The following is a 288,358-nucleotide window of genomic DNA, read 5'->3' as shown; positions in this document are numbered from 1 at the left end:
GGTACAAGAGCCAATGGAACTACCGAGGACCAGCTGATGTTACTGGAACTCGGTTACTAAGCAGGAGGTACCTGTGCCAGAAAGCACTACCAAGGACCAGCAGACGTTGGTGGAACTTGGATACCGAGAAGGAGGCACCTAATCCAAAGGCACTGCCGAGAACCAGCTGACGGTACTGGAACCCGGATGGGTAGCAGAAGGTACCCATGTAAAAAAAAAGTTCAAGGCCGCGAGCCGGCCGCAGTTACCAAAACCCACAGTCCTACAGAGGGTGCTTGTCCTATTGGCACTATGGAACCAGCCTTCATTGCCAGATCCCGCAGCCCACATAGGAGTCACCTAAACTGCAGGCACCATAGAGTCGGCTAACCCGACCGCAACACGACAGGACAACGCATTGGAGGCAAAGTGACGTTGACACTACCCGGAAACAGCTGGCGTGCTGGAACCAGGCTGGGCAGGAGGGAGTACCCGTGCCAAAGACACTGCCGAGAACCAGCTGACGGTACTGGAACCCGGATGGGTAGCAGAAGGTACAAGAGCCAATGGAACTGCCGAGAACCAGCTGGCGGTGCTGGAGCCCAGGGTAAATACTAAAAACAGAAGAGCCAGAGGTGTATTTGGAGGAGGTTTTAAATCCGTACTACAGTGGATGTGGACAAAGCAGGAGAATTTGCCGGACACACAGCTGGGGATCAGCTGACGTTACTGAATCCCAATAACACTGGAGCAAGCGTTGACTGTGCAGACGGCACTTCTGAGCAGCAACTAGCGGTATTGGAGCCCAGGGTAAATACTAAAAACGGAGGAGCCAGAGGTGTAATTGGAGCAAGTTTTAAATAAGTAGCACAGTGAATATGGACAGAGCAGGAGAAATTGCCATGAACACAGCAGGGGAACAGCTGACGTTACCGAACCCCAATAACACCGCAGCAAGTGTTGACTGTGCAGACGGCACTTCCGAGCGCCAACTGGCGGTGCTGGAGCCCAGGGATAAGAATGAAAACAGAGGAGCCAGAGGTGTAATTCGAGCAACTTTAAAATGTGTAGTACAGTGGATGTGGACAAAGCAGGAGAAATTGCCGTCCGCACAGCAGGAGAACAGCTGACGTTACTGAACCCCAATAACACGGCAGCAAGTGTTGACTGTGCAGACAGCACTTCCGAGCGCCAACTGGCGGTGTTGGAGCCCAGGGTAAATACTAAAAACGGAGGAGCCAGAGGTGTAATTGGAGCAAGTTTTAAATAAGTAGCACAGTGAATATGGACAGAGCAGGAGAAATTGCCGTGAACACAGCAGGGGAACAGCTGACGTTACCGAACCCCAATAACACCGCAGCAAGTGTTGACTGTGCAGACGGCACTTCCGAGCGCCAACTGGCGGTGCTGGAGCCCAGGGATAAGAATGAAAACAGAGGAGCCAGAGGTGTAATTGGAGCAACTTTAAAATCTGTAGTAGTGAGAATGTGGACAGAGCAGGAGAAATTGCCGTCCGCACAGCAGGGGAACAGCTGACGTTACTGAACCCCAATAACATGGTAGCAAGTGTTGACTGTGCAGACAGCACTTCCGAGCGCCAACTGGAGGTGCTGGAGCCCAGGGATAAGAATGAAAACAGAGGAGCCAGAGGTGTAATTCGAGCAACTTTAAAATCTGTAGTAGTGAGAATGTGGACAGAGCAGGAGAAATTGCCGTCCGCACAGCAGGGGAACAGCTGACGTTACTGAACCCCAATAACACGGCAGCAAGTGTTGACTGTGCAGACAGCACTTCCGAGCGCCAACTGGCGGTGTTGGAGCCCAGGGTAAATACTAAAAACGGAGGAGCCAGAGGTGTAATTGGAGCAAGTTTTAAATAAGTAGCACAGTGAATATGGACAGAGCAGGAGAAATTGCCGTGAACACAGCAGGGGAACAGCTGACGTTACTGAACCCCAATAACATGGTAGCAAGTGTTGACTGTGCAGACGGCACTTCCGAGCGCCAACTGGCGGTGCTGGAGCCCAGGGATAAGAATGAAAACAGAGGAGCCAGAGGTGTAATTCGAGCAACTTTAAAATGTGTAGTACAGTGGATGTGGACAAAGCAGGAGAAATTGCCGTCCGCACAGCAGGAGAACAGCTGACGTTACTGAACCCCAATAACACGGCAGCAAGTGTTGACTGTGCAGACGGCACTTCCGAGCGCCAACTGGCGGTGCTGGAGCCCAGGGATAAGAATGAAAACAGAGGAGCCAGAGGTGTAATTCGAGCAACTTTAAAATGTGTAGTACAGTGGATTTGGACAAAGCAGGAGAAATTGCCGTCCGCACAGCAGGAGAACAGCTGACGTTACTGAACCCCAATAACACGGCAGCAAGTGTTGACTGTGCAGACGGCACTTCCGTGCGCCAACTGGCGGTGTTGGAGCTCAGGGATAATACTGAAAACAGAGGAGCCAGAGGTGTAATTGGAGCAACTTTAAAATCTGTAGTAGTGAGAATGTGGACAGAGCAGGAGAAATTGCCGTCCGCACAGCAGGGGAACAGCTGACGTTACTGAACCCCAATAACATGGTAGCAAGTGTTGACTGTGCAGACAGCACTTCCGAGCGCCAACTGGCGGTGCTGGAGCCCAGGGATAAGAATGAAAACAGAGGAGCCAGAGGAGTAATTGGAGCAACTTTAAAATGTGTAGTACAGTGGATGTGGACAAATCAGGAGAAATTGCCGTCCGCACAGCAGGAGAACAGCTGACGTTACTGAACCCCAATAACACGGCAGCAAGTGTTGACTGTGCAGACGGCACTTCCGAGCGCCAACTGGCGGTGTTGGAGCTCAGGGATTACAGTTCAGGTGGTAGAAACATGAACAGAACAGGAGACCTGGATACTGTTGCCAACCAATTATTTATTCTGGAAGAGGACTGGCAAATTCATGAGAGATCCAGGCCTTGTTCATTTTGAGAAAAGTAAGCCGGTCAACGTTATCGGAGGATAGTCGCATGCGACGGTCTGTTAGTACACCACATGCGGCACTAAAGACGCGTTCCGATAATACACTAGCAGCAGGGCAAGCTAGCACCTCCAGTGCATACTGACTAAGCTCTGGCCATGTATCCAGCTTACAGACCCAAAACTTGAAGGGAGAAGAGCCGTCTGGGAGTACACTAAGAGGGCAAGACATGTAGTCTGTCACCATCTGACGGAAACGTTGCCTCCTGCTGACTGGAGCTGTCTGTGATGGTGTAGACATTTGTGGCGGCGGGGACACAAAACTTTGCCACATTTCGGCCATACTGGTCTTGCCTTGTGCTGAGGCGCTGCTTCTGCTCCCTCTTTGTGCAGAGCTTCCTCCACTGCCTCGACGCACTGAGCTGCTTTGTAAAGCACTAGCAGCACTGCTCTCGGTTGGAATGGAGAACATGATGGAATGCACCAGTGCGTCTTGGTACTCCCGCATTTTACGCTCCCGGTTCAATGGTGTTATGAGGCTTTGTAAGTTGTCCCGGTAGCGAGGATCTAGGAGGGTGGACACCCAATAATCAGCCGTGTTGAGAATGTGGGCGATGCGGCGGTCGTTTCTGAGGCACTGCAGCATGAAATCAACCATGTGCTGCAGACTGCCAACTGGCCAAGAAACGCTGTCCCCTGCTTGAGGCGTGATCTCTGCCTGCTCTGCATCACCCCACCCTCGCTCTAGATACTGACTACTAGAGCATTGTGTACCTCCCTCCTCTGGACAGATGTCTTCCTCATCCATTGACTCCTCCTCATCCTCCTCACAAAGTGTCCCCTGCCTAGGCCTTTGTGAGGAACCACGTTGCGCAGACTGTAGAGAAGCAGATGGCATTTGTGACTCCTCATCCTCCACCTCTTCCAAAACCTCGTCCCTTAGTGCTTGCAGTGTTTTTTCAAGCAGGCAGATAAGGGGGATAGTCATGCTGACTAGTGCATCATCTGCACTCGCCATCCGCGTGGAATAATCGAAGGCACGCAAAACGTGGCAAATGTCCTTCATAGAGGCCCACTCAGTGGTGGTGAAGTGTGAACGGCGCGCACTGCGACTTGTTTGCGCCTGCTGCAGCTGGTACTCCATTACTGCTGCCTGCTGCTCACACAACCTCTCCAACATATGTAACGTTGAATTCCACCTGGTGGGTAGGTCACATATGATGCGATGTTCCGGAAGACATAATCGGCGCTGCAGAGCTGCAATGCGTGATCTTGCATTGCTGGAACGCCGCAAGTGAGCGCACTCTATGCGGACCTTGTGAAGCAGTGCATCAAGATCCGGATAGTCCCTCAAAAAACTCTGCACGACCAAGTTGAGCACATGTGCCAGACATGGGATGTGAGTGAGGTTGCCTAGGCCCAGAGCTGCCACCAGATTTCGGCCATTGTCACACACTACCATGCCTGGCTGGAGATTCGCTGGCACAAACCACACGTCACTCTGCTGCTTGATGGCATTCCAGAGCTCCTGCGCTGTGTGGCTTCGATTCCCCAAAGAAATTAATTTTAATACGGCCTGTTGACGTTTGGCCACGGCTGTGCTCATATCGGTCATCATAACAGGTAACCGTTTACGGGTCGATGTGGAGGTAGACCGTGACGGCTCCTGCAGCGCTGATTCAGAGGAACTGGAGTATGAGGAGGAGTCAATGTGTACAGACTGGATTCCTGCAATCCTTGGAGTTGGCAGAACACGTACAGCGCCACTCTCAAGATCTGTACCCGGCTCCACAACATTTACCCAATGGGCAGTGAGGGAAAGGTATCGTCCCTGTCCATGCTTACTGGTCCACGCATCAGTGGTCAGGTGGACCTTGCTACTGACGGCGTTTTGTAGCGCATGTTTAATTTTTCCCTCCACATGATGTTGCAGGGCAGGGACGGCTTGCCTGCTGAAATAAAAGCGGCTGGGCACGTTGTATTGTGGGACTGCCAATGCCATAAAGTTACGGAATGTGTCAGTCTCCACCAGCCTGAATGATAGCATTTCAAGGGCCAGTAGTTTAGCAATGCCAGCATTCAGAGCCTGTGCTCGGGGGTGGTTTGCCGAGTATGGGCGCCTTTTCTCCCATGCCTGTGCTAACAATGGCTGTAGACTGGCCTGGGAGTGTGAGGATGACTGGGAAAGTGGTGCTGTGGGTGGAATTACACTGTGTCTCTGTACAACAGTGCCAGAGATTCTTCCATGGCGATCCTGTGAGGAAGCCGAACCAGCTGTGTGTGAGCTGGAGGAAGAGGCTACAACACGAGCTGAAGAGGTGGTAGGTGGCGCTGTAGGTTGGCCTAGGTCTTCAGTGTGTTTGTGTAACTCCACCACGTGCTTGGTCCGCACATGTTTCCACATATTTGTGGTATTGAGGTTGCTGACACTTTTCCCTCTTTTCACCTTCTGATTACACAGCTTGCATTTGACAAAGCAAATGTCATCTGCAACTGTGTCAAAAAAGGACCAGGCACTGCAAGTCTTGGGAGCGCCCGCTTTGGATTTTGGAAGAGCCATGCTCCTAATGGGTGCCGAAGTGGAGGCTACAGGCAACCAAGTCTGCCCCCTCCCTCTCCCTCCTTTTTGGGCCGTTCGGGGAATCTCTTCCTCAGAGCTGCTCCCACCACCTTCCTGTCCCTCACGCCATGATGGGTCAAGGACCTCATCATCTACACCACCCTCTTCAAACAACTGCTTCTCCTGGGTAGTCTCGACAGCACAGTACGCACCAGAAAGTGGCACCTGAGTCTCATCATCAGATGCGTACTGAGGTGTGCTGCTGACCATAGGCACTGGCCCACCCGCCTCTTCAGATTCAGAGAGACAAAACGGTTGCGCATCACTGCATACTACCTCTTCTTCAAATTCTCGAATTCTGCTTGGCTGGCCCCCTCTTTCCAAGCCAAGAGATTCAGAGAACAGAAGTAGAGATGGCTCCTGTCCAGGGCTCTCTGACTGCCTGGGCAATTTGGCAGGTGGTGAAGAGACAGATGGGTGCTCTTCAGTGCTCAGGACCTGAGAGGATCTGGAACTAATTGAAGTCGATGCGTTAGCTGCCATCCATCCGACAACGGCTTCAATTTGGTCCTCGCGCAGCAGTGGGGTACGGCTAGCTCCTACAAAGCTGCGCATAAAGGACTGTTCCCTGGTAAAACTGGGGGATGCTGAGTCACTGGTGCCCGCAGCAGGCACAGAATCCCCACGTCCTCTCCCTGCAGGCACAGAATCCTCACGTCCTCTCCCTGCAGAAACTCCACGCCCACGCCCACGACCACGACCACATGCCTTACTCCCTGCCTTCTTCATCTTGGTAGACTGATAAAGATAGGCAGAAAAGTACTAAGGGCTTAGTGTGCTTATTCCTGAACAGCTGCTAACAGGTATAAGAAACACTAATTTTATAAAGTGTGGACTAGACTTTAATATGAGCTAATGTGGCCTACACAACTGTAAAGTGGAGTGTTTGGTGAACTTTATTTAGGTTTTTTTTGTCACAAAAAGACACTGGATGTGCCTAAAGATGTAATAACGATAGTATCACAAACTTTTTGTAGCTATTACAATGTAGGAAGGTAACCTACAATGCAATAGATGAGGCTGCAAAAAATAGGCTAATACTAATCTGGCTGGGGCTGCAGGGCCCAATGCTGCAGAAAGGCTCCTCTATCTACTCCTATATAGTGTGTTTGGAATCAATTTAGCTGAATATGGATGGAACCACCACACTAATAGGAGATATCAGGAAAAATTATGAATTGGCAATAAAGGACAATGTATGAGGCAGTGACACACACTGAGTGCACTACAACCAGACGGGGTTGAAGCACACACTACAGGGTGAGCTGCACTCACACACCAGACCTTGCAGACAGCGGTGAACAGTACAGATGCAGAGCACTGTGCACTAGTGCTGCAAGACGGAAAAAAAATTCTCTATCTACTCCTATATAGTGTGTTTGGAACCAATTTAGCTGAATACAGATGGAACCACCACACTAATAGGAGATATCAGGAAAAATTATGAATTGGCAATAAAGGACAATGTATGAGGCAGTGACACACACTGAGTGCACTACAACCAGACGGGGTTGAAGCACACACTACAGGGTGAGCTGCACTCACACACCAGACCTTGCAGACAGCGGTGAACAGTACAGATGCAGAGCACTGTGCACTAGTGCTGCAAGACGGAAAAAAATTTCTCTATCTACTCCTATATAGTGTGTTTGGAACCAATTTAGCTGAATACAGATGGAACCACCACACTAATAGGAGATATCAGGAAAAATTATGAATTGGCAATAAAGGACAATGTATGAGGCAGTGACACACACTGAGTGCACTACAACCAGACGGGGTTGAAGCACACACTACAGGGTGAGCTGCACTCACACACCAGACCTTGCAGACAGCGGTGAACAGTACAGATGCAGAGCACTGTGCACTAGTGCTGCAAGACGGAAAAAAATTTCTCTATCTACTCCTATATAGTGTGTTTGGAACCAATTTAGCTGAATACAGATGGAACCACCACACTAATAGGAGATATCAGGAAAAATTATGAATTGGCAAAAAAGGACAATGTATGAGGCAGTGACACACACTGAGTGCACTACAACCAGACTTGGCTGAAGCACACACTACAGGGTGAGCTGCACTCACACACACAGACCTTGCAGATAGCGGTGAACAGCACAGGGAACTGTGCACTAGCACTGCAAGGCACAGTGATTTAGAAAGTAGCTTGGGTAAAGCAGTATAGAGCAAATAGGTAGCTAAAACTGTCCCTCAGAACAACAGCGTCCTATCCCTAACTGAATTCACAGCAGAGTGAGCTCAAAATGGCGGCGGTGGCTTTTATAGTGCATCATGACATCATTTCAGCAGCCAATCACAGCCATGCCATTAGTTAAGATGCCTACATGCCTAACAGGATGTGCCCACACTTCTTAGGATCCTCATTGGCTGAATAAAATGAAAATGTCTCATTGCATTATGGGAACTTCCGATTCCGGTATACGATATTGCAATAGTATCGGAATTAAGTATCGGAATTCCGATACCGCGAATATCGGCCGATACCCGATATTTCAGTATCGGAATGCTCAACACTACTCCCTAAGTACTGCTAACAGCAGTATTAATATTGATTATAATAAGGGCTGATGTTGCAGTTGAAAGAAATAAAAGTGGTGTCAAATCGCTGCCTATACACAGATAATACTCTGTCCCTCGTTCAGCAGCATCTCTCCCTGCTCTGCCTGTTTCCATTGGTAGACTGTGATGAGCATAGGGTCCTGGGTCTTATATATAAACCTGGTGATACTATGCGGCCAGACAATCACAGTAATGCCACTACCAACATGTCTACGGCTTTACAGTGACGGGCAGGCAATCCCCGCATGTTTATTGGCTGTCTAAAAAGCGTCAAACATGTGGGGTGAGGACTCGAGCTTCCACCTGAGCATTCAAAAAATACTCGCCGAATAACGAGCATCTCAAGCGAGCACTGATGCTCAAGCGAGTAGCGAGCAGTGACAAACATGCTTGCTCATCACTAATTATGATATTTAATAGCAGAAATAAGAATAAAGAAAAGTAAATCAAATGATCAGTAAAAATTGAGATATATGTAAGAAGTCAGATAAAGTAACAAAATGGAGGTTGTGTTGCATGAAATATTATGTTCACATACAGATATTGGATTTCTCTCACCGTATTATGGTGTCTACCACACTAAACATGGACTGAAGAAAGCCAAGGAGAAAGTTGTCTCAGGTGATCAGTAAGAAAGTTATAGACAAACATGTAAAAGGTAAAGACCACATCCAAACAACTTGATGTTGCTACAGTTGCACATATTATTCAGAAGTTTAAAGGAAACCTGTCAGCAGGATTTAGCCATATAAACTAAAGACATGGCTATAATGGCGCTGTGATGCTGATTAATATAATACCTGATGTGAAGGGATCCACTCAGTGGTTGTTTAATACTCACCTTATGAAGTTTTCGGAAAATTACGTCTTGTGTGTGTAATTCACACGCCTGGACTGACTGGCGTGTGCGTGTTTAGTGGTTCCACTGTGTCATGAACCGGAGAGTGCCTGGAGGGGCGTAACTAAGTATCTGCTCGATCCGACCAAGGTCGCACGACGGCATACGACTAGAGATGAGCGTTGTTCTACTCGAACTGTTCGCCAATCTCAAATTCGAGCTGTTTTGGGCGGTGTTCGAGCCGTTCGGCGAACACGAACAATTTGAGAAAAATTCGGCTGTTCGAGGTTATGTTCGATAACTGTTCGTGCACCAAAATCATAACTGGATTTTTTCTCAGTAATGATGAAAATTAATGTTAATACGCAGTTTGAGTGTACAGCGGGGTGGGGGGAGGGGCAGGGGATGGATCTCTGCAGGAACAATGAAGATCTCCATTTTTTTTTCTCTTTCCCGCATTTACAGTGGGGAGGTGCAATCTGTCAGCCTATCAGCAGCGCACACACGGAGCGAAGTGCTTTTTTTCACACAAGCAAGGGCATGTGTCATTGGCAGTGTATGTCACATGTCCTTGCCCTATAAGACCAAGCCATTTTCCCCGTCGCCACCATTTTCTCACTGCTGCAGCTGCGTGTTAGACGGCACCGCTGTTGCTGTGTGCGCTATACCTTGTTAATTTCAAGCCAATTTTCGCACAAATCTACAGATAGCTTGGGAGTAGGGAATAGTTGTGATTGCAGTCCTTTTAAGGACTAGGTTACAGCATTTCCTACGACTTTTATCAGGCAGGTCTGTGCTCTTAAATAGATAGATTGTGGGAGTAAAGACTAATTGTAATTGGAGTCCTTTTCAGGACTAGGTTACATCAGTTCCTATCAGTTTTTGCCAGGCAGGTCTGTGCCAGTGCTGTGCAAGTTTTTTTCACAGCATTTGGCTGAATCTAGCAAAGCTAATCCTTTTTGGCCTATTGCAGAGTGTGTTAGTCAGTGGAGTAGCCTATCTGTGTTGCAAGATATACCACCTGTGTATAGAATACCAATTATTTTACTGCACCTAGTGAAGTAAAATCTTTTGGGCATAGCATCATTCTATTAGTCCATCTATACTGACCTCCATCAGGTTGCAAATTGAATATAATTTTTTTCTGCATCTAGCTCTGAAAAAATATTGGGCTTCTAGCTGTGTGTGGGACTTGTTCTATTAATCCATCTATACAGACCTCCATCAGGTTGCAAACTGAATATATTTTTTTCTGCATCTACCTCTGAAAAAATATTGGGCTTCTAGCTGTGTGTGGGACTTGTTCTATTAATCCATCTATACAGACCTCCATCAGGTTGCAAACTGAATATATTTTTTTCTGCATCTACCTCTGAAAAAATATTGGGCTTCTAGCTGTGTGTGGGACTTGTTGTATTAGTCCATCTATACTGACCTCCATCAGGTTGCAAACTGAATATATTTTTTTCTGCATCTACCTCTGAAAATATATTGGGCTTCTAGCTGTGTATGGGACTTGTTCTATTAATCCATCTATACAGACCTCCATCAGGTTGCAAACTGAATATATTTTTTTCTGCATCTACCTCTGAAAAAATATTGGGCTTCTAGCTGTGTGTGGGACTTGTTCTATTAATCCATCTATACAGACCTCCATCAGGTTGCAAACTGAATATATTTTTTTCTGCATCTACCTCTGAAAAAATATTGGGCTTCTAGCTGTGTGTGGGACTTGTTCTATTAATCCATCTATACAGACCTCCATCAGGTTGCAAACTGAATATATTTTTTTCTGCATCTACCTCTGAAAAAATATTGGGCTTCTAGCTGTGTGTGGGACTTGTTCTATTAATCCATCTATACAGACCTCCATCAGGTTGCAAACTGAATATAATTTTTTTCTGCATCTAGCTCTGAAAAAATATTTGGCCTTCTAGCAGTGTGTGGGACTTTCTCTATTAGTCCATCTATACTGACCTCCATCAGGTTGCAAATTAAAAATAATTTTTATCTGCATCTAGCTCTGAAAAAATATTTGGCCTTCTAGCTGTGTGTGGGACTTGGTCTATTAGTCCATCTATACTGACCTCCATCAGGTTGCAAATTAAAAATAATTTTTATCTGCATCTAGCTCTGAAAAAATATTTGGGCTTCTAGCTGTGTGTGGGACTTGTTCTATTAATCCATCTATACAGACCTCCATCAGGTTGCAAACTGAATATATTTTTTTCTGCATCTAGCTCTGAAAAAATATTGGGCTTCTAGCTGTGTGTGGGACTTGTTGTATTAGTCCATCTATACTGACCTCCATCAGGTTGCAAACTGAATATATTTTTTTCTGCATCTACCTCTGAAAAAATATTGGGCTTCTAGCTGTGTGTGGGACTTGTTCTATTAATCCATCTATACAAACCTCCATCAGGTTGCAAATTGAATATAATTTTTTTCTGCATCTAACCCAGCCAATAGTTTTGGCCTAATACCACAGTTTGGCCACTCAGCTCTGCTCGGTTCCCATCCATTGTTTTTTTGTGCAAACAACTCCAGAGTTGTGAATTAGTTAACCACCAAAATGAGTGGAAAAAGGCCTGCTGCTGGTGGAAAGGGGAATAGGCATGTTGGGAAGGGGAAAAAAGGTTGTGTCCATGGGGTAGGTGTTAAAGCAACAGTAACATCTGCAGAAGAAAGACCATCTTCCAGCCAAACTAAAATGTCTACTTCTTTTAGCGGACAATGTGATAAGATCCCTTTCTTACGGCCACGCCAATCGCTACAAATTCCAGATGAGGCACAAAAACAGCAGGTGCTTCAACGGATATCAAGGGCTCCTTTAAGTGGGCTCTCCTCCACATCAACTTCAACATCACAAATACTCCAGTCCTCAAAGGTGTCACCCCAATCGCACTTGCTTCCTCACAGCTCCCAAATCTCCAGCTGCCCGTCTGAGTATGAGGTAGAACAGATGGTTGAGTCTGCAGAGCTGTTTACTCATACTATAGCCTGGGAATCAGAGGTCGACTCCAGCGCTTCTGTGAATCCAGACGAGGAAATGATCTGCACTGATGCCCAGAATCTTTATGAGTCGGATCCAGGACCAGACGCAGAAGGTTCTGACCATAATGTAGACCCTCATTCCCAAACTGTAACTCCTGTTGGTGGAGACAATGAGGAAGACGATGATAAGACTCAAATACCTGATTGGAGCGACAACTTTAGTTTTTTGCCAGGGCAGGAACAGGTTGGCTCTGAGGACGACGGGTGTGATAACGCACAGAGTGATGATGATGAGGTTGGAGATCCCACTTACTGTCAACCCACAGTCAGCCAAGAGATGAGGTCAGCAGAGGAGGTGGAGGAAGATGCTAGTGACGACGAGGTCAGGTTGCGCCTTCCTGGACAGAGACGTAGTACTGGAAGCACGTCAACAACTGCATCCTCAAACACAACTCTGCCTCTCACCACAAGTCGTGGTGGCTCTTCAGGTCGCATGGGTGCTAAGCCTTGCATAGCCTGGGCATTTTTTCAGATCGATAAAGATGACCCAACTCGTGTTATCTGTAACATTTGTCAGCAAAAGCTAAGTAGAGGCCAAAAAATACATAGTTTGAGTACTTCATGCATGAACCGGCACATGGACATGAAGCATAAGTTGCAGTGGGAAGCTCAGTGTGCTACAATGCGGCCTAGCCGGCCGGGCCAACCACTGTCTGCCATATCTTGTGCATCCGCGGCCTCTTCATCCTCTGTGACTGGGGGGACAGCAGTCACACCTGTTTTGGGGCGCAGACCTGCCACCTCTTTACCCGCAACAGCCAGCGTGATTGGCAGGTCATCATTTTCTTTGGAGGTGGTAACACCAGCTGGTGTTGAGCGCTGTCCGACATCGATAGCACCACCTTTGGATCAAGGCAACCTAACATGTCCGCCTGCATCTTCCTCACAGACCGGCAGTTTGCCGGGGACACCCTTATCAACCCCGTCTAAGCACAATAGCCAGCCCTCGGTCCCTCAGATGTGGACAAGTAAAAGACCATTTCCTCCTAGCCATGAGAAAGCTAAGAGGTTGAATTTCACCATCTGCAAGCTCTTGGCTACAGAAATGCTGCCTTTCCGCCTGGTGGACACAGAGGATTTTCGAGACCTTATGTCCGTCACAGTGCCCCAGTACCAGATGCCCAGTCGGCACTACTTCTCAAAGAAAGGTGTGCCTGCGCTCCACCAGCATGTCGCACACAACATCACCGCTTCTTTGAGAAACTCTGTGTGTGACAGGGTGCATTTCACCACAGACACTTGGACGAGTAGGCATGGACAGGGGCGTTACATGTCGCTGACTGGGCACTGGGTAACTATGGTGACAGCAGGACAAGGGGCTGCTGTCCAAGTCTTGCCGTCCCCACAAGTTGTGCGTCAATCCTCTTTATGTCAAAGTTCCTCCACTGCTTCTGCCTCCTCAACCTTCTCTCGGTCTTCCACCTGCACCCAAAGCCTGTCTGGTCATGCCACAAGCTTTCTAACTGCGCAGAAGGGATCCTGCACACCTCCTTACTATGCTGGCAGTAGGGCTCAACGTCATCAGGCGGTTTTTACATTGAAATGTCTGGGAAATGTGAGTCACACAGCTGAGGAGTTGTGGTCAGCTCTGGAGAACCAATTTCATGAATGGTTGTCTCCACTGGACCTGAAACCAGGGAAGGCCGTGTGCGACAATGCTGCAAACCTGGGTGCGGCCCTTCGCCGGGGCAATGTCACACACGTGCCTTGTATGGCTCACGTGTTGAACCTGGTTGTCCAGCAATTTTTAGCCCACTATCCCAGACTAGATGGCCTTCTGCAGAGGGCACGGTCGCTGTGTGCTCACTTTCGCCGTTCGCATCCCGCAGCTCAGCGACTTACATCTCTACAGAAGTCGTTGGGCCTGCCACTTCACCGGCTAAAATGCGATGTGCCTACCCGGTGGAATTCAACTCTGCACATGTTGCAGCGACTGTGGCAGCACCGACAAGCCCTGGTGCAATACGTTCTGATGTATAGCCTGGGCCAACGAGATCCAGAGGTGGGGCAAATCACGCTGGAGGAGTGGTCTCAGATCAGGGACCTATGCACCCTTCTGCACAGTTTTGAAATGGCGACGAAGATGTTTAGTGCTGACGATGCCATTATCAGCATGACTATTCCGGTGATTTACATGCTGGAGCACATGTTAAACAGAATTCGGAGTCAGGTGGTGGCACAAGAGGAGGTGGAGGAAGTAGAGGAGGAGGAGTTGTATGCGGAAGGGCTAACATCTGCAAGGTCCAGACGGTCGGCAGCACCAAGGCGGCAGGCATGTGAGGGTGGGGGAGATGGTTTTACCAGGGCGCATGGTAGCAGCCAAACTAGTGAGGAAGGTGCAGGAGCCCAGGAAGAAGTGGAGGACGAACTGATGGAAGACTCATCAGATGAGGGAGACCTTGATCACATTTCTGTTGTGCGAGGTTGGGGGGAGAGGACAGAGGAAGGAAGCATGATTGTTACCTCGCCACCAACACAACAGGGACTTGGTGCTCCTGGATGCGCAACACACATGAGTGCCTTCTTGCTGCACTACCTGCAACATGACCCTCGAATTGTGAGAATTAGAAATAATCCTGACTACTGGGTTGCCACACTGTTAGATCCCCGGTACAAAAGTAAATTTGCAGAAATTATTCCTGCCATAGAAAGGGATGCACGCATGCAGGAGTATCAGCAGAGACTGTTGCAGAATCTTACATGTGCTTTTCCACAAAATACCAGTGGTGCACGTAGTGAATCTCACAGTTCCAACTTGCCAACCGTGGGACCGTCAAGTGTTCAGCACTCAAACCGTAACAGAACCACAGTATCTGCTGGTAACATCAATTTTGCGGAATCATTTCACCACTTTTTTAGGCCATCCTTTGCAAGGCCACAGGAGACAAGAAGTCTGACACATAGTCAACGCCTAGAGACGATGGTACAGGAGTATCTCCAAGTAAACATTGAAGCCACGACTGTGTCACTGGACCCTTGCTCTTTTTGGGCTTCCAATCTGGATAAATGGCCGGAGCTAGCCACTTACGCCTTGGAGATCTTGTCATGCCCCGCAGCCAGCGTTCTGTCTGAACGTGTGTTCAGCACTGCTGGTGGTGTGCTGACAGATAAGCGCACGCGGCTCTCCACTGATAATGTAGACAGACTCACGTTCATAAAGATGAACAAATCATGGATCCGAAACGACTTTTCTACCCCTGTGTCATCCTGGGGAGAGTAAAAGCTTGATGATTGGTTAAAATCACCCTACCAACCGTTTTAAGCTTTCAAATTACTAATCATGTTTATCTGTATCTTGGCTGGAAAATAATTTGGGCTTTGTAGCAGTGTGCAGCACTGATTCTATTAGGCCATCTATAATAAGCTCCACCAGATTTAAAATTACTAATCATGTTTATCTGTATCTTGACTGGAAAATAATTTGGGCTTTGTAGCAGTGTGCAGCACTGATCCTATTAGGCCATCTATACTAAAGCTTCACCAGGTTTAAAATTAATAATAATTTTTAGCTGCATCTAGCCCGGAAAATAATTTTGGGGCTCCGAGATGCGCAAGACACATAAGTGCCTTCTTGCTGCACTACCTGCAGCATGACCCTCATATTGTCAGAATTCGAAGTAATCATGACTACTGGGTTGCCACACTCTTAGATCCCCCAAACTTTTCGATCAACCTTTTCATTTTAATAAAGACCAAAAAAATGGTCATTTTTGAAATTATAAGCATTAGCAGGTTGTTAGAAACTGAAATCAAACAGTTTTCAACTCAAAACTTTATTCTAGGTGATGTTACATTTTCACATAGGACCCCTTGTTCGAAAGGAGCTTCTGAACTCTCTCGTCCATTGAATTTGTCAGGTTTTGGATGGTTTCTGCTTCAATTGTTTTGCATGAGGACAGAATACCCTCCCAGAGCTGTTGCTTAGATGTGAACTGCCTCCCGCCATCATAGACACTCCTTTTAATGATGCTCCAAAGGTTCTGAATGGGGTACAGGTCAGGGGAGCATGGGGGTCACACCATAAGTTTGTCCCCTTTTATGCCCATATCAGCCAGAGATGCAGATGTTTTATGTGCAGCATGAGATGGTGCATTATCATGCAGAAAAATGATCTTGCTGTGAAATACACGGTTCTTCTTCTTGAACCATGGCAGGAAGTGCTGTTTGAGAAAATCCACATACATTATGGAGTTCATCTTTAGCGCCTTCAGGGATCCTAAAGGGACCGACAATCTCTCTCCCCATGATTCCAGCCCAAAACATTACTCCACCTCCTCCTTGTTGGTGCTGTAGCCGTGTTTGCGTGGGGTGTCCATCAACCAGCCATCCTCCACTCCATCCATCTGGACCATCGAGCGCTGCACGGCACTCATCCGTGAACAAAACAGTTTTGAAATCAGTCTTCATGTAATGTTTGGCCCACTGGAGCCGTTTCTGCTTGTGTGAAGTGGATAGAGGAGGTCGACAGGATGGCGTATGCACAGCTGCAAACCTCTGAAGGACCCTGCATCTTGTTGTTCGGGGGACGTTGGAGGCACAAGCAGCTTCAAAAACTTGTCTGCTGCTATGACAAGGCTTTTTTGCCGCTGCTCTTTCAACCTGACGTAATTGCCTGTAGGAAAGAGTCCTCAATTTGCCCTTATCAGCACGCACACGTGTGTACTGTGAATCAGCTACATACTTCTTGATTGCCAAGACACTTCATCCTGATCATCGCACAATGTTGATTGTAGTCATGCCTTGACCTAAACACTCCACAATTTGTTGCTTCTCAGCAGCCGACACATCCTTTTTCTTTCCCATTTTGGCAGAAAATGTAGGCTGCTTAATAATGTGAGACAACCTTCTTAAGTAGTCTTGCCTTTCATTGGACACACCTGCCAAACTAATTAGCACAGGTGTCTGCAATTGCTTACAGTGATATAAAGAGCCCTTCTACACATCACCATCAATGAGTTTAACTGACAAACAAACAAATTCTTCCCTTATCACTCCCAAACACTTTTTGCATAATAATTTGGAACGTAGTGTACATGTGCTTTTCCACAAAACACCAGTGGTTCACGTAGTGAATCTTACAGTTCTAACTTGCCAACCGTGGTCTGTATGGAGTTGTTCAATAAAGGGCCCAAAATTAAGATAACATAGATGGGAGAGGTCTCTATGAATAGGAATTCCTAAGTATTTGATACCCTGTGAGGGCCAGGCAAAGGGAAAGTTGGACTGGATGGAATCCTATATGGATTTGGGGAGGGAGACATCAAGGGCCTCAGACTTCGCTGCATTGATTTTAAAATTTGACCATGTAACAAAGTGATCTATTTCAGCCATAACAGCAGGGATGGATATATGTGATTGAGTGATATATACTAGGACATCATCAGCAAATAGAGAGCACTTGTACTCGGTGCCTCCCACCTCAATCCACCTAATATTGGGGTTATGGCGAATTGATGAGAGCAGGTGCTCCGTCACTAGGATGTATAAGAGAGGGGACAGAGGACATCCCTACCTTGTCCCATTGGTGATTGTGAAAGGTGATGAAAATGTTCTGATGCACCCCCTGGGCCTTGGGACACCCGGAGCCGGACCCTTTTTGGTGGATGCTGGTGGTTGTAGTCTTCGTGGCGGCGACCCGGTTCCGTGGCTCAGGGTGGTCAAACCAGTGGCGGAACTATTTATGTGGTTTTGATGTTTAAATGTCCGACTACGCCACCCGTGGATTGCGGTCAGAGTGAACCGCCACTGCAGGGCAGACCGCTGAGGCTGGTGTTGTGGGTGCAGCAGAGCGTAGCATAACTCCCCACGGGAGGAGTATAGCCTCAGGGCAGTGTATGCGGAGGATGGGGGTGATGGTGCAGGGCAGCAGCAGTAACGACACGGAGTCAGTGATGCAGTCCAGGGCCTTTACTCACAGTTCTTATTATCCAGACCACGTCTGCAGGTAACGGCTGCCCACGTCGTACTGTGCTCACCAGGTGAGGGGCTCAGACAACTCCCAGATAACTTTGGAGCGCTTCACAGGACCCCCTTTGTGTGTCCTTTGTCTGGCCTTTCTTACCAACCCTTCTGTCCGGCTGCCTCGGGCCTCCTCTTGGTAAACTTGGCGCCAGTTTCCCTGACCCTATGTGGTGCCTTCCTAGCGGGTGTAGCGAGGGGCTGCGCCACATAAAATGTCACAGCCTCCGGTTTCTAGCTGAGGGTCGTTTCCTGCCTCCACTAGTTTCGGGGACCGGTCTCCCCCTTTGGCCTGACCCCTCCACGCAGGTGGATTCGGGCGTGCGGTGGCGACTCGCCCATCCGCACCCCTGGGATCCCTTAATTCCTCGTTCCTGCAGCCTTCTCCGCTCCTCTTCCTTCCTTCTCCCTCTTCCAGGCCTGGGCCTCTGTTACTAGGCCCGCCTCCGGAGCAGAGCTCATGCAGAGCCCCTGCTCCCTGCCACTTCTGCTCAGACTTCTCTGCACTGAACTAAGATGGTGCCCACCTTTTATACTCCCTTCTCAATGCACCCAGGAACTGCTTCCTCCCTGCTCCTGCACTACAGGGTTCCCCTTCCTCAGTGTTCCCTCCCCCCACTCCAGCCAGGGACAGGGACTGTCGTGCCCATCTCAGAGGCATATTGGTCGCCCTGCCCCACGGCAATGTGGTGTAATGCATGCAGGTGTCGGGTCCTGATCCACACTCCATCCTTACCTGAGAGTGAGATATCACACCTCTGGGTGAGGTGCAATACCTCTGTAGCAACCGAGCCCTCAGGGTGCTACAGTTCCATTTATCTTCAGCCTAGGTGACGTATTGTGATACAGGGCCGTGATTTTGGCTATAAAAGGGTCCCCTAGACCTCTACCCCAAGCTTTTTAAGAGAATCATATATGGCGTGCCAGGAGACTCTATGGAATGCTTTCTCAGCATCCAACGAGAGTATCTAATTACAAATTTTTAACTGCATCTAGCCCAGGAAATACTTTGTGCCTAGTAGCAGTGTCTGCTAGTCAGCGGATTATCCCGGCTGTTAAGCAAGCTACACCACCTGTAGTTTAGACACTTAATTTTTTCAAAGGAAATGCTTCGGGACCATGGGATACTCAGTGAAGAGCATCAGGAGGCACCCCAAGGCATAGGGGCTGGGACTGGCAGTAGGATGCCTTGCGGTGGACAGCCGAGCTCGATCCTTATAAAAGCTTTTTAACTGCAGCAGCTTTAGTGGACGCTACTGGAGCTGGAATTACGCGGCTGCTGGCATGAGACTTGCCCTCCAATACTCCAATAGATCCTTGTAAATGGATTTAAAGTGTATTCATTCAAATTAGAGAGACAATTTAAATTAAAAAGCTTAGAGCTGCCTCCACCACAGGGGTGCTCGCTCGACCCACCAGCGGACAGGCACCAGTATTGGGAGAGGGGGGCTGGCCATCAGGGTTCACCGCGGCTCTGGCACAAACCCGGCGATACGGAGGTGGCACGGGCAGGAGCGGACTGGCCGTGTCGGCTTCTCACTTTTTGGATTTTAGAAGGGCATGACATGCCTATATCTGTGTCTCCCCCTCCTTTTACTCCTCCACCTCTTTTATTTTCGCATGACTATATGTACTTGTCACTTTTCCATGTGTTAGTTATGTCTTCTGAGCAGTTTGTCAGCTTTTGGACACCTTTGAGGCTGTGTGCCCACGTAGCGTTTTTCAAGCGTATATGCTGCGGAATTTCCGCAGCGTAAACGCTTGAAAAACGCATGTATATCCGCACCCCATGGTCCCCAATGGCATTCCGCAATGTCAATGCCCATGCTGCGGATTTTTCCGCAGCGTATATGCTGCAGTCAAAAATCCGCAGCATGTTCATTAATTTTGCGGAAGCGCAGCGGAATCAATGTGCGGATGGTACCCAAGTCTGGATGAGAGGAGACTCTCATCCAGACCTGGGTACCAAAGAACCTGTAAAAAAAAAAAATAAAATAAAGTTTATACTTATCTTCTGATGTTTTCCCTCCGTCACGCTGTTGTGTGAAGGACCTGCCACGTCATTGAGTCATGTGACCCACCACATGACTCAATGACATCACCGCAGGTCCTGCACACAACAGCGTGAGCCGCTCAAGACTCCGGACGGGGCAGAGGATGCATCAGAAGGTGAGTATAAAGTTTATTTTTTTATTTTACCATTCTGAACAAGTTGTCAAGCACTTTTCCAAGTGATGCTTGGAGAAGTGCTTGATAACCCGCATGCGGAAATGCATGCAAAGACGCCTCACAAACGCTTCTACCTGGCGGGAAAACCGCATGTAATATCCGCATGCAATTTTCCCGCCAGGGAGAAGCGTAAAAAATATGCTTCAGGTCCGCAACGTGGGCACATAGCCTGAAGGTGTTTTCTATGTGTTTCTATGTGTTTTTGTTTGCCTGCCATTGGTTTTAACGGTGTTCGAAGGTGTTCGACGAACAGTTCGACGAACAGTTCGGCGAACACACGGGTGTTCGACGAACTGAACCGAACTCGAACACTACGGGGGTGGCTCAACACTACATACGACGCCAGTGCACCAGGGAGGAACCGAGCAGAGGGACCTGGGTCTACTCCAGGTCAGACTCCGGACACGGCTGTTGACCCACACCGGGGAATACAGGAACAGGCAGGCTAGAGCGCAGGCTGGGTAGGGTCCAGTACAGACTGGGAGATGAGTTCAGAGCCGCAGATGCGGTAATCAAACAGAGTAAAGCGAAACCGCAGGTGCGGTAGACAAGGCTGAGCAGAGCGAAACCGCAGACGCGGTAGACAGGGCTGAGCAGAGCGAAACCGCAGACGCGGTAGACAGGGCTGAGTAGAGCGAAACTGCAGACGCAGTAGACAGGGCTGAGCAGAGCGAAACCGCAGACGCGGTAGAAAAGGCTGAGCAGAGCGAAACCGCAGACGCGGTAGACAAGGCTGAGCAGAGCGAAACCGCAGACGCGGTAGACAAAGCTGAGCAGAGCAAAACCGCAGACGCGGTGGACAAGGCTGAGCAGAGCGAAACCGCAGACGTGGTGGACAAGGCTGAGCAGAGCGAAACTGCAGACGCGGTGGACAAGGCTGAGCAGAGCGAAACCGCAGACGCGGTGGACAAGGCTGAGCAGAACGAAACCACAGACGCGGTGGACAAGGCAGAGCAGAGCAAAACCGCAGACGAGGTGGACAGGGCTGAGCAGGGTGAAACCGCAGACGCGGTGGACAGGGCTGAGCAGAGCGAAACCGCAGACGCGGTGGACAGGGCTGAGCAGAGCGAAACCGCAGACGCGGTGGACAAGGCTGAGCAGAGCAAAACTGCAGACGCGGTGGACAAGGCTGAGCAGAGCGAAACCGCAGACGCGGTGGACAAGGCTGAGCAGAGCGAAACCGCAGACGCGGTGGACAAGGCAGAGCAGAGCGAAACCGCAGACGCGGTGGACAGGGCTGAGCAGAGCGAAACCGCAGACGCGGTGGACAGGGCTGAGCAGAGCGAAACCGCAGACGCGGTGGACAGGGCTGAGCAGAGCGAAACCGCAGACGCGGTGGACAGGGCTGAGCAGAGCGAAACCACAGACACGGTGGACAGGGCTGAGCAGAGCAAAACCGCAGACGCGGTGGACAGGGCTGAGATAAATCGCCAAAGAGGTAAACAAAGACAAAGCAAAGGGGACAGAGCTCTGTTCACACGGAACAGACTGGAAAAGAAAGGCAGAACCAGATACACACAAGGTACTTGCAAAGAAGTATCGAAAGGACTCCAACTCACAAACGGAAGTACAATGACAACGAGTAGAAGTTAGGTGCAGGTTCAGACTCTACAGAAAAAGGGAGCAAACGGACATAAAGACAAAACAGGTAAGAAGCTAGGAGACAGTTCAGACAAGAACAGTTACTGCAACAAAATGCAGGAATGAGCCTAGGTAAAGCCAAGTGCTGGTTCAGACACTGCAGAAAAAGGGAACAAACGGACATAAAGACAAAACAGGTAAGAAGCTAGGAGACAGTTCAAACAAGAACAGTTACTGCAACAAAATGCAGGAATGAGCCTAGGTAAAGCCAAGTGCTGGTTCAGACACTGCAGAAAAAGGGAACAAACGGACATAAAGACAAAACAGGTAAGAAGCAAGGAGACAGTTCAGACAAGAAAAGTTACTGCAACAAAATGCAGGAACGAGCCTAGGTAAAGCCAAGTGCTGGTTCAGACACTGCAGAAAAAGGGAACAAACGGACATAAAGACAAAACAGGTAGGAAGCTAGGAGACAGTTCAGACAGGAACTGTAATGCAACAAATACAGGAGCGAGTCTGGGTATGCGGCCCCCAGAGGGCGAGACGAACAGGCTAGGAGCGTGTTCAGACAGGCCTGGAAATACAGCCTCAGGAAGGCAGACAGACAGCTGGCTAGAGTACACAGACAGGACACAGTTCAGACACGGGAACTGATACCGCAAGGCAGGAAACATAGACAGGACCTGGCACATCAGTGACAAGAAGCCAACTGACAGAACAAGATGCTCAGGCCAGGATTCCAGGGAGGAGCTGGGTTAAATACCAGGTGACAGACAGCAATAGGCTGAGGACGGATCAGGGGAGTGTCAGCAGCAGCTACAAGAAACAGGAAGTTCAGCGGGCGTCGCCCTAAACAGCAAGAGCAAAGCAAAGCAGACAACATGGAAAGAAACCAGAGTGGCAGTCTGGACCGGAGATCAAGTGCGCGCTCTTGCACAGTGGGAGATGGACCACTATGCAAGGACGCTGCCAGGTATGTTACAGTGTGCTTCAGGGCGGGACGTGGGGGCATTGTCTTCTCGTTCTCTGCCCCCCCCACGAGCCTCCTCTGTTCTTGTGCAGGTCACTGATTATCCACTTGGTTATTTTTAGGACTCTTTGAACTATCTTGATTTGCTAACTATCTGTAAACAACCCAGTTCAGGGGTTATTATCATCTGCCAGTGATATAACCCCTTTCAACTGTGTAACACAAAAAAGCATGGGTTCCACATGAGAAGGCATGCTAACTATTGATGAGCGAGCATGCTCGCCACTATTTGGTACTCGTCCGAGCATCTCAGTGCTCGAGATGCTTGAGGCTCGGCGAGTATTTTTGGAATGCTCGGATGGGAGCTTGAGTCTCCGCCCCGCATGTTTGGCGCTTTTTAGGCAGCCAATTAACATGCGGGGATTGCCTGCCAGTCACTGTAGTGCCGCAGTCATGTTAGTTGTGGCATTACAGTTATTGGCTGGCAGCATAGCGTCATCGAGTCTATATAAGACCCGGGACCCTATGCTCGCCACCGTCTACCCCAGAAACAGCAGAGTAGGGAGAGGTGCTGCTGAGCGAGGGAGAAAATTGGTGGTTGTTTTAGTGAGATATTCCACCGCATTACAAATTACACTAACAGTCCTTCTAAGGATTAATTCTACTGAGTGATGTGATCCTGGTGATAGCAGGAGTTAGGCAAGCAAAATTTGTGGAAAGCGTATACAACAGAATAGGGTCCATTGCACATTGTTTCTGCTGCTGTTACTCATATACATAGCCCTAGATATCGCGGCTAATAATGGTTTTCTCTTAATTCTGATTATTTTGGTGAAAATCAATATAATACGCCATTTTTACTGGTCCATTTGCTTGTTAGCAGCATACAGCCAGATTTGGTTGATTTTAATAGCATTGCTGTATTGTGGAAGCAGAGAAACTTGTCCATCATCAGACGTGATCCTATATTACTGCGGTAATAATCCTGACATTTTTGGGAATGTGACAAATATTATACTCCATTTAAAGTCTGCCAGTTGTGTTTTCAAACCTATTCACACTTGGTCACTGACCAATAGCATGTCTATTAGGCCATTGCCTAAAACCGTGGTCATCTGACGTGATCCTATATTAGTGCGGTAATAATACAGACATTTTTGGGAATGTGACAAATATTATACTCCATTTAAAGTCTGCCCGTTGTGTGTTCAAACCTATTCACACCTGGTCGCTGTCCAATACCATACTATTAGGCCACTGCCTAAAACCGTGGTCATCAAACGTGATCTTATATTACTGCAGTAATAATACAGACATTTTGGGAACATGACAAATATTATACTCCATTTAAAATGGGCAAGGCGCGTGGCAAGGGACGGGGAAGTGGACGTGATCGTGATGGTGCACGCAGAGGCCGAGGCCGTGGGCAAGCTGAAATTGTGCCTGCTGAGGGAGCACAACAAGCTCCCACATCATGTCGCCCCACCTACCTGTCCCACTTTCTAGGGGGCCGCTGAACACCACTCTTGAAGGCAGACCAGTGTGAAAAGGTTGTGGGTTGGATAGCAGATAATACTTCCTGACAGTTTGCCACCACCACCCTGTCTTCCACACTGTCCAGTCTCAGTAGCCGTGAGTCTGGACCACATATTCCTCACTCTGATCCTCCTTCCTCCCACCATGCCGAGTGCCTGGAGACAAGTGATGCCACACTTGGACACTCCAAAGAGTTGTTCACTTGTTCATTTATAGATTCGAGCCTCTCGCCCAGCCCGCTTGAAGCGAGGCATGAGGAGATCGCATGTAGCGATGCCCAAATATTTGAGCAGCCACAGTCAAACGAAGGTGACAGTGGGAAATGGCAATTACTGTCGCAAGAGGTGGATGATGATGAGACACAATTGCCAGCAAGTCAGAAGGAGGCCCAGGGTGCGTACATTGAAGACGAGGTGGTAACATGCATAGCAAGGACAGCAGCGCAGAGGGAGAGGGAGCCATAGCATCACAACAGGCAGGACCAAGCAATGGGGTGGCCACAGACGCAAGGCGAGCAACTGTTCCCCAAAACACCAACACAAGGGAAGTTGCCAGTCCAACTGTTAGGTCTTTCAGAGTCTGGCTCTTTTTTCAAGACTGTCCAGTTAACCCCAAAAAGTCCATTTGCAACATCTGCCATGCCAGCATCAGCAGGGGCAGAAAAACTACCAGCTTGACCACCACTAGCATGCTCAGGCACATGATAGCAAAGAACCTGACTATTTGGGCCAAACGCCAAGGTCCAGAAACAGCATCTGCGGGTGACACCACTGCCTGTTCCATTGTTGTGGGTGCATGCCGATCCCCTGTCCATGACACAGGCGAAGATGCCTCCTACTCTGCACCTGTCCTTGCACACTTGCAGAGCAGGCAGATCTGTGACTCTCACTGCTGAAACTAAGTCAGGCATGGTCATGTGTCACAACAGCCGGAACCTGGTGGTAATTCTGTGGCTTGGCAACCTCACACACGTACCATGCCTGGCCCATGTCTTCAACCTAATGGTTCAGCGGTTTCTTAAAACCTACCCGGATCGGCCTGAGCTGCTTTTGAAAGTACCCCGCGTGTGTGCCCATTTCAGAAAGTCAGCTACAGCTTCTGCCGCCCTCTCCGTACTACAGCAGCGTTTGCATCTTCCAGCTCACCGACTTGTGTGCAATGTCACCACACATTGGAACTCAATGTTGCATATGTTGGGAAGGATTTGTGAGCAGCAAAGGGCAGTTGTTGAGTACCAGCTTCAACACGCCCATCGACATTCAGGTCAGCCTACACACATAAGAGCTGATGACTGGGCATGGATGTCTGACATCTGTGCCGTCCTCTAAAACTTTGAGGACTCCACCAAGATGGTGAGCGGCGATAATGCTATAATTAGCGTCACCATCCTGCCTCTCTGTCTACTGAAATGCTAACTGCTCACAATTAAAGAGGAAGCATTGCAGGTGAAGCATGATGAGATGGAGCAAGGTACTAACTATACAGGGTGATGCTACACAGCCGAGCTTCATCTCATCTCAACACGGATTGGGTGATAATGAGGAGGAGGAGGAAGAGGAGGAGGAACAGGAGCTGGTTCCCTGTTCTACAGATGGTACTACCCACACAACATTCATACCGTCTGTTCAGCGTGGATGGCCTGAGGAGAGGGACAATGAGGAGGACCAGGAGGAGGAGGAGGATGAGGGCATGGACAGTCGTCCTCCTGGTCAAGACAGGGAAGTCTTGGTTATTAGCAGTATGGCACACATGGCTGACTTTATGTTCCGCTGCCTTTCCTGTGACCCTCACGTTGTACACATTTTGGCCAACAGTAATTACTGGTTAATCACACTTCTAGACTCATGCTACAAGGAGAATTTTCTATCTCTCCTTCTCGTGACTGAGAGGTCTAATAAAATGTTGCAGTACCAGAAGGGCCCTTGTTGAAGATTTTTTTTTAAACTTCCCATCTGAAAATGCTGGACGTCACAGTTCCTTGGACAACCAAGGAGTACAGAAGAGGGAGACACGATGCAGTAGAATTAGAGGAACTCTGTCAAAGGTCTGGGATAGTTTTCTCAGACCCTCCCCACGCACAGGCCCTGATTTGTGAGGTATTCTGACAAGGAGGGAAATGTTTTGGAAGATGCTGAAGGAGTACCTTGGCAACCGTACCAGTGTCCTCCAAGATTCCTCTGTGCCTTACAACTATTGGGTATCCAAGCTGGACACGTGGCATGAACTGTCTCACTATGCCTTGGAGGTCCTGGCCACTAGCGTTTTGTCAGAGATGGTTTTTAGTGCCACCGCTGGTATTATAACATTTACGCAATAACTGTATAGGAGACCCACTCCTTAATAATGGGAAGGCCAATTCAAATCAATTCTATATTCTACAATATTAACTCTCTTATCTGAAATTTGTTTATGGGTGAGCTATCGCAGTATGGATAGCGTATTACACCAATCCAGCCAGGATTGCTGCTGCAAAAAAAAAATCTATTCTATTCCCTTTTGATACTGCTGTTAGCTGCATTTACAACAGGGACAGGTGCAAGGTATCATCAGCTGGAGATGAGTGTAGTTCATTGTTGTCGAATACATCGTGTCCACAGTGCATTACTTGATTGAAAATTTCCATGCACTTGTTGACTGATTCATATTTTTTAACGGTGCTCTTTACTCACAAATTCATGAAAGCAGACAGTTTGCTGCTGCCATGTCCAAAAAAACTTTTTTTGGGGCCGGTTAAAATCTATTTTTAATTGTACAATATTACCTCTCTTATCTGAGATTCGTGTATGAGTGACCAAAATCCATAATGTGATAGATATTTTCCATTTTCCATTCGTTGACCGATTCGTAATTTTTAACAGTGATCTGTAATTACTAGAAATTGATGAAAGCAGACAGGGTTGCTTGCGCTCCTTCACAGGTTGGTGATGCAACGTACCAAAAAAATACTATTCGGAGACGGTTAAATTTTATTTTCTGTTGTACTATATTACTTCTCTTATCTGAGATTCGTGTACGGGTGACCTATAGCAATTGGGATAGCGTGTTACAGGTATCTAGTCAGGGATTATTGGATTATACTCCGTGCTGAAAAAAAAAATCTATTCTCTATTGATAATCCTGTTAGCTGCTTTTAAAATAGGGACAGGTGCTAGATGGTATTATCAGCTGGAAATAAGTGTTCTTTCTGGATGTGTCTGATCATGTATCACATTTTCGTTTTTGGTTATTTATTTTGCCTTATATATAATTCATTACCCTGAAAAGAATGTTTCTTAGCATTTTTTCCAGGAAAATCCATTTTTGCTTAGTTTTTGTATGTTTTGTCAGTCCGTAAAAGTGGCGTATGACAACATTGTTCACAGCAGTGACCTGGGAGACAGAGATACTTCCAGGGGTCTTCCCCATGCTGTTCCCATTTCATTTGGGCACTGTTTATATCATTTGACCAATTTTTAGGTCCCCTCCAGACCTTTGGGGGGACATCTAGAAAAATGTTCGAGTTTCCCATTGACTTACATTGAGCTCATTACTCGGGTCGAGCAACCGAGCATTACAATTTGCTCGACCCGAGCAATGAGCACCCGAGCATTTTAGTGTTCGCTCATCACTAATGCTTACTAACCCTCTCTTTCTTACCTGTAGTCACCTCATCATTTTGGGGGTATAACCCTGACTACTATGAGAATTGTGGGGGTATTGTTTTGGGTAAGAACCAACCCAAGCATGTACTTGTATTTAAGTCCCCATTGAGATTACAGGATATTAATTTTAAACTTACATAGAGACAACATTAACTATCTCTAGGTATGCTTTTTTTCCTCCCATTTGGTTCCCCCTGGTCCGTTTTGGTGCTAAGAGCTATTTATAATGCTGTGATCATGGGTATCTTTATGTACCTAATAGTGACAATATATATTGTTTCCTCCATTGAAGACCTTAATTTGCCCCTACAATATTGTGTGAACCACGGATATCAAATATGGGATGTACCCCCTGATAATATGACTTATTGGTCTATTCTGTCTAGGATTGTAAATTAATTCACTTTCACCCCTTCTCCCCCCCACCTCCTTGACACGCTACCTGAGTCAATACTAATTAGCAGACCGAAATAAGCTCTTTTTGTTGTGTAGAACCGCTTTGAATGATGCACTACCAAAGTGAGGGGATGGGTCACTTTAGCTATTGGTGACCATTCAGGTTCCCACACAATAGTTACCATAGACGCGTCTCCTAGACTACAGGTAACCAATCAACTTGCACTTTCTGGTGAGCATCAGGTGTGTCACCGGAACTATTGCTGACCAATGATGATCGTCGTTTTAGCACATGCGCATGATGCGCTCCTTTTCTGACATTCGCAGATCGACATTGGCTCAGTTCCCCCACTGATTTATGCGGTTACCGGGGCAACCACGTACTAGTGGTGAAGTTAGGTTTTGCGCATGCTGTCTGAGATGTGCGCGGCATGGTACATTACAAGTGCAATAAATGGGGGCGTTTCTGTGTGGGGCACTACTTGGGGCTAGCTGTTGGCGTTTGGACAAAGAGTATAATTTATAGGAGGTTATTATGACAATCATTAATAGCTATGAAATGGGATTGTGGTCAGGTGACCCATGATGTAAATAACTGGATATGACCTCAGACGCCAGTGGGAGGAGCTATCTCATTGCATGATGGCTATGTAATGAGAATGTGAATAGGTGACCTGTCAGGTGAACTATCAGTTGACCTGCAGCTTTAAAATTATCTATTAAAAGTTACTTTTTAATTATATATTATCTAGCAGGGAAAAATATATATATATATTTTTGTACTGTGTTAGCCAGTAGATAGAAAAATATTCAGATTTGAGAGTCCTCAGTGGTTGATACCTTTTAATGGCTAACTGAAAAGATAATAACAGGTTGCATCTTTCGAGGCTACTCAGGCTTTTTCATCAGGCTAATATAACACAAAATCTGAAGAGTCACATATTTATACACATTAGGACACAGAAATAATGCAATAGATGAGACAGGTAACGTTAAGCAGAGCTATTACTGTGGGAGAAAGATAAACAATTCTGGCTGTAAATATTGTATTGGATTGGTTCATAGGTAAGGACTATTATGATGACCCCAAAGCTCTGAGGACCACATTCCTTTGTTGATGTAGAATGATATAAATCCATGCGAGCATTCATTCCTGCTCTGAAGGTGTCAAAGGTCACATTACAATCTTTGAAAACCAACAAAGAAATCATCATTAAACCTGCTGACAAGAGAGGTGCAATAGTCATGATGAACACAAGGAACTAAACAAGTTTTTATCTTGTTTGCCTGATGAATCCATAAGAGCCGATGACCTGTTACCAGAGAGTCCAAGAATAGGGACACTCAATATGCTTCCCAAAATCCACAAATCTGGTAATCCAGGAAGACCAATTATTTCATGTGTGGGTACCCTTACTGAGCAAGTTTCTGGATGCGTAGAGGGTGTTCTTAAACCCTTTCGGGCGCTGTGTCACAGTTTTTAACATTGTTTTATTCATGTGGATCCAGCACTCTGTGTCCACTCTGTCGTCCGCATTTATCTTTGTAATTTGTGTTTATAAAGGAATTTTCTTACTTCTTTACAATTTTGAACTTGTGTGGCCATCTTTTTGTTTCTCTGCTTCACAGAGGAACAATCCCCCCTTTCCTTTATATTAAATTAGCCTGATGAAGAGGCCTGAGTGGCCTCGAAAGCTTGCAACCTGTTACCATCTTTTCAGTTAGCCATTAAAAGGTATCAACCACTGAGGACTCCCAAATCTAAATATTATTATATTATCTATGGGACTTTAGCCAACATCCCTGGATGTGGTCGCTAGAGGAAAATTGATGACAAATTAGAGAGCCGGATTATGGTAACCGGAGAGCCAGGAACAACTTTATAGAGATTGGAGTTGAATTCCAAGGAGAAGGTACATCAGTGACAGATCGCACCATCCATAGCTATCTTGGCCAAAGTGGACTTAATGGAAGATGACTAAGGAGGAAACTACTATTGAAAGCAATTCATAAAAAAGCATAACTGGAATTTTGCCAAAATGCATATTGACAAGCCACAAAGCTTCTGGGAGAATGTCTTTTGGATAGATAAGACAAAACTAGAGCTTTTTGGCAAGTCACATCAGCTCTAAGTTCAAAAATGCAGAAATGAAACATACAAAGAAAAGATCATTGTACCTACTGTGAAACTTGGAGGAGGCTCACTTATGTTTTGGGCCTGCTTTTATGCATCTGGTATAAGGTGTCTTAAATCTGTGCAGGGTACAATAAAATTTTAAGACTTTCAAGGCATTCTGGAGAGAAATGTGCTGCCCAGTGTCAGAAAGCTTGGTCTGGGTCATGGTCATGGTGATTGGTCCCCCAACAGGATGTTCATTCAGTTGTTTAATGTTGTTGAAAAAAAGCAGATCACAGACATGGCACAAAACTAAAGTCATTTCAAATGGTAACTTTAGGGCTTTAAGAAACACTAAAAAAAATCAAGATAAAAAATGTGGTACTCAGTAAGGGTAATTTTTTTCAGACCAAGCAGAGGGAAAAAATTATGGAATCACTCAATTCTGAGGAAAAAATTATGGAATCACCCTGTAAATTTTAATTTCCAAAACTAATACCTGCATCAAATTAGAGCTGCTCGTTAGTCTGCATCTAAAAGGGAGTGATCACACCTTGGAGAGCTGTTGCACCAAGTGGACTGACATGAATCATGGCTCCAACACGGGAGATGTCAATTGAAACAAAGGAGAGTATTATCAAACTCTTAAAAGAAGGTAAATCATCACGCAATGTTGCAAAAGATGTTGGTTGTTCACAGTCAGCTGTGTCTAAAATCTGGACCAAATACAAACAACATGGAAAGGTTGTTAAAGGCAAACATACTGGTAGACCAAGGAAGACATCAAAGCGTCAAGACCGGAAACTTAAAGCAATATGTCTCCAAAGCAGGAAATGCACAACAAAACAAATGAGGAACGAATGGGAGGAAACTGGAGTCAATGTCTGTGACCGAACTGTAAGAAACTGCCTAAAGGAAATGGGATTTGCATACAGAAAAGCTAAACAAAAGCCATCATTAACACCTAAACAGAAAAAAACAAGGTTACAATGGGCTAAGGAAAAGCAATCATGGACTGTGGATGACTGGATGAAAGTCATATTCAGTGATGAATCGTGAATCTGCATTGGGCAAGGTGATGATGCTGGAACTTTTGTTTGGTGTCGTTCCAATGAGATTTATAAAGATGACTGCATGAAGAGAACATGCAAATTTCCACAGTCATTGATGATATGGGGCTGCATGTCAGGTAAAGGCACTGGGGAGATGGCTGTCATTACATCTTCAATAAATGCCCAAGTTTACATTGATATTTTGGACAGTTTTCTCATCCCATCAATTGAAAGGATGTTTGGGGATGATGACATCATTTTTCAAGATGATAATGCATCCTGCCATAGAGCAAAAACTGTGAAAACATTCCTTGAAAGAAGACACATAAGGTCAATGTCATGGCATGCAAATAGTCCAGATCTCATCCAATTGAAAAGCTTTGGTGGAAGTTGAAGAAAATGGTCCATGACAAGGCTCCAACCTGCAAAGCTGATCTGGCAACAGCAATCAGAGAAAGTTGGAGCCAGATTGATGAAGAGTACTGTTTGTAACTCATTAAGTCCATTCCTCAGAGACTGCAAGCTGTTATTAAAGCCAGAGGTGGTGCAACAAAATACTAGTGATGTATTGGAGTGTTCTTTTGTGTGTTTGTTTTTCATAATTCCATATTTTTTTCCTCAGAATTGAGTGATTTCATAATTTTTTCCCTCTGCTTGGTCTGAAAAAAAATTACCCTTACTGAGTACCACATTTTTTATCTTGATTTCTTTTTAGTGTTTCTTAAAGCCATAAAGTTGCCATTTGAAATGACTTTAGTTTTGTGCCATGTCTGTGATCTGCTTTTTTTCAACAACATTAAACAACTGAATGAACATTCTCCGAGCCTGGTGATTCCATAATTTTTGACAGGGGTTTTATTAGCCCTTGTCTACAGCCTATTGAACATCTGTGGAAGGAGAGACTGTGACTGGCTCTTCTGGGATTCTGGAAGGTGAGTATGCCACTGTCTATTAGTTTTCAAACCATCCATACCCAAAAAAAAAATTATTTCAGTCTTGGACTACCCTATTAGACAAACCCTGAATGTATCCTGAATTAACCCCTTCACAGCATATGATATAAACTTATGTCATATGTCATCTCCCTGTGTTTGATGCTGGCTTGCAAGCTGAGCCTGCATCTTTCCTGACAGATGATGGCTGAAGTATTTTATTTATTTTATTCACTTATATAGCACCATTAATTCCACAGTGCTTTACAGACATTATCATTGCTGTCCCCAATGGGGCTCACAATCCAAAATCCCTATCAGTATGTCTTTGTAGTGTGAGAAGAAATTGGAGAACCTGGAGGAAACCCATGCAAACACGGGAAGAACATACAAACTCCTTGCAGATGTTGTCCTTGGTTGGTTTTGAACCCAGGACTCCAGTGCTGCAAAGCTACAGTGCTAACCACTGAGCCACCGTGCTGCCCATTTTTAGCCATTATCTGCCTCTAACAGCCGCGGGTGGAGCGGCACTTAACAAGCGCCGGCAGGGGGGCGCATCATTCCATGTGCCTATCGACGCGCCTATGGTGTGATAATGACCCCGATGGGTTGCCATGACAGCCATGCATCTGCTGAAGACCGCCATGCCTGTCATTATGATTCGCCTGTGAAAGCCAGGATTTAGCTGGTGTTCATAGGAGATTGTGATTTTAGCTATACATTGTAGTGCTGAGGCACTGCTATGTATAGCACAAGCAATCAAATGATCACAGCTTCAAGCCCCCTAAGGCACTAACAAATAAAGTATAAAGTTAAAAAAATGTTTTTAAAAACATGATAAAATTAAAAAAACACAAAAGTTCAAATCATTCCCTTTTGGTCCCATTAAAAATAAAGCAATTAAAAAAAAGTACACATATTTGTTATCGCTTTGTTCATAAAAGTTCAATCTATCAAAATATAAAATAAATAACGTAACGAGAAAAAAATTGAAATGCCAGAATTATAGCTTTTATCCACTGCGACATTGCAATAAATTGCAAAACATCAAAACATTGTATCTACCTCAAAGTGGTATCAGTAAAAAACGTCAGCTCAGGGCACAAAAAATAAGCCATCTCACAGCCCCATATCCCAAAAAATGAAAATGTTATGGGTCTTGGAAAATGGTGACACAAGCAAAATTTTTTTTTTTTTTTTTTACAAATTTCCAAAAATTGTTTTCACCACTTAAATTAAAAAAAACTACATGTTTGGTATCTGCATACTCATACTAACCTGGAAAATCATATCTTCATGTGTGTTTCACCATATAGTGAACAAGGTAAATAAAAAATAAAAAAAACAATTGTGGAATTGTACTTTTTTAGTAATTTCAATGCATTTCGATTTTTTGTCCCATTTTCAAGTACACTATGTGGTAAAATAAATGGTGTCATTCAAAAGTACAACATGTCCTGCAAAAAAAAAGCCCACTTATGGCTATATGGATGTAAAATTAAAAAAAGAAATGGCTCTTGGAAGAAGAGGAGGAAAAAACAAAGATGAAAAAAAAGAAAATTGCCTGGTCTTGAAGGTGTTAAGATATAATGATGTAAAGAAATGGGGTACTTCACTCAGGGGATCCACTCTCTGAACCAGAATGGAGAGCTATTATATAAGAATGGCTCTTGCTTTAGAGGAACCAACTAGTCCATACATCACTTGGATAGCAGCAATGAATGCTACTTTTCCTCTATATCGGTATTGAGTAACCAAACTGATCACTGAGGGTTGGCATGGCTGGACCCTATTAAAGAGCTGAGATGGTATGTTCTGGAAAATAAAGAGTTGAAACAGCTTACTTCAGTCAACAAGCCCAATAGCAGGTCTACCAGTTTGTATGTTAAGAAATTTTTATCATTTGCAGACTGCACAACATGGTGGACACTGTTCCCATAACCTGTACATTTCATCATTTTTTACCACTTTTAAAGACTAAAGACCAGTTCTGATTAGTGTTGAGCATTCCGATACTGAAATATCGGGTATCGGCCGATATTCGCGGTATCGGAATTCCGATACTTTTGCAATATCGTATACCGGAATCGGAAGTTCCCATAATGCAATGAGCCATTTTCATTTTATTCAGCCAATGAGGATCCTAATAAGTGTGGGCACATCCTGTTAGGCATGTAGGCATCTTAACTAATGGCATGGCTGTGATTGGCTGCTGAAATGATGTCATGATGCACTATAAAAGCCGCCGCCGCCATTTTGAGCTCACTCTGCTGTGAATTCAGTTAGGGATAGGACGCTGTTGTTCTGAGGGACAGTTTTAGCTACCTATTTGCTCTATACTGCTTTACCCAAGCTACTTTCTAAATCGCTGTGCCTTGCAGCGCTAGTGCACAGTTCCCTGTGCTGTTCACCGCTGTCTGCAAGGTCTGTGTGTGTGAGTGCAGCTCACCCTGTAGTGTGTGCTTCAGCCAAGTCTGGTTGTAGTGCACTCAGTGTGTGTCACTGCCTCATACATTGTCCTTTTTTGCCAATTCATAATTTTTCCTGATATGTCCTATTAGTGTGGTGGTTCCATCCGTATTCAGCTAAATTGGTTCCAAACACACTATATAGGAGTAGATAGAGAAATTTTTTTGGTCTTGCAGCGCTAGTGCACAGTGCTCTGCATCTGTACTGTTCACCGCTGTCTGCAAAGTCTGGTGTGTGAGTGCAGCTCACCCTGTAGTGTGTGCTTCAACCCCGTCTGGTTGTAGTGCACTCAGTGTGTGTCACTGCCTCATACATTGTCCTTTATTGCCAATTCATAATTTTTCCTGATATCTCCTATTAGTGTGGTGGTTCCATCCGTATTCAGCTAAATTGGTTCCAAACACACTATATAGGAGTAGATAGAGGAGCCTTTCTGCAGCATTGGGCCCTGCAGCCCCAGCCAGATTAGTATTAGCCTATTTTTTGCAGCCTCATCTATTGCATTGTAGGTTACCTTCCTACATTGTAATAGCTACAAAAAGTTTGTGATACTATCGTTATTACATCTTTAGGCACATCCAGTGTCTTTTTGTGGCAAAAAAAAACCTAAATAAAGTTCACCAAACACTCCACTTTACAGTTGTGTAGGCCACATTAGCTCATATTAAAGTCTAGTCCACACTTTATAAAATTAGTGTTTCTTATACCTGTTAGCAGCTGTTCAGGAATAAGCACACTAAGCCCTTAGTACTTTTCTGCCTATCTTTATCAGTCTACCAAGATGAAGAAGGCAGGGAGTAAGGCATGTGGTCGTGGGCGTGGGCGTGGAGTTTCTGCAGGGAGAGGACGTGAGGATTCTGTGCCTGCAGGGAGAGGACGTGTGGATTCTGTGCCTGCTGCGGGCACCAGTGACTCAGCATCCCCCAGTTTTACCAGGGAACAGTCGTTTATGCGCAGCTTTGTAGGAGCTAGCCGTACCCCACTGCTGCGCGAGGACCAAATTGAAGCCGTTGTCGGATGGATGGCAGCTAACGCATCGACTTCAATTAGTTCCAGATCCTCTCAGGTCCTGAGCACTGAAGAGCACCCATCTGTCTCTTCACCACCTGCCAAATTGCCCAGGCAGTCAGAGAGCCCTGGACAGGAGCCATCTCTACTTCTGTTCTCTGAATCTCTTGGCTTGGAAAGAGGGGGCCAGCCAAGCAGAATTCGAGAATTTGAAGAAGAGGTAGTATGCAGTGATGCGCAACCGTTTTGTCTCTCTGAATCTGAAGAGGCGGGTGGGCCAGTGCCTATGGTCAGCAGCACACCTCAGTACGCATCTGATGATGAGACTCAGGTGCCACTTTCTGGTGCGTACTGTGCTGTCGAGACTACCCAGGAGAAGCAGTTGTTTGAAGAGGGTGGTGTAGATGATGAGGTCCTTGACCCATCATGGCGTGAGGGACAGGAAGGTGGTGGGAGCAGCTCTGAGGAAGAGATTCCCCGAACGGCCCAAAAAGGAGGGAGAGGGAGGGGGCAGACTTGGTTGCCTGTAGCCTCCACTTCGGCACCCATTAGGAGCATGGCTCTTCCAAAATCCAAAGCGGGCGCTCCCAAGACTTGCAGTGCCTGGTCCTTTTTTGACACAGTTGCAGATGACATTTGCTTTGTCAAATGCAAGCTGTGTAATCAGAAGGTGAAAAGAGGGAAAAGTGTCAGCAACCTCAATACCACAAATATGTGGAAACATGTGCGGACCAAGCACGTGGTGGAGTTACAAAAACACACTGAAGACCTAGGCCAACCTACAGCGCCACCTACCACCTCTTCAGCTCGTGTTGTAGCCTCTTCCTCCAGCTCACACACAGCTGGTTCGGCTTCCTCACAGGATCGCCATGGAAGAATCTCTGGCACTGTTGTACAGAGACACAGTGTAATTCCACCCACAGCACCACTTTCCCAGTCATCCTCACACTCCCAGGCCAGTCTACAGCCATCGTTAGCACAGGCATGGGAGAAAAGGCGCCCATACTCGGCACACCACCCCCGAGCACAGGCTCTGAATGCTGGCATTGCTAAACTACTGGCCCTTGAAATGCTATCATTCAGGCTGGTGGAGACTGACACATTCCGTAACTTTATGGCATTGGCAGTCCCACAATACAACGTGCCCAGCCGCTTTTATTTCAGCAGGCAAGCCGTCCCTGCCCTGCAACATCATGTGGAGGGAAAAATTAAACATGCGCTACAAAACGCCGTCAGTAGCAAGGTCCACCTGACCACCGATGCGTGGACCAGTAAGCATGGACAGGGACGATACCTTTCCCTCACTGCCCATTGGGTAAATGTTGTGGAGCCGGGTACAAATCTTGAGAGTGGCGCTGTACGTGTTCTGCCAACTCCAAGGATTGCAGGAATACAGTCTGTACACATTGACTCCTCCTCATGCTCCAGTTCCTCTGAATCAGCGCTGCAAGAGCCGTCACGGTCTACCTCCACATCGACCCGTGAACGGTTACCTGTTATGATGACCGATATGAGCACAGCCGTGGCCAAACGTCAACAGGCCGTATTAAAATTAATTTCTTTGGGGAATCGAAGCCACACAGCGCAGGAGCTCTGGAATGCCATCAAGCAGCAGAGCGACGTGTGGTTTGTGCCAGCGAATCTCCAGCCAGGCATGGTAGTGTGTGACAATGGCCGAAATCTGGTGGCAGCTCTGGGCCTAGGCAACCTCACTCACATCCCATGTCTGGCACATGTGCTCAACTTGGTCGTGCAGAGATTTTTGAGGGACTATCCGGATCTTGATGCACTGCTTCACAAGGTCCGCATAGAGTGCGCTCACTTGCGGCGTTCCAGCAATGCAAGATCACGCATTGCAGCTCTGCAGCGCCGATTACGTCTTCCGGAACATCGCATCATATGTGACCTACCCACCAGGTGGAATTCAACGTTACATATGTTGGAGAGGTTGTGTGAGCAGCAGGCAGCAGTAATGGAGTACCAGCTGCAGCAGGCGCAAACAAGTCGCAGTGCGCGCCGTTCACACTTCACCACCACTGAGTGGGCCTCTATGAAGGACATTTGCCACGTTTTGCGTGCCTTCGATTATTCCACGCGGATGGTGAGTGCAGATGATGCACTAGTCAGCATGACTATCCCCCTTATCTGCCTGCTTGAAAAAACACTGCAAGCACTAAGGGACGAGGTTTTGGAAGAGGTGGAGGATGAGGAGTCACAAATGCCATCTGCTTCTCTACAGTCTGCGCAACGTGGTTCCTCACAAAGGCCTAGGCAGGGGACACTTTGTGAGGAGGATGAGGAGGAGTCAATGGATGAGGAAGACATCTGTCCAGAGGAGGGAGGTACACAATGCTCTAGTAGTCAGTATCTAGAGCGAGGGTGGGGTGATGCAGAGCAGGCAGAGATCACGCCTCAAGCAAGGGACAGCGTTTCTTGGCCAGTTGGCAGTCTGCAGCACATGGTTGATTTCATGCTGCAGTGCCTGAGAAACGACCGCCGCATCGCCCACATTCTCAACACGGCTGATTATTGGGTGTCCACCCTCCTAGATCCTCGCTACCGGGACAACTTACAAAGCCTCATAACACCGTTGAACCGGGAGCGTAAAATGCGTAAAATGCGGGAGTACCAAGACGCACTGGTGCATTCCATCATGTTCTCCATTCCAATCGTGTCCACAGTGCATTACTTGATTGAAAATTTCCATGCACTTGTTGACTGATTCATATTTTTTAACGGTGCTCTTTACTCACAAATTCATGAAAGCAGACAGTTTGCTGCTGCCATGTCCAAAAAAACTTTATTTGGGGCCGGTTAAAATCTATTTTTAATTGTACAATATTACCTCTCTTATCTGAGATTCGTGTATGAGTGACCAAAATCCATAGTGTGATAGATATTTTCCATTTTCCATTCGTTGACCGATTCGTAATTTTTAACAGTGATCTGTAATTACTAGAAATTGATGAAAGCAGACAGGGTTGCTTGCGCTCCTTCACAGGTTGGTGATGCAACGTACCAAAAAAATACTATTCGGAGACGGTTAAATTTTATTTTCTGTTGTACTATATTACTTCTCTTATCTGAGATTCGTGTACGGGTGACCTATAGCAATTGGGATAGCGTGTTACAGGTATCTAGTCAGGGATTATTGGATTATACTCCGTGCTGAAAAAAAAAATCTATTCTCTATTGATAATCCTGTTAGCTGCTTTTAAAGTAGGGACAGGTGCTAGATGGTATTATCAGCTGGAAATAAGTGTTCTTTCTGGATGTGTCTGATCATGTATCACATACGGCATGGCCAGACAAGGTAGTAAAATGTTAAAATTACATTTACTGGTGAATGTATTTTTCACCATTGAAAGAAATGCAAAAGTGCAAAAAAGCATCAAAAACACTACGTGTGAACATAGCCCAAGGTGTGGAGGAGCATTTTCGTTTTTGGTTATTTATTTTGCCTTATATATAATTCATTACCCTGAAAAGAATGTTTCTTAGCATTTTTTCCAGGAAAATCCATTTTTGCTTAGTTTTTGTATGTTTTGTCAGTCCGTAAAAGTGGCGTATGACAACATTGTTCACAGCAGTGACCTGGGAGACAGATACTTCCAGGGGTCTTCCCCATGCTGTTCCCATTTCATTTGGGCACTGTTTATATCATTTGACCAATTTTTAGGTCCCCTCCAGACCTTTGGGGGGACATCTAGAAAAATGTTCGAGTTTCCCATTGACTTACATTGAGCTCATTACTCGGGTCGAGCAACCGAGCATTACAATTTGCTCGACCCGAGCAATGAGCACCCGAGCATTTTAGTGTTCGCTCATCACTAATGCTTACTAACCCTCTCTTTCTTACCTGTAGTCACCTCATCATTTTGGGGGTATAACCCTGACTACTATGAGAATTGTGGGGGTATTGTTTTGGATAAGAACCAACCCAAGCATGTACTTGTATTTAAGTCCCCATTGAGATTACAGGATATTAATTTTAAACTTACATAGAGACAACATTAACTATCTCTAGGTATGCTTTTTTTCCTCCCATTTGGTTCCCCCTGGTCCGTTTTGGTGCTAAGAGCTATTTATAATGCTGTGATCATGGGTATCTTTATGTACCTAATAGTGACAATATATATTGTTTCCTCCATTGAAGACCTTAATTTGCCCCTACAATATTGTGTGAACCACGGATATCAAATATGGGATGTACCCCCTGATAATATGACTTATTGGTCTATTCTGTCTAGGATTGTAAATTAATTCACTTTCACCCCTTCTCCCCCCCACCTCCTTGACACGCTACCTGAGTCAATACTAATTAGCAGACCGAAATAAGCTCTTTTTGTTGTGTAGAACCGCTTTGAATGATGCACTACCAAAGTGAGGGGATGCGTCACTTTAGCTATTGGTGACCGTTCAGGTTCCCACACAATAGTTACCATAGACGCGTCTCCTAGACTACAGGTAACCAATCAACTTGCACTTTCTGGTGAGCATCAGGTGTGTCACCGGAACTATTGCTGACCAATGATGATCGTCGTTTTAGCACATGCGCATGATGCGCTCCTTTTCTGACATTCGCAGATCGACATTGGCTCAGTTCCCCCACTGATTTATGCGGTTACCGGGGCAACCACGTACTAGTGGTGAAGTTAGGTTTTGCGCATGCTGTCTGAGATGTGCGCGGCATGGTACATTACAAGTGCAATAAATGGGGGCGTTTCTGTGTGGGGCACTACTTGGGGCTAGCTGTTGGCGTTTGGACAAAGAGTATAATTTATAGGAGGTTATTATGACAATCATTAATAGCTATGAAATGGGATTGTGGTCAGGTGACCCATGATGTAAATAACTGGATATGACCTCAGACGCCAGTGGGAGGAGCTATCTCATTGCATGATGGCTATGTAATGAGAATGTGGATAGGTGACCTGTCAGGTGAACTATCAGTTGACCTATCATATGATTAACTGGATATGACCTCAGATGCCAGTGGAAGGAGCAACCTCATTTATTATATTTAAAGAGAACCTATCAGGTCCCGTTGCCCTCCAACATAGCAGTATTCACCTATGCAAGAGTACATTCCCTGTCTAACCAGCCCTGTATAATTGAGTCAAAACAAGGTATAAAAAAGCATTTATAATGTCCCAGTTTGCTATGCTAATTAGGGCTTTGACTAGTCTATGGGGCGTTAGTTGCCCCAGACTAGTCAGGCCTCTTTCCAGTTATCACATGGGTGTGATAAAATTATTTTCACGAGCAGCGTCATCACCACTCAATTTTGCGCATGCGTGTCTCTCATTCTGGAAGCGTCACTGCGTCTCTAAAGCCAGGTGTCCACTTCCCGCCTTCAGAGGTGCGCACTGCCATGACCGGAAGTTCAGAAGATAGCTCATCAAGAGAATGCCAAGAGTGTGCAAAGCAGTCATCAAAGCAAAAGGCGGCTACTTTGAAGAACCTAGAATATAAGACATATTTTCAGTTGTTTCACACTTTTTTGTTAAGTATATAATTCCACATGTGTTAATTCATAGTTTTGATGCCTTCAGTGTGAATGTACAATTTTCAAAGTCATGAAAATACAGAAAAATCTTTAAATGAGAAGGTGTGTCCAAACTTTTGGTCTGTATTGTATGTTCTGTGTCTCTTTAGATGGCTATTTGTTGGTTTTGCTGCAGCTTTAAAATTATCTATTAAAAGTTACTTTTTAATTATATATTATCTAGCAGGGAAAAATATATATATATATTTTTGTACTGTGTTAGCCAGTAGATAGAAAAATATTCAGATTTGAGAGTCCTCAGTGGTTGATACCTTTTAATGGCTAACTGAAAAGATAGTAACAGGTTGCAAGCTTTCGAGGCTACTCAGGCCTCTTCATCAGGCTAATATAACACAAAATCTGAAGAGTCACATATTTATACACATTAGGACACAGAAATAATGCAATAGATGAGACAGGTAACGTTAAGCAGAGCTATTACTGTGGGAGAAAGATAAACAATTCTGGCTGTAAATATTGTATTGGATTGGTTCATAGGTAAGGACTATTATGATGACCCCAAAGCTCTGAGGACCACATTCCTTTGTTGATGTAGAATGATATAAATCCATGCGAGCATTCATTCCTGCTCTGAAGGTGTCAAAGGTCACATTACAATCTTTGAAAACCAACAAAGAAATCATCATTAAACCTGCTGACAAGAGAGGTGCAATAGTCATGATGAACACAAGGAACTAAACAAGTTTTTATCTTGTTTGCCTGATGAATCCATAAGAGCCGATGACCTGTTACCAGAGAGTCCAAGAATAGGGACACTCAATATGCTTCCCAAAATCCACAAATCTGGTAATCCAGGAAGACCAATTATTTCATGTGTGGGTACCCTTACTGAGCAAGTTTCTGGATGCGTAGAGGGTGTTCTTAAACCCTTTCGGGCGCTGTGTCACAGTTTTTAACATTGTTTTATTCATGTGGATCCAGCACTCTGTGTCCACTCTGTCGTCCGCATTTATCTTTGTAATTTGTGTTTATAAAGGAATTTTCTTACTTCTTTACAATTTTGAACTTGTGTGGCCATCTTTTTGTTTCTCTGCTTCACAGAGGAACAATCCCCCCTTTCCTTTATATTAAATTAGCCTGATGAAGAGGCCTGAGTGGCCTCGAAAGCTTGCAACCTGTTACCATCTTTTCAGTTAGCCATTAAAAGGTATCAACCACTGAGGACTCCCAAATCTAAATATTATTATATTATCTATGGGACTTTAGCCAACATCCCTGGATGTGGTCGCTAGAGGAAAATTGATGACAAATTAGAGAGCCGGATTATGGTAACCGGAGAGCCAGGAACAACTTTATAGAGATTGGAGTTGAATTCCAAGGAGAAGGTACATCAGTGACAGATCGCACCATCCATAGCTATCTTGGCCAAAGTGGACTTAATGGAAGATGACTAAGGAGGAAACTACTATTGAAAGCAATTCATAAAAAAGCATAACTGGAATTTTGCCAAAATGCATATTGACAAGCCACAAAGCTTCTGGGAGAATGTCTTTTGGATAGATAAGACAAAACTAGAGCTTTTTGGCAAGTCACATCAGCTCTAAGTTCAAAAATGCAGAAATGAAACATACAAAGAAAAGATCATTGTACCTACTGTGAAACTTGGAGGAGGCTCACTTATGTTTTGGGCCTGCTTTTATGCATCTGGTATAAGGTGTCTTAAATCTGTGCAGGGTACAATAAAATTTTAAGACTTTCAAGGCATTCTGGAGAGAAATGTGCTGCCCAGTGTCAGAAAGCTTGGTCTGGGTCATGGTCATGGTGATTGGTCCCCCAACAGGATGTTCATTCAGTTGTTTAATGTTGTTGAAAAAAAGCAGATCACAGACATGGCACAAAACTAAAGTCATTTCAAATGGCAACTTTAGGGCTTTAAGAAACACTAAAAAAAATCAAGATAAAAAATGTGGTACTCAGTAAGGGTAATTTTTTTCAGACCAAGCAGAGGGAAAAAATTATGGAATCACTCAATTCTGAGGAAAAAATTATGGAATCACCCTGTAAATTTTAATTTCCAAAACTAATACCTGCATCAAATTAGAGCTGCTCGTTAGTCTGCATCTAAAAGGGAGTGATCACACCTTGGAGAGCTGTTGCACCAAGTGGACTGACATGAATCATGGCTCCAACACGGGAGATGTCAATTGAAACAAAGGAGAGTATTATCAAACTCTTAAAAGAAGGTAAATCATCACGCAATGTTGCAAAAGATGTTGGTTGATCACAGTCAGCTGTGTCTAAAATCTGGACCAAATACAAACAACATGGAAAGGTTGTTAAAGGCAAACATACTGGTAGACCAAGGAAGACATCAAAGCGTCAAGACCGGAAACTTAAAGCAATATGTCTCCAAAGCAGGAAATGCACAACAAAACAAATGAGGAACGAATGGGAGGAAACTGGAGTCAATGTCTGTGACCGAACTGTAAGAAACTGCCTAAAGGAAATGGGATTTGCATACAGAAAAGCTAAACAAAAGCCATCATTAACACCTAAACAGAAAAAAACAAGGTTACAATGGGCTAAGGAAAAGCAATCATGGACTGTGGATGACTCGATGAAAGTCATATTCAGTGATGAATCGTGAATCTGCATTGGGCAAGGTGATGATGCTGGAACTTTTGTTTGGTGTCGTTCCAATGAGATTTATAAAGATGACTGCATGAAGAGAACATGCAAATTTCCACAGTCATTGATGATATGGGGCTGCATGTCAGGTAAAGGCACTGGGGAGATGGCTGTCATTACATCTTCAATAAATGCCCAAGTTTTCATTGATATTTTGGACAGTTTTCTCATCCCATCAATTGAAAGGATGTTTGGGGATGATGACATCATTTTTCAAGATGATAATGCATCCTGCCATAGAGCAAAAACTGTGAAAACATTCCTTGAAAGAAGACACATAAGGTCAATGTCATGGCATGCAAATAGTCCAGATCTCATCCAATTAAAAAGCTTTGGTGGAAGTTGAAGAAAATGGTCCATGACAAGGCTCCAACCTGCAAAGCTGATCTGGCAACAGCAATCAGAGAAAGTTGGAGCCAGATTGATGAAGAGTACTGTTTGTAACTCATTAAGTCCATTCCTCAGAGACTGCAAGCTGTTATTAAAGCCAGAGGTGGTGCAACAAAATACTAGTGATGTATTGGAGTGTTCTTTTGTGTGTTTGTTTTTCATAATTCCATATTTTTTTCCTCAGAATTGAGTGATTTCATAATTTTTTCCCTCTGCTTGGTCTGAAAAAAATTACCCTTACTGAGTACCACATTTTTTATCTTGATTTCTTTTTAGTGTTTCTTAAAGCCATAAAGTTGCCATTTGAAATGACTTTAGTTTTGTGCCATGTCTGTGATCTGCTTTTTTTCAACAACATTAAACAACTGAATGAACATTCTCCGAGCCTGGTCATTCCATAATTTTTGCCAGGGGTTTTATTAGCCCTTGTCTACAGCCTATTGAACATCTGTGGAAGGAGAGACTGTGACTGGCTCTTCTGGGATTCTGGAAGGTGAGTATGCCACTGTCTATTAGTTTTCAAACCATCCATACCCAAAAAAAAAATTATTTCAGTCTTGGACTACCCTATTAGACAAACCCTGAATGTATCCTGAATTAACCCCTTCACAGAATATGATATAAACTTATGTCATATGTCATCTCCCTGTGTTTGATGCTGGCTCGCAAGCTGAGCCTGCATCTTTCCTGACAGATGATGGCTGAAGTATTTTATTTATTTTATTCACTTATATAGCACCATTAATTCCACAGTGCTTTACAGACATTATCATTGCTGTCCCCAATGGGGCTCACAATCCAAAATCCCTATCAGTATGTCTTTGTAGTGTGAGAAGAAATTGGAGAACCTGGAGGAAACCCATGCAAACACGGGAAGAACATACAAACTCCTTGCAGATGTTGTCCTTGGTTGGTTTTGAACCCAGGACTCCAGTGCTGCAAAGCTACAGTGCTAACCACTGAGCCACCGTGCTGCCCATTTTTAGCCATTATCTGCCTCTAACAGCCGCGGGTGGAGCGGCACTTAACAAGCGCCGGCAGGGGGCGCATCATTCCATGTGCCTATCGACGCGCCTATGGTGTGATAATGGGACCCCGATGGGTTGCCATGACAGCCATGCATCTGCTGAAGACCGCCATGCCTGTCATTATGATTCGCCTGTGAAAGCCAGAATTTAGCTGGTGTTCATAGGAGATTGTGATTTTAGCTATACATTGTAGTGCTGAGGCACTGCTATGTATAGCACAAGCAATCAAATGATCACAGCTTCAAGCCCCCTAAGGCACTAACAAATAAAGTATAAAGTTAAAAAAATGTTTTTAAAAATATGATAAAAATAAAGAAACACAAAAGTTCAAATCATTCCCTTTTGGTCCCATTAAAAATAAAGCAATTAAAAAAAAATACACATATTTGTTATCGCTTTGTTCATAAAAGTTCAATCTATCAAAATATAAAATAAATAACGTAACGAGAAAAAAATTGAAATGCCAGAATTATAGCTTTTATCCACTGCGACATTGCAATAAATTGCAAAACATCAAAACATTGTATCTACCTCAAAGTGGTATCAGTAAAAAACGTCAGCTCAGGGCACAAAAAATAAGCCATCTCACAGCCCCATATCCCAAAAAATGAAAATGTTATGGGTCTTGGAAAATGGTGACACAAGCAAAATTTTTTTTTTTTTTTTACAAATTTCCAAAAATTGTTTTCACCACTTAAATTAAAAAAAACTACATGTTTGGTATCTGCATACTCATACTAACCTGGAAAATCATATCTTCATGTGTGTTTCACCATATAGTGAACAAGGTAAATAAAAAATAAAAAAAACAATTGTGGAATTGTACTTTTTTAGTAATTTCAATGCATTTCGATTTTTTGTCCCATTTTCAAGTACACTATGTGGTAAAATAAATGGTGTCATTCAAAAGTACAACATGTCCTGCAAAAAAAAAGCCCACTTATGGCTATATGGATGTAAAATTAAAAAAAGAAATGGCTCTTGGAAGAAGAGGAGGAAAAAACAAAGATGAAAAAAAAGAAAATTGCCTGGTCTTGAAGGTGTTAAGATATAATGATGTAAAGAAATGGGGTACTTCACTCAGGGGATCCACTCTCTGAACCAGAATGGAGAGCTATTATATAAGAATGGCTCTTGCTTTAGAGGAACCAACTAGTCCATACATCACTTGGATAGCAGCAATGAATGCTACTTTTCCTCTATATCGGTATTGAGTAACCAAACTGATCACTGAGGGTTGGCATGGCTGGACCCTATTAAAGAGCTGAGATGGTATGTTCTGGAAAATAAAGAGTTGAAACAGCTTACTTCAGTCAACAAGCCCAATAGCAGGTCTACCAGTTTGTATGTTAAGAAATTTTTATCATTTGCAGACTGCACAACATGGTGGACACTGTTCCCATAACCTGTACATTTCATCATTTTTTACCACTTTTAAAGACTAAAGACCAGTTCTGATTAGTGTTGAGCATTCCGATACTGAAATATCGGGTATCGGCCGATATTCGCGGTATCGGAATTCCGATACTTAATTCCGATACTTTTGCAATATCGTATACCGGAATCGGAAGTTCCCATAATGCAATGAGCCATTTTCATTTTATTCAGCCAATGAGGATCCTAATAAGTGTGGGCACATCCTGTTAGGCATGTAGGCATCTTAACTAATGGCATGGCTGTGATTGGCTGCTGAAATGATGTCATGATGCACTATAAAAGCCGCCGCCGCCATTTTGAGCTCACTCTGCTGTGAATTCAGTTAGGGATAGGACGCTGTTGTTCTGAGGGACAGTTTTAGCTACCTATTTGCTCTATACTGCTTTACCCAAGCTACTTTCTAAATCGCTGTGCCTTGCAGCGCTAGTGCACAGTTCCCTGTGCTGTTCACCGCTGTCTGCAAGGTCTGTGTGTGTGAGTGCAGCTCACCCTGTAGTGTGTGCTTCAGCCAAGTCTGGTTGTAGTGCACTCAGTGTGTGTCACTGCCTCATACATTGTCCTTTTTTGCCAATTCATAATTTTTCCTGATATGTCCTATTAGTGTGGTGGTTCCATCCGTATTCAGCTAAATTGGTTCCAAACACACTATATAGGAGTAGATAGAGAAATTTTTTTGGTCTTGCAGCGCTAGTGCACAGTGCTCTGCATCTGTACTGTTCACCGCTGTCTGCAAAGTCTGGTGTGTGAGTGCAGCTCACCCTGTAGTGTGTGCTTCAACCCCGTCTGGTTGTAGTGCACTCAGTGTGTGTCACTGCCTCATACATTGTCCTTTATTGCCAATTCATAATTTTTCCTGATATCTCCTATTAGTGTGGTGGTTCCATCCGTATTCAGCTAAATTGGTTCCAAACACACTATATAGGAGTAGATAGAGGAGCCTTTCTGCAGCATTGGGCCCTGCAGCCCCAGCCAGATTAGTATTAGCCTATTTTTTGCAGCCTCATCTATTGCATTGTAGGTTACCTTCCTACATTGTAATAGCTACAAAAAGTTTGTGATACTATCGTTACTACATCTTTAGGCACATCCAGTGTCTTTTTGTGACAAAAAAAAACCTAAATAAAGTTCACCAAACACTCCACTTTACAGTTGTGTAGGCCACATTAGCTCATATTAAAGTCTAGTCCACACTTTATAAAATTAGTGTTTCTTATACCTGTTAGCAGCTGTTCAGGAATAAGCACACTAAGCCCTTAGTACTTTTCTGCCTATCTTTATCAGTCTACCAAGATGAAGAAGGCAGGGAGTAAGGCATGTGGTCGTGGGCGTGGGCGTGGAGTTTCTGCAGGGAGAGGACGTGAGGATTCTGTGCCTGCAGGGAGAGGACGTGGGGATTCTGTGCCTGCTGCGGGCACCAGTGACTCAGCATCCCCCAGTTTTACCAGGGAACAGTCCTTTATGCGCAGCTTTGTAGGAGCTAGCCGTACCCCACTGCTGCGCGAGGACCAAATTGAAGCCGTTGTCGGATGGATGGCAGCTAACGCATCGACTTCAATTAGTTCCAGATCCTCTCAGGTCCTGAGCACTGAAGAGCACCCATCTGTCTCTTCACCACCTGCCAAATTGCCCAGGCAGTCAGAGAGCCCTGGACAGGAGCCATCTCTACTTCTGTTCTCTGAATCTCTTGGCTTGGAAAGAGGGGGCCAGCCAAGCAGAATTCTAGAATTTGAAGAAGAGGTAGTATGCAGTGATGCGCAACCGTTTTGTCTCTCTGAATCTGAAGAGGCGGGTGGGCCAGTGCCTATGGTCAGCAGCACACCTCAGTACGCATCTGATGATGAGACTCAGGTGCCACTTTCTGGTGCGTACTGTGCTGTCGAGACTACCCAGGAGAAGCAGTTGTTTGAAGAGGGTGGTGTAGATGATGAGGTCCTTGACCCATCATGGCGTGAGGGACAGGAAGGTGGTGGGAGCAGCTCTGAGGAAGAGATTCCCCGAACGGCCCAAAAAGGAGGGAGAGGGAGGGGGCAGACTTGGTTGCCTGTAGCCTCCACTTCGGCACCCATTAGGAGCATGGCTCTTCCAAAATCCAAAGCGGGCGCTCCCAAGACTTGCAGTGCCTGGTCCTTTTTTGACACAGTTGCAGATGACATTTGCTTTGTCAAATGCAAGCTGTGTAATCAGAAGGTGAAAAGAGGGAAAAGTGTCAGCAACCTCAATACCACAAATATGTGGAAACATGTGCGGACCAAGCACGTGGTGGAGTTACAAAAACACACTGAAGACCTAGGCCAACCTACAGCGCCACCTACCACCTCTTCAGCTCGTGTTGTAGCCTCTTCCTCCAGCTCACACACAGCTGGTTCGGCTTCCTCACAGGATCGCCATGGAAGAATCTCTGGCACTGTTGTACAGAGACACAGTGTAATTCCACCCACAGCACCACTTTCCCAGTCATCCTCACACTCCCAGGCCAGTCTACAGCCATCGTTAGCACAGGCATGGGAGAAAAGGCGCCCATACTCGGCAAACCACCCCCGAGCACAGGCTCTGAATGCTGGCATTGCTAAACTACTGGCCCTTGAAATGCTATCATTCAGGCTGGTGGAGACTGACACATTCCGTAACTTTATGGCATTGGCAGTCCCACAATACAACGTGCCCAGCCGCTTTTATTTCAGCAGGCAAGCCTTCTCTGCCCTGCAACATCATGTGGAGGGAAAAATTAAACATGCGCTACAAAACGCCGTCAGTAGCAAGGTCCACCTGACCACCGATGCGTGGACCAGTAAGCATGGACAGGGACGATACCTTTCCCTCACTGCCCATTGGGTAAATGTTGTGGAGCCGGGTACAAATCTTGAGAGTGGCGCTGTACGTGTTCTGCCAACTCCAAGGATTGCAGGAATACAGTCTGTACACATTGACTCCTCCTCATGCTCCAGTTCCTCTGAATCAGCGCTGCAGGAGCCGTCACGGTCTACCTCCACATCGACCCGTGAACGGTTACCTGTTATGATGACCGATATGAGCACAGCCGTGGCCAAACGTCAACAGGCCGTATTAAAATTAATTTCTTTGGGGAATCGAAGCCACACAGCGCAGGAGCTCTGGAATGCCATCAAGCAGCAGAGCGACGTGTGGTTTGTGCCAGCGAATCTCCAGCCAGGCATGGTAGTGTGTGACAATGGCCGAAATCTGGTGGCAGCTCTGGGCCTAGGCAACCTCACTCACATCCCATGTCTGGCACATGTGCTCAACTTGGTCGTGCAGAGTTTTTTGAGGGACTATCCGGATCTTGATGCACTGCTTCACAAGGTCCGCATAGAGTGCGCTCACTTGCGGCGTTCCAGCAATGCAAGATCACGCATTGCAGCTCTGCAGCGCCGATTACGTCTTCCGGAACATCGCATCATATGTGACCTACCCACCAGGTGGAATTCAACGTTACATATGTTGGAGAGGTTGTGTGAGCAGCAGGCAGCAGTAATGGAGTACCAGCTGCAGCAGGCGCAAACAAGTCGCAGTGCGCGCCGTTCACACTTCACCACCACTAAGTGGGCCTCTATGAAGGACATTTGCCACGTTTTGCGTGCCTTCGATTATTCCACGCGGATGGCGAGTGCAGATGATGCACTAGTCAGCATGACTATCCCCCTTATCTGCCTGCTTGAAAAAACACTGCAAGCACTAAGGGACGAGGTTTTGGAAGAGGTGGAGGATGAGGAGTCACAAATGCCATCTGCTTCTCTACAGTCTGCGCAACGTGGTTCCTCACAAAGGCCTAGGCAGGGGACACTTTGTGAGGAGGATGAGGAGGAGTCAATGGATAAGGAAGACATCTGTCCAGAGGAGGGAGGTACACAATGCTCTAGTAGTCAGTATCTAGAGCGAGGGTGGGGTGATGCAGAGCAGGCAGAGATCACGCCTCAAGCAGGGGACAGCGTTTCTTGGCCAGTTGGCAGTCTGCAGCACATGGTTGATTTCATGCTGCAGTGCCTGAGAAACGACCGCCGCATCGCACACATTCTCAACACGGCTGATTATTGGGTGTCCATCCTCCTAGATCCTCGCTACCGGGACAACTTACAAAGCCTCATAACACCGTTGAACCGGGAGCGTAAAATGCGGGAGTACCAAGACGCACTGGTGCATTCCATCATGTTCTCCATTCCAACCGAGAGCAGTGCTGCTAGTGCTTTACAAAGCAGCTCAGTGCGTCGAGGCAGTGGAGGAAGCTCTGCACAAAGAGGGAGCAGAAGCAGCGCCTCAGCACAAGGCAAGACCAGTATGGCCGAAATGTGGCAAAGTTTTGTGTCCCCGCCGCCACAAATGTCTACACCATGACAGACGGCTCCAGTCAGCAGGAGGCAACGTTTCCGTCAGATGGTGACAGACTACATGTCTTGCCCTCTTAGTGTACTCCCAGACGGCTCTTCTCCCTTCAAGTTTTGGGTCTGTAAGCTGGATACATGGCCAGAGCTTAGTCAGTATGCATTGGAGGTGCTAGCTTGCCCTGCTGCTAGTGTATTATCGGAACGCGTCTTTAGTGCCGCAGGTGGTGTACTAACAGACCGTCGCATGCGACTATCCTCCGATAACGTTGACCGGCTTACTTTTCTCAAAATGAACAAGGCCTGGATCTCTCATGAATTTGCCAGTCCTTTTCCAGAATAAATAATTGGTTGGCAACAGTATCCAGGTCTCCTGTTCTGTTCATGTTTCTACCACCTGAACTGTAATCCCTGAGCTCCAACACCGCCAGTTGGCGCTCGGAAGTGCCGTCTGCACAGTCAACACTTGCTGCCGTGTTATTGGGGTTCAGTAACGTCAGCTGTTCCCCTGCTGTGCGGACGGCAATTTCTCCTGCTCTGTCCACATTCTCACTACTACAGATTTGAAAGTTTCTCCAATTACACCTCTGGCTCCTCTGTTTTCAGTATTATCCCTGAGCTCCAACACCGCCAGTTGGCGCTCGGAAGTGCCGTCTGCACAGTCAACACTTGCTGCCGTGTTATTGGGGTTCAGTAACGTCAGCTGTTCCCCTGCTGTGCGGACGGCAATTTCTCCTGCTCTGTCCACATTCTCACTACTACAGATTTGAAAGTTTCTCCAATTACACCTCTGGCTCCTCTGTTTTCAGTATTATCCCTGAGCTCCAACACCGCCAGTTGGCGCTCGGAAGTGCCGTCTGCACAGTCAACACTTGCTGCCGTGTTATTGGGGTTCAGTAACGTCAGCTGTTCCCCTGCTGTGAGGACGGCAATTTCTCCTGCTCTGTCCACATTCTCACTACTACAGATTTGAAAGTTTCTCCAATTACACCTCTGGCTCCTCTGTTTTCAGTATTATCCCTGAGCTACAACACCGCCAGTTGGCGCTCGGAAGTGCCGTCTGCACAGTCAACACTTGCTGCCGTGTTATTGGGGTTCAGTAACGTCAGCTGTTCCCCTGCTGTGCGGACGGCAATTTCTCCTGCTCTGTCCACATTCTCACTACTACAGATTTGAAAGTTTCTCCAATTACACCTCTGGCTCCTCTGTTTTCAGTATTATCCCTGAGCTACAACACCGCCAGTTGGCGCTCGGAAGTGCCGTCTGCACAGTCAACACTTTCTGCGGTGTTATTGGGGTTCAGTAACGTCAGCTGTTCCCCTGCTGTGTTCACGGCAATTTCTCCTGCTTTGTCCACATCCACTGTACTACACATTTTAAAGTTGCTCCAATTACACCTCTGGCTCCTCTGTTTTTATTCTTATCCCTGGGCTCCAGCACCGCCAGTTGGCGCTCAGAAGTGCCGTCTGCACAGTCAACACTTGCTGCGGTGTTATTGGGGTTCAGTAACGTCAGCTGTTCCCCTGCTGTGTTCACGGCAATTTCTCCTGCTTTGTCCACATCCACTGTACTACAGATTTTAAAGTTGCTCCAATTACACCTCTGGCTCCTCTGTTTTTATTCTTATCCCTGGGCTCCAGCACCGCCAGTTGGCGCTCAGAAGTGCCGTCTGCACAGTCAACACTTGCTGCGGTGTTATTGGGGTTCAGTAACGTCAGCTGTTCCCCTGCTGTGTTCACGGCAATTTCTCCTGCTTTGTCCACATCCACTGTACTACACATTTTAAAGTTGCTCCAATTACACCTCTGGCTCCTCTGTTTTTATTCTTATCCCTGGGCTCCAGCACCGCCAGTTGGCGCTCAGAAGTGCCGTCTGCACAGTCAACACTTGCTGCGGTGTTATTGGGGTTCAGTAACGTCAGCTGTTCCCCTGCTGTGTTCACGGCAATTTCTCCTGCTCTGTTCACATTCACTGTGCTACTTATTTAAAACTTGCTCCAATTAGGCCTCTGACTCCACTCTGTTTTTATTATTTACCCTGGGTTCCAGCACAGCCAGCTGGTTCTCGGCAGTGTCTTTGGCACGGGTACTCCCTCCTGCCCAGCCTGGTTCCAGCACGCCAGCTGTTTCCGGGTAGTGTCAACGTCACTTTGCCTCCAATGCGTTGTCCTGTCGTGTTGCGGTCAGGTTAGCCGACTCTATGGTGCCTGCAGTTTAGGTGACTCCTATGTGGGCTGCGGGATCTGGCAATGAAGGCTGGTTCCATAGTGCCAATAGGACAAGCACCCCCTGTAGGACTGTGGGTTTTGGTAACTGCGGCCGGCTCGCGGACTTGAACTTTTTTTTACATGGGTACCTTCTGCTACCCATCCGGGTTCCAGTACCGTCAGCTGGTTCTCGGCAGGGCCTTTGGATTAGATGCCTCCTTCTCGGTATCCAAGTTCCACCAACGTCTGCTGGTCCTTGGTAGTGCTTTCTGGCACAGGTACCTCCTGATTAGTAACCGAGTTCCAGTAACATCAGCTGGTCCTCGGTAGTTCCATTGGCTCTTGTACCTTCTGCTAACCATCCGGGTTCCAGTACCGTCAGCTGGTTATCGGCAGTGCCTTTGGATTAGGTGCCTCCTTCTCGGTATCCAAGTTCCACCAACGTCTGCTGGTCCTTGGTAGTGCTTTCTGGCACAGGTACCTCCTGCTTAGTAACCGAGTTCCAGTAACATCAGCTGGTCCTCGGTAGTTCCATTGGCTCTTGTACCTTCTGCTACCCATCCGGGTTCCAGTACCGTCAGCTGGTCCTCGGTAGTTCCATTTGCTCTTGTACCTTCTACTACCCATCCGGGTTCCAGTACCGTCAGCTGGTTCTCGGCAGTGCCTTTGGATTAGGTGCCTCCTTCTCGGTATCCAAGTTCCACCAACGTCTGCTGGTCCTTGGTAGTGCTTTCTGGCACAGGTACCTCCTGCTTAGTAACCGAGTTCCAGTAACATCAGCTGGTCCTCGGTAGTTCCATTGGCTCTTGTACCTTCTGCTACCCATCCGGGTTCCAGTACCGTCAGCTGGTCCTCGGTAGTTCCATTTGCTCTTGTATCTTCTGCTACCCATCCGGGTTCCAGTACCGTCAGCTGGTTCTCGGCAGTGTCTTTGGCACGGGTACTCCCTCCTGCCCAGCCTGGTTCCAGCACGCCAGCTGTTTCCGGGTAGTGTCAACGTCACTTTGCCTCCAATGCGTTGTCCTGTCGTGTTGCGGTCGGGTTAGCCGACTCTATGGTGCCTGCAGTTTAGGTGACTCCTATGTGGGCTGCGGGATCTGGCAATGAAGGCTGGTTCCATAGTGCCAATAGGACAAGCACCCCCTGTAGGACTGTGGGTTTTGGTAACTGCGGCCGGCTCGCGGACTTGAACTTTTTTTTACATGGGTACCTTCTGCTACCCATCCGGGTTCCAGTACCGTCAGCTGGTTCTCGGCAGTGCCTTTGGATTAGGTGCCTCCTTCTCGGTATCCAAGTTCCACCAACGTCTGCTGGTCCTTGGTAGTGCTTTCTGGCACAGGTACCTCCTGCTTAGTAACCGAGTTCCAGTAACATCAGCTGGTCCTCGGTAGTTCCATTGGCTCTTGTACCTTCTGCTACCCATCCGGGTTCCAGTACCGTCAGCTGGTCCTCGGTAGTTCCTCAGCCTTCTTGTACTTTCTGCTACATTTCCAAGTTCAAGCTTTTTGAAATGGTTCTTGGTAATCACTCTGGATCTCCCTGACGAGGACCCTGAAGACGAGGACCCTGAAGACCAACCCGAAGAAGATGAGGACCCCGAAGACGACGACCCTGAAGACGAGGACCCTGAAGACCACCCCGAAGAAGACGAGGACCCTGAAGACGAGGACCCTGAAGACCACTCCAAAGAAGACTAGGACCCTGAAGACCACCCCGAAGAAGACGAGGACCCTGAAGACCACCCCGAAGAAGACGAGGACCCCGAAGACGAGGACCCAGAAGACCAACCCGAAGAAGACGAGGACCCCGAAGACGAGGACCCGGAAGACGACCACCCTGAAGACCACCCTGAAGAAGACCAAGAAGATGACCCTGAAGAAGTTGACCAAGAGGACAAAGAAGAGAAGACAAGTACCAAGATACAGAAGAACAAGAGACAGAAAACCAAGAAGCAGAAATACAAGAAGCTGCAGAACAAAAAGCGGAAGAACATTAAGCATAAGATTAAAATTCAGAGCAAAATATAATATCTAAATTATAAGCAGAATATGACTAAGCAGTGTATGGGGGTGAGTCCGTTCCTCCTCGTGGTGCCCCTGGAAAAGACCTGCAGGCCAAACTGAACGCGGACAAATCCTGTTGTGAATCTTTTGTGACGGGCAGAACGAAAGGTGTAATGTCCAACCTTTTATAGATAACAACTACAGGAATGCCTGTCACAAATAAGAATATGATGAAGAAGAAGAATATGAAGAAGATGAAGAAGTAGAATATGAAGAATGTAAAAAAAAGAATAATACGAAGAAGGTGAAGAAGAAGAAGGTGAAGAAGAAGTGGATGAAAAAGATGCTGAGGATGATGAAGGAGAAAGTGTGGGAGAAGTAAAAAATAAGGTGAAGAGCATGGAAGTAGTGAAACATAAATATCTGACAAAATATAAAAATACTTAACATAGTTAATATTTCCGTAACTCAGAACATCTTAAAAAAATAGTAATTCCTGCTATTCCATTTGATTGGGCTAAACCTCTATGCCTTTATTGTCTCCCCCACCTCCCCCAATACATTCTACATTATTCTTAGTTGTTTTCCTTCATGTAGAATTAACCTACAAGGAAAGAAAGGGTTTATTTTAATTCCGATATTTATGTCCCATTGACTTGCATTGGTTTCCGGTATCGGAATCGGCGATATCCGATACTTTTTCGGTATCGGTCCGATCCAATCCGATCCGATATTTCCCGATATCGGAAGGTATCGCTCAACACTAGTTCTGATATAACATCTTTGCTAGAGAAGCTATAATTCTCTGCTTTGCGCTTACTAATTCACTGACTTCATTTTCAGAGAAAGGGGCGTGATAACATGCTAAGCGGCCCGACTAGACTGGGGACACTAACGCCCCCTTGACTAGACAAAGGTCTCATTTACATATCATAAACGGACTTTACAAATACTTTTCTAAAGATCAGTTTATGTGTGTAATATAATAAAGGGACTGTTAGGCACGGAATTTAGCTATGTAGACACAACTGCTGGGGGTTCTGGGGACACGGTTGACCTGACAGGTTCCCTTTAAAAACCACTTTACAGCCTGTGCCGTATTAGAACGCACAGGCTGTAATCCCCCGGTTCAGTGAGGGCTCCGGCGCTGAGCCCGCACTGAACCGAGCACATGTCAGCTGATTATTACAGCTGACATGTGCCCGCAACAGCCACAGGTGGAATCGCGATCCACCTGCGGCTGTTAACATGTTAAATGCAGCTGTCAATCTCTGACAGCGGCATTTAATAGCGCCGCGCCGGAAGCGCGTCACTTACCTCGCCCATCGGTGACCCCGTCACGTGATTGCGGGTCACCGATGGGTGGTCATGACAACCCTGGGTCTGCAGCAGATTCCAGTGGTGGTCATGAGCTGGTCGCTATGAGCGCCACCTAGTGGTCGGCGCTCATAGCACAGGACCATTTCTGCTACATACAGGTGATCTGCTGATCATCTGTATGTAGCAGAGGCGATCAGACAAGTGCTGCTTCTAGTCTCTTATGGAGACTATAGAAGCAAGCAAAAAGTGAAAAAAAATGTTTTTAAAAATATTTAAAAAATTAAAAAAAAATATAAAAGTTTAAATCACCCCCCTTTCGCCCGATTAAAAATAAAATAATAATAAAAAAACCTACATACACATATTGTTATCGCGGCGTTCAGAATCGCCCAATCTATCAATGTAAAAAAAGAATTAATCTGATCAGTAAACGGCGTAACGAGAAAAAAATTCTAAACGCCAGAATTAAGTTTTTTGGTCGCCGCAACATTTCAATAAAATGCAATAACGGGCGATCAAAACATCGGATCTACCCCAAAATGGTATCAATAAACACTTCAGCTCGGTGCGCAAAAAATAAGCCCTCACCCGGCCCCAGATCCTGAGAAATGGAGATGCTACAGGTCTTAGAAAATGGCGCCATTTTTTTTTTACCAAACTTTGGAATTTTTTTTCACCACTTAAATGAAAAAGAACCTATACATGTTTGGTGTCTACGAACTTGTAATGACCTGGAAAATAATAATTGTAGGTCAGTTTTAGCATTCAGTGAACGTGGTAAAAAAAAACAAACATCTGTGTTATTGCACTTTTTTTGCAATTTCACCGCACTTGGAATTTTTTCCTGTTTTCCCGTACACGATATGGTAAAACTAGTAATGGCGTTGAAAAGTACAACTCGTCCCGCAAAAAATGTTGACCAAAAAATAAAAACGCTATGGCTCTGGGAACAAGGGGAGCAAAAAACAAAAATGCAAAAATGGAAAATCCCAGGTTTGCGAAGGGGTTAAATCTTGGAACATACTTAATCTTCTAAACAAGGAAGCCTAATATTTAATTTGTCATGTCTCCTTAGTTGCTTATTTCCCAATCGAGAGTAAAGACTGCAGTTTAATGCTATAGGTCTATTTTTGAGTATAGTTTGTATATCTTGTTGCTGCTCTTTTACTCTAAATTTATCGCTGTCTTCTCTAAGCAGAAATCAGTGACTGTTAATTTCATCTGAGCTAAAAATCATCTTGCCTGGCACGCCATTTGTTTCAGTTCTGCTATTTTTATGTTGCAAAAACAAGAAAGAATTAGTTGGAGCAACTATATATTTGATGGCGGTGAACATTTATCTCATAAGTGTCCCTTTGGAAATTCTCCTGCATTAAACTTTTAAGAGTGCTGCATTTTTCTTTACTTTTCACCAATAAAACACTTTTAATCTCTATAGTTTTTAAGTGCAGTAAATTGAGTTTCTATCTGTTCTATGTTTCGGCTGTTTTTTTGCATTAGGAAGGATCTTTTAGAGAGTATAAAAGCATTAACAACACACTGAGGAATATTTGCAGTAGCACTGCACATTTGTAATGTGCAATTTATCTTTTTCCAAATGCTGCATGTATGGAGTTACAGTAAAATTGCACTTTTAATGGCTGCCTATGCCATTTGAGGAGAAATTTGTAGATTATCACTACATGACAAAAAGCCATACAAAAATAAGGAAAAACAATATAGTGTACAACTACATATTACAACAAAGTAATCTAAAATCTGCTAAAGGGAACCTATCACCAGGAAAATGCCGTTCAATCAGCAGGCGCTATGCCATAAAGCAAAGGCAGCTGAGCAGATTGAAATATAGTTTTGTGAGAAAAGACTCAGGATAACCTGGGTGTTCATCATTTACACCTCTGCTCTTTCTGGATTTTTGGTCCAATGGGCGGTCCTATCAGTGATTGACAGCTATCTCTGTATACACTTTTATACATAGAAAGCTGTCAGTCACTGATATGACCGCCCACTGGATGGAAAATCCCAGAAAGAGCAGTGGATTAAATTATTAAAAAGTTATACGCAAGTTATACTGAATCATTTCTCACAAAACTATATATCAATCGATGCCGCTCCTCCTGCTCTATAACATGCTGCAAGCAGATTGGACTGCATTTTCATGGTGACCAGTTTCCTTTAAGTCTATTTTTTGATCTTTCCAGGACCAAGGTCTATTTATTATTTTTTTTGCAAGACATAACAACAGTACAACCAGAATACTGTATTTATTATAATACTGGTTGAAAAACCGTGTATTTCTACAATTCTCTGTTAAATTGAATATGACATGTTGGACTCACTCACATAAAACACGGCAGCCCTCCACAAAGAGTGCCACTCCACAAGCAGGCAATTGATATAAAGGTCCTTGTTCATTTTTTACACTGCTTTGGTAAAATGAAAGCTAAGCCTTGACTGTGCATCAAATAGGGTTTTGATGTAAATGAGTTTTCATGAATGAGGCCAGAAAAGCTTTATCCTGTACAAATCACACAAGAGAAAATGGGTCTGATTTTTTTTTACTGTAGACCCCGTATAATGCATAATATAAGGGAAATAGACAACATGAAAACAAAATAAATTTTCCTTCATTCTTTCATTTGGAAATCTAATGTGGATGGATATGATACACTTAAAATAATCTACTGATTCTCAAGAATAATATTATGCCAAATATGTACATTACCTGCCTTCAGAAGTAGGCTTAAAACAAACCTGTCGGGTGATTTATGACAGGCTCTATCATTACAGATATCTATATTTCAGAGAAAACGTAGTTGAATGTAGAAGTCGGTAACAAGACCAAGAAACATTAACAGACGGAAAAGTCCCCACCATTTTCTCCCAGCCTGGCTCTGTTTGACAGGGAAAGACATGTTAGTTTAGCTGAGCAGGGTGGTGAGAAGCCGATGTGGACCCCCCTGACTAGTTTTCTAGGTCAGATCATTCGCAACTTTTGCTTTCAATTGTATGTTTTTCTGAAATGCCTAAGTGTTTAAGAGCAAAAAATAAATATCTGTAATAATGTATTCAGTCTGTGATTCAAGTTACATGTGGTTTGTGAAGAATGAATCACTTGACAGGTTCCCTTTAACAGTCTAGAGTAAAGGTTAAGCATGTCTGGAGGGCAGCTGTTAGTAATCTAAATATAACACAGCAGGAGTGTAGATGACTGTAACAGGCTGTGTGGTGAAACCACTGTGTCGTGAACCAACGAGAGCCTGGAAGGGCGTGACTAGGGACCTCACCAAGTCCAACTTTGGATTGCACGTTGGCTTGACGATACTGCGACCCGAGGAGAAACGAGGCGGGACCAGGTGCTACTCTGGGACTGACCTCGGGTGGATGGCAGCTGACCCCCAAGGGACAGGAGGCAGGAACGGCCAGGAATGGTAGACTTGGCAAGCACAGGTGGGCACGGCTGGTAGACAGGCTGGCGGGCACGGCTGATGGACAGGCTGACGGGCACGACTGATAGACAGGCAGGTGGACACGGTTGATAGACAGGTAGGCGGACATGGCTGATAGACAGGTAGGCAGGCACAGCTGATAGACTGGCAGGCGGGAATAGCTGTTAGACTGGCAGGCGGGCACGATTGATAGACGGGCAGGCACGGCTGATAGACAAGCATGTATACGAGCGCTGGGACCTGAGAACTAGCAAGCGTGTTAGTAACAGACATAGAATGTTGCTCAGGCACCTCCCATCAGGTGGAGGTGCCTTAAATAATAGGTGTCTCCCAGCCATTGGCTGGGGACACTTTAGGACAGCGCATGCTGTCCCTTTAAGAGACCGGGACAGTACGCATGCCCTAAGCATAGTGCCCAGGGATCTGCCCATGATGTTAGCATCCCTCGGCATCAGCAGAACCAGGAAGTGCAGGACAGGGGCTGTGGTGGTGAGTGACTCTGCTGGGGGAGAGAGGCAGGAGGCAGAGGCGCCGACGTTACAATGACTACTATTTAGCTGGGTGACTTGCCTTATATGATATTGTGCAGAGGAGTAGAAGAAAAAGGAACCAGAGGACGGCACTTTGGAGAAAATGAATAGAAGGGGGTCTCTCCAAAGGGTGACTTAAATTCTTATTTTTACTAAAATACGTACCTTAAGGATGCTGTCACTTTTAACATACTGGAGACTTGAAGCTTGAATGTTTTTCACCAAAGGTAAAATCCATCAATGGTTATGCCTTTTGAGGGTAACAGTACACCTTCATCAGACCCCAACAGACACTGTACTGGTCAAATATAGGGGTACTTATGAGGAGCTGCCCACTTACAAAGACTAAGAGACTTTTCCAGCACGGAGCACCATTTCCGTCTATATTATTATTGTGTTTTATTAGAGATTTGCTGGCTATGTTTTATTAATGTTCTGCTTGCTCGTCAGTTTATGTACACTAATATTACTTGTAAATTCTCCAGCATTACAGTAATCTCATCAGTATCTCAGGAGCCTTAAATCATTATCTAAACAGCAACTAGGCCCATTGTGTGAGCGTTGATTGTAGACACAGTGAAGCCGTCACCACAGGGGGTCTTACATGCAGTCTCAGATGAAGGCTCTTGGAATATTCTTCATTGTTTCAGGTAAAAGCAAATGCTTAAGAGGGAGGTTGTCATCACTTCTGACATTTGAGGGGGCTGAGCCAAGAGGAAAGAGGAGACATGTTTAGTGGGAGTTGTGTGGAAGGACATCGAAGGATAGGAGTGAGACTGAATTTCTGGACCATGGATGGATCAATGGGGTATGGAGACCAGTACCGACTGGGCTGGATAAACGTGCTACAGTTGGGAGATATGTCGTTGGGATTTAAACTTTCTTAAAGGACTGTGCTACTGGATACCTGTGCTTCCATCGTTTTATCTGTCGTATGGAGGATTGTGGACTGAGACAGTTGTATTCTGGACATTTACCTGGAATTGCTGTATTACCTTGGATGTAAGGAATAAAATATTGTTGCATCATTAACCTGCCTAGGTGATTATTAAAAACCCACAAAGTCAGATTTTCACAGTACTGTTACCCCAAAATACATAACCTTTGTATAGATTTTTTAACTTTATTACAGAAAAAAGTTTCAAACTTTAAGTGAAATTGCCAGCTTGATGTATCACCAGTTAGATATCTTTCAAATGAAGAATTGACAGCATTCTTAAGGCATTTTTCCTAGTACACACTTACAATATGATATTGCAAAGTGTCTGCATCCCGATAGCAAATGGTATTTTAACCTGCCCTAGTATCAGTAAATAATTTTTGTCACATATTCTGTAACCAGATCAAAAAATACACTAAAAATGGTATCTGTTATAGTTTGGCAATGATGATGCAATGCAAGTACAAGCTTCACAAAAAATAGTGAGTTGGCAAAAAGAATAAGTTATGTAGTGGAAATGAAGGTCAGCTTCACCATTCCCATCCACTTTTAAAAAGGTACAAAGTGTATTTTGCCAAGTGCAACTTGTCATCGACTTCTAAGCCTGCAAATGTAAGCGTGTGACAAACTGTTCCTGCCCCTGAAGACAAGAGAGCCTTGACAAAGACTTTTCAAAATTGGAGATTCAAATTATAGATCTACGTATATCATTGACCGATGTGGACATTAAACTGTTCTCCAAACCCTAGCTAACAGTCTTGAGCCTGTCCTACCATCGGTCACTCACACTGATCAAGTGGGTTTTGTCCAAGGACATGAGTATAGGGCAGGGCAGGCGTTAAGGGCAGGCAGACTAGGCATCTGCCTAGGGCCCCCACTACAGTTGAAAGAAATGATGGAGGAGAGAGCGTCATGTGACGCTCCCTCTCCCGTCATTCCCCCTCTGCCTCTGATGCAGTGGGCACGATGACGTCACTTCATCGTGCCAAGCTGTGCTGGACAATGGAGCTGCTGAGACGCTCTGTGGACACCGGAGCAGGAGAGGTGAGGATTATATTTATTTATTTTCTAAATCAGTGAGTACGTGGTGGCCATGATACTGCAGGACTGGGGGGCTGCATCATACTCTGGGGGATGTATCATACTCTACTCTGGGGGGCAGCATTAGACTATATGGGAGCTGCATTATACTCTAGGGGACTTGCATTATACTCTACGGGGCTGCATCATACTCTGGGGGGGCTGCATTATACTATATGGGGATCTGCATAATACTCTTGGGTGGCTGCATTATACTATGGGGACATGCATCATACTCCGAGGGGATGCATCATACTCTGGGGGTCTGCATTATACTCTGGGGGAGCTGCATTATACACTGGTGGGTCAGCATTATACACTGGGGGTGCTGCATTATACTCTGGGGGGTATGCATTATATTCTGGGGGGTTTATACTCTGCGGGGTCTGCATAATACACTGGGGGGTCTGAATAATACTCGGGGTCTGCATTATACTCAGGGGAGGGGGGTCTGCATTATACTCTGGGGGGTCTGCATCATACTCCGAGGGGATGCATCATACTCTGGGGGTCTGCATTATACTCTGAGGGGTCTGCATTATACTCTGGGGGGGTTTATACTCTGGGGGGTCTGCATAATACTCTGGGGGGTCTACATAATACTCTGGCAGTGCTGCATCATATTCTGGGTGCTGTTATACTATATGGGGGTCTGCATAATACTCTAGGGTGCTGTATTATACTCTTGGGGTCTGCATTATACTCTAGGGGTGCTACATTATACCCTGGGGCTGCTGCATTATACTCTGTGGGGCTGCATTATACTCTGGGGATGCTGCATTATACTCTGGGGGTTTACATTAAACTCTGGGGGCTGCTGCATTATACTCTGGGGGTGCTTCATTATTCTCTGCGGCTGCTGTATTATACTGTGGGGGGCTGCATTATACTCTGGGGGTCTGCATAATTCTTTGAGGGGGCAGCATTATACTATATACTGGTGCTGCATAATACTCTGGGGGGGGGTCTGCATTATACTCTGGGGGTGTTGCATAAAACTCTGGAGGATCTGCATTATACTCTGGGGTGATGTATCATACTCTGAGGGCAGCATTTTACTATATGGGGCTTCGCATTATACTCTGGGGGGTCTGCATCATACTCTGGGGGTCTGGATTATACTCTGGGAGAGCCGCATTATACTCTGATGATCTGCATTATACTCTGGGGGTGCTGCATTATACTCTGGGGGGTCTGCATCATACTCTGGGGGCGCTGCATAATACTCTGGGGGGTCTGCATAATATTCTGGGGGTGCTGCATCATACTCTGGGGGCTGCATTATACTCTGGGGCTGCAGCATCATACTCTGGGAGCGGAGTTATACTCTGGGGGTGCTGCATAATACTATATGGGGGTCTGCATAATACTCTGGGGGTGCTGCATTATACTCATGGGGTCTGCATTATACTCTGGGGGCTGCATTATACTCTGGGGGGTCTGCATTATACTATGGGGGATCTGCATCATACTATATGGGGGCTGCATTATACTATATGGGGCTGCATTATAATCTGGGGGGGCTGCATTATACTCTATGGGGCTGAATAATACTCTGTGGAGCTGCATTATACTCTGGGGACCTGCATTATACTCTGGGGGGGTCTGCATTATACTCTGGGGGGGTCTGCATTATACTCTAGAGGGGCTGCATTATACTCTGGGAGGTCTGAATTATACTCTGGTGTCTGCATCATACTCTTGGGGTCTACATCATACTCCGGGGGGTGTATCATACTCTAGGGGGCTGCATTATACTATATGGGGGCTGCATTATACTCAGGGGGACCTGCATTATACTCAATGGGGCTGCATCATACTCTGTGGGGCTGCGTCATACTTTATGGGGATCTGCATAATACTCTGGGGGGGCTGCATTATACTCTGGGGGACCTGCATTATACTCTATGCGGGAGGGTATATGGGGGTCTGCATCATACTCTGGGGTGCTGCATATTACTCTGGGAGGGCTGCATCATACTCTGGGGGAGCTGCATAATACTCTGTGGGACCTGTATTATACTCTATGGGGACGTGCATTATACTATATGGCGGTCTGCATCACAATCTGGGGGGGCTGCTGCATCATACTCTGGGGCGGCTGCATTATATTCTCTCGAGCTTGGACTATGAGGGGCATTATACTATATGGGGGCTGCATCATACTCTGGGAGAGCTGCATCATACTCTGAGGGGCTGCAATATACTCTGGGGAGGCTGCTGCATTATATTCTATCAAGGAATATGAGGGGCATTATACTATATTGGGGCTGCATTATACCATATGGGGGCTGCATCATACTCTGGGTGGGCTGCATTATACTATATGGGGGGCTGCATCATACTCTGGGACAGATGCATTATATTCTATCGAGGACTATGAGGGGCGTTATACTGTATGGGGGCTCCATTATACTATATGGGGGCTGCATCATACTCTGGGGGGCTGCATCATACTCTGGGGGACTGCATCATACACTATGGGGGGCTGCATTATACTCTATCGAGGACTATGAGTTGCATTATACTATATCGGGGCTGCATTATACCATATGGGGGCTGCATCATACTCTGGGGAGGCTGCATTATACTATATGGGGGGCTGCATCATACTCTGGGGGGCTGCATTATACTCTATCGAGGACTATGAGTTGCATTATACTATATGGGGGCTGCATTATACTATATGGGGGGTGCATTTTACTCTATCAAGGACTATGGGAAGTGCATTATACTACGTTGAAGACTATGGGGAGTGCATTATACTATATGGAGGACTATGAGGTGTGCATTATACTATATGGAGAGCTATGGAGCACATTATAGGGTGCATTATACTATGTGGGTGACTATGGGGTGTATTATACTAAACAAGCAAAATGCTGTCTATTCATCAATTGATTGGATTGTTTATGCCGAAACAAAAATCATTGTTCTGAGCAGCACATTGCTAGGTGTTAACTGCAGATGTGCTGCTGATAACATGATAGTGTATGGGGACAGATTGATCTATTAGTGATCGTTCTGTGCCCATCATCCTTCCTCAGCCGGTGTAAAGAGGCCGGCAAACAAGCTTTGAATGACTTCAATATCGTCGATCATGGTCAATTAGCATTCTGAACTCAACGGATGTAAATGCAACCAAAATGTTTCTGTGTGATGGTGCAATATGTGAGCATTTGGGGCCCCACTTTAAACTTTTGCCCAGAGCCCCACTTTGTCTAAAACCGGCCCTGGTATAGGGACAATACCATTAAGACACTCTTAGCAACGGCGCAGTCAAGGATCAGCGCCTTTCCAATGAGCTTGCTCTCCATAGACACGGGGAAGGCATTTGATCATGTCCATTTAGGTTTTTGGGAGGCCTTTCCCCATCAGGTGGACTTGGGAACAAAATTTATAGAAAAGGTACTCTCATTATACCATAATCCAACAGCTTATATGAGGGTTAATTGTGCACTATTGTTGTAAATTTGCATCCACAATGGAATACAACAAGGATGTATCCTATCCCCCCTTCTATATGTTATGTTGATCGAAAACTTGGTTACTGTCATAATAAATAATTTATCAGTCCATGGACCAACCACAATCGATCATTGTAAAGCTACTTAATGTGCTGGCGATTTTCTCTTGTTTGTCTCGGTGCCCGATCCTTTCACTGATATACTTGATGTGAATTTGGATAAATGCACTTCTTTTTATGCCCCAACTTTCCATGGCTTTTGCAGCATAGGTGAAAAATGACAATATCCTTACATATTGGTACAAGTGCCTGGCTTACTTTCATACTATATTTACATCAATTTCAGATAAATGTTGGCATTGCGGTAGAGAAAAAATCACCATGCTGCATGTGTGGTATGGGAGTAAGAACATTAAACCTTTCTGGGATTCGGTCCTGTGCACTCATCAGACAATCAGTGGTATATCGACTCACTCGGCTGCACATAGAGGTAGCCACAGGAACACAGTCTTTTTAAATCTTACACTGGTTTTATTAAAGTACTGCATAAAACCAGGGCAATGTTAGCAAAATAAACACGGCCTTCCCGGCCTAACAGGAAAACAAAACCATTAAGTATGGCACAGTCCTTGTTGATATGGAAATGCACCCACTTTAGGAACAATCAACACAAGATCTAGCTTTCCTTAATATGAAAACACAGTTCCAGAGCTTGCATCTCCAGGCCCACCCACACACATTGCTCTATAAAGTTATTTATCCTCTGGACTCATCCCACTTTACAGTTGTTCAATCATCCTATTACTAAACATGGTTGATTAACACCTCTCAGCACTTAGTGTGCTGGATCATTTTTCCTAGGTTTATATTACTGAAGTTAACAACCTCAGCTCTACTTATCTCCCCTCTAGTACGTTGCCAGTGATTTTGTCACAGTGGAGAAAGGGTTGAAAACTTCCCACAAATTACTCCACCATCTATACTCAATGGCTCTATTGGCGCCGAGAAGAAGGAATTTTGCATCGCAGCAGCCTGTATGGTTATTTTCCAACATTGGAGATCCTCCCAACCCCCACATTGTTAGAATTGTTTCAAGACATGTCCAGACTATGCAAAATGGAAGACTTAACTGCTCAATTTAATGGTGTAAATGAAAAAATATTGGAAGACTTTGACTCCAATTCATGAAGACTGGTGATTTTCTCGTCTTGATGAGGGGGCATATTGGAGTCATACATTTCTGATTTATTAGGAGGTGCATGTCTCTAAATGAATTAGCAGTGTCTGACAAGTGGTGTGTGCCTCCATGCGCCATGCCATAAATGTTACACCAGTCACGGACTGGAGTAAGATTTCTGGCATAGCGAACAGTTTGTGACAAATTAGACAAGCTGTGGCATCATGCCCCCGTACCACCCCAACTCTGCCTATTTTGGCTGGGAAAGACTCGCCTGAAAATGCAAAAGTTACTCAGCAGCTGCTATACATTGAACGGCGCTGCATAGTTCAGCTCTGTTCAATGTTTTCATCCAGCAGTCCCAGTGTTACATCCAGTCGCTGTGAGTTTTCTCTCCATCATCTAAACAAAAACAAAATGGTTTCCCTTAACAATATTGTGATTAATGAATATATAAATAATACAATTTCTGTATTAGATCATTGCATCAAAAGTTTTCTTAAAAAATAATGGATTTATAAATAAAGAAAGCAATGTAAAAAAAAGCATAAAAATCACAGTGGCAGCACAACACATAAGGCTTAACAACCTTCAAAACTTTCAAGGTAACTTCATACAGAAATACTCAGAATGATATTACAGTAATAAAATGGAATTTATTTCTGTGTTAAGTGAAGTTATAACATTTACTCATGAACAGTAACCTCCTCACCTAATGTATCTGTACATCTCTGGAACGTTAATTTTATAGAACATTGAGCTACATCTTTAGTCACATATCGCACTGTCAAACACAGAATGTTACAGGTTTATGAATGAGTAGAAATCACAAGGAGCAAATAAAACAAAACATTTTATTTGGAATTCAGTTTAACAAATGAGAACAAACATTTGATTTTATAGCTTTTTACAGACATCATTGAGAAATGATTAACTGATATATTTTATAGAATAATTTGTAACATCTTGAACTGGACTTAAAGAGCAAATTTAATAGGAAAACATTTTCTAAAAAATACAATTCTAAGCTGAGGTGGATTGAGGTGCCATCAACACTGGAGCAGCAGGGTATTTAATTGGTATTGTCTGCTTTGGTGTTTTATCACATATTTTCATAGATACCCACATGGAATAGGCTTGCTGCAAATACTGACCGTGTGCATATATGCTTAGTCTGTCACAGCAAGTAGTAAACTTATAAAAAGAAAACAAACAAACTGAACATTTATGCACAGATTGAAAATTTGAAAATTGAAAATTTGAAATAACTATTATAAACAATTGGCAAAGTCTCTTACATTTATAGCAAAAATATATTGTAAACAATAAAGGTGTTATCCAGGACTTAAGTTTTTTTTCTCCCTATGGGGCTAAGAACTTACAAGCAAGTAGTTGCTGACTACCTGCCTGTTCTGCCCTGCAATGATCTGTTCCGGTTTAAAGCGGTCACGGATTACTGCTGCCAGCGATTCTCGTTTTGGTAACGTCACATCAACAGAGCAGCTTCTTCTTTTATGCTCTGCTCTGTCAACAGGGTCTCTGCCGATGTGATGCTAATTAAGAGCTGGCTCCCAACTTCCTAACTGCGGGCAGCCGACTGTCAATCAACATTACATCAGCCATGACGCCCCCTCCACAGAGCAGAGAGGAAGTAAGGGTATGTGCCCACGTAGCGTTTTACAAGCGTATTTGATGCGGAATTTCCCCAATGAGTTTCCGCAAGTTCTATGCCCATGCTGTGCATTTTTCCGCAGCGTTTTTGATGCGCACAAAAATCCGCAGCATGTTAATTAATTTTGCGTTTCTGCATGTGGAATTGCCTTTCCAATGCAATAAAAAACACAAGGCAATTCCGCATGTTGAAAACGCACGAAAAACGGGCGATAAACGCTTGCGGAATTCCGCATGCGTTTTTCCGGGAAAGAACATGCAGAAATGAAGCAGAAATTTTCTGCTTCATTTCCGCAACGTGGGCACATAGCCTAAAAGTGAAAGAGTTGGTCTGTTGATGTGAGGTCAAAAGAAGCAGGAAAGTCACTGCCTGAGCTGGTAGAGATCTCCACATGGCAGAACAGGCAGGTAGTTAGCAACAACTTGTCTGCAAATTCTTAATCCTATAGGAAAAAAATCTCTAACCCCTTTAACAATTGGAGATATGATACAACTCTACACCAATAACAAAATACTCTTGGGAGTGACTTACACAAGATTATACTATAAAAACAGCACAATTAGTTATATAATACAATGTTTTTGATTTGAAAATATTATAAAGTTTGGATCATTTTCTTTTCAATATGTTGAATGTTTTCTTGTTTGACTTTATGTGGACATCTCATCTCAAGTGAACTCTGATCCTTGAAGAAAAGGAAACAGTTTTGTAACTAACTAACTGTAATTTATGTTGTACTCAAGCAAATTACAATACAACTGGAAATCTCTTTTTACATTTTAGATACCACAGACAATTTGATAATTTATGTAATGGATAGATACAATCTTATTTTTCACTCATTCATGAAAGCATAAGCTTCTGGTGTAATATCAACATGGGGCAGATGGCTACACAGAAAAGCTTCCAACTATTTTTTCTTTAATCAAAGTGCATATAGTTTCTTATTTTTCTTTGGAGGAAAACATTTTCCTTTGTGACAATAATACAGATTTAATGAAAGATGCTTCAAATGCCACAAGCACGAGGTAAAGGAACATTGATTTTCACCAAATTGAACAAGGAAGCTCCATTTTGACTTTTGTGCATAGAGAGCAGTAGTGGAACAAAAGAAGTGCCCATTAGAATAGGTGTGAATCGATTTGCATGACCTGGTCCTTTCTTTAGCTCAGAAATCTGTGGCCATTGGACATGATCACATGAGAACAGCATCTTACTTTATGGTGTCCGAGACTCTTCTTTTGATTAGGTGGACTGTCGCAACATCACATGTGCGATACGCTGCAACGATGATGTTGTGCCAGGCTGGCTGATCAAAAGAAGAGATGCACGTGCATTCAAGTAAGAGGTGGTTCTCACGGATTAGGTCCAGCAGTCAGAGATTACTGACCTGGATGGTTTGGGTTATGCGAATCATCTTACAGCTATCTTTCCCAACTCCCCCATACACGTTACCACTTGACCGGGTGTTGATGTATTGTCTATGTGGAGAACAGAGGCAGCTTAGCTACCTGGGGAACAAAAGGTTTGAATTCAAGAATGCCGATGTTTTTTTCCCCCTACATCATCTCTCAGTTGGAAGGCCACTCCTACACATAAAAGAGTGTGCACCTTAAAATCAAAGAGCAGCCAAAGTCAGTTTGATTAATCACTTTATCATTTCAATTACATTTAAACTTATTTGTATTGGATTGAAGAATAAATGTTCTAAAGGTCCATATTTGCTTAAAAAATTAAATATAGAATTGGAAGGAAAAACACTACAAGCTTTATCTGAATCTCACCCATGTTATTGACTCTCCAGAATAACCGTGTTGTCAAGCGTTTTGATTTTGAAATCTGTCCAGGAAAGCTTTATTTACTCTTTAAAATAGAAAAACAACATGCCGTTACAGATTTAAAGTACCTTTTTGTAATGCTAAATACATGTATTTACATGGTTTTTGGTGACAGCACCATCAAAATGTAAGATATAGTATGTTTTGTATACACTGCTGAATGCTGAACACAAGATAAATACCGCTAACACTTGGCAGCAGGAGGAATAAATACATTCTGCTCAAAAAGCTAAAAATAATGACTGTTTTTTTTCAGTCTGTTTTTCTGTTTAAAAGTATTTTTTGAAAGCTTTGAGATAGAAAGTTAGATGCTATTAAAAATTATTGAACATAGGAACATTAATTCATAGTGAATTTAAATAATAAGCATATAATTGATCACAAAAGTAGCAGTAAACACAAATTTGTTAATAATGTTGTATGATGTTGCACCAATAGAATCGGAAAAGATGGTGAGAATTGCATCTAATCTATTAAAAGGAATGCATCTTAATAAATCTTTTGCATTTTGAAGAGTCTGTTTGAATTTCTGCCATATAGAGTCATATAGTTCATGTTACACAATAATAGCAGTAATATCAAGCAGCAATATAAAGCTTTTATAAATGAATATATAACGGAAATATATAAGGAGTGATTGGCAAAACTACCAATTCAATAAAATATAATAATGGATTCTGTCCACAATAACATATAAACAGCAGAACTGTTGCACATGCAATATCCTAAGAACCCATACTGCACGTGCCTGCTAACTTCATGTTACTATTGTATATGTACACACTGCTTACAACTACTATACAGTAAAAGTCTTGAAACATTATACCTCATGCGTTCCTTCTCTTGAGACAGTCTTCTTTGTTCTTCATGCATTTTTAGCAATTCAGCCTAGAATAACAAAATATTTTCCTATTATTAACCATCCTCACAATTATGTTGAAATAAAGGTAAAATCACCCAATTTCCTTTGGCTTCTACCATCACCACTTCACTGCTTGTAAGTATTTGAAGGCAACAATGATTGATAAATATTAGTGAGTTTATCATAGTAAAGCGTTACATTATAAAATAAGAAATTTCTTCTGCGCAACCACTTTAAATGCTTTCGTGATGGATGTTTGATATATTTGCAAATGACTTTTAGATCTGTGGTACGTATCATGCTGAGTAGACTATATATTGATTCAAAGCCGGTGTAGTTATATGAGTTGTTGATTCTCCCAAACTAGCCCAACCTCAGATCCTATAATCACGAGAGTGTGATTGACATCCTGTACACCTTGGTTTCATCACCGAGTCGCTGCGAATCTCTCGTAAGCACACGACTTTCTCCCTGCCTGGGAATGCACAATGAAGTTGGGTGTATGCTCCCCAGCTTCATCGGCACACCGAGTATTCTCAGGCAGGCAGACAGTCACTGGAAAGATTATCAGTGGCCCGCCGATTAAATCAATGTGTGGAGGATGTCAGTCATGCTCTCATGGGCGTAATTACAGGATCCGAGGTTGGACTAGTCTGAGGGAATCAACACCCCACCGGACTAGCCTTACCTCATTTGTATATGACAAGCCTCGCTTAAAAGTAATTGCTAAGGCACATAAAGAGTTTTGTTTTAATACATAACTAAAATCATTTAGCGCTATGGTGGCTGTTTATTAGGTATTTAAAAGTGGAATTCTCTAACTTGAAAAATAAGCTATAATTTGAAGTAAATGTTCATATGTATCAAAAAGCTAAATTATATTGTTGTAATCTAAAGTGTTAAATATTTACACAAAATATTCTCTACATGTACAGTGCATATGGCGTTGCCAAATCAACATTGGATACAAATGTCAAGGTCAAAATATGAATAGACTAATTTTGCAACAGAAAAGTGAATGATATTTCATAGTGAAGGGTATAGCGATCTATATGGATTGTCCCAGCTACATGGCTTCCTATGAAGACTTATACGTAAATAATTATTAAAATATATCACATTACATGCATATTTAACTAAAATACATAGATTTATCTGTCTACGTTATATGGTCACAATATATTCAGTTTATAAAAATATTGTCACCATCCATTTCTTGCAATTGGCCAAATCAGTATACAGATGATGACTAGTGATGAGCGAGCATGTTCGTGTGTTTTCCGAGTATCTTCAGTGTGCTCATGTATTATGTTTTAGTCACTCAGTGCTCATGATTTGCGACTGTTTGACAGCTTTAATACACGTGATGAATGCCTGTTTCTTAGGCATTCCTTACATATATTAAAGCTGTCAAGCAGTCGCAAATCTTGAGCACGGAGTGACTAAAACATAACACCCGAGCACGCTGAAGATACTCGGTGAGCACCCGAGCATGCTCGCTGAAAGGGTTAACAGAATATGCTAGCTCATCACTAATGATGACCTATATAAACACTTGATGGGTTGTACTTTTTATTTGTAACCCTCGTTCCACCATACCGCTGCCCGACCAGCTCTACCCTCACCTATTGTATCCTCACCCATCCCATGTAGACTGTAAGCCCTCGAGGGCAAGGTCCTCTCTCTTCCTGTAACAGTCGGTGATTTTGTTCAAGATTATAGTACTTGTTTTTTATTATATACACTCCTTTTCACGTGTAAAGCGCCATGGAATAAATGGTGCTATAAGAATAATTTGTCATCATTAGGAATGATGTTTAGCTAGGTGCTATGGACAGATAGGGGTCTCTTCAAAGTCCACGTGCTTCTGCGGTGCTGAATACGTGGGTAAAACCAAAAGGGAGCTCAGGAGAAGGGTGGGGGAGCACCAGCGAGACATTACCCTGAAGAGAGATACCCCCATAGCAAGACATGTCAATACCATGCATCCGGAAGCCATGAGGTTCATGGGCATCGACAAAATTCCTCCCCCTCCCAGGGGAGGCGATTGGGACAAAATGATCCTACAGAGAGAAACTAAATGGATCTTTAAGCTACAGACTGTAACCCCGTATGGCCTGAACAAACCAGCTGTCTTTTAGGTTTTTTCTTTAGCCATAGGGACAATATAGGGAAAGGAGTGTAGGGACAGCCGCCACGGAGTGGGGGCGCCAACTTGCGCAGGTTTTTAGGGTGCCAACCTCCACTGTTAGGTAGGGAATACTGTGCTTAGAGTTTGGTAGAGTCTGTCTAGATCTTTTTCCTCTTTCCTGTCATCACCTGCGGTCCCGATATCAGTTCTCCCTGTGTCTCAGCTCACCTGCCCTTTTAAGTCCTCTCATCCATCTCTGAATAACCCTTTACCCCCCCCTTTTTTTTTCTTGGGCGGTATGTGCGTCGGGGATTGTACATCATTTGCCTCTAGCCCGCTGACTTTACTGATCCTGTGACAGATTCCTATTGCCATTCACTAGAAAGGTGCTGTGTGGTGTTAATTGGATATATTTCATCACATTCAGCCTTTCTACTCATTTCTAACCAATTGTTTTTGTGGTTGATTATTTTCTCTCTAGTTTTGGTGACCACTAGGGTTCTAGTGGGTGTTTTGCCCACTTCCCCTCTTTAAAGCGATGACCATTTGGTCATTGTTCTATTTTTTTGGCTGCCATCACTACTGCAGTAAGCGTCTTGCCCGATTTGTTAGCGCTGCAGCACGCGCGCACCGGATGTGACGCTTGCGTGTCACCACTGGTTGATGCGGCCCACGCGCCGGAAGTAATGGGGCTGCAACCGGAAGTGATGTATCGGCCGCATAGGAGCGCAGCTTAATAGAAAACATTTGATGCTATCTATGAGCTGCGCCGCACGCCAGAACCGGCGACAGACCTTGACTCACCATCACGTATCTCCCTCGATGATCCACCAATGTGAGGAAACGCGTCGGGAGTGTGTCTATTACACGACTGGAGGCTGAGTATTTAAAGAGCCCTGGTCTGTGAGCTGATGAGAACACTGGAGATTACTGACATCAAAGTTGTGAGACTGTTCCATTATTTTCATAATAGTGACTCTCCAACTTAATCAATATATGTCATATCCATGTTGCAGCTGGTCTATTGTTATTGACCATCCATCTGTCAGCTAATTTGGTGGGTAAGTTGTACATAAGTGTCCACCTGTGTCACTTAACATTATTTACACCCCTAACACATAGGGAGGTGTAGGTCCCATAATAGGTTGGCAGCTAATAATTTTTTGCACTCATGGTCCTTGTGGCCTTTTTATCAAGTCTCTGATTTATTTTAGCTATATTAATAAAGGTTATATTTTAACTTTTCTTCACCACTTTTCTGCTGTGTTATATTGATTTATAAGTGGTTCCAACAATACCCTATTGCTTTCTAGTCTCTTCAAAGTCCTCTAGATGTCTTTCTCAGATGGATGATCAGTACAGAATTCTTACTTTTAGGCTAGGAGGTACTTTTAGCAGCTATTAGTTTAACCTTTTCTTGCTGTCCTTGTTTATTGTCTAAAGACAAAATATATTACCCTACCATATATTGCACTAATATACTAGTTAAAGATGAGCAGATCTTCTGAAATTTAATCCCCCCCCCCCCCCAAAGTAATAATAATAGCTGAAAAGCTTGTAATTGCTTGTAAAATGCATGTGGGGAGAGGAGAGAGAACCTCGCTGACACTCTACTGGAGACAGATACTTACCCAGTGACTCTGGAGATGGACAATGAATCTAGCATACAAACTGTGCTCTGCTGGGAATCACTGATCTCTAATGGCCCAGGTACTAACCCTCCTGTACAATGTATGATAATCCGCAAGATGTCATAGCCGCAGGCATTTTAAGGAGATCCGCACAGCAATGCAAAATGATATTTGCCTGCTCTCTGATGCTTCAGCAGTGTGAAAAATTCCGCTGGTCAAGTTTTTTATGCTTTACTTTTTTGCTAACCACAAATCGCATCTCAGAATCTTCAAATTCGCATGAAACCGTGAATTTCAGGAAATTCAACTTGAACTCAAACTTGATCCTCTGCGAATTGATTGATCTGAACCAAGGGAAATAAACTTCGAATACAGGTCCAATATAGATGAAGCAAATTTTATTTGTTCAAAATACTGACATGAACGACACAGTGTAGTACGCGGACAGGGGAATAAAAACAACATGCAAAAAGAGGGCCATGAGTCCATACCTGGGTTACATAACAAATGGTACACAAATAGGTACCTGCAACGATATTTACTTACCTTTATATATCTCTTGTTTATATGTTTTTTTCTAAGACATTTCTGTGTTCCGCACAGGTTTTCCACAAGAGTCATGGACTTCAGAGCCAGCGAACTCGCATGGCTCGGTAAAATTAATCAAGTGTTCGGCACAGATGAGTCCGTAGGTCAGGGAACCGATGATCAGAGATTTGGGGAGTTGGCTGATTCTATTAAAAATGTATTATTTTTTAGACGCACGCGATTGTGGTGGAATCGCACATTTTTAGAAAACTATTTGCGGAAAAAATTAATTCCTAGGGGGCTTCGCATAAAAGTGATGCCTTCCTTTGTAACTGAAGATACAATTTTCACAGCTGCTTGGGAGGAGACGTGTAACAACACCTCTAGACGGTTCATGGAACTGCTAATTGGACTTAACTCCAATTCAATGATTGAAATTGACAAAAAATTGGATGATCTTTATGCTAGCGCCAAAGCTGAATTGTCTGCTGACAATTTGCAGATAATGAATGTACAGATGGAGAAACAAGTTGAGTCCTTGGTAAAAAATATACAAGAAACCCAAGTATCAAAATACAATCGTGATTTGAAAGACTTTCAAACTAAAATGGTATATAAATGGAGGAAGCCATCTCCAAGTGGCGAACGAAAAAGTAGATCTCCTTCACTTTCATCAGCTACATCAACAAGTGACATATCAGACAAATCAACTTCAAGCGCACGTATAAGATATGGAACAAAATTTAAACATAATTATGGAACAAGGCAACAATCATATAGACGCAATTTCAACTTCCCTTCAGAAGGAAACACAAGCGATCTCAAGGTAATTAACTTAAGCACGCATGAACTATCTACCATTGATGTAAGTGTGCTGCAGAGAGGCTTGACTTTTTCACCTAGTAAAGCATTTAACCATTTTCTTGCTGTAAAAGATTTGCATATCGTTGCACGCACACTACTATTCAAAAGATATTTTCATGATAATATTATATATGACATGTTCCCTACAGAAACGGAACAAAAAGCCTTGAGAGAACTTGAAGAACTAGCGGAAGACAATGAAATCGGCGAGGGTGGTAAGATCCCTTCTTCCATTTTACCTAGGTCCAAAAGATTCCCGGCCTTGTCTGCCTGCCCTAATGTGGACATGTTTGTCCAAGTTGTATCAAACGATTTTGAGAAGTTTCCTCGAAAAATTTAATTTGACAATCTTACTAAAGACGAGCGTATGTCTCTGAGGAGGCTAAAAAGTCTCGATGATATAGAAATCAAGCAGGCAGACAAGGGCGGGAACGTGGTGTTATGGCCAAAATCGCTCTATGAGGAGGAAGAATTTCGCCAACTGAATAATACACAATATTATAAAAAACTTACTTACAATCCGGAAATTGCTTTCTTTTCAGAGTATGGCAAACTTTTGCAAACAGCTGTAGATGGAAGTATTATTACCAAAGAATTAAGTAGTGCTCTTAAAGTATCAGAACCTGTGATACCGACACTTTATTTATTACCAAAAATACATAAAAATAGTGTCACACCACCAGGAAGGCCCATTCTATTGGGCTGTGGAAAAAGCAGGCAAATTCATAGATGCGAAACTCCAGCCTCTGGTAGAAGGCCTTCCCTCCTTTATCAAGGATACAGGGGACTTCTTGAAAAGGATAGATGGGCTCTACGTCGGTGAGGACACATTGTTGGCCACATGTGACGTAGAGTCCCTCTACACTAACATCAAACAGTCAGACGGACTGACAGCGGCTCGCACATTCTTAATGACTTCGAACTACTCTACTGATATAGTTCAATTTTTTATTGAATTATTGGAGTTCACACTATCACACAACCTTTTTGTTTTCAAGGGGTCCTACTACCTGCAGCTCCAGGGAACAGCAATGTGGGCGTCGTTCGCCACCAGTTACGCCAATCTGTTCCTGGGGCTGTGAGAGAGGGACCTCTTCCAGTCAGATCGGGCGGCGTTGGTGGACCGCGTCCTCTTTTGGACGCGGTACATCGACGACATCTTCCTGATCTGGCGTGGTTCTTCTGATACGCTGGCTACTTTTATGGATGAGTTAAATTCAAACGATTTCAATATTCGGCTAACATGCCACTCAAATCCTATGTCGGTCAAATTTTTGGACGTATGCGTCAAACGTGACGCAACTAATACCTTACAAAGCGACATATACCGAAAACCAACATCAGTAAACTCATTACTCCATGCATCTTCGGCCCACCCGAGACATATGATTAATTCCATACCAACTGGACAATTTCTTAGGCTAAAATGAGTCTGTTCAACTGAGAGAGACTTCGAGAAACAGGCAGGTATTTTGAAAAATAGATTTAGAGAACGAGGCTATAGCCATCGTTCTATAAAAAAAGCCTACCAGAGGACCAAACACACATCACGTCATGATGCCCTCTACAACATTAAACCCAAAAGAAACAATAATAATGTACGCTTTATTACGAATTTCCACTCACACGTGGGATATATGAGACAAAGTCTAATAAAAGCATGGCCAATTTTAATGGCGGACTCCATATTAGCAAAATACCTCCCTGACAAGCCCCAAATTACGTTTCGCAGATCGGCGAATCTGCGTGATCAGCTAGTAAATAGCCACTATCAGGGTGAAAGAGTTCACACCTTTCTTGATCAGTCACGCTTGGCGAATGGATGTTCGCCATGTGGCAGATGCGTGGCATGTCCAAATGTTATACAAGCCACTAATTTCACGGACTCTAAAGGAATTAAAACCTTCAATATACTCAAACCCATAACATGCACAACTAAAGCCGTAATATATTACGCTACCTGTCCCTGTTCAAAAATATATATTGGACTCACCTCAAGACAACTTAAAGTAAGAGTACGTGAACACGTCTTAGGTATTGAGGCAGCTCGAGATGAATCAGACATCATGGTCCTCAAAACCATCCCCAAGCATTTCAAGATACACCACAATTGCGATGCGTCTGGATTTTTAGTAAGAGGTATTGATAAAATTACTGCAAATATAAGAGGAGCAAAGATCAAACAACTATTAGCACAACATGAAACCCGGTGGATATGGACACTTAGAACTGTCCAACCCCTCGGTTTAAATGAAAACATCAGCTATGCCCCTTTTCTCTGACCATCTTTTGTGTCCCCACCATTTTAGTGTACTAATCCATGGGTCCCGTCGGACTGCATGGATTGGATTTTAGGCTTGTGTGTGTTTTATTTTAATCTTTTATTTTTCTACCTAGATGATTCCCATAACTGTCCTTATATCAAACAGCGAGTCCAACTTCGGACATAAGATTCGTGGATTGTGACGTCTGAGAAAACTACAACCACAAAAAATTCCGGATATTTTACTTATTTTTGGCTCCAGAGCACTCCCTGGTTTTTGTATTGATTTCTTTTTCATTTTGTTCCCCCTTCCCCCCCCCTTTTCTTTTCTTTTGTTTTTTTCCAAATTCCCTGTTATTGTTTTATTTTGAGATTATATGTGCGTATTTGTTTCTTTGATATGCTGTACAAAATTGAGCATCTAGCACTGTTTTTGTACAAAATGGAGCATTTAGCACTGTTAAATAACAAAGATTAATGTATATATTATGCTGATGCAGGGTGGTTATATGCGTATACACATTTAGTGAACAGGGCACATTACAATCTTTCATCCTATCATGTATCCTCATCCAGGGAAGTGCAATGTCGCTTTATGCCTCTGCTTGTTTGATGGGTGGTGCGCATGACGGTCGCGCCTCCCCTGGGCGTGCCTCGCCGGCCGTGTCTCAGCTTGGTCTGGGGCGTCGGACCGCGTGACCAGTCATGTGACTGGTCGCGTGCTCACGGTGCTCCTGGTCAGGTGACGCGGTCGCCGTGGCAGCCTGCGGACGCTGCGACACGTCATGCGCCATGCCACACCTCTCAAAACTCATTGGCTGTTGTGGGACACACCTCCGCTCTTCTATTGGGCCACACTCATTTTTAATCATGGACACAATGCAATGAAGCCACCCCCAGCCGAAGGCTTCAGCCGAAACACGCGTCGGGGTGGGCGCCATCGCAGTAGTCCATCATCCACGTGTGAGTATGCTTACCTTCTCAGCATCATGTTAGTTCCAGACATTGCATGGGACTTGTTTTTCTATGTACTATTAGTGCCCCACTGACAAGCATGTTCAGTTTTGTGAGTGTTCTTAGCTCATTCTAGGTTGCTTAGAACCATGTTCACATCTATCTATGTACATCTCTCAGAAACAGTAATGTGAACATTTTTTCACACCAGCACTGTGCTGCTTATTCTCTTTTTTAGGCACATTGTACATTTCTGGCTATTATACAGGCCAGATACGCTAAACAGATATTGCATGGGACTTGGTTTTCTATGTACTATTAGTGCCCCAATGATAAGCTTGTTCAGTTTTGTGAGTGTTCTTAGCTTATTTCAGGTTGCTTAGAACCATGTTCACATTTATCTATGTACATCTCTCAGAAACAATAATGTGAACATCTTTTTACACCAGCACTGTGCTGCTTATTCTCTTTTTTAGGCACATTGTACATTTCTGGTCATTATACAGGCCAGATACGCTAAACAAACATTTGATTGTTCACCGCACATGGATGGGTCTGCTGTGGCGCTTTCTTTTTGCATGTTGTTTTTATTCCCTTGTCCGCGTACTACACTTTGCCGTTCATGTCAGTATTTTGAACAAATAAAATTTGCTTCATCTATATTGGACCTGTATTCGAAGTTTTTTTCCCTTGGTTTCTGTCAATTTATCTTATTCGATGGTCCGTTTTCTACATGAGTCCATACCTGGGTTACATAACAAATGTACACAAATAGGTACCTGCAACGATATTTACTTACCTTTGTATATCTCTTGTTTATATGGAATTGATTGATCTGAACATCTCTAATACTAGTTCTTTTCTACAGCCTTATCAGCAGCACTACCTAGCCATAACAAAGGCAGTTATGGAAATCAACTATTCAGTTTACAAACACTTTTTGATCATTTTACAGTCTAATGTTAGTTCAGACAATAAACTAGCTTTCCTGAGCTGAGGCAATGAGTTATATCAGAAATTAACATTGGTGGGTCCATAAGCCAGGACCAGAGCAAAGAAACACAATAGTAGACACAGGTAGTCAAGGGTTTCAATGTACAAAAAGTTTGTATTTTCTCCCCGTGTTTGTGTGGCTTTCTTCCGGGTTCTCCGGTTTCCTCCCCCACTCCAAAGACATACTGATAGGGAATTTATATTTTGGGGACAGTGCTGATAGTGTCTGTAAAGCGCTGCGGAATGTGATGGCGCTATATAATAGTAAAATAAATAAATAAATATGTGAGGATGGCCTGCAGTCTGAAGAAACACAGCTCTCAAGACCTGTGTCTCAACTGACAGAAGACCAGTATTGTAAGTACGAATTCCCCAATTAATAACCATAAATTATTAATGATAAATAGCAAAATTACCTCGGTCATAACCTAGAAATTAAATCAAAGGTGCATAGATTTGCTATGAAGTGTAGAACAGAAATGTCTAAACACAAGGGTTCATACAAGGTGATTATGTGCCTTCTGGAATAAGAAGACTATTTTTTATACTCATGAACCGTGTTATTTTTCAACAATGATTATTCACTGACACCTACTGGTTCCACTTGAGTTTTTCTATTCACACAAAATAACATTTAATGCAATGGCATTTGTTATATAGAATATTCCACTGTTAAAAAAAGACCAACAACTCTTCTTTTTTATTAACTGTCATAAAGTTAATGCCATTAATCGGTGCAATGGCAGAGAAGTGTTATGCACGCACCAGACATAAAACTCTTAGAATTTCATATTTAGTGTGAGAAGAAATATCATTACAGCTTAAAAACAGAAGTTAAAAAGCTCACGTCGTTCTGGAAATAGCCAGAGGATTATCTGAAGCTGATGAAACACCAAGAAGAATAAAAGGTGATTTAACAAATGTGGAAGCCAGTCATCGGGATGATTAGGGTAATGCAAAAAATAAAAATGGTTTGAAAGGAACATAAAAGATACATCACAGGAGAGGAGAATGATTGATGCAATGGGTAAAAAAAAAACCTTGTGAGATGAGCCTAATGCAATATTAAGTAGAGAAAAAACTGTGTCTTTCTGGAACAAGGATGGTAAATGTGAGCAGCTGACAGATGTTAATGCAATAACACCTTGGTGACAGACTTATAAATGCTCAGGAAAATAAAGGTTAGCTAACAAAACTAATCAATTTTATGTGTCAGCTGCTAGGGAATTTATGTTAGAATTTCAATATACATGTCACAACGGTTGTATGCCAAAATCAAAAACACCCGACAGGGTCAAGTTACTAAGCTGACTAATGGCTAGAGGAAAAACACAAGATGAGTCCACAATCTCTACTTACTAGTGAAATATAAAATATTAGATGGTAAATGTATTTTATTTCACTTAGGCAATTTTCAATGCTATTAAACCATTAAAGGTAATCTGTTAGCAGTTTTTTTGCTATGTAATCTGAGAGCAACATGATGAAAGGGCAGAGTCCCTGATTCCAGCGATTATCAAACTACACCAAGTAGCTCAGTAAGTGATACGACTTTCTGTTTTCTCTGTTGCAAATGCTGCAGTGCTCAGAATGCTGAACTGTGAATAACCTGGCCCGCACCACTGATTGTCAGCTTGCTAACAATGTACAGTGTACAGAGGAAGCTACCAATCAGTGGCGAGGACAGGGTTGAATAGATTAGTTTGACTAGCCTACAAGTGAGACCTAGTTAGGCAGTGATAATCTCCTGCTGATAAAAAACAGATTGTATTGAAGGTACAACACACAGCCTAATAAGTGACACATCTCTGGAATCAGATTCTCAATATTATGCTGCTCTCAGATCAAATAGCAAAAATCTGCTGACACTTTCCTTTTAATAAAGGTTAATCTGTTGGTTTACATGCTTTATGTGCTTGTGAGAAGAAGCCTCACACTATCTGCATGTATATAGGTGCTTCTCACAAAATTAGAATATCATCAAAAAGTTAATTTATTTCAGTTCTTCAAAAGAAAAAGTGAAACTCATATATTATATAGAGTCATTACACACAGAGTGATCTATTTCACGTGTTTATTTCTGTTAATGTTGATGATTATGGCTTACAGAGTCATTATCTCATTAAATTAGAATACTTGATAACAGCAGCTTGAAAAATGATTTTAAAATCCGAAATGTTGGTCTACTGAATGTATGTTCAGTAAATTCACTCAATACTTGGTTGGGTCTCCTTTTGCATCAATTACTGCATCAATGCGGCGTGGCATGGAGGCGATCAGCCTGTGGCACTGCTGAGGTGTTATTGAAGCCCAAGTTTCTTTGATACAGTGGGGGGAATAAGTATTTGATCCCTTGCTATTTTTGTAAGTTTGCCCACTGACAAAGACATGAACAGTCTATAATTGTAAGTGTTGGTTAATTTTAACATTGAGAGATAGAATATCCCCCCCAAAAAAACAAGAAAATCACATTGTATAAATTAGATAAATTTAATTGCATTTCGCAGTGAGAAATAAGTATTTGAGGAAACTTACTGAGGAAAGGAGGTTGTTAGCCAAAATCTTGAGATACATGACCCCATCCATCTTCCCTTCAGTATGGTGCAGTCGTCATGTCCCCTTTCCAGAAAAGCAACCTCAAATTATAATGTTTCCCCCACCATGCTTCACGGTTGGGACGATGTTCTTAGGGTTGTACTCATCCTTCTTCTTCCTCCAAACAGTTGAGTTAATGCCAAAGAGCTAAATTTTTTTCTTATCTGACCACAGCACCTTCTCCCAAAAACTCACAGAATCATCCAGGTGTTCATTGGCAAACTTCAGAAGGGCCTGCACATGAGCGTTCTTGAGCAGGGGGACCTTGTGGGCACTGCAGGATTTTAAACCTTTAAGGCGTAATGTGTTACCAATGGTTTTCTTGGTGACTGTGGTCCCAGCAGCCTTGAGATCATTAACAATTTCCCCCCGTGTAGTTTTAGGCTGATCTCTCACTTTCTTTATGATCAAGGATACCCCACGAGGTGAGATTTTGCATGGTGCCCCAGATTGATGTTGATTGACAGTCATTTTGTATTTCTTCCATTTTCTTACTATTGCACCAACAGTTGCCTACTTCTTACCCAGCATCTTACTTATGGTTTTGTAGCACATTCCAGCTTTGTGCAGGTCTATGATCTTGTCCCTGGCATCTTTAGAAAGCTCTTTGGTCTTGCCCATGTTGTAGAGGTTAGAGTCGGACTGATTAATTGAGTCTATGGACAGGAGTCTTTTATACAGGTGACTATGTAAGACAGCTGTCTTTAATGCAGGTAACGAGTTGATTAGGAGCATCTAACTGGTCTGTAGGAGCCAGAACTCATAATGGTTTGTAGGGGATCAAATACTTATTTCTCACTGCAAAATGCAAATAAATTTATCTAATTTATACAATGTGATTTTCTTGATTTTTTGGGGGGATATTCTATCTCTCAATGTTAAAATTAACCCACACTCACAATTATAGACTGTTCATGTCTTTGTCAGAGGGCAAACTTACAAAAACAGCAAGGGATCAATTACTTATTTCCACCAATATATATATGTATGTGTGTATGTGTGTATATATATATATATATATATATATATATATATATATATATATTCAGTACAGACCAATAGTTTGGACACACCTTCTCATTTAAAGATTTTTCTGTATTTTCATGACTATGAAAATTGTACATTCACACTGAAGGCATCAAAACTATGAATTAACATATGTGGAATTATATACTTAACAAAAAAGTGTGAAACAACTGAAAATATGTCTGATATTCTAGGTTCTTCAAAGTAGCCACCTTTAGCTTTGATGACTGCTTTGCACACTCTTGGCATTCTCTTGATGAGCTTCAAGAGGTAGTCACCGGAAATGGTCTTCCAACAATCTTGAAGGAGTTCCCAGAGATGCTTAGCACTTGTTGGCCACTCTGCAGTCCAGCTCATCCCAAACCATCTCGATTGGGTTCAGGTCTAGTGACTGTGGAGGCCAGGTCATATGGTGTAGCACCCCATCACTCTCCTTCTTGGTCAAATAGCCCTTACACAGCCTGGAGGTGTGTTTGGGGTCATTGTCGTGTTAAAAAATAAATGATGGTCCAACTAAACGCAAGCCGGATGGAATAGCATGCCACTGCAAGATGCTGTGGTAGCCATGCTGGTTCAGTATGTCTTCAATTTTGAATAAATCCCCAACAATGTCACCAGCAAAGCACCCCCACACCATCACACCTCCTCCTCCATGCTTCACGGTGAGAACCAGGCATGTAGAGCCCATCCGTTCACCTTTTCTGCGTCGCACAAAGACACGGTGGTTGGAACCAAAGATCTCAAATTTGGACTCATTAGACCAAAGCACAGATTTCCACTGGTCTAATGTCCATTCCTTGTGTTCTTTAGCCCAAACAAGTCTCTTCTGCTTGTTGCCTGTCCTTAGCAGTGGTTTCCTAGCAGCTTTTTACCATGAAGGCCTGCTGCTCTTAACAGTTATTGAAGAGATGTGTCTGCTGCTAGAACTCTGTGTGGCATTGACCTGGCCTCTAATCTGAGCTGCTGTTAACCTGCGATTTCTGAGGCTGGTGACTCGGATAAACTTATACTGAGAAGCAGAGGTGACTCTTGGTCTTCCTTTCCTTCCTCATGTGTTTCTTTGTAGCGCTTGATGGTTTTTGCAACTGCACTTGGGGACACTTTCAAAGTTTTCCCAATTTTTCGGACTGACTGACTTTCATTTCTTAAAGTAATGATGGCCACTCGTTTTTCTTTACTTAGCTGCTTTTTTCTTGCCATAATACAAATTCTAACAGTCTATTCAGCTGTGTATCCACCTGACTTCTGCACAACACAACTGATGGTCCCAACCCCATTTATAAGGAAAGAAATCCCACTTATTAAACCTGACAGGGCACACCTGTGAAGTGAAAGCCATTTCCGGTGACTACCTCTTGAAGCTCATCAAGAGAATGCCAAGAGTGTGCAAAGCAGTCATCAAAGCAAAAGGTGGCTACTTTGAAGAACCTAGAATATAAGACATATTTTCAGTTGTTTCACACTTTTTTGTTAAGTATATAATTCCACATGTGTTAATTCATAGTTTTGATGCCTTCAGTGTGAATGTACAATTTTCATAGTCATGAAAATACAGAAAAATCTTTAAATGAGAAGGTGTGTCCAAACTTTTGATCTGTACTATATATATATATATATATATATATATATATATATATATATATATATACTGCTCAAAAAAATAAAGGGGACACTCAAATAACACATCCTAGATCTGAATGAATGAAATATTCTCATTGAATACTTTGCTCTGTACAAAGTTGAATGTGCTGACAACAAAATCACACAAAAATCATCAATGGAAATAAAATGTATTAACCAATGGAGGCCTGGATTTGGAGTCACCCCCAAAATTAAAGTGGTAAAACACAATACAGGCTAATCCAACTTTGATGCAATGTCCTTAAAACAAGTCAAAATGAGGCTCAGTATTGTGTGTGGCCTCAACGTGGCTGTATGACCTCCCTACAACGCCTGGGCATGCTCCTGATGAGGTTGCGGATGGTCTCCTGTGGGATCTCCTCCCAGACCTGGACTAAAGCATCCGCCAACTTCTGGACAGTCTGTGGTTCAACGTGACATTGGTGGATGGAGCGAGACATGATGTCCCAGATGTGCTCAATTGGATTCAGGTCTGGGGAACAGGTGGGCCAGTCCATAGCTTCAATGCCTTCATCTTGCAGGAACTGCTGACACACTCCAGCCACATGAGGTCTGGCATTGTCCTGCATTAGGAGGAACCCTGGGCCAACCGCACCAGCGTACGGTCTCACAAGGGGTCTGAGGATCTAATCTCGGTACCTAATGGCAGTCAGGCTACCTCTGGCGAGCACATGGAGGGCTGTGCGGCCCTCCAAAGAAATTCCACCCCACACCATTACTGACCCACTGCCAAACCGGTCATGGTGAAGTATGTTGCAGGCAGAAGATCACTCTCCACGGCGTCTCCAGACTCTGTCACATGTGCTCAGTGTGAACCTGCTTTCATCTATGAAGAGCACAGGGCACCAGTGGCGACTTTGCCAATCCTGGTGTTCTGTGGCAAATGCAAAGCGTCCTGCTCAGTGTTGGGCTGTGAGCACAACCCCCATCTGTGGACGTCGGGCCTTCATACCACCCTCATGGAGTCGGTTTCTAACCGTTCGTGCAGACACATGCACATTTGTGGCGTGTTGGAGGTCATTTTGGAGGGCTCTGGCAGTGCTCCTCCTGTTCCTCCTTGCACAAAGGCGGAGGTAGCGGTCCTGCTGCTGGGTTGTTGCCCTCCTACGGCCCCCTCCACGTCTCCTGGTGTACTGGCCTGTCTCCTGGTAGCACCTCCAGCCTCTGGACACTACGCTGACAGACACAGCAAACCTTCTTGCACTGATGTGCCATCCTGGATGAGCTGCACTACCTGAGCAACTACTGTGGGTTGTAGAGTCCGTCTCATGCTACCACGAGCGTGAAAACACAACCAACATTCAAAAGTGACCAAAACATCAGCCAGAAAGCATTGGTACTGAGATGTGGTCTGTGGTCCCCACCTGCAGAACCACTCCTTTATTATTATTATTTATTATTATAGCGCCATTTATTCCATGGCACTTTACATGTGAAGAAGGGGTATACATACAAGAACAATTACAATAATCTTGAACACAATGTGACGGCGACTGGTACAGGAGGAGCGAGGACCCTGCCCGCGAGGGCTCACAGTCTACAAGGGATGGGTGAGGATACAGTAGGTGAGGGTAGAGCTGGTCGTGCAGCATTATTTGTGGAGTAGTGGTTACTGCAGGCTGTAGGCTTGTCGGAAGAGGTGGGTCTTCAGGCTCTTTTTGAAGGTTTCCACGGTCGACGAGAGTCTGATGTGTTGGAGTAGAGAGTTCCAGAGTAGGGGGGAAGCACGGGAGAAATCTTGTATGCGATTGTGGGAGGAGGAGATTAGAGGGGAGTAGAGAAGGAGGTCTTGTGAGGATCGGAGGTTGCGTGCGGGTATGTAGCGGGAGACTAGGTCAGAGATATATGGAGGAGACAGGTTGTGAATGGCTTTGTATGTCATGGTTAGGGTTTTGAACTGGAGTCTCTGGGCAATGGGGAGCCAGTGAAGAGATTGACAGAGAGGAGAGGCCGGGGAATAGCGGCGGGACAGGTGGATTAGTCGGGCAGCAGAGTTTAGGATGGATTGGAGGGGTGCGAGAGTGTTGGAAGGGAGGCCACAGAGCAGGAGGTTGCAGTAGTGAAGGCGGGAGATGATGAGGGCGTACACTAGTGTTTTTGCAGATTCATGGTTGAGGAATGTGCGGATCCGGGAGATATTTTTGAGTTGGAGTCGGCAGGAAGTGGAAAGGGCTTGGATATGTGGTTTGAAGGAAAGTTCAGAGTCCAGGGTTACCCCAAGGCAGCGAGCTTGATGGACTGGGGAGAGTGGGCAGCCATTGACTATGATGGATAGGTCAGTTGGGGGGCTTGAATGAGATGGCGTGTTTGAAGCATGAGGGGAAGACACCAGTTGTTAGTGACAAGTTGAAGAGGTGGGCTAGGGCTGGGATGAAGATAGTGGTAAGGTTTGGGATGAGGTGGGACGGGATTGGGTCAAGTTTACAGGTGGTGAGGTGTGATTTGGAGAGTAAAGAGGAAAGTTGATCTTCCGTAGTGGTGGAGAATGTGGTTTTGGAGGAGGAGGGCTGAGTAGGTGTGGGGAGGGGCTGTGGGGGCTTTAGGCAAAAGCTTTGTCTGATGGTGTCAATCTTCTGTTTGAAGAATGAGGCAAAGTTTTCAGCTGAAATAAGAGGAGAGGAAGGAGGCACTGGGGGACGGACGAGAGAATTGAAGGTGTTGAATAGTTGTTTGGGGTTATGAGACAGGGAGGATATGAAAGATGAGAAGTATGTTTGTTTTGCTGCAGTGAGTGTGGACTTGAAGGTAGTGAGGGACTGTTTGAATGCAATGAAGTGCTCATTGGAGTGGGACCTTTTCCATCTACGCTCAGCAACCCTGGAGGCCCGTCGCAGTTCTTTAGTTAGGCTGGTGTGCCAGGGTTGTCTGTTGATTGTGCGAGCTTTGGTATGTGTGAGGGGGGCGATCGAATCGAGAGCTGCAGCTGTTGTGGTGTTGTATAAAGTGGCAGCAACATCTGCATCATGTATGGAACTAATGTCTGTAAGAGGGAGAAGGGATTCAGAGAGTGAGTGTAGGTCAAGGTGTTTGAGATTTCTGCGAGGGTATGCAAGTTTGTGAAGTGGGGATTGTTGCACAGGACAGGAGAGGGTAGAGAATGTAAGTAGGTTTATTTATTGAGTGTGTCTTGATAATTGGCAATAATTTCCATCTACTGTATTGTCTATTGTCCATTTGCACAACAGCATGTCAAATTGATTGTCAATCAGTGTTGCTTCCTGAGTGGACAGCTTGATTTCACAGAAGTTTGATTTACATGGAGTTAAATTCTGCTGTTTAAGTGTTCCCTTTATTTTTTTGAGCAGTATATATATGTGTATATATATATATATATATATACGTGTATATATGTTAGAACTCTCCTGTTAGGTTTTTTCTAGTTTGCTGGTCACATGACCTTTTTTGCCTATTTAATCCTGCTCCGCCCTCCTGGCCTTGCTGGACTTCGTTGTAATTTCTACTCTTGAGCTAGATTGGTGTTCTGTTACCTTTCTCAGTCAGTTTTGCTAGGTCTTCGGACCTCTATTTTCTATGTTGTTTGTTTGTCTTATTCCTGCTACAATTTCTGCTAGGAGGTGTCCATCTTTCTCCCAGTCCCTAGTTCTTGTAGGAATCCCTTCCTCACATCTATAGGTCTTCGTTCAGACTAGCCGAGGACTTTAGCGGGTCTGATCGCAGGATCAGATTCCCCGTTACTAGAGATGAGCGTTGTTCTACTCGAACTGTTCGCCAATCTCAAATTCGAGCTGTTTTGGGCGGTGTTCGAGCCGGTCGGCGAACACGAACAATTTGAGAAAAATTCGGCTGTTCGAGGTTATGTTCGATAACTGTTCGTGCACCAAAATCATAACTGGATTTTTTCTCAGTAATGATGAAAATTAATGTTAATACGCAGTTTGAGTGTACAGCGGGGCGGGGGGAGGGGCAGGGGATGGATCTCTGCAGGAACAATGAAGATCTCCATTTTTTTTTCTCTTTCCCGCATTTGCAGTGGGGAGGTGCAATCTGTCAGCCTATCAGCAGCGCACACACGGAGCGAAGTGCTTTTTTTCACACAAGCAAGGGCATGTGTGATTGGCAGTGTATGTCACATGTCCTTGCCCTATAAGACCAAGCCATTTTCCCCGTCGCCACCATTTTCTCACTGCTGCAGCTGCGTGTTAGACGGCACCGCTGTTGCTGTGTGCGCTATACCTTGTTAATTTCAAGCCAATTTTCGCACAAATATACAGATAGCTTGGGAGTAGGGAATAGTTGTGATTGCAGTCCTTTTAAGGACTAGGTTACAGCATTTCCTACGACTTTTATCAGGCAGGTCTGTGCTCTTAAATAGATAGATTGTGGGAGTAAAGACTAATTGTAATTGGAGTCCTTTTCAGGACTAGGTTACATCAGTTCCTATCAGTTTTTGCCAGGCAGGTCTGTGCCAGTGCTGTGCAAGTTTTTTTCACAGCATTTGGCTGAATCTAGCAAAGCTAATCCTTTTTGGCCTATTGCAGAGTGTGTTAGTCAGTGGAGTAGCCTATCTGTGTTGCAAGATATACCACCTGTGTATAGAATACCAATTTTTTTACTGCACCTAGTGAAGTAAAATCTTTTGGGCATAGCATCATTCTATTAGTCCATCTATACTGACCTCCATCAGGTTGCAAACTGAATATAATTTTTTTCTGCATCTAGCTCTGAAAAAATATTTGGGCTTCTAGCAGTGTGTGGGACTTGGTCTATTAGTCCATCTATACTGACCTCCATCAGGTTGCAAATTAAAAATAATTTTTTTCTTCATTTAGCTCTGAAAAAATATTTGGGCTTCTAGCAGTGTGTGGGACTTGTTCTATTAGTCCTTCTATACTGACCTCCAGCAGGTTGCAAATTGAATATAATTTTTTTCTGCATCTAGCTCTGAAAAAATATTTGGGCTTCTAGCGGTGTGTGGGACTTGGTCTATTAGTCCATCTATACTGACCTCCATCAGGTTGCAAATTAAAAATAATTTTTTTCTGCATCTAGCTCTGAAAAAATATTTGGGCTTCTAGCAGTGTGTGGGACTTGGTCTATTAGTCCATCTATACTGACCTCCATCAGGTTGCAAATTAAAAATAATTTTTTTCTTCATTTATCTCTGAAAAAATATTTGGGCTTCTAGCAGTGTGTGGGACTTGTTCTATTAGTCCATCTATACTGACCTCCATCAGGTTGCAAATTAAAAATAATTTTTTTCTGCATCTAGCTCTGAAAAAATATTTGGGCTTCTAGCAGTGTGTGGGACTTGGTCTATTAGTCCATCTATACTGACCTCCATCAGGTTGCAAATCAAAAATAATTTTTTTCTGCATCTAGCTCTGAAAAAATATTTGGGCTTCTAGCAGTGTGTGGGACTTGGTCTATTAGTCCATCTATACTGACCTCCATCAGGTTGTAAATTGAATAAAAAAAATTTCTGCATCTAGCTCTGAAAAAATATTTGGGCTTCTAGCGGTGTGTGGGACTTGGTCTATTAGTCCATCTATACTGACCTCCATCAGGTTGCAAATTAAAAATAATTTTTTTCTGCATCTAGCTCTGAAAAAATATTTGGGCTTCTAGCAGTGTGTGGGACTTGGTCTATTAGTCCATCTATACTGACCTCCATCAGGTTGCAAATTAAAAATAATTTTTTTCTTCATTTAGCTCTGAAAAAATATTTGGGCTTCTAGCAGTGTGTGGGACTTGTTCTATTAGTCCTTCTATACTGACGTCCAGCAGGTTGCAAATTGAATATAATTTTTTTCTGCATCTAGCTCTGAAAAAATATTTGGGCTTCTAGCGGTGTGTGGGACTTGGTCTATTAGTCCATCTATACTGACCTCCATCAGGTTGCAAATTAAAAATAATTTTTTTCTGCATCTAGCTCTGAAAAAATATTTGGGCTTCTAGCAGTGTGTGGGACTTGGTCTATTAGTCCATCTATACTGACCTCCATCAGGTTGCAAATTAAAAATAATTTTTTTCTTCATTTAGCTCTGAAAAAATATTTGGGCTTCTAGCAGTGTGTGGGACTTGTTCTATTAGTCCTTCTATACTGACGTCCAGCAGGTTGCAAATTAAATATAATTTTTTTCTGCATCTAGCTCTGAAAAAATATTTGGGCTTCTAGCGGTGTGTGGGACTTGGTCTATTAGTCCATCTATACTGACCTCCATCAGGTTGCAAATTAAAAATAATTTTTTTCTGCATCTAGCTCTGAAAAAATATTTGGGCTTCTAGCAGTGTGTGGGACTTGGTCTATTAGTCCATCTATACTGACCTCCATCAGGTTGCAAATTAAAAATAATTTTTTTTTGCATCTAGCTCTGAAAAAATATTTGGGCTTCTAGCAGTGTGTGGGACTTGGTCTATTAGTCTATCTATACTGACCTCCATCAGGTTGCAAATTAAAAATAATTTTTTTCTTCATTTAGCTCTGAAAAAATATTTGGGCTTCTAGCAGTGTGTGGGACTTGTTCTATTAGTCCTTCTATACTGACCTCCAGCAGGTTGCAAATTGAATATAATTTTTTTCTGCATCTAGCTCTGAAAAAATATTTGGGCTTCTAGCGGTGTGTGGGACTTGGTCTATTAGTCCATCTATACTGACCTCCATCAGGTTGCAAATTAAAAATAATTTTTTTCTGCATCTAGCTCTGAAAAAATATTTGGGCTTCTAGCGGTGTGTGGGACTTGGTCTATTAGTCCATCTATACTGACCTCCATCAGGTTGCAAATTAAAAATAATTTTTTTCTGCATCTAGCTCTGAAAAAATATTTGGGCTTCTAGCAGTGTGTGGGACTTGGTCTATTAGTCCATCTATACTGACCTCCATCAGGTTGCAAATTGAATAAAAAAAATTTCTGCATCTAGCTCTGAAAAAATATTTGGGCTTCTAGCGGTGTGTGGGACTTGGTCTATTAGTCCATCTATACTGACCTCCATCAGGTTGCAAATTCAAAATAATTTTTTTCTACATCTAACCCAGCCAATAGTTTTGGCCTAATACCACAGTTTGGCCACTCAGCTCTGCTCGGTTACCATCCATTGTTTTTTTGTGCAAACAACTCCAGAGTTGTGAATTAGTTAACCACCAAAATGAGTGGAAAAAGGCCTGCTGCTGGTGGAAAGGGGAATAGGCGTGTTGGGAAGGGGAAAAAAGGTTGTGTCCGTGGGGTAGGTGCAGAAGAAAGACCATCTTCCAGCCAAACTAAAATGTCTACTTCTTTTAGCGGACAATGTGATAAGATCCCTTTCTTACGGCCACGCCAATCGCTACAAATTCCAGATGAGGCACAAAAACAGCAGGTGCTTCAACGGATATCAAGTGCTCCTTTAAGTGGGCTCTCCTCCACATCAACTTCAACATCACAAATACTCCAGTCCTCAAAGGTGTCACCCAAATCGCACTTGCTTCCTCACAGCTCCCAAATCTCCAGCTGCCCGTCTGAGTATGAGGTAGAACAGATGGTTGAGTCTGCAGAGCTGTTTACTCATACTATAGCCTGGGAATCAGAGGTCGACTCCAGCGCTTCTGTGAATCCAGACGAGGAAATGATCTGCACTGATGCCCAGAATCTTTATGAGTCGGATCCAGGACCAGACGCAGAAGGTTCTGACCATAATGTAGACCCTCATTCCCAAACTGTAACTCCTGTTGGTGGAGACAATGAGGAAGACGATGATAAGACTCAAATACCTGATTGGAGCGACAACTTTAGTTTTTTGTCAGGGCAGGAACAGGTTGGCTCTGAGGACGACGGGTGTGATAACGCACAGGGTGATGATGATGAGGTCGGAGATCCCACTTACTGTCAACCCACAGTCAGCCAAGAGATGAGGTCAGCAGAGGAGGTGGAGGAAGATGCTAGTGACGACGAGGTCAGGTTGCGCCTTCCTGGACAGAGACGTAGTACTGGAAGCACGTCAACAACTGCATCCTCAAACACAACTCTGCCTCTCACCACAAGTCGTGGTGGCTCTTCAGGTCGCATGGGTGCTAAGCCTTGCATAGCCTGGGCATTTTTTCAGATCGATAAAGATGACCCAACTCGTGTTATCTGTAACATTTGTCAGCAAAAGCTAAGTAGAGGCCAAAAAATACATAGTTTGAGTACTTCATGCATGAACCGGCACATGGACATGAAGCATAAGTTGCAGTGGGAAGCTCAGTGTGCTACAATGCGGTCTAGCCGGCCGGGCCAACCACCGTCTGCCATATCTTGTGCATCCGCGGCCTCTTCATCCTCTGTGACTGGGGGGACAGCAGTCACACCTGTTTTGGGGCGCAGACCTGCCACCTCTTTACCCGCAACAGCCAGCGTGATTGGCAGGTCATCATTTTCTTTGGAGGTGGTAACACCAGCTGGTCTTGAGCGCTGTCCGACATCGATAGCACCACCTTTGGATCAAGGCAACCTAACATGTCCGCCTGCATCTTCCTCACAGACCGGCAGTTTGCCGGGGACACCCTTATCAACCCCGTCTAAGCACAATAGCCAGCCCTCGGTCCCTCAGATGTGGACAAGTAAAAGACCATTTCCTCCTAGCCATGAGAAAGCTAAGAGGTTGAATTTCACCATCTGCAAGCTCTTGGCTACAGAAATGCTGCCTTTCCGCCTGGTGGACACAGAGGATTTTCGAGACCTTATGTCCGTCGCAGTGCCCCAGTACCAGATGCCCAGTCGGCACTACTTCTCAAAGAAAGGTGTGCCTGCGCTCCACCAGCATGTCGCACACAACATCACCGCTTCTTTGAGAAACTCTGTGTGTGACAGGGTGCATTTCACCACAGACACTTGGACGAGTAGGCATGGACAGGGGCGTTACATGTCGCTGACTGGGCACTGGGTAACTATGGTGACAGCAGGACAAGGGGCTGCTGTCCAAGTCTTGCCGTCCCCACGAGTTGTGCGTCAATCCTCTTTATGTCATTTTTCCTCCACTGCTTCTGCCTCCTCAACCTCCTCTCGGTCTTCCACCTGCACCCAAAGCCTGTCTGGTCATGCCACAAGCTTTCTAACTGCGCAGAAGGGATCCTGCACACCTCCTTACTATGCTGGCAGTAGGGCTCAACGTCATCAGGCGGTTTTTACATTGAAATGTCTGGGAAATGTGAGTCACACAGCTGAGGAGTTGTGGTCAGCTCTGGAGAACCAATTTCATGAATGGTTGTCTCCACTGGACCTGAAACCAGGGAAGGCCGTGTGCGACAATGCTGCAAACCTGGGTGCGGCCCTTCGCCGGGGCAATGTCACACACGTGCCTTGTATGGCTCACGTGTTGAACCTGGTTGTCCAGCAATTTTTAGCCCACTATCCCAGACTAGATGGCCTTCTGCAGAGGGCACAGTCGCTGTGTGCTCACTTCCGCCGTTCGCATCCCGCAGCTCAGCGACTTACATCTCTACAGAAGTCGTTGGGCCTGCCACTTCACCGGCTAAAATGCGATGTGCCTACCCGGTGGAATTCAACTCTGCACATGTTGCAGCGACTGTGGCAGCACCGACAAGCCCTGGTGCAATACGTTCTGACGTATAGCCTGGGCCAACGAGATTCAGAGGTGGGGCAAATCACGCTGGAGGAGTGGTCTCAGATCAGGGACCTATGCACCCTTCTGCACAGTTTTGAAATGGCGACGAAGATGTTTAGTGCTGACGATGCCATTATCAGCATGACTATTCCGGTGATTTACATGCTGGAGCACATGTTAAACAGAATTCGGAGTCAGGTGGTGGCACAAGAGGAGGTGGAGGAAGTAGAGGAGGAGGAGTTGTATGCGGAAGGGCTAACATCTGCAAGGTCCAGACGGTCGGCAGCACCAGGGCGGCAGGCATGTGAGGGTGGGGGAGATGATTTTACCAGGGCGCATGGTAGCAGCCAAACTAGTGAGGAAGGTGCAGGAGCCCAGGAAGAAGTGGAGGACGAACTGATGGAAGACTCATCAGATGAGGGAGACCTTGATCACATTTCTGTTGTGCGAGGTTGGGGGGAGAGGACAGAGGAAGGAAGCATGATTGTTACCTCGCCACCAACACAACAGGGACTTGGTGCTCCTGGATGCGCAACACACATGAGTGCCTTCTTGCTGCACTACCTGCAACATGACCCTCGAATTGTGAGAATTAGAAATAATCCTGACTACTGGGTTGCCACACTGTTAGATCCCCGGTACAAAAGTAAATTTGCAGAAATTATTCCTGCCATAGAAAGGGATGCACGCATGCAGGAGTATCAGCAGAGACTGTTGCAGAATCTTACATGTGCTTTTCCACAAAATACCAGTGGTGCACGTAGTGAATCTCACAGTTCCAACTTGCCAACCGTGGGACCGTCAAGTGTTCAGCACTCAAACCGTAACAGAACCACAGTATCTGCTGGTAACATCAATTTTGCGGAATCATTTCACCACTTTTTTAGCCCATCCTTTGCAAGGCCACAGGAGACAAGAAGTCTGACACATAGTCAACGCCTAGAGACGATGGTACAGGAGTATCTCCAAGTAAACATTGAAGCCACGACTGTGTCACTGGACCCTTGCTCTTTTTGGGCTTCCAATCTGGATAAATGGCCAGAGCTAGCCACTTACGCCTTGGAGATCTTGTCATGCCCCGCAGCCAGCGTTCTGTCTGAACGTGTGTTCAGCGCTGCTGGTGGTGTGCTGACAGATAAGCGCACGCGGCTCTCCACTGATAATGTAGACAGACTCACGTTCATAAAGATGAACAAATCATGGATCCGAAATGACTTTTCTACCCCTGTGTCATCCTGGGGAGAGTAAAAGCTTGATGATTGGTTAAAATCACCCTACCAACCGTTTTAAGCTTTCAAATTACTAATCATGTTTATCTGTATCTTGACTGGAAAATAATTTGGGCTTTGTAGCAGTGTGCAGCACTGATCCTATTAGGCCATCTATAATAAGCTTCACCAGATTTAAAATTAAAAATAATTTTTAGCTGCATCTAGCCCGGAAAATAATTTTGGGGCTCCGAGATGCGCAAGACACATAAGTGCCTTCTTGCTGCACTACCTGCAGCATGACCCTCATATTGTCAGAATTCGAAGTAATCATGACTACTGGGTTGCCACACTCTTAGATCCCCCAAACTTTTCGATCAACCTTTTCATTTTAATAAAGACCAAAAAAATGGTCATTTTTGAAATTATAAGCATTAGCAGGTTGTTAGAAACTGAAATCAAACAGTTTTCAACTCAAAACTTTATTTTAGGTGATGTTACATTTTCACATAGGACCCCTTGTTCGAAAGGAGCTTCTGAACTCTCTTGTCCATTGAATTTGTCAGGTTTTGGATGGTTTCTGCTTCAATTGTTTTGCATGAGGACAGAATACCCTCCCAGAGCTGTTGCTTAGATGTGAACTGCCTCCCGCCATCATAGACACTCCTTTTAATGATGCTCCAAAGGTTCTGAATGGGGTAGAGGTCAGGGGAGCATGGGGGTCACACCATAAGTTTGTCCCCTTTTATGCCCATATCAGCCAGAGATGCAGATGTTTTATGTGCAGCATGAGATGGTGCATTATCATGCAGAAAAATGATCTTGCTGTGAAATACACGGTTCTTCTTCTTGAACCATGGCAGGAAGTGCTGTTTGAGAAAATCCACATACATTATGGAGTTCATCTTTAGCGCCTTCAGGGATCCTAAAGGGGCCGACAATCTCTCTCCCCATGATTCCAGCCCAAAACATTACTCCACCTCCTCCTTGTTGGCGCTGTAGCCGTGTTTGCGTGGGGTGTCCATCAACCAGCCATCCTCCACTCCATCCATCTGGACCATCGAGCGCTGCACGGCACTCATCCGTGAACAAAACAGTTTTGAAATCAGTCTTCATGTAATGTTTGGCCCACTGGAGCCGTTTCTGCTTGTGTGAAGTGGATAGAGGAGGTCGACAGGATGGCGTATGCACAGCTGCAAACCTCTGAAGGACCCTGCATCTTGTTGTTCGGGGGACGTTGGAGGCACAAGCAGCTTCAAAAACTTGTCTGCTGCTATGACAAGGCTTTTTTGCCGCTGCTCTTTCAACATGACGTAATTGCCTGTAGGAAAGAGTCCTCAATTTGCCCTTATCAGCACGCACACGTGTGTACTGTGAATCAGCTACATACTTCTTGATTGCCAAGACACTTCATCCTGATCATCGCACAATGTTGATTGTAGTCATGCCTTGACCTAAACACTCCACAATTTGTTGCTTCTCAGCAGCCGACACATCCTTTTTCTTTCCCATTTTGGCAGAAAATGTAGGCTGCTTAATAATGTGAGAGAGCCTTCTTAAGTAGTCTTGCCTTTCATTGGACACACCTGCCAAACTAATTAGCACAGGTGTCTGCAATTGCTTACAGTGATATAAAGAGCCCTGACACACATCACCATCAATGAGTTTAACTGACAAACAAACAAATTCTTCCCTTATCACTCCTAAACACTTTTTGCATAATAATTTGGAACGCGGTGTACATGTGCTTTTCCACAAAACACCAGTGGTTCACGTAGTGAATCTTACAGTTCTAACTTGCCAACCGTGGTCTGTATGGAATTGTTCAATAAAGGGCCCAAAATTAAGATAACATAGATGGGAGAGGTCTCTATGAATAGGAATTCCTAAGTATTTGATACCCTGTGAGGGCCAGGCAAAGGGAAAGTTGGACTGGATGGAATCCTATATGGATTTAGGGAGGGAGACATCGAGGGCCTCAGACTTCGCTGCATTGATTTTAAAATTTTACCATGTAACAAAGTGATCTATTTCAGCCATAACAGCAGGGATGGATATATGTGATTGAGTGATATATACTAGGACATCATCAGCAAATAGAGAGCACTTGTACTCGGTGCCTCCCACCTCAATCCACCTAATATTGGGGTTATGGCGAATTGATGAGAGCAGGTGCTCCGTCACTAGGATGTATAAGAGAGGGGACAGAGGACATCCCTGCCTTGTCCCATTGGTGATTGTGAAAGGTGATGAAAATGTTCTGACGCACCCCCTGGGCCTTGGGACACCCGGAGCCGGACCCTTTTTGGTGGATGCTGGTGGTTGTAGTCTTCGTGGCGGCGATCCGGTTCCGTGGCTCAGGGCGGTCAAACCAGTGGCGGAACTATTTATGTGGTTTTGATGTTTAAATGTCCGACTACGCCACCCGTGGATTGCGGTCAGAGTGAACCGCCGCTACAGGGCAGACCGCTAAGGCTGGTGTTGTGGGTGCAGCAGAGCGTAGCATAACTCCCCACGGGAGGAGTATAGCCTCAGGGCAGTGTATGCGGAGGATGGGGGTGATGGTGCAGGGCAGCAGCAGTAACGACACGGAGTCAGTGATGCAGTTCAGGGCCTTTACTCACAGTTCTTATTATCCAGACCACGTCTGCAGGTAACGGCTGCCCACGTCGTACTGTGCTCACCAGGTGAGGGGCTCAGACAACTCCCAGATAACTTTGGAGCGCTTCACAGGACCCCCTTTGTGTGTCCTTTGTCTGGCCTTTCTTACCAACACTTCTGTCCGGCTGCCTCGGGCCTCCTCTTGGTAAACTTGGCGCCAGTTTCCCTGACCCTATGTGGTGCCTTCCTAGCGGGTGGAGCAAGGGGCTGCGCCACATAAAATGTCAGAGCCTCCGGTTTCTAGCTGAGGGTCGTTTCCTGCCTCCACTAGTTCGGGGACCGGTCTCCCCCTTTGGCCTGACCCCTCCACGCAGGTGGATTCGGGCGTGCGGTGGCGACTCGCCCGTCCGCACCCCTGGGATCCCTTCATCCCTCGTTCCTGGAGCCTTCTCCGCTCCTCTTCCTTCCTTCTCCCTCTTGCAGGCCTGGGCCTCTGTTACTAGGCCCGCCTCCGGAGCAGAGCTCATGCAGAGCCCCTGCTCCCTGCCACTTCTGCTCAGACTTCTCTGCACTGAACTAAGATGGTGCCCACCTTTTATACTCCCTTCTCAATGCACCCAGGAACTGCTTCCTCCCTGCTCCTGCACTGCAGGGTTCCCCTTCCTCAGTGTTCCCTCCCCCCACTCCAGCCAGGGACAGGGACTGTCGTGCCCATCTCAGGGGCATATTGGTCGCCCTGCCCCACGGCAATGTGGTGTAATGCATGCAGGTGTCGGGTCCTGATCCACACTCCATCCTTATCTGAGAGTGAGATATCACACCTCTGGGTGAGGTGCAATACGTCTGTAGCAACCGAGCCCTCAGTGCTACAGTTCCATTTATCTTCAGCCTAGGTGACGTATTGTGATACAGGGCCGTGATTTTGGCTATAAAAGGGTCCCCTAGACCCCTACCCCAAGCTTTTTAAGAGAATCATATATGGCGTGCCAGGAGACTCTATGGAATGCTTTCTCAGCATCCAACGAGAGTATCTACTTACAAATTTTTAACTGCATCTAGCCCAGGAAATACTTTGTGCCTAGTAGCAGTGTCTGCTAGTCAGCGGATTATCCCGGCTGTTAAGCAAGCTACACCACCTGTAGTTTGGACACTTAATTTTTTCAAAGGAAATGCTTCGGGACCACGGGATACTTAGTGAAGAGCATCAGGAGGCACCCCAAGGCATAGGGGCTGGGACTGGCACTAGGATGCCTTGCGGTGGACAGCCGAGCTCGATCCTTATAAAAGCTTTTTAACTGCAGCAGCTTTAGTGGACGCTACTGGAGCTGGAATTACGCGGCTGCTGGCATAAGACTTGCCCTCCAATAGATCCTTGTAAATGGATTTAAAGTGTATTCATTCAAATTAGAGGGACAATTTAAATTAAAAAGCTTAGAGCTGCCTCCACCACAGGGGGGCTCTCTCGACCCACCAGCGGACAGGCACCAGTATTGGGAGAGGGGGGCTGGCCGTCAGGGTTCACCGCGGCTCTGGCACAAACCCGGCGACACGGAGGTGGCACGGGCAGGAGCGGACTGGCCGTCTCGGCTTCTCACTTTTTGGATTTTAGAAGGGCATGACATGCCTATATCTGTGTCTCCCCCTCCTTTTACTCCTCCACCTCTTTTCTTTTCGCATGACTATATGTACTTGTCACTTTTCCATGTGTTAGTTGTGTCTTCTGAGCAGTTTGTCAGCTTTTGGACACCTTTGAAGGTGTTTTCTATGTGTTTCTATGTGTTTTTGTTTGCCTGCCATTGGTTTTAACGGTGTTCGAAGGTGTTCGACGAACAGTTCGACGAACAGTTCGGCGAACACACGGGTGTTCGACGAACCGAACCGAACTCGAACACTACGGGGGTGGCTCAACACTACCCGTTACATCGTAGGGATTCAGCTTAGTTCTATTGTAGGGACAGATCTCCTGTCTTTCCTTAGTGCTTGTAGCAGATCATAACAGTAAGTCCAGCCAAAAAAATTCTCTAAGGAAAGACCTCCAGTTTCCATCATGGTCTCGGTTCAGGATTTGGCTCAACGCTTGCAGGGACTCTCTCTGGAGGTGGCCAAGCTCCAACAATACGTGAGTAGCTGTTATGGAGCACATTTTGTAGAGCCAAAGGTAAGTCTGCCTGATCTATTTTTTGGTGAACAAGAAGAATTTTTTTCCTTTAAAAATGCTTGTTTATTGTATTTTCGTTTAAGACCCGGATCCTCTGGTGATGAATCACAGCGCATAGGGTTCATAATGTCACTTTTGCACAAAGAACCTCAGGGATGGGCCTTTTCTCTCCAACCTAGTGATCCATTCTTTAGATCAGTGGATAGTTTTTTTTCTGCTTTGGGGTTGTTGTATGATGATCCTGATCGTGTCTCATCTGCTGAGTCTGAATTAAGATGTTTGAGGCAGGGATCAGGTAATGTGGAAAATTATTGCACTCACTTCTGTCGGTGGTCTGCTCAGGTGGGGTGGAACGATTCAGCTTTGAAAAGTTTGTTTCTTGCGGGGCTAGGTGAAAGGGTTAAGGATCTGCTTATTGCTTATCCTTCACCTGGAAACTTGCAGGAGGCAATGCAATTAGCTATACGGGTGGACAGGAGACTGCGTGCAAGGGTTAATGAGAGTAAATCCTCTGCCATGTCAGCTCCGAGTCTTGAGAGGGTCTGTACTGACATTGGAGAGCCGATGGAGATTGGGGCGATGTCACCCCGCTCTCAGGAAAAAGACCGCAGATTTTCTGAAGGTTTGTGCTTTTATTGCAGTGGATCTGACTATTTCATTAAGAACTGTGTGCTTCGTATGAACAAAGAAAAAAAAAAAGGTCAGTTACGCCCGTATAGCCTGTTTAAATACTAAGGGTGTACTTCTTTCTGCTACTACCACTGCTCAGGAAGAATTAATTGAATTTCGGGTATTTGTGGATTGTGGTTCTACTCTGAATGTGATTGATGGGGGATTCTTAGAAAAACTTAAATTAAAACCCAAACCTTTGTCATCCCCTATTGCCGTGGTTTCTGTCGATGGCTCTCCCTTAAAGAGTGTTACTCACAAGGTCTGTGAATTTCCCCTCACTATTAATGGTATTCACCAAGAGAATTTGGATTTGGTAGTATTAAATAATTTGCCTTCTCCAGTAGTGTTGGGGTTACCCTGGTTAAAATTGCACAATCCTGTACTGGATTGGTCTACCAATGAAATTAAGTCCTGGAGTCCTAAGTGTTATGACAAGTGTTGTAACGGGCGCATTGCTGCTGTGGATAGAGGGGAATTGCCTGCACCTATTCAGGATTTTTGGAAAGTTTTTTCTGAGAAGGAATCGCAAATTTTGCCTCCCCATAGAGACTATGATTGTACCATTGAATTTGTCCCTGGAGCGACTCTTCCTAAAAGTCGTTTATTTAATCTTACTATTCCTGAGAGAAAGGCTTTGGAGGAATACATACAGACAAGCTTGGCCGCCGGTCACATTAGGCCTTCCAAGTCTCCTGTGGCTGTTGAATTTTTTTTTTTGTTACAAAAAAGGACGGCGGTTTACGTCCTTGTCTGGACTTTCGTGAGATTAATAAAATTACTGTACGCAATCCTTACCCACTGCCATTGATTCCTGATTTGTTTAACCAGTTAGTGGGGGCCAAGTGGTTCTCTAAAATTGATCTCCGGGGGGCATACAATTTGTTGCGCATGAAGGAGGGTGATGAATGGAAGACTGCTTTTAACACTCCTGTGGGTCATTTTGAGAATCTGGTTATGCCTTTTGGTCTTACCAATGCTTCAGCATTTTTTCAGAATCTTATTAATGACATCCTTAGACCTTTGATCGGCAAAAATGTGGTTGTGTATTTGGATGACATTTTGATTTATTCGCCGGATTTGGAGTCTCATTGGTGGAGTGTACGTGAAGTATTGCAGTTATTGATTGACAATTCGCTTTTTGCTAAGCTGGAGAAATGTGAGTTCGCTGTTCAGAGAATTAGTTTTTTGGGCTACATTATCTCCAGCGAGGGCTTTGAGATGGATCCGGTTAAAGTTCAAGCTGTGCAGGAATGGCCTAGGCCTATTGGTTTGAAATCGATACAGAGGTTTTTGGGTTTCGCCAATTATTACAGAAAATTCATAAAAAAATTTTCTATTATTGTCAAACCACTGACCGATCTCACCAGGAAAGGTGCTAATGCGGTTCAGTGGACTTCTGAGGCCATTGAAGCTTTTGTGTTTCTAAAGGAGAGGTTCACCTCTGCTCCCATCCTTATGCAGCCTGATGTGACTAAGCCGTTTTTGGTTGAGGTTGATGCTTCTTCTGTGGGGGTCGGTGCGGTGGTGTCTCAGGAAAACAAGGATGGAGTACATCCCTGTGCCTTTTTTTCAAAAAAATTTTCTGAGACTGAACTTAATTATAATATTGGTAATCGGGAATTGCTGGCTATTAAACTCGCATTTGAACACTGGCGTCATCTCTTGGAAGGTGCTGAATTTCCCATTCAGGTTTTCACTGATCATAAAAATCTGATCTATCTTGATGCTGCCAAGCGCTTGAATGCCCGTCAGGCTAGGTGGGCACTTTTTTTCTCGCGGTTTAATTTTTCCGTTACTTACATCCCGGGTACCAAGAATGTTAAAGCTGATGCTTTGTCTCGCAGCTTTTCTCCCATGGTCGGTGCTGAGGAGGAGGAGAGCATTTTACAAGAAGGTGTTGTGATTGCTGCTTTGGACTCCGTTTTGGAGGATGAGATTCTTAAAGCGCAGGAGAATGCCCCATCTAACACTCCCCATGGGAGGTTGTTTGTGCCTAGGACCTTTAGGAGAGATTTGTTTGTTGAGTGTCATGAGTCTCGGTTGGCAGGTCATCCAGGAATTTCTGAGACCAAGAGACTTGTGGGTCGCAGTTTTTGGTGGCCTGGATGGCAGAAGGAAGTCATTAAGTGGGTGCGTCAATGTACTGTGTGTGCCAGATCTAAGTCTTCGTATGCTCCTGCTGCGGGGTTGCTTTGCCCTGTGGAGGTTCCTAGTGCACCTTGGACACATCTGGCTATGGACTTTATTACTGACCTTCCCCCCTCTGAGGGTTTCACGGTCATCTGGGTGGTCGTGGACCGTTTTAGCAAGATGTGTCACTTGGTTCCCTTCATCAAACTGCCCTGCGCTAAGACACTCGCTAAGGCCTTTGTCAAGGAAATTGTCAGACTACATGGCGTTCCTACTGACATTGTTTCTGATAGGGGACCTCAATTCGTGGCTCGTTTTTGGCGTGCCTTTTGTGACAGGTTGGGAGTTCATTTGTCGTTTTCATCCGGATATCATCCTGAGTCTAATGGCCAGACAGAAAGAAAGAACCAGGATGTTGAGCAGTTCTTGCGTTGTTTTGTGGCAGACAATCAAGAGGGGTTGTCTGAGTTTCTGCCACTTGCTGAATTTGCTCTTAACAACCATACATCCTCTTCTGCTGGGTGTTCGCCTTTTTTTTGTTGTTCTGGGAGACATCCGTCTTTTGGGTCATTCTCCAAATTGGTATCGGCTGTGCCTGAGGAGGAGAGTTTTTCCGGTGATTTGGAGAGAGTTTGGACGGATGTGCGTGGTAATCTTCAGGAGGCTTACAAAAAATCTAAGAGGTACTTTGATAGGAAACGGCAAGAGGTTTTGTTTGCTATTGGTGACATGGTTTGGCTGTCCTCTAAGAATCTGCGATTGAGAATTCCTTCTAAAAAATTGGGTCCCAAGTTTGTAGGGCCCTTTAAGGTGCTTCAGATAGTTAACCAATCTGCTGTTAGGTTGGAGGTTCCTACCTCCTGGAAGATTAATCCGGTGTTTCATGTTTCTCTGTTGAAAAGAGCTGATGTGTCGGATGGTGACGCCTCTGCCACTGTTCCTCCGGTGGTGGAGGACGGGGAATATGAAATTTCCCGCATCCTAAATTCTAGACGGTATAGAGAGAGTTTGCATTATCTCGTCGCTTGGAAGGGTTTCGGACCCGAGGATAACTCATGGGTGAGGGCGGATGATGTTTCTGCTTCCAGACTTGTCAGAGCGTTTCACAGGAGGTTTCCTGATAAGCCCGGGCCTAGGGGATCCGGAGGATCCTCTTAGAAGAGGGGGTACTGTTAGAACTCTCCTGTTAGGTTTTTTCTAGTTTGCTGGTCACATGACCTTTTTTGCCTATTTAATCCTGCTCCGCCCTCCTGGCCTTGCTGGACTTCATTGTAATTTCTACTCTTGATCTAGCTTGGTGCTCTGTTACCTTTCTCAGTCAGTTTTGCTAGGTCTTCGGACCTCTATTTTCTATGTTGTTTGTTTGTCTTATTCCTGCTACAATTTCTGCTAGGAGGTGTCCATCTTTCTCCCAGTCCCTAGTTCTTGTAGGAATCCCTTCCTCACATCTATAGGTCTTCGTTCAGACTAGCCGAGGACTTTAGCGGGTCTGATCGCAGGATCAGATTCCCCGTTACATCGTAGGGATTCAGCTTAGTTCTATTATAGGGGCAGATCTCCTGTCTTTCCTTAGTGCTTGTAGCAGATCATAATAAATATATATATATATATATATATATATATATATATATACAGTACAGACCAAAAGTTTGGACACACCTTCTCATTTAAAGATTTTTCTGCATTTTCATGACTATGAAAATTGTACATTCACACTGAAGGCATCAAAACTATGAATTAACACATGTGGAATTATTTACTTAACAAAAAAGTGTGAAACAACTGAAAATATGTCTTATATTCTAGGTTCTTCAAAGTAGCCACCTTTTGCTTTGATGACTGCTTTGCACACTCTTGGCATTCTCTTGATAAGCTTCAAGAGGTAGTCACCGGAAATGGTTTTCACTTCACAGGTGTGCCCTGTCAGGTTTAATAAATGGGATTTCTTGCCTTATAAATAGGGTTGGGACCATCAGTTGTGTTGTGCAGAAGTCTGGTGGAAACACAGCTGATAGTCCTACTGAATAGACTGTTAGCTGTTTTTTTCTTGCCATAATACAAATTCTAAGTAAAGAAAAACGAGTGGCCATCATTACTTTAAGAACTGAAGGTCAGCCAGTGCGAAAATTGGGAAAACTTTGAAAGTGTCCCCAAGTGAAGTTGCAAAAACCATCAAGCGCTACAAAGAAACTGGCTCACATGAGGACCGCCCCAGGAAAGGAAGACCAAGAGTCACCTCTGCTTCTGAGGATAAGTTTATCCGAGTCACCAGCCTCAGAAATCGCAGGTTAACAGCAGCTCAGATTAGAGACCAGGTCAATGCCACACAGAGTTCTAGCAGCAGACACATCTCTTCAACAACTGTTAAGAGGAGACTTTGTGCAGCAGGCCTTCATGGTAAAATAGCTGCTAGGAAACCACTGCTAAGGACAGGCAACAAGCAGAAGAGACTTGTTTGGGCTAAAGAGCACAAGGGATGGACATTAGACCAGTGGAAATCTGCTTTGGTCTGATGAGTCCAAATTTGAGATCTGTGGTTCCAACCACAGTGTCTTTGGGCGACGCAGAAAAGGTGAACGGATGGACTCTAGATGCCTGGTTCCCACCTTGAAGCATGGAAGAGGAAGTGTGATGGTGTGGGGGTGCTTTGCTGGTGACACTGTTGGGGATTTATTCAAAATTTAAGGCATACTGAACCAGCATGGCTACCACAGCATCTTGCAGTGGCATGCTATTCCATCCGGTTTGCGTTTAGTTGGACCATCATTTATTTTTCAACAGGACAATGACCCCAAACACACCTCCAGGCTGTGTAAGGGCTATTTGACCAAGAAGGAGAGTTATGGGGTGCTACGCCATATGACCTGGCCTCCACAGTCACCAGACCTGAACCCAATCGAGATGGTTTGGGGTGAGCTGGACCGCAGAGTGAAGGCAAAAGGGCCAACAAGTACTAAGCATCTCTGGGAACTCCTTCAAGATTGTTGGAAGACCATTTCCGGTGACTACCTCTTGAAGGTCATCAAGAGAATGCCAAGTGTGCGCAAAGCAGTCATCAAAACAAAAGGTGGCTACTTTGAAGAACCTAGAATATAAGACATATATTTTCAGTTGTTTCACACTTTTTTGTTAAGTATGTAATTCCACATGTGTTAATTCATAGTTTTGATGCCTTCAGTGTGAATGTACAATTTTTATAGTCATGAAAATACAGAAAAATCTTTAAATGAGAAGGTGTGTCCAAACTTTTGGTCTGTACTGTATATATATATATATATAAATCACTATATAATAAAAAAGAAAAAAATATTATTCCCAAAAATACATATTTTTATGTAAAAATAAAAATAAACCTAAAGAGTACACATATTTGGCATTGCTGCATCCAGATCGACCCGATCTATAGAAATGTCACACTAGATAACCCCTTCAGTGAGCACCTTAAAAAAAAAAAATGAGGCAATAAAATGTGCTTTTTCATCTTGCAGCCGAATAAAAAGTGGAATAAAAAGCAAACAAAAAGATGAATGTAAACAAAAATGGTATCACAGAAAACGCCATATTGTCCTGCAAAAACAAGCCGCTATACAGCTCCATCAGTGGAAAAAAAAAAGTTACAGCTCTCAGAATGTGTTTTTGCAAAAAGAAAATGTCTTTCACTGTGTGATAGCAGTCAAACATAAACAGATATAACTCTAGTATCGCTGTAATCGCACCGACCCAAAAAATAAAGTCGTCTAATCACTTATACCGCACGAGGAATCGTATAAAAATAAATAAAACAAATACTTAACCTGCAGTTGATTTGTTCATTCTGCCTCCCAAAAATCACAGTAAGGCTCGGCTCACATTTATTTTGTGTGGTGAACACTTACATGGGGGTTTCCGGGTAAATCTCTGAAATGCATGATTAAGTTGAAACCCCCTGCGGAAGATTACCTATAATGAAGAACATAGGGACACTGTGGACGATGTCTGGCCTATGATTCGGAGGTGTCTGTCTTTTTAAGCGTACATAAAAGCATGGTTGGGCCACAGTTTTGTGCACTTCTGAAAAGAAAGACACCGTTAAACAGAGGCCAGACGGAGTTTAGAATAATTCTTCTGCCTCATTATAGTGATTGGATCCATCGGGGTCTTACATAAAAAACCCATTTAAAAGATAACTTTTAATGATTTGCATTAAAAATGCCTTAAGGCTCACAATGAATACCATAGAAATAAACAAATATAAAATTGTGATCCATCTACTACCAACATATAGATTATTCCATCAAAGGGAGGGCTATAACAAATATATTGATGAACATGAGAGCACTTACTAAGTCCCTCACACCCAGAGCCCATTCACCTTTAATAGTGATAGATCACCGAGACACACAAACACCACTGTGGAGTGCAGCCAGTAGATATTCCTGGTCTGTTGTGGTTCCAAAAATAAATAGACCTGGTTCCAAAAGAGTGTAGCAAGTGTATATATATTATCTGCATACAGTACCTTAATACACCAACTATATAGGATAAATGCTCATGTTCAGTAATTTATTTTGTTTCAATACCCGAACTATTACCAGGTAGGAACCATAGAAAATAGACCTAATTCAAAAAAATGTAGCAAGCGTATATAGATATATTATCTGCATACAGCACCTTGTTACACCAACTATATGATAATGTTCAATCATTTACCAGGTAGGAACCATATACCACTCCAGACTATTTATAAACAGATATTTTCCCCAGCTAGGGACAATAAACGGCAGGTATCATCCCATGCAAGATAAAATGAAAGAAGGTATAAAGATCCAGTTTTACTCTACCCTTGTCAATATTCAGAATAGTCAGCCAGAAACCCAAACCAATGTGTTAAATAATCATTTGCCACTTATTGCAAAAAGGAGGTACCAACTGTCACACGCATTTTAAGGTAGAAAAGGGTTAACTCATCTTAATGTATGGGAATCCTGCCTCCCCAGTGTCCTACGGGGTTACATACTCCTCGACGCGTTTCCCCATCTTATTCAGGTTCATCAGGAGGAAAAATAGAAATTAGGATTGATGCGGTGTCCTGCTGATAGTCTTTCATTTTATCTTGCATGGGATGATACCTGCCGTTTATTGTCCCTAGCTGGGGAAAATATCTGTTTATAAATACTCTGGAGTGGTATATGGTTCCTACCTGGTAAATGATTGAACATTATCATATAGTTGGTGTAATAAGGTGCTGTATGCAGATAATATATCTATATACACTTGCTAAATTTTTTTGAACCAGGTCTATTTTCTATTTTCTATGGTTCCTACCTGGTAATAGTTCGGGTATTGAAACAAAATAAATTACTGAACACGAGCATTTATCCTATATAGTTGGTGTATTAAGGTACTGTATGCAGATAATATATATACACTTGCTACACTCTTTTGGAACCAGGTCCATTTATTTTTGGAACCACAACAGACCAGGAATATCTACTGGCTGCACTCCACAGTGGTGTTTGTGTGTCTCGGTGATCTATCACTATTAAAGGTGAATGGGCTCTGGGTGTGAGGGACTTAGTAAGTGCTCTCATGTTCATCAATATATTTGTTATAGCCCTCCCTTTGATGGAATAATCTATATGTTGGTAGTAGATGGATCACAATTTTATATTTGTTTATTTCTATGGTATTCATTGTGAGCCTTAAGGCATTTTTAATGCAAATCATTAAAAGTTATCTTTTAAATGGGTTTTTTATGTAAGACTTGTGTACACACCCATGAATTTATTCTCTATTTTTGTGATTGGATCCATCGGTGGTCTCATTTGAATCACGTCATTTGGAGATTTAGATGGAAATCCCGATGTAAGTGTTCAGCATAGAGCTCAGGATAAGAGTGCTTTCACATTGCGCTCTGTGTCCCCGTCGGGGTATACATCCGAAATCCACTGCAAAAGAGGGTCTGGACGTATGCGCCGACGGGGTCATAGACAGTAATGGTGCACGTCAGAGCACACATTCGCTCTGCCATCACCATTGCAGTCTATGGCCCGGTCAGCGCATACATCTGGACCCCGTTTTGGGGGGATTTCGGACGTATGCCCTGACGGGTACACAGAATGCAATTTGAAAGCACTCTTAGGCTATGTTCACTCATTGTTTTTTTGCGTTTTTTTTTTCTGCAGCCAAAACCCGATCTCTTGGCATTAAAAAATCTGCAGGCATAAAAGCAGGTTTTGTTGGCTTTTTTGCTGCTTTTCTTGATGTGTTTTTCAGGATCCCAAAGTTCAGCTTTGCTTCCATCATACAAGCATTAACAATGCAAAGTGTTAGGCCACCAATGCAAGACATATGTGAAACCATAAAACATTTTTGGAAAAAAGGGCAATTTGATCAAATTATTTAGTGGAAAAAGATTTGTATGTCTGAAAAAATAGTGACTATTCTGAACCAAAAAGTTCATATGAGTTCATGAAAAAATACACAATTGCAAATATAAAAACAGAAGGGGGGCGTTGAATTGGTCAGGTATAGTTTACCTAAGACATTGTCAGTGCATTGAGTAGGTCCGCCACTGTTTACTTTCACATATTGATCGGGCCATTGAGTTGGACAGGAATTGTTCAATTTCATACATTGTTCAGGCAATGCTCACTTTATCACATATCACTAATTTAATAAAATTGTACTAATCCTAACTGCCAGGCTCATGTGAGGACACCAAGACACTTTGGTTTAAACTTGACAAAAACAACAAAAATAGGCTACATTCACAAGTTGCGTTTTTGCTGTGTTTTTTGCTGTTTTTATGCAAATTAAAAGCTGCTTTTTACAGCATCAGCAAAAGCTATGATATTTGAGAAATCTCATGAACCCGCTTTGCTTTTTTTTCCTGACCGAATTGGAAAACTACTGCTATTTTGAAAACTGCAGCGTGTCAGTTCTTTAAGCGTTTTTTTCACCCATAGAAAGCAAAGCTTAAGTGCAAAAAACGCAGAAAATAAACATTGCCATCAGTTTTGTAGCATTTTTAGTGAAAAAAAAGCATGCACAGCAGGATGTGAAACTTGTTTATTTTTGTGACTTTCCCCACGTTTAAACCAAAATGTCTTGGTGTCCTCACATGAGCAGGGCAGTTAGTATTAGTAAAGGTTAATTAAATTACTGATATATGTAAAGTAAACAATGTCTGACCATCTCAATGCCCGACCAATATGTGAAACTAGACATTGCCCAAACTATGTGTGAAATTGAACAATACCTGACCAAATCAAAGGGCCTGAACAATGTGTAAAACTAAACAGTGCCTGACTCAATGCACTGCCAATGTCTTAGGTAAACTCTGCCAGACCAATTCAATTCCCCCCACTGTTTTTATGTTTGAAATTATGTATTTTTTCATGAACTCATACATTTGATTTGTTCAGAATAGTCACTATTTTTTTTTAAAAAACAGCTTTTTCCACTAAATTACTTGATCAAATTGCCTTTTTTCCCAAAAATATTTTATGGTTTCACATATTTCTTGCATTACTGCCCTAACATCTTGTATTGTTCACGCTTGTATGGTGGAAGCAAAGCCGAACTTTGGATCCTGAAAAACGCAGCATAAAAATGCAGCAAAAAAAGCAACAAAAAAGCCAGCAAAATCTGCTTATTGTCTGCAGCTTTTTTAGGCTGTGTGCACACTGTGTGTTTTTGGTGCGTTTTTGCAGTGTTTTTTCCGCGCGAAAATGGGCCAAAAACGCTAGGGAATCATTGTGCCTGCTAATACAATTACAATCCTGAAGTGCTGAGCACATGATCTGGAATTTTCCTGTCAGGATTGTCATTGCGTTTGCATGAGATTTCTGAAATCTCGTAGCTATTGCTGGTACTGTAAAAAACAGCTTTTAATTTGCATAAAAAAAAAAAGCAGCAAAAAAACTCAGCAAAAATTCATCGTGTGAACATAGCCTTAATCTGATCCAAAATGTTATGTAAAATGTTCCCAATAAGAGCTTAAAAGCAATCCACAAACAAAGCAAGTGACCACTTAGGTCCATCATCTGTTAACGGAAATATAGGGGGCTTCTATGTTACTTGTAACACAAAGGCTCTGGAAAAGTGAAATAGCTCCCCTTAAAAGAAATTCAGCGAATTCTGTGCTACCAAATCCAAATGCCCCCCTCCCTTCTGAGCCCCAGTGTGCCTAAGCCACATTTAGCGTCCACATGTTTGGCATTCCTGTAGCGATGAGAGCCCGCCTAATTTATGGGTGCATGTCTCCTGAAGCACGAGCTGAGGATAATGTATCGGCACTACAACGTACTGGGCACTAAAGTGTACAAGCACTACAATGGCAGATGTGCAATTTTCACTCAGCAACATCCACTGCTGCTTGTTTCTGGAAAACACCCATGGAGTCAAATCGTCACTACATCTGTAGATAAATTCCCAAAAGGGTATAATTTCCAAAATGGGGTCATTTGAAGGAGGATTCTTCTCTTCTAGCACTTATTGTCTCTGTATATGGAGTCCGCATACTATTATAGGAAAATCTGTGCTTCAGGAGGCAAATAGCGCTCCGTCCCTCCCGAGTCTCGCCGTGTGGCTAAGCAGTACTGTACAGCCACATATGGGGTATTTCTACATTCAGCAGAAATTGTGGGACACATTTTGGTACCATTTTTACTCATTTCCTGTGTGAAAATTTAAACTAAGGGGCTTAATCAAAATTTTTGTGGTAAAAATGAAATTATTTTTTCATTACTGCCCAATCGTATAAAATTCTGTGACACACCTGTGGTGTCAATATGATCATTGCACCCTTAGATAAATGCATTGAGAGATGTAGTTTGTAAAATAGGGTCACTTATGGGGGGGATTACTGAGGTAGCATCATAATTTGCTTGGGAAACATCATTGTTTGCTGGAGGCACTGTGGTGTCATCATATTGTGCGTGGGGAAGTACTGTGGGGTAAAATTGTGGGGGGCACTTTTGAAAGCATCATACTCTATAAGAGCCATGAAAGGGGTATAGTAGTGAGTGAGAACACTAAGGGGCTTCAGTATTGGCATAATTACTGTGTACCTGCCACAATGAGTGTCCCTCTCTCTGATTTTAAAAGTTGCAAGGTATGACCTATATTTGCTGAAAGCTCGAAGTCCGCCGCCCCGAAAACCTCATCCTCCCAGGCTGGGGCCTACAGCATTGTCCCACTCCTGCTGCCGCAGCCAGCTTCCTGCAGCACCGACCGACCCCCCTGGGACCCCGCTCCACCGCAACCGCCCACCTGGTAAGCTACCGTAAAAGCGGACTATAAGATGCACCATTTTATTAAAAAAAAATTTTTCCTATTTTCCTCCCCAAAATATGGGGTGTGTCTTATGGTCCAGTGCGTCTTATAATCTAGAAAATACAGTAATTTATGTAGTACCTTAAGAGCAAGCTGTTCTGCAAACATTAAACCCATATAATCTTTTTTCCGAGAAAAAAGTAGCTGAATTTTATCCTCATGATTTACATTAAGAAAATGCCTTTTAAAAATAAAAAGTCTTAAAAATATATTGATGTCGCAAAATGATTTAAATTCATAGCTGGTGAAAAATTAAGTCCTTTGAATAGTAACTCCAGTTGTGACACTAAAGGAACTTATGGGCACAAAATTGCACACAACATATCTTTTATTGTTTTGTCTTCACTTTGATATCTTTTCTTTCCTCCAGATATCAAAAGACTGACCATCACTTACAAAACAGAAAACTGGTGTGTACAGGTGCTTACTAAGAGTAGCCATCTCCATATATAACCAACAAATAAAGTTAGCACTCTGTAGCGCTATAGTATGCAAAATAGAAATAAATGAGAATTCTTAGTGCATAAATTGGCCAATTCATGCCGCGATAAGGCGATTCTTGATGCTGGGAACCTGTCTAGTGTCATTGGCTAATTTATGAGCTAAGAATTCTCATTTATTTCTATTTTCTAGAGCAGTAACGCTATTCAAATTTCATATATTTCATCTTTGCATACTTAGCGCTACAGAGTGCTACTTTATTTGTTGATTATAAATGGAGATGGCTACTCTTAGTAAGCACCTGTACACACCAGTTTTCTGTTTTGGAAGTGATGGTCACTCTTTTGATATTTCTATACATAGGCTTTCTGACTGAGCACTCCACCCTTAAGCCATAGGCGGTTTTAATTATAGCAGGAACTTCCTTCTCATATACATGTAGACTTTAGTCTAAGAGAGGATTCACACTAGGTGGATTCCCAGCAACGATAATAGCCTTATTGCGGCTTCCAGGTACACATGAATTGGCCACTTTATGCACTAAGAATTCTCATTTATTTCTATTTTCTAGAGAATTAATGCAATTCAAATTACATATATTTCACGTTTGCACACTATAGCGCTACAGAGTGCTACTTTATTTGTTGGTTTCCTTTCCTCCAGTACACAATTTTCTCTGCATATGATTCTGCCTCTTAGTCATTTTTTGGTACTTTCAAAACTACATTCAAATTCAGAGTGTCCTCCTGACTCTGAGGTTTTCGAAATCTGATAGTATAAAAACATAAACTAAAAAACAAAATTCAGTTTTGTTTTTTTATCAATTTCACCACGTTTCCCATTTTTCATTACATTACATTGTACAATGAATAGTGTCATTCAAAATTATAATTCGTCGTGCAAAAGACAAGCCATCATATAACTATGTGATGGAAAAGTAAAAAGTCATAACTCTGGGAACAAGAGGAGGAAAAAAAGAACTAAAATGAAAAATTCCCGGGCTTAATGGGTTAAGAATATGCATTTGTATGAACATACCTTTCTATGTTGCTTTTCTTTCATTTCTTTAAGTATTCTTTCCTCTTCTTCTTTTTGCTGTTGTCTATGTGTCTGCTGCTTTGGCTGTATCAGAAATATGCAAAGAGACTATGTAAGTAACTATGAACTGAACAAGTTTTAAAAAGATTTAAAAAGATCTTTCTGAAAAAAAAGATTCTGAGAAATGAAATTAATTAATAGAAAGATCTAAACACATAACGAGCCAAAAGATATTAAATATCTAAATAATCTTGTAAATCCAGGACTATGCTGGGGCAATAAGATCTTGTGTAAAATTTCATAACGGATTTTACTTGAAAAATAAGGAAAGACCATGAGATTGAACAGCCAGATTTTGTATTTTTCATACTCATGAAAGTCAGCATCACCTACTGTCTTATTTACATTTTTAGGGGAGAGATCATTTGCTCCTATCCTTGGAGACACTTTACGTCTTCACTGCCACATATAAAGCTGAAATTATTTTTACTGGTTGTCTAGAGCTGACCTTCATGATCTGTCTCAAAGTACAACAACATTTCATAATTTAAAAAAGTTTAAGCACAAAACCAAATGATGGCATCATGGTATAAAGCATGAGTTACAGTGCCAATGAAAAGTATTCACTCTCAATATTCTATTGTAAATCGCTGTGATTTTTTTTTTTAGCTTGTATTGCCATAGATCAAAAGACTTTAAAAAGGTCCAAGGTAAACAAATATCTACAAAGGGAACTACATTTATTAAACTATTTAATAAAAACAGTGTATAGTCACCTCCCGCCATGGTGTCATTCCAGCAAAGTCAGTGCTGCTGTTCCTGGTGGGTAACGTGACATTGTTGTGCCAAGTGACCATTGCAGCTGATTAGCAGTCACTGATTGACTGCAGCTCATCAATGTTCCATCAGTACGGACATTTGCTGTGACAAACTGGTAAAGTCTGCATCTGGACAGGGGCAGTCACGTTACACAATGTCACCTCATCCAATGGTAACTGAAGCACCGACATTGCTGAAATGGCACTGCTCCCCGAGGTGAGTATATGTTGTTTTTATTTGGCACAGTGCCCTGAAAGGATTAAGCAATATTGTATAAAGTAATAAAGGTACATCAACATATATAAAAGGTTATTATTTCTTCTGGCTCAAATAGGATAAATAATTATGCATTTAATTATCTTGTGTTTAAAAGTTGTAATGAAGGTTTATCTCTTTGCCTTAAAGGGGTTGTCCAATCCAAATCCAAGTCACTCTGCATGACTGCAGACTTATGAATTCCCTCAGCGGGATTTGCCGGTTTCTGAGTATATATGCGTTATACATACTAAACTAGTGGGCACGGCCTCGCTCCATACACCTGTATAGAGTGAGGCCGTGCCCTGATTAGTGACGCCCACCGGTTCCGGCTCAGAAACAGACAAATTCCCGCAACGCAATGTGCATGCACTGGGTGGATTCATAAGTCTGCAGTCACACAGAGTGACTGCAGACTTATCGATTTGGGATGGACAACCCCTTTAATATTAAATGGCTATTCTCATCATCATAAATAGTTAACATTGAAAATGCTTGTTTAACAGATTTTTACTAAAACTAATACATCCCTTTTGGATGCTTTCAGTTTATGCAAAATGACAGCTGAAATTTGAGGGTGGTAAGGATTATTAGTGCATATTAGTGAATATTACCACAGTTTTTAAAGTGTAGATTTCTTTGGATATGATTTTTTCATATTAGTAAAGAAATTTGTTACTTCATTCATTTCTCTAAACATGAGATATATTGTAGTATATATAGTACTTGAATCTAAAATAGGAAAATTCATCCATTTTAGTCTTACCTGTTTGTGTTGATGCTTTTTAACTTCCTGCAGTCGCGCTTCCTCCTCAATTTTGTGCTGTAGCAGATTTGTATACAAATGATAAATTACCGAGAATCAGAAACATTGAACTCGAAATTTTAATGCAAGTTTGTCTTTATTAAACAATACTTTTCAGCAAAATTTTATTGGTGAAAGTGATTGTCTCATCATCTGGATATAAAAAGTTGTGGTTATTTATTCTAAAGGCAACCAGTCAGAAACTTTAACCTCCACTAAATCATTTACAGCCCTTTGATTCCGTTATGACCCCAAAGTGCTGCTCCAGCAGTGAGAAATCGCTTTGGAAATCTAGTCTGGAAGTGCATTGGGGTGTGGCGATGCTCTTCTAGCTTCTCAGTCTGACACTGTATCTCATACCTTGAAGCTATCTCCCTCGGCTGATTGACAGGTCTATATACTGGAGTAAAGTACTTGTCAATCTGCCAGGCGAGGGTGCTGTTAGGTAGGAAATACAGAGTGAGGCTGGGAAGCTAGAAGTGCATCATCATGCCCCAATGCACTTCCAGACACAACTTCAAAATGTAATTTCTTCGTATTGGAGAAGTGTTTTGGGGTCATAAAGGGAATCAATTGGCTTGTCTTTTAAAGGGCTACACAATCATATTGTTTTTTTAATTACACTGATACGTTTAAACAAACCCTCTGCAGTAAGCAGCAGAAAGATAAGAAAGTTAAAAAGTCTGTTAATTAATATATACCTATCATTTACATGTTTCTCAAGAATCAATAGTGCATGGACTAATCATAAACTGGGCTCAATTTGGTATGGCAGATCCTTTTTTCATCCTGGACTACACCACTAAAGAAAAATGGTTATTTTTCATTTTCAAAAAAAAAGGCCATGATTTTTTTTTATTTTTTTAACAAGCTTTGGTTAGTGATGGTTTTTTATTTTTATAAACAAATGTATTTTTTTCTTTTTGATTGAAGACAAAAACTCTACACTCCAAACAATTTTTTGACATATATCTTTATTATAAAATCTTTTAATTTTAACACATGAAACAATAAATAAGACACAATAGATAATTGTTATGAAAGGGGATTTTCAGTTTTATTCATATAAACCCTAGAGGGGATAGCCAGTTGCTAGTAACATTTCTAAAATGCACTAAAGTGATATGTTCTGACATAATCAATAATAAACATTGCCGACCCCTGCATTGCATTTCAAGGTCCTCGTCAGGCCATGGATCATCAGTGTAATGATGGCCAGAGATGATCACGGGATTTGCCCTCATAGCAGACTACCCGTCTGCTTGCGTTCATCATATGTGAACATACAGACAGCAGAGTCTCCTGTATCTGGGCCTGTGAGAAAATGGATCCAGGAGGAGAACAACTGAGATGGTATCTAAGATGTGCCCTGATTCTGCGTGGTAGGCTGAAACTCAGTATAACTTTCTGGATAGCCCTGGCAGAAGATCCCTTTTTTAAGTGGCATGGAAGTAAAGATATTACACTGTCTCTTAAAGAGGTTGTCCACTACTATACATAATGCCCCCATCGATTTAAACAGTGGAAACACAAGTGTTTTTGTGGGCGGGCTTTCACCTCACATCACAGCCCAGGATCGAGCGCACGCTTTCCCAATGTATGCAGAGGAGAGGGAAAGCGCGTGTTGGAGGCTGGGCTGTGACATGCATTGAAGCCTCACCCATAGCCCATCAATCAGGGTGGTGAGCATCACTGAGTCAGGCCTGGCTGCAGCCGGAATTTGACTTGACATCAGCGGATGCCTGAGCCGGCTGCAGCTGAATCACATGATGCCTGTGAGCGGTCAGTATCTTTTTAGATACTTCTTCATCTGCTGGCAGTGAGGCTCTATTTCACGCCTTTTCTTCAGCAGGCCTTTATACACACACACACTTAGTACAGTTCCTCATGGGTTAGAACTCTCCTTGCCATTTGTTCTTTCGTTCCATTAGGTAGTGGGCATCCTCCTTTTTCCTTGAGACTACACCACCCTATCGCCTCAGGGGTCAGTTTTTTCTTTCCCTTCTTCAATGCTCCATCTCTCACCAAGACACCATGACAGATCTCTACTCTTCCCCAAAGCTTGACTGGCTACAAGAGAGACATGGCTTTCCCCGCCAGAACAGTCACAGGGGAAAACTTCCCTCTGTAAAATGAGCAATACACAACATTTAACTGTTTCCTTTACCAATTTGCAAGTCACAGGCTATATCAGATAATGTTAGCTTTTAGCTAGGGAGCCTTAAAATGCAGAACATAGGTAAGTATGTTGGATATTTAGAAATGGTCATGTCAAAATACAACAGTTTAGGGCATTTTAGAAATTGACTAAAACTGGCCATCTCCTATAATCAGTGTATAAATGAAATGTTATACCGTTTTCCAATATTCTGCAAGTGAATTTGGCAGTCATTTAAAGTGGAGTCTAAACTGGTCAGATTATTTGACCTAAACAAAACGGTGCGTTAAAAGAAAGCGGAAAAATAATTACTCAAAGTATTACTCAAAGTATTTTATTGATTTTTAGATTTTACAAAAAAGAAAAGAATTTCAAGACTTATAAAAAGCATATACAGTATATTAGAGACATAAAAAACAAACATAACAGAAAAAAACAATAACAAATAGGAAGGAAGTACATTTTCTTCCCTTCCCTTCAGACAATCTCGTGAGTTTCCAAATAATTTACCAAAGTATTCAAAATCAAATCAAAATTATCTGTCCTATGAAATCTTGGTGCATTCATTTTAACCCACACATATTATAGTTAATATTATACACTACTGTATATGCAAGTAGTACATTATTTTTTCACTAGCCAGCTAAACATACTCACAGAGAGCAATCTGTGCTGTATCAACTTATTTACTTGAAGAAACATCCTTCACTCCATCTCCAAACAAAATTTGATAAGAATTGTATCCTACTATTGTACACAATAATTCTGTTATTTTATCCCAAACTCTCTTAAATAAATCACATTCCTAAGACATATAAGATATATAACTAAAAAACTATTTAATCTGTAGCCATTAAAATATATTGGATCAGAATTAGAATACACTTTATTCCATTTATCAAATAAGCAATATTTCTAAATTGTTTACCTATTTATTTAAAGATCAATCAAACTGAGACCCCCAAAAAAATAGAAAATAAAAAGTAAAATGACTATACCTACAAAGTTAAAAAAGATTTAGTTTACATAGTAAGAATACAAATTAACCCCATATTATTCTTTTACGAACAGCCAGTAGCAGCAGTGACCTGTTACCACCACTAGTGTCAACACACTACATCATCACTGGAGCCGAGTAACTAGAGACTGGAGGGGATCAGGGACACACGCCTTGAGAAAGAGTGTGTTCACACAAAACGAAGTTGGCAGACTGGGTTTTCATCTGCCCGGCTTAGCAATTTCATGCTTCAGTAAAAGGTCAGCACTTTATTTGGTATTGACTGCCACTATTTTTTCTTACCTGGATTATAACATAGTTCTCACTATGAGCTGAGCACCACTACCTGTATTTCCTTTTCCACCTCCCTTGGGGAATGTTTTAAGATCCGCGGATGGGTGTTTCCCTCTCTGTCCTACTAAGTAGCTGTTATATGTAGCTTGCAATGCCGGTCAGCATTACTTTCTTTTTCACTAAAATATTGTAGCTGTATGAGGGCATGTTTTATTGTAGGGGGATGCATTTTGTAATGACACTACTTTGGGGCACATATCATATATTTTAAAACTGTTTAAGAATATATTTGTAGGGGTTAGGGAGGAAAATAAATTTTGCCATTGCCCTTCGGAGTTTATTTTTACAGTTCTCAGAGTGAGGCTCTGTGCCCACTATGTGTTTTTTAAGCATTTCCGCAGTGGCAATTCCGCTGCAGAAACGCTTAAAAAACGCTTGGTAGAAGGTCTGCCATGTACCCCAATGATAATCCGCATGTGCTGTGCACATGCGGCAGAAACTTCTGCTGCGGATTATCATTGCGGAAAAATCCACAGCACTACCAATTCTTTTGCGGAAGTGCGGCGTTTTCGCTGCCATTGACTTGCATTGGACTGCATGGAATCCGCATCATTGCATCTGTACATGCGGATTCCATGCATTTCAATGTGTAGATGGTACCCGGGTTTGGAGAAGAGGAGACTCTCCTCCAGACCCGGGTACCATAGTACCTGTAAAAAAAAGAATAAAATAAAAAATATACATTATACTTACCTTCTGATGGCCCCAATGTCCTTGTCTCGTCTTTCCAGCAGCTCGCGGTGGACTCAAGGACCTGCGGTGACGTCATTTAGTCATGTGATGGGTCCCGCAACCGCTGACGTCGGCAGGTCCTTTAGTCTACCGCGAGCTGCCGGCAAGCCAAGACAAGGACACCGGGGGCCATCAGAAGGTAAGTATAATATTTATTTTTTACCATTCTTTTATGGTCATACTATATAAATCCATGCCGGTTGCATGGATTTATATAGTGTGACCTAGTTGTCAAGCACTTTCCAAGTGATGCTAAAATCGCTTGGAAAGCACTTGACAACCCGCATGCGGAAATGCATGTGAAGAACGCTTCACTTCCGCTTGTCCGCAACAGAATCAGATTAATTCTCTATGAGAACTACTGTGTATAAACGTAAAGGAGTGGTTTCAGGTACATAACAATCCATTAGCATGGACTTTTAAAGCTCTACATGAGAGGCAAAAAGCTCCAATCTCTTAGGAAAGGACATTAAGGAATAAATAACTTTGTGTCTGTTTCCATTTCTCAAAATCAAAACATATAAATCTAATTTAAAGGAGTAATTTTGCATTTTGCATTAATTTTGCAGAGATGATTAGAATTGGGCCTGTAGTGTTAAAAAATGTAAATAGTGAAACTTACAAACGTAGATGCTAAGAGCTCATCTCAGACAACAGATCAGGCTGCAGCTGTGTTCATTTACATTGCAGCATCTATAGGTGTATGTGCACGGTTCATAAGGCAAGCTGAGATGAATATAAGCAGCATTTACATTTATAGCCCCAGAAATTTCATGTTTGTGGAATTTTAGAGGTGGGCTATCATTAATCAACTGCATTAATAATTGAAAACATTATCTCATTATACTTGATGAGGCTATACTACTTCATTCCTACAGTGCATAATTCCTTTATTCTGCTATGATTACCAGCATCATCAGGAACTTTATCCAGATTGGTCAGAAAATGCTGGCGACAGTAATCCTCTGCACTAAAGAAACCAAGCACCACAGTTCTGCTATTGGTCACAATATGTAACTTTCATCACTTCTTGTGTCCAGTCCAAAGAGTCTTTTCACCAAACTTTTCACGTTGAATTGGACACAAGATGTAATAGGCACTGCAGAGCAGAATAAAACATTTTTCTTTTTTTAAATTTGCCTCTCTGTTGCAGAGATGTTAGCAATCAAAGTATTTGGTATTAAAACAAGTCCAAGTGGGCATTGCGAAAGAGATTTTAATGGGGGTGTTTACTTCATCCTCTTTCTAATGCTGAACAATCATAAGAAGGCACACAGTGGAAAGAAGAGTATACCCCACCATTTACAACAGAGTATTTTTATACGTTTGTTTTACTGTGTCTTTGTGTGTTTCAGTCTTTTGGTGGTGTGAACACTGTCCTACAGACTTGTTCACCATGTGCATGGCCCATGTGATTGTATTCAATTTGTTTCTTGCTTTTGCAAGATTAGTGAGGTCTCCACCCCTCCCTTATGGGCCATGCACATAAATGACGTTCTCTGCAGCGTGTCCACATGGACATTATCTGTCTTATCTGCTCATATAGGTACTATACACATGATCAGTTTTTAAATACATCAGTTAGGGACTGCTCTGATGTGGGTTACCTTGACGTTGGTAGAGCGGCTTAGTATACATTTTTTGTAAAAAAACGTGTCAACCAAATACCCTGTTTTTTATCATCTTTTTACTAGCACTTGCTGATTACTGTTACTTTTTTACAACAGAGTATTTTTATATGTTTGATTTACTGTGTCTTTGTGTGTTTCAGTCTTTTGGTGGTGTGAACACTGTCCTACAGACTTGTTCACTGTGTACATGGCCCATGTGTTTGTATTCAATCAAAGTATTTGGTATTAAAATAAGTCCAAGTGGGCATTGCGAAAGAGATTTTAATGGGGGTGTTTACTTCATCCTGTTTCTAATGCTAAACAATTATAAGAAGGCACACAGTGGAAAGAAGAGTATACCCCACCATAGCATTGACAAAGAGTCTGCTCACCTCACTGCAGAGTGATGACATGTGCTGGAGCGCAGCAGACCTGAGTGTGATTAATTGACAGTTTTCCATACTCAATGCCAGAGCTGAGAGCCAAAGTTGTCATTTAATCCCATTCAGCTCTGCTTTGCTCCAGAACATGTCATCGCTCTGCATTCTTTCTCTTTCCCAGTGTGTTGCAGCCTGCTTATGATTGGGCAGTGTTAGAAGGTGGAAGAAGTACACTCCTCCAGTGAAATCTCTCTGGTAATGCCCACTTGGACTTTAAAAAAATGTAACTGTTTAGGTGCCAAATACTTTGATCACTAATGCCTCCACAACAAAAAGGTGAAATTGAAAAAAAAACATTTTATTCTGCTCTGCAGCACCAATAACAGTGTGCCTCTAGTTTATTGTGAAAAATTTGCTGAAAGGACCTCTTCGTTGGAGAAGAAAATCTTTCTAAAATTTATACTTAGTTTTGGAATTTCTAGAGAAGCATTTATTTACAGTAAGCTGTACAAAGGATGCTTTTACTCCTGAAAAACTTAAAATGTACAGCACTCTGGACTAGTACATATCAAATGAGAGCTTCAAATGCCTGCATATTTCTGAGTCCAGTGGTTTGCAGTTTTGTTGTATTTTTCCTTGTCTGTCTTGTAGATCTCTGCAATGTCTGGTACTAAAGGATCATCTAGGTTGGGATCACAAAGTAAGGTGTATATGGACATCAAAACGTTTGAGAGAGTCAGCACTGGAGACCACCGTGAACTCAAAATATCAAGAGAAATAATATTGTTTATATTTGGATGATATATTTTGGTTATGAAGGTAACATTTGGAGGAATGAATGGATAACCGGTTGGGAAATCGATTTTGAGATAAAAGATACCATGTTGATAGGGACTGTTCAAAGGTCCCATCATTGCTACTTGCCAGTGAAACAAATCATCTTCGACTAATCCTACTGAGCAATAATCAGGAGGGTCTCTCTGCAAGGCAGTTAATTCTTTCTGTATGATCTTCTTTGTTGTGGAGCTGCCCAGTCCGTGAAGGGAAGAAAAGACAGGTTTCCAAACTTGTGGAGAAGAGCTGGTCCCGAGTGATGAGGGCATAGATTTCTTTATGTTGGGAAACATTACCTTTTCCTACAGTAGAATTATTTTAAATTGACAATTCTTCATATACTAGTGTTATTGACATGTAACATTTATTTTTAAAGTTCTATTTAAGATGTCTTATCAATTGCAGTTTATATACTTAGTTTGATTGTATATTTACATGACCTGTACATGTTCTGGCAATTACAAATCTTCTATAATGGTTTTTATTCTGGACAATTTGTTTCTGCCAAATGACTGTCAGTCATTCTACTGTGACCTGTCCTATGTATACTCTCTGTAATGTGTAGCCATGTAAAATATAAAAGCATCATACCGTTTTAATTGATTCTTCAAGTGCTTTCTTATACATCCAGTCATCATCCTCTTCCTCATTTTCTGCCTATAAGAAAAATGAGTTATAGTTTATCATTTGGGTAAAATAACGTACCATCTAGAAAAGAAGGTAAGAAAAATACATCCATCCTCCCTATCCATTTCTCTAATTGTCTGGTCTTGTTTAACAGCCTGGTTATTTCCCTGGAGGAAGAAATACACTTCATATTGAATTACTTGTTATGCTGCGATACTAGTAAAGGTGTTTGTGAGTGTTATTCATGCAGAACCTTCTAATTTACTAAGTGCTTATTACAAGAGTCTGAGTTACCATTTTTGATCAGAGGGATCAGGCAGCTATTTTGGCTCTACTATCATTTTAGTCTCTTACTTTCTCTGAGAATGTATATTTTTAAACATAGCCTTATAATGTAAAAGTTGAAATGACAAATGTTAAATATACTGTACCTATAAATATAAGAAAATAAAACAACATAAAATCCCCTTAAGTGAAACAAATAAAAATATGGGCTGTAATATATCTACAGTCTACGGGGGGTTGCAGAAAATGAACAAGTAACACCAGTTCTAAACATTGTCTACTAAGCTACCGTATATTCCGGCGTATAAGACGACTTTTGAAGACTGAAAAATCTTCTGTCTAGTCTGGGGTCGTCTTATACGCCGGTAATGCTTTTGAACTTTCAGAAATTGACATGCGGGGATACTCTGGGGGTGTTAATAAGCTGCCGTGGCCGTATCCCTGCCATGTCGGAGTTAATATAAGGTGGAGGGAGTTAAAATACGGCGGCGGTAGGTCCAGACAGTCAGCGCTTCTGTGCTGAAACTGACACATCGCTGCGTATTCCCAGCTCCGGACACAGCGCAGGGCTTCTGTGCCGACAGCTTTCACTTGTCACAGAAGCGCTGCGCTGTGTCCGGAGCAGGGAAGTTCGCATCGCTTCTGTGACAATATATGAAAAGCCGGCAATTCAGCAGCGGCATAAGCCGGCACCCGACAATTTAGAATAGAAAGAATAGAGCATCACACATAGATTAGATAGATAGAAACATGTCAGTCACATATATATGAAGTACAGTGACAGTATTGCTTACTGTACTTGTCATTTAGTGTAAAGGATTTATTAAAACAAATATTAGTGTTTTCATGCACCGTCTCTTTAAAAAAGCCGGCCGGCAATTCAGCATCTGTACCCGACAATTTATAACAGAAAGATAGAGCATCACACATAGATTAGATAGATAGAAACATGTCAGTCACATATATAAGAAGTACAGTGACAGTGCTGGTTACTGTACTTGTCATCTAGTGTTAAAATAACGGATTTATTTAAAAAAAAATTGGCGTGGGGTTCCCCTTAATTTTAGTCTCTAGCGAAGGTTAAGCAGACAGCTGGGGCAGATGTTTGAAGCCTGGGAAGGGGGTAATACCCACGGAGCTTCCCAGGCTACTAATATCAGCCCCCAGCTGAATACTTAGCCTTTACTAGCTATTAAAATGGGGGACCCCCCAAAAAAAATGACGTGGGGTCCCCCCTAATTTAATAGCTAGCAATGGCTAGGCAGACAGCTGGGGGCTGATATTAATAGCCCAGGAAGGGAGCCATGAATATTGGCCCCCTCCCAGGCTAGAAACACCAGCCGTCAGCTGCCCCAGAAATGGCGCATCCATAGGATGCGCCAATTCTGGCACTTAGCCTCGCTCTTCCACGCTGCCCTGGTGCGGTGGCAGGGGGTAATAGGGCTGGGGTTGATGTCAGCTTATAATGCCAGCTGACATCAAGCCCAGGTTAGTAATGGAGAGGCGTCTATAAGACACCCCCATTACTAACCCCATAGTCAAAGTTAAAAAAAAAAACACAAACACCCAGAATAAAGTCCTTTAATTGAAATAAACACACAATTCTTTATTGTTCTAAATTAAACCATACTTACCATCACGCCCATTCCAGCTGAAGCCAACGATCTCCTGCAATAAAAGTAAAATAATAAAGCAACCTCATCCTTACCTCTCCATGGTTCCCAGGACCGGTCCAGCTCTGCTACATTCACATGACAGGCTGGACCGCAGCAGAACGCTGCCATCCAGCCTGTCATCCCGCAGACACTGAGAAGAGCAGGCTTGCTTGCGCTCTGCAGTGTCTGGCTGTGACGGCATCCAGATGAGCCGACAATGAACTCAGCTCACCTCCTGGACGTCCGTCACTGACAGCGTGGGAAACTTCTACTGCGCATGCGGGGAGCAGGAGAATTTTCCCACGCTGTCAGTGACGTGCATGAGGTGAGCCGAGTTCATTGGACATGATCTCGGCTCATCTGGATGCCGTCACAGTCAGACACTGAGGAGCACAAGCATGCCTGCGCTTCTCAGTGTCTGCCGCATGGCAAGCTGAACGGCAGCGTTCTGCTGCGGTCCAGCCTGTCATGTGAATGTAGCAGAGCTGGACCGGTCCTGGGAACCATGGAGAGGTAAGGATGAGGTTGCATTATTATTTTACTTTTATTGCAGGAGATCGTTGGCTTCAGCTGGAATGGGCGTGATGGTAAGTATGGTTTAATTTAGAATATTAAAAAATTGTGTCTTTATTTCAATTAAAGGACTTTATTCTGGGTGTTTGTGGTTTTTTTAATTACTTTACTAGAAATTCATGGCGGTCATGTCTAATATTGGCGTGACCCCATGAATTTCGGGCTTAGGGCCAGCTGATAATGCCAAGCTGGCCTTAACCCCTTTATTACCCAGTGAGCCACCGCACCAGGGCCCTGGATGAGTTGGGTACAGCGCCAGAAGATGGCGCTTCTATGAACGCGCCATTTTCCGGGGTGGCTGCGGACTGCAATTTGCAGCGGGGGGGGGCCAGAAAGCTTGGGCCTCCCTGCGCTGCAGATTCCAGCCCCCAGCTGCCTAGTTGTACCTGGCTGGACACAAAAATAGGGCGAAGCCCCACGTCTTTTTTTTTTTAATTATTTCATGAAATAATTAAAAAAAAAAGGGCTTCCCTATATTGTTGTGTCCAGCCAGGTACAAATAGGCAGCTGGTGGTTGGGGGCAGCCCGTTCCTGCCTGCTGTACCTGGCTGGACACAAAAATATGGCGAAGCCCACGTCAACATTTTTGGGAAAAATTAATTACAAAATTAATAATAATTTAGGGACTGCATCTTTATTAACCCCTCAATTGTCATTTAGTGTTAAAATAAAGGATTTTTTAAAAAGAAAATTGGCGTGGGATCCACCATCATTATAGTCTCTAGCGGAGGTTAAGCAGACGGCTGGGGCAGATGTTTGAAGTCTGGGAAGGGGGTAATACCCACGGAGCTTCCCAGGCTACTAATATCAGCCCCCAGCTGAATACCTAGCCTTTACTAGCTATTAGAATGGGGGACCCCCCCAAAAATGACGTGGGGTCCCCCCTATTTTAATATGTTTATGAGTGACAGTTTTCCTGCTATATACCTGCATGTCATAAGAATTTAAATTAAAAAAAGGACCATGTTAAATTCAAATCTGTTTTTTTAAAATTTTTACCGGTGTTTGGTATGCGTTGGAAAAGGGGTAGTCTTATACGGTGAATATATCCTAAACTCTATATTTTAACAGGAAAGTAGGGGGGTCGTCTTATACACCAGGTCGTCTTATACGCCGGAATATACGGTATATAGGAAATATAGGAAACATGGATAAGAAAGTGGTGTTAGGATGCAATTACTTTTTTTATTTGGACAATATAAATAGCTATACAATATAACATCTTCAGAGATTCTTAATAGTATCATTTGAGGTTGTAACCTTTGAATTTAGTTACAGAAACAATGTACATTAGTTACTAGGGAATTAATTCAATACTTGACCATGGTTGAACCAAATCAGAGATAAGCCCTATATAAATATAGGAATACTATGGGATCATTTTGCTTTTTGGCTACTTCTTATTGCTAGAAGTTGACAATATTGCAGTTATTGAATGGGTTGCCTTTAAATAAAATATAGATTCAATCCTAGAGAGATGATTGTATTATTTGTCAGTCACTTAAAGTAAGGGATCATTCAAACGAGTACATATATGGCCCTGGCACTGTTCGTGTGTGCCACAGTTCATGTGTGTGCTAAACACGATAGCACACGGACCCATTATAGCCATTGTGTTAACAGATATTGGACATTTACACGCAGACTGATGGTCCTGGTGGAAAAAAAATCACATCATGAACATTGTGGTCCAATTGTCTGGATCAGAATAGTGCACAAAACTGCAATGCAATGCAGAGAAGAACAATGAAGCTGAATGCTGATCAAATCACATCCATTGAAGACGTGACTGGCCCATTTTTTAATACAGCCATAAGAACCCAGCTGTAACATCTGTGCCAGTTTTTGCTTTGGTCAAAAGGTGGCGCATTGTGCCTTTACTGCGGGTGATGCATGACAGCATCAATTCTAGTTTATTCCTGGGACTTGTGGCTCTGCCAGTCCAGAAGCTATGGGGTAAATCCTGTTAGTTTGGGTTTCTTCCTGCTGTCAGCACTGGGTGGGGCTGTTCACTATATAAACCCCTGAGAGCCATTTCCCTTGCCAGTCAATGTTTGCGCTACCTGGTTTTACCTGTGTTCAATGCATCTGGTGTTTCATCCAGATTTATTCTGTTCTCTGACCTCGGCTAGTTTATTGGCATTTCTCCTGCTTGACGATTTTGTACCTCCAGTATATCCTGGATCTGACCCAGCTACCTGACTATCCTTCTTGCCAGCTTGCACCATGGAACAGCAGCTGACTCTGTGGCTCTTGCCCAGGGACCCATGTTTAAGTCCAGATCCCTGTACAGGGGTTAAAGGGTGAAGGCCAGTGTAACTCCTGGGTTCTGGGAAACAGATTAGCTTGCATCAAGCTTGTTTGTGGTAGTCATTGTGGAGCTGCCAGGTGACCACAAACAGTGTCTTAGTGACACCATCCTAAATTATAAATCAAGGATCAAAGGCCAGAAAACGATGAGATGTTGAGCATCCAGCTTGTAAAAAAAAAGAACGAAGCATCAAATATGGTTAACACCAGGAGATAACTTAGCTATTTAGTCAGTTGTATCCTCTCCTATGTCACTCTTTTTTATCAAGAACTGCTTGGACTTCTTGGTCACCAACAGTAGTGTATGTACAGTATATCATCAAGTATGTACAGATAAAAAATAGTATGACTACAGGATCAGACTATACAGGGTTTGTTTATAGTTCATTACTACAGAAACATATAAGTCAGCATGTACGCTGTAGACATAAAACAGGAGAATATCTTAAAAAGAAATCTTTTATGAAGATACTGTATATTGGGACAATCAAAAAATTATTTATAATTATAAATAAATTAAAAATTCTTCTATTATGAAGGCAATCTCTAAGGCTGAGTTCACACGATGCGTTTTTCATGCGTTTCCGCGGCGTTTTTGCAGTTGCGTAAATGCCGCGGAAACGCATGAAAAACGCATGGTAGAAGGGCAGCAATGTTCCCCAATGGAAATCCGCATGTGCTGTGCCCATGATGCGGATTTTTCCGCAGCGTAAACGCTGCGGTCAAAAATCCGCAGCATGTCAATTAATTTTGCGGAAACGCTGCTCTTTTGCCGCCATTGACTTGCATTAGACCGCATGGAATCCGCATCACTGTATATGTTGATGCGCTTTTCATGCGGTCTAATGTGCGGATGGTACCCGGGTGTGGAGGAGAGGACTCTCATCCAGACCCAGGTACCATTAAAAAAAAAAGAATAAAATAAAAAATATATATATTCTCACCTTCTGACGGCCCGCGCTGCGTCCTGCCGGCTTCCCGCGCACTTCGCGGTTGAATGAAGGACATTCGCTGACGTCAGAGTCATGTGACGGGTCACGTGACGCTGACGTCGGAAGGTCCTACAGTCTTCACTGCCGGCAGCCGGGACCGATGAAGCAGGACACCGGGGGCCATCAGATGGTAACGTATAGATTTATTTTTTATTTTTTGACATCACACACTATATAAATCCATGCCGGTTGCATGGATTTATATAGTGTGAAGTTGACAAGCACTTTCCAAGTGATGCTAAAATCGCTTGGGAAGCGCTTGTCAACCCGCATGCGGAAATGAAAGTGAAGACCGCTTCATTTCCGCATGTCCCTGGCAGGAAACCGCATGTACAATCCGCATGCGTTTTTTCCTGCCAGAGAGATGCAGAAACGCTCAGGAAAAAATCCTGAGCATTTCTGCATCGTGTGCACATACCCTAAATGTCTGCGGATATGCTCACCAAATATATTTTTCTTTCAATTTACCCATATTGAAGAACGGCAAGGACAATATAATATGTGCAGTTTTAAACTTGCAATGTTTACCAATGTACACAGTACACTATGCGAAGCTTGAAACTGTATGTAAATACATTAAACTGATCAATGTGTCTGTTAGCTTCGTGATATTTCAGAAGTTTTATTTTTGCAAAGGCTACATGTTTTATTCATTTCACAAAAAAAGATCAATTCTATTTTGTGGATCAATAAAAAGGAAATGCCTTAGCGGAACGGAATATCACCAGTCAGCTGGAGAATAATAACATTAAGGAAATGTAGCTAGCTGCTACAGAAATATTTCACATTCTCGTTAGCACAGTAACACAATGTGATTTTGGTTCTAGTAGAACAGGTCACTCTCCGTGAATGTGGAATATAAAAGGAATGCTAATGATTTCACCTGTATAGCAACTTCACTTGATCTATGTGTAGTTACTTTTTTCTTAGTTCTGTTTCAAACTTTCTTTTTCCTTTTATTTCTGTTTTATTATCAATCTTATTTAAATGGATACATTTGTCCAGCAATGTTTATCCTCTGCATACTGAATAGATATGATCTATGACATATGTGGGTTACACTTTGAAACACGTAATAAAAAAACCAAAACGCTATTTTATATCATCTCTGGAGTTTGACATTTCTTCATCAGCCAGCAGCGCGGACATAGACCACAAACTCTCCGTTTTCTATTTTTTTTAAAGGAAATCTGTCACCCTTTTGAGGTTTTGGAGTCAATAATGTGGGTATACAGGTTGTATACAGGTGAAATTAGTCATACCTGTATGCCTCCTGTATGTGTCCTTGTTAAGTAAAAATCATCTTTTATACCTTCGCTCTTCCAGGCTATGGGGCATGCTCAGCCCGATAGATAAGACTGCCTCTAGTCTTCATTATACTGGATGTCTCCTCCCTTTCTCCTAAGACGTCCCTTTCATGTCATGTGCGCGTCCGGAAATCCCTCGTCTGCGCATTCTGCCTGCCATCGCTCCTCTGCATTGTGGGGAATTCACCTACTGTGTGTCGGAGATCACTGTGACCGGAAGTTACATTCAATCTCTGGTGCCTGCGCAAATCAAAATTAAAGATAGTGACCACAGAAGGGCAGAACAGAGCAGAGGACCAAAGGCAGGCAGAACGCGCAGGCGAGAGATTTCCAGCGGCGCACATGACATGAAAGGTGTTGTAACCCTCCTGTTTTTTTCATTCTTGTGTTTTGCGGTCACGTGACCATCAGCCTTTATATTCCAGCTCCGCCCTTTTGGCTGTGCTGGATTTCAGTGTTTGACTGTTTCTCTAGACAGGTGCTTCGGTGCCTTTCTCTGTCAGTTCGCTTGGTCCTTCTGGGACCTCTAGTACCTTTTTGTCAGTTTGTCTTTTTGTGTTCTGCAACAACTTCTCTGTTTAGGAGGTGTTCCATTTTTGTCCCAGTCCTTAGTTCTTTTAGGGACCCCTCCCCTTATGCTATAGGTCTTCGTTCAGACTAGCCGAGTACTAAGGTGGGTCTGTTCGCTAGGAACAGGCAGCCCGCTACATTGTAGGGATTCAGCTTAGTCTTACTGTAGGGACAGCTTTCCCCTATTTTTCCTTAGTACTTGTTGCAGATCATAACAGTAAGTCCAGCCCAAAAAACTAAAAGGAAAGAATTTCGGGGATCAGTATGGTTTCCGTCCAGGATTTGGCTCAACGCTAGGATTTGGCTCAACGCTAGCAGGGATTGTCTCTGGAGGTGGCCGAGCTACAGCAACACGTGAGTAGCTGTTCTGGAGCGCATTTTGTGGAACCCAAGGTAGGACTGCCTGATGTTTTTTATGGTAAACAGCAAGATTTTTTTTCCTTTAAAAATGCTTGTTTGTTATATTTTCATTTGAGACCAAGGTCCTCTGGGAATGAATCACAGTGCATTGGTCTTATTATGTCACTTTTGCGCAATGAACCACAGGGGTGGGCCTTTTCTCTCCAACCTAATGATCCATGCTTAGGGTCTGTAGAAGAATTTTTTTCTGCTATGGGTCTATTATATGACGATCCTGATAGAATCTCATCTGCTGTGGCAGAACTCAGGCGTTTGAATCAGGGGTCAGGTGATGTTGAAAATTATTGCACACACTTCAGAAGATGGGTGTTAGAACTCTCCTGTTAGGTTTTTTCTATTATGCCGGTCACATGACCTTTTTTGCCTATTTAATCCTGCTTCGCCCTTCTGGCCTTGCTGGACTTCATTGTAATTTCTACTGTTAAGCTAGCCAGGTGCTTTGTTACCTTACTCAGTCAGTTTAGCTAGGTCTTTTGACCTCTATGTTCTATGTTGTTTGTTTGTCTTTTTACTGCTACAATTTCAGCTAGGAGGTGTACATCTTTCTCACAGTCCCTAGCTCTTGTAGGGATCCCTCCCTCACATCTATAGGTCTTCGTTCAGACTAGCTGAGGACTTTAGCGGGTCTGATCGCAGGATCAGGTTCCCCGTTACATCGTAGGGATCTAGCTTAGTTCTATTGTAGGGACAGATCTCCTGTCTTTCCTTAGTGCTTGTAGCAGATCATAACAATGGGCTTCAGAAGTCTTATGGAATGATCCTGCTCTGAAATGTTTATTTCTTGCTGGTCTGAGTGAAAGGGTTAAGGATCTGCTAATTGCATTCCCTGCACCTGAGACTCTGCAGGATGCCATGCAATTAGCTGTTCCTGTGGACAGGAGGCTGAGGTTCAGGCTGAATGAGGTAAAGACTCCTGTAATGTCAGGTCCTAGTCCCCAGAAAATCTGCTCAGACGGCGGAGAACCGATGGAGGTTGGGGCGATGTCACTCCGCTCTCAGGAAAGAGACCGAAGGTTCGCTGAGGGATTGTCTCTTTATTGCGGTAAAGCTGACCATTTGGTTAAGTATTGTGAGCTTCGTTTAAGTAAAGGAAAAAAAAAGGTCAGGTACGCCCGTATTGCTTGTTTACGCTCTGCAGGAGTATTTATTTTTGGGAGTACTACTTTGCAGGGAGATTTGATTGAATTTCAGGTATTTGTGGATTGTGGTTCAATACTTTATTTGATTGATGAAGGGTTTTTGGAAAAACTTAACTTGAAATCCAAACCTTTGTCATCACCTATTTCTGTGATTGCAATTGATAACACTCCCTTGAAATGTATTACTCACAAAGTTGCAGCATTTCCCCTCACTATCAATGGAGTTCACCAATAAATTTTGGACTTGGTTGTTTTAGATAATTTACCCTCTCCAGTTGTTCTAAGATTGCCTTGGTTAAAACAGCACAATCCTTTACTGGACTGGTGTACTAATGAGATTAAGTCTTGGAGTCCGAAGTTCTATGATAAATGTTGTAAGGGGTCGCATTGAAGCTGTGGAAAAAGGGGAATTACCGGTACCTATTCAAGATTTTTGGAGGGTTTTTTCGGAGGAGGAGTTGCAAGTTTTACCTCCTGAGAGGGATTATGATTGCGCCATTGAGTTTGTTCCGGGAGCTACTCTTCCCAAGAGTCGCTTGTTTAATCTGACTATCCCTGAAAGAAAGGCCTTGGAGGAATACATACAGACTAGCCTGGCTGCTGGTCACATTAGACCTTCTAAGTCGCCTGTGGCAGTTAGATTTTTCTTTGTTAAAAAAAAGGACGGCGGTTTATGTCCATGTCTGGATTTTCGTGAAATTAATAAGATTACCATACGCAATTCCTACCCATTGCCATTAATTCCTGACTTGTTTAACCAGTTAGTGGGGACCAAGTGGTTCTCTAAAATTGATCTCCGGGGGGCATACAATTTGTTACGAGTGAAGGAGGGTGATGAATGGAAAACTGCTTTTAACACTCTGGTAGGTCATTTTGAGAATCTGGTGATGCCTTTTGGTCTTACCAATGCACCTGCATTTTTTCAGAACCTTATTAATGACATCCTGAGACCTTTGATTGGTAAGAATGTGGTTGTGTATTTGGATGACATTTTGATTTATTCACCAGATCTAGAGTCCCATTGGCAGAGTGTACGTGAAGTTTTGCAGTTATTGAGTGATAATTCACTCTTTGCTAAGCTGGAGAAATGTGAGTTCGCTGTGCAGAAAATTAGTTTTTTGGGCTACATTGTCCCCAGCGAGGGCTTTGAGATGGACCCTGTGAATGTTCAGGCTGGCTGTGCAGGAATGGCCTAGGCCTATTGGTTTGAAATCTATACAGAGATTTTTGGGTTTTGCCAATTATTACAGGAAATTCATTAAGAATTTTTCTGTAATTGTTAAACCTCTAAGCTATCTCACCAGGAAAGGTGCGAATACGGTCCAGTGGACTACTGAGGCCATTGAAGCGTTTAAGTATCTCAAAGAGAGGTTCAGTTCTGCTCCTATCCTTATGCAGCCTGATGAGACCAAGCCTTTTTTGGTTGCAGTCGATGCTTAATCGGTGGGGGTTGGAGCAGTTTTGTCTCAGGAGAACAGGGATGGAGCACATCCTTGTGCCTTCTTTTCGAAAAAGTTTTCGGAAACTGAACTGAATTATGATGTTGGAAATCAGGAGTTGCTGGCTATTAAACTAGCGTTTGAACATAGGCGTCATTTTTTGGAAGGCGCTAGATTTCCTATTCAGGTTTTCACAGATCATAAGAATTTGATCTATCTGGATGCTGCCAAGCGCTTGAATGCCCATCAAGCTAGGTGGGCACTTTTTTTTTCTCGGTTTCATTTTTCTGTTACCTATATCCCTGGTACTAAGAATGTTAAAGCCGATGCTTTATCTTGCAGCTTCTCTCCTACGGTCGGTGCCGAGGAGGAAGAGAGCATTTTACAGAAAGCAGTTGTGGTGGCGGCATTGGACTCCGTTTTGGAGGATGGGATTCTGAAAGCTCAAGATGATGCCCCATCTAACACTCCCCATGGGAGGTTGTTTGTGCCTAGAACCCTTAGGAGAGATTTGTTTGTGGAGTGTCATGAGTCTCGCTTGGCAGGTCATCCAGGAATTTCTGGGACTAAGAGACTTATCAGTCGCAGTTTTTGGTGGCCTGGATGGCAGAAAGAAGTCATCAAGTGGGTGCGTCAATGTACTGTGTGTGCTAGGTCAAAGGCTTCTCATACTCCTGCTGCGGGGTTGCTTTGCCCTCTGGAGGTTCCTAGTGCGCCTTGGACGCATCTCACAATGCTCTTCCTGTATCCGAGGGTTTTACTGTCATGGACCGTTTCAGTAAGATGTGTCATTTGGTTCCATTCATTAAGTTGCGCTGCGCCAAGACACTCGCTAAGGCGTTTGTTAAGGAGATTGTCAAGCTTCATGGCGTTCCCACGGATATTGTTTCTGATAGAGGACCTCAGTCTGTGGCTCGCTTTTGGCGTGCTTTTTGTGACAGGTTGGGAGTCCATTTGTCATTTTCATCTGGGTATCATCCTGAGTCTAATGGACAGACTGAAAGAAAGAACCAGGATGTAGAACAGTTTTTGCATTGTTTTGTGGTGGACAATCAAGAGGTGTGGTCTGAGTTTCTGCCTCTCGCGGAATTTGCTCTTAACAATCATACATCCTCCTCTGCTGGGTGTTCTCCTTTTTTTTGTTGTAGTGGGAGACATCCGTCTTTTAGTTGGTTCTCCAAATTGGGGTCGGCGGTGCCGGAGGAGAATTCTTCCGGTGATTTGGAGACAGTTTGGACTAATGTATGTTGCAACCTTCAAGAGGCTAACAAGAAGTCCAAGAAGTATTTTGACAGGAAACGTAAGGAGGTTTTGTTTACTGTGGGTGACATGGCTTGGTTGTCCTCAAAGAACCTGCGGTTGAGGATTCCCTCTAAAAAAAGGGGTCCTAAGTTTGTGGGTCCATTTAAGGTGCTTCAGGTGGTTAACCCATCTGCTGTTAGGTTGGATGTCCCTACTTCCTGGAAGATTAATCCTGTGTTTCATGTTTCCTTGTTGAAAAAGGCTGATGTGTGAGATAGGAATGCCACTGTCACAGTTCCTCCTGTGGTGGAAGACGGCGAATAAGAAATTTCTCGTATCTTGAATTCTAGATGGCATAGAGGGAGATTACAGTATCTTGTCTCCTGGAAGGGTTTCGGTCCCGAAGACAACTCCTTGGTAAGGACGGATGATGTCTCTGCTCCTAGGCTTGTTAAAGATTTCCATAAGAGGTTTCCGGATAGGCCTGGGCCTGGAAGATCCAGAGGATCCTCATAAAAGAGGGGGTACTGTTAGAACCCTCCTGTTTGTTTTTTTCAATCTTGTGTTTTGCGCTCACATGACCATCTGCCTTTATATTCCAGCTCCGCCCTTTTGTCTGTGCTGGACTTCAGTGTTTGACTGTTTCTCTAGCCAAGTGCTTCGGTGCCTTTCTCTGTCAGTTCGCTTGGTCCTTCTGGGACCTCTAGTACCTTTTTGTCAGTTTGTCTTTTTGTGTTCTGCAACAACTTCTCTGTTTAGGAGGTGTCCCATTTTTGTCCCAGTCCTTAGTTCTTTTAGGGACCCCTCCCCTTATGTTATAGGTCTTCGTTCAGACTAGCTGAGGACTGTTCGCTAGGAACAGGCAGCCCGCTACATCGTAGGGATTCAGCTTAGTCTTACTGTAGGGACAGCTTTCCCCTATCTTTCCTTAGTACTTGTTGCAGATCATAACAAAAGGAATGTCTTAGGAGAAAGAGAGGAGAAAACCCTTATAATGAAGACCAGAGACAGTCTTATCTTCCGGACAGAGCACAACCCATTGTTAGAACCTTGCTCTTAGGTTTTTTCCTTTGCTGGTCACATGACCTTGTTGGCCTATTTAATCCTGCTCCGCCCTTCTGGCTTTGCTGGACTTCATTGTTTAACTACTTTCTAGCTAGCCTGTGCTCTGTGTCCAACTCTGTTAGTTTGCTTGGTCTACGGACCTCTATGTTCTATATATTTTGTTTGTTCGTCTGTCTGCTACTATTTCTGTTAGGAGGTGTCCATTTTCCTCCCAGTCCTTAGTACTTGTAGGGATTCCATCCCCACATCTATAGGTCTCCGTACAGACTAGCTTAGGACTTTAGCAGGTCTGATCGCAGGATCAGGTCCCCTGTTACATCGTAGGGATTCAGCTGAGTTCTATCGTAGGGACAGATCTCCTCTCTTTCCTTAGCTCTGGTAGCAGAACATAACAGTAAGTCCAGCCTGCAAATTCTCTAAGGAAAGATTTTTCTGTTCCATCATGGTGTCGGTTCAGGATTTGGCTCATCGCCTGCAGGGACTCTCTCTGGAGGTGGCCAAGCTCCGTCAGCACGTGAGTAACTGTCCTGGAGCACATTTCTTGGAGCCTAAGGTATGTTTGCCGGATTTATTTTTTGGTGAACACCGAGAATTTTTTTCATTTAAAAATGCTTGCTTATTATATTTTCGTTTGAGACCCAAGTCCTCTGGGGATGAATCCCAGCGCATAGGGTTCATAATGTCACTTTTGCGCAAAGAGCCTCAGGAGTGGGCCTTTTCTTTGCAAACTAGTGATACATGCTTCAGATCAGTGGATAGTTTTTTTTCTGCTTTGGGGCTATTATATGATGATCCTGACCGTGTCGCATCAGCTGAGACTGAGTTAAGACGTTTGAGACAGGGATCAGGTAATGTGGAAAAATATTGTACTCATTTCCGTCGATGGTCTACTCAAACAGGGTGGAACGATTCTGCTCTGAAAAGTCTATTTCTTGCTGGGCTCAATGAAAGGGTTAAAGACCTGTTAATTGCTTATCCTACACCTGAAGATTTGCAACAGGCTATGTAATTAGCTATACGGGTGGATAGAAGACTGCGTGCAAGGGTTAATGAGAGCAAATCCTCTGCTATGTCAGTTTTTGGTTATGAGAATGTGTGTACTAACAGTGGTGAACCGATGGAGATTGGATCGGTGGCACCTCGCTCTCAAGAAAAAGACCGTAGACTTTTTGAAGGCTTGTGTTTCTATTGCGGAAAATCTGGTCATTTGATTAAAGGCTGTGAGCTTCGTATGAAGAAAGAAAAAAAAATGGTCAGTCATGCCCGTATTGCCTGTTTAAATTCCAAGGGTGTATTTTTAGCTGCTTCCACGATTGCTCAGGAAAAATTAATGGAATTTCGGGTGTTTGTCGATTGTGGGTCTACTCTGAATGTAATTGATGGGGGATTCTTGGAAAGACTCAATTTAAAACCCGAACCTTTATCATCCCCCATTGCTGTGGTTTCTGTGGATGGTTCCCCTTTGAAGAATATTACTCTCAAGGTCTGTGAATTTCCTCTCACTATTAATGGTGTTCACCATGAGAAATTGGATTTGGTAGTGTTGAATAACTTGCCTTCTCCAGTAATATTGGGATTGCCCTGGTTAAAATTTCACAATCCTGTACTGGATTGGTCTACCAGTGAAATTAAATCCTGGAGCCATAAATGTTATGACAAGTGTTGTAACGGGCGTATTGCAGCTTTGGATAGGGGAGAATTGCCTGTTCCTATTCAGGATTTTTGGAGAGTTTTTTCTAAGAAGGAATCGCAGGTTTTGCCTCCCCATAGAGACTATGATTGTTCTATTGAATTTGTCCCTGGAGCGACTCTTCCTAAAAGTCGTTTATTTAACCTTACTATTCCTGAGAGGAAGGCTTTGGAGGAATACATACAGACAAGTTTGGCCGCCGGTCACATTAGGCCTTCTAAGTCTCCTGTGGCGGTTGGATTTTTTTTTGTAAAAAAAAAGGACGGCGGTTTACGTCCTTGTCTGGATTTTCGTGAGATTAACAAAATTACTGTACGCAATCCTTACCCACTGCCATTGATTCCTGATTTATTTAACCAGTTAATGGGGGCCAAGTGGTTCTCTAAAATTGACCTTAAGGGGGCATACAATCTGTTACGCATGAAGGAGGGTGACGAATGGAAGACTGCTTTTAACACTCCTGTGGGTCATTTTGAGAATCTGGTGATGCCTTTTGGTCTTACCAATGCTCCTGCATTTTTTCAGAATCTTATTAATGACATCCTTAGACCTTTGATCGGCAAAAATGTGGTTGTGTATTTGGATGACATTTTGATTTATTCGCCGGATCTGGAGTCTCATTGGCGGAGCGTACGTGAGGTATTACAGTTATTAATGGACAATTCGCTTTTTGCTAAGCTGGAGAAATGTGAGTTCGCTGTACAGAGAATTAGTTTTTTGGGTTACATTATCTCCAGCGAAGGTTTTGAGATGGACCCGGTTAAAGTTCAAGCTGTACAGGAATGGCCTAGGCCTATTGGTTTGAAATCGATACAGAGGTTTTTGGGTTTCGCCAATTATTACAGAAAATTCATAAAAAATTTTTCTAGTATTGTCAAACCTCTGACCGATCTCACCAGGAAAGGTGCTGATGCGGTTCAGTGGTCTTCTGAGGCTATTGAAGCTTTTGTGTATCTCAAGGAGAGGTTCACCTCTGCTCCCATCCTTATGCAGCCTGATGTGACTAAGCCGTTTTTGGTTGAGGTTGATGCTTCCTCTGTGGGGGTTGGCGCAGTATTGTCTCAGGATAACGGGGATGGATTACATCCCTGTGCCTTTTTTTCAAAAAAAATTTCGGAGACTGAACTGAATTACGATATTGGTAATCGGGAATTATTGGCTATTAAACTCGCATTTGAACACTGGCGCCACTTCTTGGAAGGTGCGGAATTTCCCGTTCAGGTTCTTACGGATCATAAAAATCTGATATATCTTGATGCTGCCAAGCGCCTGAATGCCCGTCAGGCTAGGTGGGCACTGTTTTTCTCGCGGTTTAATTTCTCCGTTACTTACATCCCTGGTACTAAGAATGTTAAGGCGGATGCCTTGTCTCGCAGTTTTTCTCCCATAGTCGGTGTTGAGAAAGAGGAGAACATTTTACAAGAAGGTGTTGTGATAGCTGCTTTGGACTCCGTTTTGGAAGATGAGATTCTTAAAGCACAGGAGAATGCCCCATCTAACACTCCTCATGGGAGGTTGTTTGTGCCTGGGACCTTTAGGAGAGATTTGTTTGTTGAGTGTCACGAATCTCGGTTGGCAGGTCATCCCGGAATCTCTGAGACCAAGAGACTGGTGGGTCGCAGTTTTTGGTGGCCTGGATGGCAGAAGGAAGTCATTAAGTGGGTGCGTCAATGTACTATATGTGCTAGATCTAAGTCCTCACATACTCCTGCTGCGGGGTTGCTTTGTCCTTTGGAGGTTCCCAGTGCTCCTTGGACACATTTGGCTATGGACTTTATAACTGACCTTCCCCCCTCTGAGGGTTTTACTGTCATCTGGGTGGTCGTGGACCGTTTTAGCAAGATGTGTCACTTGGTTCCCTTCGTCAAACTGCCCTGCGCTAAAACTCTCGCTAAGGCCTTTGTCAAGGAAATTGTCAGACTTCATGGCGTTCCTACTGACATTGTTTCTGATAGGGGTCCTCAGTTCGTGGCTCGTTTTTGGCGTGCCTTTTGTGACAGGTTGGGAGTTCATTTATCGTTCTCGTCCGGATATCATCCTGAATCTAATGGCCAGACAGAAAGGAAAAACCAGGATGTTGAGCAGTTCTTGCGTTGTTTTGTGGCAGACAATCAAGAGGGGTGGTCTGAGTTTCTGCCACTTGCTGAATTTGCTCTGAACAATCATACATCTTCTTCTGCTGGTTGTTCGCCTTTTTTTTGTTGTTCTGGGAGACATCCGTAGTTTGGGTCGTTCTCCAAGTTGGGATCTGCCGTGCCTGAGGAGGAGAATTTTTCCGGTGATTTGGAGAGAGTTTGGACGGATGTGCGTGGTAATCTTCAGGAGGCCAACAGAAAATCTAAAGACTACTTTGATAGGAAACAACAGGAGGTTTTGTTCGCTGTTGGTGACATGGTTTGGTTGTCCTCTAGGAATCTGCGGTTGAGGATTCCTTCTAAGAAATTGGGTCCCAAGTTTGTAGGGCCCTTTAAGGTGCTTCAGGTTGTCAACCAATCTGCTGTTAGGTTGGAGGTTCCTACCTCCTGGAGAATTAATCCGGTATTTCATGTCTCTCTGTTAAAAAAAGCTGTTGTGTCGGATGGTGACGCCTCTGCCTCTGTTCCTCCGGTGGTGGAGGACGGGGAATATGAAATTTCTCGCATCCTTAACTCTAGACGGTATAGAGGTAGTTTGCAGTATCTTGTGGCCTGGAAAGGTTTCGGACCCGAGGATAACTCTTGGGTGAGGTCAGATGATGTTTCCGCGTCCAGACTTATCAGAGCGTTTCACAGGAGATTTCCTGATAAGCCTGGTCCTAGGGGATCCGGAGGATCCTCTTAGAAGGGGGGGTACTGTTAGAACCTTGCTCTTAGGTTTTTTCCTTTGCTGGTCACATGACCTTGTTGGCCTATTTAATCCTGCTCCGCCCTTCTGGCTTTGCTGGACTTCATTGTTTAACTACTTTCTAGCTAGCCTGTGCTCTGTGTCCAACTCTGTTAGTTTGCTTGGTCTACGGACCTCTATGTTCTATATATTTTGTTTGTTCGTCTGTCTGCTACTATTTCTGTTAGGAGGTGTCCATTTTCCTCCCAGTCCTTAGTACTTGTAGGGATTCCATCCCCACATCTATAGGTCTCCGTACAGACTAGCTTAGGACTTTAGCAGGTCTGATCGCAGGATCAGGTCCCCTGTTACATCGTAGGGATTCAGCTGAGTTCTATCGTAGGGACAGATCTCCTCTCTTTCCTTAGCTCTGGTAGCAGAACATAACACCCATAGCCTGGAAGATCGAAGGTATAAAAGATGATTTTTACTTAACAAAGCCACATCCAGGAGGCATACAGGTATGACTAATTTCACCTGCATACAACCTGTATGCCCATTTTATTAACTGCAAAACCTCAAAAGGGTAACATATTCCCTTTAAAAGATAGAATTGTTAGTAGTATAATCTTATCAATTGACAAAAAATGATTGACACAAGGAAAATCTAAATGAAATCAATATTTGGTGTGACCGCTATTTTTCTTCAAAACTGCATTAATTCTTCTAGGTACCTGTTCATAGTTTCATAGCTTTAAGGTTGAAGACAGACTTAAGTATATTGAGTTCAACCTATAGCATAACATGTTAATCCAGAGGAAGGCAAATCCCTATGGGGCAAACATTAATACCTCCATATTAGGGGAAAAAATCCTTCCTGACTCCATATGACAATCAGACTAGTTCCCTGGATCAACGCCCCATCACAGAATCTAGTGTCCATAACCTGTAATAATATATTTAACAAGAAAGGCATCCAGGCTCTTCTTTAATTTTAGTAGTGAATTAACCATTATAACGTCATGTGGCAGAGCGTTCTATAGTCTCACTACTCTTAAAGTAAAGAATCTGCATCTGTGATTATGATTTAACCTTCTTTCCTCTAGACGTAGAGGATGCCCCCTTGTCCCCGTCGCAGGCCTAAATGTAAAAAGATCATTAGAAAGATCTCTGTACTGTAACTTCATATATTTATTCTGTCATAGAAAAATTAAGATCCATAAAATATCCAGGAGAAAGAGCTGACAATCTACACCCCTTTTGGAAGTAGGACCACATGTTTAACATACGGGAAGAGAGTAAATTACATATAGCTAAGAAGTGACAAGTTAAATTCCCCTTTGAAGCAGTGGCTCCCTGCAGTGCTCAGGTGATTGAAACAGGATATCTATTGTGGGAAGCAGACATTAGAGTCTATGGTTTGTAAATTCAAGAGGCAGAAGCTGCTATGATGAAAGAATCTCTCGAGCTTTGGTGTCTCCGTTGGTCAGATATGAATACTGGGGTTTGTGTCAATCCAATATTTGTGAGATATTAATTTTTGGCGTCGTAGTGAAGTGACGGATGTGATGCACTCACATCAGTGTAGGTACAGTAGAATCCCTCCAATTGAATAAATAGCCTGATAGATCATGCTACACCAGCCATATTTGGGGTCTATGTAACGGTAAAATCATGATCAAAAATATGACTGCAATGCAAACGTCGGGGACCTTCAGAGGCGAAGATATCTCATAATTTAGGGATGAGCACATCCCACAATCAGATCCACAATAGGTCATCAAGGGGAGCTATTTCTGTGACCAGCGTTTAGTAAGTTTCTTTTGTTAATCCTTTTTAATTCATGTAATTGTATACTGTACATCGTATTGTTTTGTCCCCTTTGTAAAAATCTTTTTCCCCACAGCCGAGGGACATTGCTGTAAGTTTGAGATTGTTGTCCTACTGAAGAATAAGTCTGGAGACAACCAGATGCCTCAATGATGGTATTGCATGAAGGATAATTAACTGCCTGTATTGCTCAGCATTGAAGAGAGAATGAAATGAATTGCTCTTGCACTGATGCAAGTCTGGACAGTCCGGTCCAATGGGCGTCATAGCTGCGGCATCTGTTCCTCCTCTCTGCTGTGATGTCTTCTGGCTTTGATTGATGAGGATGACGCATTCTGCATCATCCACATAGCCGAATGAATTCTCGCACCAATGTTTTATGCACTACCTGCAGTAGGACAGAGCAAAGTGCGCCTGCATGAGCCAGTGATGTCCCTGTTTAATTAAATTATTATATTTTTGCAACACAAGCATTTGGGTGTGCCCGGCTCTCTGTACCTGTGGCTTTTTTCTCTTTATTTCATTATCTGCACAGGCGTAAGACTTGGTTCAGATATGTGGATGATGCAGGACAAAGAATCTGCTTTCTGTTAGGCTACGTGCACACATTGCTTTTTTGTTGCATTTTTTTCTGTGCAGATTTGGTGCGAAAAATACACAGCGTTTTCCAGTAACAACAAGGTGAATGAGATTTATTAAATCTTTAATCTGCTGCAATAAGGTTTCTAGGCTGATCACTGGGTCTACAGTGTTCATTTCTTGGTGCTTCTTCAAAAGAGCTTGGACAGCACATCTTGAAACCCTATGTGAGAAGCTGACCATGGACTAAAAAATATTGAACCAATGGACGTAGAGCAGAGTCCACGGCTCTAAGGGGTGCAGACTTTTTCCAGCACGGAGCACTGGTTATGTCGATCTTATTGTTGTGTTCTATTGGAAATTTGCTTGCTCTTGGGGTGCAGAGGTCTCTCCTGGACAGTGTTCATCCTCGGGAATCAGTGTTTCCAATTAGTGACAGTAAGCAAAGGAAGACGTGCAGGCTGGATCTTATGAATATGTAAGTCCAGACACGAGACTAGTAATCAGGTAAAGCAATCATTTCATTACTCTTGTTAGTGTCTCAGAGGACTCAATTGAGCCATTGTTTCATATGAGACTGTAAGTTGACTCTTGTTGTATGTTAATTTGGAAATGCCTGCTGATCACGTATTGCATCAGCCACTGCAGTTTACTAAACTACAAAATTTAGGACAAATATGCAGGTTAGTTGAACAATGAAGGATCACCTCCACCCACCTTACCCCAATCGTGTGGAGGAATGTCATAAGCTGTGGGTATAAAGTCTCTGGCTCCCACTCCAGAGTGACTCTACAGGAACAGCCCAATGAACCATGGCTCCATCAGGTGAAATACAGGTCAGCTCCTCTTCCCATCACTGAACCCACAAAGACGTTTGGAGAACTCCGGTTGGGACTGTACTATATGTTGTTGTTGGCAGGAGCTGGATACGTGTGCTAAAGTCATGGTATCCATCGTCTGGATGTGAGGAACTATCTTAAGGACGGTTGTAGCCAGATAGAGCAGAATAAATGTGCTACAACTATAGATTATACGGGCAGGAGAGGCCAAAGCTATGGGCCAACCAAAAGTTGGATATCACCTGGTACGTGGGCAGTAGAACTACCGGCTCTGGGTTGGAATCTTGTGAACTGGGGGCATTGTATTTTGGCATCTACTAAGAGTTGTTGTAAGACCATGGACGTAAGGAATAAAAAATAGTTGCATTGTTAATTTGCCTAGGTGATTATTACAACCCACAACTTCAGATCTTCACATCCTAGTCTTCATTGACATCTTTTATTGAGAGAGACCTAGCTGATGCAGGATAAACTACCTTATGTCTTGTTGTGCTTAGACTTGCTTTGGTGTATGACCTATGACATGACACTGTCTTTCACAACTTCACCTTTGTAGCAAAGTTTGGCTTTTTCTCATCCAGTTTTAAAGCATAACCGTCATTTTAATTTTTATTTAATAAATCAATAGTACACATGAAAATAAGCAACTTTGTAATATATCTTATCAGAAAAATTTACTTATTTCTCTACCAAAATTGATCAGTCATTATCAAAATTCTCAGTTCCGAGGTAAAATTTGTATCCATTGAAGACAGACTTTCCCATTACTGAGATAGAATCTTATCAGTAGCAACTGTCATCTATCAGATAGAAGAGAGAGGAGGAGGAGGGAGAAGCTCTGCCTCTAGCTCCTCCCACCTTCTATCTGCATAGAATGTTATCAGTAGCAGCTGCCATCTCCTATATCAGTAATGGGAAAGTCTGTCTTCACTGTGTGGCTGCAGACTTATGAATCCCCTCAGTGCACGCACTGTGCGCTGCGGGGATTCGCTGGTATGAGACACGGGACCGGTGGCTATGTATACGTTATACATACCCCCGGCCATTCAGCGCCGCCTCGCTCCATACACTTGTATGGAGTGAGGCCGCGCACCGTCTAGTGACGTGGACGGCCAGTGAGCACGTCCCACTAGAAGGTGCGGCCTCGCTCAATACAAGTATATGGAGAGTGAGGCCACACCCACTGGCCGGGAGTATGTATAACTCATACATACCCTCAGTTATCGGGTCTGAAACCGGCAAATCCCCGCAGCAGACAGTGGGGGGATTCATAAGTCTGCAGTCACACAGAGTGACTGCAGACTTATCATTTTTGACTGGACAACCCCTTTAAGTCTAAGTGTGCATTATCACAGTTTTCACTGGGGGTGAATACTTCTCCCTATGAATGACGCTGCACAATCATAAGCAGGTGGCAACACTGTAGTCAAAGAAGAAAACGGCCCACCATAGCTTAGACCAAGTTTATCACTGTAAGACATATATGGACAGACAGTCCTGATCTCACTACAGAGCCTTTACAAGCGGTCCTTACTGACAGCGTTGATCTTTCATCTCCTGGTAGTGTGGGTAGAGGGGTAGTACACTTGAGTTTAGCTCCATCACATTACAAAACCTTTTATCAACTCTCCTCATATAGTGCTGCCAGCTCAGCTGTTCTGTTCCTCCCCTCACAAGGACTGACAGGAGATGAAAGTTGTCAATAATGACACTTAGGGCTGCTGTGCTCAGAGCAACTTCTAATGGCCGGTAGTGAGATCAGAGCTGCCTGTCATTAAATGCTTCACAGTGAGAAAAATGCTCTAAGCTATGGGGGGGCATGTTCTTCTTTCTCCAGTGTTGCTGCTTGTTTATGATTGGTTATCGCCTTCCCCAGTGAAAACTCTCTGATAATGCCGACTTGAACTTGGAGAATTAATTTATTAGGCGCCAAATATTTTGATCGCTAATATCAAGGAAACAGAGAAGCAAAATTAGGAAAAACAAAAAATGCTTTATTCTGCTCTAATGTCACTATTACAGTGGGTGTCCAGTTCAACACAAAAAAATTGGTAAAAGGTTTTCTTTAAGGACTTGCTTAATTTTGGCATTCGTTTTTTTTTAACATTTTTTTTTGTTTTGTTGCGTTTGTGGTGCGGTAAATACAATTATATAATGTCATTATATGTGTCATTGCAGACACCGTAATATCAAATATGTGACATTTTTTTACTTTTTTATTTTTTTCATGATTAAACCATTTTTTTTTGGGGGGGGGGTGGACTGGTATTTTGGGGAGTGTATTTTTACTTTTTTTGAGACTTAAAAACATTTTTTTACTTTATTTTTACAATATTTATTAATCCGCAAAGGTGACTTTGACATGTGGTCTCATGTTCGCATTAGTAATGCACAACACTCCCTTAGCAGTGCTGTGTATTACACTACACTGTCAGTGCTTGAGTGACTGTTAGCCTATTAAGCCCCAGCCCTGAGGGTCTGATTGGCTATGGTGCATGGCAGACTTGGAGGCTTTTATCAGACCACCGGTTGCCATAGCAACCCATCAGGATCTGCAATCACACTGCAGGAATGCCAATGGGCAGACATAGGGATTTCTTTCCCTCTAACTTCTCATGTGATATGGTCCCTCTTGACAGCAGCATATGAGGGGTTAAAGCTAAGATCGGCGAGAATGCCAGTCCTGACAGTTACAGCTAGAGCCTGACTGTGTGGATTGATTGCATTGGTACACATCCGTCACGGAGAGCTAAGTGACCCTTGTTCAAGACGGATATGTACATCATATGCTCAAAACATAGACACAGCAATACCATCTAAACTAGCAGAATGGCACCTGTATGTCTAAACCATCTGTAACTTTACATGGATGGGAAAGTAGCATTTTAAAAGATAATTTACAAGTATCATATATTTACATATGTACAATACAAAACAGTAGATCAAATAAATCATCTCAGAATTCTAAAAATGGTGCATAAGTGAATAAGATCATTTCTTTCTCAGGATTGGTTAAGTCCAAGCTACCATACGCTATTGATCTAATCTTCATGAGTAGCCTGACAGTGGTCAGAAAGTTCTTTAAGGCTATGTTCTCAAGTAAACACTTTGCTTTTTTCTGTTGTGTATAGAAAATCCACTGAGTTCAACTGTGGCTGCGATTTTATGAAAACTTATGTCCATTGTGTGTTTAAAGATGCAGTTGAATTGAGTGGGGTTTTGTTACTTTTTTTCCCTGATAGGTTTCTATAGGGAGTCTGAAAAAAAATGTTACATACAGAATTGCGTTTTTAAGTGCAGAAAACCAGTGTTTTTGCACTAAAAAGGAATAAAAAAAATGCTGTTTTAAATCTGCATCAAAATGCATTAAAAAGGGCAAAAATGCATAAAAATGCAATAATCAGAGCACACAACTATAGCGCATTTTGGTGTGTAAAATCGGTCAGACGCCTCTCACTCAGCCAAACCAGATCTTACACTTTGCACTGACGAGGGGCAGTACTCCGAAACACAGTGTCTGGAAATTGAGATTTTGGTTTTGGCTATTATCTTAAGTCATGTGATAAGGCTCCTTGAAAAGTCAATATTGACTTTTAGGATTACTGCTTCCTATAGGTGGCTCTAGAGTTCTAGTTCTTTTCCTCGCTGAAGAGACAATTTGCATATTTCCAAGAGGAGCAGTGTGGCTTAAAAGTCTCCTCACCTTGACATGCTTAACATGTCACTCTCCGCAAGGAGAAACGTTACCCCTTGGATACTGGTCAGACGCCTCTCACTGAACCAAACCATATCTCATACTTTGCACTGACGAGTGGCAGTAGCCCAAAACACAGTGTCTGCAAATTGAGATTTTGGTTTTGGCTATTATCCTAAGTCATGTAACAAGGCTCCTTGAAGAGTCAATATTGATTTTTAGGATTGCTACTTCCTATAGATAGCGCTAGAGTTCTAGTTCTCTTCCTCTCTGAAGAGACAATTTGCAATCTAAAAAAACACAGCAGAAAAAAGTCTACATTTTGGGTGGGAACATAACCTTAATGCCTCTAAAATGATTTACAACTAAACAACTGGTTATAAATCTTACCCATTTACTTAGTTGTCCAAAGGGTCCTTCATCTGTATAGTCTATGGGTTGGAATCGATCAAAAAATGCTTCATTTCGTCTAGGGTAAAAAGAAAAGAAATTAATGAGTACAGTATGTTATATGGGTAAAATATTGCATTACCAACTTAAAGGAAATCTGTCATGTCCCCAAATGCTATTAACCCGCAGATATAGGGTTAATCTGCAGGTTAATAGCGTTACAATGCTATCTGGCCACCTTACTGAAAGTGCGTATACTGGAAAAAAATGAACTTATTTCTTCCTGGGAGCAGCCGGGTTTCAGTGGTAGAGGCGTGCCGGAGCAGCTACAGTCACTGCTCAATACAAAGTGAGTAAAGGCTGTAAGCATGCCCCAACACTTTGATTGGCAGCTCACTCTGCAGCGCATCTGTGCAGAGCGAGCTGTCAAAAATGCTGGGGCATACTTATTGCCATCACTCACAATGCTTTGATCAGTGATTGTGGCGGCTCCGTGGATGCCTCTATGACTGAAAGGGGGTGGCTCCAGGAGGAATAAAGTTCATTTTCTCCTGGTAGCTGCACTTTCACTAAGATGGCAAGACAGCATTGTAACTCCATTAACCTGAAGTTAAATCCTAAATCTACAGGTAATAATAATAATAATAATAATCTTTATTTTTAAATAGCGCCAACATATTCCGCAGCGCTTTACAGACAATATCGCCACTGTCCCCATTGGAGCTCACAATCTAAATTCCTTATCAGTATGTCTTTGGAGTGTGGAAGGAAACCGGAGAACCTGGAGGAAACCCACACAAACACAAGGAGAACATACAAACTCCTTGCAGATGTTGTCATTGGTGGGATTTGAATCCAGGACTCCAGCACTGCAAGGCTGCAGTGCAAACCACTGAGCCACCATACTTTCCATTAATATGTATAGGTACAGGTTCCCTTTAAAGATTAACTTTTTTTTATAATTTTGTCTAGCTTGGAGAGTTATGAAAGTCATGAAACTTTGCAAATCACTTTATCAGACTAAGGGACCTTTTTAACTGCTTACAAAGCCTTTGCAGGTGTTCTTTGTTAATTATTTTAATTTACTGAGTTAATGACTTTTGTGTTTTCATTGGCTGTAAGCCATAATCATCAACTTTAACAGAAATAAAACACTTGAAATAAATCACTCTGTTTGTAATGACTCTATATAATTTATGAGTTTCACTTTTTGTATTGAAGAACTGAAATAAATTACCGTATATTCCGGCGTATAAGACGACCTGGTGTATAAGACGACCCCCCTACTTTCCTGTTAAAATATAGAGTTTAGGATATATTCACCGTATAAGACTACCCCTTTTCCAACGCATACCAAACACCGGTAAAAATAAAAAAAAAACAGATTTGAATTTAACATGGTCCTTTTTTAATTTAAATTCTTATGACATGCAGGTATATAGCAGGAAAACTGTCACTCATAAACATATTAAAATAGGGGGGACCCCACGTCATTTTTTGGGGGGGTCCCCCATTCTAATAGCTAGTAAAGGCTAGGTATTCAGCTGGGGGCTGATATTAGTAGCCTGGGAAGCTCCGTGGGTATTACCCCCTTCCCAGACTTCAAACATCTGCCCCAGCCGTCTGCTTAACCTCCGCTAGAGACTATAATGATGGTGGATCCCACGCCAATTTTCTTTTTAAAAAATCCTTTAATTTAACACTAAATGACAATTGAGGGGTTAATAAAGATGCAGTCCCTAAATTATTATTAATTTTGTAATTAATTTTTCCCAAAAATGTTGACGTGGGCTTCGCCATATTTTTGTGTCCAGCCAGGTACAGCAGGCAGGAACGGGCTGCCCCCAACCACCAGCTGCCTATTTGTACCTGGCCGGACACAACAATATAGGGAAGCCCTTTTTTTTTAAATTATTTCATGAAATAATTTAAAAAAAAAAGACGTGGGGCTTCGCTCTATTTTTGTGTCCAGCCAGGTACAACTAGGCAGCTGGGGGCTGGAATCTGCAGCGCAGGGAGGCCCAAGCTTTCTGCCCCCCCCGCTGCAAATTGCAGTCCGCAGCCACCCCAGAAAATGGCGCGTTCATAGAAGCGCCATCTTCTGGCGCTGTACCCAACTCATCCAGGGCCCTGGTGCGGTGGCTCACTGGGTAATAAAGGGGTTAGGGCCAGCTTGGCATTATCAGCTGGCCCTAAGCCTGAAATTCATGGGGTCACGCCAATATTAGACATGACCGCCATGAATTTCTAGTAAAGTATTTAAAAAAAACACAACACCCAGAAAAAAGTCCTTTAATTGAAATAAACACACAATTTTTTAATGTTCTAAATTAAACCATACTTACCGTCACGCCCATTCCAGCTGAAGCCAACGATCTCCTGCAATAAAAGTAAAATAATAAAGCAACCTCATCCTTACCTCTCCATGGTTCCCAGGACCGGTCCAGCTCTGCTACATCGAGATGACAGGCTGCACCGCAGCAGAACGCTGCCATCCAGCCTGTCATCCCGCAGACACTGAGAAGCGCAGGCATGCTTGTGCTCCTCAGTGTCTGACTGTGACGGCATCCAGATGAGCCGAGTTCATGTCCAATGAACTCGGCTCACCTCATGCACGTCACTGACAGCGTGGGAAAATTCTCCTGCTCCCCGCATGCGCAGTAGAAGTTTCCCACGCTGTCAGTGACGGACGTCCAGGAGGTGAGCTGAGTTCATTGTCGGCTCATCTGGATGCCGTCACAGCGAGACACTGAGGAGCGCAAGCATGCCTGCTCTTCTCAGTGTCTGCGGGATGACAGGCTGGATGGCAGCGTTCTGCTGCGGTCCCGCTTGTCATCTCGATGTAGCAGAGCTGGACCCGTCCTGGGAACCATGGAGAGGTAAGGATGATGTTGCTTTATTATTTTACTTTTATTGCAGGAGATCGTTGGCTTCAGCTGGAATGGGCGTGATGGTAAGTATGGTTTAATTTAGAACAATAAAGAATTGTGTGTTTATTTCAATTAAAGGACTTTATTCTGGGTGTTTGTGTTTTCTTTTAACTTTGACTATGGGGTTAGTAATGGGGGCGTCTTATAGACGCCTCTCCATTACTAACCTGGGCTTGATGTCAGCTGGCATTATAAGCTGACATCAACCCCAACCCTATTACCCCACTGCCACCGCTACAGGGCAGTGGGAAGAGCGAGGCTAAGTGCCAGAATTGGCACATCCTATGGATGCGCCATTTCTGTGGCGGCTGACGGCTGGTGTTTCTAGCCTGGGAGGGGGCCAATATTCATGGCACCCTTCCTGGGCTATTAATATCAGCCTCCAGCTGTCTGCCTAGCCTTTGCTAGCTATTAAAATAGGGGGGACCCCACGTCATTTTTTTGTGATCCCCCATTTTAATAGCTAGTAAAGGCTAGGTATTCAGCTGGGGGCTGATATTAGTAGCCTGGGAAGCTCCGTGGGTATTACCCCCTTCCCAGGCTTCAAACATCTGCCCCAGCCGTCTGCTTAACCTCCGCTAGAGACTAAAATTAAGGGGAACCCCACGCCAATTTTTTTTTAAATAAATCCGTTATTTTAACACTAGATGACAAGTACAGTAACCAGCACTGTCACTGTACTTCATATATATGTGACTGACATGTTTCTATCTATCTAATCTATGTGTGATGCTCTATTCTGTCTGTTATAAATTGTCGGGTACAGATGCTGAATTGTCGGCCGGCTTTTTTAAAGAGACGGTGCATGAAAACACTAATATTTGTTTTAATAAATCCTTTACACTAAATGACAAGTACAGTAAGCAATACTGTCACTGTACTTCATATATATGTGACTGACATGTTTCTATCTATCTAATCTATGTGTGATTCTCTATTCTTTCTATTCTAAATTGTCGGGTGCCGGCTTATGCCGCTGCTGAATTGCCGGCTTTTCATATATTGTCACAGAAGCGATGCGAACTTCCCTGCTCCGGACACAGCGCAGCGCTTCTGTGACAAGTGAAAGCTGTCGGCACAGAAGCCCTGCGCTGTGTCCGGAGCTGGGAATACGCAGCGATGTGTCAGTTTCAGCACAGAAGCGCTGACTGTCTGGACCTACCGCCGCCGTATTTTAACTCCCTCCACCTTATATTAACTCCGACATGGCAGGGATACGGCCACGGCAGCTTATTAACACCCTCAGAGTATCCCCGCATGTCAATTTCTGAAAGTTCAAAAGCATTACCGGCGTATAAGACGACCCCAGACTAGACAGAAGATTTTTCAGTCTTCAAAAGTCGTCTTATACGCCGGAATATACGGTAACTTTTTGATGATATTCTAATTTAGTGAGATGAATGAATCTTTAGAAATTCATATTTGTAAGCTTTGGCAAATTTTTCCAGAAACTATTTACTGTGAATTGCAAATATTCTAATTGCCTTGGACAGAGGTGTATGATACTGTGAGGTCTCCAAGGACTGTGATAAACCCCTTTCAAAATTTAACACAAACACAGCAAATTTGTCAAAATGACCTTCATATATACATTGCAATGGGTAAATAGATGGTAACCGTTGTTCCCTTCTGTGCTGTCAGCATGGGCATTGTTAGTATCAGAAAAGATCAGGGGCACAAGCCATGATGCATATGCTTTGTAGTCTACTACCTCCTCCCAAATCAATATATCTAACATCACAGATAATACAGTGATAACTCTCTGAGCACAGATAATATTGCAGATGTTATCTACAGTCCTATGTAAAACTACAAACACAGTGATAACCCTTTAAGCACAAATAATGTAGACGAAACTCGCAGTCCCATGTAATACCACAGTTAACACAGTGATACGGCAACCGAAACAAACCAAACTGAAAAGATGCACTCAACAAGTTGGAAAAAAGTGGATAGCTTGGAAACTGCGGTCCACATAATTGTTCATCAGGTTGGCAAAAACTTAGAATGTAGTAGATGCAGTATCGTACTTAGGCTGGGGTCACACGACCGTATATTCTCTCTGCGAGAGAATCAGATCGATTATGTTCATAACACTCTGCTCCGATTTTGATCAGTATGTCAGATTATTGTGATCCGATTCTTTCGCATGAGAAAATCTGACCAGAGGTGTGGATAAGATGGTGAACGTAATTTCTCCATATTCTCCATTGTCACTCAAATGACATGTCTATCTGTAGAATTTGCTCACTGTTTTATGGCTTACTCTCCCTATCTCTGTGGCTAAGCTGTCAGTTGTAAAATATGCTCACTATTCAGATTCACCCCAAAATGGCTGGCGATTTCCCTGTCTCTACTTTTATACAGGCTATGATACTCCATCATGATTGGATTTGCTGAACCCTGTGATGTGATAGCAGTAAGGCATTATGGAGAAGCCTGCCATTCCACACTAACTTTCTGTAATGTGTAAAATGGCAGTGGCAATTTTGGTGATTTGTACAAATCGAATTGCAAATTTTTCCAATTTCCCAGATTCAGTGAATTCTTAAAAAATTGACACAGATTCAATTTGTATCAAATTGATTTGCTCATCTCTATCCATAAGTATTTAATGTGGATCTGTCACCAGATTTCACAGTATAAACTGTATACATTAAAATAGATCTCTTAGACCCGATGGTGCTAGGTTATACAAAAAAAGTTTTGTTATATTAATAATTATCTTCAAAGAAAGATTGTCTTAAAGGCAACTAAATGATTTTATAAACAGCTATTACTACCACATACTGAGGTGTAGGCATTGTAAAACTAAAATGAACATATTAATGTATTCAATCAGTGCTTATAGTAATAAATTAAGAAATATATAGAAAACACTAGCACTTATTCAAATAAATGAGTCATACAAATAGAGAAAATAGCAATAAACTCTACTTAAATAGTTTTTTTTAATCTCACATTGACAAACATCAGCTGATATTATGTTTGCATGCATAAGGCATCGTGTGATGCCAATTAACTGGTGCAATCTGTTTGCACACTTTACACTAGCAAGCACGGTTAGATTAATGTGCACAGCTTGGAAAGCAAGCTCATAGGCATTCAATAAATTGCTTTCATTATTACACTCTGGAGAGCCTCTTCAAAAGGCTATAAAAGCCTAGTTTTCTGCCTGTTAGCTAAATAATTGACCTGCCTTTAAATCACCAGGAGGGGATAATTTGCCTAAAACTAAAGACATAATAAACTATTCAGGGGGAAAAAAATCTTTAAAAGTTAAGATTCCATTGAATAAAATACAATGAGTATGAGTTATCCTGTAACTCAGCAAGGGCAGCAGTGCTACTTTATACTAGTAAACATTCTATTTGGATATAGGCTTTTTTTTTATAGACCGTTAGCAATTAAAGGGAATCTGTCAGGTCATTTTTGCTTACCATACTAATAGTATACTGAAAAAAACACAATGAAAGCTATCCCACCAGTGACAAGGTGAACCCGTTTGGGATAGAACCTACTCTGTCTAATATTAAAAACCTTACCACGTGTCAAAGTTGACCTCTGTGTGAATAAGGGTAGACTGAGGCTCCAGTCCCAAACTGGGAACACCAGCCAAGGGAAGCTTTTAAATGTGTTATCCAGCTCTAGGAAGGGAGGCCCCACTCAGGTTTACACAGAATGCAAAATATACAAAGAAAAAAACAGAAAATTTGAGCTTGGTTTAAAATGGTATACATGCAGCACATAAGTGCATGTTTCACAATGGCCATGAATCAGAAAAACCTACAAGAAGCAAAATGAAAATAAACCCTGCTGTAAATAAATAAAAAGCAAGTGCATTTAAATAAAATAGGGTTCTTAGTAACACTGTTTTTGATCAAAAATAGTATGAAAGCTATCCCACCAGAGACAAGGTGAACCCGTTCGGGATAGAACCTACTCTGTCTAATATAAAAAAGTAGGTTCTATCCCGAACCGGTTCACCTTGTTGCTGGTGGGATAGCTTTCATACTATTTTTGATCAAAAACAGTGTTACTAAGAACCTTATTTTATTTAAATGCACTTGCTTTTTATTTATTTACAGCAGGGTTTTTTTCATTTTGCTTCTTGTAGGTTTTTCTAATAGTATACTGAAGTAGGGCTTGGGCAGCTCTTTCAGGATATGTAACTTTTATTGCTGTACATTGCTCCGTTGTGTTGCTGTAAGCCCCAGAAGATTTATAGTCGTGCGATGTATTGGCAAATGTATGTAAATGCGAAATGAATATTCACCCCTTCCCTCGCCCATAATCCCGCCCTCCCCTCTGTGTCCGCATCAGTGATTGGGTGGAGTTAGACTGTCGTATTACTAGCCCGAGGATTGCATTGCAATCCTCAGTGTGGCCGTCTGCTCTCCTGACCTGAGAGTGACAGCATGTATTTCTATGCAGTTATTACACTCGGGTCAGGAGAGCAGATCCTCAAATCAGTGACGCCGGAGCAGAGGGGTGGGCAGGATTATGGGAGGGGGGAGGTGAATATTCATTTTGCATTAACATATATTTGACTAGCCAATGCACGATTATAAATTTTCCGGGGCTTACAGCAACACAACGGGGTAACGTACAGCAATAAAAGTTACATATCCTGAAAGGGCTGCCCTATACTATTAGTATGGTATGCAAAAATAATCCTTTAAGTCTCACAACTGTAATACCCACAAACAAAGAGAGTTAATTTTCACATCCATTTTTATTACTCCAGTCTCTGTATAGTCTGATACTACAATCATGCTCCCTTCCATCTTCCAACAGACAATTGGAACTGTTCCATTTTTCACCCAGTCAATTGACGAACTGTTGGATGACAATGACTACTAATCAGAATCCCTTCAGATACATTGTGATCCTCATTGATCTAAAAAGACATTATGAAAAATGGATCTACAAGGGGACACAGTCTGTTGTATATCCTTGTAATTTTTAGTTATATCTCATACAGTTAGGTCCATATATATTTGGACAGAGACAAAATTTTTCTAATTTTGGTTCTAGACATTACCACAATGAATTTTAACCCCTTAAATACCGGGGACATATTAGTACGCATATTTGCGTACTGCCCGCTCAGTGAGGGCTGCTGCGCTGAGCCCTCACTGAACAGAGCACATGTCAGCTGATTCTTACAGCTGACATGTGCCCGCAACAGCCGCGGGTGGAATCGCGATCCACCCGCGGCTGTTAACATGTTAAATGCCGCTGTCAATCTCTGACAGCAGCATTTAACGCGCGCTTCCGGGTAGCGCGTCATAAGCCCCGCCCACCGGCACCCCATCACGTGATCGCGGGTCGCCGATGGGTGGGCATGACAACCCAGGGTCTGCAGCAGACGCCTGTGGTTGTCATGATCTTGTTGCTATGAGCGCCCCCTAGTGGTCGGCGCTCATAGCACAGGACCATTTCTGCTGCATGCAGGGGACCTGCTGGTCCCCTGTATGTAGCAGAGCCGATCAGACAACTGCTGCTTCTAGTCTTCTATGCAGACTATAGAAGCATGCAAAAAGTAAAAAAAAAAAAGTTTTTAAAAATATAAAAAAAAAGAAAAAAATATAAAAGTTTAAATCACCCCCCTTTTGCCCCATTCTAAATAAAATAATAAAAAATAAACCCCACATACACATATTTGGTATCGCCGCGTTCAGAATCGCCCGATCTATCAATATAAAAAAAGAATTAATCCGATCGGTAAACGGCGTAACGAGAAAAAAATTCTAAACACCAAAATTACGTTTTTTGGTCGCTGCAAAATTGCAATAAAATGCAATAACGGGCGATCAAAACATCAGATCTACCCCAAATGTTATCAATAAAAATGTCAGCCCGGTGCGCAAAAAATAAGCCATCAACCAGCCCCAGATCACGAAAAATGGAGACGCTACGGGTCTTAGAAAATGGCGCTATTTTTTTTTTTACCAAATTTTGGAATTTTTTTTCACCACTTAAATATAAAAGAACCTATACATGTTTGGTGTCTATGAACTCGTAATGACCTGTAGAATAAGAAGGGCAGGTCAGTTTTAGCATTTAGTGAACGTGGTAAAAAAATAAAAATAAAAAACAACTGTGGTATTGCACTTTTTTTGCAATTTTACAGCACTTGGAATTTTTTTCCCGTTTTCCCGTACAGGATATGGTAAAACTAGTAATGGCGTTGAAAAGTACAACTCGTCCCGCAAAAAATAAGCCCTCACATGGCCATATTGACCAAAAAATAAAAACGCTATGGCTCTGGGAACAAGGGGAGCAAAAACGAAAATGCAAAAACGGAAAATGCTCCGGGGCTTAAGGGGTTAAACAAAACAATTCAGATGCAGTTGAAGTTCAGACTTTCAGCTTTCATTTGTGAGCATCCACATTAAAATTGGATGAAGGGTTTAGGAGTTTCAGCTCCTTAACATGTGCCACCCTGTTTTTAAAGGGACCAAAAGTAATTGGACAATTGACTCCAAGGCTATTTCATGGAGAGGTGTGGGCAATCCCTTCGTTATGTCATTCTCAATTAAGCAGATAAAAGGCCTGGAGTTGATTTGAGGTGTGGTGCTTGCATTTGGAAGGTTTTGCTGTGAAGTAAACATGCGGTCAAAGGAGCTCTTCATGCAGGTGAAACAAGCCATCCTTAAGCTGCAAAAACAGAAAAAACCCATCCGAGAAATTGCTACAATATTAGGATTGGCAAAATCTATAGTTTGGTACATCCTGAGAAAGAAAGAAAGCACTGGTGAACTCATCAATGCAAAAAGACCTGAGCGCCCACGGAAGACAACAGTGGTGGATGATAGCAGAATAATCTCCATGGTGAAGAGAAACCCCTTCACAACAGCCAACCAAGTGAACAACACTCTCCAGGAGGTAGGCGTATCAAAATCCAAATCTACCATAAAGAGAAGACTGCATGAAAGTAAATACAGAGGGTTCACTGAACGGTGCAAGCCACTCATAAGCATCAAGAATAAAAAGGCTAGACTGGACTTTGCTAAAAAAACATCTAAAAAAGCCAGCACTGTTCTGGAAGAACATTCTTTGGACAGATGAAAACAAGATCAACCTCTACCAGAATGATGGAAAGAGAAAAGTATGGCGAAGGCGTGGTACAGCTCATGATCCAAAGCATACCACATCATCTGTAAAACACGGCAGAGGCAGTGTGATGGCTTGGGCATGCATGGCTGCCAGTGGCACTGGGTCACTAGTGTTTATTGATGATGTGACACAGTACAGAAGCAGCCGAATGAATTCTGATGTATTCAGAGCCATACTGTGAGCTCAGATCCTGCCAAATGCAGCCAAACTGATTGGTCGTCGTTTCATACTACAGATGGACAATGACCCAAAACATAAAGCCAAAGCAACCCAGGAGTTTATTAAAGCAAAGAAGTGGAATATTCTTGAATGGCCAAGTCAGTCACCTGATCTCAACCCAATTGAGCATGGATTTCACTTGTTAAAGACTAAACATCAGACAGAAAGGCCCACAAACAAACAGCAACTGAAAACCACCGCAGTGAAGGCCTGGCAGAGCATCAAAAAGGAGGAAACACAGCGTCTGGTGATGTCCATGAGTTCAAGACTTCAGGCAGTCATTGCCAACAAAGGGTTTTCAACCAAGTACTAGAAATGAACATTTTATTTACAATTATTTAATCTGTCCAATTACTTTTGGTCCCTTTAAAAACAGGATGGCACATGTTAAGGAGCTGAAACTCCTAAACCCTTCATCCAATTTTAATGTGGATACCCTCAAATGAAAGCTGAAAGTCTGAACTTCAACTGCATCTGAATTGTTTTGCTTAAAATTCATTGTGGCAATGTCTAGAACCAAAATTAGAAAAATGTTGTCTCTGTCCAAATATATATGGACCTAACTGTATACTGTATAATAACAGAGGGTTGCACATTTTGGCTTTGCCATTTGGGTGCATATTCCTAAAAGTGATCCATTGGCTGATCACTCATTTTGTGTAAAATAAAGAAAACAAGAATGCACTGATTTCGAAATCTCTTATAGCCATTTTATATACACAACAGAACATAGAATAAAGATTAGAAGGTTCAGGTTAGACATTTTTCCATTTCAGTTGAAAAAAATTAACTTATTTAAAAATTGATAGCAGCAACATATTTTAAAAAAGGTGGGAGAGGGTTAACGAAAGGCTTGAAAATTAAATGGTACTAATGGTACTAATGAAAGACTGCCAAAAGGTCAATTTTCACATGAGTATGCATAAGTCACTTGAGTATGCATAAAAAAGAGAAAACTAGAGAGGCAGAGTCTCTCAGAAGCAAAGATGGTCAGAGGTTCATCAATCTGTGGTTGGGTTAAAGTAACATGTGCTCCCATCCAGACAATGTCTGTTCCAGGCAAGTACTTGCATGTTTCAGCAAGATAATGCTAAACAACATACTGCATTAATCACAACAGTATGGCTTCACAGAAGAAGAGTTTGGATAATGAATTGGCCACCTTCAAAATTTTCACCAATAAAAAAAATTTGCCGTATTTTATAAATCAAAAAATCTGGCAAAAAAGACCCAGGATTGTTGAACAGCAAAAATCCAACATGAAACAAGAATGGGACAACATTCCTCTCTCAAAACTCCAGCAACTGGGCTCCTCACTTACAGACTGTTGTAAAAAGAGGGGATGGTACACAATGGTAGATATGGCTCAGTCCCAACTATTTTGAGATGTGTAGCTGCCATCAATTTCTAAGTGAGTTAATTTTAAAAATTACATTTTTAAAACTAAATAAAAATATCTAACTTTCTACCTCTGATCTGTGTTCTATGTTCTGTGGATAATAAGATATGGCTATAAGAGATTTCCAAATCAATGCATTCTTGTTTTCTTTACATTTTACACAGTGTCCCAACTTTTTTGAAATTGGGGTTGTATAAATTTTTATGTTTTATTACTTAAAAAAAAAAAAACGTAAAAGAACATAATTTATGTGTGCCGCAATTTTCTGAGAATCATAACTTTTTTTATTTGTTCATTGATAGAGCTAAGTGAAGGAATATTTTTTTTCTGGGAAAGCTTGAAGTTTTATTAGCACCATCTTGGGAAATGTTTTACTTTAAGTCCTTTTATTCTTTAATATTTTTTAGAGAGTTGACATCTTACAGTATGGAAGATAAATGATGTGATATTTTGAAAATGTATATGTATATGACTTCAGCAATACTAAATAGATTTTTTTACTGTACAGGAAATGGTGTTTAAAATGTTTATTTTTTTCATATTTTTTCTAAAAAGATTCACATATTTGGTTATTATATAGAGCTTTAACCTGTGTGACAAAGTCACTGGCAGTGTGTCGGTGGGTAGATATGTTTCACTGAGGCAATTAACTTCAGTGATGTGAAACATGGAAATTGCTCCTGCATATTAGGTGCAGAGAGGGTTAATGAGACAGGTGTACAAGGGCATGTTTTATAGGTGGATTGATAAGTGCAGGGCGGGAGGCCATCCACCATATCTCCACTCCAGGGAGTGGTCTGGGCTTTAAATAGCCAGCCTTTACACTCAGGTGTGCTCAGTGTCTGGAGAAACCTGCTTCAGAGAGGTGCTTACATGTGTTGTGCTGAACTGTGTGTGCCCAACCCTGAGTGGCCGGACCTCGGCCGATATACGGACTGTGCTGCATTTTTGTGTATTGTTTTGCCGCTATGCCAAATAGGCCGTATTTACTTTATGGACTCCAGGTTGATTTATGATGTTTAATAAATCAACCCGAAATTTAAAGAGACATTGTTTCTTGTTAACCTACGCATGCAGCCAAGCAAGCCGCTCTACCACAGGTGGTGTTAGAATAGCAGGCAACACTCCCAGCGAACACGTGTGACTGATACAAGAGGTGCAAGTGACGCCGGACAAAATGGAGGACCTGCCGAAACATACCTGTGACGTGCACTGTGCTCCCTGACTTCCGGGCATTCGCAAAGCACCGCTCACATAGAGTGCGCTTTACTTCATCCCGGCCCCGTCTATCCATGCTCTGCGCCGCATGTTTCTATTGCGCAAGCGCCGGGGGGTCACTGTCACTTCCCGGCGCCAGCGCAATAGAAACCTGCAGCGCAGAGCACAGGCAGATGGAACCAGGATGAAGCAAAGCGCGCTCTATGTGAGCGGCGCTTTGCGCATGCCCGGGAGTCAGGGAGCACAGTGCACGTCACAGGGCCAGTTACAGGGCCCTGTGATGTGCAGGGGAGGGGGGATATGATAATTAAGAAGATGGGCGGGGATTTAAGGGAATAATAAGCACATAGGCGGGGATTGCTTGGCGTCCCCATCCCTGGACGCCAAGCTTGTGGAAAAAAGAATTGATTAAAGTGCTTTTCTCTGCAATGGTATGGGCCATACAGGTATATAAACATTTACTTTTCTATACCCTGTATGGCCATAGTAGGGGTCTGATATCGCCCAGGGGGGTTACAGATTCCCTTTAAATGAGCAAAAACTTAAAACATATAGATGATAACATCCCCTTTAAATTAATGTTTTCTTTTCCTCAACAGTAATTTTACACTTTACATGTTGCTGATTTTCAAAATTTTTAACTACTATGAATGCACTCAAATTAATGATTTTGCAGTATTCGATCCAATAACCAAATCACTCGAATACTTCTGCCTACACAAACTCAGATTAGGATTGGGCTGATTATGCACTTGCAGGCTCTTCAGCGATAAAAAGCCTGGCACATCGTACTCATCATAATTATATTTTTGTGGGAGTAATTTCAGATCTTTTAAATGAACATCAAGACAAGAGCCTCATGGCAGAAATGTTACATATGTGCTATGATTTTACTTTGATGCAATGGGAAATATAAAAAGACTAAGCAAGTATATAATTTAAAGGGTTGGTCTGAAACTAAAATTTATTTTAATCCTAAATCTTTATCTATTTAATCTAATCTTCTTTTCTAATATACTTTAATTAAAAAATCCCCTATCCTTCCTTCTCTACTCTAACTGCTTTAGGCTATGTGCCCACGATGCAGAAATGCTCCGGATTTTTTCCTGAGCATTTCTGCATCTCCCTGGCAGAAAAAACGCATGCAGATTGTACATGCGGATTGTACATGCGTTTTTCCTGCCAGGGACAAGCGGATGTGAAGCGTTCTTCACATGCATTTCCGCATGCGGGTTGTCAAGCGCTTTCCAAGCGATTTTAGCATCACTTGGAAAGTGCTTGACAACTTGGTCACACTATATAAATCCATGCAAACGGCATGGATTTATATAGTGTGACCTTAAAGGATGGTAAAAAATAAAAAAATAAATCTATACTTACCTTCTGATGGCCCCCGGAGTCTTTATTCCATCCGTCCTTGCTTGCCAGCAGCTCGCGGTACACTGAAGGATCTGCCGTCACATGACTAAATAACATCAGTGCAGGTCCTTCAGTCCACCGCGATCTGCCGGCAAGCGAAGACAAGCACACTGGGGGCCATCAGAAGGTAAGTATAATATTTTTTTTTTATTTTATTCTTTTTTTTACAGGTTCTATGGTACCCGGGTCAGGAGGAGAGTCTCCTCTCCTCCAGGCCCAGGTACCATCCACACATTGAAACGCATGGAATGCGCATCTACATATGCAGTGATGCGTAATCCATGCGTTCCAATGCAAGTCAATGGCGGCGAAAACGCAGCACTTCCGCAAAATAATTGGTAGTGCTGCGTTTTTTTCCGCAATGATAATCCGCAGCAGAAATTTCCGCAGCATGAGCACAGCACATGCGGATTATCATTGGGGAACATGGCAGGCCTTCTACCAAGCATTTTTTAAGCGTTTCTGCAGAGGAATTGCCGCTGCAAAAACGCTTAAAAAACGCATCGTGGGCACACAGCCTTATTTATTCTTTTTAACAATTCCTGTGTGATGACACTTCATTTGAGAATCCCAGTGCATGCTGGGATACTTAAGTCATCATCAGGGGGCAGAGGCTGCAGCCACTGCCAAAGCTTCTGCCTCCACCCTGAAACGAAACGTCATTAGTGACGTCTCTTTCAGGGGCTGGGCTAGTCCCTGCTCTACTGAGCATGTGTTAGTTGTCAATTCCGATGGCTACTCAGTAGAATATTGTCACTGTGCATTATTCTTAGTGCACAGTGACAATGTGCTCTTTCACCGACTTTGATGAGAAGTGACAAGCCAGCAAGAGAGTGCACTGTCAGTAAACATTGTAAGGAGAGAATGAGCAAGCAAAGACCAGTGCCATCCCTGCAACTGATGTTGTATATAGGCTATTGACTTTGCTATATCATGTGATGACATAGCTGTAAGTAAATTATGTTGAAGCCCAAGTGGTCACACCTGAAGTCACGCGAGTCTTCTGTGGCTGATGCAATCTTCTGTAATGTGTAAAATCCCAATGGGCATTTCTTTGGCAACTAGTGGGAAGTGAATTGCAAATTGTTCAAATTTGACAGAACTTAGGAATTTCATAGAATTTGACACAAATTTGATTTGCATCATATCAAGCCAGTCATCTCTATGCCCAGACAACTAAACACTGCTTTAAGATGCCAATTCAGGTGTAGGAAAAAACGCTCACAGTAATTGTTATACTAGAGACACCAAGGGTACCAAGTTAAAAAGAGGCTGCTCACACTGCTGTTCAGCCTGTGTCTGATCTAATACTGGTGATACCAGGGGTGCTGAAGTAAGAAGAGGTTGCTCATACTGCTGTCCACTCTGTCTTTCTGGAAGCTGAGTGGCGGCTGTGACCTGGAGATAGCTTTACACTACATGATATATTGATAATATGTGATTATCTCAAGGTCACTGAAGTTGCTCAGTTTCAGCAGTGTGAGCAGCCTTTTCTTACCTCAGCTATCTTAATATTTACATTATTAGATCAGACACAGAGGGGATAGCAGTGTGAGCAGCCTCTTCTAATCTCAGCACTCTGGTGTCTCTAATATTAGATAGAAAGACAGGATGGACAGCAGTGTGAGCAGCCTCTTTTTCTTTCACAGCATCAACACCACATGAACAGCATCATTTCGGGAGGTATGCATTTCATTTTTTTTGTTATGCACTGCAGAGATATTAAAAAGGAATTGTCCGATAGTGGATAGCCCCTTTAAAAGAGACGTGACATTAGATTATATTCATGTTGCCAAAAAAATGGCCAGCATAAATCAGTCACTGGCTGCATTATTTCAGCCATGGTTGTTTTACCCTAAAATGCAGGGGCGCTTCCAAGAAAACATACTTTGAAAAGAAGGCTGGAGACTATATGTTTCGGATGACTAGTCTTAGGCAGGTCCCTGGAAGCTTCTCCCTGCCCCGCATCTCTGAACTTGACAGGTTTCTCCCTATTTCTAATCACGCCAAGTCCATTTAGTAACTGCAAAAGGTTACCAACTACCAGCATAATTTTAGCACCAAGTAATTGGGTCGGTATAAAGTACACCTGTAAACAAATCTTAGATTTCATATTTTCCATACTTTGCAAGAGGTAGAACTTTTGTTAATATGAGGAGCAAGTGTTCTTTCAAATGATCACATTTTCTTGTTTTTATTAAAGTAAAAACTGCAGAATAATTTTAGATGTAATCCTAAACGTTTTGAAATATATCCTTTGAAGAATATTTGCATTGAGAACATTATATTCAAGATTAGTTAATATATCATAATGGCAGCGATAGCGATCCAAGGTCTGCAGGACAGAATTTTGTATGCATATTTCTATTAGCTTAGCTGCAAGCTGTCCTCGGATATTATGCTAAAATGTTACTAATTATGCAACACATTTACCTGTCAAGTCATAACTCTACAATGACAGTGTTCTGCACATCAAGGCGGTCAATAAATAAATAATATGCATATTGCAGAAAGCAAAACAAACTAACAGAACTGTGGGAATCCTTTGTGTGCTTGGTTCAATGGCTCTGTAAATACTTCTACTAAAATAAGATGTATCAGCTTTTCTAGTGCCCACTCTTAATTATGGCTTTTATTTAAAAAAAATTGCAAAATATAACATTTGAATAAATTCTCCTTTCTTTCAATATTATGTACATTATACAAAAAAGTAAGAAATAGGTAGAGGAGAAAGTGTTATATACAACTCCTAAGGAGATCAGCCATTTCCCTTCTCCTCTGCTACAAAAAAACTGGCTTGAAAACTCTGCAACAGCTGACAAGTAATGTAAAGCAAAAGTTCAGCTCTCTCAACAACCCAAAAGTGCACAGAATCCAAAACAATGTATCCAACAGCTCCTATTAGTGATGGGTGAACCCGAACAGTAAAGTTCGGGGTCTGTACCGAACACCTAGTGTTTGTGTACGGAGCCCAAACACAGACTTTTCCTGGAAGTCCGTGTTACTGTTCGGATTCGACAACCCGAACATCGGCTGTTTCCCATGCTGTCATCTGTGTGACAGCGTGAGAAACACCGGCGGCTCTGATCGGCGGTAACATCGTTACCTCCAGTCAACGCGCTACAGTTCCCACACTGTCCAATGACAGAGTGTAAGGGAGCAGCTCTGACAGGCTTCGGCTGATGAAAGAGTACTACTCTCATCAGCCTACGCCTGCTGTCGCTGATAGCAGCAAGAGCAGGCGCCGCTTATGAGAGTATTCATCAGCAGGCGCATGTTCTATAAATAAAAAAAAAATGACGTGTGGTCCCTCTATTTTTGATAACCAGCAAGGGCAAAAACCGAAAGCTGCAGGCTGCAACCCACAGCTGTCAGCTTTATCATGGCTGGTTAACAAGAATAGAGGAGTCCTATGATGTTTTTTTAAATTATTTAAATAAATAATTAAAATAATGGCATGGGGTCCCCCCCCTTTTTTGACAACCAGGCAAGCTAAAGCAGACAGCTGGTATTCTCAGACTGGTAAGGGGCCATGAATATTGGCCCCTCTCAGCCTAAAAATAGCAGCTCGCAGCCGCCCCAGAAAACTCGCATCTATTAGATTCACCAATTCTGGCGTTTTGCCCGGTTCTTCCGACTTGCCCTGATGCGGTGCAAGTGGAGTAATGGTTGTGGGGTTAATGTCAGCTGTTTTATGGCCGCTGACATCAACCCCACAGGTTAGTAATGGAGAGGCATCTATAAGATGCCCCATTACTAAACCCATAGTTAGATTGTAAAAAAAAACACGGCAAGAATAAAGTCCTTTATTTGAACTAAAGAAACAGACTCCTTTATTGAAATAAAAATAAACGCTTAATCCATTGAAGCCATTGTCACCTGTAAAAGACAAAAAATAAAAAACAAAATAATCACCTTAACGCCTAATCCTGCCGTGCAGATAATCCATACTGTCCTACGACGATCCGGATGAGTTAGAGGGAAGTCACATCAGAAGTCACTGATGTGACTGCTCTCCCCAACAGCCGTCTCACACTGACACAGGAGCGTAATTGCACTCCTGCAGTGTGTAGCGGTGCTGTGAGAGAGGTCACTGGAGTTCATAGCTGATGACGTGATATTGTTGCCTTGTCGGGATTCCACTTTTTCCCAGAACCAAAGTACTTTGTTGGCTGCGACAGTAGCACTGGTACATGTTGCTTGCCATTCTGTACAGTGCAGGATATAAAACCTGGCAAACACCTGCCGATTCTACAGCAGTTTAGAACCGGTAATACTACCTGCTGTCCCTCCAATTAACCACATTCCTCTAACACTGCAATTTGAAGACGCCAATTTTTCCGACAAAAGTGACTAAACCTGTGGGAGGCATAAATAGCAAACATTAAACCACATTTCATTAAAGTTTGATACGTTGCTGCTAGTGATGAGCAAATCCCTGTGTATTCAGCTGTGCAACTTCTCCTTCGCCATTAGCAACCTATACTAATAACTGAGGGAGGGGCTACAGACGCAAAGTTTGTTAATTGTTGAAAGGCTGAGTGCAGGGCAGCCAAACTTTATTGTCCAGGATGGAAGCCGGGACAGTGAAAGGAGAGGGAGAGAGTGTTTCTGCGCATGCTCGTCCTCCACTCCATTCACTTCCAGTGCGGGCTGGACAGCGGCCAAAGCTGAATACACAGGTACAGTTAGGTCCATATATATTTGGACAGAGACAACATTTTTCTAATTTTGGTTCTAGACATTAACACAATGAATTTAAAACAAAACAATTCAGATGCAGTTGAAGTTCAGACTTTCAGCTTTCATTTGAGGGTATACACATTAAAATTGGATGAAGGGTTTAGGAGTTTCAGCTCCTTAACATGTGCCACCCTGTTTTTAAAGGGACCAAAAGTAATTGGACAGATTAAATAATTGTAAATAAAATGTTCATTTCTAGTACTTGACTGAAAACCCTTTGTTGGCAATGACTGCCTGAAGTTTGAACTCATGGACATCACCAGATGCTGTGTTTCCTCCTTTTTGATGCTCTGCCAGGCCTTCACTGCAGTGGTTTTCAGTTGCTGTTTGTTTTTGGGCCTTTCTGTCTGAAGTTTAGTCTTTAACAAGTGAAATCCATGCTCAATTGGGTTGAGATCAGGTGACTGACTTGGCCATTCAAGAATATTCCACTTCTTTGCTTTACTAAACTCCTGGGTTGCTTTGGCTTTATGTTTTGGGTCACTGTCCATCTGTAGTATGAAATGACGACAAATCAGTTTGGCTGCATTTGGCAGGATCTGAGCACACAGTATAGCTCTGAATACATCAGAATTCATTCGGCTGCTTCTGTCCTGTGTCACATCATCAATAAACACTAGTGACCCAGTGCCACTGGCAGCCATGCACGCCGTGTTTTACAGATGATGTGGTATGCTTTGGATCATGAGCTGAACCATGCCTTCGCCATACTTTTCTCTTTCCATCATTCTGGGAGAGGTTGATCTTGGTTTCATCTGTCCAAAGAATGTTCTTCCAGAACAGTGCTGGCTTTTTTAGATGTTTTTTAGCAATGTCCAGTCTAGCCTTTTTATTCTTGATGATTATGAGTGGCTTGCACTGTGCAGTGAACCCTCTGTATTTACTTTCATGCAGTCTTCTCTTTATGGTAGATTTGGATATTGATACGCCTACCTCCTGGAGAGTGTTGTTCACTTGGTTGGCTGTTGTGAAGGGGTTTCTCTTCACCATGGAGATTATTCTGCGATCATCCACCATTGTTGTCTTCCGTGGGCGCCCAGGTCTTTTTGCATTGATGAGTTCACCAGTGCTTTCTTTCTTTCTCAGGATGTACCAAACTGTAGATTTTGCCACTCCTAATATTGTAGCAATTTCTCGGCTGGGTTTTTTCTGTTTTTGCAGCTTAAGGGTGGCTTGTTTCACCTGCATGGAGAGCTCCTTTGACCGCATGTTTACTTCACAGCAAAACCTTCCAAATGCAAGCACCACACCTCAAATCAACTCCAGGCCTTTTATCTGCTTAATTGAGAATGACATAACGAAGGGATTGCCCACACCTCTCCATGAAATAGCCTTGGAGTCAATTGTCCAATTACTTTTGGTCCCGTTAAAAACAGGGTGGCACATGTTAAGGAGCTGAAACTCCTAAACCCTTCATCCAATTTTAATGTAGATACCCACAAATGAAAGCTGAAAGTCTGAACTTCAACTGCATCTGAATTGTTTTGTTTAAAATTCATTGTGGTAATGTCTAGAACAAAAATTAGAAAAATGTTGCCTCTGTCCAAATATATATGGACCTAACTGTATTTACTCATTCCAGTTGCTGCAAATCACCCTAATATTGCTCATCAACACTTGCAAATTACTATTATAAATTAAAGTAAGTGAATTTCTGGCAAAAATTTAATTAGACAGTAAAAAAAACACATGGGAGTTGTGAAGGTGCTGCATAAATATTTAGAGATTAGACTGACCTTAACAGTGAATAATACTAAATGTTGTCTGTAATCTGGCAGGTTTACTTTGAAACAGGAAAAATAAACTAATATTAATACTATTAACCCCTTTCTGACGTATGACCTAATAGTACGTCTTGGTGACCTGGGACGATTGGACCAATGACGTACTATTAGGTCATATGGCAATCGCGCCCACACACAAGCGGTGCGGGGCAATCGCCGCCGGGTGTAAGCTGATTGTCACAGCTGACACCCGGTACTATGTGCAGGGAGCAGTCCCGCACCGCTCCCGGCACATTAACCCCCTCAATGCTGCGATCTAAGTCTATCGCAGCATTGGGGTGGCAAGGGGAGGTGATCGCAATACTCACCTCCTCTTCCGGCCTCCAGCGCTGTCTGCCGCGGCTTTCCGGATGTTGCCATGATGACCCGATGTCGTCATGACAACATCCGGGTCACCAGACAGCAGGAAGATTCTTTGGTCATGCGCAGTGCATGACCAAACTATCTTCTCCCTGTGCAGCACTGACAGCCTGTTAGCACAGGAATGGTGCTGCATTCCTATGCTATACAGGCGATCAGAATATAAAAAAGTGAAAGTCCCAGAGTGGGACACAGAATAAAAGTCCAAAAAGTGTTAAAAAATGAAAAAAAAAAAAAAAAAAAAATTGTAAAAAAAATAAAATAAAAAATCAAAAAAATAATCCACCAAAAATAAAAATATAATGTACCCATCAATAAATATTATTATGAAAAAAAAAAAAAAAAAAATGAAAGTACACATATTTGGTATCGCTGCGTCCGGAACAACCTGACCTATAAAACTGTCCCACTAGTTAACCCCTTTAGTGAACACGGTAAATAAAAAAATAAAAAAACGAACCAAAAAACAATGCTTTATCATCATACCGCAAAACAAAAAATGAAATAACACGCGATCAAAAAGGCAAATATAAATAAAAATGGTACCGCTGAAAACGTCATCTTGTACTGCAAAAAACAAGCCACCATACAGCTCCATCAGCCGAAAAATAAAAGTTATAGCTCTCAATATAAAGCGATGCAAAAAAATATTTTTTTCTATAAAATAGCTTTTATTCTGCAAAAGTGCCAAAACATAGAAAAACAATATAAATGTGGTACCGATGTAAATGTACTGACCCAAAGAATAACGCTGTCTTATCAATTTTACCACACGCGGAACAGCATAAAAAAAAAACATAAAAAAAATTCAGTAATTGCTGGTTTTTGTTTATTCTGCCTCCCAAAAATCGGAATAGAAAGCGATCAAAAAATGTCAAGTACCTGAAAATGGCACCAATAAAAACGTCAAGTCATCCTGCAAAAAACAAGCCATCATATGACTCTGTCGGCCAAAATATGGAAAAATTATAGCTCTCAAAATATGGTGATGAAAAAACTAGATTTTGCAAAAAAATGCGTCTTTTAGTGTGTGACAGCTGTCAATCATAAAAACCCGATATGATTCTGATATCGCTGTAATCGCACCGACCCAAAGAATAAAGTCGTCTAATCACTTATACCGCACGAGGAACGGCGTAAAAAATAAACTCTAGGGTTAGGGTTAGGGTTGTGCTAGGGTTAGGGTTGTGTTAGGGTTAGGGTAGGGTTAGGCTTGGGCTAGGGATTTTTTTCAAATGTAAAAAAAAAAAAGAAAAGATGACGATATGGCGACTAGTGTTGAGCGCAAGTGCTAGCTACTTGAGTTTGCATCGGGTGCTCGGGTATGCACTGAGTATTGCGGGTGCTCGAGTGACATGCTCGAGTCTCTGCCCCATATGCTTCGTGGCCAAAAAAACCTCATGGGGATTGCCTGCCATGCACGAATGATCCCCGCATGTTTTTTTTGGGGTGTCTAATAACCATGAAACATGCGAGCGGGGACTCGAGCATGTCACTCGAGCACCCGTGATACATGGTGCATACCCGTGTACCTGATGCAAACTCAAGTAGCGAGCACTTGCGCTCAAGACTAATGACAATTTATTCAATATGATGACCTAATGTTATCAAATTCTGTGTCATACCTCTGGATTCAAAATGTTCACTATACCCCTTGATAAAATCCTTGAGGGGTGTAGTTTCCAAAATGGGGTCACTTGTGGGGGTTTCCACTGTTTAGGCACATCAGGGGCTCTCCAAACGAGACATGGCGTCCGCTCTCAATTCCAGCCAATTTTGCGTTCAAAAAGTCACACAGTGCTCCTTCCCTTCTGAACTCTGCCGTGCGCCCAAACACTGTATTTTCCCCACATATGGGGTATTGGTGTACTCAGGAGAAATTGCACAACAGTTTTTGGGGTCTATTTTCTCCTCTTACCCTTGTGAAAATAAAAAAATTGGGGCTAAAACATTATTTTTGTGGAAAAAGTTTGATTTTTTTATTTTCACGGCTCCATGTTATAAAGTTCTGCAAAGCACTTGGGGGTTCAGGGTGCTCACCACACATCTAGATAAGTTCCCTGAGGGGTCTAGTTTGCAAAATGGTGTCACTTGTGGGGTTTTTCCACTGTTTAGGCACATCAGGGCACATCCGCTAAGTATTCAAGTAAATTTTACATTCAAAAAGTCAAATGGCGCTCCTTCCCTTCCGAACCCTACCGTGCGCCCAAACAGTAGTTCTCCCCCAAATATGGGGTATATACTTACTCAGGAGAAATTGCACAACAAACTGCATGGTGCAATTTCTTCTGTTACCCTCATGAAAATGCAAAATTGGAGGCTGAAAAACATTTTTGTTGCAAAAATGTGAAAATTTTATTTTTACGGCTCAATGTTCTAAACTTCTGTGAAGCACCTGGGGGTTCAAGGTGCTCACCACACATGTAGATAAGTTCCCTGAGGGGTATAGTTTCCAAAATGGTGTCACTTATGGGTGGTTTCCACTGTTTAGACACATCAGGGGCTCTCCAAATGCAACATGGCGTCCGCTAATTATTCAAGCAAATTTTACAATCAAAAAGTCAAATGGAGCTCCTTCTCTTCCGAACTCTGCCGTGCGCCCAAACAGTGTTTTTTCCCCACGTATGAGGTATCTGCGTGCTCAGGGGAAACCGCACAACAAATTTTGGGGTCCATTTTTTCCTGTTACCCCTGCAAAAATAAAAAAATTGGGTCTAAAGTAACATTTTTGTGAAAAAAGTTAAATGTTCTTTTTTTTCTTCCATATTCCAAAAATTCCTGTGAAGCACCTGAAGAGTTAATGAAGTTCTTGAATGTAGTTTTGAGCACCTTGAGGGGTGCAGTTTTTAGAATGGTGTCACTTTTGGGTATTTTCTGTCATAAAGACCCCTCAAAGTGACTTCAAATGTGATGTGGTCCCTAAAAAAATGGTTTTGTAAATTTTGTTGGAAAAATGAGAAATCGCTGGTCATCTTTTAACCCTTATAGCTCCCTAATAAAAAAAAATGTTGGTTCCAAAATTGTGCTGATATAAAGTAGACATGTGGGAAATGTTATTTATTAACTATTTTGTGTGACATACAGTATTTCTCTGATTTAAGGGCATAAAATTTCAAATTTTGAAAATTGCTAAATTTTCGCCAAATTTCCATTTTTTTCACAAATAAACGCAAGTGATATCGAAGAAATTTTACCACTAACCTGAAGTACAATATGTCACGAAAAAACAATCTCAGAATCAGGGGGATCCGTTGAAGTGTTCCAGAGTAATTACCTCATAAAGTGACAGTGGTCAGAATTGTAAAAATTGGCCCGGTCATTAACGTGCAAACCACCCTCGGGGGTAAAGGGGTTAAATATTCTTTACAATTTACAAATAAGTAAATTGGAGAGAGTTTCAAGGAGTGGTGGGGCCCTTACTGCTGCTCTATATTAAAACTACCCTAATCCTATTTTAACGGCTATTATGTGTTCAAGGGCCGACATTGAGGACATTGAGCCACCCTTTAAACACAACCAAAGGAAACAATTTTTTAAAAGATATTACAGATCAAGAATTATTATTTTTTTCTATACAATGCATTCTCACCTTAATGTTATATATATATATATATATATATATATATATATATATATATATATATATATATATATATATATATACTGTATATGTATATACAGTTAGGTCCATATATATTTGGACAGAGACAATATTTTTCTAATTTTGGTTCTAGACATTACCACAATGAATTTTAAACAAAAAAAATCAGATGCAGTTGAAGTTCAGACTTTCAGCCTTCATTTGAGGGTATCCACATTAAAATTGGATGAAGGGTTTAGGAGTTTCAGCTCCTTAACATGTGCCACCCTGTTTTTAAAGGGACCAAAAGTAATTGGACAATTGACTCCAAGGCTATTTCATGGAGAGGTGTGGGCAATCCCTTCGTTATGTCATTCTCAATTAAGCAGATAAAAGGCCTGGAGTTGATTTCAGGTGTGGTGCTTGCATTTGGAAGGTTTTGCTGTGAAGTAAACATGCGGTCAAAGGAGCTCTCCATGCAGGTGAAACAAGCCATCCTTGAGCTGCAAAAACAGAAAAAACCCAGCCGAGAAATTGCTACAATATTAGGAGTGGCAAAATCTACAGTTTGGTACATCCTGAGAAAGAAAGCAAGCACTGGTGAACTCATCAATGCAAAAAGACCTGGGCGCCCATGGAAGACAACAGTGGTGGATGATCGCAGAATAAGCTCCATGGTGAAGAGAAACCCCTTCACAACAGCCAACCAAGTGAACAACACTCTCCAGGAGGTAGGTGTATCAATATCCAAATCTACCATAAAGAGAAGACTGCATGAAAGTAAATACAGAGGGTTCACTGCACGGTGCAAGCCACTCATAAGCATCAAGAATAAAAAGGCTAGACTGGACTTTACTAAAAAACATCTAAAAAAGCCAGCACAGTTCTGGAAGAACATTCTTTGGACAGATGAAACCAAGGTCAACCTCTACCAGAATGATGGAAAGAGAAAAGTATGACGAAGGCATGGTACAGCTCATGATCCAAAGCATACCACATCATCTGTAAAACACGGCGGAGGCAGTGTGATGGCTTGGGCATGCATGGCTGCCAATGGCACTGGGTCACTAGTGTTTATTGATGATGTGACACAGGACAGAAGCAGCCGAATGAATCCTGATGTATTCAGAGCCATACTGTGTGCTCAGATCCAGCCAAATGCAACCAAACTGATTGGTCGTCGTTTCATACTACAGATGGACAATGACCCAAAACATAAAGCCAAAGCAACCCAGGAGTTTATTAAAGCAAAGAAGTGGAATATTCTTGAATGGCCAAGTCAGTCACCTGATCTCAACCCAATTGAGCATGCATTTCACTTGTTAAAAGACTAAACTTCAGACAGAAAGGCCCAAAAACAAACAGCAACTGAAAACCACCGCAGTGAAGGCCTGGCAGAGCATCAAAATGGAGGAAACACAGCGTCTGGTGATGTCCATGAGTTCAAGACTTCAGGCAGTCATTGCCAACAAAGGGTTTTCAACCAAGTACTAGAAATGAACATTTTATTTACAATTATTTAATCTGTCCAGTTACTTTTGGTCCCTTTAAAAACAGGGTGGCACATGTTAAGGAGCTGAAACTCCTAAACCCTTCATCCAATTTTAATGTGGATACCCTCAAATGAAAGCTGAAAGTCTGAACTTCAACTGCATCTGAATTGTTTTGTTGTAAAGAGAAAAAAAAAGAGGGGCCTATTTTTTTTCAGGGTGATAAATGGGATAAACATGACATTTTGATCACTTCTTACAGCACTTTTTGTAATATTGCGGTGACAAAAAAAATGCAATTTTGGTGTTTTTAATTTTTTCTGTTTAAGGTGTTTACCGATTATTTTTATATTTTTGATAGATTTGACTTTAATGTATGCATGCGGCTATACCACATATGTGTATTTTTTATTATTATTTGTTAATGTTGGGAAAAAGGGGGTGATTTGAACTTTTTTATTACTTTCATATTTTTTAAAACTTTTTTTGTACTACAAATTGTATGATTTTCCCACAGCCCCCCTCATACACACAGTATGATGTTCCCACAGACCCCCCCCGCACACACACAGTATGATGGTCCCACAGCTCTCCACACAATACACTGGACCCCTCAGCACCCATACACAGCCTCGCACACAGAATGAGCCCCCACAACCCCCCAAAAAGTAAGATAGCAAACACAGTATGATGGTTTCAACAAATTATGAATGCCCACAGAGTCCACCTCGAATTATGATCCCCACATCACAGTATGTTTCCCCATAGCCCTCGAACACATTATGATGGCACCCACAGCCCTCAAACAGTAAGTTGGCCCTATAGTCCCCCAATATAGTATGATCCCTCAAACACATAATGATGACCCCCCACAGTATTATCCCTCGCAGCCCCTCAACAGAATGATGACCCCCACAACACATTTAACAAAGTATGATCCCCCAAATCCCACAAACATAGAATTACCCCCACAGTATTCGTTCCCACAGTTCCCAAACACAGAATGATGTCCCCCCACAGTATGATCCCCCACAACCACCAGCAGAGTATGATGACCCCCCACACAGCAAGTCTCCCACAGCCCCCAACACAGGATCAGGACCCCACAGTATGATGCCTCACAGTCCCTCAACAAATATTGATGACCCCCACACAGTATGCTCCCCCACAGCTCCCAACATATGATAACCCACAAAGTAGGATACCCCACAGCCCCCCAACACATTATGATGTCCTCCAAAGTCTGTAAACACATAATGATGGCAGTACATACTCCCACTTCAAGTGAATGTGAAAATAAACCCAAACAATTACTGCTCAACTCACCTCCCTTGCCCCGCTAAGCTGCTCCACTCTTTGCTCTGCACACTCAGGCTTCAGAACAGGAGCAATGTAGTGACATCATTGGGCCTGCCATGGTGACGGCTCCTTCATCCACCATTTTATTCATTTGTATCTGCATCCTGGGGATGCAAATACCGGTAAAATTGAGTCGTCGGAAGGAGGTGGGAATAGTGGCCGTGGTGTGAGACTCTACGAGCTAATGCCTCCAGCCCTTTTACTATCCCAGGCTGTGGACAGGATTGGAACAGCCAAAGGGTCGGATGTGGCCCGCAGGCCATAGTTTCCTCCAGGGCTGTGGAGTCAGAGTCGGAGTCGTGGAGTCGGAGTCAGTATAAAATGGACCGATTCCAACTCCTAAAATATATAATAAATTAGGTACAGTAGTTCAATGCAGTTTGTGGGGAATATTTTTTTATAAGAATTTGGGAAAGTTATGAAATGTCCTATAAATGTCTGTCCTATTCCTGATCAAAGGATCTAGACTTTTAGCTGAGATGAATCTGTGCTACAGTAAATTTATCACTTAAATATGAGCCATGTATGAGGGAGTCGAATTCGTGGAGTCAGAGTTGCAGTCGGTGTCATGGAAATTGAGGAGTCGGAGTTGGAGTCGGAGGTTTGGGTTATAGACTCCACAGCCCTGGTTTCCTCAGGTCTGTCTTAGGGGACTTGAACCTGCACACTTGTGCTATATACAGCAATATCACAATATAGCTGCATATAGTAAAACTCATGGTCTTCTATGGATGGGTTTCAAAGGAGCTCCCTGAAGACAGGCACAGAGGTCTTCCAACAGACCCTCAGAGTTTGACAACGGCATTTAACAGGTTAACTATTGTGTTGTTAGAGGCAGGCCCTGGCTGTGTGTTAAAGCCATTAATTATCTGCTGGGTATGGGTTGGACTCACCCTCTGAGCCCATTCCATACTCCCAATACAGACTTGTGCTGTTCATGGACGGCGGATGTTGGTAAGGGGTTAATCATCGCACCACCCTATTGATACCTCAATATAATATCAATTAGAACAAATCAATTTGCCACCCAACAACAAACAAGCCCTCATCAAGGTCCATGAATAGAAATGCAAAAAATTTACACTCGTCTTTAAAAAAGACACCCAGCCCCCTCCCCAGTCACATGAAAATGCAATTGCTGGTGGTATTTGCTGCCTGTACTGAGTGAAGTGCTCAGGAGGCGGAGGTTCACTTTCAGAGGGTCCCGCTGTGTACAGAAGCTGGTTAGGACTGAGCAAGTCCTGCCCCTTAGGCTCACAGCATTCAACACTTCCCTTATACTGATCTTCGTTATCTCGTTCACTGTGTATGCATAGTAACAAAGTGATAGAGATGACAATGAATATAAAAAAGTATTGAGTGGTCTGCACCAAGGGGAAAAATGCATTGTGATGTTTGCAGAGTATACACTAGCTTGTTGATTTTCTAGTGGGCCTCTCTATGTGTGAGGGCCCAGGCAGTGATCCTTCTGCTACCTGTTATCACATCTACACTGCTCATTAGGAACCAAATACAATCTATAATAGCGCTCACCAGGAAATGAGTATTCTATTATACTGTATATACTACTGGACACCAGAAACATACAGTAGTCTATAATAGTGCACCCAAGGCAATGAGGTTTTTTTTTTATATAAAATTGTTCACCAGTAACCAAATACAATCTTTAAAAGTGCTCACTAGGAGCTGAAAAGTTTTTTTTTTTTAATAGAACTCATTAACAGAAAAAAAAGTAAACCTATAATATGGTCATCACAAGCTAAGTACATACAGTATTATTCTACATAATACCTGTAACCAGGAATCAAATACAATTTATAATAATGGGCATTTAAAGACGAGTGCTCTATAAAGCATGGTCACCAGGAGCTGAGTATGATCTATGATATTGGTCACCAGGACTTGAGCATGAAGTATTATATTGGTTACCAAGAGCTAAGCATGATCTATGATATTGGTCACCAGGAACTGTGCATGATCTATGACATTGGTCACCAGGACTTGAGCATGAGCTATGTTATTGGTCACCAAGAGCTGAGCATGATCTATGATATTGGTTACCAACAGCTGAGCGTGATCTATGATATTGGTCACCCAGAGCTGTGCATGATATATGATAGTGGTCACCAAGAACTGAGCATGATCTATGATATTGGTCACCAGGAGCTGCACGTTATCTATAATATTGGTTATCAAGAGCTGAGCATGATCTATGATATTGGTCACCCGGAGCTGTGCATGACCTATGATATTTGTCAGCAAGAGCTGAGCATGATCTATGATACTGGTCACCAGGAGCTGAGCATGATCTATGATATTAGTCACTAGGAGCTGCGCATGATCTATGATATTGGTCACCAGAACTTGAGCATGAGCTATGATATTGGTCACCAAGAGCTGAGCATGATCTATGATATTGGTTACCAAGAGCTGAGCATGATCTATGATATTGGTCACCCAGAACTGTGCATGATCTATGATAGTGGTCACCAAGTGCTGAGGATGATCTATGATATTGGTCACCAGGAGCTGAGCATGATCTATGATATTGGTCAACAGGACTTGAGCATGATCTATGATATTGGTCACCAAGAGCTGCACATGAACTATAATATTGGTTGCCAAGAGCTGAGCATGATCTATGATATTGGTCACCCGGAGCTGTGCATGGTCTATGATATTGGTCAGTAAGAGCTGAGCATGATCTATGATACTGGTCACCAAGAGCTGAGCATGATTTATGATATTGGTCACTAGGAGCTGCGCATGATCTATGATATTGGTTACCAAGAGCTGAGCATGATCTATGATATTGGTCACCAGGAGCTGTGCATGATCTATGATATTGGTCACCAGGAGCTGTGTATGATCTAGGATATTGGCCACCAGGAGCTGGGTATTCTACATAACATTGGTCATCAGGAATTGAAAACTCTACAGCAGTGTTGGACAGGGGTGACCAGGGCCCACCAGTAACACTGACTCTGGGGGCCCACTGTTCAGCTACATGCAAATATTACATTCCCACCTTTCATAAATTTCCCTAAATTTCCATATAATAAGCAGCTAGTTAGTTTGTTGAATGAATGGTGAGATGCTACTTTTGTCTGTACATATTGTAAATGTATTTGGCCAATTACTCCTCATGTTGTAAGTGGCTTACTCCTGCACATGCACAGGGGATCAAAGGGGGATTTACCTGTTCCTCTGTGGGCCAGTCCAAGCCTGCTCTTCAGTATGTAACAAAATTCAACATCATTTGTACAAAGCTACATAGTTGGGTAAAAAATCTAGTGCAGCAATGCATTTGCATACTATTTGTAAACTCACACCATTGTTACTGGGTTGAATACATGGGCTGAAGCAGTATTATTCGACTTGACTGTACTTTCTTTTTATACCTCATGACAATTTGATAAGCAGTGATGAGAACAAATTAGTTTATGCTTAATTCAACAGCTCAAGTAAATCAGTGACAGCTGCTCCAGGTAGCAATCAAGCAGAATTAAAAATATAATTGCACAATTTACACCTTCACAGTAAGTTTCATTGCTTAACCCAGTTATCAAAGCCAACAAAGCCAACATAATATAATATTTAAAGGGAAACGTTGATATACCTATAACGTTACAGTATATATATTGTAAGGTTTAGTACTTACTCAGCTGCTTGAGGTAGGCACAGGATACAGTTTGTTTAAAAATGTCCACGGCAGGTTTATTTTGACTTCATAAACTGCACTTAAAAAGTAAACAAAACACAGCCTTGTCCGGCACAGAGTAACAAAACAGCAAAGCAAACAGTCCATGCAGTACTGCGGGTCCGCCCGGTCACAAGCAGTGTCCTTCAGTGCAAGCACGCTGGAGGTCTCCACACCTCCAGTCACAGACACTGAATAAGACACTCAGTCTCCATTTTATTTACATGCACTGGGGTGGGGATATGTGAGTAGCCAATCCCTCCCAACTCTTATGACTGCTCGTAAAACCAAGCCCTGATACGCCAAATTAACCCTCTCAGCACTACATGTGCTGGAGCATGCTTTCCCAGTTTTTACATCACAGTAGCTACCCACCTCAGTGATACATATCTCCCCTCAAGGACATGTCCGGTGGCCATCTTACAATATATACATTTTAAGGTGGCTGTTAAGTCTAAAAGGGGTTAATCGGCCATGACAGGTTGATTATGAGCAACTGAAGAGTTGGGAGAGAAGGCTGCTAACCATATCTCCACCCATGGGTGTGGTTCACTTTGTAACAAGAGGCCTGTTTGTCCCACACAGGTCAGTGTGTGTGGAGGTGGCAGACCTCATGGATTGTGGGGCTTTGCTAAAAAACTAAGACGCTGGACTCTGAGCCAAGTGGGCAAACCAGCACTATTGTATGGACTTTTTACTTTATGTTTCACTTTTGCCAGACAAAGGCGGTATTTGAGTTTTCCTGTGATGTGGTTTATGAGGGCTGAAATATACCAGCCGGACTTTTAAATAGAAACGGTTCCTGTGATACCTCATATCGCACCAAAGTGAGTAGCATTGTTACATTATATATATAGATACAGTGGTGCAAAAAGTGTTTGCCCCCTTCCTGATTTCTTATTCTTTTGCCTATCCAAACCTACAGGGCACTGTGTGATAAAGTGATTGCTCCCTAAACCTAATAACTGGTTGGGCCATCTTTAGCACCAACAACTGCAATCAAGCATTTGCGATAACTGGCAAGGAGTCTTTTACAATGCTCTGGAGGAATTTTGGCCCACTCATTTTTGCAAAACTGTTGTAATTCAGCCATATTGGAGGGTTTCCGAGCATGAACCGCATTTTTAAGGTCATGCCATAGCATCTCAATGGGATTAAGATCAGGAGCTTGACTAGGTCACTCCAAAGTCTTAATTTTGTTTTTCTTAAGCCATTCAGAGGTGGACTTGCTGGTTTGTTTTGGATCATTGTCCTTTTGCATAACCCAAATGCACTTCAGCTTCAGGTCACGAACAGATGGCCGGACATTCTCCTTCAGGATTTTTTGGAAGACAGAAGAATGCATGGTTCCATTTACCACAGCAAGTCTTCCAAGAGAATGCCAAGAGTGTGCAAAGCAGTCATGAAAGCAAAAGGTGGCTACTTTGAAGAACCTAGAATATAAGACATATTTTCAGTTGTTTCACACTTTTTTGTTAAGTATATAATTCCACATGTGTTAATTCATAGTTTTGATGCCTTCAGTGTGAATGTACAATTTTCAAAATCATGAAAATACAGAAAAATCTTTAAATGAGAAGGTGTGTATTGTATTGTATTGTATATATATGTGTATGTGTTACGGATCCGGGTGGTGGAACCTCTGTGCTGTGGTGCAAGGAGGGACCAGAGGGGCGTGACTAAGTATCTACTCGTCCTGACCAGGGTCGCACGGCGGCTCAGTTGACTCCGTGAACCAGGGAGGGACCGAGCAAAGGGACCAGGTGCCACTCTGGGGCCGACCTTGTATAAGAGCTGGTGACTCCCACGGGTCAGAAGGCAGGAACTGACCGGTACAGCGGAAGAGCATGGCAGGCAGGATGGCGGGTGGTCCAGGTAGTGAGGCAGGCTGATTCGGCTGATAGCCAGACAGGTGCTCCGGGTAGGCAAGCTGGCGGGCACAACAGATAACAGGCAGGTGCTTCCAGGTAAGCAGGCAGGTGGAGACGGCAGGTAAAGGCAGGCTGGCAGGCACGGCAGGTAAAAGGAAGGTGCTTCCAGGTAAGCAGGCTGGCAGGCAAGGCAGGTAACAGGCAGGTGCTTCCAGGTAAGCAGGCGGGCAGAGCCCATAGACAGACTGGCGGACTGGACTGAAGGCAGACTGTCGGGCTGGAAAGTAGTCAGGCTGTGGGACTGGACTGAAGATAAGACTGGCGGACAAGACTGACTTGCAGAGGACCTGAAGCAAAGTAAGTATCACAAAGCAACAACCTTGCACGGGCACCTCCATATTGGAGAAGGTGCTTTAAATAGGGAGAGTCCTCCAGCCAATTGGCCGGGGACTTTTTAGGACGGCGCGCGTGGCCCCTTTAAGAGGCAGGGAGCGCGCGCCCTAAGCACAGTGCCCGGGAAGCTGCACCAGCAGCAGCAGGGAGGCCAGAAAACGCCGGAGCAGGAGCGCGGCGGTAAGGGGGACGGCGTCTCTGCCTAGCAGAGGGCAGAGACGCCGATGCTACACTACTCCTCCTTTACGCCCCCTCTTGTTTAGGCCTGCAAGAAATTCTTTAAGAAGAAGGGGGGCATGGATGTTCTCCCTGGGCTCCCAAGACCTCTCCTCCGGGCCAAACCCCTTCCAATCCACCAGAAAAAAGGTTTTTCCTCTTACCCTTTTGGTGGCCAAAATGTTCTCTACCTCATAGAGGTCCTCATCGGAGACCGGAGTTGGGGTGGTACCTGGATCGTCAGAAAAAGAATTAAGAATAAGTGGTCTGAGGAGAGATACGTGGAAGGAGTTGGGAATCCGTAAGGTGGCCGGGAGTTTTAGCTTGTAAGCCACGGGATTGATTTGCTTGAGAACCTCAAACGGGCCGATGAAACGCGGACCCAACTTATGGTATTTTGAGCCGAACATGTTTGTAAGAGAGCCAGACCCAGTCTCCCGGATGGAATTGAGGCAGATCCAGACGTCTCTTATCGGTATGTTTCTTCATCCGCTCAGAGGACAGAAGAAGTGTGGATCTAGTGTTCTCCCAAATGGTAGAAAATTCACTGACCAGACACTCAGCGGCAGGATTGTCCACAGAAGCGGAGACGGGAAATGGAATCCGGGAGTGTTGGCCGCAGACCACAAAGAATGGGGATTTGGAAGAAGACTCATTCTCATGGTTGTTATATGAGAACTCGGCCCAGGGCAGGAGCTCAACCCAATCGTTATGGTGAGCATTGACAAAGTGCCGGAGAAAGCTGGTGAGGACCTGGTTGATACGGTCCACTTGACCATTGGACTGGGGATGATAAGCAGAGGAGAAGTCCAGGGTGACATCTGTAACATCCCTGGCGGCATGCTGGCATGGCTTACCACCTCTCATCATGCAAGACCGCCATCTTACCTATCAGTCCAGGCTGCACACTTTGCTCCAGTACCTGCTGTGTGCATGTCTCTTGTCTGATTGCTTAGGGCGGCGGCGCAGTTACTGCCTGTTTCTTATAGTTACTGTGTGCACAGTCCTAATGCGTCCCCAGCCTATTGCTGTGAGTCACTGGATACTTAAACCTCCTCCACCCAGTAGGAGGGGCCTGAGTAACACTTTCTTTCAGTGTGTTCTGTGCAACTGAGTTACCAGGTCCTGTCCTGTATCTTGTCTGTTTCTGCCACCCTGGGGGCTGCATACCCAGGCCTGTTACCTGTATCTGTGACTTGTAGCCTGTTCCGCCACCCTGGGGGTGGTATACCCAGGCCCGTTACCTGTATCTGTGACTTCTAGTCTGTTTCCGCCACCCTGGGGGCTGAGTTCCCAGGCTCGTTCCTGTATCTTGTTCCTGGTTCAGTTCCTGTCTGAACAGTGCCCTAGCCCGTTATTTGTTTGTCTCTATGTCCGTATCTTCCCTTTTCCTGCAGTGTCTGAACCTGCACCTAACTCCAACTCGTTGTCTCTGTACTTCTGTTTGTGAGTTGAGTCCACTCGCTACTTCATTGTAAGTACCTTGTCTGTATTTGCTCTGCTCTGCTTGTTTACCGCATCTGCAGGTTTTGCTCTGCTCTGCTTGTCTACCGCACCTGCGGGTTTTGCTCTGCTCTGCTTGTTTACTGCACCTGTGGGTTTTGCTCTGCTCTGCTTGTCTACTGCACCTGCGGGTTTTGCTCTGCTCTGCTTGTCTACTGCACCTGCGGGTTTTGATCTGCTCTGCTTTTCTAACACCTGCGGGTTTTGCTCTGCTCTGCTTGTCTACCGCACCTGCGGGTTTTGCTCTGCTCTGCTTGTCTATCGCACCTGCGGGTTTTGCTCTGCTCTGCTTGTCTACCGCACCTGCGGGTTTTGCTCTGCTCTGCTTGTCTACCGCACCTGCGGGTTTCGCTCTGCTTTGCTTGTCTACCGCCCCTGCGAGTTTTTCTCTGCTATTCTTGTCTACCGCACCTGCGGGTTTTGCTCTGCTCTGCTCGTCTACCACACCTGCGGGTTTTGCTCTGCTCTGCTTGTTTACTGCACCTGCGAGTTTTGCTCTGCTCTGCTTGTTTACTGCACCTGCGGGTTTTGCTCTGTTCTGCTTGTCTACCGCACCTGCGGGTTTTGCTCTGCTCTGCTTGTCTACCACACCTGCGAGTTTTGCTCTGCTCTGCTTGTCTACTGCACCTGCGGGTTTTACTCTGCTCTGCTTGTCTACCGCATCTGCGGGTTTTGCTCTGCTCTGCTTGTCTACCGCACCTGCAGGTTTTGCTCTGCTCTGCTTGTCTACCTCACCTGCGGGTTTTGCTCTGCTCTGCTTGTCTACCGCCCCTGCGGCTCTGTTCCTGTATCCCAGTCTGTACTGGTCCCTATCCTGCCTGAGTTCCTACCTGCCAGTACCCACCAGTCTGCATACCAGCCGTGCCTGCTAGTACTCACCTGTCTGCATGCCAGCCTAACCTGCCTGTTCCTGCGTTCCCCGGTGTGGGTCAACAGCTGTGACCGGGGTCTGACCTGGAGTAGCACCTGGTCCCTCTGCTCGGTTCCTCCCTGATTCACGGAGTCGACTGAGCCGAAGTGTGACCTTGGTCGGACCGAGTTGATACTTAGTCACGCCCCTCCAGGCACTCCTCGGTTCATGGTCCAGTGGGATCACTAACCACGCTCTCGCCAGTCAGTCCAGGCGTGTGCGTAACAACATCCAGCAGCTTACACGTAGCTTTCCAGAAGCGCGAAGTGAACTGAACACCGCGATCAGACACAATGTGGAGGGGAAGGCCGTGGAGACGAAAGATGTGCTGGATGAAGTCCTTAGCTAGCTCAGATGTGGACGGGAGACCAGGCAGAGGGATGAAGTGAGCCATTTTAGAAAAGCAGTCAGCGACCACCCAAATGACAGTACAACCGGCAGAAACAGGAAGATCCGTAATAAAGTCCATAGCTATGCGTTGCCATGGGGCAGAAGGTACAGGTAAGGGCAGGAGACGACCAGCGGGAAGATGCCTGGGAACTTTGTTACGGGCACAGGAGGAACAAACAATGACAAAATCAGCAACATCCTTGCGTAGAGAGGGCCACCAGTAATGCCAGGCGATGAGCAGGAAGGTCTTCCTCTGGCCAGCATGGCCGGCTAATTTGGACGAATGACCCCAGAGAAGAATCTTCTTACGATCTGGAACAGCTACAAAAGTCTTATCGGTACCACAAAAAATCCCAAAGGCATATTGCCTAATAGCACACTATATGAACCACAGGTAGTGTGCAGTAACAAGTACTAAACTCCAAAAGCATGTATACCACCAAGAGAAAAGAGCGAAGCTTTTATGGCAAAGATAAAAAGGTATAAATTTTATTGACACAGAGTATAAGACAACACAAAAACATATAATAAAAAGACATGTGCAAGGGGGCTAGAAGCGGTAGCAGCGAATACTGACAGTACTAGGGGGGGGGGGATGGGAATAACGAAGTGATGCATAACAGCAAAATCATGAATCAATAGATATAGCTTGCATCCATAAAGTGCATAGATCCCCGAACCCCTAACTGTGGCAATGGGGCTCCACAGAGTAGAGCCCTACGAATGGACTATAAATTAAGGAAGTATCCAGATTAAGTAAATCACTAATCAATATGTCAGCCATAAAAAGTCCAAATAGCAATGGAAAAAGTAATAGAACCCCTCATTGGGGCATGTGGAAAAAAAAAAAAAAAAAACACCACAGTAGGGGAGGATGGCAGATAGACAGTGCTTACCCTAGGTCAGTAATCCAGTAAGTAGAAGGGAAAGCCCGCTTCCCGACGCGCGTTTCGCGTGTATATTGATCGGCTTTCTCAAGGGAAGGTGTAATGATGTGGAAACAGGACCTTAAAATACATCATGTGGGAGGTCAGGTGGTGCACCACGTGACCGTCGAGTGGCCAATCACATCCATACTGCGGTGCATGCGCAGTGGAACGAGCAGGTCCCGCAGCTGCAACACGGCTGTCACTTCTGGGAGTACGCAGCAAAGGGCTGCATAGTCACAGAAGGGAAGACGCCGGGCGCAGCTGCACGGGGCAAGGTCGCACCACACGCACGCGCACAGAATGTGGGTGGCAACAAAGCAGAAGATACATTAAAAAGAACAGAGCATGGGAGTCGCTCTGTTGAAAGAAGCATATCACAATGAATGGGACACCCCTCCATATAAATCAATAAATTAGCACTCAATGATAATCACATACTGAAGCACCAATAATGAAGCACCAATAATTCATAATACATGGAATACAGGGAAATCGTTAAGTCGGATGGATACATATAACAATCTCCATCCATAGTTATGATGCATACAGAGAATCGAAGCTAGTGATTGCGAAGACGAGGTTGGTGCGTGGCTGTATATCTTGGGAGGGTAGAAAGGACCTATACAAAAATTAGTGGACAAAAATATGCAAAAACAAAAATTAAGAAACATAAAAACCACACCAAAGAAAAGAATGAAAATAAAATAAAAAATAGAAAATAAAAAATAAAAATTAAAAACTGCTACAGAAAAATACAACAAATACGCAGAGCAGACCAAAGAGAAAATGTCACCAGGAGGAGGTACACGCAGGGAAGATCATAAAAATGGAGCATAGCTAATGGTCTCGTTCAGACCATTAGGGGACAGAGTATCCAGTGTAACTATCCACTTTGTTTCTGTCTGGGCCAATATACGTTTCACGTTACCCCCTCTTGCCCCAAGATGGACAATGTCTATGCCCCGAATAAGTAATGATGATGGATTACAATCATGAAAGAGGCGGAAATGACGGGGAAGAGTTTTTAGTTCAGAGGGGTCCGTCACGGACTTGGCCGCAGCAATGTCCCTAACGTGTTCCCGGACTCTGACCCTGAGTTCCCTGGATGTAAGGCCAACATAAATGAGTGGACATCCACACGTAGCGTAGTAAACCACATTGGTGGAACTGCAGGAGATACGGTGTCGGATGACAAATTATTTATCCCCTGACGCAGAGTCAAAAGTCCGGGTGCGTAGGACATTGCTGCATGCCAAGCAGTGACCGCATGGAAAACACCCTAGAGTAGGTTGAAATGTTGAAAGAAAAGTTTTATTAGGAGGGACGTAATGACTCTTGACTATCATGTCGTTAAGATTTTTTGCCCTCCTCGACGTCATGGACGGAGAATCTCCAAGGGTGTCCACCAGAGCAGGTTCTGTCAATAAGATGGGCCAGTGTCTCTTAAGGATAGTGCGCATCTCGTTCGATTAAAAGAGGATATAATAGAGCCAAAGCAACACCCCGCTCCCAACTTCTATATGGCCAGAGAATCAATAGGTCCACTGACAATCAGACTCGCTTTATCTCTACATATAATACAAAGTGGAACGAGATGCACACTATCCTTAAGAGACACTGGCCCATCTTATTGACAGAACCTGCTCTGGTGGACACCCTTGGAGATTCTCCGTCCATGACGTCGAGGAGGGCAAAAAATCTTAACGACATGATAGTCAAGAGTCATTACGTCCCTCCTAATAAAACTTTTCTTTCAACATTTCAACCTACTCTAGGGTGTTTTCCATGCGGTCACTGCTTGGCATGCAGCAATGTCCTACGCACCCGGACTTTTGACTCTGCGTCAGGGGATAATCAATTTGTCATCCGACACCGTATCTCCTGCAGTTCCACCAATGTGGTTTACTACGCTACGTGTGGATGTCCACTCATTTATGTTGGCCTTACATCCAGGGAACTCAGGGTCAGAGTCCGGGAACACGTTAGGGACATTGCTGCAGCCAAGTCCGTGACGGACCCCTCTGAACTAAAAACTCTTCCCCGTCATTTCCGCCTCTTTCATGATTGTAATCCATCATCATTACTTATTCGGGGCATAGACATTGTCCATCTTGGGGCAAGAGGGGGTAACGTGAAACGTATATTGGCCCAGACAGAAACAAAGTGGATAGTTACACTGGATACTCTGTCCCCTAATGGTCTGAACGAGACCATTAGCTATGCTCCATTTTTATGATCTTCCCTGCGTGTACCTCCTCCTGGTGACATTTTCTCTTTGGTCTGCTCTGCGTATTTGTTGTATTTTTCTGTAGCAGTTTTTAATTTTTATTTTTTATTTTCTATTTTTTATTTTATTTTCATTCTTTTCTTTGGTGTGGTTTTTATGTTTCTTAATTTTTGTTTTTGCATATTTTTGTCCACTAATTTTTGTATAGGTCCTTTCTACCCTCCCAAGATATACAGCCACGCACCAACCTCGTCTTCGCAATCACTAGCTTCGATTCTCTGTATGCATCATAACTATGGATGGAGATTGTTATATGTATCCATCCGACTTAACGATTTCCCTGTATTCCATGTATTATGAATTATTGGTGCTTCATTATTGGTGCTTCAGTATGTGATTATCATTGAGTGCTAATTTATTGCTTTATATGGAGGGGTGTCCCATTCATTGTGATATGCTTCTTTCAACAGAGCGACTCCCATGCTCTGTTCTTTTTAGTGTATCTTCTGCTTTGTTGCCACCCACATTCTGTGCGCGTGCGTATGGTGCGACCTTGCCCCATGCAGCTGCGCCCGGCGTCTTCCCTTCTGTGACTATGCAGCCCTTTGCTGCGTACTCCCAGAAGTGACAGCCGTGTTGCAGCTGCGGGACCTGCTCGTTCCACTGCGCATGCGCCGCAGTATGGATGTGATTGGCCACTCGACGGTCACGTGGTGCACCACCTGACCTCCCACATGATGTATTTTAAGGTCCTGTTTCCACATCATTACACCTTCCCTTGAGAAAGCCGATCAATATACACGCGAAACGCGCGTCGGGAAGCGGGCTTTCCCTTCTACTTACTGGATTACTGACCTAGGGTAAGCACTGTCTATCTGCCATCCTCCCCTACTGTGGTGTTTTTTTTTTTTTTTTTCCACATGCCCCAATGAGGGGTTCTATTACTTTTTCCATTGCTATTTGGACTTTTTATGGCTGACATATTGATTAGTGATTTACTTAATCTGGATACTTCCTTAATTTATAGTCCATTCGTAGGGCTCTACTCTGTGAAGCCCCATTGCCACAGTTAGGGGTTCGGGGATCTATGCACTTTATGGATGCAAGCTATATCTATTGATTCATGATTTTGCCGTTATGTATCACTTCGTTATTCCCATCCCCCCCCCCCCTAGTACTGTCAGTATTCGCTGCTACCGCTCCTAGCCCCCTTGCACATGTCTTTTTATTATATGTTTTTGTGTTGTCTTATACTCTGTGTCAATAAAATTTATACCTTTTTATCTTTGCCATAAAAGCTCCGCTCTTTTCTCTTGGTGGTATAAAAGTCTTATCGGGTAGAAGACGAGACAGGTCAAACGGGGCCACAGTCATTATTCTGGAGGGGTCGATGATATGCAGAGGCTTCTCCTCTTAGTCAGAGGACAGGAATGAGGGGGACAGAGCGTTGGCTTTAACGTTCTTGTCCGCAGGGCGATAATGTAGAGTAAAGCAGAATCGGGCAAATAACAGAGACCACCAGACCTGACGTGGATTGAGTCTCTGGGCGTTTTGTAAATAGGCCAGGTTTTTGTGGTCTGTGTAGATGACTACCGGGTGCAGAGCCCCTTCCAGCAGGTAGCGCCACTCCTCCAGAGCCAATTTGATGGCCAGCAACTCACGATCTCCTGTGGAGTAGTAGCACGCGGATGAGGAGAAGAGCTTGGAGAAGAAGCCGCAGGTTACCATTCTTCCGGACGGGATTTCTGGGTGAGCACAGCTCTGGCTCCGGAGGAGGAAGCATCAACCTCCAGGAAGAACTGCTTGTTGCAGTCTTGACGGTGCAGCACAGGGGCGGAGGAGAAGGTTTGTTTTAGGGAGACGAAGGCCTCCTCCGCTTCGGGAGTCCACTCATTGGGATTCGCTCCCTTATGGGTGAGCGCCGAGATGGGAGCGGTCCGGGAGGAGAAATGAGGGATGAAGAGGTGGTAATAATTTGCGAAGCCCAGGAATCGCTGAATCGCCTTCAACCCCTCAGGTTGGGGTCATTTTAGACGGCAGAAACCTTCTTGGGATCCATCCGAAGACCAGTTTCGGAGATAATATATCCCAGGAACGGAAGGGAAGTCTGCTCGAAGAGACATTTCTCAAATTTTGCGTAGAGACGATTCTGCCGGAGCCTAAGTAGAACCTGACAAACATTCCTCCGGTGTGAGGGCAGATCCGGAGAGAAGACCAAGATATCGTCCAGGTACACCACTACGCAAGAATACAAGAGGTCACGGAAAATGTCGTTAACTAGCTCCTGGAAGACGGCTGGGGTATTACAGAGACCAAAGGGCATCACGCGGTATTCATAGTGACCGTCCCGGGTGTTAAATGCCATCTTCCATTTGGCTCCCTGGCGGATCTGGACCAAATTGTACGCCCCACGAAGATCAAGCTTGGTGAAGATTTTCGAGCCTTTAAGGCGGTCGAACAGCTCCGAGATGAGAGGCAGGGGGTACTTATTCTTGATGGTGATCTGGTTTAGGCCCCTGTAGTCGATACACGGCCGTAGTGAGCCGTCTTTCTTTTTAACAAAGAAGAATCCTGCTCCAGCCGGAGAATTAGATTTCTGAATGAATCCCCTAGCAAGATTCTCCTCAATGTACTCAGACATGGCCCGGGTCTCAGCCAGCGACAAGGGGTAGATTCGCTCGCGGGGAGGAGAAGCACCGGGTACCAGGTCGATTGGGTAATCATACGGCCTATGAGGTGAAAGTGTCTCTGCCTCCTTCTTGTCAAAGACGTCTGCATAGGACCAGTAGGGTGCCGGCAGACCAGGTAGATTAGCCGGAGAAGACGGAGGTCGAGCCGGACGAACCGGAACCAGGCAGGTCTCATGGCAATCCTGCCCCCAACTAAGCACCTCACCGGATCGCCAATTCAGGAAGGGTTCATGACTCTGTAGCCAGGGTAGACCTAGCAATAGGGAGTGAGAGAGTCCGGATAGCACATGAAAGGAGATCTTCTCCGAGTGCAGCATTCCCACCTGCAGGGTCACTGGCTCCGTGACGAGCAAGATGGTCTCCGAAAGGAGTCTCCCATCCACGGAAGCGACTGCCAGTGGCTCGGCCAGGCATTTGGTAGGAATCTGATACCGCTCCACAAGGGCCTGAGAAATGAGATTCCCAGCGGCTCCAGAATCCAGGTGGGCGGTCTCAAAGAAGCAGGTCTCTCCACTGGAAATAGAAAAGGAAAGAGTCAAGGACGGAGAGGATTTACTCTTGCCTAGGACGACCTCTCCGAGCGGTCCTAGACACTGGAGTTTCTCGGCTTCATCAGACAGGAACGGATCAGATGCTCCTTACTGCCACAGTAGAAGCAGCTCCCCTTGGCGCGGCGAGTCTCTTGGCGAGACTTGACCATCTTGGTCTCAACTTGCATGGGTTCAGGCGAGCTGACCGGGGAATTGCTGGTTGGGAGGAAGGTTTCTGGAATACAGGAGCGAGACCAGGAAATCTTCTCTCCCGGGTAGTCTCCTTAACTCGTTCCAGGAAAAGGATGTTAATCCGGGTAGCTAGTGACACCAGGTCATCCAGGGTGGAAGGGATGTCATGACCGGCTAGCTCATCCTTGATCCGTCCGGTAAGACCCTCCCTGGAGGTGGACACCAGGGCCTCGTTGTTCCAGGCAAGCTCAGATGAGAGGGTACGGAACTGTATGGCATACTGGCCCACGGTGAGACTCCCTTGGCGGAGAAGGAGCAGTGAGGAGGCAGTAGAAGTCTTCCATCCGGGCTCATCGAAGACCTTCCGGAAGGCAGTGAGGAAAGCCGGAAGATCGGACACCAGGGGATCCCCTCTCTCCCATAGGGGGTTTAGCCATGCCAATGCTTCCCTGGTGAGGTGAGACATGATGAACGCTACCTTGGCCCGGTCTGAGGGACACTGATGTGCCAGGAGTTCGAAGTTCAGCGTGCACTGGTTTAGAAAACACCAACATAAGACGGGGTCACCACCAAAACGTGGAGGCACAGAGAGCCGGGGTCCAGAGCTGGATGCCATGGCACTAGTAGGCTGAGGCGGACACAGGTAGGATGGACAGCGTGTCCAGGTGGGAGTTGACAGACCGCAGGTAGGTCAGGATAGTTTCCTGTTGGGATCTCTGAATAGAAACCTCTTGGTACAGGTCAGAAAGCGAAGGAGCCTGGGAGGCACCGGGTTCCATGGCCCGTGCAAACTGTTGTGGAACCTCTGTGCTGTGGTGCAAGGAGGGACCAGAGGGGCGTGACTAAGTATCTACTCAGCCTGACCAGGGTCGCATGGCAGCTCAGTCGACTCTGTGAACCAGGGAGGGACGGAGCAGAGGGACCAGGTGCCACTCTGGGCAGACCTTGTATGAGAGCTGGTGACTCCCACGGGTCAGAAGGCAGGAACTGACCGGTACAGCGGAAGAGCATGGCAGGCAGGCTGACGGGTGGTCCAGGTAGTCAGGCAGGCTGATTCGGCTGATAGCCAGACAGGTGCTCCGGGTAGGCAAGCTGGCGGGCACAACAGATAACAGGCAGGTGCTTCCAGGTAAGCAGGCAGGTGGAGACGGCAGGTAATGGCAGGCAAGCGTGCACGGCAGGTAACAGGCAGGTGCTTCCAGGTAAGCAGGCTGGCAGGCAAGGCAGGTAACAAGCAGGTGCTTCCAGGTAAGCAGGCTGGCAGGCAAGGCAGGTAACACACAGGTGCTTCCAGGTAAGCAGGCAGGCAGAGCCCATAGACAGACTGGCGGACTGGACTGAAGGCAGACTGTCGGGCTGGAAAGTAGTCAGGCTGGCGGACTGGACTGAAGATCAGACTGGCGGACAAGACTGACTTGCAGAGAACCTGAGGGCTGAAGAAAAGTAAGTATCACAAAGCAACAACCTTGCACGGGCACCTCCATATTGGAGGAGGTGTTCTAAATAGGGAGAGTCCTCCGGCCATTGGCCGGGGACTTTTTAGGATGCACTAAGCACAGTGCACGAGAAGCTGCGTGCACCAGCAGCAACAGCAGCAGGGAGGCCGGAAGACGCCGGAGCAGGAGCGCGGCGGTAAGGGGGACAGCGTCTCTGCCTAGCAGAGGGCAGAGACGCCGATGCTACAATATGCTGTGGTAAAGCGACTTGCTCGGCTCTCACAGAGGCAGACACAGGAAACACGGCTCAGGTTAACTTCCTGCGGGTTTATTATACGGCATAAACCATGTCAAGGCTCCACAAAATAAACAAGTCAACTCCAGGCAAGGTGCTGTGGTCAGATGAGACAAAAATTTAGCTCTTTGGCATTAACTCAACTCGCCGTATTTGGAGGAAGAGAAATGCTGCCTATGACCCAAAGAACACCGTACCCACTGTCAAGCATGGAGGTGGAAACATTATGTTTTGGGGGTGTTTCTCTACTAAGGGCACAGGACTACCTCACCGCATTAATGGGAGAATGGATGGAGCCATGTACCGTAAAATCCTGAGTGATAACCTCCTTCCCTCCACCAGGACATTAATAATGGGTCGTGGCTGGGTCTTCCAGCAAGACAATGACCCAAAACATACAGCCAAAGCAACAAAGGATTGGCTCAAAAAGAAGCACATTAAGGTCATGGGGTGGCCTAGCCAGTCTCCAGACCTTAATCCCATAGAAAATTTCTGGAGGGAGTTGAAGCTCCTGGGTTGCCAAGCGACAGCCTCAAAATCTTAATGATTTAGAGATGATCTGCAAAGAGGAGTGGACCAAAATTCCTCCTGACATGTGCGCAACCCTCATGATCAACTACAAACAACATCTGACTCCTGTGCTTGCGAACAAGGGTTTTGCCACCAATTATTAAGTGTTGTTTGGCAGAGGAATCAAATACTTATTTCTCACTGCAAACTGCAAATAAATGTATCTAATTTATACAATGTAATTTTCTTGATTTTTTTTGTGATATTATATCTCGCAATGTGAAAATTAACCTATCCTTAAAATTATAGACTGTTCATATCTTTGTCAGTGGGCAAACTTACAAAAACAGCAAGGGATCAAATAATTATTTCCCCCACTGTATATATTTATATTATATATATACACACCACACATCTACATAGAGGGGGAGATCTGTGCATATATACAGTTGAAACCAGAAGTTTACATACATAAACTATATAAAAAGACACATATGCATGTTTTGTGAGCAGCTTGTGGAAGGATATCCCAAACGTTTGACCCAAGTCATTCAGTTTAAGGGCAATGGTACCAAATACTAATGAAATGTATGTAAACTTTTGATTTTGCAGTAAGTAATAAAAATGCCTTAAAACATTCTCTCTCATTATTCTGGCATTTGGCAAATATTAAAAATTATGGTAATCCTAATTGACCTAAAACGGGAAAGTTTCATTCTGATTTCATTTCAGATATTGAGAAAAACATGAATATGTGTCTTTTTATATACTGTATGTAAACTTCTGGTTTCAACTGTATATGTATATATTTATTATAGAAAGAGATAATTTACTGTTGTCTGTCTTCAAGCCATTTTTGCTTTCTTTCCAAATCCTGTTTTTGTCTATTTTCTTCCAGCTTTTCAGACTGAAAAAAAGCACAAAGAGAAAAAAGCTTTTTTTATTTAATCTTGCTATGCTGTGAAGCAGAATAATATAAATAAAACGGTAGAAAAACGTACAGCAAACATGTTGCCAATTTTATATTTTGACAGAATGTTCACAACTAAGAATAAATATAGTTTGCCATCAAAAAATGTTAAAGGTGTATCAAAATTTGAGTTTCAGCACATAATGTTGTTCATTATCAAATTAGAAAGGTAAATATGAATGAAACAATGGCCTTTGTTCAGTATACTCGTATTATCAATAAGTGGTTAAAGGGATTTTCCCCACAAAGTTCATTTTAATGAATAGATCTTGGAATAAAAATAAGTTCCACAATTGGATGTGTTTAAAAACATGTTCCTGTGCTGAGATAATCTTATAAATGTTCCTCTGCTGTGTACTGTGTTATGGCTGTGTCTAACTATACAGGGACATGGTCTGATCATACCACAGCTCCTGGGCAGGGGAGGATGCAAAAGAAAGTATACAAATACGACAGCAAGGGCTCGCAAATGATTATTTCTCTGCTTGTTTTTTTAACGAAGAAAGAAAGAATAATTTGCGAGCCCATGCTGTCATGTTTGTATAGTCTTTTGCCCCCTCCCACCCTCCCGCCTAGGAGATGTGGTATGATCAGACCATTATCTCAGCACATTTGTTTTTAAACACATCCAATTGTGGAACTTATTATTATTCGAAGAGCAATTGGTTAACATGAACTTCGTTCGTGGGAAAACCCCTTTACGTTTGAATTACATTACCAATATGCAAAGATCAGAGATACTAACAGACAGCACTGAAAGAGGACATATCACCAGGACGAAAGTGGCCAGTTTTTGCGCTTATTTTATTTCCATTGCTCCCATTCTATTCCGATTTGGAAGCTGAATGACCATATTCAATTTCTCATGAACTTTAGGCTATGTACAGTGGTGGTCAAAAGTATTGGCACCCCGGCAATTCTGTCAGATAATACTCAGTTTCTTCCTGAAAATGATTGCAATCACAAATTCTTTGGTATTATTATCTTCATTTAATTTGTCTTCAAAGAAAAAACACAAAAATAATTGTCCTAAAGCCAAATTGGATATAATTCCACACCAAACCTAAAAAAAGGGGGTGGACAAAAGTATTGGCACTGTTTGAAAAATCATGTGATGCTTCTCTAATTCATGTAATTAACAGCACCTGTAACTTACCTGTGGCACCTAACAGGTGTTGGCAATAACTAAATCACACTTGCAGCCAGTTAACATGGATTAAAGTTGACTCAACCTCTGTCCTGTGTCCTTGTGTGTACCACATTGAGCATGGAGAAAAGAAAGAAGACCAAAGAACTGTCTGAGGACTTGAGGAAGCATTAGCAATCTCAAGGCTACAAGTCCATCTCCAAAGACCTGAATGTTCCTGTGTCTTCCGTGCGCAGTGTCATCAAGAAGTTTAAAGCCCATGGCACTGTGGCTAACCTCCCTAGATGTGGACGGAAAAGAAAAATTGACGAGAGATTTCAACGCAAGATTGTGCGGATGGTGGATAAAGAACCTCGACTAACATACAAACAAGTTCAAGCTGCCCTGCAGTCCGAGGGTACAACAGTGTCAACCAATACTATCCGTCGGCGTCTGAATGAAAAGGGACTGTATGGTAGGATACCCAGAAAGACCCCACTTCTTACCCCGAGACATAAAAAAGCCAGGCTGGAGTTTGCCAAAACTTACCTGAGAAAGCCTAAAACGTTTTGGAAGAATGTTCTCTGGTCAGATGAGACAAAAGTAGAGCTTTTTGGGAAAAAGCATCAACATAGAGTGTACAGGAAAAAAAAAGAGGCATTCAAAGAAAAGAACACGGTCCCCACAGTCAAACATGGCGGAGGTTTCCTGATGTTTTGGGGTTGCTTTGCTGCCTCTGGCACTGGACTGCTTGACCGTGTGCATGGCATTATGAAGTCTGAAGACTACCAACAAATTTTGCAGCATAATGTAGGGCCCAGTGTGAGAAAGCTGGGTCTCCCTCAGAGGTCATGGGTCTTCCAGCAGGACAATGACCCAAAACACAGTTCCAAAAGCACTATAAAATGGTTTGAGAGAAAGCACTGGAGACTTCTAAGGTGGCCAGCAATGAGTCCAGACCTGAATCCCATAGAACACCTGTGGAGAGATCTCAAAATGGCAGTTTGGAGAAGGCACCCTTCAAATATCAGGGACCTGGAGCAGTTTGCCAAAGAAGAATGGTCTACAATTCCAGTAGAGCATTGTAAGAAACTCATTGATGGTTACCGGAGGCGGTTGTTCGCAGTTATTTCGGCTAAAGGTTGTGCAACCAAGTATTAGGCTGAGGGTGCCAATACTTTTATCTGGCCCATTTTTGGAGTTTTGTGTGAAATGATCAATGATTTGATTTTTGCTTCATTCTCTTTTGTGTTTTTTTCCTTGCAAGCAAATTAAATGAAGATAATAATACCAAAGAATTTGTGATTGCAATCATTTTCAGGAAGAAACTGAGTATTATCTGACAGAATTGCAGGGGTGCCAATACTTTTGGCCACCACTGTAGCCCCATCCCTCCCTACAAATCGACTTATGGATTCAGTCCACAGTTTTCAACATGTCTGTAAAGCAGTGTTGCCAACTGTCCAGGAATTCCTGGACAGTCTGTAAAAATAAGGCATTTTTTTCTCCAATGTGTAAAAAGAAGCTTGAGAAACCTTTATAGATTGTTATAACTGTAATAATCATCATTTTACATTTTACACTTCATACATTAGATTGTTTTACAAGAGCTGGCAATTGGGAAGTACTGTAGGTGTAGGCTACAATAAAACGTTGAAACTTAGGGCCCAGGCACTCCATTATATCATATCTCTGTATATAAGATCCAAGTTATCTAAAAGTGTAATAGATCACCTCCAAGTGTCATGTCATGTTCTAACAGGTATCATGTTACAGTGCTATTATCCACCAAAAGCATTGTTTCTAGGGAAGAATATTTCCGCACGGAGGTTTCTCATAGTGGAGCATGGGGTGCTGAAGGCTCTGCAGGGACTCCATGTGCATCATACAGGCTGCATGTGCTGCTAAACAGACTTTATGTGTCTTGATACAAAAGACGCAATAAAATAAAGAAGGCAGCACAAAGCTGCACAATGCTTTTCTTCTTTGTGTTTTTTTTGGTGCTGTTGTTGTTTGCTTGCATATAAATAAGCCTATCAATCAATCAATCAATAATTTGAATCTATCGAAAAAATGACAGAAACCAATCAGGCAAATTACTAAAATGTGTTCCAATACCTAAAGCATGTTTTAAAGGCAAGCAATAAAATATTATTTTTAATGTACTAGCTTGCACTACTGAAGAAATGAAAGTCATAATTCTATTGATGGTGAGTTTTTGGCTTTAGTAAATATAAACGTCCTCAATATGTCTACAATGAATCTCTTAAAATTCTTAATACCCTTAAGCTCAAATGCTGTAATAGATGGACTGCCAAACTATTTTTCTTTGCAAACTTAGACGTAAGGGAACCAGTATATACAAGAAATCAGCTTTCACACTGTAATAATTTATGACACTATGATTTGATTTCCGATGGACATAAAGATGTAAGAAACAATATACCATTTTGTAAAACATGTACCTTTTTTCTCTGAATGTCTTTCATCTCTTGTATCTTAGCATCTTCCTCCTCCTTTTGCTTTCTTCTTTGATCTTCTCTCTGGATCTGAACAAAACCTTAAATTTAGTGTTCAGAATATCATTATGAAATGAACTAGAGGCAGATAAGCCAAGCTAATTAATCCTTAAAGGGGTATTCCCATTTCCAATATCCTGTCCCAATATGTAGTAGGTATAATAATAATATTAGCAAATACCTCAGATTAGAAATGTAGTATAGTTCTTCAGATTTTCTATGCTTACCTTATCTGCAGGGCATTGCAGTAGCTTAGGTATCCATGGTTACGACCACTCATATAGTGACAGTTAGTTGTTAGTGGTTGTAACCATGGATATTTAAGCTATTGAAGTTTAAAACAATGGATTGTAGACTTGTGTAGAACATCGGTCCAAGTTTGTCAGCCTAGATGTAAGCCATGTTGGCTAGATTTTAATAAAAGCAAGCATTTTATGCAATAATAGCTCATGCGTTGATAATCAAATTCAATGTCTCCCCCAAGCTGAATCTACCTTTCTTTGTGATTAGATGCATTCAGAATATTTACAACAAAGACGTCAAGCCATGCAGAAACGTAGCATTACAGTGTTAAATACAGACAAAGCAGAAGTGACAGTGGTAATAATCACTTGCATTATTACTCTTGCTGCTCAGTTATGATTATACAATATATCACCGTAATACACAGATTTAATAAATGACTTGTTCATTAACAAGGATGAAAAATATTTTCCCTAGCAAATAATTGTCCCCTGCGTCTTTTGTGTCTATGATTGTAATGCGGCAAACGTACTGTTGTGCATTTCTATTTCATAATAAAGAACCTTTTAACATTTCTAATTAAATTGTCTAGTATTTAACTATCAAGCCCCTTTTTTTAATATAAGAGTGAAGCATAATAAAACTCCAACAGGGTTAATTTATGACAAAACATTCTGTAGGTTGAATTGTACAGCATATTATTATGGAGGGGAAGGTGAAAATATGCAATTTTTCCCCACTCTTTTACATAACCATGCTTCCGTTCCATAAACCATACCTCCCATACAGAAAACAGACTATTGTTTAGTTTATGCTCAAGTTGAACAGGATTCAGTTTAATTTTTTCTTAAGGGGAATCTGTGATCAGACTTTTGCCACCTAATCTAAAAGCATCATGATGTAGATTTAGAGACCCTGATTCCAATGATGTGTCACTTAGTGGGCTCCTGTTTTATCAGCAGGAGATTATCACTAGGGGACTAGCAAACCTGCTGTTATATAGTTCTCCATGAACTATGTACAATCCCGCCCCCCCCCCACCGCTGATTGGTTGCTTTCTGCCTATGCACAGAGTACACAGAAAGCAGCCAGTGGTGTGAGCAGGGTTATATAGAGCTCAGAATTCAGAGAACTGGTAGATCTGCTGCAGATGAAACACTAATTTTATGAAAACTGCAGCAAGCAGCCCAGTAAGTGATACATCACTGGAATCAGGATTGCTGCCTCTAAATCATGCTGCTCTCACATGGGGTAGCAAAAATTTGGAGACAGATTCCTTTTAACAATATAAAAGGCAAAAGCAAGCTGTGATTTGGACTTTGTGTTGGGTCACTGTCTCTGTGCTAACCTGTTGTGCCCTCCTCTCTAGATACTAATGTCACAAACTGTAAAGAGCCCAACTAGTCTTGAATATAGAACTTATATAATGCCGCTATATAGTACACAATCGTAGAATCAAAAAAGTCTAAAGCTCAAACAGAACTCCACGCAGAGCCTACATATAGTGACTACAGTATACATAATTCTGTAATTTTGCCAAAACAATGTCAGAATACATTGCTTAATTGCCATCAAGAGGCAAAATTACACAAGCAAAATATTACTTTGATACACTGTGGTGGCAAAAAGTCATTTAATGCCTAGAAATACAGTGGATTTCACATGTAAAGCACCATGGAATAAATGGCACTATAATAATAATAAATAATAATACAATTAATAACATACATAAATTGTGTATACCATATCTTAAATAATAGTGGCAACAATGATTAAAGACTGCCACATATTACCTAAATGTATACTGCTATACAGCGCCCAGATAGTGTTGTCAGTGCACTTTAAGCAGTGATCAGCTTATCAGGTTATTTTGTACTTTTACAGTAAGACAACTTCCTCAAAGGGATCCTGTAAGGTGCTGTTGCCCAAACTACAGCCACCATGAGTCAGAAACATGCTGTCATAATGCAAATATCTATGTTTTACTCTAAAACATACATGTCAAACTTAAACACACAAAGGGCCAAAATGAAAAACTTGGACAAAGTCGCGGGCCAACCTGTATACAGTATAATGAGCCCCACATAGTCCTCCATACAGAATAATGGGCCCCATAAAGTCCTCCATACAGAATAATGGGCCCCACATAGTCCTCCATACAGTATAATGGGCCCCACATAGTCCTCCATACAGTATAATGGGCCCCACATAGTCCTCCATACAGTATAATGGGCCCCACATAGTCCTCCATACAGTATAATGGGCCCCACATAGTCCTCCATACAGAATAATGGGCTCCACATAGTCCTCCATACAGTATAATGGGCCCCACATAGTCCTCCATACAGAATAATGGGCCTCACATAGTCTTCCATATAGTATAATGGGCCCCGCATAGTCTTCCATATAGTATAATGGGCCCCACATAGTCTTCCATATAGTATAATGGGCCCCACATAGGGGTGGTTGTTCTGGTATTGGGTGCCAAATATAACCACCGTGCGGGCTAGATTTGGCCCGTGTTTGACACATGTGCTCTAAAACAATGCGTCATTTCAGAAAAACACACCTTGGACTGGGGCCAGGGACAACGTGACCGAGATAACAGGTCTCTTTATGTGTGAATAGGGAGATACCTGTTAGTAAAGCAAAGGCGGGTGGAGGGAGCCAGAGGGACATAACTAAGTGACTAATCATATTAGTCACCTTGTTCAAAACTCCAAGTATGAAAAACAAGTGTCATTCACCAATGGTGTAACTTCTTATAAATCGTCCATTACTGTGTGCAAAAGAAAGGGAGGGAGAAACACAGAATGTCCCAGGCAGCGTCTGCTTCACATTTAACTGACGCCTCCTCCAGCCCAGAAGCCATTTTTGGGAGGTTTCTTTTTATAGCGTTCATAATGCTGTAAAAATTACCTAGCAATACTGCTCTCCAAATCAGTATGTACATGTCTACATTGTTTTTCATTTAAGTGGTTAAAGCAAATTCTGAATATCGTAAAATAAAAAAATAATTGGTTTGCATCACCCTTTTCTGAGAGCTGTACTGATTTTATTTTCGTTTTAATAGAGGTGCGTGAGGGCTTGTTTTTTGTGTAACAAACTGATGTTTTCATAGGTAAATATGAGGTTTTGATTACATTTTATCGCAATTTTTTAAACTTGTATGGTGACCAAAAAATATAACTTTATTGCAATATATAAACAAAATGACTATCTTAATTCTCTCAAAAAGGACAAAGATGGTATCAGTTCAGCCTTCAGCAACGTGTGCACTGATGATTGCACTATTTAAAGGTCGCTGTCAGTGACTGGCAATGGCATTTAAAGGGGTTGTCCACTACTAGGACAACCCCTTCTTGAACTAAATGTTTGGCCCTGATAAAATAAAAAAGCTTATACTCACCTCCTGTGCTAGCGCCGTTCCAGCGGTGTCGGCACTCGTGGTCCCAGGGCTCTCGTGTGGTGGAATGACACGTGGTGCCCGGTGCCCAATCAGTGCTGGTGTCCCTGTCCCCGCCTTCCTTTGAAATTGAACATGAAGAGGAAGTCAGATCAGCTGAAGCCTTCCTCTTCGTGTTCAAAATGTCCAAAGGCGGAACGGCACCAGCACAGTAGGTGAGTATAGTTTTTTTTATCGGGGCCAAACATTTTGTTCAAGAAAGGGTTTTCCTTGTAGTGGACAACCCCTTTAATTGGTTAAACAGCAGTTACTGGAGTTAGCTCTGGTTGCTGCTGTCACAGTAAGATGCTAGCTGGGCATCACAGCCAGTATCTCCAGAGTCTATAGGAAAAGAAAATCCCGGCACTCAATTGAAAAAAGCCTTGGACAGGCTGAAACATCTTTTTGTGAGTTGTGGAATAAGCCAACTAATTATCAACACGTGAGTGCCGGGATTTTCTTTTCCTATAGACATGGTTTTCCACGTGCACCACCCTAGCTACACGGAGTGCCGACTATTCCTTCTTTATACTGAGTATCTCCAGAGTGGCCTCAGCTCCTGACCTCGCTCCATAAACTAGCACCTGACATGTAACTTACTATTACATCTCATGTTGTTACAGGGTTAATTGCCCTTCTCACATTTCTTGCTTTTGATAACTCAATGCTGGATAAGAATTACCTTGCCTAGAAGCAGTATCCTTATCCTCCAGTATCAGTAATACGTGGTAGCAGTATCCTTAATCAGCATATAGCATTAGCAATATATAATTTGCTTGGGGTTTGTAAATGACACAGTCATAAAGCTTTTACATGATTTTGTAATGATTCTCAAATGTTGCACCATATTAAGTTATCACGATACATAAAGCATACTTACCAACACGGGGTTCTTTAATTAAGGGACACTTTAAGCCCAGTTTCTTTTGTATATGTAGCATAAAATACAATATTAAACACATTGGGGGACATTTATTATTGAGTTTGCCCCAATATTTCGTGTAAATTGCAACAATAAAATGCCTAAGCTAAGTTAATCAATGTCTTATGCCATGTAATACACCATTTTTTGCAAGTGTGACTTTTTAGGCTTGGTTGTCCGCTTCCCAGTGTTGGATAACAGTGAAACTTTTTGTTAAATTGCAAAATTCCACAAGTTTTTGCACAAGTTACAACTTTATAATGTTAATTAGTACATTTCCAAATGTTATAATAGAGCAAGAGGCTAATATGTTAAATGATGCATGTTATAGAATTTTGCACAAATTGCCTTTTTATGCCTGTTTCAAATTGCTACAATATAATTGTACTTGTTCCACACCTTTTTTAGGGCAACTATAACCTGTAGAATATGTGAAATACATACGAATGCACTCATAAATTACATAAAAAAAAAGGTTAACCGTATTCCTTTTCTTGTCATTCTAATTTATAGTTTTGGCATAGGTGCTAAAAGTATTCTTACATTTTGTAAAACATTGATAAATTTGGCTTAGGCATTTGCATCAATGAGCTGTCACAATTTACACAAAAAATTGACATAAACGAAATGATAAATGTAACTCAATCTGTTTTATATTGTATAATACAAATGATTCAGGGCTTAAAATGTCACTTTATTAGGAGCTCCACTGTTGGTGAGTATGGTTTATGTAATGTGATAACTTTCTGATTTAAGAAATTAACATGTACAAATCAATCATGCAAGATACGAGTAATAAAAAACACAAGCCAACCATTTTTTGATACTTGGACTGAGACAGTATCCGTTGCTGCTGCTGTCGTGCTTCTGATTCGGATATATATCCTCCTACAAAACACATAGCACAGCGTAAGCCAACAAAATCACAATTTGGCTCTTCACTAGCACAAGTAGTCAAACTTCTCACGAGACACGTCCCTACGAGTTTAGCTGTGCTCCTATTTATTGGGGGGGACTGAAATTGCCAGAACAAGTTTTCTGCTATAGAAACCTGTAGAACTGTGATTGCTGTTCTGAGCTATAATGAAATTTGTAACTCTGGATCTGTACAAGATAAATAATGTATTTTGTATTTACAAAGTTATTTCTTGATGTACAAATATTGAAATTAATATTTCTTAAAAATCAGTAAGTGCACAATATTAGCAGGACACCATAAAATGTTTCCATTTCTTTTTAGCTGTTTTTACTGTTTAGGCTAATATTCATTACTTATCCTTTTGCATTGTTTTCCTTATGGTTTTCCTTATGGTCATTAAGCAGGGGCGGACATATCATTGGTACAACTTGCTCAGCCGCGCAGGGGCCCAAGAAGTAAGAGGCCCATTTCCACCTCCAAAGCAGAAGGGTTTGTGCATTATAATGAGCTGTTAGACTGAAAAGGACCCATATATTGTTCTTGTACAGGGGCCCTCTTATGTCTGTGTCCACGAGTGTCATTAAGTGAGAATGCACACATTCCTTTTAAAATCATATCTTCCAATGATATTTTCCAAAAAGCTACCATTATCATCAATTGTGCCACAGCTGAGCACTGAGCTACACTTGGAGCCAGTCTAATGGCTGTCAGCATTTCGCATCAGTGTTTGTATGCCAAAACCAAGAGTGAAACTTACAGAGAAAAAGTGTAATTGAATGATTGATTGACACTTGGTTTGGAGACACTCCTGGTGCTGGCATGCAAACACTGATGAAATATTCATAAAAAAATACTAATATATGAACAAAGCCTAACTCTACTGAATTGCATATGTTAGGCCTTTTCCAGATGTCAGATTTTTGAGTATGAGTGCTATCCGTGTTTTTCACTGATAGTACTTATACCTATGATAATCTATGGGGTCATTTACATGTCCAATTCTTTCCTTGGACCGATTGTTCAGTGGAAAATATCGGAGACATGTCCAATTTTGACCTTAAGGTCAGATCAAAATCAGCAGTGCAAGTCAATTGGTCCCTAAAAAAAAAAAATTGAAACTGCACTTGTATGACATCACAGACTGTCAGAATGGAGAAGGTGGAATTTATTTTTTAAATTTCTCCACGTACGAGAAAATCAGATGACACTTATATAACACTCTTATCAAACTCTGGTCAGAGTCTCAAAAGAATAATTTTCTCCTACGCAAAAAAAATCGGGCATCTGAATGAGGCCTAAGTGCGGTGGGCTTCATTGCTGTGTTCGCCCACTGCAGCTGTATAATCTGTATTTTCTCTAGTGACATATTTGGGAACTATATGATAATCAGAGGTTTCCGGATATTCTTGACATCTATAGTTTCTATTTGCTCACTACAATATTAGCTTGATTTGCTAAACTCTAGAATACCATTAAGTCATGAATAACTTACAAGACACTCATTATCTAAGAATGCTTATTGTTTAAAGGTTGGGGACCCATATTTAGACAGTTAAAAGGTTGAACTTGAAGTAACTCCTCTATGTAAGGTTATATTCTCACACATCCGTGTGAAATGTCTGAGTGGATGTATTCACACATCCGTTAAAATCATGGATACAATAGCGAGATCAGTTTGACTCAGACCATGCCTTATTCTAATAGAATTTTGTACATCAGAATCGTTTAACACAATCTATGGAGATCCGTGAGACATGGATTCCGTTTCCATTTTGCATCCGCGTCTCCGAATCTGTTTCTTAGCAATAAATTTGAATAAAACTTGTGACCATCCAGGGGTCTTTTTATTGAATTAGAAGCAAGCACACCACTTTTCAGTAAAAAAAAATGGAAGCGAAAAAAACTACAAGGAAAAAATGCAATGTGTGAAAGAGATTACTGTTACTGTAAAAAGTTTTTTTCCCCCACAAAAACGCTATGTGCGAACAAGCCTTAACTCACATTGCATGAAGATTAACACACAAAGCTTTACTGTACAGCAGAATCACAGCACTTCCTTTCCATTTTCAGTTTTAAGTGTTCAGTCCTCTTGCAGAAAAACAATTGATCACATCATAATGGTCATTTAAATCAATGGGGTGTCCATGTAAATAAAGGATGTAATGTGACCTACAAATACATTTTTTTTCTACATCCCATCCATTTTGGTTAATAAATGTCCTAAGTCTATAGGGAGGCGGAGGGAAAGTTGATTTAAGATGTTTTACTATCTAAAATATGTAAAATTGTTTTTTATTGTATCAGCTAGTTTGTTCCCTAAATAGTAACCAGCTCTTATCTGACTTTTACATTATAAGTTATGACCTAATTAAAATATAAAAAAATAAAACAATACATGTATTAAAATAATATTTTCTAGGGTTAAGGGACATATTGCAGAGTCTCAAATTCCATTGCTGCATTATCAATGATTTGATTTCAATTAAATTCTTTTACATCTTAAGACAACCTCTTCAGCTTTTTTTTACTAACCTAGTCTGCTCGGAGGAAGATCTATACGTCCTAGGCTCATAGATTGCTTGAAGTGGTCATAATCCTCTTCCTCTTTTCTTGCCACTTGAAGACAATAACAAAGTTTGCCTGCATTGTTAATTTGCTTTTTTATACCCAGGACACACTGACAAATGTCACTGTGAAGTCATTACAAAAGTAACACAGTTTGTATGTAACACAGATGCTCTGTGTAATTGTATAACTATTTTAGAAGCATAAGCTGAGTCAAGATTACTATGCAAATGCTTGATTTCAATTATTGTATTTTAATTTTCCATCTGCTTACTAAAAGAACAGCTGTATACTGACTATATTGTGTGTTGCATATGCACCCTTGCCCTTCCTACTTGTTAATGTACAGGCTTACTAGTAAGGCTAAAGTATTAATTTAGATCTCAAAAAACTACAGAAACAAAAGGCATAGTTTACATAGTATGTAGAAGAATTTTGCTAAACATCTTTGACAGTATGTCACTGACATTGGCTGCTTTTATTTGGTGGAGAATGCGGGCACTGCTTATTATAGTGTGTATAACATATTAGCCTTCTTCATCAATGATAGAAGATCAAAGGTGATTGACTTGGCAGTGGCAGGCACAATGTTAGTAATAAGTGTTCCTTTCCTTAGGCCCCCATTACTAACCGCGCAGTAAAGTTTTCGCCACTTTTTCAATAAAAGACACGGCTAGAATAAAGTATTTTAATGAAATAAAAATACACAAGGGTTTAATATTATTTTTTTTTATTGCCCAGTCAAAAAATCCCTCGATCTTCTGAAAAAAATAAAATAAATAAAAAACAACCATATCCCTCACGTGTCCGCTGTCACAACGCACCCCAGATTGTCCCTCAGCGATCCGGGTCACTTCTAATAATAATAATAATAATCTTTATTTATATAGCGCTTAACAATTCAGTGGTTCATATACAACAGTCATAAGTAACATAGCTAAAGATAATGCAATAATTACAGCAAAAATAATGACGACCCTGCTGGTAAGAGCTTACAATCTACAATGAGGTGGGGGTGACACAAAGTACAATGGCTTATTTACAAGGATGGTCCAGCCATCTTGAGGGGATGAGGGATAGCTAAAGGCTGTATGAGCTCATCACCAGCCAGTATCTGTAGTGCTTTTTGGTTTGGTGGAGAGTTATGTTTGGAGAAATAAGGGATGGGCTATAAAAAGATAAAAGTACTTCGATTAGGGAAGGTGATAGGCCGCCCTAAACAGGTGTGTTTTTAGGGAGCGCCGAAAACTGTGTAAGTTGTGGTTCATCCTAATTTCTTGGGGTAGAGCATTCCAAAGAATAGGTGCAGCTCGGGAGAAGTCTTGAAGCTGAGAGTGGGAGGTACGGATTAGTGCGGATGTTAGTCGAAAGTCACTTGCGGAGCGTAGAGAACGGGTAGGCAGATAAACAGAAATGAGGGACGAGATGTAGGGGGGTGCCACACTTTGGAGAGCTTTGTGGGTGAGAACAAGTAATTTAAATTGGATCCTATAATTCATGGGCAGCCAGTGCAATGACTGGCACAGAGCGGAGGAGTCTGAGTAACGGTTAGCCAAATAGATGACCCTGGCTGCAGCATTAAGGATGGACTGGAGGGGGGAAAGTCGAGAGAGGGGAGGCCAGTTAATAGAGAGTTACAGTAGTCAAGGCGGGAGTGGATCAGGGCAACAGTGAGGGTTTTTGTTGTTTCCAAGGTGAGAAAGGGGCGGATTCCAGAGATATTCTTCAGGTGCAATCACTGATGTCACTGCTGTAGAAGACAGCAATGTAGACTGACAGGAGTGTATAATCACTCCTGTCAGTGTACATTGCTCTACTGCAGGAGTGAGGTCACTTGGGTTGATCAGCTGAAGATCAGCTGATCAGCTCCGGTGACCTTAGCATTAGTGATACGTGGGAACATTCTTGAGAATGTTCCCACGCAGCATCGGTGCCATAAAGTGAATGTCCCGGAGCTTTCAGCTGAGAGCTCATGTGACTTCAGGTCCTGGGAGCGCAGCGTTGTACACTGCCAGGAGCGGGAGCGCTCTCGTCAGTGCACTGTCAGCCGCCGTGCTGAACACATCGCCAGGGACATCGCGAGGACCAAGAGGACACCAGGGGACGCCGGACAGGTGAGGATAGGTGTTTTTTTTTATTTTTTCCCTTTTTTTTTATACAGCGCGCAGCCCCGGCCCAGCTGAGGAGTCTACTGCTCCCCTCAGCCGCTCTCGCTGTTATCAGCGGGCACGGTGGTCGGGTGATGGGAGTAGTAGTCTTCCCCAGCCGACTCGGGTACCACTCTATGTGCATTTATACAGCGCTTCCCGCCTATTGACTTTAATTGAACTGCAGCAAATCCGCAGGTATAAATATTATACCTGTGGATTTGCTGCGGTTCAATTAAAGTCAAAGGGTGGGAAACACTGCAGAAACGCTACATAGAAAGGACATGTTGCGTTTTTATAGAAAGACAAAAAGAGACAGGAGCGCAATGTGAGGACACCTGAGATTAAATGAAAAGTAATTGGGGGCTAAAAGGCCACTCACCCCGATAGTTGCGCACCCTTGCACAACTGCGGTGAAAGCCTGAATGCCGTGTTGTCTGGCTGGAGATGCAAAGGAGCCCAGCCAGTTTTGTGCCACTCCCCAAACACTTCCTGGTTTGTCACATGAGTTATCATGTGATGCAGGTCCTAGACGACGTGCAGGCAGGTCTTTGCAACAGCGGTGAGTGTAAATGTCACTTAGCTCCTCCAAAATAGTAAGTAATATTAAACAAAACCCAAAGCAGCTCCACCAGCGGTCCCAAAGGGACAAACAGTAGAAAGAGATGCGAATATGCCAGTGATCTTAAGCGCTAGGGTGATGGATGGGGATAAAAAAACGCTGAATAAGACCTGATGCTGCGTTTTTAAACACAATGACAATCCTGAGCGGAAATTTCCGCATCATGTGCACAGCACATCAGGATTGCTATTACATTAGCTGGCAGACCGATTACCAAGCATTTTTGATGCATTTCTGAGTGGAAAATTCGCCGCGAAAAGGCAACAAAAATGTTACGTGTGCACTTAACCTAAGAGTGGTCCAAAATTCCAGTTGAGAGGTGTAAGAAGCTTGTTGTTAGTTATAGGAAGCGATTGATTGCAGTTATTTATTCCAAAGAAAGTGCAAACAAACATTAAGTTGAAGGTGTCAGCAATTTTGCCTGGCCAATATTTGGGGTTTGTGTAAAATTATGTCCAATTTGCTTTTTTTTCTCTGTTTCTTTGTGTTGTTCCAATATATACAAAGGAAATAAACATGTGCATAACAAAACATGTGTAATTGCAATAATTTTCTAGGAGAAAAACTTCATTTTCTGGAACTATTTCAATGGTGCCAATACTTTCGGACATAACTGTAGGGGGCTATGTGAGGGCTCATACTGAACATAGGAGGCTATGTGGGGGCACATACTGTATTTAGGAGGCTATGTGGAGGCTCATACTGTATACAGTCCTGCTCATCATTATTGGCACCCATGAAGTTTAAGTACATAATGTGGAATATCTCCTGAAAAAAATGAATCAAGTGAAAAAGTTTTTTTGTATAGAGCACTCGTGTTAAATACAAAGGAGCAAATGATAAATGAAAACTAAAAACAATGGGATGGAAAAATAGAAAAACCTAAAGCTTGCTGTGACACTGGTATTGGCACCCTTTACATTAATTTAGTATGGAAACACATTTTGACCCGCCTGTGGTATATCACAAAAGAGATTCTCCTGTGATTGTCGGTGCCCATGTGACATGAATAAGCCAATGAATGATGACTTCAGTGTTTTAAAAAGCCACATGGCAGGCCCTGTTCCTTTGTCACAATGGTGAAAACAAAGGAGCTGTCTGAGGACATCAGAACTCCTATTATTAGCAAAAACATGACTTCCAAAGGGTATAAGGCCATCTCCAAAGACCTTGGTATCCCAGTTTCAACAGTGCACAATGTTATTAAGAAGTTTGCTAAGCATGGAACCGTCAAGAACCTCCCTGGACTTGGGGGAAAGAGGAAAATTGACAAGAGATGTCTTTGAAGGGTAGTGCGAATGGTGGAAAAAACACCACATCAAACATCCAAAAACCTGAATGCCAACCTGGAACAGTCTGGGGTCATGGTTTTAACAAGTACCATATGCCACACACTAAACCAAGCAGAGCTTTATGGGCAAAGGCCAAGTAAGAAACCATTGCTGAAGAAAAGACATAAAAAGGAAAGACTGATCTTTGCCAAAGAGTACCTTGACAAACCACAATCCTTCTGAGAAAATGTTCTGTTGACAGATGAAACAAAAATAGAGCTTTTTGGCAATGCAAAGCAACAGTTTGTTTACAAACGACGCAATGAAGCTTCTAAGGAAAAGAGCACCTTCCCAACAGTTAAGCATGGTGGAGGATCCATAATGCCCTAGGGTTGCTATGCTGCGTCTGGTACTGGAGGCCTTGACCGTATCACAGGAATCATGAAATCAGAGAATTATCAAGAAATTTTAGAGTAAAATGTCCTACCCAGTGTAAGAAAACTTGGTTTAAGTAGAGGATCATGGGTACTCCAGCAAGACAATGACCCAAAACACACATCCAAAAGTACACAGGAATGGTTGAAAAAATGGACTGTTTTAAAATGGCCAGCAATGAGTCCTGACCTCAGTCCCATTGAAAATCTTTGGGGTGAGTTGAAATCTCCCATTGGAAAAAAAGAACCCTGCAAACATTCAAGAGCTTGAACAAACTGCAAAGGAAGAGAGGGAGAAAATTCCAGCTGAGAAGTGCAAGAAGCTTATAGATGGCTACAAGAAACATTTGGGGGCTCTCAGAAATGCCATAGGGTGTGCAACCAAGCATTAATTAGAGGTGCCTTTATTGCTGCATATGCTGTTTATTCTGTTTCTTCTTTGAAATTGCAAAATGGAAGTTGAAAAACAATGTGTTATTGTTGTATTACTTTGGATCACTGATTAAAACATCCTGTATTTAGAAGGCTAAGTGGATGCTCATACTGTATTTAGGAGGCTATATGGGAGCTCATATTGTATATAGGGGCTATGTGGGTGCTCACAATGTATATATGGGAGCTATGTGGGTACTAACACTGTATACAGAGGGCTATGTGGGGGCTCATACTGTATATATATGGAGCTATGTGGGTACTAACACTGTATAGAGAGGGCTATGTGGGGGCTCATACTGTATATAGAGGAAATATGCGTGGACTCACACTGTATACAGGGGACTATGTGAGGGCTCATACTGTATGTAGGGGTCTGTGTGTGGGCTCTTACGGTATATATGGGCTGTGTGTGGGCTCATACGACATATAGGGGGGCTGTGTGGGCTCATACGGTATAGAGGCGGATGTCAGCATACTTAATTCTGCTCAATATTAAGTGATACAATTAATACTAATATAAAATAATTATAATATGTTAATATTAATATTGAGTAGAATCAATTTCAGCCTATTGGTCTGGCCCTCCACAACAGTCACGGTTTTTCATGTGGCCTCTCAAATAAATTAATTGCCTATGACTGGATTATAGGATTATAGCTGCAAATGGAAAGTTGGCAATCAACGGCACAAGTGAGGTTACATGGAGCTCATCATTGAGAAGATTAGCAGCAGAGCTGCAACAGATAAAACAGTGATTTTATCAAAACTATCAAGGAAGAATCAGGTCTCTGTCCAAATGTTATGTTGTTCTCAAATTTTGACGCAAAGATGTGATGGCAGATTCCCTTTAAGGCCACGGCCCCACTATCAGTATCTGGTCAGTATTTTTTCTCAGGAGTGGAAGCCAAAACCAGGAGTGGGTGATAAATGCAGAATTGGTGACTTGTTTCTATTATACCTTTTCTCTGATTGTTTCTCACCTGGTTTTGGCTTCCACTCCTGAGAAAAAATACTGACCGAATACTGACCAAATACTGATAGTGGGGCCGTAGTCTAAAAGCCTAAAAGCTATATTACAAAGAATGTTGGAACATCTCTCCTTAGTGGCAAGTGAAAGGATCCTGCAATTCATATGGCAAATAGAAAAAAAATCTGAGGCATTCCAATTGTAATAAGCAATTAATTAATTTTTTATTAGTAATTAAATGGCAAGCATTTATTTAGGAAAAAGGTACAAATATTAAACCAATCCTTCAACAGTGGGGGCAAAATGTTGCTCTCTTCTGTATATAGGTAATAAATAATTGTTCCCACATGCCAATAGATGACTAACAAATGACGAGTCATTCACTGCAATTAGAGTGCAATGAATTTCTTTTTTATTAGAATAGTAACTCTAGACACAAATGTAGGACGTTTTAATCAAGATAATTTTTTGATTTTAGAAACATTAGAATGATAAAACTTAGAAGACACCACTTTTAGCAGCTATTAGTTTAATGATTTCTTTAAAGGGAATCTGGCATCTGTGCACTGTGCTCCCTGACTTACCCGGGCACGGGCAAAGAGCCGCTCACATAGAGCACACTTTGCTTCATCCCAGCCGGTCTGCCTGTGCACTGCGCCGCAGTTTTCTATTGCGCAGGCACGGGGAGTCACTGTTACTTCCCGGCGCCTGCACAATAGAACCCTGCAGCGCAGTGCACAGGCAGACCGGGCTGGGATGAAGCAAAGCGCGCTCTATGTGAGCTCTATGTGAGCGGTGCTTTGCGCATGCTCGCGAAGTCAGGGAGCACAGTGCACGTCATAGGGTCCTGTGACGTGCAGGGGAGGGGGGGAATATGATAATTAAGCATATAGGAGGGGATTTGGGGGAATAATAAGCACATAGGCGGGGATTGCTTGGCGCCCCCTGGACCAAGCCTGTACAAAATAGAATTGATTAAAGCGCTTTTCTCTGCAATCAGACCTCTACTATGGGTCATACAGGTATGTATAGATTTACTTTTCTATACCCTGTATGGCCATAGTAGAGGTCTGATAACACCAAAGTGGTGACAGATTCCCTTTAAAACCTTTTCATTAGTAATGATTTTTATTTATAGACTTTCATGTAATTTTAGCATGAATAGTAAGGCACTGCAAGTCAGATTAATCAAGTTTATGAAATAAAAGGTATGTGTTTTTGGCATGAAGGCTAAGATCACAGTGGGAAGTTCTTTGTAATTCTTTCCAGGTTATAAGAAGTCTTGCAAAATAATAAACATCAGTGAAGAAGAAGCAATTTGGAAATTTTGTTTGATTTCTCAACATTAAAGGTTAGCATATTGTAAAAGCGGTGTAAAGTAATCGTAGAGCTTCAAAAACAAGATTCACAGTTTGACCATCTGACTGGGAGATGAAACGTGTTCCAAATTGTCTGTTTTTACCCTGAAATGTCATTTTAATGAACAACTTCCTAAATGTTCTCTATAGGGTGCTGTTGAGCTTGTTTTCAAGTGCATGAATTATTCAAGGTAATGTTTGAACATTAGGTAAAAAAGAATATTAAAAGGAAAAAAATCACAGTAAAAAAAAAAAATCACAGTTTCTACAATAAATGCAAAATATTACATTAGTACACTAAAAAGGACTGTTCTGCAATTAAATATTAAAATTCCTATATTAGATGACACAAAATGCAATAAGTAATTATTCTTTTTTTTAAATACTTCTGGGTCTAGATATGGCTGCACAATGCTCGTATACCTAATGTATCTTTTACCAGTGGGCACACGTACCTGGTACCTCAGTCCTACCGGCTGGATCCTTGTTATGAAGGGTGGTGGAATAATTTCCCCTATTTTGGAAACCAGGCAAAAAATTGTCATTTTGAGAGGGAATTAAAAGAACGTTAGGTGGTACGTACCATAACCAGTGTGTAACAGCAATATCTAGACGCAGAAATATATTTTTCAAATGATCCCAACTGTAAATGTGATGTTTTGCGTGCTATAACAAAAGCAATGGTCTTCATGGTCTACGATAGAATGTGTATACTGAACATTATATTATACATGAGCAAAAAAATTCATACTACCCTCATCTACTTCGCTACTCCATGGCAGCTGGTCGAGTGCAATCTGAACTTCGAGTGCCAGGTGTGAACCTAGCACTCAAATGATGGCATCCTTTATGCCTCTTGTGATGGCTGGTAACTAAGCCTCATACACAGATATGATGATGTGGGGAAGTAGTTATCGCAAGAGGCACCAAGGAAGGTGGCATCTGAGTGGCAAATGAGGAAGTTCGCATTGTCCTGGCATGGCTGCCACACAGTACTGAAATTGGCGCCAGACCAGGGTAGTGCAAATCTTTTCACTCATATCTAATGAATATGACTCTTTGGCACCGATTCATCAAGCTTGGTGTTTTGCACACCAGTCTTGATGAACTGTGCGCAGGAGTAAGATGCACCAAATATATTAAGTGACATGCTTCTCTTTAATGAATTTCACGCATCTTCCAGCTACTGTGCGCCATACAGTCAAGGACTGAAGTACATTTCTGTTGTAAATGACATCACTTTAGTGGGTGGCGTAAAATATGATGAACTTGTCGGCTGTGCTTGGCCAAGCTCTGTCCTGTCTGAGCTCCACTCACTTTTAAAAAAAAGTTGGTGGAGCTGGCCAAAATTGGTATAAAGCATCAAAAGGTGCACCTTTGCGCTGTGCAAAAATTTAATGAGATTTCAAACGTTTTTTGCCCAAAAAAAGGCGGATATTTACTGCTTTATGAATCGGGGCCTTAAAATTGTGCTGTAGTCCTCCAAATTTCATACAGACTCATATATAAGACCACGGCCCCACATTATCAGTATTTGGTCAGTATTTGGTCAGTATTTTTTCTCAGGAGTGGCGTAATTATACAGTAGTCCCTCTGTATATAGCGGTTCACTTATTGCAGCCTCAAAGTATCACGGGATTATATTTAATGATTTATTGCGGATTTTTCACTATATCGCGGGATTTTGCGATATTGTACTGTACACGGCACTCGGCCAACCAGAGCATTGTCTAGTGTATCCTGGGAGCCGATTGGCTCAGTAACCGTAGCATCAGTCGTTCCGCTATCCCGCATACGTTCAGCATTAGAATTTACAGTATTGCAAGCCCTACGATGCCATCCAAACGTTCTGCATCTTCTAAGGATTTTGGCAATGAACCCAAGCGCCAGAGGAAGATGCTTACCATAAAAGAGAAGGTGGAACTTTTCGACATGTTGAAGGAAGGGAGAAGCTATGCGTCTGTTTGCTGCCATTACAGGATCAACAAGTCTACAGTTCGCTATATAAAGAAAGACGAGAAGAATATCAGGCCTTCGGCATCAGTGACTTTCAACAAAACAGCAAAGAGGGTAGTTACTTCCCGCAATAAGATCATTGTGAAGATGGAGTCTGCATTAGCTGTGTGGATAAACGATTGCAGAAAAAAAAATATCTCGCTGGATACAAACACCATCCGGACGAAGGCCAAGCAACTGTATGATCGTTTAGCAGCAAAAAGGGATGATCACGACACTGATGAGAATGAAGAAGAGGACGCCGCCGCTGAAAAGGACCTTCGAGTGCTTCTCCAACTAGACCAACACCATTCAGTGCCAGCAAGGGCTGGTTTGACAATTTGCAAGGTGAGGATGCCTCTGCGGATAAAGTTGGAGCCGACGAGTACGTGAACAACACGTTCAAAGACATCATCGAGGAAGGAGGCTATAAGCCTGAACAAGTTTTTAACATGGACGAAACGGATGCCGTCTCACACTTTCATTATGAAGGAAGAAGCAAAAGCCCTCAGTTTCAAGGCCCAAAAAGATAGGGTGACTTTAATCATGTGTGGGAATGCTGTGGGTTTTATGATAAAGCCAGGGCTTATTTGTAAGTCCAAAAACTCAAGGGACCTAAAAAACAAAAACAAGAATATGTTGCCTGTGCACTGGATGCACAACCCTAAGGCTTGGATCACGAAACTCCTCACGATTGATTGGTTTCATCAATGTTTTATCCCGGAGGTTAAGGTTTATCTAGCAAAGAAAGGCCTTGATTTCAAAGTGCTTCTGCTAATGGACAATGCTGCTGACCTGACGTATGATAACGTCCAGATTGACTTCTTGCCGCCAAACACAACATCACTCATTCAGCCAATGGATAAAGGCGTTATTCAGGCTTTTAAGGCGCTCTACACCCGAAACACTCTGCAAAACCTTGTTGAAGCTATGGACTCAGATGAAGACTTCTTGCTAAAGGTGTACTGCGGTGAGTACACAATTGCAGTGTGTCTCCAAAATATTCAAAAGGCCATAAAGGAGATGAAGAGTCAGACTTTGAATGCCAGCTGGAAAAAATTGTGGCCAGAAGTGGTCCATGATTATAAGTTATTCTCTCCTGATGAAATTCATCAATCTGCAGTGGATAAGGCCTGAAGCTGGCAAAAATACTGGGAGGAGAGGGCTTTAGTGACATGACTACTGAAGACGTAAATACCTTGATCGATGTGCACTCTCAACCGTTGACAGATGAAGACCTGGAGGAGCTGACTAAGTCTGCAAGTGAGGAAGAGGATGAGAAACAAGAAGAACAATGGGTTGAAGAAGAGGAGGAGGTTGGCCTAACACTTGATCGTCTTGCAACCATGGTTAAATTGGACAAAGAACTACAACGAGTGGCTGAAGAATGGGACCCTCATATGGTTCGTTTGTTGCAGTTTGCAAATTCAATTGACAGTGCCATGTCAGTTTACAAAAACATTCTCAATCAGAAGACGAAGCAGCGCCAGCAACTCCCCATAACCATATTCATCACTCGAATGAAGAGGTCGGATACGCCTATGACTTTAGCGGAAGTAGAAGTTACGGACGCCGCCGAATATACTAACCCTGAAGAAGCCCTGATGAAGTGGTGCCTTTAGAAGAGCTGTAATGCTCTTCTTTGCTGTGCAGTACTGTACATTAATCTCACCTTCATCGTCATCAGTACTGAACAGCTAATTCATCATCATTCAAGTTGCAGTACAGTATACAGTACTGTACTGTATTTCACTGGTGAGAACAGTATGCTGTTAAAGCTACGTAAGTTTAAGAGTGCAGAATATGTTTAAGAACATAAGTAGTGTTTATAAAAGTGTGGAAAAGGTGAATAAGGGACTGGGAATGGTTTATAAGTATGTGGGAAGGGTTTATAAAGCATTAAAATATATATAAACACGAAAATAAAAGTAAGGTTCCTACTTCGCGCATTTTCAACTATCGCGGGGGGTTTAGAACGTAATATCCGCGATAAGTGAGGGATCACTGTACTTTGATATTTGCTTTCCGATGTTTTATTACAGTTAAAGCAAAATTTTTCTTAATACAGTATGTAAATGAGTTGATGAGATCTATCAGCCAAACACTGATCTGCATGAGAATCTGCCTCCTTATTTTAAATAAAAGAGGGCATTACCAACGTGACATATGTAATGGTTGCTCTCTACTCTCCTGATCTTACAGAATAGCTGTGTGTGATTACAAAATGCCTGGACTAGAGAAGACATAAGTGTGATTACAACTTACTCAGTACAGTAGAGCTCAAGTTTGTCTCATTACAAACACATTTGCAGCTGCAGTTCTCCTTTCACAGTGTTTCAGCTTCCATCTACAGGCAGTTAGTGTGTGGGTAAGAGAAGTACAGCAGAGCTTACAGCATTGTGAGAAGAAAATTGCATAAGTGTTTGTAATAAAACAAAGTACACCTTTGCTGTACTTTGTTGGTTGTAAGCTGGCACAACTCTGCAGTGAGATCAGGAGATCAGACTGGCAGTCATTACATAGTTCACAATGGTAAATCCCCCTTTCATTTAAAATAAGCTCTGCAGGCAGATGCTCAGGGAGATCCATGTCCGGCCCATAGACCTTAACAGCTCATTTACATATAAGAAAAACGTGGATTTCTCTGGAATAAGACATTGGATCACAGATATCAATGTATCAGGTTATTCAACTCTCTATGACCTGCATGCCCATATAGATGGTCAAGGAGGGTTGATCCTATTGCCAGATCCCTCTTAAGAAGCTTGACTTCCCTGCTTACAAGGTAATGCATATTTGCATCCTATTGTCCATCAGTAGCTGTAACTAAAAACCTCCTGTCTCCGGATCCATGGGGGTCATTGAAATTCTAAAATATTGAAATGTTGCAAAGTATTTTAATAATGAATCCGCAATTACATAATCAGTATACATAGTAATTTTAATTCACAGAACAGCAGCAAAGTGTGATTTTTTTAATATTGGAAATTATACAGTATACCTCCCTCACAAAGGCCATAAGATTAGAGCCGTCTATTATCAGTATTGTATATAAGTAAAGACTCAAACTCACAACTTTCATAGAAGCTCCCTGTTACTCAGTTTTAGTCGACGGCCCCAGTATCAGTATTTGGACAGCATTCGGTCAGTATTGTTTCTCAGGAGTGGAAGCCAAAACCAGGTGAGGAACAATCAGAGAAAAGGTATAATAGAAACAAGGGCACCAATTCTGCATTTATCACCCACTCCTGGTTTTGGCTCCCACTCCTGAGAAAAAATACTGACCAAATACTGATAGTGGGGCCGTGGCTTTAGGCACTACCATATTTTTCAGACCATAAGACGCACTCCCCCCCCACAAATTTGGGAGGAAAATGGGGGGAAGGGGCATCTTGTGGTCTGAACGTTGTTTTACCAGATAGTTGCGGTGGTTGTGGGGCGGGATCGCAGGGCCCTCCGTGCCCTCCCTCCTTCAGTGGCGGCAGCGGCAGCAGAAGAAGAGGTGAGATGCTGTCAGCGGTGAAGCGGTGAGGCAGAGCGGCTAGGGCCTGGGCCTGGCTGGGGCCGGGACCTGTGCCTGGCCGGAGCTGGTGTCGGGCTGAGAGCAGCGTCGGGCGGTGAAGCAGAGCGGCCTGCGCGGCTTTCCTGAGTGCGCTGCCATCTTCCTGAGACCGTGATCTACAGGAAAATGGCCGCCCGAGCCTGTACATGTGCAGATCGGGAGCTCCAGTGGCCATTTTCCTGTAGATCACAGCTTCAGGAAGATGGCTGGAAACCCACGCATGCTGCTCTGCCTCACCACCCAACGCCGCTCGCAGACCGGCACCAGCCCCAGCCCTGCACAGGCCCTGGCCCTAGCCATGCACAGGAACCAGCCAGGCTAAGGGCCCCGGCCAGGCACAGGTCCCAGCCAGACACAGGCCCCAGCCAGTCACAGGCCCCGACCAGGCACATGCCCAAGCCAGGCACAGGCCCCAGCCAGGCACAGGCCCCGACCAGGCACAGGCCCAAGCCAGGCACAGGCCCCAGCCAGGCACAGGCCCCGACCAGGCACAGGCCCCAGCTAGGCAAAGGCCCCAGTCAGGTACCGACCCCACAACATCGCACCTCTTCTGCTGCAGCCACCAGGTTCCTGAGGGAGGGAGGGAACAGAGGGCCCTGCGATCCTGCTCCACCAGCACCGCAACTCCCCGCTGCTGAAGCACCAGCTTCTTGCATTCAGGGTCCGCAGCATTCCTCCACTTCCACTGGCTTCCTGAAGGACCCTGCCTCCTGTGACCCTTGCTCCACCACCCCCCAGGTAAGATACAGTACCTATTCAGACTATAAGATGGAACCCCGTCTTATAAAAAATATTTTTTTTCCTATTTTCCACCCCAAAATTTGGGTGGGTCTTATGGTCCGGTGTGTCTTATAGTCCGAAAAATACGGTATGTGTGCTGCCGCATGGTATCTCTATGCAGAACTACATTACCATCTCTTCATTTTTCTGTAAAATGGTATTCAATATAGCATGGCAATTTTTGTCAGATTTTGTGTATACCCAAAACATAAAATTGCATGTAAAATCGGAGGCCCGGAAAGGTACATTATGGACACGTTATAAATAGCTATATTAGTAATGTAAGGCGATTGCAGAAACTATACATAAAACTGTTAGGCATTTGTTTAAGACTTTCTTACTTCTGAGAAGTTTTTCTCTTTTTACTGGATTTGGTTGAAAAACCTGGCAGGGACTTGAGCTGCAATATGATAGAGATTGCAATAATTAACACTGAATCAATATATACATTACTTTTAACATTTAATATTTAAACATAACACACATACAACATGATCCATAATAAATGCTGCATTTACAATAGGTTTTGTAGCTAAGGGGTGGCTGCATCCAAAACACTGCGTTCTACATCAGAAGCACAGGGGATGGGATTTATAGAAATCCCATGACCAATGTGCTTCAATTTGATGCTGCGTAAACTCACCAGCGGTGCGGGTTTACGAGCCGCAACATGTCAGTTTCTGTTGCAGAGACGCTAGTCTCCGCAACAGAAATTTCCATAATAGAATATATTGGATGTGGTAAACTGAACACATGCGGATTTACCTGTGTGATGATTAGAACGCAGCGTTTTGGACGCAGCTAACATATGCTGCTTCCAAAACGCACTTTTTCCTGATTGTGGGAACATACCTTTAAGGATATGTTCACATGACCAGATTTTCAGTCAGAGTGCTGTCCGTGAAAAAACTCACCCAGACAGCACTAGGACCAATATTCTGACTTCATAACTAGGCTGCGAGTGTGGGGCTCTTGAAACACCGTTTCTATGGATGTCTCTATGTAACAGTACTAATTAGCTTGACTCGACTGCAGAGGTACGTATGAAGATTCCATAAGGTTTATTTTCAAGCTGAATTCTTGAAGTTATTCACAATCACAGTAGTTAAAAAAACTATTCTGAATCAGAGATGCAAAGACATAAGCTTATTAACATGGCTGACATACACAGAATGAGGAAGAAGGTAGGGGTTACTGACATCAAAACTAGGGAGGCAGACAGGGAGAGAGGGAGGACAAACTTCTAAAAGGCAAACCTAATTGCATAGCAAAGTAACAGCAACGATACAATACTGTTTGATTCCCAATTCCCAAGTCACAAATGTCCTTGTGAAAAAACTGCAGCATGCACTTGTGAGAGCAGGAGCTATCTTATCTATCCTGACTCCATCTTTGATATTCTAAGTCCATCTTCTGCTTTCTTAAATGCAGTTTGAGCCAGTATGTGTGTGTGTGTGAGATAAGAAGTATTTGGAATGTCTTTGTCTAAACACTTGGAGAAAACACTGGAAAGAGAGACGAAACTAGAAAGTGAGAGACATACCAAGACTGCTTTTATGGGTGTAGACAGAATTACCTTTAACCAATGAGATGTATGTGTATGCTAATGCCACCACATATTTAGTGATAAGTTGAGCCAATTATATTGCTACAATGAATGTCCAAGAAATATTTATATATATAAGTGACCGATGATGTAATAAACACATGCTTTGGAAACCTTCATCGGTTTCGTAGACACTGCTTTTAAAGAACTTCGTTCTAAAGTCGATAGGGGCAAACTCCATTTTGAACCCAATGTGTCTCCCCTTGAACAGCAGGCTCTTAGTAGCATCAAAGAGGACAAAAGTCTTATTATTAAACCAGCGGACAAAGGGGGAGCCATCATAGTCATGGATAGGAGTAACTACATTAAAGAGGTAGACAGTCAACTAAATGATAATACCACTTACCGTCAGTTACCCCACGATCCCTCATTCCAATACAACAACTTGATATCCCCAGTTATCAACCGGTTTCTCACGGCAGGCACTATCGATATCAAAACCAGCGAATTCCTTACAAAAAAATACCTGATAAAACCAGTCTTCTATGTCCTGCCCAAAATCCATAAGAGCCTGATTGACCCTCCTGGCGACCAATAGTGGCATCGACGGAGTCAGTACGGTCACCCCTCTCTATATTTCTAGAGAAAATCCTTACACGCTTCATACAAAAGATACCATGATTAAGGCTTTTCTAAGCCGAAACGCGTAGCATTTTTTTTACTCTGTTTGCCCATATGGTATGAATTGGCTCTTTTTGTAAGTGAATTTTTAATGGAAATATCATCCTTCAAATAAATGGAAATTTTAATTACACCACATCGCTGGAGTCTCCTCACTCGCTGGATTTTGGTCTGAAGCCTCATACAAAAGACTCCATTCTTTTTACTCGACACAGGTTCGTTTCTGACATCCTTAACCAATCTGAACCGGATTCCCAAGGATTCCTTTTTGGTCTCCTTCGATGTGAATAATCTCTATACGTCCATTCCCCATGACCACGGTATCAACACTGTACATGCCCTTCTAACCGAATCTCATACAGACCCACGGATTGCAGACCTCTGTATTGAACTACTCACCCTTGTACTTACCAAGAATTATTTTTTATTCCAAGATACCTACTACCTACAAATCAAGGGCACAGCCATGGGCTCCAATGTAGCACCCCCATATGCAAATTGTTACATAGCCGCTTTTGAGAGCCAGGTCATCTATCCAAACTCCCTATTTTTAGAACATTCCCTATTCTGGAAACGTTACATTGACAATATCTTTTGCATATGGGGGGGCCCATTGGAATCCCTGGAATCCTTCTTTCACATGATGAACTCAGCGTGGCCCTACCTGGGTTTCACCATGACCCATGATCACTACAAAGTGAATTTCCTTGACAAGATGATAATAAAAGATGAACACGGTTACCTGACAACTGATCTCTACAGTAAACCCACGGACTGAAAAAGCCTGTTACATTTCTCCAGTAATCACCCGTTACCCATGAAAAAAGCTATACCCAAATCACAATTTCAGAGGGTAAGAAAAATTGTGACCAATGAATCTATTCGTGAAAACGAGACTACAAGAGATGTAATCAAAATTCAGGGAACGGGGATACCCCCCATCCGCATTACAACAACAGACAGGCAACCGTATGAACTGTTCACCCCGATAACCAAAACTGCATCCCATTCGTTCATACGTTTCATCCCTATGCCTACATTTTACATACTACCATACGCAAATATTGGAATATTTTACAAACAGGGTACCCTACCATCACTGCTTTTCAACAACCTTTCATGCCTTGCTTCAAGAGAGCACCCAATATTAGGGACTCCCTAATACGTGCTGACATCGGCACGACACAGCAGGGACCTAAGCAAAGATTCCTTCACAATCCCAGAATGGGAACTTTCCCGTGTTTCTAATGTCAACAGTGTAATAACGTGTTGAAAGGCAGTGTTATCCACCACCCTCATACAGGCAGGAGATACAACATTAAGGACTATTTCACCTGTGACAGTGCCTTTGTTGTATATCTCATCAAATGCCCATGCAGCTTGATCTATGTGGGAGAGACCACCCAGCCAGTTAAAGACAGAATTTCCAAACATAAATCTACCATCCGCTGCAAGAATTTACTGCTTCCTATCCCCCATCATTTTATCACTTCTGGCCACAATACTTCCCAACTTAAATACCAGGTCCTTGAACAGGAACTGCCACCAAGCCGGGGGAGTGACCGGGTCCGTATGCTGAAAAGAAGAGAGGCCTACTGGATACACGAATTACAGTCCCTATCACCAAAAGGACTTAATAGAGAGTATGATTTGCTTTCATGTTTATAGGATTCCAAGTATGTTATATGAGGTCGTATTTCTCCTCAGGCCTCGGGACTGTTATAGCATGCTGTCGTTCTATTTTTTTCAATATTTGACACGACATGTCCATATCGTTTTTGTAACGGAGTTAAGTTTGTTCCTATACCTGTGGTTGCTTTAATCTATTTTCCCTCCTTTTTATTACAGATATTCCATCTTTTGGTATTCCCCTCCTCTCTCACCTCTGGGTCCTACTACATTCCTATGCCAAGCTGTCTCTCCAATCAGAATTTCTGCTCAAGCATACTCCTTCCCTGGAATGTATGCCTCCCAGTGTGCACACTCAGTTCCGGGTCTGTGGAACGCACTCTTCCTAGTGTGTGGAACGCATGGAATCCTCCCTTCCGCATAGCGATACGTCACTTCCGGTGACGTCTCAGGAGCACTTCCGGCCAGCGCGCACTGATGCATCTTCACTTGCCGCTATTGGCCGAGCACAGCTGATAGTCCCACCCTTTCCCTTTAGATAGGACCCACTTCACCACCACAGACACAGCACCTGTAACCAGCTGAGGATACCGCGTTCTGCTGCAGACTTTATTTTCCTATACGGGTTTAAGGCATGACAACCATGTTATCGATCTTCTGCCATGTAACATGCTAATTCTACACATATATATACTTAGCCCCATGTCTTTCTCCATATAGATCTACACAACTAGGGACACTGGGTCCTTCTTATTTCTACCATTTGACAAGCAGCCTGGTAGGTGATGCTTATTCTATATCGATTGCTGCCCTATGCTTCTATATCGCTGCATTCTCTAGGTATATACTGTGTTATCACATATGTGACACCACTTTTGCTGAGAAACCTTACCTCTTATGTTCTGACTCTATGTTACTTTTAATTTTTAATTTTTAGATTTTTTTGTCTATGTACAACAGTTTACTGATGAAGGTCTATATGACCGAAACGTTTATGTTTTCTGTGGATTGCATTAAAATCCTTGCATATTGAAAACTTTGTGAGTGCCGAGGCTATTTCCTACGATCATATGGGTTTGGCTCTTACTCGAGCACCAGTGTACGGTAGTGCAGCGGTTTATCTTTTACTTTGATGTAATAAACACAAACCTGCCCTGATTCTTAAAGTATCAGTGTAGTTCTTATGTGCACGTATTTGAATTTTACATTTTAATTTGGAACAGGCACAAAGTCTCAGAATGTCCCACATAATGTGGCAACGACACACTAGCCACTTCTGTCTTCTGGATGAGACTCGTATATTTAAGTCTATGGGTGCGCAAGAAAAAATTAAATCCCATAAGGATGATCCAAATAGTATTGGATTTTTATGGATACATTAATTCTTAACATGGAAAACTGTACTTGGTCTTGTAAATTTTATTAACTGTTCATGTATAAAAAAAATGGATGCAGATTGCATACAGATGAGATGACAATACAGATGAAAAATTATCATTTTCTTTCTAGATGAAAATCGGACGATTTCTTATACGCTTATATGTAACCCTCAACTCTGAACTTTCAGATGAAACTTGGAAACCCATCTCTTCAAGAAAGCTTAAGGCCTGCAATGAACCCTGCCACCTCACCACCAACGAATCTGCCGCAACCTGCTAACCTACTGACTCTTTCCCCATTATCCTGCAGAATGTAAGTCGGCAAGGGCAGGGTTCTCTCCTTTCTATACCAATCTGTTACTGTTAGTTTGTTCACTGTGTTTCATATTTGTATTTTGCATGTAACCCCTTCTCATGTATAGCACCATAGAATCAATGGTGCTCTAAAAATATAAATAATAATAATAATCTATGGCCATCTGCACCTGCCCTAATGATAGGTCATCAATATTATATGCCCAAAGAACCCCCTGAATTCTATTTCCATACCATATAATTGATGTGAGGCAGCAGCGAATCCCAAATTTTTACTCTCCTTTTCTACGCTTAGTGAATGTTCATATTTTTTAGGGTTTCAAGTCAACAAAACATTTAAAGTATATTGTATAGCTGGTTTAAGGAAGTAAGGGTATCTTCACACTGCATTTGACTCACACATTTTATCAAGGATAGACATACCATTGGTGCAACCTGTGTAGCGCACAGGGGGCTAAGAGGTAAGGGGACCACTTAGACCAGGGGTCTCAAACTCGGCTAAGTATATGGGCCGCACATAGAAAACATGTGAATTTGAAAAGCTGCATTCTTTGCAGGATGATATGAAATTTTGAATAATGCCATGTTGTTTTTTCTATACACCTCATATTTTGAACTTTTTTGACTTTTTTATTTTATTCTTTTACATGGCATTCATTTTATGGGCTATGGTACAGTTTTATAGTTTTTGCAAGTTTACAGTTTTACAGTTATTACAATTTTTATTTTCTTTTTGTGTCCCCTAATTGGCCACATACAGTGATTTTTTTTCTTACAATTTGCACCATATAGTAATTCTGAACAACTTCTTATAGCAATGTCCCCAATTTGTAGTAGATTCCCCATCTCGTGGTAATGTCCCCATCCTTGTCCGCATCTTGTAGTAATGTGCCAATCCTGGTCCCCATCTTGAAGTAATGTGCTCATCCTGATCCCCATCTTGTAGTAATGTGCCCATCTTGTCCCCAACTTGTAGTAATGTGCTCATCCTGATCCCCATCTTGGAGTAATGGCCCATCCTGGTCCCCATCTTGTAGTAATGGCCCATGCTGGTCCCAAACTTGTAGAACATTCAACTAAAAAGAATCACTGACTTCAGCGGCCCTCAGGACCAGGCCGCAATCATTACAGGGGCTCCGATGCCTGCGGACCACATTAAGCAGCCTCGGGGGCCGCGTGTTTGAGACCTCTGACTTAGCCAATCAAAGCAGCATGCAGTTTCTGCCATAGACATATAAAGGGGTGCCTTATGATGAGCAATTGGACTACAAAAGGCCTATGTACTGTTCTTTCACAGGTACCCTCTTTAGTCTGTATCCTCCATCGAATGTGGGGAATATTTATTTTAAGAAATTAGTAATTGAAATAAAGAGATTTGTAATCCAATTTTTTTTTACATATTTGTCAAATGGATGCTTCATAAAAGAAATGCTGTTGATAGGAAGCTAATATTTATGCAAAACTGTTTCCTATTTGACCTTTTTATTTTACAAAAATCAAATAAAGTTGTTTTGCCTTTTTATACTGCTAGAAATATTATATATACATATACACTGCTCAAAAAAATAAAGGGAACTCTCAAATAACACATCCTAGATCTGAATGAATGAAATATTCTCATTGAATACCTTGTTCTGTACAAAGTTGAATGTGCTGACAACAAAATCACACAAAAATTATCAACGGAAATCAAATTTATTAACCAATGGAGGCCTGGATTTGGAGTCACCCCCAAAATTAAAGTGAAAAAACACACTACAAAAATTAGGCTCAGTATTGTGTGTGGCCTCCACGTGCCTGTATGACCTCCCTACAATGCCTGGGCATGCTCCTGATGAGGTTGTGGATGGTCTCCTGTGTGATCTCCTCCCAGACCTGGACTAAAGCATCCGCCAACTCCTGGACAGTCTGTGGTGCAACGTGACGTTGGTGGATGGAGCAAGACATGATGTCCCAGATGTGCTCAATCTGATTCAGGTCTGGGGAACCGGCGGGCCAGTCCATAGCTTCAATGCCTTCATCTTGCAGGAACTGCTGACACACTCCAGCCACATGAGGTCTGGCGTTGTCCGGCATTAGGAGGAACCCAGGGCCAACCGCACCAGCATATGGTCTCACAAGGGGTCTGAGGATCTCATCTCGGTACCTAATGGCAGTCAGGCTACCTCTGGCAAGCACATGGAGGGCTGTGCGGCCCTCCAAAGAAATGCCACCCCACACCATTACTGACCCACTGCCAAACCAGTCATGCTGAAGGATGTTGAAGGCAGCAGATCGCTCTCCATGGCGTCTCCAGACGTCTGTCACATGTGCTCAGTGTGAACCTGCTTTCAGCTGTGAAGAGCACAGGGCGCCAGTGGCAACTTTGCCAATCCTGGTGTTCTGTGGCAAATGCCAAGCGTCCTGCGCGGGATTGGGCTGTGAGCACAACCCCCATCTGTGGACGTCGGGCCCTCATACCACCCTCATGGAGTTGGTTTCTAACCGTTTGTGCAGACACATGCACATTTGTGGCCTGCTGGTGTTAATTTTGCAGGGCTCTGGCAGTGCTCCTCCTGTTCCTCCTTGCACAAAGGCAGAGGGAGCGGTCCTGCTGCTGGGTTGTTGCCCTCCTACGGCCCCCTCCACGTCTCCTGGTGTACTGGCCTGTCTCCTGGTAGCGCCTCCAGCCTCTGGACACTACGCTGACAGACACAGCAAACCTTCTAGCCACTTCTCGCATTGATGTGCCATTCTGGATGAGCTGCACTACCTGAGCAACTTCTGTGGGTTGTAGAGTTCGTCTCATGCTACCACGAGTGTGAAAGCACAACTAACATTCATAAGTGACCAAGTGGTCCCCACCTGTAGAACCACTCCTTTATTGAGGGTGTCTTGATAATTGCCAATAATTTCCATCTATTGTCTATTCCATTTGCACAACAGCATGTGAAATTGATTGTCAATCAGTGTTGCTTCCTAAGTGGACAGTTTGCTTTCACAGAAGTTTGATTTACTTGGAGTTATATTCTGTTGTTTAAGTGTTCCCTTTATTTTTTTGAGCAGTGTATATATATACAGTACATATACATAATATATATATTGATTGATCCATTTTCCTTTGAACTCCATAAACTGAGGAGGCATTAGCTCCTAACACTAGTTTTATATGTTTGTTCTTCTGTCCAGAAAGTGGAAAGGGTGGGGACAATCACCGCAAATATGTGATAAACTGCATGCGTGTATAGGCAGAGGCTTGCCAGTCACTGTCAGCGGACGGAGAGAAGGGAATACAGTTCAAAAGTCAAGAATTTGAAAAGGGCGAGGCAACCCAAGGCTAAAAGGAAAAAGTGACAGATATAAGACTAACCTTTGTAGATTCTTACTTTTGATCTACATTGACAGTAATTGGCTGCAGTGGTGACGTGCGCTGTAGTTGTGATGTCATCGCTGCAGCCTGTAAACTATCACCAATGGCAGTAGCTGAGAGCTGCCGCTGAGCCTGGAGAGGGTGAGTAATAGCAATGTTTGTTATTTGTCTCTAGTGTAGCCACACTTAGAATACTATTATCAACATTGGGCTCCAGTATATAAGAAGGATAAAGGTTATAAAAGGGAATGGGTGAACTTCAGTACCAAGACAGGTTATCAATCATGAGGTTATTCAGTTTAGAAATACAAAGGCTTAGGGGCGATCTTATTGCAATGTACAAATATCTGTGGAGACAGCACAGAGATCTGTATAATGATCTTATTTTACACCTAGGCCTGTGATGGTGACCAGGGCTGTGGAGTCGGTAAGCCAAACCGCCGACTCCGACTCCTCAATTTCCATGACACCGACTCCGACTCCAACTCTGACTCCACGACTCCGACTCCCTCATACATGGCTCATATTTAAGTGATAAATTTACTGTAGCAAAGATTCATCTCAGCTAAAAGTCTAGACCCTTAGATCAGGAATAGGACAGACATTTATAGGACATTTCATAACTTTCCCAAATTCTTCTGGAAACATTTCCAGCACATCCTGCATTGAACTACTGAACCCAATTTATTATAAACATTTAACCAACGATATGGGTGTATTTCAATCTCATGATCCCATACGGGAGAAAAAGGGGTTGCTATACCTCCCTATATTTATCAACCTATAAATAGTCTGAATAGTCAGCCCCAAAGACAAATAGTATACTCAGAGTAAAGTTAAAAAATATAAATTTTATTAGAATTATATTAAAGATGGAAATAGAACAAACAGTAAAATAGTCAATTGGTATAAGGTGAAGATGTGTGAAAATCACAGAAGGGCACAGTCCATAGATATGCCACATATATCATAGAGATAACAGGGTGACAAAAACCAGTATTCTAGTATTTCCTATACATAAGTTTATCCTAGACAACTAGAGAGATAGAGGTACCCCGTCGGACATGTGTACACTAAGGGGACATATGGTACATATAGAAGTGATAGTACCAGACCAATAAAACTCTCAAAAAAGTTGTTTAAAAAGGATAAGGCTTACACATGGCACCAGGTATGTGTCCGACTGCGATTGTCGCCCCGACGCGTGATGGGCTTTCTCGGGGGGAGGTGTACCCAATTTATTATATATTTTAGGAGTCAGAGTCGGTCCATTTTATACCGACTCCAACTCCGACTCCGACTCCTCCAAAATTGACACTGACTCCGACTCCACGACTCCGACTCCACAGCCCTGACGACAAGGGGGCATCCTCTATGACTAGAGGAAAGAAGGTTCAATCATAATCACAGACAGTCATTCTCTACTGTAAGAGCAGTGAGACTATAGAACTCTCTGCCACATGAGGTATAATGGTTGATTCACTAAAAAGTACAAGAAGGACCTGCATGTAAATATAATACTACATGTTATGGGCACTAGATTCTGTGATGCGACGTTGATCCACAGAACTAGTCTGATTGCTGTATGTGGAGTAAGAAAGGATTTTTTTTCTTAATATGGGGCAATTAGCATCTGCCTCTTGGCGTTTTTGCCTTCCTCTGAATCAACATGTTAGGGTATAGGTTGCATTAGATCAGGGGTCTCAAACACGCGGCCCGCAGGCTGCATGCAGCCCTTGAGGCTCCATTGTGCAGCCCACAGGCCCCTGAGACAATCACGTCCAGCGAGCCAAGGGTCCGCATCAGCTCTTCTTTTCATCTGAATGAGCTTCCTCGGACGCACATTCAACTGAAATGCATTGCGGTGCAGAGACCAGCTCTCTGCACCACAATTCCAATACCAGTCACTGGCCAATCGGAGGCTGTCAGCTGATATCGACGTTCCGCACAAACATGATATCATTGCTAAGCGCCCCGGCTGTGGAGGATGAAGAGGACGCTGTTCGCCAAGGGAGCAAGGTCAGGTGATGTTTTTATGTGTATGTAAAGAACAGTAGAATGGGGACATTGTTTCAAGAAAGGGACAAGGATGGGGACATTTCTATAAGATGGGATCGGGATGGGAAAATTACTATAAGATGGGACCAGGATGGGGATAATACTAGAAGATGGGCTAAGGATGGGGACATTACTAGAAGATGGGACCAGGATGGCGACATTACTACCAGACAGGGGACATTATTACAGAATAAGGGACATTATTATAGGACAGGAAACATTATTACATAAAAGGTAACCATTATTACATGACAGGGGACAATATTACAGTACAGGGGACATTATTACAGGGTGAGGGACATTATTACTGGGTGAGGGACGTTATTACACGATTGAGGACATTATTACAGGCTGAGGAACAGTATTACGGTACTGCAGACATTATTACAGCACTAGGGACATTATTACAGGCTGATGAACATTATTACAGGACAGGGGACATTATTACAGACTTGGGAACATTATTACAGGGTGAGGGACATTATTACAGGACAGGTGACATTATTACAGGCTTGGGGACATTATTACCGAGCAGGGGACATTATTATTAGACAGGGGGCATTATTAAAGGCTTGGGGATATTATTAGTTGATTGGGGACATTATTACAGGACAGGGGACATTATTACAAAATAGGAGACATTATTACAGGATGGGGACCAGAATTACTCCATGGGGCTAATTGTAAAACTATATTACTGTATGGGGCAGATTGGTGGTCAAAAAAAAGGAAAATATTGAAAAAAATGTAAAATAAAGAATGAAAATATAATGGAATAATATTTGGCCACTAAAAATGCTGTTTTATGTAAAAATTGAAGTAAATGAGAAGACCTGTACCATAACCCATATGATAAACACAATTAAAAGAATAAAAAATAAAAACAACATGATCAAAAATTCATATAGAAAAAATAATGGTATCACTGAAAATGTAATCTTCTCCCACAAAGAATGAGTCCCTTCATATTCAAATATTTTCTATGTGCAGCCCTTGTACCCGGCTGAGTTTGAGTCCCCTGAATTAGATGGTATTACTCCAGCCTTAAAAGCAATGTAACTATGAAACATTGTATAGTACAATGATTAGAGTTTATGTAAGGCTAAAAGATTCCCTTTTCCTTATCCTGCACTGCACTATACATTTACAGTGCTGGTGGGAGCTGTGCCACCACTTCAACAAACCATATGCATTGTAACACAGTGGCAAGTACTGTTTGTTTTTGTTGTAACCTCAAATTTGCTTGTGGACCCCAATGCAAAATCTCTAAAAGGGTCCCCAACTATCACTGGTCTTTAACTCTTCCCAACATGTGACATACATGCACGTCCAAAATTGGGTTTATGGATTGGGCTCAGGAGATGATCCTATTACAAACACACAGGTGCTGCCTGTGTTTCACACCCAGCACCAGCCTCTAGTAGCAGCGAACTGAGCTAGCTTCAATCTCTGCTAGCAGGATTTACGAGATGTATTGTCAGTGGGGCAGCTGTTCTTGCACACATCGGACCAAAACACCCCAAATGTGATCACAGGGTGCAGATATGTTGCCATTTCCTATTCAATTGCCCCATCACTATCATCTTTGTACTCCCATGAAGCCCAGTCGGGCAACCAAGGCTTCATAAGAGATTGTGATTTTTCACTATATACTGTATTATAAGTGTATTGCAGACAATATAAAGTATATGCAATCAAACGGACTAAAAAAATAAGTGAAAAGTAATAAGAACCCGCCTCTTAGTATATAGGGAATTTCTAAGCTTTGCTACCAGTCCGACCTTCTGTCAGGAAAGCCCCAAAATTTCCAGAACATTATCTGAAAATTCAGGACAGTCCTGGCAAATTTAGAACAACTTTTACAGAACAGAAAGAGGGACATGTGTGCCACGGCAAATTTTGACTACGCCCCTAGTCACATCCCAAGCCACAACCATTTACAATTTCCTTCTACCCTGGCAAGAGGAGATGTCAGAGGAGGCATGTTGACAATGAGGGACATTAAATTGACCGCCAGGCTTCAGAGCATATACCCAAATCCGGGTCTGTGTTGATTATCCAGGATTGTTGGAACCTATGAATTATTTTTTTGGTTCATTTATTGTTGTAGCAGCAATAACTTTTTCATTTCTACGTAAGTTTCCCTGCATGAGGCCTTGCTTTTTTTGTGTCTGTAAGACCGTGTTCACACGTAGTGTAAATGCTGTGGATTTTTTCTGCAAGTGGACGCACTGAACTATCCAGTAACAATCTTCTCTAGTTATTGCATTTTTGATGCATTTTTAACGTTTTCCCACTTTTTTTGGTTGCGTTTCAGGTGTAAATTTGAAGCAGCATTTTTAATTATTTGTTTTATAGTACAGAAAAGCTTTAATTTTGCACTTAAAAAAGCAACATGCTATTACATGCTTTTTTACATGTTTTTAGGCTCCCCATGGAAGTCTATAGAGAAAAAGAACACAGTTCAGCAGCGCTACATTACATTTTTATTATATTTCTTTTTATTAATGGAGAAAAAAAACAATCAGGTCAGTTTTTAATGCCATTTACCGATCATTATAAATAATCTGTTCACTGTATTGTACGAGTTGTTACCATTACAGGGACACCAAATATGTCTGTGTTATTTGCTTATTTGTGATGTTTATTTATTTATTTTAAAGCACATTAAAAATCTCATTATTGGTATTGCATTTCATCATTTATTAGCAATGTTATAGAAAAAAAAAATCTGACTATTATTTTACCCGTAGAATACAGGCACATAGAAAGGAGCTGCGGAGAAATGAAGACAGCAGGAGAAAAGACACTGCATACAGTGAGTGGAAGTCAGTACATTATCCTCACCCCTCAGGCAGCTCCCCCAAATCAGGAACAATCCCCAGGATCCGGAGTGGTTAGGAGCTGTGTGTTATGGCAGGTTTCTATTTCTAATTATCCAAATATTGCAGAAAACATGCAATACTTAAAAAAAGCACTGTCCCAATTGACCTCCATGTTTTTTTCTGTTAAAAAAATATATGTGGTAATGGTATTGCATTTTAATTGGCTTTTTAGTAATATTAAGTGTAATCTAGGAATCGTATAGGCGGATTATAATGAAGGCAATCTGGGCTACCGCCCGGGGCTCCAGGGAGGACCATGGCCCTCATTATAATATTATTTGCACCACCATCGAAGGCACTTATTACCAGCAGGGAGCGCTCCTGTTGCTCGGCTGCTGGAGAGAGAAGTCGCCTTCTCTATGACTTAGCCGGAGAGATGATGTCATCACGCGGCTGCGTCGTTTACCATGTACGTGCTGGTAAGAAGAGGAAGGAAGCAGAGCTGCAGGGGATCTTAATCGGAATCTATCATTTTGGGTGCAGTCTTGAGGATGGGAGCTGGACTGTAGCTCTCCTCTTTTACCCGATTAAGATCCCTTGATGAACCCCTTGTGCGATTCATGAGAGGAGAAATGCATCGGGATGGGGTATTCAATCTAAAGTTAAGTTGGATCATTGATCTACTTTTTGGCTGCTGTTTTTATACTTTATATGCTTTATGGCTTGAGGGCCACTGAATATTGGTCATTGTGCCAATTGACTCTATATGGTGCATAACTATCTATATGTATGCTTGTGTGGATATAATTCCTGGCCTGCTACTAGGTTTTAATCTTTGACAGATATAATACGTGTATGTGATTGTACAATTACATCTGATAGCTATTGATGCTTGCTTATATGTGGATATTTAACTCGAGGCAGACTATCTATCATCTATCCGTTAAAGATGAAGTTTTTTGTCTGTATATACAGCTAATACTTGGGAATTCCTTTGTAATTTATGTGCAGCCCAATGGCTGCATTATAAACCCTTATGTAAGGACTTATGTATACCTATATCTAATAACGATCTGTATACATCTATATAGAGTTAAGGATCTTACTTATGACTTACACTTTAACTCCCCTTGAGAGTATATATAAAAGGTACATAACTTACGTTATGACATGGGTCAATATTGATCAAGAGTACCGGTATATCTCACTTACAGATTTATATCACATTTCAGCCAAAAGAATATGCAGCCAATTTTAAAGCACTTAAAGGGAATGTGTCACCCCCCTGGGCAATATCAGACCTCTACTCTTATCTGCTTACTAGTCCCCTAAATCGCCGCCTCTGTGCTAAATTACCATATTCCCCCCTCCCCTGCATGTCACAGGGCCCGTCACCCTGTGACAGGCCCTGTGAAGTGCCCTGCGCCGCTCCCATGGAGCACGCTTTGTTTCCTTCCGGCCCCGTTTGACTGCGTACTGCGCCACAGCCTTGTATTGCGCAAGCGACGGTGAGTCACTGAGACTTCCGCTCCGCTGGCAGTACGCAGCCAAATGGGGCCGGAGGGAAACAAAGCGGGCCCCATGGGAGCGGCACTTTGCACATGCGCGGGAGGGGAGGCAGAGCAGGGCACGTTACAGGGTCTGTCACAGGGTCCTGTGACATGCAGGAGAGGGAGGGGAATATCGTAATTTACCACAGAGGCGGCGATTTAGGGGAATAGTAAGCAGATCAGTAAACCATGATCATTGTTCTTGGCAGTGCGAGTCCTGTTTATGGAGGACGATGATCTTATGTGCTGCACAAAAAATCATTTCACCTGATAAACAATTGTTTTGCTCATTCATCGGGCGATCGGCAGCCTGTTCATACTAAAAGCTTGTATCATAAGAACTCTTCTTCAACAATTATCTTTCAGTGTAAATGCAGCTTATTTGTAGAGAGATGATGGGAGTAATACATTTGTTTGCAAAAGAAACTCCCTTATTATATAAAGAACTGACCTTTAGTATATAGGGTTGTGAAGAATATTAAAGATATAATTCCATGTCAATCATTGTGCCCTGTTTGGCGAGGGATTATAGAGGTCTACAATGTACAGATGTAATCGGACACTTCTGCAGCTAAAGAAGAAGGGAGGGGGCTGAGGGACTGTGAGTGATAAAACCCCCACCTTCTGCTGTGGAGCTGCCACAGGAAAACACCCTGTGAACCCCAGCCATGCGGCATGTCCTTTGTGTTAGATAAGTATAATTCAATACCGAGTTATGGGAATACGATACATCCCAGCGATACACCAAATAGATTTTTGAAATCACACGAACAGGAGGAATGTCACCCTAGCTTCCAACACAATCTAGCGCGTAGGGATGGGGAGATACACTGCATAGCCTTTTGGAAACCCATAGGGCCACTGTGTTTGGTCTCCCCACATACCAGAGGCCCGGCTGGATCCGATGACACCAGAACCAGCTCCCTAGGACCGTCCATTAAGGAAGTATAGCCCATTTTAGATTTTGGAGCTTGTAGCTGAGAAAGACCAGGGGTGGAGATTTAGGTCCAGCCAGGGGGCAGGAGGGGGAGTGACCCAGAGGCGTTAAGAGTGTAACATACCTGGCGGCGTCCTTGCATAGTGGTCCATCTCCCACTGTGCAAGAGCGCGCACTTGATCTTCAGTCCAGTCTGCTAGCCTGGCTTCCCTCCATGCTGTCTGTTTGCCTCTGTTTCTGCTGCTTAAGGGTGGCGCCCGATCACTTCCTGTTTCTAGTACCTGCTGCGGGCACACCCCTTGTGCGTCCTCAGCCTATTGCTGTCGGTCATCTGGTATTTAACCCAGCTCCTCCCAAGAAACCCTGCCTGAGCATTGTGTTTCATTCAGTGTGCTCTTTCACTCTGAATGTGCCAGGTCCCTTTCTGTGTTTGCTTGCCTGCCTTTCCTGGAGGCTGTATTTCCAGGCCTGTCTGAACACGCTCCTAGCCTGTTCCTCCCACCTTCTAGGGGCTGCATGTTAGAACCTTGCTCTTAGGTTTTTTCTATTGCTGGTCACATGACCTTGTTGGCCTATTTAATCCTGCTCCGCCCTTCTGGCTTTGCTGGACTTCATTGTATAACTACTTTCTAGCTAGCCTGTGCTCTGTATCTAACTCTGTTAGTTTGCTTGGTCTACGGACCTCTATGTTCTATATATTTTGTTTGTTCGTCTATCTGCTACTATTTCTGTTAGGAGGTGTCCCATTTTCCTCCCAGTCCTTAGTACTTGTAGGGATTCCTTCCCCACATCTATAGGTCTCCGTACAGACTAGCTTAGGACTTTAGCAGGTCTGATCGCAGGATCAGGTCCCCTGTTACATCGTAGGGATCAAGCTGAGTTCTATCGTAGGGACAGATCTCCTCTCTTTCCTTAGCTCTGGTAGCAGAACATAACAGTAAGTCCAGCCTGCAAATTCTCTAAGGAAAGATTTTTCTGTTCCATCATGGTGTCGGTTCAGGATTTGGCTCATCGCCTGCAGGGACTCTCTCTGGAGGTGGCCGAGCTCCGTCAGCACGTGAGTAACTGTCCTGGAGCACATTTCTTGGAGCCTAAGGTATGTTTGCCGGATTTATTTTTTGGTGAACACCGAGAATTTTTTTCTTTTAAAAATGCTTGCTTATTGTATTTTCGTTTGAGACCCAAGTCCTCTGGGGATGAATCCCAGCGCATAGGGTTTATAATGTCACTTTTGCGCAAAGAGCCTCAGGAGTGGGCCTTTTCTTTGCAACCTAGTGATACATGCTTCAGATCAGTGGATAGTTTTTTTTCTGCTTTGGGACTATTATATGATGATCCTGACCGTGTCTCATCAGCTGAGACTGAGTTAAGACGTTTGAGACAGGGATCAGGTAATGTGGAAAAATATTGTACTCATTTCCGTCGTTGGTCTACTCAAACAGGGTGGAACGATTCTGCTCTGAAAAGTCTATTTCTTGCTGGGCTCAATGAAAGGGTTAAAGACCTGCTAATTGCTTATCCTACACCTGAAGATTTGCAACAGGCTATGCAATTAGCTATACGGGTGGATAGGAGACTGCGTGCAAGGGTTAATGAGAGCAAATCCTCTGCTATGTCAGTTTCTGGTTATGAGAATGTGTGTACTAACAGTGGTGAACCGATGGAGATTGGATCGGTGGCACCTCGCTCTCAAGAAAAAGACCGTAGATTTTCTGAAGGCTTGTGTTTCTATTGCGGAAAATCTGGTCATTTGATTAAAGGCTGTGAGCTTCGTATGAAGAAAGAAAAAAAAATGGTCAGTCATGCCCGTATTGCCTGTTTAAATTCCAAGGGTGTATTTTTAGCTGCTTCCACGATTGCTCAGGAAAAATTAATGGAATTTCGGGTGTTTGTTGATTGTGGGTCTACTCTGAATGTAATTGATGGGGGATTCTTGGAAAGACTCAATTTAAAACCCGAACCTTTATCATCCCCCATTGCTGTGGTTTCTGTGGATGGTTCCCCTTTGAAGAATATTACTCTCAAGGTCTGTGAATTTCCCCTCACTATTAATGGTGTTCACCATGAGAAATTGGATTTGGTAGTGTTGAATAACTTGCCTTCTCCAGTAATATTGGGATTGCCCTGGTTAAAATTTCACAATCCTGTACTGGATTGGTCTACCAGTGAAATTAAATCCTGGAGCCATAAATGTTATGACAAGTGTTGTAACGGGCGTATTGCAGCTTTGGATAGGGGAGAATTGCCTGTTCCTATTCAGGATTTTTGGAGAGTTTTTTCTGAGAAGGAATCGCAGGTTTTGCCTCCCCATAGAGACTATGATTGTACTATTGAATTTGTCCCTGGAGCGACTCTTCCTAAAAGTCGTTTATTTAACCTTACTATTCCTGAGAGAAAGGCTTTGGAGGAATACATACAGACAAGTTTGGCCGCCGGTCACATTAGGCCCTCTAAGTCTCCTGTGGCGGTTGGATTTTTTTTTGTAAAAAAAAAGGACGGCGGTTTACGTCCTTGTCTGGATTTTCGTGAGATTAACAAAATTACTGTACGCAATCCTTACCCACTGCCATTGATTCCTGATCTGTTTAACCAGTTAATGGGGGCCAAGTGGTTCTCTAAAATTGACCTTCGGGGGGCATACAATCTGTTGCGCATGAAGGAGGGTGACGAATGGAAGACTGCTTTTAACACTCCTGTGGGTCATTTTGAGAATCTGGTTATGCCTTTTGGTCTTACTAATGCTCCTGCATTTTTTCAGAATCTTATTAATGACATCCTTAGACCTTTGATCGGCAAAAATGTGGTTGTGTATTTGGATGACATTTTGATTTATTCGCCGGATCTGGAGTCTTATTGGCGGAGCGTACGTGAGGTATTACAGTTATTAATGGACAATTCGCTTTTTGCTAAGCTGGAGAAATGTGAGTTCGCTGTACAGAGAATTAGTTTTTTGGGCTACATTATCTCCAGTGAAGGTTTTGAGATGGACCCGGTTAAAGTTCAAGCTGTGCAGGAATGGCCTAGGCCTATTGGTTTGAAATCGATACAGAGGTTTTTAGGTTTCGCCAATTATTACAGAAAATTCATAAAAAATTTTTCTAGTATTGTCAAACCTCTGACCGATCTCACCAGGAAAGGTGCTGATGCGGTTCAGTGGACTTCTGAGGCCATTGAAGCTTTTGTGTATCTCAAGGAGAGGTTCACCTCTGCTCCCATCCTTATGCAGCCTGATGTGACTAAGCCGTTTTTGGTTGAGGTTGATGCTTCCTCTGTGGGGGTTGGCGCAGTATTGTCTCAGGATAACGGGGATGGATTACATCCCTGTGCCTTTTTTTCAAAAAATTTTTCGGAGACTGAACTGAATTACGATATTGGTAATCGGGAATTATTGGCTATTAAACTCGCATTTGAACACTGGCGCCACTTCTTGGAAGGTGCGGAATTTCCCGTTCAGGTTCTTACGGATCATAAAAATCTGATATATCTTGATGCTGCCAAGCGCCTGAATGCCCGTCAGGCTAGGTGGGCACTGTTTTTCTCGCGGTTTAATTTCTCCGTTACTTACATCCCTGGTACTAAGAATGTTAAGGCGGATGCCTTGTCTCGCAGTTTTTCTCCCATAGTCGGTGCTGAGAAAGAGGAGAACATTTTACAAGAAGGTGTTGTGATAGCTGCTTTGGACTCCGTTTTGGAAGATGAGATTCTTAAAGCACAGGAGAATGCCCCATCTAACACTCCTCATGGGAGGTTGTTTGTGCCTGGGACCTTTAGGAGAGATTTGTTTGTGGAGTGTCATGAGTCTCGGTTGGCAGGTCATCCCGGAATCTCTGAGACCAAGAGACTGGTGGGTCGCAGTTTTTGGTGGCCTGGATGGCAGAAGGAAGTCATTAAGTGGGTGCGTCAATGTACTATATGTGCTAGATCTAAGTCCTCACATACTCCTGCTGCGGGGTTGCTTTGTCCTTTGGAGGTTCCCAGTGCTCCTTGGACACATTTGGCTATGGACTTTATAACTGACCTTCCCCCCTCTGAGGGTTTTACTGTCATCTGGGTGGTCGTGGACCGTTTTAGCAAGATGTGTCACTTGGTTCCCTTCGTCAAACTGCCCTGCGCTAAAACTCTCGCTAAGGCCTTTGTCAAGGAAATTGTCAGACTTCATGGCGTTCCTACTGACATTGTTTCTGATAGGGGTCCTCAGTTCGTGGCTCGTTTTTGGCGTACCTTTTGTGACAGGTTGGGAGTTCATTTGTCGTTCTCGTCCGGATATCATCCTGAATCTAATGGCCAGACAGAAAGGAAAAACCAGGATGTTGAGCAGTTCTTGCGTTGTTTTGTGGCAGACAATCAAGAGGGGTGGTCTGAGTTTCTGCCACTTGCTGAATTTGCTCTTAACAACCATACATCTTCTTCTGCTGGTTGTTCGCCTTTTTTTTGTTGTTCTGGGAGACATCCGTCGTTTGGGTCGTTCTCCAAGTTGGGATCTGCCGTGCCTGAGGAGGAGAATTTTTCCGGTGATTTGGAGAGAGTTTGGACGGATGTGCGTGGTAATCTTCAGGAGGCCAACAGAAAATCTAAAGACTACTTTGATAGGAAACGACAGGAGGTTTTGTTCGCTGTTGGTGACATGGTTTGGTTGTCCTCTAGGAATCTGCGGTTGAGAATTCCTTCTAAGAAATTGGGTCCCAAGTTTGTAGGGCCCTTTAAGGTGCTTCAGGTTGTCAACCAATCTGCTGTTAGGTTGGAGGTTCCTACCTCCTGGAGAATTAATCCGGTATTTCATGTCTCTCTGTTGAAAAAAGCGGTTGTATCGGATTGTGACGCCTCTGCCTCTGTTCCTCCAGTGGTGGAGGACGGGGAATATGAAATTTCTCGCATCCTTAACTCTAGACGGTATAGAGGTAGTTTGCAGTATCTTGTGGCCTGGAAAGGTTTCGGACCCGAGGATAACTCTTGGGTGAGGTCGGATGATGTTTCCGCGTCCAGACTTATCAGAGCGTTTCACAGGACATTTCCTGATAAGCCTGGTCCTACGGGATCCGGAGGATCCTCTTAGAAGGGGGGGTACTGTTAGAACCTTGCTCTTAGGTTTTTTCTATTGCTGGTCACATGACCTTGTTGGCCTATTTAATCCTGCTCCGCCCTTCTGGCTTTGCTGGACTTCATTGTATAACTACTTTCTAGCTAGCCTGTGCTCTGTATCTAACTCTGTTAGTTTGCTTGGTCTACGGACCTCTATGTTCTATATATTTTGTTTGTTCGTCTGTCTGCTACTATTTCTGTTAGGAGGTGTCCCATTTTCCTCCCAGTCCTTAGTACTTGTAGGGATTCCTTCCCCACATCTATAGGTCTCCGTACAGACTAGCTTAGGACTTTAGCAGGTCTGATCGCAGGATCAGGTCCCCTGTTACATCGTAGGGATCAAGCTGAGTTCTATCGTAGGGACAGATCTCCTCTCTTTCCTTAGCTCTGGTAGCAGAACATAACACTGCATACCTAGACCCGCTCCTGTATCTTGCTACTGTGTCTGTTCTTGTCTGAATACTCTTCTAGCCTGTTTCCTGTTTTTCTCTATGTCCGTACCTTTCCTTTTTCTGCAGAGTCTGAAGTCGTACCTAACTCCTGTTCGTTGTCACTGTACCTCCGTTTGTGAGTTTGTGGTCAACTCGCTACTTTACTGCAAGTACCCTGTGGGTATCTGGTTCTGCCTTTCCCTTCCAGTCTGTTCCGTGTGAACAGAGCCCTGTTCGCTCTGCTCAGCCTTGTCCACAGCGTCTGCGGTTTCGCTTTGCTCAGCCCTGTCCACCGCGTCTGCGGTTTCGCTTTTCTCAGCCCTGTCCACCGCGTCTGCGGTTTCGCTTTGCTCAGCCCTGTCCACCGCGTCTGCGATTTTGCTTTGCTCAGCCCTGTCCACCGCGTCTGCGGTTTCGCTTTGCTCAGCCCTGTCCACCGCGTCTGCGGTTTCGCTTTGCTCAGCCCTGTCCACCGCGTCTGCAGTTTCGCTTTGCTCAGCCCTGTTCACCGCGTCTGCGGTTTCGCTTTGCTCAGCCCTGTCCACCGCGTCTGCGGTTTCGCTTTGCTCAGCCCTGTCCATCGCGTCTGCGGTTTCGCTTTGCTCAGCCCTGTCCACCGCGTCTGCGGTTTCGCTTTGCTCAGCCCTGTCCACCGCGTCTGCGGTTTCGCTTTGCTCAGCCCTGTCCACCGCGTCTGCGGTTTCGCTTTGCTCAGCCCTGTCCACCGCGTCTGCGGTTTCGCTTTGCTCAGCCCTGTCCACCGCGTCTGCGGTTTCGCTTTGCTCAGCCCTGTCCACCGCGTCTGCGGTTTCGCTTTGCTCAGCCCTGTCCACCGCGTCTGCGGTTTCACTGTGCTCAACCCTGTCCACCGCGTCTGCGGTTTCACTTTGCTCAGCCCTGTCCACTGCGTCTGCGGTTTCGCTTTGCTCAGCCTTGTCTACCGCGTCTGCGGTTTCGCTTTGCTCCGCCTTGTCTACCGCACCTGCGGTTCTGCTCTGCTCAGCCTTGTCTACCGCACCTGCGGTTTCGTTTTACTCTGTTTGTTGACCACATCTGCGGCTCTGAATTTTGCCTCACAGTCTGTACTGGACCCTACCCAGCTTGCCTGTTCCTGTATTCCCCGGAGTGGGTCAACAGCCGTGTCCGGAGTCTGACCTGGAGTAGACCCTAGTCCCTCTGCTCGGTTCCTCCCTGGTGCACTGGCGTCGTATGCCGTCGTGCGACCTTGGTCGGATTACGCCCCTCCAGGCACTCTCCGGTTCATGGCACAGTGGAATCACTACATACACACGCACACGCCACTCAGTCCGGGCGTGTGCATTACAGCATGGTCAGGCCATGGTTCCCGTTGAGCCCCACGGCCTCCGCTCTCTGAGACTTTTTCCAGCGAATATGTGCATCTAGAGGAAATTTATTTATTTATTTATTTATTTTTGCTACCAGCTGAGTTCCAGGCGAATTACGCAACCGTCCAGATGGATCTATCAGCACTCGTTCCTGCGGATCCGCCGCGGTATTATGGGGATCCAAAACAAAGCCGTGCATTTGTGGAGCAATGCTTGCTACACTTCAAGTTCTACCCTCTTTGTTTTCCCACCGATCGGGTTAAGGTGGGATTTATTATGTCTAACCTAGCGGGTGATGCCTTGGAATGGATCAACCCCCTATGGGAAACACAGGATCCTATCCTCCTGGACCTTCAGGCCTTCCTGGTGGCCTTTCTAATGGTCTTCGATGACCCTAACCCGGAGATCCCTGCTGAAGCTTCACTTCCCAAAATCCCGGAGCAGCCCCGATGGGTAATGTGTGTGGGTAGCACACTAGTCCTCCTGCCCGAAGAGACTACTGCCCACCCAGAATCCACACAGGATGACTACGCTTTCCGGAATACTTCTCCCAACCTCAAGAGGCAGTCCAGACGTGCTGGGGCGTAGAGGCAAGCCGTCACGCCAGGGTCTGTCCTCCCAAAGACCTCCTGATCCCAACCTTGAGGTTCCTGCTGAAGCTTCATTTTCCGGTATCCCGGAGCAGCCCCGACAGGTAATGTGCATTGCTCAGCCCTGTCCACCGCGCCTGCGGTTTCGCTTTGCTCAGCCCTGTCCACCGCGTCTGCGGTTTCGCTTTGCTCAGCCCTGTCCACCGCGTCTGCGGTTTCGCTTTGCTCAGCCCTGCCCACCGCGTCTGCAGTTTCGCTTTGCTCAGCCCTGTCCACCGCGTCTGCAGTTTCGCTTTGCTCAGCCCTGCCCACCGCGTCTGCGGTTTCGCTTTGCTCAGCCCTGTCCACCGCGTCTGCGGTTTCGCTTTGCTCAGCCCTGTCCACCGCGTCTGCGGTTTCGCTTTGCTCAGCCCTGTCCACCGCGTCTGCGATTTCGCTTTGCTCAGCCCTGTCCACCGCGTCTGCGGTTTTGCTTTGCTCAGCCCTGTCCACCGCGTCTGCGGTTTCGCTTTGCTCAGCCCTGTCCACCGCGTCTGCGGTTTCGCTTTGCTCAGCCCTGTCCACCGCGTCTGCGGTTTCGCTTTGCTCAGCCCTGTCCACCGCGTCTGCGGTTTCGCTTTGCTCAGCCCTGTCCACCGCGTCTGCGGTTTCGCTTTGCTCAGCCCTGTCCACTGCGTCTGCGGTTTCGCTTTGCTCAGCCTTGTCTACCGCGTCTGCGGTTTCGCTTTGCTCCGCCTTGTCTACCGCACCTGCGGTTCTGCTCTGCTCAGCCTTGTCTACCGCACCTGCGGTTTCGTTTTACTCTGTTTGTTGACCGCATCTGCGGCTCTGAATTTTGCCTCCCAGTCTGTACTGGACCCTACCCAGCTTGCCTGTTCCTGTATTCCCCGGAGTGGGTCAACAGCCGTGTCCGGAGTCTGACCTGAAGTAGACCCTAGTCCCTCTGCTCGGTTCCTCCCTGGTGCACTGGGGTCGTATGCCGTCGTGCGACCTTGGACGGATCGGGCAGATACTTAGTTACGCCCCTCCAGGCACTCTCCGGTTCATGGCACAGTGGAATCACTACATACACACGCACACGCCACTCAGTCCGGGCGTGTGTATTACAGCATGGTCAGGCCATGGTTCCCGTTGAGCCCCACGGCCTCCGCTCTCTGAGACTTTTTCCAGCGAATATGTGCATCTAGAGGAAATTTATTTATTTATTTATTTATTTTTGCTACCAGCTGAGTTCCAGGCGAATTACGCAACCGTCCAGATGGATCTATCAGCACTCGTTCCTGCGGATCCGCCGCGGTATTATGGGGATCCAAAACAAAGCCGTGCATTTGTGGAGCAATGCTTGCTACACTTCAAGTTCTACCCTCTTTGTTTTCCCACCGATCGGGTTAAGGTGGGATTTATTATGTCTAACCTAGCGGGTGATGCCTTGGAATGGATCAACCCCCTATGGGAAACACAGGATCCTATCCTCCTGGACCTTCAGGCCTTCCTGGTGGCCTTTCTAATGGTCTTCGATGACCCTAACCCGGAGATCCCTGCTGAAGCTTCACTTCCCAAAATCCCGGAGCAGCCCCGATGGGTAATGTGTGTGGGTAGCACACTAGTCCTCCTGCCCGAAGAGACTACTGCCCACCCAGAATCCACACAGGATGACTACGCTTTCCGGAATACTTCTCCCAACCTCAAGAGGCAGTCCAGACGTGCTGGGGCGTAGAGGCAAGCCGTCACGCCAGGGTCTGTCCTCCCAAAGACCTCCTGATCCCAACCTTGAGGTTCCTGCTGAAGCTTCATTTTCCGGTATCCCGGAGCAGCCCCGACAGGTAATGTGCATTGCTCAGCCCTGTCCACCGCGCCTGCGGTTTCGCTTTGCTCAGCCCTGTCCACCGCGTCTGCGGTTTCGCTTTGCTCAGCCCTGTCCACCGCGTCTGCGGTTTCGCTTTGCTCAGCCCTGCCCACCGCGTCTGCAGTTTAGCTTTGCTCAGCCCTGTCCACCGCGTCTGCAGTTTCGCTTTGCTCAGCCCTGCCCACCGCGTCTGCGGTTTCGCTTTGCTCAGCCCTGTCCACCGCGTCTGCGGTTTCGCTTTGCTCAGCCCTGTCCACCGCGTCTGCGGTTTCGCTTTGCTCAGCCCTGTCCACCGCGTCTGCGGTTTCGCTTTGCTCAGCCCTGTCCACCGCGTCTGCGGTTTTGCTTTGCTCAGCCCTGTCCACCGCGTCTGCGGTTTCGCTTTGCTCAGCCCTGTCCACCGCGTCTGCGGTTTCGCTTTGCTCAGCCCTGTCCACCGCGTCTGCGGTTTCGCTTTGCTCAGCCCTGTCCACCGCGTCTGCAGTTTCGCTTTGCTCAGCCCTGTCCACCGCGTCTGCGGTTTCGCTTTGCTCAGCCCTGTCCACTGCGTCTGCGGTTTCGCTTTGCTCAGCCCTGTCCACTGCGTCTGCGGTTTCGCTTTGCTCAGCCCTGTCCACGGCGTCTGCGGTTTCGCTTTGCTCAGCCCTGTCCACCGCGTCTGCGGTTTCGCTTTGCTCAGCCTTGTCTACCGCGTCTGCGGTTTCGCTTTGCTCTGCCTTGTCTACCGCACCTGCGGTTCTGCTCTGCTCAGCCTTGTCTACCGCACCTGCGGTTTCGTTTTACTGTTTGTTCACCGCATTTGCGGCTCTGAATTTTGCCTCCCAGTCTGTACTGGACCCTACCCAGCTTGCCTGTTCCTGTATTCCCCGGAGTGGGTCAACAGCCGTGTCCGGGGTCTGACCTGGAGTAGACCCTGGTCCCTCTGCTCGGTTCCTCCCTGGTGCACTGGCGTCGTATGCCGTCGTGCGACCTTGGTCGGATCGGGCAGATACTTAGTTACGCCCCTCCAGGCACTCTCCGGTTCATGGCACAGTGGAATCACTACATACACACGCACACGCCACTCAGTCCGGGCGTGTGCATTACAAAGAGCTCCAGCAGCCCTAGCTCAGTGTCTTTTTCCCTGGGAGGTCGCGACGACACATCGTGTGGGAAAAGTCCTGCAACAAAGGGGACCACCAGCCTCCCATGTGGCAGCCCCTCTCCGCAAGCCAGGCCTTCCATCTGACTAGTAACTGACTCTCAATAACTGCTTGTATCTTTTGTACTCCTACTATTGTGCTTGCATCTCTGACCATTATGTATGTATAACCCTTATGTATATAGTGTATTGTCTAGTATGCCCTTAAGGCGAATAAATATATAATTTAAACTGGGCCTGCTCTTTTATCTTGATCTACAAATCCTGGCCCGATATAATCCCCCTGTCCTAGCGGGAATTATATTTAATAGGAACTGGTGGCAGCTCTACCAGACCAACAAAGTTCTGCTTCACTGGGACTAGTGAATGGGGCATCTCAGCCTGTCAGGGGTGTGAGTGAGTGTGGTGCCACGTCAGTGACTGAGTAGACCACCTCTTCTCACTCCCGGTGCCTTCCTGTACCCGTGTGAACAGGGGTGTGTGTAGAACTGTACCAATCTGACCTTACGCGTCCCCGAGGGGGTGTGGAACGTCACATTGGTGCAAAGGGCAGATTCGTATCACATGATCCGTCTGACGTAATTGTGAAGTCAGGCCGGTGGCGAGGTGTGGATCCTTCACATGTGGTGGCAGCGGTGGGATTCTGTGGGATCTCTCTGGTGCCATTCATCGCAAGGTTCTTCTCATGTTATGTTCAGCTCTGTATGTAAGGGAAACAATGTTCCCTTATTACATAGTATCCCCTCTTGTTATGTATAGCCCAGTGTCAGACTGAAGAACATTGGGCCCACCAGAGGATTTGATTTTGAAGGCCCACCTTTCTCCTCCACTCAAGAGCCTCATAGCAGCTGCAAGGTTTGCACTATGAACTCTCCTGAAGGAGAAGCCAGGGCCCACCGGAGGATTCCAACCCTTTATAGCCCCATCCCTTAATACATAGCATCCTCTCTTGTTATGTATAGCCGTGTCCCTTATTACATAGCATCCCCTCTTGTTATGTATAGCCCCATCCCATATTACTTAGCATCCCCTCTTATGCATAGCCCTGTCCCTTATTACATATTATCCTCTCTTGTTTTGTATAGCCCGTCCCTTATTACATAGCATCCCCTCTTGTTATGTATAGCCCTGTCCCTTATTACATAGCATCCTCTCTTATTATGTATAGCCCTGTCCCTTACTACATGGTATCCTCTATTGTTATGTTTAGTACTATACGTAAGGGAAAGAATTTGGCATCTTCAGATGTGCACCAGAGCACCTGTGTGTTCATCACGTAACCTGTCACATGACCTCCCGAAAATATCATGTGACATGATACATCAGGAGCTCGGGGGCCCATTCACCCTAAACTACCAGGGGCCTTGGCTACCCTTTATCCGCCCCTATGTAAGATCTATGAATCAAATGACTTGTAATGGTACAGGGCAACGAAAATAAAAAAAGTACAGGCACTATAACATACCAGCCACATTAAAAAAAAACACAGCAAAAAACACTGAAAAATGGCTTGAATGGGTGAGTGGAATCTGATTTCAGAGTGAAATTGCAACATTACTTTTTTTACTGACAGATTCTGTCAGTGAAAAAAATTGTGCATAAGCAATGACCCATTGCATAACTTTGGTCTGGGTGTGATCTGATAAAAAAATATCACATAGCTCTTGTCCAATGTATACGCTGGTGTGAGGGAGCCCTTACTCTCACTACGCCCTGCACAGGTTTCATCCAGGCTCCTATTACATTGTGTCACAAGAATATGAGGAAGGAGAAACGAAAGTGAAACTAATGGTGAATCAGAGAAATGAAACTAAACATAAAGCTGTATGATGGAGTGAGATCCTGAAATCTGATGCCTGTGTCCCATACACCAGGGGTCGCCTGACAAGCCTCCGTCACAATAAAACATCGCAAAATTTACTGAAAAGAACCAAGTAATGTTAATGCAAATAATAACAAATGAGAACATTACTATGAATCATCATGGCAGTGCGGTCTTTCATGTATCACTGTATAACATTATCTGTACCCTATTCATATGGATTATCATATATCTATCCATATACTGTATTTTCCTACTGTGTATATATATATAGACACACACACGTAACGTCACGTGACAAGTTGGGGTATACAGTGTATAGGGATTTCAATATATTCCTTGGACTCATCTATGTAGTCTTGAGTTTTCTTCCTTCTAAGGCTACATTCCTACAAGGAGCTTTTGGTATTTTTGATGCTGTGTATTTTTGCTGCGTCAAGAACGCATCGTCTTACAGTTTTAGCAAAGTGAACGAGCTTTATAGAAATCTCCTGCCCACTGTACTTTTTTTTTTGCTCAGCGTAAACTGACCTGCAGTGCGTGTTTCTAATCCGTAACATGTCACGTTCTCTTGCGGGTACCCCGAGTTTTCTGTGCGGAATTTCCCATAGATTTGCTTTAGATGCGGAAAATCCGCAGGTAACAGATGCACATGCGTTTTCAGTGCATTTCCGCAGCGGAAACGCATCAAAAACGCATGTAATCCACACCTATGTATATTAATAAAGTTTTGTCCAAGCGAAATACCAGGAAGTTTCAAAAACAAAGCAGCTTTATTCAAAACAAGACACACTAAAAGAGAAAAAAGCGAAGTCAAAAAAGCAATAAAAACGCATGGCAAAAATGCACACAAAAACGCAACGGAAAACCGCAAGTAACCTAAATGATAGGTGAAGAAATTCTGCAGCGTCAAAAATTCACCAAAACCTCATTGTGGGAACGTAGCCTGAACGTCCCAAAATGTAATTTATAATATTTTTAATAGTTTTATAATCCCAGTCCACTTTAAGGTACATGTAACTCTAAAGTAGAATAGATAACACTTACTACTGGGACTCTGGAGCATTGTGTGCAGCCTGTGCAGCTCGCTGTTCAGGTATATCGTCCTGTTGAGGAACTGAATTCTGATGCTCTTCCATTCCAGTGCCTTGGTTGTAATTTCTTTGGGATTGGTAATTGTTTTGACTTCTGTTTGTATTTGTTCCTCTGCCATACATACTTTGTCCATGCATTCTCACCTGCTTTCTTAATTCTCTCCCCAGAGTTATAATGATAACCAGTGAATGTTGATCAGTGACATGCCTAACTCCCCGCCCATGTACAGCCTTCATCCAGCTTTAGGGAGTTTCCTTTACACTGTGGTAGGAAATAAAAGTTAGAGAAGTCATACTCCTCTTAATATATTGCTATCATCCTATTATATAGCGCTGTGCACTTACAATACTTCATTTTCCCTTTCTACCCAGCTAATTCTTCTCTTTTCTCTGCTCTGTGTGAAAACAGGAAATATCTAGTCCCTGCAGAAATCATTCCTGAGACGTACTGAAAAGAATGAGGAAAAGGAATAAATAAAAAGAATGAACAAAATAACTTATTGGTCCAAAACTATTGAGAGGTATAATAGATTTCTTGGGCATCTTAGATTTTGATTGAACATGACATTTATGTAGATAAAAGGAAAATTAAAACATATCCGATATAAACAAGTGATTATTATATTAGATTTTCTGTGCTTGTTAAGTAGGGAATGAACATAGAATATATGTAGATTAGAGGGAAATGAACACATATCACAAATAAACATGTGTATTATATTCCTTGTGCCTGTTAGGTGGGGAATGAACATCAAATATACTGTATGTAGATAATAGGGAATGAACATATATCCCTTATAAACAGGTGTATATTGTATTCCCTGTGCTTGTTAGGTGGGTAATGGACATGAAATATGTGTAAATAATAGGGGAATGAACATAAATCCCTTATAAACAGGTGTATATTATATTCCCTTTGCTCAGGGCTGCCATCAGGGCATTACTGCCCTTACTGGCGTATGGGGCCTGGACAGGGCCCCCCATCTGCTCACAGGGCCCCAGCAAACTGAACTTGCATCCTCGGACGCAGGTTCACTTTAAATTTATTACCGTGCGGAAAGCTCCCGCACGGCAATAGTTAACAGCTGCAAGCCAATCACAGTCCGGAAGCTGACGTCAGTGCGCACATCGCCGGCGTATGATGTATTTGCCGGCCTGTGACTGGCTGGCGTCTGTGCCTCAGATGACGAAGGAGAGTCGCCGCTGGAGTGGCGGCAAGGTAAGGAGGAGCTTTTTATTTATGTTTTTTTACTTTTTCGTAAAGCGGAAACATAGGGGCAGCATGATGTGTAGACATGAGGGCAGCATGATGAGGAGACACATGGGGACAGAATGATGAGGAGACATGGGGGCAGAATGATGAGGAGACATGGGGGCAGGCTGGTGATGAGACACATGGGGGCAGAATGGTGATGAGACACATGGGGGCAGAATGGTGATGATGCACATGGGGGCAAGATGGTGATGAGACACATGGGGGCAGGATGGTGATGATGAGACACATGGGGCAGAATGTTGATGATGAGACACATGGGGGCAGAATGGTGATGATGAAAAACATGGGGGCGGAATGGTGATGAGACACATGGGGGCAGGATGGTGATGATGAGACACATGGGGCAGAATGTTGATGATGAGACACATGGGGGCAGAATGGTGATGATGAGACACATGGGGGCAGAATGGTGATGATGAGACACATGGGGGCAGAATGGTGATGATGAGACACATGGGGGCAGAATGGTGATGAGACACATGGGGGCGAATGGTGATGAGATACATGGGGGCAGGATAGTGGTGATGAGACAAATGAGGGCAGGATGGTGATGAGACACATGGGGACTGGATGGTGATGATGAGACACATGGGGGCAGGATGGTGATGATGAGACACATGGGGGCAGGATTGTGATGATGAGACACATGGGGGCAGGAAGGTGATGAGACACATGGGGGCAGGCTGGTGATGATGAGACACATGGGAGCAGGCTGGTGATGATGAGACACATGGGGGCAGGATGTATTTTATTTTTGAGGATACTGTTTACAGTGAGGGGGGGGTCCTGTTACTGTACAGTGCGACAATATGTTGCTTTTTTCTTCATCTGGTGTAGTGTAGAAGTTGGGGAAAAATTGGGGAATGTGCTCTGCAAACTGCTTCAGATAACTGTGTTATTTTCTGCAGAGACAAGTCCTGGCTGGAAGAAGTGATGGCGGTCTGCGCTGGATGAAGGAGAAAAGCGAAGCTGAACGACTTCAACTAGAGACGTCACCGGTGAGTCGGTGTGTTACCTGTACACTGAGACTATACACTACATACTATACACAGGGCTCCTGTGTATAATGTCACTGGTGATCCCTGTATTACCTGTACACTCACACTATATACAGAGCTCCTGTGTATAATGTCACTGATGATCCCTGTATTACCTGTACACTATACACTATATGCAGAGCTCCTGTGTATAATGTCACTGGTGATCCCTGTATTACCCGTAAATTGACACTATACACTGTATACTATGTACAGAGCTCCTGTGAAAATGGCATTTATGGTAATATTAGTATTGTGTTTTTTTTATTAATGATCAGTATTGTAGTATTCAGTCACTATGTGATGGTAATATGTGGTTCACCCATGGTGTGGCAGTATTTGTTCCTTGTATGTGGTATTATTCAGTCAATAAGTGGTGGTAATATGTGGTCTAGTCATGGTGTGGTGGTATTTGTTCCTTGTATGTGCTATTATTCGGTCACTATGTGGTGGTAATATGTGGTCGGGTCATGGTGTGACGGTATTTGTTCCTTTTATGTGGTATTATTTGGTCACTATGTGGACTGGTCATGGTGTGGCGGTATTTGTTCCTTGTATGTGGTATTATTAGAAGTGCATTGAGGTGAAGGGTGCATTGCTGGAAAAGGGAAAAAAAAAAACCTCTTTAAATCTCTTAATTTGCGAGTGTGAACGAGCTGAGTGTGACCGGAGCGTAAGTGCGAACGAAAGTAAGTGTGTGATTTGTTTTTCAGTGAAGAAGTATTTGGGAAGTCTGCAGAAAATACCTGTGTGAATTGCGGTGAGTTGCTGCATTGTGACCTGCTGAGTGCTTTTCTACCTGTTTAGTTTTATTGGGCTTTTTAAAACCTATTTTCTCACTACAGTTTTAGTTTCTTAGTTTACTACCTGTGTATTTAAGGGTTAACTACATTGCACTTAAATCCTGAGGTGTAGCTTTACTCACAAGGGGTTAATTAAGGGGAAGGGGTCATAATTAAGGGTTTATAAGGGGCAGCTGGTTGGGCATCCAGTCCTTTGGAAGTGCATTGAGGTGAAGGGTGCATTGCTGGAAAAGGGGGGAAAAAAAAAAAAAACTCTTTAAATCTCTTAATTTGCGAGTGTAAACGAGCAGAGTGTGACCTGAGCGTAAGTGCGAATGAAAGTAAGTGTGTGACTTGTTTTTCAGTGACTTGGATTCAGGGAGTTTGGAAGGGAGGACTTTGGACTGAATTGCTGTCTGTATTTCATTAATTCTTTGCTTTTCTTTTTACTTAACATTCTGTCAATTGCAACCCCCATTAGGAAATGAGCTCCATTATTGAAAATGCCATCCAGTGTACATCTTGCCACATGTATGCAATCCTTGAACAGCCGGTCGGGGTTGCTTACTGCTGCGCGAGATGTGTGCACGTTGTGCGTTTGGAAGCCCAGATACTGGATCTAAATGAGCAGCTGGCAACACTGAGATCCATTGACAACATGGAAAGGAGTCTGCTGCTCACTGAGCAGCAGCTCACTGGGGTAGATGTGGGGGAGGGTGGTAGTCGGGAGCTGCAGGACAGTGAGGCCGTTAGTTGGGTGACAGTTAGAAGGAGGGGTAGAGGGAAGAGTGCCAGGGAGGCTAGTCCTGATCTGGCACACCCCAATAAGTTTGCAAAGTTGGCAGATGAGGGGAGTGACGATACAGGGGTAGCACTGCTGCAGCAAGGCATGTCCCCTGAAAGCCGGAGGAGTGTCAGCTCCAGTAAAGAGGGAAATAGGAGAGTAGGGCAGGCTAGGCAGGTGCTGGTAGTGGGGGGACTCAATTATTAGGGGAACAGATAGGGCAATCTGTCACAAAGACAGGGATCGTCGAACAGTGTGCTGCCTACCTGGCGCTCGAGTCCGGCACATCGCTGATCGGGTTGACAGATTACTGGGAGGGGCTGGTGAGGACCCAGTGGTCATGGTGCACATTGGCACAAATGACAAAGTTAAAGGTAGGTGGAAGGTCCTTAAAGATGATTTCAGGGAATTAGGCTGCAAGCTGAAAGCCAGGACCTCCAAGGTGGTATTCTCTGAAATACTACCGGTACCACGTGCCACGCCAGAGAGGCAACGGGAGATTAGGGAGATAAATAAGTGGCTCAAGAACTGGTGTAGGAAGGAGGGATTTGGGTTCCTGGAGAAATGGGCCGACTTCTCAGTTGGCTACAGACTCTACGCTAGGGACTGGCTGCACCTTAATGGGGAGGGTGCAGCTGTGCTGGGGGAGAAAATGGCTAGAAGGTTGGAGGAGTGTTTAAACTAGGGTTTGGGGGGGAGGGTATTCATTTTATAGGTGGGGAAGATAGTGCAGATAGTGACCTGGGCACAAATAAAGAAATTGGGGGTGGGGTTAGAACAGTCAATAAAGTAAGAAGGAATAGAGGTACAGAGAGATACATAAAATGCATGTACACTAATGCCAGAAGCCTCACCAACAAAATGGAGGAATTAGAATTAATTTTGTTGGAAAATAATTATGACATGGTAGGGATATCTGAGACGTGGCTGGACGAGAGCCATGACTGGGCAGTTAATTTACAGGGCTATAGTCTGTTCAGAAATGACCGTACAAACAAGCGAGGGGGGGGGTGTGTTTATATGTAAAATCATCCTTAAAACCGGTCTTGCGGGAGGATATATGTGAATCTAATGAAAATGTAGAGTCCCTGTGGGTGGAGATAAGGGGAGGGGGAAAAAATAATAAATTACTGATAGGGGTTTGTTATAAGTCTCCAAATTAATGGAAGTAGCGGAGAATATCCTCGTAAAGCAAATAGATGAAGTAGCGACTCAAGGAGAAGTCATTATTATGGGAGACTTCAACTACCCTGAAATACATTGGGGGACAGAAACATGTAGTTCAAGCAAAGGTAATAGGTTTTTGACAACTATGAGAGACAATTACCTTTCACAACTGGTTCAGGACCCAACAAGAAGGGGGGCACTGCTAGACCAAATATTAACCAATAGCCCAGACCGCATATCAAATATACGAGTTGGGGGTCACTTGGGTAATAGTGATCACAAAATAATACGTTTTCATGTAACCTTTAATAAGATGTGTAGTAGAGGGGTTACAAGGACACTAAACTTCAGGAAGGCTAATTTCCAACGGTTGAGAGATGATCTTAGTGCAATAAACTGGGACGATATCCTGAGACATAAAGCTACACAAAGCAAATGGGAGACATTTATTTACATCCTGAATAGTACCTGTGCACAATATATACCCTTTGGGAATAAACATGCTAGAAATAGGAGGAAACCACTATGGCTAAATAGAGCTGTAAGGGGCGCAATAAGTGACAAAAAGAAAGCATTTAGAGAACTAAAGCAAGTAGGTAGTGATGAGGCATTAAATAAATACAGAAAATTAAATAAATTATGTAAAAAACAAATCAAGGCAGCAAAGATTGAGGCAGAGAGAATCATTGCCAGAGAAAGTAAAAATAACCCCCAAATATTCTTTAACTACATAAATAGTAAAAAACTAAAAAATGATAGTGTTGGCACCCCTTAAAAATAGTCTGGGTGAAATGGTGGATGAGGATGAGGAAAAAGCCAATATGCTAAATGATTTTTTTTCAACCGTATTTACACAAGAAAATCGCATGACAGAAAACATGATTAGTGATAACAAAAATTTTCCATTAAATGTCACTTGCTTAACCCAGCAGGAAGTACGGCGGCGTCTAAAAATCACTAAAGTTGACAAATCCCCGGGCCCAGATGGGATACACCCGCGAGTACTGCAGGAATTAAGTAACGTCATAGATAGACCATTATTTTTAATCTTTAAAGATTCCATAATAATAGGGTCTGTACCACAGGACTGGCGTATAGCAAATGTGGTGCCAATATTCAAAAAGGGGACAAAAACTGAACTTGGAAATTATAGGCCGGTAAGCTTAACCTCTACTGTGGGTAAAATCCTGGAGGGTTTCCTAAGATATGCTATACTAGAGTATCTGAAGAAGAATAACCTCCTGACCCAATATCAACATGGGTTTACGAGGGACCGTTCCTGTCAAACTAATCTGATCAGTTTTTATGAGGAGACAAGTTCGGGACTGGACCAAGGAAATGCAGTGGATGTTGTGTATATGGACTTTTCAAAAGCTTTTGATACGGTTCCACACAAAAGGTTGATACATAAAATGAGAACAATGGGGATAGGGGAAAATATATGTATGTGGGTTAAGAATTGGCTCAGTGATAGGAAACAAAGGGTGGTTATTAATGGAAAACACTCAGACTGGGTCTCAGTTAACAGTGGGGTACCACAGGGGTCAGTATTGGGCCCCCTTCTTTTTAACATATTTATTAATGACCTTGTAGGGGGCATACAGAGTAATATTTCAATATTTGCAGATGACAATAAACTCTGCAGGGTAATCAATACAGAGGAGGACAATTTTATATTACGGGAGGATCTATGTAAACTAGAAGTTTGAGCTGATAAAGAGCAAATGAGCTTTAATGGGGATAAATGTAAGGTAATGCACTTGGGCAGAGGAAATAAAATGTATAATTATATGCTTAATTGTAAAACACTGGGCAAAACTGTAACTGAAAAAGACCTGGGTGTATTGGTGGACGACAAGCTCACGTTTAGTGGCCAGTGTCAGGCAGCTGCTGCAAAGGCAAATAAAATAATGGGATGCATTAAAAGAGGCATAGATGCTCATGAGGAGAACATAATTTTACCTCTATACAAGTCATTAGTGCGACCACACTTAGAATACTGTGTACAGTTCTGGTCTCCGGTGTATAAGAAAGACATAGCTGAAGTAGAGCGGGTGCAGAGAAGAGCGACCAAGGTTATTAGAGGACTGGAGGGTCTGCAATACCAAGACAGGTTATTACACTTGGGGTTATTTACTGTGGAAAAAAGAAGGCTTAGGGGTTATCTTATTACTATGTACAAGTATATGAGGGGACAGTACAAAGACCTTTCTACTGATCTTTTTACTCTGAGGCCTGAGACGGGGACAAGGGGGCATCTTCTACGTCTGGAGGAAAGAAGGTTTAATCATAATCACAGACGGGGATTCTTTACTGTAAGAGCAGTGAGACTATGGAACTCTCTGCCGCATGATGTTGTAATGAGTGATTCACTGTTAAAATTTAAGAAGGGCATGGATGCCTTTCTTGAAAAGTATAATATTACAGGTTATAAATACAAGATTCCTTGATAGGGCGTTGATCCAGGGAACTAGTCTGATTGTCGTATGGAGTCGGGAAGGAATTTTTTTCCCCAATGTGGAGCTTAGTGTTTGCCACATGGTTTTTTTTTGCCTTCCTCTGGATCAACATGTTAGGCTATGGGTTGAACTAGATGGACTTAGTCTTCCTTCAACCTTAAAAACTATGTTACTATGTTATTTTTAAAAAATGTATGTGACACATTCCCATAAAGAAAAATATATCAAAAAAGAGTATTGGGTATTATAAGAAATGTTTAATAGGGTAGAGTAAGGCCCGGCCAGAAGAGTCTACCTTGTCGTGATGGTGGTTTAAAAAATCTTTTGGCCAAAACAAAAGCTGATGGCTATATATGTGATATGGTGTTTGATGGGAACTGTTAATGTGTGATTGGGGAGGATGTGGTGTTGAAGTGGAGTTTTTCCAAGAGTGGGCGGTGGCACTGTGGAAGGTTCGAGGGGTGGAGGCAGAGCTGGGTGGAGGTGGAGCTGGCGTGGAGCCCGGGTGGAGTCTCAAGAGGGTCCGAAAATTTTACCAGTATGGGGCCCTGAAATTCCTGGTGGCAGCCCTGCCTGTGCTTGTTAGGTGGGGGATGGACATAGAATATATGTAGATTGCAGGGGAATGAACACATATCCCATATAAAAGGTGTATAGTATTTTCCATATGCTTGTTTGGTGTGAACTTAACATGGAATATATGTAGATTACAGGGAAAAGAATATATATTTGTCATACAGGCGGGTGTAGACCCTCTGTGTGATGGATCATGCTTTCCCTGTGGAGGGGCGAGGCCTAGTGCTTACTGAGTATTCACCTGCCCTCTGATGGCGAGGTGAGACTTGGAATCTGCCAGACACCAAGCACCACTCCGGGGCAGTCCCTGGATGCCATGCTGCACCAAAGAGCCAGACAACACACGGCGAGACGGATGGAAAGGGGACTACTGCCACTTGGGGAATATATGGGGGTCAAACCCTGGGAAACCCTAAGTTCCTCGATATCCCTTGATGGGTTCTTTCTCCTCAAGTGGCGATCATGTTCCTTTCCCTGTCTTGCCCTAAGCACATGCTCATTCACTATTTTTTTTTCTGTGGTTGTGTGTCTAGAGAGGCAAGGTCTCCAGACTGGAAAGCTATAGCTCAGGAGGAGCTGAAGGCTGTGCTACAACCTGTGTGTGAGAACCCCACTCTCCTATGGACTATGCTATCGTTTATCTTCTGTTTTGCTGTTATGCCAGGAAGGCCGTGTTTATTTAACTAAATCTGCAGAGCTTTATGCCGTAGAATAAACCTGCAGAGGAAACCGTGTCCTGAGTCTACTTCTGAGAGCAATCGAGTGAGTCGTCTTACCACAGTTGGTGCGAGAGTGCATGTAAGATTCCAGGAACATGTGTACCTGCGACAGAGACCGGTGGCTGTCCTGGGTAAAGGCCGCCAGCCAGCCAGAGATGTCCGGCTGCATGGAGGATCTAATCAAGCACCTGGTGAAGAGCCAGCAAGCACAACACCAGCAATTATTGCAGCAGCAACAAATGGCGCAACAAGAGACCACTAAGCTTCTGATGCAACAGATCTAGTTCCAGAAACAGCAGCAACAGGATCAGCATCATCAACAGCAGCAGCAGATTGAGTTAATTGCAGAGGAGGTCCACGGCAAGGCGACAGCTCCGACCAGCCCAGGTGATGACTCACAAGTCATGAAGACGGTAAGGAGAGCGGTACAGAAGATGACCCCGGCGGATGACATTGAGGCGTTCCTGACTGTTTTTGAAAGGGTGGCAGAATGGGAGAGATTGCCTCCGAAGCAGTGGGCGGAGGTTCTGGCGCCATATTTAACTGGGGATCCGCAGAAGGCCTATTATGATCTGGCTTTGCAAGACGCAAAGGAATACACAAAATTATAAACAGAGATATTGGCACGCTCAGAAGTTACTATGTCTGTCAGAGCGCAAAGGGTCCACCACTGGGCGTATGCTGGCGACAAACCCCCACGCTCACAGATGTTTGACATGCTACATCTAGTCCAGAAGTGGATGCAGCCAGAGTCTTCCTCTCCTGCCCAAATGGTTGAGCGTGTGGTGATGGACAGGTTCATCCATTCCCTACCCAAAACTTAACAAAACCTTAAAAGCGATGCTCAGGAAGGTCATTGAAAAGGATGGGCGAGACTGGGAGTACTTGCTTCCATTTCTACTTTTCTCCATCAGAGAAGTTCCTCAAGCCTCCACTGGCTTCTCTCCGTTCAAGCTCCTGTATGGCCAGCATCCAAGAGGTCTCCTAGACATCGCAAAGGAAACCTGGGAGGCTGAGGTCACACCCCACCGGAGCATCATCGAACAAGACGCCCCGTTGCAGGAGAGAATGGCGAAAGTGATGCCCATCATGAAAGAACATCTCCTCCAGGCGCAAGAAGCCCAGGGGAGGGTGTATAACTGGTCGGAAAGGCTAAGACAGTTCCAGCCTGGGGATTGCGTTCTGGTTCTCATTCCCACCGTCGAAAGTAAGTTCCTGGCCAAGTAGTAAGGCCTGTATGAGGTGGTGGAGAAACTCGGTGAAGTGAACTACAGAGTCCACCAGCCTGGCCGAAGAAAGCCGCATCAGGTGTACCATGTAAACCTGCTCAAGCCGTGGCAAGATCGGGATCCCGTGTGTTATACTATTGTAGGAACTCAAGGATTCTGGTAGCGTGGGGCAATGAACAATCAGAGACGGGTTTCTTTAATGCAAATAGTGTATTTGTGCAACAGCAATAACACCCCAAAACAATATACAGATAACCCGTAGTGACATGCAATGAAACAAGTCCAGCGATATAAAGTCCTTGAAACCTGTATAGCAAGTCGGTAAAGTTCATACGACGGAGTCCTACACAAATGTGATCAAAAGGTGAGTCTGACACACTGGTGACGTGGCTCGATTCAAATACTGCTGGTATAGTAAGAGGCAGATCCAGGTATGCAGTAGACACAGGGAAGTCCAGGAACAAGTTCACAAGTTAATTCCAGATGCGGCGTAAATCCAGGGGAGTCCCGAAACAAGTTCACATATTCCAGTAATAGTTCCAACAGCCCTCACCGGAGGGAGTGAACGAAGGGTTAAACAGTAACACAGTGTAGCTTGTCCAGCGCCATGGGTAGAAGCTCACTGCTGTTGAGAAACACCTGAAGATAAAGCTGGTAATGCACCCTCCTGGTAAATACACAAAAGATCTGGGAGATAATAGAAGGACAAGGCAGCTGAATTGAAGTGAAGGGGAAGCAAAATAGTCCAGCAAGGAAGCCAGCACCTGAGCCAGGTTTTAAACAAACGAACAGGAAGTAGGGCACAACAACAGCAAACTCCATTTTAACAAAGGGCAAAATCATTCACAAGGTTACCTAGAAAACCCGGAATACTGACTTTACTCCCCCCCTAAAGACGGCCTCCGGACGGTCCTGGACCAGGCTTGTCCGGGTATCTCCGATGAAACTGAGCAACCTTCAGAGGAACATTGATGTTACTTACTGGTTCCCAAGAATCATTTTCAGGAGAGTAACTTTGCCATCTAACTAGATACTGAAGCCGGTTCCTATGAAGTCTTGAATCAACAATATCCTGTACCACAAATTGTTCTTCGCCATCAACCAACACTGGTGAGAAGGAGATACGATACGTCCCTGAAACGTGTTAGGAGAAACCGGTTTTAATAAAGAAACATGAAATACTGGGTGTACCTTTAAAGTTTGTGGTAGCTTCAGCCGACAGGCCACAGAGCTCACAATCCCAGTGATCTTGAATGGACTGATGAACTTCTGTCCTAGTTTCTGCGAAGGAACACCCAATTTTAGATTCTTGGTGGACAACCAAACCGAGTCTCCTACCTTATACATAGGTGCCGGTTTCCGGAATCTATCAGCAGACTTCTTGTAACGCTCCTGTGCTACGGTCAGAGAGTCCTTCAAAACTTCAAGATTACGTTGCAACACCGCCACTCTGTCTTCAACCGCCGGTACCGAAGTAGCAACCAGAGACCTAGGCAAAATATTTGGATGATATCCCAGATTGGCAAAAAAAGGCGTTACCTTCGTGGAACTGCTCTGAGAGTTGTTGTACAAAAATTCCGCTAAAGGAAGTAGCTTCAGCCAATCGTCCTGCAAATGACTGACGTAACAGCGTAGATATTGCTCCAAGGTTTGATTTGTCCGTTCGGTCTGCCCGTTGGTCTGAGGATGGTATGCAGAAGACAAGCAAACATTAATGTGGAGCACAGAACAAAATCCTTTCCAAAATCTAGAGGTAAATTGTATTCCCCGGTCAGAAATGATCTCATCAGGTACCCCATGCAGCCGGAAAACATTCTAGATAACCAGATCTACTGTTTCTGTAGCTGAGGGAAGACCGGTACACGGAATGAAATGAGCAGCCTTCGTTAAACGGTCCACTACCACAAAAATAGTATTTTTACCGCCAGAGGTGGGTAACTCCACAATAAAGTCCATCGAAATAGACCCCCAAGGGCGAGACGGTACAGGTAGCGGTTTAAGAAGACCAGTAGGTGAAACGCGAGGAACTTTGTACCGGGAGCAAACCTCACAAGAGCGGACATAGTCGTTCACATCTTTCAAGTAGGTAGGCCACCAAAAAAAACGACTTAAAAATTCCTGCGTCTTCTGTACCCCTCTATGACCGGCCAATACGGAGTCGTGGACCAATTTGAGAATTCGAAGTCTCACAGCCTCTGGGACATAAATACTCCGATTTCTAAGCCACACACCATTCAGAAGGACTAGATTCACGTTGTCAGGTGGAGCAGCAAGAAATAAGTCACCGTCATAGGCCAGCTTGATCTCCTGCCACAAGTCCCGGTCCTGGAGCACGCCTACGAAATTGGCATCAGACAAGATGGTCTTAGACGGGGTCCCAGGTACGGAGTCCACTGCATGGATTCGGGATAATGCATTGACTTTCCCATTACGTGAACCTGGACGGTACGAAATAATAAAATCAAACTGGTTCAAGAACAAACTCCACCTAGCTTGTCGAGGAGAAAGACACCTGGCAGACTTAAGAAATTCCAAATTACGATGATCCGTCAGTACTACTACCTGTTGAGTTGCTCCCTGCAAATGGTGTCTCCATTCCTTAAAGGCGGAAATGATTTCCAAAAGTTCCTTATCTGCAATATCATAGTTCAGTTCAGCATAGGATAACCTGCGAGAAAAGAAGGCACACGGGTGCAGCAAACCTTTTTCTCCGATTCGTTGTGAGAAGATAGCTCCCAATGCACAGTCAGAAGCGTCCACCTTCACGATGAAAGGCAGTGCAGGATCCGGATGCATCAATATCGGAGCAGTGGTAAAACAAACCTTGAGGCGATCAAAAGCTCCCTGGGCGTGCGAAGACCATACAAACTTCTTCCCCTTCTTGGTGAGGAGAATGATGGGACGGACAATTTCCGAAAAATTCCGGATAAAATGTCTATAAAAGTTAGCGAAACCAATGAATCGTTGTACCTCCTTAATGTTTCCTGGTACCGGCCAGTCTATGATCACCTGGATCTTGCTGGACTCCATATTCATTCCCTGAGGAGAAATAATATAGCCTAAATATTGAATTTTAGAGCAATGAAATTCACACTTTTCGAGTTTGATGTACAAATGATTATCTCTCAAACATCTAAGCACGGTCTTGACATGTTCCCGATGTTCCTGCAAGGAATCAGAGAAAATCAAGATGTCATCCAGGTAAATTACCACATAATGGTCCAATAAATGCCTGAAAATATCGTTGGCTAAATGTTGAAAAGCAGCAGGAGCGTTACAGAGTCCGAATGGCATCACTAAATATTCATAATGTCCATACTGGCATCTAAAAGCTGTCTTCTATTCGTCACCGGGGCGTATACGGAGTAAATTATATTCCCCGCGAAGATCTAATTTGGTAAATACTTTGGCCTGGCGAACTCTTTCCCACAATTCAGGAATTAGCGGCAACAGGTACCTGTTACGAATGGTTACCTTATTTAACTCCCGGTAGTCAATGCAAGGTCTTAGAGTCCCATCCTTCTTCTTTACAAAGAATATAGGGGCTCCCGCTGGTGAAGAAGATGGTCGGATAAACCCCTTGGCTAAATTCTCATCTATATACTCTCGTAATGATTTTAACTCCGGAGCCGCCAGCGGGTAAACATGGCCGAAAGGAATTGCTGCCCCAGGAAGCAATTCTATGGGGCAGTCGTACGGTCTATGTGGGGGAAGTTGATCTGCCTTCCTCTTGTCACAAACATCCGAGAATTCCTGGTAAACCAGAGAGAGAGTAGGTACCTGTATTGCCTCTTCCAAGTTCTGGGTAACTGGAGCCGCTACCGTTGGATTGATGGTAGGACTACACTTCGGGAGGAAGGATATCTCCTTGGTTTCCCAATTGATGTTTGGATTTTGTGACCGTAACCAGGGAATTCCTAAAATTACAGGAAAATGAGGAGAAGATATTAACATGAATTAAAGTGTTTCTTGATGGTCTGGTTCCATCTTACACTCCAGAAGCACTGTCTCCTGATCTACTGGTCCAGAAACTAATGGGGAACCATCCACCATTTCCATAGTGACTGGTGAAGCTCTTAGTTGTGTCTTTATACCATGTTCCCTGGCAAAAGAAGAATCCATTAAATTCCCACCTGCTCCAGAGTCTATCATGGCAGAACTTGGTATCCACTGTCCCTCCCACTGAATCTGAATAGGAAGAGAACAATGTGAGTATTTCACCTCTTGGTCCTTAGGGGAAGTCGGCATCAATATTGAGGGAAACACAGCATCTAGATGTAGACTGGTCTCCGAAACTTCGGACTCAGCGTCTGTGTTATCATAATCCCCTACTACCGCCAACACTTTGTTGGGTTGCCTGGGACATTTAGGACAATTGATGAGAAAATGGTCCGATTGACCACAATAAAAACATAAGCGCTCTCAGAGACGGTATTCGCGGCGTTCATTACTCTCACGTCTTTGTAGCGAGTCCACCTGCATAGGCACCTCCTCGGCCTCCCGCAAGTTCTTGCCTGTGGTTTCCCTAGACAGGAGAGAGAAATTAGTGTTGCGATTTACAGCTGCCCATTTTTCTTGTCTGCGTTCAGTTAGACGGATATCAATACGTACACAGTGTTGTAAAAACAACTCAAACTCCTGTAGAGACTCTGAACGAGCTAGCTCATCCTTGATTGTACTGGACAAACCCTTTCTAAAGATTGGCAATAAAGCATTGTTATCCCAGTTGGTGTACACCACTAACCTTTTAAATTCAGTAACATATTCTATGACTGAACGTTTCCCCTGGCGTAAGGAAAGCAAGGCAGATTCAGCGGTAGCACGGCGGTTGGGATCGTCGAACATTTGGGCCATGGCTGTCAAAAAATCATCCAAATTATTTAGACGGGTATCGTGACTTTCAACCATAGGATTTGCCCAAGCCAGTGCCCGTGATGTTAACAACATAATATTACATAAAGCCTTAGATCTATCAGACCGGTAATAGGAAGCATGTACATCAAAGAATAATATACATTGATTAACAAACCCATGGAATTGACTTCGGTCACCATTAAACCGGAATGGAGGCAATTTGGGCATACTGGTGGATGATGTAGGCTCAGTAGGTAAGGCCTCCCGGACTTCTAACCTAGTATGTAAATCTTGGAGAGCCTGACCTAACACCTGTGCATTGTGGTCAATCGGGGACTCCATGTCTCTAATCTTATTGTGTACAGTCTCCATATCCTGCTGCAAGGAGTTAATTATGGTGAACAGTTTCTCTGCCCATGTCTCCGTCATTGCCCCAGCAGAATCCTCTTTAGGCTGGAGTATCCTGTTATACTATTGTAGGAACTCAAGGATTCTGGTAGCGTGGGGCAATGAACAATCAGAGACGGGTTTCTTTAATGCAAATAGTGTATTTGTGCAACAGCAATAACACCCCAAAACAATATGCAGATAACCCGTAGCGACATGCAATGAAACAAGTCCAGCGATATAAAGTCCTTGAAACCTGTTTAGCAAGTCGGTAAAGTTCATACGACGGAGTCCTACACAAATGTGATCAAAAGGTGAGTCTGACACACTGGTGACGTGGCTCGATTCAAATCCTGCTGGTATAGTAAGAGTCGGATCCAGGTATGCAGTAGACACAGGGAAATCCAGGAACAAGTTCACAAGTTAATCCCAGATGCGGCGTAAATCCAGGGGAGTCCAGAAACAAGTTCACATATTCCAGTAATAGTTCCAACAGCCCTCACCGGAGGGAGTGAACGAAGGGTTAAACAGTAACACACAGTTCAGAAACACAGTTCTTACCAGGTAACACAGTGAGTGTAGCTTACATACACAGAGAATGTCCAGAGCCATGAGTAGAAGCTCACTGCTGCTGAGAAACACCTGAAGATAAAGCTGGTAATGCGCCTTCCTGGTAAATACACAAGATCTGGGAGATAATAGAAGGACAAGGCAGCTGAGTTGAAGGGAAGCGGAAGCAGAATACTCCAGCAAGGAAGCCAGCACCTGAGCCGGGTTTTAAACAAACGAACAGGAAGTAGGGCACAACAACAGCAAACTCCATTTTAACAAAGGGCAAAATCATTCACAAGGTTACCTAGAAAACCCGGAATACTGACACTGTGGGAGCTCCTTGCCTGGGAGCTATTCCCGAAGGCCAGGTGGAAGATGTCACAATAGTGGAGACTCTATGGCCGGCCCAGAAGCAACAGTGTCGAGAACTACTACAGCGGAATCTTTACCTGTTCTCAGAGTTGCTGGGGCATACACAGGTGGCAGAGCATGACGTGCTAACAGAGCCGCATATTAGGGTGAACCTAAAACCCTACAGAATTCCTTAAGCACGCAGAGAGGTGATCTCAACCGAGGTGAAAAGGATGTTAGACTTCGGTGTGATAGAGCAGGGTTCCCCAACTCCAGTCCTCAAGGCCCACCAACAGGTCATGTTTTCAGGATTTCCTTAGTATTGCACAGGTGATAATTACATCACCTGCACAGGCAATAATTACATCACCTGTGCAATACTAAGGAAATCCTGAAAACATGACCTGTTGGTGGGCCTTGAGGACTGGAGTTGGGGAACCCTGTGATAGAGGAATCAAAGAGTGGATGGTCAAGTCCCATCGTCCTCGTGCCAAAACCCAACGGGGAGTGGAGGTTTTGTAATAACTACGGCTGGCTGAATGAGGTGTCCAAGTGTGATGCATACCCGATACTCTGCATCGACGAACTCATCGAGAGACTTAGACTGGTGAGGTATATTACCACCCTCGACCTACATAGTTACATAGTTTGTAAGGCTGAAAAAGACAAGCGTCCATCCAGTTCAGCCTATTTCTTGTGCACTGCAGCTATTCCGCAGCGTTGATCCAGGGGAAGGCAAAAAAAAAACATGCGGTATAGGCCAATTTACATCATTGAGGAAAAATTCACTTCCCGACTCCAATCTGGCAGTCAGATTAAATCCCTGGATTAATTAACTATCACTAAGCATAAGATGTAATTTTATTGTTCTCAAGAAAGGCGTCCAGGCCTCTCTTGAACTCATTAAGTGAGTTGGACATCACCACTTCCTCTCCAAGAGAGTTCCAGAGTCTCACGGCTCTGACCGTAAAGAATCCCCTTCTATGCTGGTGCAGGAACCTCCTTTCCTCCAGACGCATAGAGTGCCCCCTCGTCTTTGTCACCATCCTTGGTATAAACAGGTCATGGGAGAGATCTCTGTACTGCCCCCTGATGTATTTATACATGTTTATGAGGTCTCCCCTAAGCCTTCTCTTTTCCAACGTAAATAGGCCTAATTTTGACAACCTCTCTGGGTATTCTAGTCCCTCCATTCTCTTTATTACCGTAGTCGCCCTCCTTTGTACCCTCTCTAGCTCCAATATGTCTTTCCTGAGCACCGGAGCCCAGAACTGTGCACAATATTCTAAGTGCGGCCTTACCAGCGCTTTATACAGAGGAAGCACAATGTTCTCATCATATGCCCCTATTCCTCTTCTGATACATGCCATGACTCTATTTGCCTTCGCAGCTGCTGCCTGACACTGGGCACTCCAATTTAATTTGCTGTTAACCAAGACGCCCAGGTCCTTCTCCATGTCAGATTTCCCCAACGGTTTCCCATTTAATATGCATGGATGACTGCTGTTTTTCTTTCCCATGTGCATGACCTTACATTTATCGGCATTGAACCCCATTTGCCATTTTTTGGCCCAACTCCCCAATTTATCTAAATCCTCCTGTAGCTGTGCCCTGTCCTCATCTGTATTAACTACTTTACAAAGTTTAGTATCATCTGCAAATATTGCTATTTTACTATGCAACCCTTCCACTAGATCAGGGGTCCTCAAACTTTTTAAACAGGGGGCCAGTTCACGGTTCCTCAGACCATTGGAGGGCTGGAATATAGTTTTTAAAAAAAACTATGAACAAATTCCTATGCACACTGCACATATCTTATTTTGAAGTAAAAAAAAAAACAATACAGGAACAAATACAATATTTAAAATGAAGAACAAGTAAAGTTAAATCAACCGGTATTTCAATAGGTAGGTAACTGTACCCAATAGGCAGCATAGGTTCCCAATAGGCAGGTAAATGTACCCAATAGGCAGCATAGGTCCCCAATAGGCAGGTAAATATCCCCAATAGGCAGGTAAATGTCCCCAATAGGCAGGTAAATATCCCCAATAGGCAGCATAGGTCCCCAATAGGCAGCATAGGTCCCCAATAGGCAGCATAGGTCCTCAATGGGCAGGTAAATGTTCCCAATAGGCAGGCTGTTTCCTCCTTATAATGCCATATGCAGGCTGTTCCCCACCTTATAATGCCCCATGCTGGATGCCACCCCCTATATAATGCCCCATGCAGGATGTCCCTTTCTCACACCATATAATGCCCCATGCAAGATATCACTCCCCTGTCTTTATAATGCCCCATGCAGGATGTCCCTTTCCCCCCCATATAATGCCCCATGCAGGATGTCACCCCCCATATCATGCCCCATGCAGGATGTCACCCCCCATATAATGCCCTATGCAGGATGTCACCCACCCATATAATGCCCTATGCAGGATGTCACCCACCCATATAATGCCCCATGCAGGATATCATTCCCCTGTCTTTATAATGCCCCATGCAGCTTGTCACCCCCCCATATAATGCAGCATGTCACCCCCCATATAATGCCCCACGCAGCGTGTCACCCCCCATATAATGCCACATGCAGGTTGTCACCCCCCATATAATGCCCCATGCAGGATGTCACCCCCCCATATAATGCCCCATGCAGGATATCACTCCCTTGTCCTTATAATGCCCCATGCAGCATGTCACCAGCCCATATAATGCCCCATGCAGCATGTCACCCCCCATATAATGCCCCATGCAGCTTGTCACCCCCTCATATAATGCCCCATGCAGCATGTCACCCCCCCATATAATGCCACATGCAGGATGTCACCCCCCCATATTATGCCCCATGCAGCATGTCACCCCCCCATATTATGCCCCATGCAGGATGTCCCTTTCCCCCCATATCATGCCCCATGCAGGATGTCACCCCCCCATATTATACCCCATGCAGGATGTCACCCCCCCATATTATACCCCTTGCAGGATGTCACCCTCCATATAATGACCTATGCCTCCATACATTAAAAAAAAATAATAATCCAATACTCACCTCACTTCTCACTTGCTGCCGCTGCTCTGGTCTGGACTCCAGCGTTGCAGCGGCGTCGTCCCGCTCTGCGCTGCCTGTGACAGCACTCGGGAGGGCGCGGTGTAAAGACGTCACCGCGCCCTCTGACCTGAGACGTCACAGGAAGCGCAGAGCACGGAAGACAGCGGATCTGCAGAGGCACGAGGAGAGGTAAGTATCCACCTGCCGGGGCCCTGAGCAAGCGGGGGGAAGGGTGGGCAATGGCACCGCTCTCCTCTCCTCCGCCCATAGCCCGGCAGGCCGGATGAAAGTCCTCCGCGGGCCGCATGTGGCCCGCGGGCCGTAGTTTGAGGACCCCTGCACTAGATCATTAATAAACATATTAAATAATATAGGGCCCAAGACAGACCCTTGAGGCACCCTGCTAGTAACCCTGACACACCCTGAGCTTACTCCATTGATAACCACCCTCTGCTTTCTATCACTCAGCCAGCTATTTACCCACTTGCACACATTATCCCCCAGACCAAGCATTCTCATTTTATATACCAACCTTTTGTGTGGCACGGTATCAAACGCTTTGGAGAAGTCAAGGTATACAACATCCACTGACTCTCCCCGGTCCAGCTGTGAGCTCACCTCCTCATAGAAGGCGATCAGGTTTGTTTGGCAGGAGCGATCCCGCATGAATCCATGTTGATATGGAGTTAGACAGTTATTATCATTAAGATATTCTACAATAGCATCTCTAAGAAATCCTTCAAACAATTTACCCACAACAGACGTTAAGCTTACTGGTCTATAGTTCCCAGGGTCACTTTTAGACCCCTTTTTGAATATTGGTACCACATTTGCTTGGCGCCAGTCTAGTGGGACAGTCCCTGTCCATAAAGAGTAGAGATGAGCGGTGTTCGACTAGAACTGTTCGCCAATCTCAAATTCGAGCTGTTTTGGGCGGTGTTCGAGTTGTTCGACGAACCCGAACGATTTGCAAAAAATTCGGCTGTTCGAGGTTATGTTCGATAACTGTTCGTGCACCAAAAGCGTGTCCTGCATGTCTGGCGCTATTTAGAGCACCAATCATGCAGGGATTGTCTGCCACTCACTGTAATGCCACAGCCATGGTGGTTGTGGCATTACAGTGATTGCCCAAATCGATGGAAACAGTGCCAACAGTGAAACATGAAAAGCCGGCAATTCAGCAGCGGCATACACCGGTACCCGACAATTTAGAACCGAAAGAATAGAGCTTCACACATAGATTAGATAGATATAAACATGTCAGCCACATATATACGAAGTACAGTGAAAGTGCTGCTTACTGTACTTGTCATTTAGCGTAAAGGATTTATAAAAAAAAATAATAGTGTTTTCATGCACCGTCTCTTTAAAAAAGCCGGCCGGCAATTCAGCATCTGTACCCAACAATTTAGAATAGAAGGAATAGAGAATCACACATAGATTAGATAGATAGAAACATGTCAGTCACATATATATGAAGTACAGTGATAGTGTTGGTTACTGTACTTGTCATTTAGTATTAAAATAAAGGATTTATTATTAAAAAAATTGGCGTGGGGTTCCCCTTAATTTTAGGCTCTAGCGGAGGTTAAGCAGACAGCTGGGGCAGATGTTTGAAGCCTGGGAAGGGGGTAACACCCACGGAGCTTCCCAGGCTACTAATATCAGCCCCCAGCTGAATACATAGCCTTTACTAGCTATTAAAATGGGGGACCCCCCCAAAAAAATGACGTGGGGTCCCCCCTAATTTAATAGCTAGCAAAGGCTAGGCAGACAGCTGGGGGCTGATATTAATAGCCCAGGAAGGGAGCCATGAATATTGGCCCCCTCCCAGGCTAGAAACACCAGCCGTCAGCCGCCCCAGAAATGGCGCATTCATAGGATGCGCCAATTCTGGCACTTAGCCTCGCTCTTCCACGCTGCCCTGGTGCGGTGGCAGGGGGTAATAGGGCTGGGGTTGATGTCAGCTTATAATGCCAGCTGACATCAAGCCCAGGTTAGTAATGGAGAGGCGTCTATAAGACACCCCCATTACTAACCCCATAGTCAAAGTTAAAAAAAACAAACACCCAGAATAAAGTCCTTTAATTGAAATAAAGACACAATTCTTTATTGTTCTAAATTAAACCATACTTACCGTCACGCCCATTCCAGCTGAAGCCAACGATCTCCTGTAATAAAAATAAAATAATAAAGCAACCTCATCCTTACCTTTCCATGGTTCCCACGACAGCTTCAGCTCTGCTACATCGAGATGACAGGCTGGACCGCAGCAGAACGCCGCCATCCAGCCTGTCATCCCGCAGACACTGAGAAGAGCAGGCATGCTTGCGCTCCACATTGTCTCTCTGTGACGGCATAAAGATGAGCCGAGGTCATGTCCAATGAACTCGGCTCACCTCATGCACGTCACTTACAGCGTGGGAGAATTCTCACGCTGAAGCGCTGAGTGCAGGAGAATTTTCCCACGCTGTCAGTGACGTGCATGAGGTGAGCCGAGTTCATTGGACATGACCTCGGCTCATCTAGATGCCGTCACAGCGAGACACTGAGGAGCGCAAGCATGCCTGCTCTTCTCAGTGTCTGCGGCATGACAGGCTGGATGGCAGCGTTCTGCTGCGGTCCAGCCTGTCATCTCGATGCAGCAGAGCTGTAGCTGTCGTGGGAACCATGGAAAGGTAAGGATGAGGTTGGTTTATTATTTTTCTTTTATTGCAGGAGATCGTTGGCTTCAGCTGGAATGGGCGTGATGGTAAGTATGGTTTAATTTAGAACAATAAAGAATTGTGTGTTTATTTCAATTAAAGGACTTTATTCTGGGTGTTGTGTTTTTTTTAAATACTTTACTAGAAATTCATGGCGGTCATGTCTAATACTGGCGTGACCCCATGAATTTTGGGCTTGGGGCCAGCTGATAATACCAAGCTGGCCCTAACCCCTTTATTACCCAGTGAGCCACCGCACCAGGGCCCTGGATGAGTTGGGTACAGCGCCAGAAGATGGCGCTTCTATGAACGCGCCATTTTCCGGGGTGGCTGCGGACTGCAATTTGCAGCGGGGGGGGGGGCAAAAAGCTTGGGCCTCCCTGCGCTGCAGATTCCAGCCCCCAGCTGCCTAGTTGTACCTGGCTGGACACAAAAATAGGGCGAAGCCCCACGCATTTTTTTTTTAATTATTTCATGAAATTCATGAAATAATTAAGAAAAAAAGACCTTCCCTATATTGTTGTGTCCGGCCAGGTACAAATAGTCAGCTGGTGGTTGGGGGCAGCCCGTTCCTGCCTGCTGCACCTGACTGGACACAAATATAGTGCGAAGCCCCACTTCAATTTTTTTAAATTATTTCAGGAAATTCATGAAATAATTTAAAAAAAATTGACGTGGGGCTTCGCACTATATTTGTGTCCAGTCAGGTGCAGCAGGCAGGAACGGGCTGCCCCCAACCACCAGCTGCCTATTTGTACCTGGCCGGACACAACAATATAGGGAAGCCCATTATTTCATGAAATAATTTAAAGAAAATTGACGTGGGGCTTCGCCCTGTTTTTGTGTCCAGCCAGGTACAACTAGGCAGCTGGGGACTGGAATCCGCAGCGCAGGGAGGCCCAAGCTTTCTGGGCCACCCCCGCTGCAAATTGCAGTCCGCAGCCACCCCGGAAAATGGCGCGTTCATAGAAGCGCCATCTTCTGGCGCTGTACCCAACTCATCCAGGGCCCTGATGCGGTGGCTCACTGGGTAATAAAGGGGTTAGGGCCAGCTTGGCATTATCAGCTGGCCCTAAGCCCAAAATTCATGGGGTCACGCCAATATTAGACATGACCACCATGAATTTCTAGTAAAGTATTTAAAAAAAACACAACACCCAGAAAAAAGTCCTTTAATTGAAATAAACACACAATTCTTTATTGTTCTAAATTAAACCATACTTACCATCACGCCCATTCCAGCTGAAGCCAACGATCTCCTGAAATAAAAGAAAAATAATAAACCAACATCATCCTTACCTTTCCATGGTTCCCATGACAGCTTCAGCTCTGCTACATCGAGATGACAGGCTGGACCGCAGCAGAACGCTGCCATCCAGCCTGTCATCCCGCAGACACTGAGAAGCGCAGGCTTGCTTGCGCTCCACAGTGTCTCTCTGTGAGGGCATCCAGATGAGCCGAGTTAATGTCCAATGAACTCGGCTCACCTCATGCACGTCACTGACAGCGTGGGAAAATTCTCCTGCACTCAGCGCTTCAGCGTGGGAGAATTCTCACACTGAAGCGCTGAGTGCAGGAGAATTCTCCCACGCTGTCAGTGACGTGCAGGAGGTGAGCTGAGTTCATTGGACATGAGCTCACCTTATGCACGTCACTGACAGCGTGGGAAAATTCTCCTGCACTCAGCGCTTCAGCGTGGGAGAATTCTCACGCTGAAGCGCTGAGTGCAGGAGAATTCTCCCACGCTGTCAGTGACGTGCAGGAGGTGAGCTGAGTTCATTGGACATGAGCTCACCTTATGCACATCACTGACAGCGTGGGAGAATTCTCCTGCACTCAGCGCTTCAGTGTGAGAATTCTCCCACGCTGAAGCGCTGAGTGCAGGAGAATTTTCCCACGCTGTCAGTGACGTGCATGAGGTGAGCCGAGTTCATTGGACATTAACTCGGCTCATCTGGATGCCCTCACAGAGAGACACTGTGGAGCGCAAGCAAGCCTGCGCTTCTCAGTGTCTGCGGGATGACAGGCTGGATGGCAGCGTTCTGCTGCGGTCCAGCCTGTCATCTCGATGTAGCAGAGCTGAAGCTGTCGTGGGAACCATGGAAAGGTAAGGATGATGTTGCTTTATTATTTTTCTTTTATTGCAGGAGATCGTTGGCTTCAGCTGGAATGGGCGTGATGGTAAGTATGGTTTAATTTAGAACAATAAAGGATTGTGTCTTTATTTCAATTAAAGGACTTTATTCTGGGTGTTTGTGTTTTCTTTTAACTTTGACTATGGGGTTAGTAATGGGGGTGTCTTATAGACGCCTCTCCATTACTAACCTGGGCTTGATGTCAGCTGGCATTATAAGCTGACATCAACCCCAGCCCTATTACCCCCTGCCACCGCTACAGGGCAGCGTGGAAGAGCGAGGCTAAGTGCCAGAATTGGCGCATCCTATGAATGCGCCATTTCTGGGGCGGCTGACGGCTGGTGTTTCTAGCCTGGGAGGGGGCCAATATTCATGGCTCCCTTCCTGGGCTATTAATATCAGCCCCCAGCTGTCTGCCTAGCCTTTGCTAGCTATTAAATTAGGGGGGACCCCACGTAATTTTTTTGGGGGGGTCCCCCATTTTAATAGCTAGTAAAGGCTATGTATTCAGCTGGGGGCTCATATTAGTAGCCTGGGAAGCTCCGTGGGTATTACCCCCTTCCCAGGCTTCAAACATCTGCCCCAGCTGTCTGCTTAACCTCCGCTAGAGACTAAAATTAAGGGGTACCCCACGCCAATTTTTTTTAATAATAAATCCTTTATTTTACTACTAAATGACAAGTACAGTAAGCAACACTATCACTGTACTTCACTGACATGTTTCTATCTAATCTATGTGTGAAGCTCTATTCTGTCTGTTATAAATTGTCGGGTACAGATGCTGAATTGCCGGCCGGCTTTTTTAAAGAGACAGTGCATGAAAACACTATTTTTTTTTTAATAAATCCTTTACACTAAATGACAAGTACAGTAAGCAACACTGTCACTGTACTTCATATATATGTGACTGACATGTTTCTATCTATCTAATCTATGTGTGAGGCTCTATTCCTTCTTGTCTAAATTGTCGGGTACCGGTGTATGCCGCTGCTGAATTGCCGGCCGGCTTTTTTAAAGAAAGCGTCTTCTGAGCAGTTTGTCAGCTTTTGGACACCTTTGAAGGTGTTTTCTATGTGTTTCTATGTGTTTTTGTTTGCCTGCCATTGGTTTTAACGGTGTTCGACGGTGTTCTAAGGTGTTCGACGAACAGTTCGATGAACAGTTCCTCGAACATCCCGGTGTTCGACGAACCGAACCGAACCCGAACACTACAGGGGTGGCTCAACACTAATAAAGAGTGCTTGAATATAAGATACAGCGGTCTGTATACCCGGGGGTGTATGCCATCTGGGCCTGGTGACTTGTCTATTTTGATATTATTTAGGCGTTTCTGAACTTCCTCCTGGGTCAGGTGGGTGATATTTAGCGGAGGGTTTACTTTATCACTCTGCATTTCCTCCGATAAATTGTTTTCTTTTGTGAAAACAGTGGAGAAGAAGCTATTGAGTAGATTTGCTTTACTCTCATCACCCTCTATGATTTTACCCAGGTTATTTTTCAATGGGCCAACTCCATCAGTTTTAATCTTTTTACTGTTTATATACGGTAGTTAAAGAACAGTTTGGGATTCGTTTTACTTTCCTTGGCAATTAGTCTCTCTGTCTCCTCTTTTGCTATTCTTATTTGTTTCTTACAGATTTTGTTTTTTTCTCTATAAGATATTAGCGCTTCCTCGCTGCCTTCTTGTTTAAATTTACCGAAAGCCCTTTTTTTGTTTTTCATTGCCCTCTTGACTTCCTTATTTAGCCACATTGGCTTCCTCCTATTCCTAGCCCTTTTATTCCCATAAGGTATGTACCTTCTACAGTGACTATGTAGGACTGTTTTGAAAATTTCCCATTTTCTATCCGTGCTCCTATCACTGAAGATACTATCCCAGTCTATATGGTGAAGGGCATCTCTTAGCTGATCAAACTTTGCCCTCCTGAAGTTCAGTGTTTTTGTGACTCCCTTGCTGGGCACCCTACTGAAGCACATGTGGAATTGTATAATGTTGTGGTCACTATTTCCCAGGTGCCCCCCGACCTGCACCTCAGTTATTCTGTCTGGCCTGTTAGTTAATATTAAGTCTAAAAGGGCCGTCCCTCTAGTTGGTTCCTGCACAAGTTGTGACAAATAATTGACAGAGACCTGTTTCCTTTCTGAGATCTACAGCTTTCGGTTTCCCAGTCTATATCGGGGTAGTTGAAGTCCCCCATAATAATCACCTCATTATTTTTTGTTACTTCGTCTATTTGTTTCATTAATAGACTTTCCGTAGCTTCTGCTATATTTGGTGGTTTATAACAGACTCCTATGATAATTGTATTATTGTTTTTTGCCCCATGTATCTCCACCCATAAGGACTCAACCTCCTCATTTCCCTCCCATACATCCTCCCGTATTGTAGGCTTTAGACACGTCTTTATATATAGACAGACTCCACCCCCTTTCCGATTTCTTCGATCTCTTCTAAACAGACTGTAACCCTGTAAGTTAACTGCCCAGTCATAGCTTTCACCTAACCATGTCTCGGTTATTCCCACTATGTCATAGTTACCTGTAGATATTTCTGCTTCCAGTTCATCCATCTTGTTTGTCAGGCTTCTGGCATTTGCTAGCACGCAGTTTACACGATTTTGTTTTGTTCCAATCTTCTCCCTGTGGATTGTATTAGAAATTTTCTTACCTCCCTTCCAAGTATCTTGTCTTGGACCTTCTTTGTCGCACTTCATATCTTTCATTAGTATGTTCTCTGGTTTCATGTTCGTGTCCGGAGTTTTTCTTCCCATCCCCTCTTCTTCTAGTTTAACGCCCTCCTGATGAGTGTTGCAAGTCTCCTGGCGAATGTGTGTTTCCCGGGTTTGTTGAGGTGTAGTCCGTCTCTGGCAAGGAGTCCATCAGACCTGATGAAGGGCTACTGGCAGATCCCCATGTCCCTGACGGCCAAGGAGAAGACGGCTTTCTCGACACCTGATAGGTGTTTCCAATACACTCAGATGCCTTTCGGACTGCAGGGGGCCCCAGCCACCTTTCAGAGGCCATGGATCGGATCCCAGGCCCCCATAAGAAGTATGCCGCAGCCTACCTTGATGACATTGTAGTCTTTAGCCCAGACTGGGCTAGTCATCTGCCTAAGGTACAGGTGTTTCTGGATTCTCTGAGGAAGGCAGGGTTTACTATAAATCCAAAAAAAGTGCTGTTGGAAAGGAGGAGGCCAAGCACTTGGGCTATGTTGTCGTGAGAGACGAAATAAAGCCACAAGCCAATAAAGTGGAGGCGATCCAGAACTGGCCGCAACCGCTCTCCAAGAAGCAAGTGAGAGCGTTCCTGAGAATTGTGGGATATAACCGGCGGTTTATTCAAAATTTTGCCATGATGGCCATGCCACTTACGGATCTCCTAAAAGGAGAAATGGACGGAGGACACAGAGAAGGCGCTCCAACGGTTGAAGCTAGCACTGTGTAAGCAGCCGGTCCTGGTTGTACCAGACTTTGAGAAAGAATTTGTGGTCCAGACCGACGCTTCAGAAGTTGGCCTAGGAGTCATACTCTCTCAAGAGATAAATAGGGAAGAACATCCTCTTCTCTATCTGAGCCGGAAGCTTTCATCCTGCGAGAAAAAATACGCGATAGTGGAAAAAGAGTGCTTTGCCATAAAATGGGCCGTAGATACACTGAGATACTACCTACTAGGCTGGAAAATTAAACTGGTATCAGACCATGCCCCTTTGAGATGGTTGAGGGAAAAAAGGGGTAAAAATGCCTGGGTAACTAGTTGGTTATTAGGTCTCCAGGACTTTTCACATGGAGCATAGGCCCGGGAAGTTACCCAGGAACGCTGATGCCCTCTCTAGAATTCCCTGCTTGGTGTCTGAAGGTGCCAAAACCCCCGGCTTTGGGCAGAGGGGGAGAATATATGACAGTCACTGGTGTTATGTGCGAGGGGAGGTATGTGTCACTACGGTTGTTAGCCTGTGTGAACTGAACCTGCAACTTTTCTCCAGCATGTTATATATTGGGGGTTAATTCACCTAAAAAGGGTGTGGTTTTGCGTGAATGGCATAGAGATGGATGGGAAGTCATTCACCCTACCTCCCATCAGGGTGTGGCTGACCGAGGTTAAATGCTCAGTCACTATTTTTTTTTCTGTGGTTGTGTGTCTGGAGAGGCAAGGTCTCCAGACTGGAAAGCTGTAGCTCAGGAAGAGCTAAAGGCTGTGCTACAACCTGTGTGGGCGAACCCCACTCTCCTATGGACTATGCTATCGTTTCTTGGACTGTGCTATCGTTTATCTTCTGTTTTGCTGTTATGCCAGGAAGGCCTTGTTTATTTAACTAAATCTGCAGAGCTTTATGCCGTACAATAAACTTGCAGAGGAAACCGTGTCCTGAGTCTACTTCTGAAAGCAGCCGAGTGAGTCGTCTTACCACAGTAGATTAAAGGGGAATGAACACATATTCCATATAAACAGGTGTACATTATATTCCCTGTGGTTGTTAGGTGGGTAATGAACATGTAATATATATATAGATAAAAGGAGAATAAACACATATTCCATATAAACAGGTATGTTTTTCAGTCTCTGTACTTCTTAGGTGATGAATGAACATAAAATATATGTAGATTAGAGGGAAATTAACACGTATTCCATAAACAGGTGTATATTATATTTCATGTGCTTGTTAGATGGGGATTGAACATGGAATTTATGTAGGTAATAGGGGAATGAACACATTCTATATGAATAGGTGTATATTATATTCCATATGCTTGTTAGGTGGTGAATGAACATGAAATACACTGCTCAAAAAAATAAAGGGAACACTTAAACAACAGAATATAACTCCAAGTAAATCAAACTTCTGTGAAATCAAACTGTCCACTTAGGAAGCAACACTGATTGGCAATCAATTTCACAAGCTGTTGTGCAAATGGAATAGACAATAGATGGAAATTATTGCCAATTATCAAGACACACTGAATAAAGGAGTGGTTCTGCAGGTGGGGACCACAGACCACATCTCAGTACCAATGCTTTCTGGCTGATGATTCGGTCACTTTTGAATGTTGGTTGTGCTTTCACACTTGTGGTAGCATGAAACAGACTCTACAACCCACAGAAGTGGCTTAGGTAGTGCAGCTCATCCAGGATGGCACATCAATGCGAGCTGTGGCAAGAAGGTTTGCTGTGTCTCTCAGCGTAGTGTCCAGAGGCTGGATGTGCTACCAGGAGACAGGCCAGTACACCAGGAGACGTGGAGGGGGCCGTAGGAGGGCAACAACCCAGCAGCAGGACCGCTACCTCCGCCTTTGTGCAATGAGGAACAGGAGGAGCACTGCCAGAGCCCTGCAAAATGACCTCGAGCAGGCCACAAATGTGCATGTGTCTGCACAATCGGTTAGAAACCGACTCCATGAGGGTGATTTGAGGACCTGACATCCATAGATGGGGGTTGTGCTTACAGCCCAACACCGTGCAGGACGCTTGGCATTTGCCACAGAACACCAGGATTGGCAAAGTCGCCACTGGCACCGTGTGCTCTTCACAGATGAAAGCAGGTTCACACTGAGCACATGTGACAGACATGACAGAGTCTGGAGACGCCGTGGAGAGCGATCTGCTGCCTGCAACATCCTTCAGCATGATCGGTTTGGCAGTGGGTCAGTAATTGTGTGAGGTGGCATTTCTTTGGAGGGCCGAACAGCCCTCCATGTGCTCGCCAGAGGTAGCCTGACTGCCATTAGGTACCGAGATGAGACGAGGTCAGCCTATATAGCAAGTGGAAATATAAGGGGGACAGCAACAGGGTCACATGTATTAATAAATATATACCACCCATCAAGAATACCTTTTCCAAATTGTACCCCCAAAACAATAATATCCCATCACAATCAAAATACCCAGAAACAAAAGGGTTAAAACCCTTATACAGATGGAAGTAATACAAACAATTGGTCATAAATAAGCTAAAATAGCTATGTACCTGGGTAAGGCCACCAGACAGGCTCTGCTACCGTCACCCCGACGCACGTTTCGGTAGGAAAACCTTTTTCAAGGGGTAATACTGCACACCAACCATCCACCTTTTATACCCCCACATCCATATCTGCAGCGTGCACATGTTGCACAGTAAAGCGGAAGTGCCGTGTAACTGACTTCCTGTTTCACTCACTGCATGTAACTGACTTCCTGCCTCACTCACAGCGTCTCCATGGAGAGGCGTCACCAGCCCTGTCATGTGGCTCCAGGCTCCACCCCCTCGCTTCACATGATCAAGCCCAAGTAACTGACTTCCTGTCTCACTCACTGCTTGTAACTGACTTCCTGCCACATTCACTACGTCTCCATGGAGAGGCATAAACAGCCCTATCATGTGGCTCCAAGTTCCACCCCCTCACTTCACATGATCAAGCCCGAGTAACTGGCTTCCTGTCTCACTCACTGCATGTGACTGACTTCCTGGCACATTCACTGCGTATCCATGGAGAGGCATCAACAGCCCTGTCATGTGGCTCCAAGTTCCGCCCCCTCGCTTCACATGATCAAGCCCAAGGTGCCACCCCCATGATCATGGGATATAAACACCACCGCTGCCCGGCCAAAAATGACGCGGAAACCCCGCCGCACCACAGGCGCACAGCGGCATCGGCATCACAAGGACGTCGAGAGCCACTGGGCGCATGCGCGAAGCGGAGGGACCACATACCGGCCGGACAGCAATGGCGTGCACCGGAGCCACCACCAAGGCACCTGACAGCTGGCAGAAGACAAAGAAAGGGAACGAAAGAAGAAAGGATTAAAAGGAGAAGGAGGAGAGGACAAAATTGACTCAGGTGGAACATAGGAGGCAAACAAGAATGGGAGCAAATAGGAAATGTGTATACAAATAAGTACTGCAATCAAAAGTATTACCATAATAGGTGGAAGACATATATATATCCAAAACTGTTAACCTATATCCATATCAGTACATACAATATAGAGTACATAAATATCAATCCCATTAGAGCATTGTACAATACAATCTTCTGCAGATTCGTCTCATTAGAAAAAAAAATAAATAAATAAATAAAAAAATAATACATTGATGTAACAGCAAAAACCACACATATCTCTCAATATATGCTATATCGGTGGATTATGCAATCATCTTCTCATGGTGTCTGCAAGACTACATCATCACCATCCTCCATGGAATCCAGGTAGATAGCTGCATGATGTCAAACAATGGAGAACCGGCAGGTAAGGGCAACTCACTCATCACTGGTAACAGGGCAGACAATATGTCACGGGCAACAATCTAGTGGAGAGTCAATGTGCAGCATTAAAATAATAACAATGATAAAATTTGAAATGCAAAAAAGAATATAAAAACAACTGAGGACATCACATGCAGACCGGAAATTAAAGAAATGGGACGAAGCTAATACTCTCGTTCAACCCCTTCGGTTGCAGGGTTTTAAGTGCCCATATCCATTTAGACTCCAGTTGGGCCAACCTCTGGGTCACTCGACCACCACGGATACCTACAACTATATTGTCTATACCTCTCACTCTCAGCCCAGTGGAGTCACATCCATGGTATAATTTGAAGTGGCGTGGGATGGTCTTGAGGGTGGATGCATCAGTGTGGCCAAGTGCCGCCTCTATGCCCAGTACGTGTTCCCTTACCCGTGTTTTAAAATGACGAGTAGTCATGCCCACATAGATGAGACCACACGGGCAGGTTGCATGGTATATCACGTACCGTGTTTGGCAGGTGATGTAACTAGTGATCGGAAATCTATTACCGTCAGAGTCCCAAAATTCATTACTTCGATCAATGTTGGGACAGGCGACACACCGGCCACACGTGCTACATCCACGCCGTACACCACCCACACCACTCAAAAAAGTCTGTCGGGGTACCCCCTCATAATGACTCCGCACGAGATGATCCCTTAAATTTTTAGCGCGTCTGAAAGTTATGTGACGCGCCCCCTGGGACATATTCCTTTAGGGGGAATATCCGGAGCCGGATCAGATGGGAGTTGTAGTCTTCCGAGTGGCTGTGACCCGGTCCGTGCCCAGGGTGTCAAACTCAGTTGTATGTGGCAGTCCTACAGATGTTATCAAGTTCTTAATGTCGACTACGCCACCCGTTGTGTTGCGGTCACTGTGGCCGCCGCTGCAGCAGGGTCCGCTGAGGCTGGTGGTGTAGGTGCAGCTTTGGTGATATAACCCCCAACGGGTGGGGTATAGCCTCAGGGGAATCAGGTGCAGAGGATGGGAGTTGTGGTGATGCAGTGTAGACGGCAATCAGAGACAGAGTCGGGTTATGCAGTTTAGGATGTTTACTCACTGCTGATGTTCTGGTCACTCCAGCTTCGAGTGACCTCCCGAGCCGTGCTGCGTCCACCAGGTTCTGGATCCAGCCAACCCCCAAATAAGTCCGGAGCGTGACCCTGAGCTCTCCTTCTGTCCTTTCTCTGGCCGTCCCCACTATTGATCCACCCAGGTCCAGCTCCCTCGGGCCTTCTGTTGGGAGACCCTTGGCCTTGGGTTCCCTGACCCTCCTCGTGGTATGCCTTCGTGGTGGATGTGGTGGGTGACCGTGACAAACGCTGCCCACGGTCTCCGGTCTCTGGCTGGGGAGTGTTTTTGCCCCCACCAGCTTGGGTTCCGGTACCCAGTGCCGACTCTTCACCCGGGGATTTAAGTTGGGTTCTTGGAGTCCTTTTCTTCTGTTTCCCCCCCTCTGGGTCTCTCTCTTTTCTCCTCTCTCACTCTGGGTCTCTCTTCTCCTCCGCTCGCTGACTTTCTCTCTGCAACTGACCCTGTTCTTAGTTGGTGCCCACCTTATATACACCCTCTATGTGTGAGCTCAGGTGACCAGCACCCAATGAGCTCCTATCTTTACCCAGGCTGCTCCCCCTATCTGCCCCTACACTACTTGGGATGTACCACCCCCCTCCCACTCCAGCCAGGAACAGACTCGGTCGTACCTGCACATTTCTAAGTGGGAGTACCGTCGGTCTGCTCCTCGGAAATGGGATGTGTGTAGTGCATGCAGCCTACCGAGCTCAGTTTCACACTCCTTCCTTACCCGGGAGTGGAATATCACACCTCTGGGTTGAGGTGCAATACCCCTGTAGCAGCCGAATCCTCAGGGTGCTACATTCCCCCCTGGTAAATCACAGCACGTCCTCGGGCTGTAAGACATAACACCAAAACATACAAATTTTTGCATAAACATATAAAACATATAAAACATTATATATATATAAAACATTCTCGTCGCCTCTGGCTCCTCCTCCGGTCACTGTGCAACGTGTGACCGGGTAAAGTGCGACAGTCTTTCTAGAAAAAATGGTTTAACAGTAAAACCAGTAGGGGGCGCTTTAGGAAGCGCAACTATGTACAAGGGACAGTGTGGCCGCTCTCAGTCCTCGGCCAGGTAAGGAGGGAAAGGGAATGGCTGCTCACAGTCCTCAGCCTGTGGGATTAAGGGTAAACGGGTGAACAGTTCACATCAGCTGGTCCCAACGGGGACTATATTTGCAGTAACAGTTTCTTTATACCCCGATCGGGTAACTATTTACAGCACCTGCTCCGCTGTACTCAACAACGTCTTCCTCCTGCTCCTTCTTTGGGGATCTCAGCTTCAGACCCGTCCGGATCCTCTTGCTCTTCCTCCTCACATCGCAGCTCCTCCTCTGTCAGGCGATGCACATGGAGGGCGTAAGGTCCTTTGGCACACTTGTGCCGGGTAAAGGTGACCTCGTCCCCGATATAAAGGTCACGACCTCTGTGCCCCTCCGGCAGATGGGACTCCACATCTCTGCGCGTGACAAAGACGTCGCCGGGGGTGTTGTGGTCTCTGATGAAGCCCCACCCATGCTGCATATTGAACTTAATTACAGTCCCGGTGGTGCGGGGACTGTGCGCTGCACGGGGGTCCCTCCTGGTTCGGCTCTTCTGCTCGGCGCTCCTTATTTGGGCCTGTTGTTCCCGGACCCGCCTCTCTCTCCGCTCCCTCGCAAACTCCTCGAGCTGCTGTCGGCAGCACTCAGCACGCTCCGCTGCAGCTGCCCTGGTTTCCTGAGTGAACCCCATTAGGTCTTCTCCGGTGGGGTCCCACTCAAATTGGGTCTCTTCAAGCGGGGGCGAGATCCTTATCACGGGCTTCGGAGCCGGAATCAGGGGTGCACACATGGCCCCAACTCTCCTCTGGTGCTCCAGTTCATAATATTTCTGGGGCCAGATGAAAGGCTGCCCGTCCGGCCACGTGTGCTGGGCAAACAAGTCCTCTCCCAGACGCGGCACCCTTGGTTTTACGGGTGCGGGCGCGATGGTGGTGGCGCCCGGGTTGCCCAGGCCTTGCGGCCAGGCCTGGGGCACCTGGAAGGTGAAGGGCACCGTTAGGACGGCGGCGCCCTGGGCTACCTGGCCTTGCGGCCAGGCCGGAGGCTCCGCGGAGGTAGGGGGCGCTGTTGGTATTGCGGCGCCCGGGGGTACTAGGCCTTGCGACCAGGCTGGTGTTACTTCCTGTTTTGCCACGCTCGGGGTCGGTGCGCATGGCGTCACAGGGGTCGCGGCGGCGGCTTCCGGTTGGGGCCTAGTCTGCGTCGGTGACATGGCGTTTTCGGGCACAGCAGGGGGACTTTCGGGCTCTGCGACGGGGAGCTGGGGCAGGTAAGCGGTGTCCTGGTTTGGGGTATAGACGTCCCCTTTACCTGCCTCCATGCGTTCGGCTCCCTTCTCGGCGCCGTCTCCGGCCTTGGGTCCTCCCACGCCATCCTCAGAGGCGGTCTGTCTCCTCATCTTGGCTGGCGTGCTCCGGGTCTTGGTTTGCTGGGCCATCTCTCGGCTCCACTCCGCCAATGTCTCTCGCTGTACCCGGGCCATCCTCCGTGCGAGGCCCTCCAGGGCAGTCTGTGCACACTCCCGGTCTCGGGGGAGCTGTGCAAGGACCTCCACTAGGCCTAGTGGGGTCGTGGTTTCCAGCAGGCTCCTGACCAACGGGTCGGTGCTGCTCTGCTCTTCTTCCAGCAGGCTCCTGGCCAGCGGGCCGGTGCTGCTCTGCTCTCTCGCCATCTCCGGGTGAGCTTCTCTGCTACTCTTCTCCAGGCTTCCTGCCTCCGGGTGCGCTCGCTCCAGACTGCTCCAGGCGGCACCCATCTTCGTTCTTTTCTTTCGTCTCCTCCCACTTTGTGGGCGGTCCCGGGGCCACTGGGTGACTGTCAGCTCCAGGGGCGGTTCTTTCACGCTGACAGACACCTCTAGCATCACAGTCTCTGTTGGTGGGGGCGGTTTCCACTTTTGGCGCCATTTTCGGTCCTGGCCCACGATGGGAGGTGGCCTCTCGCCACCCTCTGGCACGCCCATAATGGCGTCCGCTCTTCCAAGGCGGGAAACCTTCGGAAATGGCGGGAATCGCTTCCCAGTGGCGGGAAACTCTGCAGATGGCGGGAAAAAGTTGTTAATGGCGGACAACCGGCTGGAATTGACTGATGATGGGGTCCGATGGCGGGGACCCTCCGGAACCGGCAGGAGACTTCTTCTTGAGGTAAACTTGCACTTTCCTTCAGGCACGCAGTACCGGGGTGTTGCGGGCACGTAATCCTGCCGACTACGCCAAAGTTGACGCGCCCCCTGGGACATATTCCTTTAGGGGGAATATCCGGAGCCGGATCAGATGGGAGTTGTAGTCTTCCGAGTGGCTGTGACCCGGTCCGTGCCCAGGGTGTCAAACTCAGTTGTATGTGGCAGTCCTACAGATGTTATCAAGTTCTTAATGTCGACTACGCCACCCGTTGTGTTGCGGTCACTGTGGCCGCCGCTGCAGCAGGGTCCGCTGAGGCTGGTGGTGTAGGTGCAGCTTTGGTGATATAACCCCCAACGGGTGGGGTATAGCCTCAGGGGAATCAGGTGCAGAGGATGGGAGTTGTGGTGATGCAGTGTAGACGGCAATCAGAGACAGAGTCGGGTTATGCAGTTTAGGATGTTTACTCACTGCTGATGTTCTGGTCACTCCAGCTTCGAGTGACCTCCCGAGCCGTGCTGCGTCCACCAGGTTCTGGATCCAGCCAACCCCCAAATAAGTCCGGAGCGTGACCCTGAGCTCTCCTTCTGTCCTTTCTCTGGCCGTCCCCACTATTGATCCACCCAGGTCCAGCTCCCTCGGGCCTTCTGTTGGGAGACCCTTGGCCTTGGGTTCCCTGACCCTCCTCGTGGTATGCCTTCGTGGTGGATGTGGTGGGTGACCGTGACAAACGCTGCCCACGGTCTCCGGTCTCTGGCTGGGGAGTGTTTTTGCCCCCACCAGCTTGGGTTCCGGTACCCAGTGCCGACTCTTCACCCGGGGATTTAAGTTGGGTTCTTGGAGTCCTTTTCTTCTGTTTCCCCCCCTCTGGGTCTCTCTCTTTTCTCCTCTCTCACTCTGGGTCTCTCTTCTCCTCCGCTCGCTGACTTTCTCTCTGCAACTGACCCTGTTCTTAGTTGGTGCCCACCTTATATACACCCTCTATGTGTGAGCTCAGGTGACCAGCACCCAATGAGCTCCTATCTTTACCCAGGCTGCTCCCCCTATCTGCCCCTACACTACTTGGGATGTACCACCCCCCTCCCACTCCAGCCAGGAACAGACTCGGTCGTACCTGCACATTTCTAAGTGGGAGTACCGTCGGTCTGCTCCTCGGAAATGGGATGTGTGTAGTGCATGCAGCCTACCGAGCTCAGTTTCACACTCCTTCCTTACCCGGGAGTGGAATATCACACCTCTGGGTTGAGGTGCAATACCCCTGTAGCAGCCGAATCCTCAGGGTGCTACATTCCCCCCTGGTAAATCACAGCACGTCCTCGGGCTGTAAGACATAACACCAAAACATACAAATTTTTGCATAAACATATAAAACATATAAAACATTATATATATATAAAACATTCTCGTCGCCTCTGGCTCCTCCTCCGGTCACTGTGCAACGTGTGACCGGGTAAAGTGCGACAGTCTTTCTAGAAAAAATGGTTTAACAGTAAAACCAGTAGGGGGCGCTTTAGGAAGCGCA

The 288,358-nt window shown here is 43.8% G+C and overlaps 1 protein-coding gene across 5 annotated transcripts; it reads right to left on the bottom strand.

The window, feature by feature from the left end:
- Positions 1–68,307: 68,307 nt before the first annotated feature.
- On the bottom strand, positions 68,308–251,706 carry EPSTI1 (epithelial stromal interaction 1). Of its 5 annotated transcripts, none has more exons than XM_073663906.1 (14): positions 251,228–251,534; positions 221,998–222,056; positions 217,224–217,319; positions 208,053–208,136; positions 205,416–205,489; positions 199,938–200,021; positions 196,210–196,283; positions 149,962–150,040; positions 125,105–125,170; positions 117,410–117,466; positions 115,570–115,653; positions 71,804–71,865; positions 70,924–71,002; positions 68,308–69,818 (listed from the first exon to the last, which is right to left on the bottom strand). In XM_073663906.1, the coding sequence occupies exons 1-13, from the start codon at positions 251,509–251,511 to the stop codon at positions 70,957–70,959; spliced, it is 1,149 nt and encodes a 382-aa protein (XP_073520007.1). In that variant the 5' UTR covers positions 251,512–251,534; the 3' UTR covers positions 68,308–69,818; positions 70,924–70,956. The 5 variants fall into 5 exon arrangements, with proteins under 5 accessions (XP_073520007.1, XP_073520006.1, XP_073520003.1 ...); XM_073663905.1 differs by having other exon boundaries at positions 68,308–69,824; positions 251,228–251,533; XM_073663902.1 differs by lacking the exons at positions 68,308–69,818; positions 70,924–71,002; positions 71,804–71,865; positions 115,570–115,653; positions 117,410–117,466 and adding exons at positions 121,703–124,815; positions 251,620–251,706 and having other exon boundaries at positions 251,228–251,536.
- Positions 251,707–288,358: the final 36,652 nt, after the last annotated feature.

The sequence above is a fragment of the Phyllobates terribilis genome, unplaced genomic scaffold, assembly GCF_046119375.1.
Source record: "Phyllobates terribilis strain yellow unplaced genomic scaffold, ASM4611937v1 Scaffold_2__4_contigs__length_985480577, whole genome shotgun sequence".
NCBI lineage: Eukaryota > Metazoa > Chordata > Amphibia > Anura > Dendrobatidae > Phyllobates > Phyllobates terribilis.
The sequence above is the reverse complement of the archived record's forward strand: the minus strand, read 5'-3'. Positions and strand labels throughout refer to the sequence as shown.

Bases quoted from the DNA above. Each gene is read 5' to 3' on its own strand.
- EPSTI1 (XM_073663902.1), bottom strand. From the start codon at position 251,511: ATGAAGGCTGTACATGGGCGGGGAGTTAGGCATGTCACTGATCAACAT. The intron at 222,057-251,227 runs GTAAGTGTTATC...ATCATATTGCAG, and splicing joins AATGCTCCAGAGTCCCAGTA to CTCAAGTCCCTGCCAGGTTT. The intron at 150,041-196,209 runs GTAAATTATCTC...TTTTTACCCTAG, and splicing joins TGGCTTGAAGACAGACAACA to ACGAAATGAAGCATTTTTTG.